General features: G+C 41.0%; 4 protein-coding genes across 9 annotated transcripts; all 4 read right to left on the bottom strand.

The window, feature by feature from the left end:
- Positions 1–792: 792 nt before the first annotated feature.
- LOC115041512 (40S ribosomal protein S17-like) lies at positions 793–5,097 on the bottom strand. The gene is made up of 5 exons (XM_029498999.1): positions 5,008–5,097; positions 4,162–4,313; positions 1,759–1,864; positions 1,480–1,545; positions 793–914 (listed from the first exon to the last, which is right to left on the bottom strand). Exons 1-5 carry the CDS (start codon positions 5,008–5,010, stop codon positions 837–839), a joined length of 405 nt encoding a protein of 134 aa, XP_029354859.1. The 5' UTR covers positions 5,011–5,097; the 3' UTR covers positions 793–836.
- Positions 5,098–9,782: 4,685 nt separating this feature from the next.
- On the bottom strand, positions 9,783–43,231 carry csnk1g1 (casein kinase 1, gamma 1). 3 transcript variants are annotated; one of them, XM_029497553.1, is made up of 14 exons: positions 43,073–43,231; positions 37,113–37,540; positions 36,564–36,604; positions 35,408–35,477; positions 21,786–21,937; positions 19,667–19,901; positions 19,457–19,542; positions 18,929–19,013; positions 18,687–18,835; positions 18,477–18,584; positions 17,280–17,390; positions 13,831–13,937; positions 11,062–11,085; positions 9,783–10,108 (listed from the first exon to the last, which is right to left on the bottom strand). In XM_029497553.1, exons 2-14 carry the CDS (start codon positions 37,297–37,299, stop codon positions 10,054–10,056), a joined length of 1,410 nt encoding a protein of 469 aa, XP_029353413.1. In that variant the 5' UTR covers positions 37,300–37,540; positions 43,073–43,231; the 3' UTR covers positions 9,783–10,053. The 3 variants fall into 3 exon arrangements, with proteins under 3 accessions (XP_029353413.1, XP_029353412.1, XP_029353414.1); XM_029497552.1 differs by lacking the exon at positions 11,062–11,085; XM_029497554.1 differs by lacking the exons at positions 11,062–11,085; positions 17,280–17,390.
- A 687-nt stretch (positions 43,232–43,918) lies between these two features.
- snx1b (sorting nexin 1b) lies at positions 43,919–50,954 on the bottom strand. Its single transcript, XM_029497955.1, has 15 exons — positions 50,822–50,954; positions 49,924–50,071; positions 49,163–49,296; positions 48,933–48,999; positions 48,701–48,744; positions 48,446–48,587; positions 48,280–48,358; positions 48,059–48,134; positions 47,721–47,834; positions 47,449–47,542; positions 47,087–47,292; positions 46,665–46,808; positions 46,103–46,183; positions 45,298–45,369; positions 43,919–45,101 (listed from the first exon to the last, which is right to left on the bottom strand). The coding sequence occupies exons 1-15, from the start codon at positions 50,939–50,941 to the stop codon at positions 45,051–45,053; spliced, it is 1,572 nt and encodes a 523-aa protein (XP_029353815.1). The 5' UTR covers positions 50,942–50,954; the 3' UTR covers positions 43,919–45,050.
- A 1,763-nt stretch (positions 50,955–52,717) lies between these two features.
- Positions 52,718–199,529, bottom strand: neo1a (neogenin 1a). Of its 4 annotated transcripts, none has more exons than XM_029497560.1 (28): positions 198,909–199,529; positions 148,022–148,345; positions 121,257–121,532; positions 120,252–120,402; positions 109,720–109,856; positions 99,647–99,801; positions 99,352–99,472; positions 82,533–82,767; positions 81,222–81,376; positions 79,107–79,255; positions 77,097–77,235; positions 76,871–76,920; positions 74,051–74,195; positions 71,781–71,891; positions 71,493–71,687; positions 70,445–70,540; positions 66,490–66,722; positions 62,431–62,569; positions 61,076–61,183; positions 60,515–60,709; positions 59,346–59,414; positions 58,670–58,808; positions 58,298–58,542; positions 57,622–57,714; positions 57,088–57,258; positions 56,105–56,392; positions 55,276–55,412; positions 52,718–54,559 (listed from the first exon to the last, which is right to left on the bottom strand). In XM_029497560.1, the coding sequence occupies exons 1-28, from the start codon at positions 198,997–198,999 to the stop codon at positions 54,473–54,475; spliced, it is 4,434 nt and encodes a 1,477-aa protein (XP_029353420.1). In that variant the 5' UTR covers positions 199,000–199,529; the 3' UTR covers positions 52,718–54,472. The 4 variants fall into 4 exon arrangements, with proteins under 4 accessions (XP_029353420.1, XP_029353421.1, XP_029353423.1 ...); XM_029497561.1 differs by having other exon boundaries at positions 58,670–58,799; XM_029497563.1 differs by having other exon boundaries at positions 66,490–66,665; positions 82,533–82,701.
- Positions 199,530–211,260: the final 11,731 nt, after the last annotated feature.

The following is a 211,260-nucleotide window of genomic DNA, read 5'->3' as shown; positions in this document are numbered from 1 at the left end:
CTTTTTTATGCCAAATGAAGGCTACATCTTTGTGGCCAAACAATTCATTTTGTGTTTCATCTGACCATTAAACAGAAGACCAGAAGTCGTCTTCTTTGCCCAGATGAGCTTTTGCAAAGGCCAACTGGGCTTTTGTGTGCCTTAACTGGAGAAACGGTGTCCTCCGTGGTCCGCGGAAGCCAGCATTGGACTGTCTTCCTCGTAATGTTGCCACCAGCAGGGCCCACATTCTCCAGGATGGCCTTGGTGGTGATCCTTGGATTCTTTTTCACCTCTCACACTATCTGGCCAGCACAGGTTTCACTTTTGGCTTTTGAGATTTTCCAAAGTGTGGAACATCTTGTATTTTTAATAATGCACTGTAGCCACTGGAACTTGAAAACAATTAGATATGGCCTTGTATTCCTTTCTGCAGGTCTTCACTGAGCTCCTTCGTCTTAGCCATGACTGTCCACAAGCAAACTGCAGAGAGCTGCTGCTTCTTTTCACATTTGCTTAAAACAGCTGTTCCCAATGAATCAGGGTTATTTGGAACAGAACTGAATATTGAATTTTACACAGACTGATGGTTTGCAATGGGTATGAATAATTTTGGACATGCCACTTTTTGTTTAAATATCAGTTTGAACAACAACTATCCACAGCCATCCTGTTTGGGTTAATTGGTGAATCTAAGAAATCTGTATGAGTGGCTTTTGGTCAGGTTATGTTACATTCTATTTTTCATCAAGTATTAATAACTTATCATTGATCACCTTCTGGGTTTAAAAAAAAAAGAAGAAAGGAACCATCTTTGTGAATAACTCTCTTTATTATGAGCGTTTGTACATCTGACCCTACAGTCCTCGTGGTGTTTTGAAGTTCATGCCGAGGGTTGGCTGAGTGACCTGAAGGTTGGACAGGCCTCCGAAATCCTACAAGAAGAAGAGAAAGTCGTCAGGATTTAGATAAACAGAAAATGGATCATCAGCAACTGACATGAATCAAGTAGTTTTCACCATGAAAGACCAAACATTCATTATTGCTGTAACAAAAATGGTCAGAAAATCATGTTTGGTTTTTCCCATTACTGTAAATGCCAGACTGCTGAGTTCAACATTGATTAAAGACTGAACTGATAAAAGTGAAAGCCTTTAAAAAGCTTTAAACAACATTAAAGTTCAACATTAAAGAGATGGTTGTTGAAGGTGCGTTAATGTGAGGTGGCAGCTGAATCACTGAATACAGAGCTATTACTGATGGGCCTGTTGATTTGATCTAAAATCATCTCTCTCTCTCTCGTTCTGTCTTTTGAGTGTTTGCTCTATCAGCAGTGAGACATTTACTCTCAAAAATGCAATAAATGACAAACTATATTTATGAAGACAGTTTCAACCATTTCATGGAAAACATAAAAACACAAAGATGTGTTTCTGTATTACAGTCACTGCAGCTGCTCTTGATCCAGGAAGAAGGAAACAGCGAATGCTTTATACTCACCAGCATCTTGAGCATTTCCTTTGTGTCAGGGTCCACCTCGATGAGCTCCTGGTCCAGAGCAGAAATCTAGAGGATGAGAAGAACTACATTAACTACATTTCTGGAAAAAATGTTTCACAGCAACAACTCACATTAAAATAACTGTATAGTCTTTCTCTACAAGTTAAACTAAAACTGCAGCTGCTGGCTGTTGTCTCATTATCAGACCGAACTACCAAAGCTCTTAAAAAAAAAAAAAAAAAAAAAAGAGACAGGTAAGAAAGAGCAGAGTCTACAGACCTCTGGGACATAGTTGTCCCTCCTCTCTCTCTCCTCTTCCTGCAGCTTGATGGAGATTCCTCTGACTGGACCACGCTGGATACGCTTCATCAGGTGTGTCACATACCTGAGACACAAACGGGAAAGTAATATTATACGATTAGATGTATTATTAACAAGTCATCACAAAATATTAAACATTTAAAATGTCACTGCAACACAAATTAAATAGATTGATTACAGTAAACAAATTCAAGACATTATTTCACTAACCAGTCTAAATATATGGAGTCAGAATGGTCTCATAATGAATGAACTCTCGTGGCGCTTTTTACAAATGCACATGCTTTGTTTCGTAGTTGTATTTTGGACTTCACAAATGTAATTTTAAAGCTCACTTGTAATATAAATTCACGGAGCATATTAATTACTTAATGTGCATTTACCAATGTCACCCGCTCAACTGTCCCGCTTAGCAAAGTTAAATGTTTGAATGAACATAAACTATGTGACTGTATGTTACATGGCGCATTTGCGAAATGTGTTGTTTATTGTTGCCATAACGACGACAGTCACCAACAGTTTAAGTGTGTAGAAATGTAAGGAGCCATATGATTGGCTGATGAATCTTCCAATGAGAGACATACATTTGACTGACAGCTTTATCAGCCAATGGTGGTGTTGACTGACCTGCAATGTCAGGTCAGTCTCAAAATTCAACACACAGATTTCATAAATGCACATTCAGCAATTCGTATGCTCTGTGAATTTATATTACAAGTGTGCCTCAAAATTACATTTGTGAAGCAGAGCGCGTGCTGAATTTAAATTACAAATTTGCATACAAATCATGTTTGTGAAGCAAAGCGTGTGTATTTGCGAAACAGATTGTGTGCGTTAGTCCGAACTACAACTACAAAACAAATACTGTGCATTTGTGAAAAAACCCTGCGAGAGTTCATTCATTATGAGACTGTTCTGACTCCATATAAATATGGCTGTCAAACTATTGGATGTGCCACACACACAAACACAGAAACAACAACCAGTTAAAGAAACGTTACTCTGCTTTTAACATCAGCTGAACATAAACATGACTGGCCTGCAGATGTCTGGAGAAAGTACAAAGCAGTGCTGGAGTCTGCTTCACACCAAGAGCTGGAATAAAACTAAGATGACAACACAAACAGCTGCATCAGAGCAGAGCAAGAGGCGAGCGTGTGTTCCTTCAGGATCAGTGCTCCTTAATCACAGTTTCTCTATAAAAAGCCTCCATTAAATGGACACTGTTAAATGTGGCCAAAGTGTTTAATTCAGATGAAGAGCAAAGGAAAATAGAGCGGTGGACTCTATGGGAAGACGCTTCCTGCTGACTCACTGAGCAGACATTAATGGAGGATTTGGACACTGCAGCGATGACAGCATGAGCTCATGTTGATAACTGACATGTGAGGACGAATGTCAAACATGAGACAGATGCATCTACAGGACTGAACATCCTGGCTAGCTGTCTTTATCCAAAGGTAATAGTCTAACTCCAATGATCACAATTACAAATGAAAAGTCTCGCCAAGAAAACAAAGCATGAAAGACAATGTGAATGAAGGTAAGAGTCACGTTTGTATCAACCATGATCATTATCTTTCCGCCTCCATATCTGATGTAGAGGAAAGCAGGCAGCACCAGAACACACACGAGAGCTCCTATTCTCCTTACAGTGTTAATATTACTTTTTCCCCCCTAGTGTTACTGTAACAAAAAAATACGACAGCAACAGGAAACACACTTTGGCCATAATTTCTACAGTCATTTTTTCTGATATTAATTCTAACTGTTAAAAAAAAAGCCCTTTGAGAATAATAAAACTGATCTACTTCTCTGCACCTTAGACAGATCTGAAGAACTCGTTCGTTAGCTGTTCTACAAACAAAATGCCAGAAAATATACCAAAGGCTGCTTCGGCATCTTTAAATTCTCTGTCATTCCTTTTACTCTTTGTACATTAGCAACAAATCCGTAGTTCTACAGAGCAGCAAGCAGAAATCTTGCAGAAGGCTTTTTACTACAAAAGTGACTGAGACAAATACTGATTGTGAAACAGTCGCAGTTTTCGGTGAAGTACTGAGGCGGCTCTGAACAGCTGCTCTCCCCCCTGACACGCACACACATTTATAGTACAGCAACAACAACAAAAAGCAACTTGATAAACTTGGAGTGGCGCAGTGATGCAGTACGAACCCCCCCAGGACCCTGAAAGACAGGTGGAATAACCTCATCTAAAACTGGCTCCTCTCCATCGAAAAGAAGAAACCCAGACAAGTTGTACACACTCCTGACAAAACTGGTCTGAGGTCTGAGCTAGTGGACATCATGTAGCACCACAGAGAGAGAGTGTGTGTGTGTGTGTGTGTGTGTGTGTCTTACCCTGCAATTTTGTTGCGCAGAGCCTTGCTGGGGATGATGGCGATCTCCTCGCACACCCTCTTGTTGGTGTGGAAGTCGCTGCCCAGGCGTGTGTAGTATTTCTCAATGATGACCCTGGCGGCCTTCTTGACGGTCTTGGTCCTGACTCGACCCTGAAGAGGAACGGAGACAGTTCAGTGTGTGACAAATCACCATCCACCCCCAGGAGGACAGGCCACACTGGAGCTGGATGCTGGTCTGTCAGACAGGAAGTGCTTCCGGGTGATGGAGTGACAACCATCCTGAAAAAATAATCAGTCCATCTACAACCTAAAGCACACTTTCCTGACTCTAGATTTCTATAAAATAAATAAAATAAAACAGCGGAGGGGATCTACATCTGACTCCACGGCATGAACACATCGGTTTGATCTGGATTAGACTAAGAGGGATGGAAATGTTGATATCGGTCAGGTCTTGTCCAGCCCGTTTTGCACTTTAAAACCGGAAATCCACACTCAACCATCCGTTTGTGCGAGCTGTCAGAATTAAATCCAGATTAAAGAGGGTTTAAATGTGTCCTGTTCTCCTTTGACACATCGGCCGGGGATTGACGGTACAAACTACGTGGTTATTTGTCCTCTCGGGCATTAAAGACTAAAGATGGATCACAGCCGGTGACCGGGCTCCGACACTCCGGGAACATTCAGCCTGTTTTTAGGAGTTTAACTCCAACAAACGTCACGGAGCCCCGGCCTCTGCACCGTCTATGCCCCGAGAGAGCGGGCCGATGTGCGGGGCCGCTGGGCGGACTCTCACACAGCCCGGATGGAAGCGGATTGACAGGCGTTTGTCGGAGTTACCCACCATGTTGGCTGGGACCGGTGGAAGAGAACCAGCGGGCCGACATACCGGAAGTTTACGCTGCGGGGAGCGCTCGGTCCGTTACACCGGGGCAACAGCGCCGGCTGGCGGCGGGAGGAGACAACACAGTGGGCAGCAAGTTTATATCAACACTTTTTTTATTTCCTTCTATCTAAAAATAATCCTTAAACACTTGAGCTGCGGTGTTTGTACAAGTAACTCACATTTTGTTCCAAAATTACAATGACAAGAAGCTAATTTTTGGCAACCAAGGTTGTGAAATGGCTTCTCTTCCATTTAAAGTCATAAGCCACTTAAATAACCGTTACACACAATCTTACTAAGCAGTTTACCAACTGTAATTCTTCAAGCTTAAAGGTGCAGTTTGGCATAAATGTAGCTTAACAACAAAAACAAACAAACAAACAAACAAAAAACAAACTCCCTTTGTAATTTTAGACCAAATTGTCCCTGCCTTTTCAAGACGACATCGAACACCAAGTTCTTCAGGGGAAGTTTCCTTTCTGCATATTTATTTGTGACAGTGGAATGGGGTGCGCATGGTTTACGTACAATTAACAAAGTTGTTATTTCTAATATTAATCACATAAAAACACAATTTTGCTATAAATGTCCTAAGCAATGTGTGCAGTTCTGTTTGGACGGAGACCTTTAGCAGTACTGAAATAGACCGTAGAACAATAACAAAAAAAATGGAAATATTAATGAGTACAATGTAGAAAATTTAAGATCAAGAGAAATTTGGCCCAATAACTTCACAAAAGACATTCCCACAAGGTGGAGAGATCTTTTATTTTACATAAAAAAGGGTGCAAACTGTTTCAGTTTCCCTTTAGTTGTGGAGTGAATAAAAAGTGATTTTATAAGGTTCATGTGTGACAAATTCTATTATATGAATTCAGGGAGGAGGAAAAGAAACAAAAACCAAAACATAACCAAACAGGCATGTCAGATAAAAAGGACCTTAACCTTTCTGCAAATTAAAAATATGAAACAATAAAAAGAAGAAACATGGGTCCTTCATTCTTGAAGCCCTTGACTAACTCATTCAAATACATTTTTGAAGTGACATTCATATTTCAACACAATAATATTTATTTACAGATGTAAGATTTCTCTTAATCATAGCTCTGAAAAAAAAAAGACAATGCTGAGGGGAGGATAAACTCTTGAAGCTGTACAATTTGATTTTCCACAGTTTGAGAAGAAGAAAAAAAATATCTAAGAAAATCAAAGAATACATCTTTCATATGGAATCCCAACAAGAAAAAACAAAAAAACAAACAAACAAAAAGAAAAAAAGAATAAAGACTACAATTGTGAACACTGTACAATTTACAATTTTCAAATAATCATCACAAAATTGCAGTAATGTCTCCCTAAACCTCTCCCTCAAAGAAAAATATACAGTAAATCGAAGACAATTCTACAGTACAGCAACAAGGAAAAAGTGCCAGAGAACCCAAAAAGACCTTAGCCATTCATTCACACTTTCATGGTCCTTTGCTTTGATTTACACAGCTTTGACACACAGGGATGAGTTACACACATCCAAAGCCATAAACACAATGAAGTGAACGGTGTGAGAAGTAAAAGGAACGCAAATGAAATGTGCTGAGACGGCAAGAAAAAAAAACAGAGAGACTGCTCACTGTCGTCTCCACATAAGCCATGCACATACAAATCAGAGCTCTCCTATATTGCTCCGCATGAGGCCCAGAGAGTAAAAATGAAATACATCAGTGTAATATGTTTATATCTACCATTCAGCTGTGAGCTAAGGAGTGAGGTGACCCACAGTTTTTGGAAGAAGCAAACGTTGCAAAGATGACAAATCACAAATTTAACTCTGAAATAATTAACTTTGTCCTTATGACGTGAAGGAAAGAAACAACAGAAAAACACTTTGACTGAAACTCCAACACTTCCTTGTACTGAAATGAGCAATGCTGCTCTGCGATTTTTCAGGATGACACATCAAGGACACAAGGTGGGATGAAATGGTCAAAAAACATTCAACTTCATATTTTTCTGGCACAGGTAAAAGGCATGGACTAGTAAGTAGTAGTCTTGGGAATGGCACTCGAGGAATTTGGGTGGGAGGGACTAAAGGCTGTATAGTCTTGACATCCATCTCACTACACAACAATACTTTCAATTTTAGCTGGGACACAAGACTGCAGGTGCTGCTGATGCTTGGTGGGGCGAATCACAGGTAGTTGGGTAAAAAATACAGTTCAGTGAATGCTTCACAGAGACAAAACAGTGATTTGCGCCTCCACACCAGCATCCATCAGCACCTCTCCTGTGTAAAGCTTGAGCCCTAAGCCTCATCCATCATTCACACCAGCTAACACTGGACAAACTTCGCCAGTCCAACACCCTCATGAGGCACTAAGACATCTCAATGAAATGAATACCTGTCATTCAAATAGCCTGTTTTCCCACCATTCCCCTCAAATCCTATTTGTAGAATCAATAAGATAATGATCAAGAAAATAGAAAAAACAAAACAAAACAAAAACAACAAAAAAAAAAAACAAAAACAAAAAGAAAAAACCCCAAACATAAACAAATAAAAAACAGAACAGAAAAGGTCCCATAGATTCTCATATTCAAGTACTTTCAATAACACAATAACTTAGACCCTGGAGTAACTGACATGTCAGGGGTAAGAATAAAACAAAAGCTATACAGTGTAAATACATGCAACAAGCAGGTTACATACTGATTCATTGAGATAGTTTGCAACATCTACAACATCGTATTTCTAAAGATGATGGAGCAGGTCCACAAAACGCCAAATCTAACACCCCAATGAGAGTTGATTCATCTAGGACTCATGTGTATCTGTTTGTCCAGAGAGGAGTGGTGCAGGAGGAGGATGTCATGGCACAAAAAAGGAATATGGGCGGGGTATAAAATCAATTTAAAGTGTATTACCTGCACCATATAGGGAAGGCCTAGCACACGAGGCAGCTACAATTAAAGTAATAATCACATTTAAAGTACAGTATTAAGAACACAGGGTCTTGTCAAGGAAAGCTGGGTCAACAAATGTAGTGCAGTCATGGTTTTTTTTTTTTCTTTTTCTGTTTTTTATTTTTTTTTTCTCCTGTTTTGTTACCCTCTTTCCCAATAAACCATGGCTATTTGGAATGGAAAAACAAACAAACAAAAAAAAAACAACCCAAAAAATTCACATTAGCAAGATATAAAAAAATAAAACACCTATGTATGGTAATTTGAGACTATTAGGAGGATAGGCAAGGTGATGTTTTGAGGATATTGTTTCAAGGCAGTCCTCCATGACACTAAATAAAAACGGTATGGACATAAGCCCTAGTGGCGACATGAGGATTTTTCTCTCTGCATTGAGAAGAAGGACCTAAAGATCAAGCATCGCTTCGCAACACGGGGGTCTTCTGACTGGACACGCAGGGGTAGGAACATCTTAACACCATTACACATTATTACACCAAACCTTACATTTGGCATCGCTCTCATTGGAATACATCTTCAGTGTTACACAGGGAGCCGTTACCTGCTCTGACTCTAGCAGAGAAAAGTCTGAAATGTTGGGCGATTATTATACAGGTGGCCACAGAAACATCACAGCCCCCATGCGGCCAACTTGTTTATCCCACTAGTGGTGTGGCATGGGGTGGTGGTTGACTGGTTGGGGTTAAGGCATTGGACTGTAGTGTTGAGAGGCTGTGATTCAATCTCCAAAGGACATCATGCCAGTTTCTCTTGTTGATCCAAAGCATCATCTCCCCCAACGTCTATTTGTTTAAAGTCCATTATTAAGATCAAGAGCAATTAAGACTCTCCCAACGCACAAATCTTCTTAATTTTGGTCTAACTTTTTTCCTTTTTTAAATATTATTCTTTGCTCCCTAACTCTGATTTCCTTTCCATGCGCATAACAGATTATATGAATGCTCCAAAGTCATTTATTTTACTGTCCATACATTCAATGTGTATGTTTTATAATTAGTAAGAAAACTGTGGCGACCGAGAGATAAATAGCATAAATAGCTTTTTTTTTTTTTCTTTCCCCAGCCACTTCTATGAGTGTCAGGTTGCCACTCATCGTCACAAAGCCGACAGGAGCAGAACTGCATGAGAGTCAAAAGAGACTGTAGTGTGTTTTGACATTGGCGTGGTTAAGGGGAGTGCTTTAACCAAGCAGCATGAGCAGAAATAATCCTCAGAGAATACAGTGCAGGAGACGTCTCTGGTCTTCTGTTCTCTCAGGCCCTGGTCCCAGTGCCAGGGTTGACCTCTTTGGAGGAAAAAAGTGCAAGGGCCAAATGGCTGACTGATGCTCTCCGTTACACTCTTGGCTCCTCTTGTAGGTTTACATTCAACCCCATTATAGGAATGAAGGGGCTTTTTGTCAAAATGAGTTTGACAAACTGACTTTGAACTGGGATGTGACAGAGGAAATGAAAATATGATTTCATGAGTCAAACGAAGAAATTATGGTATGCAATAAGCTGAAGGTGGCAAGGTTCCACGGGAAGATCATCCTCTTCCTTTGCAAAACCACAACAGAGAAACAGTGGGAGGGAGGGTTAAAAAAAAAAAAAAAAAAAAAAACCCAAAGAAAGAAAGAAAACAAACAAACAAAAAACAAAAACTAAACCTTAAACGTGGAGAGAAAAATACAAATGCTGGGCGTCTTGGGGAGGGGGAGAGAAAAAAAAAAAAAATCCTTTGCAAAAATTTCAAGGAATATATTCCCCATTTGGCCGACTGGCTTACAAAACATTCCCACAATTCTTGGACGAGGACAAAAAAGAAGAAAAGAAATTTAACATTTAACATTTAAAAATAGGACTCCCATCAAAAAGCCGCAAGCATCTTGTACATCTCAAACTGTTTTTAACTGGTCTCTCCAGAGGACAATTCAATCACGGATCTTTCAGTTGTCTCCCTCTTTTATTCGAATGGGACCTTACTGATTTCTGAAATCACAATCAACTGAACTGGACATTTGGAACATTGCTGGCCAGTGGACGATCATTTGTGCCTTGGTGTGTTCTTCTTCCGTTTTCGCTTGAAGAAGCAGCAGCACCTGCAGACAAAAGTGGATATGAAATCGATATGTCGATGAGAGAGGTTTAAGATGAGGCAAAAGAAAGAACAAATATGAGCAGATTGCAAAAATTAGTGTGTTAAATATCACAAGAGCTTAATCTTGAGTTTACCAAATCTTGACAGATTGATGGTTTTATGATCATAATGAGAACTATCGCTACCAAAATGTCTGATTAGTAAAACATGTTGATTGAGGACAAGATGGATGCATTTCCATCCACCAAATGTTTGCATGTTTATTCACCGTTCACCATTTCTAAGAACAAAAACAAAATGGTGGAGAGGACTCAAACACAAACGGCTGCAGTGACTCTGGAGGCAATATTTCTCATATGCTATGGAGCAGTGCACACAAAGAGCACAAAACAGGATGAGCCTTAATGGTCAATAAAAACACAAAAAGACAAAAAAAAAATAAAATAAATAAAAGCTGTGGATCAAGACATAGGACAGTGACTGGGTATTCTCAGATTCATTTATTAAAAAATAATGGTGCACCATGCAACAGGACTTTTTTTTTTTTTTTTAAGATTTTCTTAACCTGAAGCCAAATCTGCTGCAAAAAAATAGCTTTTTTATTTTGCGATGAGTAAGTTATACTTTGAGTCATATCAGAAAGCTTCTTGCCCCTATGTGCCACTTGCCCAACCTTTTAGTGAGCAGACCTGCTTATATGGCCGCTTGGTTTAACAGTGCTCTTTACTCATCTATTAATTCACATCAGCTTCTGATGAAACCAAAGGACAGAAAGGGGTCCTTATAATGAGACTAGTGCACGTGGCAGACATTGTTCTCATATCTATGTAGCACTGTTGTGCCAGTGGGAGGTACTAGTTACAAATTTATAAATTACAACTCCACATTGCCCAGCCTAGGCTGGTCCACTCCCTGTCCCATGAGTCTGATGTGGACTTGCAGAGAGGGACTCACCACAGGTTGAGCATTTTCACGCAGCTACAGAAGAGAGAGGAAAGAGTGTAAAGAGAAAAGAAAGATAGATTAATACAGCAAGACCAAGATGATGGGACTGGGCACATGCCACACCAACATGCACACAAACACCAGCAGGACACAGGTGGACACAGGAAAAGTTTGAGAGGGTGGATTGCAGAACATATACTTTACAAGTGATTAAGTTTCCCAGAATTCCTGGGTATGAAGGGATAACATTATAAAAATAGGCTGTGTAATTTAAGTTACATCTACACAAAGAAAGTACATCTAAAATCCTTTTTAAAATTACCCTGTCTGCTTTTGGGAAAATATATTGATTGTTAATATGATTCCAGTTTCTTGTCTTTCTGTCCTATTTTCTTATAATTTCTTAATGCCAGACATTGAAAGCCTGTCTTCACCTTAAAGTTGATTAGATATGAAGAACCTCAAATATAACAGAAATAATCCAAGACTGGAAAGATGAACACACTTTGCAAAAATTTTGTGCAGTGTTAAATAATAATGTTTTTAAAACTAATAACATTTGCAGCACTATTCAATAAAAATATTCATAAAAGTATAAATAAAAAATGTGGGTAATTTCAAAAATATCAACATCAATCCTTGTAAAAGTAGATATAATTTAGCTTCTTTAAAAAGTTAAGAACCATTTATTTTGAATTTTAGTGTTTTCTAGGCAATTACGTTATAAGTAGGCTACTTTTAAACGTAAAGGGTGTGAGAGTTGGATGCATAAACATATATTCTGCTTTTAGAGCCTGTACATTAAAGTAGACTCAAGCCCATAAAAAGATTTAAGGTACAACTTATCACATGATATTTTTAATTCACCATAGGAGCCAGATTTTCTCTCAAAAAAAGGCAAAACATTAATTAAACTGCACCAGTCACATTACTTTATGTTCTTATATCAAGCAGCAACCTGCTTGATGATGTATCAAAGAGATTGGCAGTAAACACACCAATCATTTTCAAACAATTGTGTGAATGGAGAAAACAGGAAGAGGGCCTTTCATCTGGGCAAAAATAGACACAAGCACAGATTAAAGTGATGAACCTCTCTGGGAGATTCATGAAGAAGAAGGGAATATTCTTTCATAGTGCCTTTGATGGTGGGAAAGAAGGTAAATCCATCTTGGAAACTATAAAGAGTAAACTAGACTGAGTAAATAGAACAAAACATAGTTTATGTCAAAATACGCAAGACGTGTTGGGCCATATAGTGCATTTGGAAGCTTAAACATCTATTACAACGCTCCATAATGAAATCTTGCTTCTACTTTCAGACACAGAAAAATTGGTTTTATTTTATTGTACTTGCTTTTTTCGTCTTTGGAATAATTCTGCCTCCTGTTGAACAGTTAGCTGCCCCTGTGATGATTGATCTAACGTTACCTCACCGAATCATACAGCACTTTTCAATTACAACATTTTTCTTTTTTTTTTCCTCGCGACCTTGCACATACAATGGCAAATAAACAGTAATAAAAATGAGTCATTAACTGTGTTTTATGTTTTTCTGAACCTGGTGTATTCTGAGGCGAAAAGCCATCTATCTACTCGGAGTGGAGCACTTTTATCCATTCAGATCTAACACCACCTCTTGTGATGCCTGCCAGCAACACACCCACAAACCTAACAGTGTTAAGAATGTTTCTCAACATAGCAAGTATATTCAGTCTTTGCTGAATGTCTTCTTCGTAGTCTCAACAAGACTCAGGCTGAAATGTGCTGTGGTTAAAGCTTCCAGCAGCCAGATCAGGGCCTACTCATGCACCCTCAATTGCAGCTTATATTTTCTTCAGCCTGAGAATTAATGTGTTAGCCACTGAAGACAAAACTTTACAAAATTTTATCACAATGCGAGGGTTTGATGCCTTTAAGGTTTGTAACTGAATTCTCTCCATTTGTACCTTCCTGAGAAAAAAATGTAGTCTACTGTAGCATCTACTGTGATAACCTGCAAAGAACTGCTTTTCTCCATTGATATATTTTTGTCTTGGAGCTGTGCCTCTCAGAGGAGCTCTGCTAAGCTTTTCTCAGGCACTTGAACCACATGGCACAGAGCCAGCAGCACAGTTTTTGCACAGTGGGAAGCCAGCCATGCAGTTTGGCGTCATTCCAGCTAGTGATGCTGAAGATTAGTGCTGATGGCTCTTTGGCTGGTGCTACCAGCTCTTACATACACTCAACTCAACCAATGCTAACAGTACTTCCCATGTTATTTCTTGTCATGTTTATCTCCCTAAGGGAGGCAACTCTCACATAAGGTGCATCATCTACATACATGTGACTCAGTCAACACCATATGGCGTAGTCTTGAATAGCTGCATAACATTGATCACTGGTACTGCTGAAGACACTGCCGAAGGAGTGTCTGTCCATGCTACCAGAAACTGAAGGGACATCCCAAGTGGCAACCACTTCAAGGCTGACTGTTTCAGATATGAGAAAACTGTATGAGCTCAGACTGAAAGGTTCGGTCTCACGTTTTCTTTCAAAAAAATATTTGAGAGAAAAGCATAGAGACAGTCAGCAGTTAAGGATGAAAATCCACAGACAGAATAGGGGCAGGAGCAGGATGACAGCTGGGGGTGGGGGCTGTCACAATTACACAGCATGGCAAAAAGCGGCGACAGAGAGAGAGAGAGAGAGAGAGAGCGCGCTGGAGAGGAAGAGCAAGAAAGAGAGGAAACGACATATGGACATGGAAGAGAGGTGTGGCAGGTGTGTGACACATACTTGGCCTCGTCGACCACTTCCACCTCTGCCTGAGCTGTTATCGGAGCGTTGGAATGAACCGCCAGCGGATCGTCTGCATTCAGCTCCCCGTTGGTTGAACTGACCACCTGTGGCACAGATGGTCATTAGTTCAGAGCGACACATTGATGGCTGTATCATTCGACACAATAGTCTCACATTGGCCAGAATGTATATATGGGAAAAAGGGCTGCTGCGATAGAAAGAAGAACATGAATGAAGCTTTACTTTCATCGTCTCCACTGGAGAAACATGTCCGACAAGACAACAATAACAAATACAAAAACAAAACTGTCAGTCACCTAAGTCAGAAATGTTCTAATACACCATAATGGGACTTTCCAGTAAATTTTGGAAACATAAATTTACTCTCAAATGGCAAGAGGTGGGTATAGTTTGACGAACCCAGAAGTTAGGAAACCTAGAAATGGAAGTTCCTTGGACTAGTCTACATTTAGTTTTTCTAGTGTGCAGACATCTTCTCTTTCCAGTGACGACACCTGATGTCACAAGAATGGCTTCAGCAAAGGGGGGTTCCCCTGTGTTATTTCAGGTAGATAAAAATTATTTTACAATAAAAGTTTACAATAAAAAAAATTGTCTGTTCCAACAACCCCAGTCAGATTTCTCTGGTGTAGTAAATGGGGTTATTTATTTTATTATATATTTTATTTTTGAGTGACACACACACACACACACACTTACTAGCCACTTTATTATGTATACCCGTTTAATTGCTTGTTAACACAAATAGCTAATCAGCCAATCACATGGCCACTACCTAATGCATTTAGGCATGTAGATGTGGTCAAGACAACTTGCTGAAGTTCAAACTGAGCATCAGAATGGGGAAGAAAGGGGATTTAAGTGACTTTAAACATGACATGGTTGTTGGTGCGACACAGGCTGGTCTGAGTATTTCAGAAACTGCTGAGCTACTGGGATTTTCACACACAATCATCTCTGGGGTTTACAGAGAATGATCCAAAAAAGAGAAAATATCCAGCAAGTGGCAGTTGTGTGGATGAAAATGCTTTGTTGATGTGAGAGGTCAGAGGAAAATGGGCAGACTGGTTCGAGATGATAAAAAGGCAACAGAAACTCAAAAACTACTCCTTACAACTAAGGAATGCAGAATACCATCTCTGAACACACAACACGTCGAAACTTGATGGGCTACAGCAGCATAAGACCACACCAGGTGCCACTCCAGTCAGCTAAGAACAGGAAAATAGGACTATAGAAGATTGGAAAAATGATGCCTGGTCTGATGAGTCTTGATTTCAGCTTGGATGACAGGATCAGAATTTGGCGGAAACAACATGAAAGCATGGATCCATCCTTCTTGACACACTTTGGGCCCCTTAGTACCAAATGAGCATTGTTTAAACACCGCAGACTACCTGAGTATTGTTGCTGACCATGTCTATCCCGTCAAAAAGGTCAAATCATCTCAAACTCGTTTCTGGAACATGACAATGAGCTCTCAGTACTCCAATGACCTCCACTGTCACCAGATCTCAATCCAACGGAGCACCTTTGGGATGCGGCGGAATGAGATTCAAATCATAGATGTGCAGCCAACAAATCTGCCGCAACTGTGTGATGCTAACATGTCAATATGGACCAAAATCTCTGAGGAATGTTTCCAACACCTTGTTGAAAGTATGCCACGAAGAATTAAGGCAGTTCTGAAGGCAAAACGGGGTCCAACTTTTTACTAGCAAGGTGTACCTAATAAAGTGGCCGTTGAGTGTTTATGTCCAAGGACCTGACAGATTTTATTTGATCTCTATATTGATATTTGGTTTTCAAATTCACTTTGCAACTCATAATTCCACTGTACAGAGTAAAATCTTTATCTCAGGTAAAAAAAAAGAAAAGAAAAAAAGTTAAGTGTTAAAAATGACACTGACAGAGATAAACAGTTAAACCACTACTGACAGAATGACAGAGATAAGATAATCACCAACTCTGGAGCATAGAAACATGGTAAACTGATGGACAAGTATAAAGTCATAATATGCAAAGAATAACCATTGATGGATTTACTTTTGATCTGCAGACAAAATGAGAATTATTGAAAAATGTATTTTTGTGTGCACGTGTAAACAGCATAGACCTTTGTAATACTCAGACAAATGAAGCCCATTCAAAGCAATTCATGTTGAAGCATTATAAACAAAACAAACATGAAATATATGCTGTTTGATTGCAGAAACTTTATTGTGGATGTACTTGTTTACATTCTACAGCAACCACATGGAAGTGCGGTGCTAGATAAAGGTCACTCCTGGAGGTCATCAGAGCTTCTACTATTTTACTGCCCGATGACAATGTATGCATAAGCCATTGTTAAAACCAATTTAGTAGGATCAGTAACTTAAGAAACTTTGGTGCTCAACTGCTGTCTTTGGGCTTAATTGATCTGTTCCTTGACATATCAATATTAATATCAGAGACCAAGAGAAAATAACCAGGAAATATTACCCATGTATATGGACTTTTCTCTGGCATCAAACTCACACTGTAAGCCAAGGCAAATTTAGGCGGTGTACTGTTTCAACATGGACTGCACTTAGGAGAATGAATGGTGCTCTACTAAAGCATACACTGTACACACCTGTGCAAACAAAGCTAGAGAGGGACAATCTTTGGTAATGGCAAGGAGCAAAAATTACAGCAGGATGTTCCTTTAAGCACAATGACCTTTTCATTTCTCAAGAGCACGCCCTTCATCATGCAGGAGGCTTCTTGATCTTGCAAGGAATGTTGAAGTGCTATGAAGATTTGTAGGACATGGGATCAAAACTCCACAACCAGTGCTGCTATTAATAAAGATAAATCAAATTTTCACCATCTGGGTAGGATGGCACCCGATGATATGCATATGGTGGTGCAGAAAAATAACATTTCCCAGCCAGGGGCAAAGGGGTGGGGGAGGTATATGGTTGTAGATCTGTCTCACATGCCAGGCAAAAAAAAACAAAAACAAAAAAATCCAAACAAAACAAATAACGCTCTGGTATCTATTAAATGTAATTGTCTACCTGAACTTAGTAAAGTAATTAGAAATGGTAATAACCATTAGGTAATGACTCATAAAAATGTGTATACAGTTAAGTGACTAATATCAACTAAAATTTGCTTCACTGAAATCATCAGTTGAAAATGCCCAATTTTTGAGAATTGAGAACCGTTTCCAAATTTTCAGATGATATCTGGATATTTAGCTGTTTTTTGCTGAGTTTTGTTGTAAGAATTTTCTTTTGAAATAAAATCCATGCCTCACTTCTCACTGCCTCAATGTTAACCATCCCAACATTTAGTTATCTGCAGGTTTATTTGTTTTGGATTAGATCCTATGAGACAGATCTGACTCCATAGAGATTGAATGGAGGCTATTGGTTGATCAGGTGAGGGGTGTATACCTGCACTGAGCCCCCATGCCTATCCGCTGCCAGGTGGGAGGCCAGATATGAGGAATTTGCTTGGCGTGTGGGCTGCACCTCCCATGCTCCTCGTCGATCTGAGACCGCTGTCTGCTCAGGAGTTGGAGGAAGGGGGCGTCGGTGATGGGAGGGGAAGTGGGAATGGGGTTGCCATGGAACAGGGAAGGGAGGGGAGTGATGGAATAATTGTGTTAGGAAAGATGTGTATTGGAGTGTGTGTGGCAAGGTACCATGCAAAGCAGCATGAGAAATGGAGAATTTTTCTTTTAACAAAATAAAAGTGTGAATCAAAAATCAAAGCAAGGCTTCAGCCACAGACCCAAACTAGAATCTAGGAAATCTCTAGGAAACTAGAGGTAACATTAAGCCATATTTAATTATACATTTGGACGCACAAATTAAACCTAAATACTCCACAGGAAGATTTTATACTTTAACACAACCATTTGAAGTTTCAATCAAAGAAATAACTGGGGGAAAAAAAAAAAGCTTTGAACATTCTTTTCACCCAACCTAAAATGAAATAAAAACATGCCAAGAATTTGCACCTCAGGTCTGAAAGTTGCCTTAAAGGCAACAACATTTGAAAAGATGAACTGCGGTCTTTTGGAAATACTGCTCAGAGACACCATTATTGAAATACACCTACATGAAATCAACTGATTCCTCTTTCACCATCTGCCTGCCTGTTTTATTTCATTGTTGTACAGTTTAGTGAATCGTTGCAAAGTATTATGCCAGTCATTATCAATGTTGTGGTCCTAAGTCAATAAGCAAAATTTATTTTAATTTCTGGTATTGCAAACAGCCACCATAAAAGTACACAATACTCCATCACTGGTTTGGAAAATGTGAACCTGTGTTTTGCCTGACAAAAATTCATTACTGAAATAAATAAATAATACAAAAAAAGGGAACACTCATAAAATACACAGCAATAAAGATGGGATACTGATAAATGCTGACTACTGAGTTATTAAGGTTGTTGTGTTACAGCTTAAATGACTGGCAGCTGAGATTCATGGTCAGAGATAACTGTGGAAGTCTTTGAAAGCAGGGCTTGGTGCTTATGGCCATTGATGTTTATTATGATATAATATGTGGTTTTATTTCATTGGAGCATAAGCCTGACAAAAGATACGGAAGCAAACCCCTTCAAAACAAAACTCAGCTTACCTGATTTCTAATTGGTGGATGCTGTGATGGCCGGTCTCTGTGAGCATGGCTCTCCCTTGTGACAGCAGACGCTCCAGAGTCTATATGGACAGACCCCACGGGTGTGGGCTGAAGGGAGTAATAATAGTTAAATGCTGTACAGTCAAGTTACCTGCTGACAATGTGCCAGTCTAGCAGAGACTGACATCTATATGTTTAGAATTAACTTACTATCTGCCTGCCAACCCAGTCGTAAGTGTAGTCAAAGGTGTATCCTTTGCGCTCAAATAGTTCAGTGAACAGGGTCCTCAGATATTCGTAATCAGGCTTTTCAAAGAAGTCCAACCGTCTCACATATCGCAGGTAGGTGGCCATCTCCTCTGAATTAAACAAAGCAAATCATCATTTAGAGTGTAACATTGTTTACATTGTTAGATAGAGCCATTATCAAATTGAAGCTATCATCAGTGTACCTGGGAAATTCTCACAGAGAACCTCAATCGGAGTGTTTCGTTTTGTGTCTCCAATCTTCTGGTATCGTTCTTTCAACGTGTCAGCCTGCAGGAGATCCCAAACATTAAGGCATTACTCAATTGTATGTCTCATGAGCATCAACTCAAATCATCTTACAAAACATTTTTAAGATGTTATTATTCAGTCTTAGAGACAAGTTAAAAGAAAATCTAAAATCCTGACAGCTGTTCGATTTCCACTGTATACTGTCATTTCTCAAATTCCCTCCTGTTGTATCCTGATTTCGTTTCTACTTTGTATTTTTTATGTCTGAGGCATAGTTAACCCAGGAGGAGGAATAAAACTTGATAGTCATTATATTTCCATCTTTTCACTCGTAACAATACAAATTTAAACAGTTGTTTACATAAAACTGAGACTGAAACAATGACATAGATCTTATTATCACATTATGACACAAGACATAAAATCCCCTTTAAAATGTGTTATTCTCTCCCTGACATGTTTTTCTACATGTCTTAGCCTACCTTTAGTCCTTGCCAAGGTAGACTCCCACGAAGGAAATACATGAACATGTGGCCCAAGGCCTCCAGGTCATCTCGCCGGCTTTGCTCTATGATGAGACATTTGACAACATTTTACTGCACAACGTCAAGAATTGAAAGCCAACCCATCTTACATAATAAAGATTTAAGAACATTTAAGCTCAAGCAAAAAGTCTCAAAATTAAACCTTACCTTTGCCTAAATGCGTATTGATGGACATATATCGGGCAGTACCAGTCAAACTCTTGTGTTCTCGGTATGGAATGTGTTTTTTGGTCTCGGGGTCAATGTACTCTTTGGCCAGGCCAAAATCTATTATGTGGATAATGTGCTCCTTCTTATTCCCTTGCTGTCCGATGAGAAAGTTTTCAGGTTTTACATCTCGATAGATGAGGTTTTTTGAGTGCACATACTCCATTCGAGAAATCTGGAAAGGAATAAAACAATATTGTGATCAGAAAATCTCTAGAAAGAAATGTAATGGAATCAGAAACTGGGCCACAAACCCAGCAGGCTGGGAATCACAATGTCAAAAATACATCTACAATCTACATTTCAGCAGCACAAGCCTTTTCAACAACATCATAAATATAGTGGTTCCTGAGTCACTGATTGCAGAATGGTTATACACTGTAGGACCACCAAGTCCTAAATAATAATTTAAACAGCTAGATAATTTCTTGTGTTTTGTCAAGTTTGGTAAAATATATATATACAGTACAGGCCAAAAGTTTGGACACACCTTCTCATTCAAATGAATAGGAAAGTGTGTCCAAACTTTTGGCCTGCACTGTATAACTGAGTAGTACTATCAAACAGTGTTTCACAAACACTTGGGAGTGAAGTCACCCAACTTCATGGAAGTTTTTTTTATGGAATTTTATTTCCATAAAATCCCTGTCACTATTATATACAAAGTCTGCAACTAAAGTTTTTAAGTCTGTAACATGTCTAAAGGATTTAGGGGGAGACTGAAAAGCAACCATGACTTACTTTGTATCTTAACCTTACAAAAGATTAAACATTAAAAAAAATAATAAAATCATGGTGATCGATCATTAATGACTACCACAAAGTCTTTCTGAACCATGCTGCACAGCTACCACAGTGACCCATGAATATCACATGCTAAAAGCATTTTTTGACATTGAGCCAGAGGTTTAAGTCACTGAGCTGAAGAGAGAGCGCGAGCGAGGGGGTGGGGGACTACTGGGACTTTGAACTACGAATGAACCAATAATCAGAACTACAGTGAGTTTTCATATTAGGAATTCTAACCAAGTGGCCCAGTATGAGATTTGAGATTTCATAAGAAACAAAAAATTTATTCCTTTTATTGTGAAATCAATGGTTTGTACAAGAAAAGTCAAGAATCAGGTGAAAAATACAAGACATGACACAAAGTTTCTACAACACCATGCTTACGTTGTGTCATTTGCTTAGTTTCTTTAAATATCTGCAGGTGCCATCTTCATTACAAGAGCACTGCAGATTTTTTGCTGACAGGATGAAACATTAGAAACTTTAAAAGTCTGAAAAGACTGGGCTAAACTGCCCTCTTAGCTGCTTAGACATAATGAGATTCAGTGATGGCCTCGCTGTTTCTGACAGATCCCAGCCGATTGGACTCTGACCAAGACTACACAGATACCGACAGACTGTTAATTTGCAGATGGGGTAACAGAGGAGACTCTGCTCTGGTGCCCTGCCTTTCCACCTGCTCAGCAGACTTAAGGTCTGTAAGAAGGACCTCAGCCCAACAAGTTGGGGTTACAAGCTGTTGGCTGTACAACTTTACAGACAGTTAATTCAGTACAACTAGTTTTGTGTTCCACTTTCTGTGACATACAGGACGAGTCAAACTTTGAAAAGACTTTACCACTTAAATGAATTGAAAAGTCTAAACTTTTTTTAACTTCTGCAATATGTGCAATGGCTAGAAAAATAGTTGGAAGTTTGATTCAGCTCAACAGAATCAGTATTCATCAGTGAAACCAGGCAAGTGATTAAAGTCAAGCTATCAACTGGGCAAACTTTTTTGGAAGTGTTTTGCTAAAAGCACCTTTACAGCATTTTTCAACACAAAGGCTGAATAGTGATGAGTCGAATTTGACTGTCACTGCCTCTGTGTATTCAATTCTGTGGAAAATGAACTATACTGATCTACCATGTGCTTGATTATAGTTACATTTAAATTTGTTTTTTTTTTTTTTTGCTCTAGTTATGTGCTTGGTCATTATATCTCTTGCCTGTTTATTTAAATGTTAACATTTTATCAATCATTAAAAAAAGGCTCAGAAGAAAAACTCACCAGCTGAATGGCTATCATTAAGACAGTCTTCAGTGAAAAGGTCCTGTCACAAAGGTCAAACAGATCCTCTAGACTTGGGCCCAGAAGCTCCAGAACCATGGCATTGTACTTCCCACAGGGCCCAAAGTAAAACACCTGGGGCACGCCCTCAGCTAGAAAACCCAGGAAGAGAGAAATTAGACTTTAAAGATACATTAATCCCATCATCAAACACAGCTGGACTTTTCCCCAAGTCATCCTAAGACTTTTTTTTCCATTAACTATGCCTTTGCAAGTCCATCAAACATTACCATGTTCATGGTTCAAAGCTTAGACAATTCATAGTAAACTGCCAGGACGAAAAAGCAAACACTCACAAACACTCATTATTAGATTATAAATAAAAAAAGACCATGCCTTCAGGGCTTTTCAGTTGTGTATATACCAGTGGGAATTCTGAACGAGGCAGGATGGCTAAAGTGTTTATTATTGCTGTCCCCCTTGACGAATGATATCACTAAGTTGGGTCCAAGGTAACCAACCACACGAGGCAAACTCCAAAAGGACAGGGAGGAGGAAGGGCAACAAAAGGTTACTAAGGACAAAGAGCATAGAAAGTTGCTGGGTAAAACATTAACCATAAAGTAAAACTATTCACTACCTCAAATCACAACCTTCCCACTGAACCATATCCCCTTTGTTCTACTGACACTTATTTCTCCAAAATCCCTTTCATCTGTCACCTTGGCTCTTACTTTACTTCTTGTCATAGGGAGGTTTGCTGTTGTCTGGTCACTAATGTAACAGTAAAAACAGTATGACCTGAATGCTGTAATCTTTGATATGGGTCGTTTGTAATGGTGACCATCTGCGAATTAAAGGTCCTCGTAATGTAAAACATATTAAGGTTCTGAGAGCTTTGTGTCTAAAAATTATAGGATGGTAAGATGTGAACTATAAAAAAAATGCACAAAGAGGATTTCTACATGTATAGCAAAAGTCATCCCATGCTGTTAATATAGAATGATTAGTAATTGTCCGTATTCTCTTCATGACAAAATCCTGAGCTTTGGTTTCAAAGAACGACAAATTGGGTTAAACTTTTAGCTGCATTCAGGAAAGAGAGATTCAAAGTTTGTCCCTGCTTATTACTAGCCAGAGTCCTGTTAAAAAGGTTTTCTCAAGAAACTTCAAACAAATGCCGGCATTTCCATCATAGAGGCCTTGCTTTATCAGACTACTTAAGCTGGGCTCAGTCCTTGCAAATAAATAATTGCCTAGAATTTACTAAATGTAGGGATGTCCTGATTTATTTTCATGTTCTTGATCCTAAAGACAGGGCTTTCATAATGAGTAGGAGCAAGGACTACTTTAGACACTGTAGCTTTGTCGGTTTTGTGTGGCCACGATGTGCCTGTACATATCCATATATAGGAAGTATATGCACGTTGACTTTATTGGTGTGTATTTACATGAAAACGTGTCTAAATTTTTCATCATTTCTAATGGATGATCATCTGTGAACACAACATTACATCTCATTGTCAAGCTGTTGTGGCGAAAATGTGGCGAAAAGTTCACCAGCAATATGCTAAATGTCTTTTCTGTCCATCATTTGATGCTTGCGGAAGTGGTGTACAGTGGATTTATAAAAGGCTTTCATTTAAAACAGTTGTCATCTTTGGTGGAAAATAAGGAAGTGAACGTGGATAAAATTAATCATGACAGTTCAGTTGCCCGCTGCAAAACCGAAAGGAATAGCTGATGTAAAAAATGCTCATAGAGCTGAGGAGTACTGCAGATATATACAAATATTCTGTGGGTTTGTCATCTTTCACATCACATCATTTGATACAGATCTTAGCATACAAATAATCATCAGATCAGACTTTTTCCTGCAGTAGATCTGGTGTATTTTGGATCTGATTGTTTTTTAAATTACACATTTTAAGAATTGTGAACTTTGACTTGGCAATTAAGTGAAACAACCACATTTCAGTCATTAACTTATTATTCTACTCGATGCTGAAAAATGCTTAAATTTAAATCCTGGTGTATTCACATATTTATGCTGAATATGATTACTGAAGATATTGACTTGCCAGATGAGTAATAGGAAATTCACTGCAGCAAGAACCATGGCACAAATGTCAGCTAGCATATGGGCTTGTAGGAGTCATGCTGTGCTCCATCCTGTATTTCTGGACACAATTAACCAGTTCTGTGGGTTGCTAACTGTACCACAGGAATGAGTGCTTTGAAACCCTGGGTGTCTGTGGGAGGCCTAAAAATGTGTCTGATTGGAGATTTGCAGTAAATAATTGGATAAACTGTTGTACAATTGAAAACAAGCTTTTTGCAGGCAAAAAACCATGCGATGGCAGTACCATCGTTATCTATGGCAAAACAATCCTCGTAAAAGATTGAATACATGTGTCCTCTGCTACAAAGTGCCCTCTTGATTATATGAGGGGACTCAAATGTTGATGGAAGCTGACAATGTTGTACCACCTTTTCCTTCTCTCATCCAATTTTCTTAGAAACAATGAGTGCAATTGGTGTACAGTGTTAAAAAACAAGTGATATGTGGAACACTGTTAAATAAGCTTGCAGATTTCCATATTTAGTTAGATCTAGTCAACAGGCCTCTCTAGATAGGCAAGGATATCTGAATGCAGCCTTACCATTTTAAATAGACAAAATATGCTAATAGTAGTAAAATAAGTATTGGACAATTATTTATTATACATGTACTCATCATTTCTTAAAGCAGCAGGTCTGTGACAAGAAAAGAATAAGAATCCTAAAAGAAGCTTTTATTCATAGATGTATGCATTCTGTCGGAATGCAACGGAATAAAACAGCCTATTCTGATTACAACGATGAAAGAGTACATTTTCCTATGCATCACTGTAAACTAATAAACTGCTGGCTGCAGTCGTTTTGCAACAAAATGGGGAACAGGATGAATGTGATAAATTCATATGGCTGTTAGAAGCCCAACTGAAGGCACCCTCCATACTCTCCCTGCATGCTACTTTCTGCGTGTTCAATTTCTCAAACACAGTCAAGGCCCAGATCTTTGTCTGGACTCTGAGAAAGCTTGTGAGGAGACCAGTCCTGAGCGCGGATGTTGTATTTTGGCCATCTGTGGGTAGTTATTCTGTTATCAATCATTTATGCACCACTGCTACAAGGAAGAGCGCTGTAGAAATGCATCCAATCACTAACAAGTCACATTTGATTTATTTTGTGGCAACTATTTTAGGCTGAAAATGTACAGTGCTGTGAAAAAGTATTAGCCCCCTTTCTGATTTCTTACTTTTGCATGTGTGTCACACTCAACTGTTTCAGATCAAACAACTAAATATTAAACAAAGATAACCCAAGTAAACATAAAATGCTACCTACATGATCCTGTGTGAAAAAGTAATTACCCCCCTTGTTGAGGAAACTGATTAATCATATTGTTGTGGAAAGCTGAGTTCAATTTCATAGACCTTTCATATCAAGAGATCACTTAAATAGAACCTGTCTGACAAGGTGAAGTAGGCAATATTGAACCCAAGACATCATGCCACGATTCAAAGAAATTCAGGCACAGATAAGAAGAAAAGTAATTGACATGTTTCAGTCTGGAAAAGGTTACAAACCCATTTCTAAATCTTTGGGACTCCAGTGAACCACAGTGAGAGCCATTATTCACAAATGGATAACGCATGGTACAGTGGTGAACCTTCCCAGGAGTGGCCGGCCTACAAAAATTAGCCCAAGAGCACAGCGACAATTGATCCAAGAGGTCACAAACGAACCCAGAACAACAATCTAAAACAACTGCAGGCCTCACTTGCCTCAGTAAAGGTCAGTGTTCATGACTCAGCCATAAGAAAAAGACTTGGCAAAAATGGCATGCATGGCAGAGTTCCACGGCGAAAGCCACCGCTGACAAAGGGAACATAAAGGCTCGTCTCACTTTTGCCAAAAAACATCTTGATGATCCCCAAAGCTTTTGGGAAAATATTCTGTGGACTGATGAAACAACACTTCTGAATAGCATAAAAAAACAAAATGAGGGTTTTGTAGAGGCCTAGTCAAAGTCCAGACCTGAAACCAATTGAGATGCTGTGGCATAAGAAGACGGTTCATGCTCGGAAACCCTCCAATGTGGCTGCTTTAAAACAATTCTGCAAAGAAGAGTGGGCCAAAATTCCTCCACAGCGACATGAAAGACTCATTGCCAGTTATTGCAAATGCTTGGCTGCAGTTGTAGCTGCTAAGGGTGGTTCAAACTGTTATCAGGTTTAGGGGGCAATTACTTTTTAACATGGGCCACGTAGGTTCAGGTGGCTTCTTTTAACCTTACTAAATAAAATCAGCACTTAAAACTGCATTTTGTGCTTACTTGTGAGTTATCTTATAAACATATATTTAAGTTTGCTTGATCTGAAATGGCTAAGAGTGACAAAGGTGCAAAAAAAGTAAGAAATCTGTAAGGGGGCAAATACTTTTTCACAGCAATGTATACTGTAACATGCTTGATGCAAATTGCCCAAAATACCACAATGCTGATGCTTGACAAAAAATTGACATAAGAGTTAAAAAGGCTGCTTCTGTCTGCATGTCGGCAACATTAAGTTGGTGCATCAATTACTATGGAAAAACTAAAGTTTTCACAGAAATTAAGTTGGGATTAGTGTGTGGTACCTTCTGTGAAATCGCCATGTTCTCCTCGTGCCTGTGTGGGTTTCCTCCCACAACTGCAGGTCATATAAATTCGTGACTCTAAACTGATTGTAGGTGTGAGTCTGAACATATTTTTCTTATTATAGGTGTGTGCATGTGTTCCAGCCTTGTGATAGATATGTCCAGGTTGTACCATTATTCAGTAAACTGCAATAGGTGCCAGTGCCCGGCAACAGGATAAGCAGTTAAGAGGTTGGCGAGGAGATGGATTTTCACAGTGTAAATTTATGGCAGGTATGTTTCGCTGGAACAACAAAATTGTGGACTGCAGGGGGAAATGTAATCTGGTTCTGTATAATATTTTATGCCTTTGTGGAATAAAGCCAGTTCCCCACTGACAGGAAGCTTTGTGCACTGTACTGATTCACTTTTGACTGACTGCACGCACTACTGTTTCCACTTGTGATTGGTTGCCCTGCTCTGAATTCAAATTAACATCAAGACTAAAACTGCATGATGTCGATTGTTTAAGCCGTTAAAAAAAAAACCCGAAGCAACCTAAAACTAGACAATATAAATGTCATTCATTGGCATCATTCTCTGCAAATTCTGTTCTGTCTTTGATTTTATGGAGTATTCAGGCATGTTTAATATCAAACACTTACTGAATGCATTTTTTTCAGTGCAAACACTGAATTATGAAATGGTCAACTGAGGGTGCATGTTTTTGGGTCAATCAATGGCATGACAATGACTTTATATACTGGAGAAATATGATCTTGCTTGGTAAACTCTAATGCTTGATCATGTCAAACAAGCAAAAGCATGACACACAGTTCACTTGTTATTTTGCATCCGACACCGACAGTTGTCTGTGACTAAACCTGTGATCACAGTAGAGATGATTTCATTTGCTCATAAATTTATATAGAGCGGTTTTAACACACAAGCAGTCTTTATTAGAAGTGTGAAAGTATGTGGCCATGATAACATAGACCTTAAACAATGCTTAAAAAAAATAAATAAATAAAAAAGAGTGTCTTTACATTTGAGTCGATGTAGTTATTTTTGAAACTTCCCCCTTAGCATCCAATAAGATACTGTGGGTTGTAAAAATTTCATGAAGTCAATGGAAGTGCCGCTCTCCAGTTCCTCAGTATGACTTAAGTTCAATTCTTAACAATGATTCATATTTTGACCTGAGAACAAGCAGACATCAAGGATACAACCTCTGGCCTTTCTTTCATGAAATTTACAACTGGGAGCCTGCACTGGAAATATTTCCTCCTCGGGATTGAAACGGTTACAGAGCTGGTGTAGTGTTTCATGATGAAGATTGGCAACCTTTGCCTTGAATAGCTCAACAGTATCCACCCTCCTCTGGGGACCCTCTTGATGTAAAAAAACAAATAAATGAAAAATCTTTGTGTTTCTCACAATGCAATCTGTTGTCTTGAGTAACCAAATCAGAGATACAACTCTTACTGTGCTGACAAATATTCTCTCATACTAATCTGAAGGAGATGCTTGATTCCTAATTAAATCATCCTCATTAATATGAAGTGATGGTTAGTTATGCATCAGATAGCAACACCTGATTGAGCATCTGAGTCAAACCACATTAATTCATAAAGACCCTGTTGTCCAGACAGTGTGACAACCACATTGGCTGAGAGGAATGTGGCACAGCACATAGCCAAGAAGAAATGAGGTCACATTATCCCATCTGGAGGAGAGAACAGAGGCAGGTTAGTATTAAGAGAGGCAGAACCACACTCTAAATATTTAATGAGTTTCCATGCAGTTGGCCTTTTCCAGCCCTTGCCTTTGCAAAAACAATAGCCATTATAGCCCCAGTCTGGTTATCTTAGATGCATGTGGTCCTTCAAAAGGTACATCAAGGACCATACATCACAAACACATGCCTTCAGTTTGCTATGCCAACTGACACTGAGACCATCCCTAAACTGTGACATCACTGTAAAAGACACCCCTGGTTGATTAATTCGAAATCATCTTGATCAAAATTTAATCCTATGAACATCTAATGTTTAGATGGATTTGCGTCACGACCAACATGATGTATACGTAATTATTTCTTTTCATTTTGCCAATGAGCAATGTACATAGTGAAGAAGAGGAGGAGGGGGGAATTTTTTTTTTTATTGTTCCATTGTTTTTACAGTTCCCACCCATTTCCTCTAGCCCAAGACTAAAAATGTCTGCCCTTAATTTAATTCTCTGTTTGGGTCATTCAATCCTCACAAGATTCCTGTCAGTGGTTTCTATAACAGGGATGCATCAGCAGACCTTGACTAATCTTTTATGACAAACAAAAAATCTCCAGAGAGCAGAGTTAAAGGAAGAGAAGTTGAGAAGCAACTATTATTGAATTGCCCTTCCATTCTGAGTGCAGGAAAAACTAAGTTTAAAGAGCTCCAAAACCCCCAGACCAAAATAAAACAAAAACAGAAAAAACAAACAAACTGTTCCTAATATTTGCTTTTTGTCAAACAATATGCAGTAAGATTAAAGCTCATATCAGTCTGACCATAAACAATGGTGACTGATAACTTTATATTAAGATGTGTCAAATGCCTCTGTGACACGTGAAAGGGGCTGTGTGCACTTAGAATCCCACACAACAATTTTCAGCTGTATGAAGGTTTACTGCAGTCACCAACTAGCGGACCCCAGTCCAAATCCACACCACAAGAAGTTTCCATTCAGACCGCGAAGGCTTTTGACAAAAAATAAATAAAATAGAAATAAAATATAGGAAGCTGGTAAGATTGGAAAAAAGGGGAGTGGGAACATTATCTTTAAAATGTGTCATTAGTTTTAACTTGTTCCTCTTTATCCTCCTTGATTAAAACAAATCATTCACAATAATCAGCACCAATCATGAAGTCAAAATAGAATAAATTATTGTGCTCATGAAATAGAGCAGAATATCTGTAATTTTTCTGCTTTGCAAGGCGGCAATGTCACATTGTTGTATTAACAAGGAGGGCATTTATGGATTTTAATTACACTGGTATATCACAGCTTTTGTGAGGTCATTGTTCTAGAGGTTATTGTCCATTGCACTCAACCTTACTTAAGTTTACTGTCAGTAATTTTAATCATTAAACTACATTTAACTTCTTTTTGTGATTTGAATTTTGCAATGCAAGAAAGCTGTAATGTGAAACAATTAAGAAACAGCTTTGGGATTACTTGCCACTTTATTATTCAAACTACCATCCTTGTTAATTAAACAATGTCATGCTGTAGCTTTCACAATAGCACACAAATTTCTGACAATCTGGCATTTTGACAAGCATAATCATTTATTCTATTTATGTTGTTGGTATTGATTATTCTGTCATTTGTTTTATTGCAGATCAAGGAAGATGCTATGTTCAGGTAGAGAAGCAGGCAGATTAATGCCCATTGGCATTAGATGTCACTTTTAATGTTTGAAAAAATTTGACATTATTATTTTATGGACTAAAAGGAATGAAGGCACTAAATTTTCACCTGTTTAATGATTTTGTATATTTATCAAAGCAACTTGCAGATCAAAATCAGACACATTTTGTTAAGGATGATTCATTCTGTTATTAATTCATCTTTAACATCTTATCGGTTTCTGGGTCGTGGGGGTGCTGGAGCCAATCCCAGCTCACACTGGGTGAGGGCGTGGTACACCCTGGACGGGTCACCAGTCCATCACAGGGCCAACACACAGAGACAGACAGAGAACAACAACCACTCACACTCAGACCTACAGACAGTTTAGAGGCACCAGTTAACCCAAACATGATGTCTTTGGACAGTGGGAGAAATCCTGCACGGGGAGAACATGAAAACTCCAGTTATTGTGGGGCAACAGCCCTCACCACTAGTGTGCCAAATATCGATTCATCTAAGAATTGCAATTCCCCTTACTACGATTCAGAATCAATTTAAAATGTCCCAAAATCGATTTTAAAAAATAAGCAGGGTGTCTGCCTCCATTTTGTATGCGAGGCGTCCTGACGTCACCACGCAGCCGGTTCTGGAACTTACGCAAGCCCTACATATGCATGCGTAAATCACTATCCAAGTGCCGTCAAGAACAGGAAAAAGACATACTCCGACTGTCTGCCAACTAAGGAAAGCAATTGCTGTCTTTCCCAACGCAAGGACTTAATTTACTTTTATAACAAGCACAGGTCCGCTGCTAGTGGCGGTGATAGGTGTCGCCAAAGCACCCTCCTCTATGCTGTTACTGCTAGCAAGACCCGGCACCAGCTGACTAACTGTAGTAGTCAGTCCACCTGCACTAAAGATACTTTATAGAGAGACACTTTTAGTTTTGTTACTTAAGCAATATGTGATATTGCTTTTATGCCACAGTTGCAACAACTCCATGGCATAAGCGTAAGCATGGATAAATGTTTAAAACTTGTCATTCTGTCCTGTAAAGCAGACTGTACTAGATCATGAGGCTCCTTTGCACACCTATAGAAATCATAAATAATTTCAAATCAAAAGTCTTTCTGAATCAAAAGTCGATTTTGAATCGAATCGCAGGTCCAAAAATCAGAATCGAATCGTGAGCCAGTAAAAGCTTCCCATCCCTACTAAACACTATGCTGTCCTGCTACCCTTGTTAACAATTCATATTTTGTTCAGTCAATAAAAGTGTTTTTGAGGAGAAGGGTTGATTTATTGGACTGCGAGTTAAGTTTAGAGCAACGTTTAAAAATTGTTTTGGATTTCCAGACTAAACACTGCTAAGGAAAATCCCCTTAGATTTATTTATTAGGTCACCAGCCAGCAAGTCACCTTTAACTAATGATGTTATCATCAAGAATAAACTTTATTTTATATTTTTAACTGAAACCTAGCTAACCGAACACAACAACGCAGCAGTTTCCAGTGAAACAGCTGCACCAAACTATAGTTTTATCCATGAAGCTCGAACAGGGAGAAGGGGGGGGGGGGGGGGGGGGGGGGGTGGTAGTTTTCTTATTAATAATGTGTACTCGTGCTAACAGTTGACATATGGGAAATTTGACTCCTTTGAATATGTTGCACTGCAGCTGAGATCCTCCTCTAAAGCAGTAATAATAACCATTTATTAAGTACAATGCACAGTTTTTGATGATATTATCAGTCTTATGTCTACAGTGTGCATTGAGTTTGACTGTCGTTTCATAGTAAGGGACTTTTCATGTTGACAGCTCCAATGATGCAAATGCTTAAGAATTGTTCATTATTAAAAATTTGTTTTGGACAATCCCAGCATGTAACAGAGCCTACCCATAATAAAGGGGACACACTTTAGACTTAATCATTTGAGAATTTTCATATCTCTTAGGAAAGAGTGATTGACCTGACTCTCTCAGATCATTCCAGTGTCTTCTTTAAAACAAGCCTTTCTGTTGACACCTGCAGAACCAAAACAGAGGTAATCAGGAAACAAATGCTCACTGTTCAGCCAGACTTTTACACCCTTGCCAGCTCTGACTTCAACTTCTGTCAATGCCCTTGTCGACTCCTTCAGCTCCAGAGTTATCGATAACATCGCCCCCATGAAATCTAAAGCTGTCTGGTTTAAAAAAAAAAAAAAAGGAAGGCCACACTTGTTAGCTCAGAAGAGTGCGTAGACAAGTGGAGTGCAGGTGGCGTAAAACAAAACTCCAGGTTCACTACAAGGTTTGTGAAAAGAGCATTTACACTTATAACCAAGAATTGAAGTGTGCACAAAAGACCTTTTTTTCCTGACGTTATCAACACAAACAAGAATAATGCACTAACATTGTTGACGGACTGATAGACCCTGCAGCATCAATTCTGCAAGAGCTTTTATTAACTAAGTCATTTAAGGAGCTTGCTTCTTTTTCCAATGTCAAAATCCTTATCTTAAAACAGATGGTCTCTAACTCCCCTCTACGCCTCTAACAGACTGTTCACCACGTTAGGAAAACTAATGTAAGTTACAGATTGTGAACAGATCTCTTCAGTCAGGCGTTTTTTCACCAGCTCTGAAAACTACTTTATGAAACCACTCTTAAAAAAAAAGTCCATTCTGGATGCCTCATTAATAAACAACTATAGACCAATATAAAACTCACCTTTGCTAGGAAAAATCATTGAAAAGGCTGGAAATTTTGTACTATCTCACAATTTGAGTCAGATTTTTGGGGCCACGATTACATTCAAAATCGATTTTTGATTCAAATGATTTGATTTCTGCTTCAATTGAGAGGTGTGGAAAGGATCCTTGTGATCTACTCCAGTCTGCTTCGCACGGCAGAATGACAAATTGAGACATTAAAGTGTCTTTTTCACATTTATTAAGTTTTCATAAAAGCGATATCACATATTGCTTAAGTAACAAAAATAAAAGTGTCTGCTTATAAAAAAAATAAAAAATAAATAAAATAAAATATTGCACTCATGTCAAGCTCAGTCTTCCTGGGCATTTGGGCCCTATAAAATCCATGATTATGGAATCATGGAAAACGGAATTCATTATAAACATGGAATAACACGGAAAGTTTTTTTTTTTTCCTGGAATAAAAAGGAACGCATCTGCTGGAAAAATATTCTAAGGGGATCACTAATAATGTACACCCCCTTATCCATGAATAAATAAATAAATAAATGTGATGACTTGGGCATAAAGGGTGCGGTTCAACTCCTGGTAGGGGTACCTGAGCATGTCTAGGTTAATTGGTAACAGGTGATGGACTGGGCTACAGCAAGGAACGGGAACCAGAGCAGAGACTGGTCTCCTGCAGAAAGTAGAAACTACATCAGACGAGACTAGACAAGACCGCCCCAGAGACTAGACCAGAGACTGGACCCCTGCAGACCAGACTAGAGACTAGACCAGATCAGACCAAACTAGAAATTGGTCAAACAAGACACCGGACCCCCCCCCCCCAGAGACCAGACCAGACTAGACCAGAGATGGGACCTCCCCAGAGACCAACCAGACCAGAGCCTGGACCCCTGCAGGAACACTGCAGGGGTCGTAGGAACGTATCTGTCAGGAAACTTTTCAGTCACCAATAATGCACACCCCCCACCAATGAAGCAGCCGTCTGAGTGCTAAGTCAAACAAGAGTCACTCACTGAGCTCAACAACAAGATGTTGACTATCATGTACTTCAACAGAGATATCAGTAATCGGTGGAAAACTAAAGAGCATGGTGATAGTTTCCTCCTTGTTTTGGTGCATGCGTATGTCCCAGAACCGGCTCTGTGGTGTCAGGATGTCCCACATACAAATTGGAGGCAGTCTGCAGATTTCTTTTATTTATTTATTTATTACATTTTAGGACATTTTAAATCAATTCTGAATTGAAGTATATCTTATATATACATGTATGTTATATACTTTCCTGTGGCAAAACAGTCTTCTTCAACACTTTTCCGTCTGGATTTCAACAACACCACATCACTGAGACTGCACTGCTTAAAGTCCTAAATGACATTGACCTGAGTAGTGATGCATCAAAAGTTACTGTTTAGTTTTTCCTCGATGTTGGTGCTGCTTTTGACACAGTTGACCATACTGCTACATACTGCTGAACAGACTGGAAGAGTGATTGGCGCTCTCTGGTACTATAGAGAACTGGTTCAAAACATACTTACAAGATAGGGAATACTTTTTGTCTATTGGTAATTTTGAATCTGAGAGTAAAAACATAATATGGTGGTACCCATGGATCGATTCTCAGGCCCATTCTTTTTAACATCTATATGCTGCCACTTGCTCAGATTCTGGAACATCACCACATCTCTTACCATGCCTACACAGATGACACACAACTCTCAGTGTCAGGAGATGACTACACTCCCTTATGCTCTCTGGGCAGGTGTGTTGAATAAATCAATAAGTGGATGTGCCAGAACTTCCTACAGCTACATACACACAAGACAGAAATACTAGTATTTAGCCCTAAAAATTAAAGGTCAAAGGTCAGCGCTTGCCTTGACTCCATGAAACTAAAACATACTACAAATGAAGCCAGAAGTCTTGGTGTAATTATAGAGTCAGAACTGAATTGAAAAAGGTCGAACCTTCTTGGTATAGGTTTTCAAATCACTACACTTGCTTCCTGTGAGTCAGAGGATCAATTTTAAAATCCTACTACTGGTCTTTAAAGCACTTCATGGTCTTGGATCTAAATACCTAAGAGACCTCCTAGTCCCCTATGAGGCATCCAGACTCCTCAGGTCCTCTGGGACAGGTTTACTCACTGTTCCTAGAACCAAAACCAAGCAGGGTGAAGTGGCTTTTAGTGTTAATGCCCGTTACCAGTGGAACAAACTGCCAGGAAACATCAGGCTTTCAAAATATAATCTCCTTCAAGACAGGCCTAAAAACATTCCTATTTACTAATGCATTCATAAAGTCCACGGAAACTATTGTTCCTTTTTAATCACTGCTTTGTTGATTTCTATTGTCTCATTTTATTTTTATTACAATCATTATTTTTAATGTCACATTTTTTTATGTATATTTCAGTGTTCTTAATATTATAAGTATTTTGTTTTAACTATGTAAGGGAATCTGACTTGCTGAATGTATGAATGTTGTCATACAAATAAAGGAGCCTTGCCTTAGAAATCCACTCATGTACTCACTGTGTATCCAGCTAAACCCACACAGACCAACACTGTGTGACTGTGATACTCTGAATAACAGAGATTGTGTTTAAGTCATTCCAAGCTCAATCAGAACAGTGAGCTGGATATGTGCATGTTGAATATTGCAGTCAAAGCGTCTCATTTACACAAAGGCCTGGAGATTAAAATAGGTTGCTGAGCCATTTTATAACAATAACCAAAGTGCAGTAATCACTTGTTGTGTAAATGATGCAATCGTCTGTTCTGATCTCCCAAAACAGTCAAATCAAAGTCATACAGTCCCACAAACATCCAAGGAGAAGAGGCAAACAAGTGCATGACCTTACCTGTAGTTCCAAGTGTTTTGTAGAACCGGTACTCTAAATGCAACTGTGGTGCCCTTGACTTCACTGGTTCCTGCACATATCAAAACCAGCATGATGTTAATGAAAGAAGCTCACAAACTGGAAAAGACAACTTAAACTGAATCTGAACAGTAAATAATAACCAGTAATGAGAGGCAGTTAAATACATTTTGTCAAGAAATACTTTCCATGTATAATAACTTTGGGTTTTGTGAATTGTCAGCTAACTTCTCTTACACACATCTACACTTGGGGGCAATCACATCAGTTTTTCCCCAACGTCAACAGCAGTTCTTTCCTCTAGCAAAACATGTCAAAAGGGATTAAAAGCATGTCTTCACCTTTCTTCTTGGGTCTAAAACTTGAAGCACAAGCAGACAGCAGATTATGACATTAATCCCATAAAGATATTTGATAATATTTTTGTTGAAAAATCCAAAAGCTCGTGATTAGTTTTGTTAATGAACTACAGACTTACAAGTTTTGTAAGAGTGCAAAATAGCGTCCTTAAAATTAAAAAATGTCTTCCTAGATCATTGATTTTGCTTTGGTGTCAGCATGCCATACAGTAGTGTAAGCAACTGAAACTAGGTTAGCTTAATACTTTGATGGTGCAATAATGACTCTCTAGAGAACAATGATAAAGGCATGACTCAGGAGTCATGATTTCCAGTCCAGCAGCAGCTGGAAAGACACACCTAACCTCTTCTTTCTCATTTCCCTCCAAGAGCACAACCTAGAGGGGGGATGTCGGGGCACTACTGATTTCAAGTCAACAAAATGACAAGGCTTATGAAAACATTAATGATAGGCTGTCTTAACTTGAATAACTTTGGAAATATCAGCAATGGCATCATATCATGCTTAGCATTTCAGATGCATCTTTAAATACAATAAGAGTGCTCTTTTATCTGCATGTCTTGATACAATAGTGGTGGGGGCAAAAAAAGCCAAAAAACAACAACCAAAAAGTCTGTATTTTTGATCATTTCTTAAATCAAACAATAAATCCTAAAAATCGACTTATTCTTCCTTATTAGTGTTTATTTGTGTTTATTTGTTCCATGTTATACCAATCATTTTTCATGTTATTCATACATGTCAGAGCTGAAGAGTCTAGCAAACAGACATTACTTACCAGTTTAATAGCTACATACTCATTGGTGTACAGATTTTTACCTGGGGCGAAAAAAAGCAAAGCAAAAGCTTACATTAGTTTGCTTTCACAATAAAAGTACATAACTCAAGTCTTCAGAATGCATTTACTTCTATCCACTATCTTGTAATCACTATCTGTGATTTTGAGAAATATTTTTGTGAACTAACTGCCAATGTTGTTAAATCATTATATATAAATGATTTATTATATATAAATAAATTTGAATGTTTTTTACTAGCTCTACTGTGAATATACACTAAGTTGCCATAACCAAACATAGTATGAACTGAGAGACCAACTCCTATTTAGTCTAATACTGAAAGGTGTTTTATGCATTTCATATGTGGATTCATATAATAGGACAGACACTTCCCTAACACTTTTTAGATTCAAATTGAACATTGAAACCTTTTTAAAGTTACAATTTGTTGCTGGGCTGCTCTTTTTTTGGTTGCACAGGGAAGCATGAGGACTTCTAGGATATTGAAAATTCACTTGAACCCACTAACACAAGATTTAGACTCTTACCAAGCTTCAATTCACCAAAGTTTCCACAGCCGATCTTCTTGCCCACACGAAAATTTGGCCCGACCATAAGGACCCCAGAGGAACTTGAAGAGCCAGATGGTCGGGACGAGTGTCCACTGCGGCTGCCCTGGGAAACCTTTGTGCTCCTGGCAGGCCGCTCACCATATTTATCTCTTTGTTGATCCATGGTGTGAGCAGCACAGGTCAGCAGGACCCTGGAGTGGTATACAAAAAGGCTTCCTGGGGTAGGCCCGCCACAGCCACAGCCCCAGTCACTGGCAGTGCCTGGACGGTAGAGTCACTCTCATGAGAATAAAACTTGGTACAGCTAACCAACACTCTTCACGTCTTCACCCTGTCACCTCTAGCAGCTGTCACACAGGCTGATCTCTGGCCTCAACATTTGTCACAGGAAGGAGAAGGAGGACCTGCAGCCGAGAGAACACAAGACACGATAAAGAGATAAGAACTTGTGTCTCAATAGAGCAAACAGAGTTGTTCCCAGATTGCAATGAATAACAGCTTTCCCACAGACAACGGCAAAAGCAGTATAATGTTCATGTTGCACCACACAATGGCAAGTTTAACTCTTTTTGAAGGTTGTAAACCATAAACAAAAACTTTGTACTACCAGACAATAGCAGAGGAGGACAGAAGAGGCTCAGTCTGACAGTGCTACTGGACTACAGAGATAGTGATCAAATCCCAGCGGTCACAGAAAACAGCAACCAGTTTGAGTATCAACATAAACCTTAAGTCATAGTTTTTGATCATAAAGGCATTTAAGACTTTCCACCCCCACAGCTATATCTAGCCATCAGCAGGAAATATTACGTGAACAATTATATACAGCTATGTCTGCTTGCAAGGAAACCAAACGTGAATTTGATGAACACTGATGTAATTTTGTCCAGTGCACAACAAAACATTTTGGTGCAATCTACCACTGTCAACCATGGGCATGAATTGTGTAAATATTAAACTATGTGACTACAGAGCATGCAGACAGCAATGACATAAATGTTTATGATCAGCAACATTCAGGATTTCCTATTGTGCACTGACTGTACTGAAGCAACTGCAGCCAAAAAGGTCAACTGTGCATTAGGCAGATTCCCAGTTCCATTAGATGGTATTATACTCATTATTCACTAAAAAATACATATGAAACACACTTTCCATTAAAACAACTTTTATGCTTTTAATAAATAATAACAGTGACTAATGTTTTCATGACAATGCTGTAATTCCTGAGCACGGCTGCAAAGACTGCTAAGTATTTGTGTGTGGGCTTCCGGATGACTCATGCTCAGTATTGCCTGCACAGATTTCAGTATCAAAGACAGCTAGTTTGCTCTAAAGGGCAACTGCGCACTGTTGGTGTTACATAAAACCAAGAACAGAACAACACAGTTAATAAAACACGTTTGCAGCAAAGACCAAATGCAAGGTGTAACAGTTTCCATTGTGCAAATAATAATTTGTAGGCTACTCTGTTCCCGTGTACAATTTTAAGTTTTCATGTTTCATGTTACCATTTTCACACAAACTCTGTGGTGGACCCAGGATTAAAAACACACACAACCTGTGTTCAGTCTATTCACAACAGACTATGGTCACAGCCTTGAGTGCAACTCTGGATATAGACATCATAATTTTTCTGTACTGAAAATGTACCGAACCATGATTTCAAAACCAAGGTAGATACCGAACCATGACAGCGTGCCGTTACACCCCTACTCCCAACTACAGACCTTGTAATATTCTGAGTAGAGCATTAAACCCTCACTTTGTTTCAAGGAGTAACTACAATATTAAGGTTACAATGAAGACTCATTTAAAATGTAATGCCTGGCTTTACCATGGAGACAGTTCAACAAAGAGAGGCAAGATTAATTCTCAGTCAGTCAGTCAGTTGCCACATTGTTGGCCAATAGTTTCTGTCCGTGCAAACCGCTTAAGTAAATTAAGGCTGATTAAATGTTTCGAAACCATCACCAATTCCACATCAAAGATGCTAAAATCCACTGTTCAATACATGCAACAGACAACACAATGCCAGGTCTAAGTTATTCTGCTTTTGACTCCACTTACGTGGAGACTTCCCTTCCAGAGATATTACTGATGTTGTATTGTACAATAACACTTTTGTCCCAGGTGCCGCCATGTATGACAAAATCCTAAGTAAAGTATAAACTGAATAAGTGCAACACATGTTGCTGTTTTTGAGTATAAAAGTGAATGTTATCTTGCCTGCTTTTCACACTTGTCTTTTTTTGTTTTACCAGAGTGTATTGCCACAGCCACATTGTATTTTGAACATGTTCAGACATGCCCTTCCTGAGGATTAGAATGGAAAAATAAACATTAAAGAGACAAAATCCTTAAAAACATATTTAATGCTATATTAGGTAGCAATTTTACACACCCCCGTGGAGGCAAAACATAGGCAGCCTTTAATTAGAATGGTGTATGAAATCACTGTATGCTGTAATGAGCCTCTAGGTATTAACATACCTGTCTATCATTTCTTCTTGCTGTCGATTCATATTTGTTATCAATGTGTTACATGCTAATGATTTTTTAATTTGATTTGAATTTGATTTGAATTTTTAAAAATCATATATTCATGGCTATACTTCATATATTTTATTTCATCAACATACACTACCAGTCAAAAGTTTGGACTCACTTTCCTATTCATTTGAATGAAAATGTGTGTCCAAACTTGACTGGTGGTGTAACAAAACTACATAAGCAGCAAAGGACTTTCTAGCCTATTTCCTGCTCGTATTTTAGAGCAAAACAACCAAAGCAAAATTTTTCTTTTAGGGTGGGAAAAAAAACACTTCACTCAAATGTAACACAATGCAATTCCAGCACTGCCCTGGTATTCAGTTTTTGCCTAAACATTGTGAGAGGTGTTGACTTCACATTTCTCAGTACATACTAAGTGGTTGTGCAGTGTATTTAATTGTTTTAGGACATCTCTACAGTTTTGCTTAATCTATCTCTGTGTAACCAACTGACAATATAAATACTAAGGACTATCTGCATTAAAATGCTTTTTTGTTTTTTCAAAAGCAACTCAATCTGAGAAAATTTATTTCAGCCCAACACCTTACTAGTAAGATGAAGAAAAGAACAAGTTTAGTGGTTGATACAAATGGCTTATTTGGTTTTGATTAATAGTTTCTTTAGTTTTGATGTGAGGTGGGGAAATCCCCAGCTTTTATCCCTGTGGAGGTGCTTTGTCTCCTGATAAATGAAGATGTGTTTGAGGATACACACCTTTTGGCAGTGCATTAAAGTACTTTAGTTTCTCAGGTGGAGAAGATATGCAAGGATGTTAGACATTCACATCCCATTATAGATTTTGCTTATTGAGCCCCGTCTTTGCTGTTCGGTTCTAAAATCTTTTTAACAGCAATTAAAATTGTCATGACTTGTGGCTAAATATTTAAGTAGATGTTGATTTCACCAGACTTGCTTAAACTGTGCTCTGCAAATACAACATTTTCCCCTGCCTAGTTTGTAGTACACATAAATTGGAGAAGAAACTTCTTTAACTTTATTGTGGTTAAGCTTTCACATTAAAGTTTAGGCATTAATACAGGAAAGCAATACTGTCAGAGTTGCACAACTAACAGGAAGTCAAAAACATCCTTTGGTGACAACCAATGCTTGATTCCCATCTCTATTTCTCCAGATGAGTGAATCTCACATTGCATTTTCAGTAGATAAGTCATTTTGTTTTGTACTGGACTAGAGAACACTATTCAGCATTAGGCAAAAGAAAGGGTTATACAAAGTTTTTGTATAATTAAATTGATGCACTAGCCTCATCCATGCACATACGTAGGGGGGAAAAAAGAAAGAAAAAGAAGAAAAAACAAAACAAAAACAACCATTGCACATTTGTGTGTAAATAATTTTCTTCAAGGGAATTTTCCTTTCCTTAATGGTTGGATCACACTACTTAATACTTTTAAATTATGTTCATTCTGCATAACATATAACACAGAATATTGTCATATTACTGAATATCCCCTCAAAATGACGTTTTTGTGACTAGAGCCAAAGTATTCTGCTGATCTCTTATCTGTGTCACATCACAAGTCATGAAAGCTGAAAATGTGGATCAAAGTACTTAATTATAGAGTTCTAGTCTCACTGAAATGATAGGTCAGATAATTTGCTTGTAAAATGAAAAGAAGATTATGGTATTAATTTTACAATACTATCATGATATGCCAGTAAAACACAGAAAGTATCAAAATACACATATAAAGACAGCTGTTTACTCTCTCGCCACAGGCACAAAACCAGCGAGACTGACATTCAAATACTGATAAAAGATTTGTTTAATGATGCTGACAATCAGAACTACGCATTTTAGGAGTTTAGATGGGTTGGTGAAATTGGTTGATTGCAAGTTTTGAAATTCAACACTATTCACTATTCGCTAATACTATAGCAGCAAAGAACATTTTGAAATTGTCAAAATGTCTTGAGAAACTGAAATGATTTTGGCAGATTAGCCACTGTTTTAACAGAAACATAAAGGCTCTGAGTGGAGTGATTAACCTTCAGTGGAAAGATCAGCCTTAGAGGGGGCCTGCCAACAGTACAGACTCCTACTGTGGCAGTGCCAGCCAACAGCTGCCTCTTTCCTTAAAGCCAGCACGTATCATCTACTACTGCTGGGAATTTCATAAACTCACAGCTTTCTTACTGTCACTTACTACCAAACAACTCATCCACATATAACTTTTGTGTGCATTCACATCCATGAAAATTATCTCATATTCCAAATAAAAGGGTGTGAACAAACAACCTAACAAACGGTATGACCAGCATCTCTCCTCATTTTTGAACTAATTTTGAACTAATATTGACTTGACTGACATTTTTTTTCTCCTGTGACGTGTCTGAATGAAGAACCTTTACACTGACTTTAAAAAAAATGTTTGAAATGCACATATGAAATGTACATTTATCTTTTTGCTTTGAATGTGGATTTTTCAACATGGACGCCTGTGATTTTGTTCAAAATTTTTAGCGAAGTGGGCTATTATTTCTCATAGCCCATCCACTGACCCTAGGCTTCAGAAAATGTCAAAGAACTAACACATAGGTAATTTTGAAATGAACTTCAAAACTAGTTTTCACTGCCTTCCTCTAGCATGGTGTAGTACTACTTAGAATAAAATGGGATGGCCAATTACGTTCCTAGACAGAGGGCGACTTTACAGAGTCCCACACAAACCATGTATGCAGTTGAGAAGGAAAACCCAGCTTCTCCATGTGCATGTGGCCTCCATCAAAATGTACATTATACGAATCATTTTCACTGCATTCACTGTCTCCCCAGCCTTGCTTTGAGAGATGGTGTTGATGGCACATACGTGAGGAAGTTCAGGGCAGAGGCAGCTGGGCTCATATAAAGATGATCGATCCTGTATAAGCAGACCTCCAGTTGAATCAAAACAAGGGAGCCATTGGCAGATGCACGCCAATGTTTAATGGACAAAAGCCAGACTTGACAGTCCGACATTAACGATGGTCACATCGATCAGTAACCCAACTGTCCGTTAGCCACGTTAGCTTCCCAGCTCACCAACAGAAAACCCGAGTAACCAGAAACAAAGCTAAGGTAGCCAAACAGTACTTAGCCACAGTGGCTCCTCTGGCTTAAACATGTCCTGTGGGGAGAAAAGACAGCCATACAGACATTTTCTTCTCAATACACAGCTGAGTGAAATAACGGTTAGCAAATAAAACACCCAGACTGGTTTCCCAGCGTTAACGCCTCGACTAACATCTACCGGTGGGTCGGTGACAGCTGGTCCGAGCGCAACAAGGAAATTAGCTCCGTTAGCAGAGAAAATATTAGCTAATGGCCAGCCGACTACCAGACGCTGCTTTGCTAGCTCATCGCTGGCAAACAGCGGGCTCACCTTCGCCGTGGTGGATGCAGACGACCCGGACACAGCTTGTGTATCGGTCACGCCAAATGTTCACGGGTACCCGGAGTTTAGGGGGCTTTGGGGGGGTCTACCGGAGGGACTTGTTGTTGCTAATGTTTCACGTTAGCGGCGCAGCGTCGGTCGCAGTTCTCTCCATTCTTCGCCGCTCGTCTCCCTTCGCTGCCCGACAGAGGTCCGAGCACCCCGGATGTAGAAAGACGGCACCGCCCGCCTCACCACGCACACTTCCAGGTCAGCCTGATGCCGCCGTATTAACCTTTAAAGACTTTTTGGGTTTATGTTTTGACTATACAAACTATTTAAAACCGCAGCTACAGATAAGTCAAAGCAACTGCTGCAGCCTGATTAAGTACTGTACTCGTGAATTTAAGCAGTCAACTCCTCAACTATTTCAGTGAAATCCTCCTTTGGATTTCTGGAGAGGAAGAATGATGTGTAATAAATACACCGTGGCGTTGGAGAAAAAACATTCATTGTCAGTCCTCTTGCTTTAAGTACTTTTCCAACAAAAAATAAATACAATCACTTGTTGCTTCCAGCTTCTCAGCTGTGATGATTTGTTTCTTTTTTAGGTTTGTTTCATATTGTCGCATATAGCGTCCAAAGGTTTTGTTATAGTGTAATTGTAACCTTCAACAGCATGGCAAACAAGTCATGTTTGGTTTTTGGACAAAATTGTAAAATACACAAATGATTGCAATTGCAAGATGGTCTTCAACATTTTTAAGACTAGAGGGCCATTGTGGCATTCATGCTACTGAACTGAGGATGGAAAACCACGACCAAAATCACAAAAGACAAACAAACAACAACCAGTTTCCAAAGTTTAACCAATCATTTTATTTTGTACATCAACCTGTATAACATTTCCAGGAAAATGCGTGTGCTAATGCAAAGTGGTTACAAAAATAAAGCACATTCTTACGCAAATATGACATGACAGAACAACTACACTTACAAATGCTGAATAAGAAAATAATGGACCATGTCACTCAAATGTCTGTGCCTACTCATTGTTCAACCAATTAAAAAAAAAAAAAAGGATGGTAACAAATAATATCTGACAGCCGTTGTATGATTTAATTCAAATACTGTACATGTGTACATACATGTCACAAGTCATTTACATGAGCAGCAAACAATCTCTGCAGGAGTTCCAAATGAGTTCCTTTGGGCCTCAGTCTCTGACACAACAAATCTAAGTACTTAAAACTGTTGTGGAATTTGATTAATATAATAAACATGATTCTGGCAAATACATCATTGTAGAAAATAAGAAAGCAGCAGTGGTTGCATCTGCTCCACCAGCTCTCACTGCAATATTACATTTCTTTCTCTGACTTCTCACTGTAACCTTATAAAATCTGAGTTTGAATATGATCTAGTATGTACTTTGTGATACACTGTAACAACGTTCTAATACTCATGATAAATGACATTGGTCATCAATAGTGGTATTTTATTAGAAAAACAGCTTCTCTGACTATACATTTTAGTGCATCAAAAACATTATCTGACATGCATCCATCAACATAAACTGTTAGGGACTGGAATGACTTACATACGTCTATCCTCTAGTGTAAACTATTGACAATGTTATTCTAGGGCAGTACCTCAGTGTTAATATAATATACTGGTTTGCGCAAGAAACAAATATATATCCCACTAACAGTGAGTTTGAAAAATTCTACGGCCTTGTTAACCTCTGGTGGATTCCTGCTTTTTACCATCTTTAGGTCAAGAACGTCAACAAGAAAAGAATTATGGGAATGCGGCAGCGTATTATATCAAAGAACTGTACAAGATAAGAGAATACACTATAATTAAAAAGACAAAAGAAATAAAATGGATGGAAGTTTATTGTGTTTCAAAATTGTCCTCTCAGTTGCTGGTCAAGAGGTAAAGTGTTCAAAAAAGGCAGTTGGGGTCTTTGAAAAGTCTCTCTTCATTAAGCTATTGCCTTTGCTTCAGGCAGGAACGCCTCCCAAAACTTTATAAGCTGGAATATAATTAGAACAAGAAGAATAAAATGCCTGTTAATATGCATTGTGATAGTCAGAAAAGCAGTAGTTTTCAAAGTACCAATAGATGCAAATCATAACAAATAAAACTGATGGCCATAATTAAACACTAAGAAAGTGGACACCTTGAGTAAATAAAATTAAATAAAGCTAGCTGAATAAAGTGTAGATTACCCGTTGTTGAGACTGCAGCATTGCCTCCAAATATTTGATTATCTGGCTCTTGAAATCCTTGGCTTTTTCTTTCTGAAAAGACAAAAGATTTCGTCACATCTCCAGCTCTTCACCAATAGCCAGCTGTAGGAATTTCTGGCAGAACTTCACCTACTTCTGAAGTACATGGAGAAGGAAAATAACCCCTCGATCGGGATCATCATAAAATATTATACAAAATATAAAAACATAAAACATAACACAACCATGATCATGAACATCACAGATTCTTTTAAAAGATAAAAAGTTTTTAAATCAAAAAATTAGGCTGTCCATATTGATTTAATCTTGATTATCTCTTGTAGATCCATGAAAGTTAAAGCCTTCTTAGCCTTTTAATGGAATGTAAAACATGTTTCAGTCTTCATATGAACCTGACTTTAAACATTGTGATATTATGCCACAATTTAAAGATGAGAAAATATGGCCATGTGGTTTAGGTTATCACAATATTTAACTAAAAAGGCAAAAATATAATCCTCAGAGGCTAAAAACATGCCCTGCCTTTCTCCATTCAAACCAAACCAACAGGTGGAAGACACATTTTTGTGCTCAGTTTCCACGCCCAAGAGAAGTCAACTTGTAAGGCAAAAATTATGCTGGTGTGCCAATGGTGAAGCCATACAGACTTAATGGACATCGCCTATACAAGGTTTTGACATTGGTCTTTCTATGTAAATCAGCGTCACATCACATTGAATCTACTTTGATCCTGTGATAAATGTTTTCATTACTTTCTCGAGCAATTAGAAATACAGCAACATACCTCAAACCTGAGAACCTCCTTACGTACAGTCATGCCAATCCTGTCAAAGTCTCTCTCGTACTGCGTCACCCTTGCCTCCCACTAATGACACACATGAGGAGGAAAGTAAAAACAATCACTTGAACATGCATTTCTTGATATTTTTCAGAATCAATACAAAAATTTACATGACGCATATATTTTGAAGCATTTTACAAATATACCTCAGTTAATTATTGTCAAGGACTTTCAACAGAACCTTTCGATTATTTAATATATAAAATGTCACAAATTTGAGAAAGTTCAAAGATGAGATCAAATTGTGTATTTATAATTTATAATTTTGTAAAACACAGAAACAGAGAGAATCCTCCCATTTGAGATGCTGGAACATTTTGCTTCTTTGTAATGTGCTGTGTCTGCATTTTTGTACAGATTTACACTCACTTACACATCACTTTTCTGCTATATGTGAAATGTTTAATTATGTGAGAGGATTTGAGCAAAAGTCATGCGACCTATGTTATATAAACACTTATGGCTTGGATCAATGCAGCAGCTGTATCGTCACTGCCTTTGTTACCTCAGTGATCTCTTCTTTTGCCTGCTGTAGTTTTTCCGGTTTGTTGGCCCATAGCAGCTTGGCCTCGGCCTCTCTCTTCTTTTGGAGTGTACTCTGAGCCTCCTGCCATCGTTGCCATGCCCGCATACGCTGGTCAAAACAGCCCTGTGGGGTTTAACTTAATTTTCTTATTTGAATCACAATTTTCATAACCTAACCCTAACCCTAACCCTTTAGCGTTTACATTTTTATGTCCTCCACATGGAAAGCAATGTCATGATTTAGTTTTAGAGGATAAATAAGATGATTTTTTTTTTTTTTGATCCAGGTATTGGGAAGTACTTGAGTCTTTTTAAACAGACCTTACTGCCTTTGAAATATAACCTAATTTTATCTTTACTCTGTCCTACTTTCGATCTGCCACTTGGCAGCTGTCATCTTACCCGCACAGCACCCAGCAGGCGGATGTAGTCAGCCAGCAACTCTGCAAAGATGAAGAAGTCACTGGCTGCCTGCTCCTGGTGCAGCTGCTCCATCTTATCCTCCACCTCTGCCAGCTGGGATAGTGCTCGTGACAGGGCAGTATTGTCCTCAGAGTTTCCCAACATGGCCATACTTTTGGCAAATACTGCCGTATTCCCACACAGCTCTGGCATTGAAGAAAGAATCAGAGAACTTACTCAGTCTACTTGTTTCACACCAACAGACTCTGGCAGCTGCTGTGTACTGTGCTCAGTTGAAACAAGTCAATACAAAAAAAAAAAAAATCAACATAGACAAGCCAAGAAAGTCAGTTGAAGTTTACCCTTCCTGTGATTGACCAGGGAGTCAACCAGAGCATGAAGCTTCCTCAACTGCTGCTCCTCATTCTCCACCTCCTGAAATTTGTCCTCAAACCACTGAAACAAAAGAAAAACCTCATCATGTCTAGATTAGCAGACTGGTTTGTCTTAATTTCAAGTACAGTAGTTAAAATACTGCAATGCATTATGTAATAACCAATACTGAAACCATCAATTAGTAAAACATTAATTGAAACATAAATTTTTTTTTTGACTACATTCTGAGGCCACGTACAGTGTCAGACTCGTTCATCTTGATGGTCATTTTGTTGACAGCATCTGAAGCCTTATTGATCATTTTGAGGAAGCCAGCTCCACTCAGTGCCTGGGTGTTCACTGCCCTGGGAAGCTGAAAACATGAACACAGGCCACAAAATATAGCACCTGTCTAATTTTTTTTTCAATATGCCATTCTCAAAAATCAAAATCAGAGTTTTGATAATTGTAAATAATAATAATAATAATAAAAAATATAAAAGAAACAAGTAAGCATTCTTTATTGGTGCACATAACTAAAATTCCCAATGAAGGGTGTTATGACTAGAAAATCTTTGTATTGCTTAGGACACTCACATCATCTCTCTCCAAAAACTCACGAACATCAGGATCTTGTAGTAATGATGGGTGAGATACTACTCTCTGAATATACCTACAAATGAAAAAACGAACAAAGAACATGAAAAAAACCTTTGTGGCAGCAGAACAAAGTACATGCCAAGTAGTAGTGCACAAAAACTGTCATGCATCTGGTCCAGTATTAATCTAAAATATCACTAATATAAACAGATCCCCACCTCTCCAGAGCTGCTCTTCTTCTCTCCACAAATTCTACTGAAGACGGGTCATCCATTCCCACCTTCACTTTGGTCATTCCTGTTAGCACAAGTTACTCATTAAAAAAAAGATTACAAAATAAAGTGTAAAACACTTAGAATTAAATGAAAAGGCCTCGCCACCAACCTACAACACTTTTCTCAGGTGGTGGTGGAACAATGCAGCCGTGAAGGGACTGCTTGACCGACAGCTTCTCGTAAAGCCCGAGGAAGTCACTAAAGCGCCTCCGCACAGAAAAGGTTTTACTTCTGAACATAGGCAAGGAACTCTGGTGTAAGACAGATAAAGAGTTTAAAAAAAGATTACACACCGAAAACCAACAGTGAAGATCTAAACATATTTAGGAGTTTTGATAAAGAATGCAAAAATATGATTGCACACCCTTGTAGATACTTTGTAGGCCATATATGCATTCATGCCATCCCCTAGGACAGAAAAAGTGGAGAGACATTGCGAATGAGAATAAGAGTTCAGTGATACAGCTGAAGATTTTACTGAATAATTTTCCTATGCAGTATTATAATTATCCGGTTTACTTTCAAAATGTTGCCTGAATAAACTGAAAATAAAAACTATCATAGTTTTGAGTCCCTATGAAAAAGCAAGGACTTACCAACTTTCTCAGGGTTGGTAACAGCAACATCCACATCAAAACTATCCTTGGCTTCTTCTTCCTCCAACTGCAATTTAAGATTAGAAGAATTTTAATCATTCAAATTGTCAAAACAACATAAAAGGTTGAGTATTTGGCTTGTAAGAGAGGTGGAATGACTAAGCATTGCTAAAAAATGTGCCCAATCAATTGTTCCATATTGCCTAGGGAACCTCTGCTTTGGCCTGTACCTGCTCCAAGGAGGTAGGCTGCATGGATGCAGGACTCTGATTGAATGAAGAGGTTGTACGAGGGCCAGAGACAGAAGAGAGATCCTTTCCACTTGAATTTCCAGACTTGTCTGTACTCAGCTCCACGTGTGCCTCTGGGGAATGAACACACTTTCATAAATGCTTTTCATCCAAAAAGAAAAGAAAACCAAATGTCTTCAGCGTTACATCAGACTGGATCAAACAGGCATACAAAAGCACTGTGCATGCTTTATCCAGAACGGTACTCTTGTGTAATGATTCATTGTGGAAAATCTACCAAATACATGTATATAATTTGTGCATTACAAGTATAGGCCCTGGTTTCAATAATAACTTTGGAAATAATTTAGTTTTTGAACAGCTGCTTGTGTTCACCTATCCAGACCTTAGAATTTGTAAATAAGGCAGTGAGGGGTATCCAACAGCTGGTTCAGGTTTTCACTGCAGGTGGGATTTTTTTTAATGCAAGTTTCTGCAACACTCTGCAAGTAAACACTACAGGAATACGAAGGGCTTTTGAACTGAAACATTAGTCAATTAATGTTGATTGACTAATTTGTGAATTACAATAAATGGTAATGTGCAAAAGACTAAGAATAGCACTTTTAAAGCACAATCAGAAGTTGTCTTCACATACCATTGGGTGGGGCTTGGAAACACGACATTGTGTGTTCATGCATTAAAATAGTTAAGCATGGCCTCGGACAAAAAAAAAAAAAGAGAAGTGAATCTCTCCTAACCAGCAAACAAGTCGTTGTCATCATCAGAATGAACGCCATTTGATTTGGTGATTGGGTTGCTGGCTTCCTCTTCACTGAACAAATCTGGTGGCTCCTCATTGACACCGTCGGGCTGAGAAACTCCTCGACTCACAGCCACAGGGTTACTCTGCAGACAGTCAGAACACCAAGTTATGAATGATAGACAGAGCTAGTGGAACAGTGTTACACAAATTTGTGCATGTAGACTTCTCAAAGCCCTTTGATTTTATGTCATGACAGTTCAGGGACCACTGGACTACAGTGGACTACAGTCACATCAAAAGTAGCTGCACCTCCTGCAACCAGAGTAAACTTTTACCTTTGCATTGCACTTATTAATCATCTAACAATAATATAATAATAAATGACTCACAGGGGAAATGTAATTGCTAAACTTAAAGTAGATTTTATTGATGACTCGTGTGTTTTGGGTTCTGAATTTAGGAGTTCAGGGTGTGAATAGTTTCCTGCCAGTGGACACAGATAAGCAGGACTAGGTGGCTGGCTGGGTGGGGTCATGTGAGCTGCAGATTAGTTAAGACGAACCCAACGAATTTCTAACGTGCACACATAAGACCGGGAGCTGGATCAAAATGAGACCGAGGCACCAAAACGGGCCGAAAAAGACAAAAGGAAAGGCCGAAACGCACAAGTTACGACTCGAGGCTATCAGCTTATTGCGCTGCACACTAACTTCAGCTAAGTTTTCGAAGCATTTTGGCCGCTTTTATCCAAAAGCCTCCGACATTTGCGGCCCCTGACACCGCAGGTCGGCGCAGATGAAGAGGCAGCCTGCCCGGCTCTGACCCGCTTCACTTCACCGCTGCTCCCTCCGGCACTAACAGGTTGTTATTAACGCGGCGGCACACGAGCCTACATTATTAACGAAGATGTCCTCTCCCTCGTCACTGTCTCCGTCTGCCATGTCGGACAGTCCTGCCTCTGGCTCCTCGGATGAAGGGAAAGGAGGAGGATTCCGGTCTGAGCTGGCCGCCATAGTCCCTGTTGTGAGCGAGACTTGACGTAGGCGGAAGTGGAGCAGGGGGCGGAAGCTGGAGGCTGGAGGTGGCAGCGACACCTGCTGGCGGCTCTGCGACACTGCAAGGCATCTCAACAGGACTCGTCCGGGTCCAGACCTTCGCCAACAGGCACAGGCTTAGGTGACACTAGTTTAAATCTTATTTATGTATAGACTTTTCTACATATCATTTTCTCAACTTGCCCTTCTTATTTTGAATTGATATTTAATTATTTTCACCTTTTTCTCCATTTGGGTCTATACGTTTCCTTAAAGTTAAAATTCAAAATGTGTGCTTTAAGATTCATATGCCTTTGCTTATTTACTTTATTTTTCTAATAATTGAGGCGCATCACATTTGTAGGTGAGATTATGCTCTTGTTAAAACCTTAACCCAACTTTACATGTCCTATTGGTGGAGGTCAAAACAACAAAAAGGAGCAAAAAGATTAGCTTTTTTTTGTTTGCCTTTTATAGTTTTTTGGCATTACTGTGGAGACTACAAAGATATTTTTAAGAAACCAAATGCCCTTACCTTTGTTTTCCAATAGTCAGTATCTCTGTTCCTCACCTGAAGTGAGTCTTGAATCTGGAGGCCAAAATGCTGATGAGACTGCATGGAGGAGCTTTTACAGTGTAGCAAGGCGAAGCAAGACCGTCATTAAAATTTTCCATTTTCTCCTCCATGGAGTCTGAGGTCATTATACAGGGGAGCACTCAGATTTTTAGTCCCATAAAATCACTTGTCAACAGAAGAGATGTTACCTCGTTCTCAATAGACTTTTCTTTTTGCCTTCAGGCATTCTAGATAAAATAAAAACATGTAGTCGAAATACTAAAGCCCATTTTCTAACTCAAATCATATGACCTGAGCTGCCAAAGACAGTCGGAATAATTTTCATTGTCAGACGATCTTGACAGCCTTTCCGAAAATCCTTGTTAACTTAATCTCTCTCATCCCACTCTGTACCTGCTAATATTTTAGAATAAATACATGGAACTTTAAAATGATACACAATTTTCAGGTACATCAATAGGCTTTAAAATTAAGAGTCACTCTACTATGTAACTTGTTTCCATCAATTTTTTCAAAGATACCAAAGCTAGAAATCTGATCAAAGTGATTATTGGTTAACAAAAAAGACTCCTAAAAAACAAATAAACAAAAAAAGCCATCCACACTGGAGTAAATATAACCCAATGTAGCCTAATGAAACCGTGCAGTTCAAGTGTGCAAGTGTGTCAGTAGCTACAATCTGTCAATGTTCATTGACCATTCTGATCACATTCAATGAAAAGATGACAAGCAGAAACACTTACTTTGTTAGTATTCATAATAGTTTGTATACACAATGTATAGGAGCACCAATAAAAAAACATCTTTTTTTTTTCCAAAGGTTTTTTTCAACATTTTTTAAAAAGCCACAGATTCTTTTTTCTACAGAAAGCAAAGAAAGCTCTGTACATGAACAAGCAACAACAGAATTCCTCATCATGAGCTGCAGCGTGAACAACTCAGCTGCTCAAATTCATTTCATCTCTGAAGCAAAAACAAAAAAAAAATTAGAAAAATAAACATAAAAAAACAATACCAGCTGCCTGCTGCTTACCTAGGACACTACATTACACAAACAGCTTTTGATATTTAAAACACAAGATATGTAAGAAATGTACGTTCCAAAAATTGTGAAAAAGTGCAATACAGGTTCAACTGTTTACAACGCAATAGATTATTCCCCAAATAGAGTCCAGTCATTTTTCTCCCCCCTTTTTGTTTTCAATCTTTTTTTTTTTTTTTTTGCCCCAAAACTTGTTCCTTGTTTGTATCCGTAGTTAAAATCTCTTACAGTTATATTGACATTCATGACGATGTACATTTATGAGAAATGTGATATTCACAAAAGTAGAGCAAATTACTATGATTGCAAATGACAAATTTCTTTGGGTGAGAGGGTAATGAAAAACTAGTTTCTTAGATGAACTTTTTTCCCTTTTTTTAACATCGGATTTGTGTATATAACAAGCTTTTTTTTTTTTTTTCTTCATACAAAACCTACCATGTAAAAAAAAAATCTGGGAGTCCCATTCAAAAGGCCAACATCTTTGCATCGTATAAGATTTGTAAAAGAACCAGGGCGTGGTATTTTATGAAGACCAGCAGCAAGAAACATCAAACACACACCACTGTGGGAAAAATGCACACGTGGTTCAGCATTACAGATATTCTGAAACCAAATATTGGTTTTTGGAAATGACACACATTCAACTGAACTTCTTGTATAAAAGATAACTGGTCTGCCGTAGGTGATTGATTGAGCGCCATGTGAGGTTTTCTTCTTAGTTTTTTTTTTTTTTTTTTTTTTTTTTTTTAAAGAGGGGTGGGGATCAGCGCCCTGAGTCCTAGTTACCCCAGACCTGTGAGGAGATACTGTCAAGTCCCACAGAACGATACAGAAACTGCAATGGCAGCGAGTGACTCCGAAGGTGGAGGGTCGAGTCGTCTCGACCATTCAACATACAAACATGTTGGTAAGGCTTTTAAAACGGAGCTCCCACAACAAACAAAAGACTGTACATTAAAATATATTTTTCTAAGGGGGCAACACAATGCCAGAGAAGAATGTACTGCAGAAACACTTCACGCTTCTCTCTCCTGGCGATATGAAAACTAAGATTCAGGACTCATTTGTAATCCCATTTTCATCCCAAATAATAATAATGAAAAAATGGGAAACATCCAAAATATGAGGCAGTTAAAAAAAAAACAAAGAAACATATGTACATGTTTATAAGGATATGTATGTAAAAAAAATAATACAATAACATAGAAAATAATAAAAAGTCATGGCACAATATATGACACAAGGGGGTAAAAACAAAACCAAATAAAATCACGTTTATGAATAATGTAGGTTTGTAAAGGGAGGCGGATATCCAATGTTCACTGAAACTGCCCAATAGATATACAAAATGCACAAAGAAAACACTAACCAAACAAACACTGTGTGTAGACTGCGTCGCATGAGCACCAACATCAAAACCAGCATTTTTTTTTTGGACTTTCTCCATTTGACTTGACACTGAATCAACCATTGTCTCTTCTTGAGTGAGCATTTGCCTCAAAAACCTACCGTACATATCTTTGCTGAGGAAAAAAATTCACAATCTTCCGGCTGAAAGCGACCAATGTTTTAAAGTTCATTCTCTCTGAGAATGGTTCTTCATAAAAAGATAAAGCGTCTCACTTTTCTTCCCTCTCATGGCAATCTCCTTCCTGAGGCTGAGCAAGGTAAGCCGAAAATAGTTCCTAAGATTCAGTCTGGAGTTTTGTTTTTTTTTCTCTGCAGGGGGTTGTGAGAGTTTTCTTGGGTAGAGAAGAAGCCATCTTGTCTCCACCAGCCTCTGAATCCCGAGGTTTTATGTTTGGGCGCATTTGTTTGACTTAAGCGTGTGTGTAGTTGTTGATAACAGAGATAGTGTGTCTGTGAGTGTGCAGGCGCATATGCATGCTTATGGCGCTGTGGTAATGGCATTCAGGTCCTTCATAAGGCCCTCGAGGTGAGCCATCTCCTCAGTCAGCTCATCAGGCTCGTAGCTCTGAGGGAGAGGAACAGGGTTACTACGCGGGGCGGGGGAGGGACAGGGGGGGAGGGAGGCAAGCACCTGGAGGGAGGGAGGAGAAGAGAGGAAAGGAATAGAGAGGAGGAGAGGGTCAGTCAGGGATATTTCGCAGAGGTACTGGGGAAAGTTGAATGGGTGGGATGAGGCGAGCTGGTGGATGGGTTAAAGGAACTGAAGTGTCGTAACCGACAAGAACAAGAAAATGCAGCAGACAAAAGAAAAACACCCCCACACACACACGCACACAAAAAAACAAAACAAACAAAAAAGAGAAGCCAGTGTCAACAAATTACGCCAGTCAAGGATTAGGACATGGAGTAAAGATTCAATGGTAAAAATAAAATAATTCCAGTATGGGTTTTGTTAAGATCAGTCATTAGAAGTTAAAAGAATTGATCAAATGCAGCCGACAATACCACAAAAATAGGTTGGAATGAGGTTGGAAAGAATAAAAAGAGAGAAAGAACAGACAGAAAATATTGTTAAAACCAATGTGCCCGTATAATCCAGTGTCCAAAAAAATACCGACATGGATTTGGAAGAAATGTGTGAACTGTATCATCTTAAAACACAGGACTGAATAAATAATACATATTATTTTGTTTTTTATCATCACCACCACCGGGCCTACTCGTGGTGGTGATAAACAGACTTCAGTACTACAAGTAGCCAATGTGGGGTGCTATACTCACGCTGTCTACATCTTCCAGCATCCTGCTGGTCTCTGGCACATCAGGGGCGTTGGGCACAGTGACTGCCATTGGTGTTCGTGTCCTTCCTAGTGTTCCAATGGAGGCTGTTTTAACAACATGGGGGTGGGTGGGAGGCCCTAAAACCAATCATGAACAAAACTCTTGATATGGGCTTTTCATACAAACCTCACATTTGTCTCGTGATGAAAAATATATTTCAAAATTATTATTTTATTTTATTTATCATTGATGGGGTGCTTTTATGCCTTTACTTCAACGATGCTAAGTAGCAGAGAGAGGAGAGTGACATACAGCATAGGTCCCAAGTCAGAGACAAACCAAAGAGTAGCCATGCTGCTGAAAAGTACATTTTGATAATAAATAAACAAACAAAAATACATAAATACTTTCAAAACTGACTAAATGCCCTCATCACAAGGCAACCTATGAAGTTTCCCATTCATGCAAGGCCAAATGTGAAATTTAATTTCCAAATGAATCAAATCACAATATTCCACAAAGCCCAGCTCATCCATCCGCTGAGGAAGACAAGAGCTGAAACTTGTTTCAAAGGTCAAGAATATGATTTTATTCTCAATACAATAATATGGACAATAATATGGACTTTCATTCAGGAGTCTGATCTGAATGAATGCTCCTGGAGTTGATGGCTGAAAATGATCACACAGTGCATTATCTGCTGAGTTTAATTGAGATCCTCTCTATTTCCTGGTCATTGAATGAGGAGCCTGGATGATAAGAAGCCGTTTCGTATTGTGATCTGACCAAGATTTAAGTGTGTTTGACGGGTCTGGGTGTGTTTCCTTACCGGTCTGAGCGAGTAGAGGAGTGCTGGGCAGAGCAGGTGACTCATATGATGGATGGCTGGTGGCTGGGATTGCTGGTACAGCAAAGCTCTTGAGCGGGTGGGCATGGGCGTGTGGATGGGCTGAGCGGTGTGGAGGCAGGTTGCTAGAGTAGCTAGATTCCTCCTCTGTTGTGGTGGAGCCATGGTAGCTGCCCTCAGGGTCGGCCATGATCTCCGAGGGGCAAGAGGCCTGGGAAGAGGAAGTGGCTTGGGGCAGAGGTTCTGAATTCGGGGTATTCCTCACCGACTCTGGAGAGGGGGCAGATATGGGGAAGAAACAATGAGCAGAGGGGTGTATAGGCTTTCAGCTACAGCATTTACAGGCCTGGGATCCAATGAGCGTCTCGAAGCTATACAGATCTAATACAAGAACTCCTTGTGTAATGGAACATGATAACAAATGTTCATCCTTCTGATACAAGGAAACTTGCTGTGGTGCCTGGATGATGATTTCATCAATCAACAAAACATTCAACAAATGATTATCAATTACTAACTTATTCATATTTAAACAGAAATAGCAAAAATAAAATGTCCAATCCATGAACATTAGAATAGTTAATTTGAACATTTTCTTCTACTGGACAAAATGAACCATTTTGAGTTTTTAAGCTTCATTATTAAACGATTTAGCATAGATGGAAATAGTAATTTAACTGCGACTCAACACTGGGTGACGAACATTAATGTGTCTTACTGGATCATTTATGATTACTTATTTATTTTTGGTAGAAGTTGAGGTGAGGAGAGCATAAAACATTATTTCAGAAGGCAGAAGATCAGAGAGGGGAAAAGCGGTTAGTGACTGGAAAACTAAAATGTGAATGTGAAAAGATGGCAGTTGAATGTGGATGAATGAGCAAATGACAAATTAGTGAATGGGTCAAAGTCCCTGTGCCGGTCTGTGCGACATCTGTCCAGCAGGGGGCGGTGTCTTGTCTCACCTGTAGAGTCCACCCTGTCTAAATAGGAGATGGGGGTGGCACAGGCTTGTGGGCGTGGGTGCCCACTGCCCTGATGGTAGAGGTAGCTTCGTGTTGGCGACGCCAGGCTGCCCATGTGATAATGGTGGTGATGGTTATCAAGGGAATGGATGGGGTGAGCACTAATCACAGCTGTGGATGAAATGGACATGGAGATGCACAAGCACACACACACAAACAGGATGAGATGCTTAGCCAGCTGTAATCATGAATGTTAACGTGGACATTTTCCTTGTGACTTACACAAACATGCATCTTTCTGGAATAAACAGACTTCAATATTCCTCCCTGTCAGTAACCCAATTCATAACATTGGCATAAAATGGATTTGTTCGCTTGATTATACATAAACATGAGATATATTTGGAAATGGGTTATTTGTATAAATATGAGTTCTAATTCCCAAATTCCATTAATGCACACTCATCAGTACACTCTCACTCACTCACGCACGCACGCACGCACGCACGCACACACACAGACACACACACTTACGCTGAGGTGGCTGTGCGTCAAAAGGCATCATCATTTTTGGCCTCATCCCTCGTCGGCCTGCTAGAGTAGACATGCTGTCCTCTGATTCGTGGCCTAAAGGGTACGATGGAAACCAGCCAATAAGATAGAGCAGCTACTCTACTGTTCCTTTCTCTGAATGATCTGTCTGTGGACTTCAGACTGGATCCTTAATCTATTTGCTACCATTTAGTTTGGATGGCAATAATGCTTAACATTCCTGGTTGTGAGCCGACTATAATGAGGGAGTTTACTCTTCTAACAAAAAGTTGCAATCGTGGCAGAGTGTGCTTGCACCACTGCAGTCATGACGAGTGATGAACATTATGCATGAAAAGCGTGAAATGTTTTGCATGATAATCACATAAAAATAACAACTGGAAAGACAAGTGTTGACTTATGAGACAAAAACATCATCATTAGAGCTCCAAGATTCCTCCAATCATTCTCCTGCAGGCAAACCTGAGGATAGCAGCACATCTACTGCCTGAAAAAAAAAACAACTGCAGCCAAGCAAGTTTCCCATCTGCTAGCAAAAGTTCAGAAGCTTGGTCTGCGTTATCATGTATGCGAGCTCAGGCAGCACAGGTGACATTTTTCCTTTGATCTCTTTTCCATAACATTTAATATTAAGTCTTGCCCGCTGGACAGGACTGACCACGGTAGGAGTTGCGCCTCTGCTGCAAGTGTGGGTTGCTCTCCAGGCCACTGTCAGCCGGGGTGATGTCCTGTGAGGTGCGAGGGATGGGTGTCTCTGTCATGACTGGGTTGGGCTCGGGTGACTTGTCCATGGGTTTGAGTTCCAGCCTCTCATGGTGAATCCAAAGATCGGGTGGCTTCAGGTCCTTGGAGTTTCCCTTGTACTTATGGGAGCCGTTTGAGGACTTTGAGGCTGCCCGCTTCCTGCAGAGGAAATCCCAGGCAGTGGTGAAATTGACAGTGACTATGATGTTGAAAAGTTTGTTTATTTTTCTTTGTAAAATAAAAAGAGTAAAAACAGTAAAGACAAGGGTGTGACCTAGCGTCTTACTTCTTTTGGTGGGATGTTGTGCGCCTGGTGCACAGGAATGCCCCCACAACCACCACGATGATGGTGAAGGCTCCCACTGAGATGATGATGACAATGACCAGGATGTGATTTTCACTGTTGCTTCCCACCCCTGATTTACCTCAAGATGAGAAAGACTGGATTAGACAAGAGATACATTTATAAACATACAGTATATACACAACATTCATTCATCTTCAACCACTTTGTCGGTTTCTGGGTTGCAGGGGCTGCTGGAGCCAATCCCAGCTCACTCTGGGTGAGGGCGGGGTCACCCTGGACAGGTCACCAGTCCATCACAGGGCCAACACACAGAGACAGACAGAGACCAACAACCACTCACACTCAGACCTACAGACAGTTTAGAGTCACCAGTTAACCCAAACATGATGTCTTTGGACAGTGGGAGGAAACCCACGCAGGCACGGGGAGAACATGCAGACTCCACACAGAAAGGCTCCAGGTCTGGAACGGAACCTGCGACCTTCTTGTTGTGGGGGAACAGCGCTAACTACTATGCTGACATGCTGCCCTGTATACGCAACATCCCATATGCGCAAATAGAACAAAAAAGCTCTGCTATCCCAAATGTTTCAGTATCTGATTGTTGGTAGCTGAAGAGCAGAGTTGAAAAAGATGGGTCGGAGGAAAATCTTACCAACTGAAGTTCCAGGATTGTTGTTATGTGGGCCGCCTGCAGGCCCTGGCTTCGGTGGAAGATTTGAGGCTGTTTCAAGACAGAAAAAACATTATTCTCTTAGGTGCATTTATGGCCTCTTCTACCCTTAAGGGATACTTAATAGTTTCACACCTCTGCCAAAAATTCAGGAAATACATAATAATCTGAAGTTCATAAATTCAAACAAACTGCCGGTCATGCAGCCCAAGATTTCATCAACCCAGAAGAGGAAATATCTAGAAGAGAGATACACGAGGTGCAGAGCCAGCTAGTTAAAAATACAGTGTGGAGGGGCAGTTTACCTTGGTCATTAGCCATTTTGTCAGAGAACTCAGCTTAACAGGCCAAAGGAGAGCAGGGAGGGAGACACAATAAAAAGCAAAAAACAGGTTAGCTGACAAGAGCAGCGAGGGAGACAGAAATAAAGCATGAAATGGGAATTTTGAGAAGGACAAGAGGGGCAAAAGCAGAAGACTGAGAAATAGTGAAGAAAACAAATGGCCAGATTGTACCTTGGACAGGATGTTTAGAGCACAGCATCTAAATAAAATTATGATGAATTCTTATAAAATCCAGGACAAATTGGAGGGCCGACCGGGTTCGTAGCTAATTTAGAGGCCAAACTTTGCAGTAATTCAGTCATTCTAAGCAAATCATGAAGGCTTGCCTCAGCTGCCAAGAAACTTTCTCATAACAACTTCATCAGGGGAATTTGCATTAACTGGAACCTTTAAGTCGGGACTGTTGGATCATCTGATATGTTGAGAGTTGAGGGAAATAAACAACCGGGGCTCAGTATCACGCTGTAAGACATCATTAAGCAGCGATTTTGATTTGTGATCTGATGTAATAACAGAAGGTTTTGTATGATGAAATATTTGAACTATGAAAAGCCTTTACCAGATCACGCTTGCAGCAATTTGTTGTGCACCAAACCCAAAGTCCTGATATAATGAAACTGTTGTGGCATGTTCAATGTGTTAGCCAATATTTGTCGATTTGCACATACACCACACATAGACCAAAATTGAGAAATACAACACAAAATAAACCATGAGAGGTTTCACAATAGGTTATTTTAGCATTAACTGGCTGTCGGAGGGGATGTCATTTCCTCTCTTGGTCTGTGGCCCATCATGGAGACTTACTCTTTGGAGTGCGGAAATTTACAGCCTCAGACATTGGGCCCATGCCCTTTGAGTTTCGGGCCTGGATCTTGAAGTAGTACGTAGTATCCAGTGTCAGTTCCTGGATTTGGTGAGTCAGACGGTTGCCCACTACCGGTTCAATGACCCAGTCATGAACCTCTGCATTGACATCTGTACTGTAGTATATAATATAGCCTAGAACAGGAAAGGTGAGAAAGACAAGAGACAAATTCTTTATGTGGGTTTATATTCACTACAATTATGGATGTGAAGGTTCTACTCTGAATGAGTCTGGAAAGTAAAATAAATACATTTCATTTAGGCCTTTTACATAAACAATCTTTTTGTATGGATCAGATCATTGCCTCAAGGTGAATTCTATAATAACAAATAAGCATTAGTTTAAAAAGTGTTTCCAGGACTTTCAACTGGTTTGAAACAGAATTAGAAACCGTTTAATGGGTTTTATGACAATGATGAGGAGCTATAAGAAAGTCAGCAGTCATTTAGTGGAGTGCAAAAAAGCTTAGTTTTTCTCAAAAACAAGATTTTGAGACTCACCAGTGATCTTTCCATTGGCCTCAGACGGAGGCTGCCAGTTGACAATTATGGTACGAGGTTTGTTCTCTTTGCTCACCACAGTCACGTCTTTAGGAGAGGAGCTGGGAACTGAAAAATCAGACGGAGACAGGACATTTGTTGTACAGTCAGGTAAATGGTGATATTTTTCTTTGAAATTCATCAGTGTTGTGGAATAATTACCTTCTTTTACTAGTATATTTGACAACGCTGTCTTTGAACATCCCACATTTTGTATGTGCTAATCTACTCACAAGATTATTAAATACTATCATCTTGAACTGTGAAATAAACCCCTGGCTGGGTTGACATTAAAACTGGTTCTGCTCCTCTTTTTTATAAAATACTCAGGTCGAGCTTATTTCAGTTTAATAATGCAGATGCAGACGAGGCTTCATAGAAAGTGAGTTTTTATTTTAAATGGTTTGTTATGAAGGATCCTTTGACTCTCCCTACAATAAAGTATGGGCACTGATGCTTTCCAGCTTGTAAATTTTAGTATCCATTTGGTAGGCGGTGCTGCAGGAATTGTAAACCAGCACACAGGGTATTGTATATTTGGTTTTTAAAAGGATTTTATATTGCATATATATATGCAGTCAGTATATAATATTTTGATTCAGCTGACTCAGGGATGACAGTAATTATTCACCATCTTCCTTCTGATACTGTGCAAGGCAAAAAAATAATAGAAAATTGTGCCCACGCAAGATGAACAGAAAAGAACAGAGAAGGAAAACCAATATTGTATTGTATTTTTTTCTATGAGCTAAACCCATAAAAGAGGGATGTCTTGGTTTGTGGCTCTATTGCTCCTCAGGTAAAGACAACTGGCTGGTCAGTCTGCAAGTTGAAAGAAAAATGTCAATAATGATTTTTTTTGACACAATGGTGCATCATAATCTAATATTATTGTCGTTTTTATTGTCATTTATGTCACCGTTAGTCCATTGCCCACTTTGATTTTGGATGGAGGCAGCGTTAGTCTTGAGCAGAGCTGGAATTATAGTTGGCTCTCAATCACCAGATTTGCTGATGGTTCCATCAATTTCACTTGAAGTTAATTTGAGATCTATTGATAAATACCTTTGCCTCTGTATTTGGTTTATACTTTGCAGTGAAAGCTTGATTTTTCCTCTGGGGCGTCCTCTCCCTCCAATTGCGCTGCAGAAAACGACATATTATTCCCAACCTGCCAGGGGCTTCATACACTGGTTGTGCTCTTCGTTTATGTCCTTGCGATTATATGCATTCTGTGTGTTTCTGCACGGTTATTTGTGTGTGTTTGTTTCTGCACAGTTATTTGTGTGTGTGCGTGCGGTTGGGAGGGGTCCTACTGGTCTCAAACGTTGTGCCTTGTGCAGTCATGCTCCACGTGCTGGTGCGGCGGCCTTTAGTCACCATGACGGAGAACTCGTACAATGTGTTGGGCTTCAGTCCTGTCACCATGTGGTTCAGGCTGGTTGTGTTGGCCATCTAAATCAGGCAAACACAGAGCAAACAAAAAACACAAATTGAGCTCTGATGGCAGATTACATTTTAAAAAATGTGAAAAATACCCATTTAAATTTCATGGAGCAAGTAGTGATGACTTCAAATGTGTTCTCACCAACTGCCCTTCCAAAAGTTGATATCTTATTTGTAACCTTGAGTCAAGAAATGTTAGAAGTGAATTTGTGACACTTAAAGATCGATTTATTAAGATCAATGCCAATTATCGTTCAGTCAATAGATTAATAGTTTTAGTTGTAAATACAAATACCGGGTGGGACATTTTAGGACTTTGCACACTTTAACCATCAAGTGGAAACAAACAAGCTTACACCCAGAGGTCTTTACTGCTTCAAGGAGTTAGTACACAACAGGAGTGCACTTCATATTTGATTGAAACAGCAAACTCAAAACGAAAGACTACAATTTTTATTGATGTAGCTAACATAAATTCCGCCCTGCACTGACATAAGAAGGAACAGCCCTATTGTTTCCTCTTGAGTGCTACGGCTACAGTGCAGGTCTCCGTTCAGTGCCGTCAAACAGAGGGCAGTGGGATAGGAGGAGAAAACACTCTGTTCTTTAACAACATGTAGTCACTTTTGAAAGCGGTTGTCTCTTCAATAATGTACAAGCTTGTCTGGGTTTGCCTTGAGAGAAGACCGGCCATGATAAAGAACAGCACTAAGGTGAAAGCATCGTTGTTGGTTGGACAGATTAGCCTACATACAGCAGCAGGATGTCCACGCTGCAGTTAAAAAAGTACCGGAAAGGCCCCTGTTAATATATTGGATTTAATGGGATAGAAACATAATGAGCCAGTGGAGTTCTTTAATTACTGCCACTGAGAATCAGCATGCTGAGCTGAACACCACTCACTCACTCATCTTCTACCACTTATCCATTTCCAGTTTGGGAGGTAGAGGTGCTGGAGCCAATCCCAGCTCACACTGGGTGAGGGTGGGGTACACCCTGGACAGGTCACCAGTCCATCACAGGGCCAACGACACTACACTCACACTCAGACCTATAGACCTTTAGAGTCACCAACTGGACGGTGGGAGGAAACCGGAGTACCCGGAGTAACCCACACAGGCGTGGGGAGAACACCAACACTACACAGAAAGGCCCCAGGCCAGGAACCAAACCCACAACCTTCTGTGGGGCAACAGCACTAACCACTACGCCACGGTGCAGCCAGTTGAACACCATGTAGCTGTTACTTTGAAGACTTTCTGTTTGTAAATTGTGCATAACATCGTAATGACAGACCACTGGCCCTGTAATTTTTCTTTTTATTCTACCCTGGGTAACGATTAATAAATCATAGATCTCTTTATTTATTTGGCAGAAAATAGAGGTCTTTGGTGTCAAGGCCAATGGCTCACATAGTGAGCACATAGCTGAGTATGAGCAGCCAGCTGTGTGTGTTTGTGTGTGTGTGTGTGTGTGTCTTCTGAGTTAGCTGTATGAAGAATGCACTGTTAGATCAGCACCCTGTTTTTCTAGTTCTCAGTTTGTCCTTTCCTTGCTGAATGATTTATCAGTGAACGCAGGCCTTTATCTGAGCTCTGCTCTGTCACAGGTTTTCACACACAGGCAACTGTGACTGTGCACTAACAAACGCACACACCCACACACAGTGGTATTTGGAGATAAGCAATCATCATAATTGAGCTGCAGAACTGAGCACGAATTAGAAGCTGAACATCAAACACTGTTTCCGGCTCAGCTGACTTTGACTCGACAAATATTTGTACTCTATTTGACACAATACACTTGAGTGCTTGACTGCACACACACTGACATTAACTTTGCATCTGCGCAAGACAGATCGCACCAAATCAGTGTAATATTCCTGTGTTGTATTTCATAATTTCACCAACAGTAAACCCTGGATAATTAGATTTTTCCAAATGATAGCTGCTCAACAGAAATGAAATGACGACTAATAGGTTTTATTTATATTTCATTATTCAATCAAAAATCAATTTATCATATTTCTCAGATGTGACAATTTTTCTCAATTGCTTTAAATCAGCTGTTGGTCTGATAAAACAAGCATTATGAAGATGATTAACTGTTTAATGGAAAATATAATACTGATGATGAATAATATTTATTTGATAGTAATCACAGTTGACATAATTTCTGTAATAGCGTATTTGCATTCAGTTCCCATGAAACAAAGCGCATTAAGTGCTTTGATGTAACTTTGTTATGATTTGGCGCTATATAAATAAAGCCAATTTGATTTATTCCAGCTGGTTGTTGACGTTTCAAATGTTTTTGAAATGATCCTGACTGTTTGCTGTTAGCAGCATTTCTCCCTGAAGTGAGCGGCAAAACGCAGAGGATTTCACCGTGACACAGCCTCATGTGAAGTGTTTGTCACCATGATTAGCATGGTCCTCATCAAAAATACATCGATAAAACAGACCATTCTTTGTCTCTGCTGCAGCTCAAGCCAAAATGACTTTGTTTGGCTGCACAGTAAACACACACACACCAGCTGGTCTGCTGTTTTATTTTTAGCTGCTCATCAAGTGCCTCTATTACCAGTGTTCACTGAGGGTGACGGCAAATTAACCAGGATGTAAATCTTAAGGATTAGAACTTTAATGGATAATGAAAATGCTACTGTTCTGTCATCAATAGGCTTTAGCATAATTCACTCTGGAGCTGTCTTTACGTTTTAATTAAACCATTAAAACTACAGTTATAGAAAGAGATGAGCTGATTAAGCCAATTGCTGAGTCCTCAGAATACCATTCATACAAAGAAAAGGAAGTAGTAGTAGTGAAGTGTTTATATCCAACTGCATAGCCAGAACTTGTTTGCAAATGAATATAGTTGAATAAATCATCTTGAGATAATGTCACTCGGTTATATGTTGAAAAATAGCGCAAAGTGATTACTGTTCTTCATCATGCTCTCAGAGTTGCACTGAATTATTATTTGAATTATATTATATTCGCTTGGTTGTCAATCCCAGCATTATGTTTCCGCTGTTCTCGGAAACTGTGGGAATACGTCATCATGTCAACTACATGTCAAATATATTTCTAAAGTAGCTTTTTTTTCCGACTGTTAAATTTAAGCAGTTGAATTCCAGTGGATTACCTAAAAAGGCAAAAATGTAAACCTTGCAACCTGACCAATTTAAGAGCAAACATACTAGGTCATGAAAAAACTGAGGCCTTTTTGAAGGATGGTAGGGTAAAGTCAAGCTGCAGCAATGGAATGGTGCATTGTTAAGATAATGTTGTATTGCAGGAAGTAGTGTTGTATATGGGATCATAACAAACATCCAGACAGTTGCTTCAGGGGAACCTGACAGAAGGTGAAAGCATAGCAAACTATTCTCCAACTATAAGGAGATAAACAATTAGATCCTACTGTATGATTCTTTTTTCCCCCCTGTATATTTTTTATGTGCTCTATGCTGTAACTTCAGAAGCACGGAGGAATCACATCATTTAAGTGTTTTGAGGGGTTCTAAAACCTTAAACAAACAGTATTCTGAAATGACATTAGTTTCTATTTTCAGCATCAATACATTTCTCCGCTAAGTGTATACCTGGAGGCTTGCACAAAGCCCCACTACACTGAGCTACAAAAAACATCATACTGTCTTAAATGAATAATGTTTGAGCAGAGTGAAATTATTTCAGACCTAATTCATTGAATTACTCTCGGTTGTAAACATGTTAGTAGAGCTTAAAAGTGCTGAGGTAAACCAAGAAAAAGGAGAGTGAGCTTCAGCAATAAAAGGCATGAACTTGCTGAGTTCAAAAATTAAAGTGGAGCTTTTATTGTGAAAATTATCCTCCAATGATTGGGAATAACATAATGAAATAAGCAGTTTGAATCCTGTACTTCAAAACTTTTAAATCATCGCTTACTTTCAATTTAGTGTTGGCAGGGATGTTGGTCTTCCATCGAACTGTGTAGTAGCGGTTGTCTGTGATCTTCTGGTTCTTGGGCAGCGAGTTGTCCGCCCAAGTCACCTTGATGGTGTCGTGGCTCAGCACGGAGGCTTGAACACCCACGGGTGGCATCATGGGGGAGGGGTCTGGTACTGGGGTGTTTGGAGCATGGAAGAGTTCGTACAGGTCAACATCGGGATCTATGGGATCTGTACGCCAGGCAGGCACCCCATATGCATGCATATAAAATTAAAATGACCAAAATTAAAACATAAAGAGAAGCGTGACATGGTTTGTCGGACAGTGAATGTCAAAACAGGATAAGGGAGGGAAGAACAAGAGAAAAAAAGGTTAATGAGTTATAAAAGAATGACAACGATGAGAGAGGAGGAAATAGGTAACAGGAATGCAACAGGGATGGGATTGGGAGAGGTGAGGAGAAAAAGAGAGAAGATTCTATTAGAAAAACAAACACTGACCTCTACAATAAGACAGATCTACAGACTTGGTTGCTATAGAAGCTACCGCGAAGCATGTGCAGTTCTATCAGTGGCTACTGTAGCACTATGGAGAGAGATGAAGAGGCACTCTATTCTTCAGAAGAAACGACTACAGTCAATGTGAAAAGAAGAGCGAAAGCAGACACCCACAACTTTTCAAAATTGGATATCGGCGTGTTGGCTAAATCTTTTCAGAAAGATTTAGCATTACAATTGCATTACATTGAAACATTGCAACATTGAAACGTAAAGTGGATAAAAAGAAAAGACACTGTATACTGTGGAACAAGGCATCATAATGTTGACAAGATGGCACCCTGTCCTTGAAAACTGGAAAAAAGAGGGCTTTAAGAAAGCCTGGAGGCTGGGAAAAAGAGAAGGAAATGGTCACATGGCACTTGGATGTATACATGCCAGTCTTTTTCTGTTTTGCGGCTTGAAGGCAGTCGGTGAAAAGCTTGTGGTGAAATGTTCTCACGCTCCACAGATTCTCTTTTGTCACTCTTTGAATCAGTAACCAACATTTATCATTCCTGTCGGAAGGAGTGATACAATCTGTCACAATCATCCAAGACGGATGTAAAACTACTCCTGTCCGTTTTGTATTTTGTTCTGCTGAGTTACAAATTTTTTATGACATCCAAGTTCTCCTGTCTTCATTGCAGCCATATAAAATTTGATTTAAACATTCATCTTTCTTGTTGCATAATTTTTGTCATATAGTTCTACGAGGTAGAAAAAACACATTGAAATGTCTGCTTTTACCTAATATAGGAAAGAATTTCCTGAAAAATGAACACAGTTCAAATTGAAGCAAAAACTTTGTAAATTCAATGAAACTATAACTGACTTGTGATATAAACCGTAATGCTAAAAGTAGAAGAAATAGTAAGGAATAATCCCTGATGGGCAACAAAGTTCTATCTGCATCTGTCACACAGTAGTTATATAATACCATATGTTCAGTAATTATGGTTGGAGACCTCTTAGAAAGAACATTCAGCACTTGAATATGAAAAGCAGTATTTGGCATGTTGCGTAGCAACATCACTGTTGCCTAACAGTCTGCTTTTGTAAGAGCGATTGTATGTGCTTGTATGAAGAACACTTGACTGTATTTGTGTGTATGGTGTTTCCTCATTTCACCAAAAAAAAAGCCCATTGTGTGTGTGTGTGTCAGAGAGGGAAACACAGGCTGTGGGCAGCACATTGAAGGACGAACACTTCTGGCTTCCTGGTCACTGCTTTCACTGCTCTTGGTCGTGTCCACAGCTTGCAATCGAAGAAATAGCCCCTGTCACCAAATGACAGCCCTTCTTACTCACTTGTGAGTCTGCTCCTCTCTTCTTCTGTCTATTTGACACCTTTTCGTACAGACCTACCCTCATTATACTGGCAAGATAGAATCATAGTGTCTGTGTACGTGCATTTACGTACATGATGGGAAAACCTAGGTTTCAGGTAGTTGTGGTGGGAGACCAGTGGTTCTGAAGAAGCTTACAAACTGCATTTTTGTGTAGCTTGGGAGCTTACACCCTCCAGTACTAACAAGTAGAAGACACTGCAGAAAAGAGCCCTGACATGCCTTTGTAACATTTTACAGACAAGGATGTAAAATCATCATTTCCTGAATATTAGCCAATCTAAATATTTTAACATATTTAACCTAGAAATCTTTCAACTCTTGTTCACCAAGTTTAGTTTTTTTTTTTTTCACCCAAAAGTAAAAGTACTATGTAGGTCAGCTTGTCTTTTAATCCCAACTTGAGCAAACTGGCAGGAAGGGAATGTGCCCCCGAGGATATTCAGCAGCAGACGATGGTGGTGGGCTTTGGTCCTGCTTTGAGAGGAAACTTTTGGATCTGACGAAGTGTTGCCAAGGCCACCACAGGGGGTCTGCATGTGTGCAGCGAGTATGTGTGTGTGCATGAAGATGTGAGGAAGAGAGAGTTTCACAGAGCGAAGAGTACAGTATGACAGTGTGCGGATATACGTGTGCACTTAGACTGTCACCCCCCCCCCCCTTGAAGCGTGTTGACATGATTTATGTCATCCAGCATCCTACCCCTCTCAAGCTTGGCGGCAGAATAGCGCTGCAGCAGAGACAAACTGGTGTGATCAAGGCTGAGCAGGGAGGTAGGAGGCTGGATGGGGGAAGAGGTGGGTGCAGCCCACATTCTGTGACACCTCGGGAAGCATGGGCTGGTTGTCTCCTGACACTGTCACATAAACTATGTGAACCTGTCTTACTAGCGCTGTTTCACCTAAGTTTTATATCCAATTGTTAAGAGGGCTGCGATCTGAAGCTTTCAGATTTATGGATTGTGTGGGTGAGGGTCAAAATGGGTGTCCACATTATCTTATCAGAGCTGCTTCATTCTATTGCACAGATGTGGCAAAGGCAGCTGTATCACAGAGCCCAACTGACTGAACACTAAGTGTTTTGAAATTAGTTTAATATTGATATTAAACTAATTTAGTACAAATGATATTTGGTGCAAAATGACCAGTGAAGCTCAGGGCAGATGACTAAACTGGGACCACGAGACAGAAATTGAATCCATCTCACCATTTTATTTGTTAGGCAAGGGCTGTACTTCATTTTCAATTTTTAATGAATCCCGTGACCTTTACCTCAAATCGCATCAGCAAAACATTTCCAATCCTAAAATTGGATATTTTGAAAATTAACTCTCATTGCTCTACAGTAGACAAAGAGTTTCTAAATCATTTAAAAAAATCTAGTACCTCTCGCAAATTTCAGGGATTCTGCTGTTATCAGTTGCAAATTTTTTTCCCTATTCAGGTCCCGCTGCTTATTCTGTTTCATCAAGTTCAGCACCTTTTCTTTTCCTTTGCTGAATCTTCTATCCTGCTTCTGGCCTGCATATAGGACTAGATGTGCACAAATCTACCATTTACAGGCCAACATATTCTCCAATAATGTTTCTGGCCACTCTCTGATTAGGATATCGGCTCCATTAATTAGAATAATAAGCCTGTCCTCAGTCATCTAACATCAGGATAGTTGGTAATCCAGGGCAAAACTGGAACATTTAAAAGAGAGACTTGAAGAAGAGAGTTAATTAGAGCAGTGAGGCACCCTGACATGTGAGCTCTTGGGTAATTTGGAGTTCAGGCACAAGCTGTGTGATATTGATCCCAGGCTGGAGAAGAAAATAAAATAGCTGTCACTTGGCCACTTTTATTTTGGTGTGAGCAACTACTAAAGCTATTATGATGTTGGTACTTTATCCAGTGTGTGGCTTCTGTTGCATATGAGCTATAGATTAATATGTTTTTCCATTGGTGGAATATTTCAAAGAAACACCTGCATTCTTGTTTTGCAACGTATCGGGATGGGAGAAAGGCATTACATTTCAAATCAGGTACCGGACTGATGTGTTCATTCAAATGTGTGTACTTCCTACCTGACTGCGGTCTGGTGATGGCGCTCTCATACACAGGAATTCCCTCACCCACATTGTTGAAAGCCTTCAGCGTGATGACATAGTGAGAGCTGGGGTCTGTGAGATAAAGACAGAGCAGTGAGTGATGAGAAGAGCGAGATAAATTGATGTAGCCATCTAATCAAGACAGAACTCTCGAGACTCTCGGTTCATAATTGCAATTAGGAATATTATCCCCTAAATCCCTCCATTTCCAAAGATTATTTATTTAACTTGTAATCCACTTCCAGACATATTTGTGAGCCTTCAATCGCTGGTGCATGGCTGATGGTTATTAATTATGACGCTGATAAAAGCCACTGACAGAATGTAACTGATGTAATGCACACAGTCTAAAGACTGTGACACAGACTAAAAATGGTTTTTGTTGTTTTTTTTACATAGAAATTTGTAAGCGTGTCTTGCTTCTCAGCAGAGCCAGATCACTACTCCTTCCTGAAATAAGCTGCTTCCCTGATTTCTATTGAGAAAGTACTTCATTGAAATATTAACACAAATCATGCCACTTTCTGATGAGTACAAAAAAAATTTGTAGAACTGGGAAGAAAAGTAAAACTTTACGTTTCCTTTTGGTGACAAGTATGAAATTCACCAAAACTAATTATCTTTATTCAAACATTATGGCCTTTAATGACTGTGTTCCATTAGGCCACTATGTGTAATTAATGGCTAAGGGCTGTGATGGAGAATTTCATTCAATCTCTCAATACCCACAGTGACCTATAGATGAATCACTTCATAGCGTTTGAATGTCTGTCTGTGTTTATTCATAGGCAATTAAAATGCTGTTACAAATGCATCGCAATTTTTCATGAGAACAGTATATGAAGTTCCAAGTGAAATCTGATTTCTATTGATTAATTAAAGCTATAATGAGATCCTCAGATTATATCTTTATTTGACTAAATTTGACTGGTATCTTGCAAATCAGCTAAGAGCAAAGTAATTGGGTGGGTCCATCATAAATAAATAATTTAAAGGTGGAGCGTTTTTTTTTTTTTTTTTTTACCAAGGTTCTCAATAGTGTAGTAGCGCTGTTTGTAATCCACTTTGATGGTTTGAGCGTGGGGACTTCCAATGCCATAGCCAATGGTGTAACCACGCACAACAATATCTTGGTTCTCTGGCGGCGTCCAGCTCACTACAATGCTGTTAATCAGAGGCCGGACGTGCAGAGAGCTGGGCTGGTCGGGCACACGAGATTCTGGTGAGGGGAAACCACCATCCGTCAGTTAAATTCTGAAAAAGACACTAGAAACTCCATTCAGCACAAACTGAGTTCAGTAGATGCTTTTACCATCCAGGTCACTCTCAAATGTCTCTGCCGTGGTCCAATCGGTGGCTGGTCCTGTGCCGTTCACTGTCATTGCCGACACCCGGAAAGAGTACTCCGTCCCACGCTCCAGACCTAGAGTCAACACAAGCAAGATTCAAAGGCTGGATATTTAGACTGAGCTGTAAAGTAGCAATGAAAACCACATTCACCTTCCTTCTCAGACCCCATTTTATTCTTGAAACCCCACTTGGCTTGTCAAGTGGGGTTTAAAGTTGCAGACAATAAAAATTTTGAAGGCACAGGTATTCTTAACAGATGCCCAAAACATCTGGTCACAATTTAAGGAGAAAATCTGTACTTCTGCTTTGTGAAGGGTCAAGTGAAGTTTTCTGTGGGGCAATTAACTCTCTTTTCCACTCGATATTGTGGCAGTGACAGATTCATTTTTCACCTCTGGTTAAGAGTGGTTCACTATTAGTTGAGTAACAGCGGCTAGCTCAAAAGTATACCACAACAAAAAGAGAAAAAAGAGTTGAGAGAAAACTTTGGGAGTCCTAGATGTGCTCATATTTTAAAGCTTTGCCTCTTTCAGAAGAGGCGTTTCACTGCCGGGTGCCAGCTTTTCTATTCATAAAAGAGAGGAATGCTTGCTGTATTAATTTGCTGTAAAAATTTTTCATCATCATCATATTGTCTCATAGCAGGCTACATGCTAATCCTGTAGTCTTTTCTCTCTCTACCCACTATTCTGAGACCCCTTGGTGGTAGCTTCTGAAGACTGCCTACCCAGTCAAGCCTCCAAGGCTACAACATCTCCCTCTAAATGCTTTTGAACCAACAAACACTCCTCTGTTTCAACCCCCCAGAATTTCTGGGGGGAAAAAAATAAATCATGTTTAAAGTGTATATTCTCTTTGATGCAGCACACAGCATGAGGTCGGGCCACTTGAAAGCTGCTGAGACAACATCTAATATTAATCACCATTGCTGCGCGTTTGTGTGGTGATATTGTGCATATTTTGGGCGTAGCTGCGGGTAATGTTTGGGTATTGTAAAGCATGTGATTCCACCTCAGTGATGAAATCGAGACTCTGATTAAATAAACAGATGTACAGCCAGACTAGCTCCAAACAGAGACAACAACTCAGACACACCAGCAGGATGGCACGATTAAGATTTAAAATATTGCAACATATCAGAAATATGTGACTGATGAAATAGAGTCTGCCGGCATAAAAGCTTTAGAAAGCCAAGGGATTGCAGGGCAAAACTGGGGGTTTCTTTTAAGCATGTAGTTTAATTCCTAGATCCGTTGTGTTACAGTCATGTTCATCAGTTATATCAAAATGCCTGAAGTTACAGAGGTATTTAAGCCTGTCTATGCTCTTCATTGTACTGCTGCCTTCAAGCTATGTCCTGGGCCAAAGGCAGAAATGTGCATTTATTATCTATTCACTCTCTGCAGCCCTGTTCACCCCAAGTAAACCAAGTGGACAGCTCTAAATCGAAGTGTGAACACACACCAAGACATATTGAGGACACATCGGGATACAGCCACGCAGGCCTCATTTGGAAGAATCCAGGGTAGTGTGAAATGTTAGAACATCCCCAACACCACAAGGAAATCTTCAATGCGTCTTCAATTTATAACGACAATGTCTCCTCTCCATCCATGTATTTGTCCTCTCTCAATGTTCCTTTTCTGCAGCCACAGCTTTCATGCATTATGAATCTTTCCGTTTCTTTTTCACAGCCATCAAGGTTTACTTTCCATAACTCCAAGGCATCAGCTTCACCTACTTATCCCATGCAGGCTGGAGCCTGTCTCAGCTGATTCTGTCCATCTCAGCGAGTCAAACGTTGCCCACAGACAAAACCCAGATAACAGCAGGGTGAAATACAAACAAATGTTCAATCGAGATGCATCTAAAATGCCTTTTGATTTCCAGTGTGACCTGTGATCATCTTCTACTGGGTTTGAAGCAGACACAGCCTGGATGTACATGATTTTCTGTTCATAGGTACACAGGATAGGTTTTAACAACATAGCTCCTGAATGTCTTTCCATACACCATTAAACACACACCCACCAGCTGGAGATCAATGAAAAGTCGTTCTACAGAAGTGCAATGGGAGAAAACGACATTGGTAGATGTGATTTTGATTTGAGTTTTACCAATAAACTAAAGCACCTCTGGGCAGTCCTGGAATATCGCGAACACCTCAGACTGATGATTTATTCTGTCATTGGCTACATCGGATGTGTTAACTGCTTGATCATGGTCCATTACCGTCAATGAGCTTGCTGAGCTGGGTGCCTCCGGTGGTCTCGGCTGCCTCGCTCCTCCGGGATCCTTTCCGGTATCGGATCTTGTAGCCTGTGATCTCCCCATTCTGGGCATTAAGGGGAGGGGGCTGCCAGCGAAGCATGATGCTCTGGGGGGGGCAGCACAATAATCAGATGATACGAACCATCATATTTATCACACGAGGGACCATCTGCTTTTGGGCCTCCAGCTGCAAAAGGTGACCCCGTAGTTTAGCAGGTAGCACCTCACATTTCAACAAACCTTGGCTTTGGCAAGTTGTGTTATGGCAACTTGGCAGGCTTACTGGTTTGTTTGGCAGAAACACCTCATCTTAACTTTCCCTCCCCTCCATCTGACAGCGGTGAAAATGGGAAGAACCCACAAAAACAAACAACCCTCTGGGCATGAGCAATACTTTGCTGGTTGACATATGAGGAAGAAATAAACACATGAATATTAGCGGGAGATAGTGTGTGTGTGTGTGTGTGTGTGTGTGGGGTCGGTTTAACCCTGCAGAGACAGAGACAAAGAAATGAAAACAGGACTTTTGCTTGTGGGCATACACTGCACTGCTGTGGGATTCACGCATCTGAGTTTTTGTGTGTGCGGTTAAAGAGATAGGTTGGGGGTAGCTCAGCGTGGGAGAAGAGTTAATTAACGCTTCCCCACTGTCACACTGAAGCACAAAAGCATGAATCCATGTACAGGGCACACACACACGCACGCGTGCGCACACACACACACGATCCTCCTTAGCTGAGCTGAGGGAATTACACAAATTAAATTTGTGTTAAGTGTGTTCAATTATTTTCCGTTTTCTTATTACACAATCAGCAGCAACTTGTTCTGTGTTGCTTTTTTCCCCCCCTTCCCCCCGAACCATGAAAACATTAAAAACAACACTGACTTTTGGAACATCACGAAAGAAAGTGAGGCGCCAGATGCCAAGAGAAAAAATAAGATCACAAAACCATGACTTTCAAGTTTTCTTGCAGGTAAAATATGCAAGGTTCTGCTTGAAAGGACGAAGAGAAACAAGTAAAATTAAAATGTATATTCATTAGTTTCCTTTCCAGTTCCATTTGGCCGGGTACATCAAAACAGCTAATTGCATAAATGCTTGTATCTATAAATGATAGACTTAATAGCATTCAGAATTACACACAATGAAAACAAAGACAAAAAAATGAGATGACAACTTTTATAATGTTGATAATGAGAATTAAGGATGCCAGATGTTTTACAGTTTCAAATTCCTTTGTCTGGATCTAACTGGGGAGACAGCTGGTTCAGAAAAACAATACTGCCCTTTCTACAGTGTGAGCTATCTTTATTTTAGCTGTAACATTAGAATTAGAGTTATTTTTTTCGCTCTCCACAAATCTCTACTGAGTATCCCTCAGCATAGTTGGCCAGTTCTCATTCAAGATTTTAGTGTTTGATGAGATTTTTCTTTTATCAGTTTCTTTCTAGTTTTTTGGTTTTTTTTTTCCCTGGTCTGCATTGATAGTTAAGTCACACTCTGCAAATCGACCAAAAGCATGCTGCTATTATTACCACAGTGGGTGCCTGCAGATACCCCAAGGTTTTCCTCTGTTTGCACTTCCTGTCTCACGTGTCATAGGTGAGAAATTGTAAAATTTTATCCATCATCTGGCTGGAAGTATACAATAAATACGCATACAGCTGTGTTTGAAGATCAAATGGCTGAAAGGACAGGCATACAAGGCCAACTTCCTGTTTAATCAGAAGCCTTTTGCGTAGCCTGCATCCAACTCAGCAGCCGTATGTTGTCAAAAGCATCATGGAAGAACTGCAGTATGCTAAAGTGCAATAAATCTGATTTAACGATGACACTTGGAAAGAGTGAGACACTATCAGCTGCCATCTGTTATATTTCTCCTGTTACTTAATAAAACATGTGAACCAACATGGTGATCTGACTGACTGGGAACAGTTGGTTTATTCACTGAATTTTTATGTTGATTTTAAAGGAGTTGAACTCCGAAGCTGAGCTTGATTTCATGCTGAAATATCCATCCATTATCCCAACTGCTTATCTCTGCTGACGCTGGCCGAGGGCAGGCTACATCCTACATCCTAGACAGATCACAGGGCCAACACATACAGACAAACAACCATTAAGGCTCACATTCACATCTACAGGGAGGTCTTTGGACTGCTAGAGGAAGCCGGAGTACTCAGAAAACTCAAACAAGCACATGGGAACATGCAAATAGGACTGTGACCCTATCAAAAATCTGTTTCACCAAAAGTTTCACCAGATTTTTCCTTTTGACCTGAAAATGAATTCAACCACAGATACTCTGGTACCTTCCCTCCACTTCCATAACGTTTTTTTTTTTTGGCATCCATTTTTGTTTTGATCTTCAGACTTCTTTGCCAGATCCTTTGGAAATGGAGAGTTATACACAAGCTAAAACCTTCTGACAGGCAAGTCTCCAGGTGATGAGTGGATCGATGAAGGTTCACTCACTCTTTTACCCCGCTCGGGCTTCAGGCCTCTGAGGCAGCTTATCACATAGAGAAACAGCAGTGGCCTGGCTTGAAGGCTTCGGATCTATTCAGCTGTTCGAGCGCGTGAACATTTGATGAAGGAGCTATGAACACTGTGCACTAGTCAGCAAGCTTAGCTTCATTTGTTGCTTTTATTTTTCACCCGAAAAACTGTTTTCAACTAAACTTAAAGCTTTTAAGCTCTCAGAACACAAAAATTGAGACCATGAGTTACAAACTCATTAACCAGTGGCATCTTGTTTAGTTCAAATGATTAAGCCTCACCTTGGAGTTCTGGACCTCCAGAGTGAGGTTTTGAGGAGGGCCACTTGGTACTGTGAAGCAAAAGAAAACAGACAATATATTAAGCACAGAAAAAAAAAAAAAGCATACAGACATGTTGATCTACAGCGATCGGCTATTATTAAATGACACATTACAACTATTTGTGCTGTGCATGCACACCGTTTCTTTAACAGATCTTGGTAGAGCTCTTCATTAATCAACTGACCATCAGACAGGGTGCGGACAACAATGTCATCAGTGGAGACCCCCGGACCATGCTTGTTGTTGGCCACCACTCGGAAACTGTATTCTGTGTTCTTCTTCAGACCAGTCATGGTGTAGGACAGGCCATCTATGTCAACGTCCTGAAACAGAAGAAACAAAACATTCACAAGCCAGTTTCTTTACTCAAAACAACGAATATGACTTGACAAATATTGTACCTATTAGTCTTTGACTCAGTGTTAGATATAGCACACTGTATCTACTAGAATCTTCTTCTCATCAATTGAGGACAATTCAGTATGTAGAGACAAGATGAAAGTGAAATACGTATGTAAAGCACATATGAACATATGAATCTCAAAAACTATTTTCAAATATTTCAATGCTGAATTCAGAAATTATACTCTTTATCCGTAAAATTTTATAATAGCTGTGAAATGTCATATAAAAAAAGACCTTCCTGTTGATTCCTAACCAGTGCAATCTCTCATGTGATGTCTGCTCTCATCATTTCATCGCATTAACATATCCATTTGCAATTTTGTAAAAATGTCATCTTCCACTGAGACACAAAATTATGCCTTCTGTGATTATAACTTTTGGTTTACAAATTGGCCATGCTTGGCTCCTGCCCAATTTGCATTCAGTTCTGTGTTTGTGACATTTGGAGTAAAAAGAAAAAGTAAAAAAGTAAAAAAAAAAAAAAAAAAGAACAATTAATCTTACGTAAATCTAATCATGTTGCTAGAGCTGTCCAATCACAACCCCCGAACTCTGATCAGATGACCACATCACCCTTGAAGCGACATCATATGCTGTCCTTGGCTTTCTCCTATCCTTTAACATTTCATGTCTCTTCTGCACTGTGTCTTTCTAACTTCATCTGTTCTGTCCCTTCCCCTCACCTCTTCTTTCTCTTTGCATCCTCCCTCATCATCTCACTCGTTTTTTTTCCTACCTCATCACTGGCTCTCTTCTCTGGGGGGCTGAGGCATCATTACTCAGTGCGCTGCCTGACGTTTCATCCATTATCATATTAAAGGGTTTTTAATGCCTCACTGGCTTGCATACTGTCTGCTGAAGCTGACTCAATATCTAAGCAGTGAGATTCCCCTCTTGTGACAGAGTTAAACCTCCAGAGAAGAACTGGGTGAATCATATCTGTTTTCTTTTCACACAGTATGTGTCTTCAAGTGAGATGTGTGATGAAGAGTATGACCAAGAAGCAGCATAAAGAGTCTTTTGGCAAATGTCTTGGGATTTCTTAGAGTATCCAATCGAGTTTTCATTCAATCTACAAAACCAAGTGTCAGCCACAGAAAGTATTTCTCCATTAACAATTTTACAATGCGTTTCTGCCCAAATTCTACATTTATTCTAAGGTAATCATCATTATCTGTGTGTGTGTCACGCAGAAGTAAACATTGTAATGGAGGAAATTGGTCTGAAAAGAACATCAGCATTATCTTTTGTAAAAGCATGCGAAAGCATCTTCAGATGCTACTTGATCTGATATCTGTACATTTTACATTTTTTCCGTTTTCATCTGGCTGTTTTTATTCTTATTTATTTTGTCTGGTGTTTGTGTGAAGCTCAGATCTGATTCCACACTATACTACTGCGTTATATTTACATTGTAAGCTTTGACTATCACTTATTTCAGTAGTTGCACATAAATGTTTATGTTTATACATAATGCTTATTTTTATATATTGAGCATATTTCTTATTCTCTACTCTTTGCAGTTACATTTCCATTATTGAGGAACCAACTGCAATGTAACCTCATTGTCTCTTGGGAAAATTGGTGTACAATGAAAGACATATTTTTATAACCATATACGATGATCACATCATAATGGTCAGATTGGTGTCAACTGACACCAACACCTGCTGTTTTCTGAGATACCTGGAAGTGATATGGAGATACATAATCTAATTTGGTGATACTTTAATGATGTGGATTCTTTGATAAATAGATGAATAATTTAGAGTGACTGTAGCCATCCTACCTGTTCATTGTCACCACTTTTGTCCGTATAGTATAACTTGTAGGTGAGGATCTCTCCGTTGCCAGTGAGAGGTTTGTCCCAGCTCAGAGAGACGGAGGTTGGTGTGTTCGATACAGCTTGCAAGTTAGGAGCTGGGCCAGGCACTTGGACTGATGAGAAAAATAAAGCGAGAGAGAAATTAAACTTTTAAATCTGAGCACTTGGTTCATTTTGTTTACACCCTTATGAAAGGAATTCATCGCAGTAGCTTGCAGTTATTGATGCCAAAATCAAATTCTTGGCTACTTCAAGCTGCATTTCCTTATGGTAACGAGAGTTTAGCAGCTCATTGGAGACCAATCTGTCCCTGCTGAACGAGGCTGACAGCCATCTTGACTTTCTTCACACGACACACAAACTGATGGTGTATTTGTCTGCATCTTGCATTTCACCATCATCTGCCTCTAGATCATATCCAGTATAGTTGACAGTTTATTTCATTGTGCCTAGTTAGTCAAGATAGGGGGCAGGATTAGACACAGCATATTAGAGTGTGTCTGTGTATCAGCTTTGTGGTTGCTAGACAGCTTTATTTGTAAGATAAGCAAAAAAGGGCAGATATGTCCATCTGGAATATTTAGCAGAAGGGTCTATCTTAAATCAAATACTTAAATAATTAGTCAATGTGGCATACTTAGAGTGAAGATGATCTAACAACCTCTTATATGTGTGTGTGTATATAAATATATATATTAATGGGAATTTGGTACTCTATATCCCCAGAAAATAGGTGATTATGGATAAATAGGGCTAGAATTCCTACCTCAATATTCATCTGTTGCAAATGTGAATGCAATTTAATATTTAATGTTATGCTGGAGGTCAGATGTAACCAAGGGAAACCACGTATAATGTTTGTAGCTATGCTGTACACTTAACACTCATATATACACATATATAGACACGTGTATATATACAGTGACATCTCCTGTCTCCTTTTGTCTCTTTATTGTGCCATGTTGGATTTACAATGAAATGAAAACTACAAGGTCTGTATTTCTGTGTGATACAAATCCTGTAAGCCTTAGCTGCAGGCATTCATGACAGAACACATTTGTTTTTGCACACAAGTGCGAGAGGTTGCTTGTGTGCGTTGGGACGGTGTGTTAAGGCCGTCTCTGAGGAGAAGTGATACGGGTCAGCCCTCTGTGCACACGTCTGGCACTCAAGATGCAGGTCAACAATTTAAGCTTCAAGTCATTGAAAGTAAACACATGACAGAGATGTAGTGCACAGGTACAGCCCGCCCTCACTGCTATCCCCATGGGTGGCTTGGCTCCTGCTGGTAAGCACTGAGGCGTAGTGTGTGTCGTTCTGTCTGCCCTCCAACCAAGGACACAGGTGGAAAGACAATAGCTGACCTAGAAAACGACAGTAACGGAGCTGGAGCTGAGCCAAGAGGTGAGGGGACATCCACCCTGATGGTGTGATGAGGGAACTCCCCTTCATAGTGTTTTCAAATAGGGGTGAGTCAGAGATTTTGAGGAGCATCAGTGAGGGACTTGCACACCCAAACACAAAGCGAAAAGAGGAAGAAGAGGATGAGAACCACTTTGGCCCCCTCTCCTCTCAATGACTCTTCTGTGTCCTCCAGTCAAATGTTGTAATGAGCTTCAGATTGGATGAGGGATATATTCCAGAAAGCTAATTCCAAACATCCTTCACTTCAGTAGCCAAGCAGCGCACACGCACGCGCGCACACACACACACACACACACACGGCACATGTTGGTGAGTAAACAAGAAGCGGCTTACAAGAAAAGACTGCCTCTCTCTGCTCTGCTGTTGGGTGGTCTGCCTTAACTCACAGCACTACATAGGTACCTCTATGTGTGTTTGGGGAGGGGGAAGGTTGCTGTTTGAAGTGAGCATATGCTGTATGTCAGTGAATATTTGTTTGTGTGAATGTTTATTTGTGCATTTATGCGCTCCTTTTGAGTGCATCCTGTTAGCCTGAGTATGCCAGTGTGAGCACAGTTCCAAAAAACTGGCTAAAGCTTGTTTTGTGTGCCTTGTTTACTGTGTACATATAAATCAATGTCTGTGAATGTTGTTTGTTTACGCATGTGTCTTTACCTTCAGCCTGGGTGGCCACTTTGAGCGCTGTAGAGCTCTCTCCCTGGCCGTTGCTGTTATGGGCCACAACCCTGAAGCGATATTTGGTGTCTGGCATGAGATTCTGGATGGTGACCTGCATCTCCCCTGGATGGCTGGTATTCACTACTCGCTCCCTTATGTGGACAAACACAGATGAGTACCACAACAGTTTATGAGTTCAGCGTGTCCCTTTGTTTAATTTCAGGTTGTAGTAATCAAATATTTAATGAATTGTTGGAGACAAAAGTTATACAACATATGCCTGTATGTTGTAGTTCTCACGGATAGAAATACATAAATTTCTGGTGCATTAAATCACTTTCTATTAGTTGTAGTATTGATCAATATTTTTGTGAATGCTTTCATCCACTGGTAGCTGAGTTAGGGCCAAATACCATGTGTGTACAAAAAGCAGGTCAGCCTCCACTGTAACTTCTTGTTGCAGTGGTTAGGGTTAGAGTCTTTCCTGTTTGCTACTACTCTTCTCTCTTTGCCATTCCCATCAGACAATAAAGGCACAAAATGGCAAAAAGGGATTTTTTTTTTTAACTATACTTTTCTTTATCAGCTAATCGTTTAGTATAAAAGACATAAAGAAAATTTTCAGAACTCAATCTGACATCTGTCACTTGCTCCCCCGCCTTCTCTTTTATTTTGATAAAAAATTTGAGGAGGAGAAAAGACTAAAAGCATTTTCCCTTTTTGTTAAATGAAATTATTTTCAAGTTAATCCAATAAATTAACTAATCTTTCTACAGCTGGTTCCAGACAAAGCAATGAGTGCACAACTGCAGTGATTTGTGTAAACACGCTCATTTATACAAATACAGTAATGCTTGCTTTCACACGTAAAGCTCCAGCACAAGGTAGAACATGTCACTTTCTGAAACTTGCTTAGAGATATTTTAAGATGAATTTCAGTGGAAACATGAAAAGGACAATCGTTGCTTCCTGAATTTCCTTCTCACTCACTGGCAGTAAATATTTCACACAAGAAGCTGCAGAGGATTTATAAAAAGGCTGCTTGAAAAAATGGAATTACAGTGTTTGAACAGATTTTTTTGTTTATACTTCAATATTAAAAATGTAATCTTTTAGGGGAGGATGTTTGTTTTAATTAATGAACACTTACAGTAAAGATAAGAGCTTAACTGTGTTAATTAGATATTCTCAGAGTGGTCTAGGACTCCCGCACGGGGCTGTGTAGGTTTATTAGTACTTTGCTGATGCAAAGAGCAATGTGTGTATTTATTCCCTTAGGGCTGTACTACAGCCTGGTGTGTGTCGTACCTGCTCGTGCCATCTTGGCTGTAGAACACAGAGTAGGTTAACTCGTCTCCGTGAGGTTCGGCCGGTGGGCGCCAGGTGAGCTTGATGAAGCGTGTGGAAACCAGTGAAGCCACAACATCTCTGGGGGCAGAGGGGGTGGGCCCTGACGGACTGGCTACACCTCCGGAGCCTGGCGTTACATGGTCAGTAGTGTTAGGAGTCAGTGAGGGGGGAGGGATAGAGGGCAGGACAACGTCTTTGGGTCGGGAGGAGGCAGGAGAGGTAGGAAGGGAGGGAGGGAGGGAGGGGCAGCAGACAGCGGCAGTGTTGAGGGTGAGGTGGGGTGGGGGGTGGGTGCAGGGTTTGGGTGGGGAGGCAATATCGCACAGGGGTGTTTGACAGGAACAGGTCAAGTAGGAGAGGTCAGGAGTGAAAATGGAAATGACAGTGAAACGAAAGGAAGGAAGGAAACAAAAAAAAGAAGAAAAAACAAAATAACAACAACGTAACAAAAAAAGACTCTTGGCATGACAAGGAACCACAGAAATAAAACATTTCTACTGCACTCACAAAGCTGACAAATAAAAGCACAATACAGGGGGGGACTACACATGCAAGTCTACACAGAGCTCTCTAAAGTAAAGGTAGTGGGAGCAGAACATTACATCATACATGTAACTTTCATGGTCGGCTTTCCTGCCAATCATTTATGATTAAAAATGATTGGTTTGCATTTTTGTGACATTTTTGTTCACTAAAAACTGGCTAGTTATCAATGTAAAACAAAGGAGGGTGTTTTTTCATATACACACAAGAAAACAATCTATGTGTTAAGAAATTTCAATTATTGTTTTCAGACAGTATAACAACTGAAAAAAACAAACAAAACAAACAACACCCAGTCCCCAACAAAAGTTGTGTTGAGATCTTTTCTCCACTAACACACCATATAATATTTTTTAACCACTTTAGCTGTCACGTTCCACTGCCTAGCCACAAAAAATGTTTGTGATTGTGAGTTGTTTTTTTTTTTTTTCCCCCATCTTGGAGGAACAATCTGCGGTCAGACTCTGCAAGCTCTGCTTTCCATTTGCCTGGCAAGTAGGCAAAATAAAACCAAACGGAAAGAATGTCAGCATATATGACATTCCCACTGGTTTGTAGGTCAGGGAAATTGACTGGGAGGCAAAGCAAAAACAGAAAAGGAGCACGGCAAGTGTGAAGTGCAAATAGTCTGTTATTACTAGAGAGATTGCGTTAAAATGCATAACAGCCACTGGCAACTCCATCTATTACGGAATGTAGACTAACCACTAATTTGCTTTCGCTATTTGTTTATATTTCAAATTCCAAGGGTTCACTGGCTTCTGCGGTTGAACTGATATGAAGAATTTGCTGTATTTTCTTCAGAGGAATTGCATGTTACTAACACACCTCTCTGTCTCTCACAATGTGAAAAAATGTTTGTAAAGAACAGATGCTCTGTGTCTACATGAGGATCTGAAAAGGTTTAGCTCCAGCTCCGCTATTGACTGCACAATTTAGACATGATGCTTTCTTGGAGGCTTATTTCAGCAGCTTGCATTTAAATGAAAGAGTTACTATGGAAACATTGTGCTGACTGTGAGCCTTAATTTACAAGGTACATAAGAGTGTACATAACATTCGCTCCAAGCCCCCCATTTTGATAAACTGACACGTTCATTTGGTGAAAAGCACATCAACTCATCACATACATAATATTCAGTTGCCAAAGCAAATTCCCCTTGGTTTCCACATCTATATGTTTTGGACGAATGTTCAAGAATTGAGGATTTAAATTTGAACCTAAAAATCACAGTTACATTTCAACTACAGTTGACTGGAAAAGACGCAGCAAACAATGAAGGACATGTCCTAATTCTTTCTGACTGCAGTGTAAATGACCAAATGCTCAACGATTATCTTCACTTATTGAACTACACACATACATGCGCACACACATGCACGTACAGTACACACACAAAAAAAAAGCACATCATTTTGGTGTCTAGTGATGAGGTTATAACAACCATAAGCAGGCTCCTGGGATAAACAAAAGCTTGAAACCTGTTTGTTGATGAGGGGGCACGCAGTGAGAATACACAGCAATTACTGTTTATCTTAGCATTAATACAGTCATTAAAAAAATACTAATATACTAAAACTGACAGCTCATAAGGGAAAAAAAAAAACACAAACTACACTGTACATCTAAAGATATCTGGCTGGTTGTGGAGGGACTGTATCCTGGGAAGCTGCAGTCAGGTCTTACTGTAAAGAGCCAACCAATATAGAATGGATGAAATGGTGGCTCATAGGAAGAGAGCTGGGATCAATTAACTGTTTCCTAAAATAAAAACAAAGCTCAGCCGTAAATGGAACAAAATCAATAGGAACAATGGTGGCAGGTAAAAGGTGAGTTCTGGCACAGCAGAGATATAAAGCTCTGTATAAGGGATGCTTGTTTGTAGCTGGATCGTTTCTGTAAACTAAATCAATTGGAAAAATTAACAGTTTTGGTATCTGTACAGCACAGACGGAAGTTTAACAGAAAAGACCAAGACAGGATAAAATCCACAGGAAATCAGATATTGTCCCTTAAAGCCTGCATAGAATCAGAAGATTCTGTGGAAGCATTTCTGTAAAAAAAGGTTTCAGTCACTAATATAAATGTAATGAAATTAGCTTTTTATGCTGATACTGCTGCAAGAAGGTTTAAGTGGCCCTCCTCAATAAGCGGGAGCCCACTTGACAACCTTATGTTGTGCTTCAGCTCTCAAATAAGACACCTAATTATCCCCATTTATAGAGCATTTAGAAGGTCTGACAGGAATCAGCAGACAGGTTTCCTAGAAAACCCATTTTCTTTGACCAAAGAGAGCTACATTAAAAAAGCCGGGCAACTACCCAAGTCTCCAAAAGTCTGTTTCACATTAGTCTATTGTGCACAAGTCAAGCAACTACCTGTTGACTGAGACATAACAAGTGAAGTCAAGTTTGTCCACATGCATGTGTGTATTTAGACACAAGGCTGATCCTTTTAAGATCCACAGCACCGGCTCTCCCCAGGGCTGTGTGCTGAGCCCCCTCCTGTACACCCTGCTGACATATGACTGCATGGCAAACAACCCCCGCTGTCGTATTGTTAAATTTGCGGATGACACAGCAGTGGTGGGTTGCATCAACAGTGATGAGTCCGCATACAGACAGGAAGTGCAACACCTACAGACTTGGTGCAGAGAGAACAACCTCTGCATCAATGTGACAAAAACTCTGGAGGAACAGACACGTCCCCTTCTCCCCTGCACATCGGGAAGGCCTCCAGTGTCAGGTACCTGGGCGTACATCTACCCGACGACCTCACCTGGACGCCTCCTGCCTTGTGAAGAAGGCGCCAGCAACTCTACTTTCTGAGGAGGCTGAACTGAACTTGGGAGCTCAGTCCTGACCTCATTCTACAAATGTGCAGTGAAGAGTGTTCTCTGCTCCTGCATCACAGTGTGGCATGTTTCTGCTCTAATGTAGAGAAAAAGACCCTGCACAGGGCAGTGAAAGGACAAAAGGATTGTGGGAGGCAGCCTCCCCACCACCACAGACATCTACACTGCCAGATGCAGGAAAAGGACCTCACCCACCCGGCACACTCACTGTTCACCCCCCTCCCCTCATGCCGGAGGTGGAGGAGCATCAGGAGCTGAACCACCACACTCAACAACAGCTTTTATCCACAAGCTGTTAGCCTGCTGAACTCTGTTGGTCCCCTTTAAACACACACACACACAGACTCACCCCTGCTCCCTCACCACAAACACGGACATGTGCAATATTGGCTAAATTAACTATTACTTTTTTTAAGTACTATAATACATTATTTATGAAAATAAAGTACTTTTTATTACCAAGGCACGCTTGAATATTTTTAGCTTGACCGGGCCTCAGTTCTAAATTTCATCCCCCTCTCATGTGCATGCATTTTGTTGTTTTGACAATAAAGCTTCCTTGAATCCTTCAGTATGTTTGTCTTGGTAGTTTCTATAGAAATGCTGCACAGCGGAAAAGTAATCTTTTAAGTGTGCTGTTCAGGGAGGATAAAGGGAACAGATAAAGCTGGAGTGCTGCTGTTGAGAGAAGGACTTCTCGGAGGTCAGAGGGAATTACTGAAAGTGGCACTGGAGGGAGGGCACATTGTCTCACAGACACTCTGTACCTTTGCCTGGTGTGAATCTGAGAACAAAACAGCTGAGATATATCTCCTTTTTGAAGAAGTAATGGGCACTACACTAAAGTAAAAATAACCCTGAAATCTGAGCCAGGTCTGTCAGAGTAAGGCCAGCTGCATTGTGGGATAGGCAAAGGAAGAGATATTAAAAACCATTACATGTGGTTCCCATCTTTGTACATATAGGTAATTGACATGCTGGGCAGTTTTCTGTGTCCTGACAATCTTTCTTGTCCATGCATGCCTAAGATTGTTACAGTAAGGAGGTGTCAGCTTCCCGCTGCCACTGCCAAGCTCTATTCATAGCTGATTAATAGAGTCATTAGTCTCTATGCCAGAGGTAATGAATTGCTGGCATTAAGGCTTAACGAGGAAGGTTACTCTAGATCTGCATAATGAATCTGGGGAAGCAATACACAAAACAGTTGGGACAAAGACATGCACAGCGTAGCATTCATCTTAATATTTGACTAAAGTACAAGTGATTTCCAAAATTAAAATAATTGTTCTAAAGTTCTGATGTAAGGCTCATAACAGAAACTTGCATCGTGCGTTGGGAGCTCCATAACCTTTCCCTGTCATTCCCTCATAAGCGCAGCTGTAAAGTTGTGCCAAGTGTGTTTGTTTCTTTTCGGGGGGGTCCCCCCCCCCCATGTAGTCTGAGTTCACAGATAAAAGAGCCTATACCTCACTGGCTCAGGCCGTGCAACTTCCACCAAGAGAGCTTAAATCTACTGCATGCACATATCTGCCGGAGGCACCCATAGCTCTGCACCTACAGATAGCCTTTTTCAGAGGAAATTCAGCTGGCCCTGCCAGGCGCTCATAAAATGAATTTTACTCAGGACTAGTTTCCGTGTCTAATGTGTTTCAGTAATGATGACAACATAAGAAGCAGATCCAGCACAGTGCTAATGGTCCATTACTGAGTCAATACTTTTATATGCCATAGAAAGGAAGAATGAAAAGAGCCTTAACAATATCATCCAAAAGCATGAAACAGAGCCTCCAGAAAACAAACACAAAGCAGACTGTCAATCTAAGCACGCAATCTGTCAGGTTCCACACAAACATTCAATTGATGGGGAAGCATAAGCTGTATGGTACATCTCTGGGCTTGAGGTTGAAGTGAAGTGTGATTTGAATGAAATCATACATTCTGTCTGAACAAAGATAACAGTGTGTAGATATTCTTTAACAGTGAAGGTAAAAGAAACAACAGCAGACCACTTCAACTGCTCTTGCACTTTCTGAGGGATCCAGGAGACTGCATTTGGACCTTTGAATAAACAGTTTCTAATACAGAAACCTTTTTGTCGAGGCAAATAAGACCAAAACAAGAAAATATATGTGCAGCAGTGGTAAAGGTGAGCACTGGTACAGCTAAGAGCACTGCCACACCAAAGGAATGAATAATTTTTGACAAATGTCACTAAATGATTTTTCTAGTTCATTAGGCAGATTGGTATCAGTAGATCCATGGTAAAACAGATAAGATAAAGTTCAGATAAATACCACAAGAAATCAGGTGCAATCCTTTTAAAAAATGAAAGTTGCATAACAGCACTGCAGACAAATTCAATAAAAAATAAACAGCATTCTATTAATTCAAGCCAGTAAAACATACATTTCAGTTACTGAGATAAGGATACTGAAATAAACTATTTTAACTTCTCGATTTGGACGTGGAGGCAAATGAAAAATATTTTTTTCCTTAGAGCAACTGGTTACAACTGATTGCCCTCCTCCCCAATAAAATCTTGTTCTCTTGGCTTTCTTTCAAGATAAGACTAGAAAGATGAGCAAGTCTGGCATCTCATGACATTTGAGCCGCTCCTCAATGTGCCTGTAAAGAAAACCGAGTCGAAATGAGAAAACCAATGTTTCGACAAAGTGAGAGGTAAAGAGTGAAATGTGGGAGTGGGAAAAAAAAAAAGGCTGACCGAGCACTGAGTGCTTTTTGGTTTTTGTTCTCTCTGGTTCCTCCTGAGTACCTTGTCAACACCAATAAGAAATTCAATTTTTAACACAATTTTCAACACCTGCAAAGTGCTGCACAAGCAATACAGCAACAAATGAAAAGCAATTATACAAACAATAAAAATCTGAGGCATTCATCAGCAAAGACCAAAAATGGCTTTGTGTGCAAGTAGAAATTATTAAAAGCCCTCCTCATTTCCCCGCAGGGACACTGCTTGTTAGGAATACAAGTTTCATCTTGGGACATTTCTTGCACTCTGTATTGTGTTCAGACACCTTATCACCGGCCGAAGGGAAGCTGACAGAGATACGGTGTCAGATTGCTGAAGGGTGGAGCATATCAGTAACTGCACACATTCCCTCTTGCTGTGATAATCAGAGACATTGGAGATTAAAGTGCAGCTCAAATCTCACAAAGTCTTAAACTGACAAGGTGTTTCAACTCACTGACATAATCCAGGAGGAAAAAAAAAGTCTTTGTGTCTCAAACTGATCTCCCCAAAAATTTTCAAACGGCATCTCTTTAGTATTCCTCCCTACCACTTCCTAGGGCATGTTCACCACTACTGAAAAATGTTTGAAATCTGGCACGTTCCCCGTGAGAGAAATAAGCTATTATTAATTGAAGAAATACATGGAAATCGCAAATATGTTTGAAATTTCTTCTCATTAAGTCTTTAGCAGTTGAAATACTTTCCTGGAACTTTTTTTTTTTTTTTTTTTTGAAACAGTGATGATACTGATGAGGCCAGATGGGACACATCAAAGTCAGGCGAGTCAAGAGAAATAGCTTTGAGTGGTCAGCACTTACACGTTCATGCTCAGAATGCTGAAACATGGGTGTCAAAGCTTTTGATTTTGATTCTGTGTAAGCCAACCTTTGACGAAATGTAAAAAAACAACATAAAACAGCATAACACAGCGTGTAAATGCTGTTCTAAAGGCTTTGGAGTGGCCCACAGATGTATTTATGTCTCTGCACTCCCTCAGTGCTCCTGTCACAGCAGAAAAGAAGGACACATCTGATAGATCCACGGATCTCTGGGATGCCATGTGCTGATACACTAAATACTTCTGCAGCAGGAGGGAGGTATTTGTCACTTTATCAGCCAGCGAAAAAACCTCCAGAGGCCTCTGCAAGTTCTTCTTTATCAAATAGAAACCCCTTTGACAAAAGACATTTCCTCATAAACAGCACCATTTGTTCAGGTTTAAATTTTACCTTGCTTTTCAATTCCCCCCCAAAAAAACCCCAAACAAACAAACAAAAAAACAAAACAAAACACTAATTCCCTGTGGGCCAACACAAACAAGTTGAAGGTATTTGTTTAGGATGTGTTTTGGATTGGGTTGAGGTCTGTGTTTACATCCCCTCTGGGTCCTTCGGCAATTTACTTTCTGGTAATTTGGTTTTCATAAAGTGACAGTCCCGGCTCTGGGTCCTCAAAATAAACAATGAGCAGGGAGTTTAATGCATGTGAATGTAGAAAATGCCATAGAAAGCCCAGAGGATCCCCATAACCCAGCACGTCGGGGAAAACAAACGCCCCTATTAGGAAATGACGACTGTAATTGAATGGGGTTGGGCACATCAATATTTAACTATCTCCATACATGATCCATGAGCCACTGGTGAGTTTGTTTGTGTGTGTGATTTGCTTTGTTCCTCCTAACCCCTTACTCCTAACACACATACTTGCAGTAACATGCGTGATCATGAGGCCAACAGCTGCTTGACCAGACTTGGTTTGTAAATTAAGGTGTGCTACTATTGTATACATCGTAAGCACCCCAACCCCACCACATTCCCTACTCTGACAAATCTGCATCATATGCATCATGTGCTCCACATGCTAGCTGAGGGTGGAAAGCAAGGCCTCATGGGGCTCGCCTCTGAGGCAGATCAAAACAGCCAACAATGCTGAATATCTCCAGAGCTTCTTGCCACCAATGCCCAGAACTGGAAACAAGCTTTTCTTTCTGCAGTGCCTGCCTTTGTATCTTATTACCTTAGAGGTAGACAAACACAATTCAACCTCTCCAGGGGAACAATGCAAGCCTGGGATGAAGTAATTGATTTCAGGGAAGGCTCAGTGTAACAGTGTATACATGCACTCACAATATTTCATGTACAAAGTGAGTGGAGCTGAACAACCCGAAACAGGCTGAAAAGGTCAAATAGGATGTTTGGTGAAGTGGGAGCAGCTGCATCCCCTATTCGTTGATTTACTATCACGCAGTCCAGCTAATCAAACTCCCACTAATAAAAGGGCCCCCTATAGGTTAGACCTACCAAGAGGCGGGGATCACACCACGTTAGCAGGCAGCGGGGTGCACACAACCCACTGTGAGGGTACTCCCTATTCTACTTATAGCTTATGGAAACAGGAGTTCTCAGTGGAGAGAGCAGGGCGGGTGCTAACAGGAAAAATAAAAGCTCCAGCTTTGGCGGTGCTGCTCAAAAGGTCAGCAGCCTGCAGTTAAGGGAAGGGTGTGAAGGGAAAGTGATGTTTGTGATTGGTGTGGTACTTCCAATTACCGTACCCAGAGGACTGTCACCATCCAAAAGCATCTGCTCAGCATCCTGGATTAGTTAGTGTTGGAGGTGGACAGCTTTATGTTGTGAATGTGGGCGCGTGTGAGTGAGCTGTGTGAAAACTAACGTCAGGAGAAAACGCAGTATGCACACACAGGTACAGTACGCAGTCGTGGCTAAAACTGGAGCTGATAACAAGACTGACCTTCAAAAAAAAAAAAAAAAACAAAACAACAACAATCAGTAGTGACGCGGGTACTGAAGGCTATTTATTTGAATCCCTTTTTTTGCCTTTCCTGTGTGGAACAAGAACAAAATAGGCATCCATAACATCTTTCCGTGAGCACTTAGGGGACAGACATATATAAATGAGGCAAAGGCTTTCACCACGGTTGAGTAGATACAGAACATAGAAACGTTCAGCCCATTCTGTGAGAGCCCCAGCTTGTAAACACACACACACACACACACACACACACACACACACACACACACACACACACACACACACACAGCCCTGCATCCCAGAGAGACAGTGCCACAACACAAACACTTACTCTGCCATCAGTGCTGGTTCAAACAGCAATTTGGTAAAGGCTGATTTCAGCTCTTCACTATCAATTTAGGCTGCAATGCCTCTGATCAGCTTCCTACAACCTCCAGTGTAGGAGCACATCAACCAATCACTATCACTGACATGTAGTTGATACAAATGCCAAAGATATTTTGTTTGTACGTAGTTCAGTTAAGACACTCTTTGCTCATTTTCGGGGATTCATCCCCAAATTTGAACTTCACTATATATTGCTATGGGGCAGAATTTAGTGGAATATATTAAAATGTACATATAATGATTTGTTTTCTATTTCTTTTGAATGATCACATGAATTTTGAAAAATAATTACTCCATAACTAAAACAATATTAGCATATTTGCTTTATCAACCATAACACTCAACACTGCAAGTTATGATAAGGTATTTATGATAATAGCAACCACAGCTAAACATAAACTTAACCTGTTGGAAAACAGCTAAGTTGGATTCATATAGATTTCTGTAGCAACTTTATCACAATGTTGAATCATACTGACTTCTAGTTGGTGCAAACAGCAGACTGCTCCCTTTCTCATCTTTTGTTCTGCTGCTTCACTTCAGTGGGAAGTTTATTATGACACAATATTGACTTGAGGAAATTGCAATCTGGAAAACAAACATCACTTCAAACTGCAACCTCAACATTGACCATAGAGTTAAACAAACAGCTCTCTCACAGAGGCTGAGCGTTACAAAAAGTTCATTGTTGCAGTGGATGAATTAAACCATCACACGCGTTTCATCCATCCTCTGATGCATGCAACGTCACCTCTGCAGAGCCAGTACAAAACGTGGAGTCAAGAAGAAGAAGCACAGCACTGACGTGATGAGCGCAGGCTTGAACCGGCAAGAAGGAACAATTTAGTTGGATCAATTGAGAAACGCACATTAGTTTGTGTCCCGGTGACCTCATTAAAATTCCCCACAGCAATCAACACACAATAAACAAACAAACAAACCTGCGGGACCATATGTGGGTGTGTTCCCCAGCAGTATATGACATGTTGTTTAACTATCGCACATTCACACTGGTGGCTGTTGTTGAATGTACACTTAGGATGCAGTCCGTGCCAACAGCATACATGGTGCACTGTTCTGACACATTCACATGCTCACAATGTTACATGCCCGCTCCCCCTGGCCTGGCCGTGACCCTGCTAGCAGATGATGGAGCACACTGTATTCCCTGAGGTGGGTCTGAGCTTTTATTCAGTGCTGGCAGAGTCTGGCTGGAGGGAAGGCTCGTTTAACAGCCTATTCTCACTTCTTGATTTGAACAGAGACTAAGGTTGGTGGTCTGATGTAGTGGAAGGATCCCCTGTCTGTGGTTTGTGTGTTTTTCCAATATATTTTGAGGAATTTTTCCTTCCTTTTTTAAAAAAATAAAAACAAATAAATAATAATAATAATCTATGCTTAATACTACTCTGTTTTAATTCGACTTGGCACTCAGTTCCTTTGCTGTTTAATCGTACGTATGTGAATGTATCTCAGCTGTATTCTCATCTCTCTGCTGTATCAATAGTCTATATGAACATAATTGCCGTCTTGCACAGTTTCAAGATTTAAATGTTTGTTCATGTTACAAATAGGTTACAGCAATCTGCTGTGAAGGCAAAGTATGATATTTTGAACATAAGGCAGAAGAAATTGGATCATTTGTTGCTTTTTGTTGTTCACAGTGTGGGCAGAATTGCTTCTGGCAACCTGGTCTGTCCATATCAGCTTCCATTGGCCAATTTGTATTCAGTGTAGAGTCAGCAGATTCAAATGGCTTTGGTTCCTTGCCAGTAGTTTTCTTGCAGGTTAATATTTCAAGCCACTAAAATGTAACTTCAACAGCAGGAGTTTTTGGCTATGGGTTTTTTTTTTGTTGTTGTTGTTGTTTTTTTTTTTGTTTGTTTTTTTTTGTGCGTGTGTGTGGTTTTTTTGGGGAGGCGGTGGGTTCTTTTTTTTTGTGGATCTTTATTGTTTAGTATTAATGTCAATTGAAGCTGAGCTAGAAATACATCTCGATTCAGTTTCTCTAATTTGTTATAAATCTAGTAAGTACCACAGCACAGAAAGCTCTACCAAAGGATCATGGGGGGCCGGAGCTGATCCCAGCCGACACTGAAAGTGTCTGAGTTCAGCCCTAAACAGGCTGTCAGGTCTCAGACATTCACACCTAAAGGCAATATAGAGTTGCCAAGTAACCTAATGTGCATGTCTTTGTATTGCGGTAGGAAGTAACCGGAGATACCCCATATACCACAACAACCTTCCTTCTCTGTGCAGAAAGGCCTCAGACAGCCAGGAGGACCTTGTTGCTGTGAGCCATCAATGCTAACAACTGCGCTGCCCATTACTCGGTTTCAAGGGTTGTAAATGTCTTAGAAAGGTTACAGAAGTCAAGTAATCCCAGACAAGATTTATCTAAGTGTAGCGAATTTACAACACTCACATGGTTTCAAATGTTGCAAGTTAACTACATATTTAAAAAAGGACATTCCCTCTTCTGAACTTCTGTAACCTTTCTGAGGCACTGTGTCTTCCAGTTTCTATAGCAGCCACCTACAAATGCAGAAGAGATGTTTTGGTGCTCCGGCCCGATTTATTAATGAAGTTACGGTATGCAAGAAACGCTGCATATATTCCGACTCTGCCCCATCACCTTATTCCTACAGCATTGGAGAGAGCACACGTCAGCTCATCACCCCTGCATTCATAAATACACAGAGAGACGAAGGAATTGGCAAATGAGGCATCTCAATCTCACAGTGGGGGTTTGGTGTCTCTGATGGGATGAGAGGACAGCCCTTGTCTGTTAACTGCCACGGGTCTGGGGGGGGGGAAACTAATGGCAGTATGGCTGAAAAAGAGGGGAGATGAAGGGTTAGGCGAATGTGGGAAAGCGGTAAAAAGAAAAGGAGAAAGATGAAAGAGAAGGCGGGATTAAAGACGACTGCTTGTCTGTGTAGGCTTTGAATTTTACTAAAGCTTGAATAAGACCATTTGCATTAGAAACACTGCATCCTACATCTGATGTCATGAAATAACCTGAAAATCAGCTAGGCCATCCCTGCTGGCGGAAGGAGCTAAAATCCCAGCAGCCATGTTTCATCAAGCACCTAATGATTTTTGGCTAATTATTTATTGAAATGTCTCCCTTTCATTCATGACAAGGAAATATACTCAGAACAGCCGAGGCAAAAGCAGTATGAGCGCTCAGAGCTTGTACACTCAAACAAGCCCGAACAAGCTTTGAGGCCTTCTAGTGAAGTACTTGGCTTGGGCACTAGGAGGCAAAATGTTGAAGCATTATTCATACGAGAGGTGGGAGTGGAGAGGAGACGTGGAGGGACTGGAAAATTCAGATGAGTATTTTCATATTGTATTACCATCACAGTATACGGAAGGAATAAAAGCATTCACATGCAAATAGGAGTGCATTTCTCAAAATTTATGCATACACACACAAAAAAAAAAAGACAGCAGAGTGCATTTACTTCTCCTTTACTTCCCTGCGTTTAATGCAGATATGTCTGCATTTTCTGTATCAAACTTTTAGATGCTTGAATCTTAAACTTGCCATTTTTGACAAGTAAGCAACTAGAATAATTCCCAAAGAGAGATTTTTGATTAAATTAATGAAAATATAAAACACTTAAAACACTGGAGTGCCTTTTCTTTCTTCTTGTGAATGAATTTATGTGTCTGAAATGTAAATAATAAATATTTTTAATCTGTCCAATTCTAAAACATGATAAGTGTCCCAAACTTCAAACGCAGCCTCAGTCTTTGTAGAGTATATGGGAAGATGACAGTCATATAAACAAGTGCTTTGTCTAGGCGTGTACAACTTCAAAGTTGGAAAATGTGACCCGTTTCCTCTCTAAGCTGTAATTGCCACCTATCATTTCACGCATAAACAGTTCACATAATCATGTGCCTGGAAATGGTGCAAAACATTTGCTGTGCAATGTTTAAAGGTTGCACGAGACAAAAAAAATGTCCTTATGCAGGACACCATCCCCAGCTGGCCAGCTTCCCTCATCATCAGTCTGACAATGTGGTGCACGTGTGGATGGCACAAATGAAAGGTGCTGGCAGGGACTCACCATGACAGCCGTTATTGATTTTATTTTACTTTAGTGGGGATCGACGGGGTTAGTCTACTGGAAATGTGACAAAACTTCGGCAAATGTTGACCCAAACATGTTAACGATTCCCTGATTAGAGAGGTCGTTTTATTGATTTCCATTGTTCTATCACTGTCACATACACGTAGAGTAGCTCATCACTGGTGAAAATCTGGTTGACTTTCATGTCAGGAGAAGTCAAAGCTAATTTAGTTCTGCTTTCCTTCTCTGACAACACGCAATGACTTACTACAGCAGAAACTATGACTACGCAAACGTCAACAAGTCAGACAACAAGTCTGAGTCTGGTAGCTTTACAAGGAACATTAAGAGGCACTTGCTCAGCCTGCATTGCACTGCATAATTAGATTCCACTAAGGTCCACTTTTGCGCACCCACATCTGTTTGCAACTAGTTGACCCATTTTGCACATGACTGTGGAATGTCCAAGAAAATTGCATGAGATTGCAATTTGAGGTCCTACTTTTGACCTCCACTCCCCCCAAAACTTCTCAACTTCTCAGCTCAATTCTTGAATAAAGATAAATGTTGATGAACCAAAAGGTGAAGCTGTTTGTCTTCTTCACAGTTGTTTACAGGAGGTGCAATGACCTACTGGCAACTACGAGTGTTCAAAGCGAGGCAATATGGATGCACAGAGCCAACCACGGAAAATAAATACTATGCACATGCTAACAGCTGATCCTTCTGTGATCCAAATCTACAAGCGGGAATTGTCAGAGGAGCCTCATTTAACAGCAGCTGGCAGCATCAGGATGCAAAGATTATGACCACTAATGAATATTAGGCACGGGAGCCACTGGGTGTTGTGAAGCAGCTCACCCCCATCGATTTCCCCGTAGGGTGAAGACAACTTCATCCCTGTGGCAAGTCCCTGGCTTATCGTCCCTGACTGAAAGGCAGCCGACAGGCAGGACAATGTGTTTTCCTGGCCCCGTTTCAGGATGATTTGAGTGTGGCAGGTGTATGCTGGACACCTGACTGAGCTGAAATTCATGGGTGGAGCAAGGAGCAGGAGGACTGTTTGTGAACTGGACAAAGATGCCCAGCTGTGGGGGTGGGGGGAGGTGGGCACAGAGGGGGAATATTTAGGTCGGCACAATTAACACAAAGCTCAGTGTGTTTGATTATCACAGAGAGCAGGTGTCTGAAAGAAAGTGTGCGGACGTGGTGAGAACAATGGCAGATGGTGTTAGAGTTGTTATATGTCCATACACAGCACCACAGGAAGAAAGGGAGAAGAACAGAGGCTCTAAGCAGATGGATACAACTCTATTTGACCTCAAAGAGATTCTTTCCAACCTCAAAGAGCCGTAGCCACACAGCCCAAATAGCCATAGCTGATTTCATTGATTCACAATTCCTATTCACAAATTGCACCTTTGAGAAGGGAAATTACTTTGACACAGTGAAGCAAGGATTCGTGGAAAGTGTTGGAGTGGACGTGTCAATATAGCTATAAAACATTAATAATGTAGAGGAGGAATAAACAGGTTTACTGCAACTTTGGGCTGTTTGTTTTGTTTTTGGTTTTTTTTTTTTTTGATCCACCATCTGTTACTCAGATTGGAAACTTTATTTAAAAATAAATAAACAAATAAATAAATAAAGATGAATAAACAGGAAAATGGACAACTTTCTGCTAGTAAGTGCGTTTAGGTCAGTATTACGGGGACCAAGACAGACGTTCACATTCATAAAAGTAAGAAAGAAAAATATACTGTGTGATATTTATGGATTAAAAAGAGATTAATTTCTTCAAAGCCCCGCTTAGGGCAAACTCCATGTGCAAGGGCAGCTGTCTGAGTAATTCATCCCATTTATCTTCAACTCACACACATGAAGAAAAGAAGAAAAAAGACTCGGGGGCCAAGTAACGTGGCGAAACCCTCATCAATGGTGTCAAACACAAATACACAATGAGCTGCAGGTCATCATTATTTCTGACTTAACATCCTCCAGTCAGAGGGGATGACACAGCTGGGGGGCTACCAGTTGGACACTGCGACGTTAATCCATTAGCCACCTGCTTCAAGTGAGGGGAGTTGACGCTTGATTAAATTTCACCATCTTCCTCAGCAAAGGAAGAGCCTGAGTCAACACTGAAGGAGGGATTGTAATTTTAATATAAGACATAAAGAAATCAGATTTAGCCTTCATTTCCCATGCAGTTTTATTATTCCTTCATTTTCCACCTTGCTATTTTACTTATTCTCTCCAGTAAAATTGCAGTTTTTGCTTTTGTTGCTTTCTTGATTTGTGTATTTTGTTTTTTAAACTTATCCATAGTTTAAATTATTATTACTATGACCCTAGAAATGATTTCAAATGTAAAGATATATTACAATTTCTCCAATGGTCAGATGTAGAGGCAATGTAGAGGCAGTGAAGTTAATTTACCTCAAGATTTTCACATTTGCTTCTATTTTAAGGCAGTTAGTTTTGGGTGCCTGTGAAAAAATAGGCTCAGTGTTTGCCTTTGTTGTTTTCACCAATCAGTGCTCCACAATTAACATTCAGACCCCACTTTTGCCTTTAAAAGGAATCGCTTTGCAGGAGAGATGACGCTGCAGCTACCCAGATGTTCTCACATCATCAGCATCTGGACTCTTGTTTAGGTGGGGCTCCCCGCTGAGAGGCGCTGAGACGTTGGCATGACTAAAGAAACTGCATAAAAGTGCTATCACTGTCAGCCAACCTTAAGTCCCTGTAATATTTCCACTCTACATGTGGAATGGAGTGTAAACAAGCATCACTTGGCCCAGATATACTTCTGTTCCCTCTGAGTCATCTCTGGTGTAACACAATCCCAGTGGGGACTGCTCACTACACATTCACACCTCACACCGTCACAGATGTGCACAGCCTCTAATATCCATCTTACTGTTTACAAATAAAACAGAGAGCACAGGAGCCCCTACTTCACACAGCAGTGTCGAGTATTACAGGCCTTTGTTGAGAGTATTTTTGCATGTTATCGTCTTGCCTACATTTTCTGACAAGGCAAAAGCAGATATCAGAGACAGATTGTTGTAACATTTCAGCAATTTGTTTTTAACACAGACAAAACAATCATTATTTTATTACTTTGTTTTTCAGAACTCCCGCTCTTGTGACTGGAATGTGTAAGAGTTGTGGCCGCTGTGTCATGTTTGTGGATGATATTCAAATGTGAACGTGTTTATCTGCCTGAACAAAACTAATTTGATATGGTTCATTTCTGAGTTGACGCTGACATTGATTATCTAATCACTGCAGCATTATCTCACGTGAAAAAAGACGATTTTATCTAGTTAGGTAAGATGTCTGATTCACACACTGTTAGGAGGTTGTGGTGAGTGGCGTACCGTGATCCAAGATGATGAGCTGGGCGCTGGATTGGATGTTGCCAGCATCATTTTCCGCAAGGCACTGGTAAAAGCCCTCATCTGATTTGACTAGACCCAGAACCTGCAGGTTGTGCTCCTTCTACAGAACAGGAATGAGAAAAATAGAATAAGGAAAAGCTGAAGTTAATAATATTACAACCAGCATCATTTACTAATTTTAAAGTCTCCATTATGATAGTGTGATGAAGCAAAATCAGGCAAATATTGCAGCTCGTACAATGTCTTTAACCCTTCAATGCCAAAGAAAACTTACAATTATTTTGAAGTAGTCACTGGGTATGACTGCGTCTCCATTCTTGACCCATTTGACAGTGGGAGCTGGTGTTCCTGAGACCTCACATTCAAAAATGATATCCATGGACTCGTGGGCATAAATGTTGGCTGGGCGCTTGACAAACTGGGGAGGAACTGTGGATGAGAACAGATGACAGCAAGGAGTTAGGGAGTTCAAAGCAAAAAAACTAAACTAAATGACATTTAGTTTAGGTTATTGTCAGAGTTGGGGAAAAGTGATGTTACAGGTAAAGCAAAGGACCAAGGAGGAGGTGAGAGGAAAAAGAAAACAGTGTGGGAGTCATCTATTCCTCAAGACCTTCAGTAAATTGTTTGTCAGAACTAGCCAGGCACATCAAAAACCAGCTTTCTGGTCTCTACCAGGAAATAACCAAGACCAAATGATTAGCCATCTCCTCCTCAACTGCCAAATTACCAGTTAAAAGAGGATGGAAAGAAGAACAACAAACAGTATCGTCCAACAACCACCCTTCTCACAACTCTCACCTATTTGGATGGAAATTGGATTGAATATTTCAGAAGAAAAAAAGTCCGAAAACCTGTGGAAAGGGCGCAAAAGTAACAGCCATTGTATTTTTGTCAGTGCTGTGCAATAGCATGCTACACTAGCAAAGCCAAGTAGTTGCAGATCTCTCCTCATTCTGGTAATGAGGGCCAGAAAGGAGTTATTTGATCTGCTGGGGTGATACAGCACCTCATCAATCTGTCCAGGAACAAGGTCACCGAGAGCACGAGGCCCAGGCCTCATCCTCTCTCTATAATTGGACTGTAAATGTTGTGAGGTGAGGCAGGGACAGTGAGGGAGATTGTGTGTGCGTACAGTGTACAGTGTGTGGGTGTTTCTTTGCTGCCTCTGTGTTTTCTCTGATAAGCAGCGACCTCGCTGACCACAGTTTAAATGACTGTATTGTTAGCGTGTCGCTGGGTGTCAGGCCTCAGCATCACTCTCCTGAGCTCCATGATAGCTGATTATTAGCATCTATTTTGTGCCTATTCAAATGAGCTGATTGGATATTAGTAGCAGCGAGAGGATTCAGCACTAACAAGTCGTGAGGTCAAGTCCTCCTCACGTGTCTGATGTAGCTGTGGCTAATTTATTTTAACATGACATTTCTAGTTCACAGATTAATCTTCCTCCATTTGGGATATGTTGGCGAAATAAGCATGATAATTAACCCAACTACCAATTTCTGGACATTTCTGATTAAATCTTGTTAAAAGAAAAAAGATTTCTCAAACAATAATTACCTAATTAGACCAGGAATCAGTGCAGATACGGGGCACACTGGTCTCAGTATTTTCCTGACCTTGAAATGCACTTTGTCCATCTGTTTGTTCCTTTCATATCCAACACAGAGCATGTTCATTTAACGCAGGGAGACAGAGGGGAAATCAAAAGAAGTCACACACAAATAGATGAGGATACAACAGCAGTGTCACTGTGCTGTCTCTAAGCCACAAACATTTTTTTACTTTAACAGTAACAGTTTGAATTGCAAAATATAAATAGAAATGTAAGCCATGTTTAGTTGGTTTATAAAAGAAAAGAAAAGTTCACTTCTTCTATTTGATAATCATGTAAAGAATATGAAATTATTTTGCTATAATCTGATTTGACAGCATTTGATGAATGCTCCTGATGAATGCTATCATCAAACAAAACCTGAACACACAGCAGCAGCAGTTTTGATTGCCATCTGCTATCAATACTGCTTACTTACTTGAACCAATCCCAGCTGGCACTGGGGATGAACTGGGTACATCACAGAGTTGACATACAGAGACAAACGCATACACACTCACATTTATGCCTAAAAGAAATTTCGACTCACCAATTGATATATATGAGGCCTCAGATGACAAATTCATGTCATGCAGCAAATAAAATTCTCTTGGGTTCACCAATTATCAACAAATACCTGGATAGAGTTTCATGTTAGATTTGATGCAAAAAAAAAAAAAAAAAAAAAAAAAAAAAAAAAATATATATATATATATAGTAATAAAATCTACAGTGCTTGCCGACTGGATCACTGAATTATTGTCAAAAGAGCTCTAATCCCGCTCTGGGTTTTTGTGTGCGTGTGTTTATCCTGATGTTCGTGTCTAAGTGTATCGGTACATGCGTCTCTATGTTTGAGTACTTGTGTTCCCTGCAGTGGGATGTGTGTGCTGTGATTAATGTGGTGTCCCTTGGATATTTTCCTGTGGTAGCTGTGTAGCACAGGCAGGTAGGTTCTTAGGTTTACATTGGTGTGTCAGTGCCATGTGTGCGCATGTGTGCATGACTTGCTAAGCCATGTGTGATTACAAATAATTTTGAAACGTGTTCAGATACTTGTTTCCTTCCATTACTGCTACTGTTATATGCCGTACATGAATATATTAGCTTCCTTCCCTGCTGGCAATATGCGTTTCAGTGGATTTTCTTTGCATCACACATGTTGGTGTGTGTGTGTTTGTGTGTGAATGTGACAGTGCCCGCTTATGTATGCAAACATACGTTTCTATAAGTCCGTGCTATCTCAATCTGGGCACACACAGACTTTGCATTGCATTCTGCATCACATTGTAATATCTTTTGGCTGTTCTGATTTGTATCTTACGGTATCTGTATATTTGCCTGTACATGTTTGTGAGTGTGTGAGTGTGTGTGCGTGTGTGCGTGCGTGTGTGTAGAGCCCCTGAGCGATGTTTGCTTTTGACAGGTTTTGATGGTGACTGGTACCCCTGGGGCTCTCTTTATCTATCTCTCTCTCTCCCTCTCTTTTTCACTCTCTCACTCAGACTCCCATTTTCCTCTGACTTTTAATCTTCCTATAACTACCTGTCTATCTCCCCATCTCCAGCAACCCCCTCCTTTCTCAGGGTTTGGAAAAGGATGCAGAGAAGGTTTTTTTGAAACAGGGGGCTAAAGGTCAAAGTTTGAGTAGTGGAAAATGTTTATCAGAACTAAAGCAACCCTGCTTTGAAAGTGCTACTCGCAAGCATCAACAGTGTCTCGTGTGTGTTATCTATTCCAACATATGAACTTATTGCACACTGGGAGAAAAAGGAGACCGCTGTGGCTGAATTTCGCTGCATGAGAGGAAGAGTCTAGTAAGAACCCAAACTGTCACAATGAAAACATCCTTCTTCATCCTTCCAACTTCCGTTTGAAAAACAAATGCATCATTACCAGGATATCTCAGTTTTAAAGTGTTTTTGGCCTGCAGCAGTGCAAGAAAGCAACATTTTGATCAACAGATATTTACATTTTTGCTGACTTGAAGGGGCGGGGGGGCGATAAAAAAAAGGATTGACAAATAACTGGAAATTCTTTGCTGCAAAACGCTAAATGGAAATTCCACATACTCCCATCAAGAGGGTATGTTTGGGCTGCATTTGTCTGATTGGCAGGTGCCCAAGTCCATCACGCTCTGTAATGCTTTCGCTGCTTTAATACTTGGCTTCAGCTGTCACGCAAATTAGGATTTTCTGGATCCAGTAAGCAAAAAGGACCCAGCATTAAATATGTCCTTTCATAAACATATGGATGATGTCACAAGAAGCCTGGCGCATGTTTTCTTATAGGCTACAGTTCACAGGCACACAGAGGCTCACCTCCACCAGCTGGAGTGCCTCTAAATCGGCTGACTTGTTTTTGAACATGAATCCAGCTCTCTAATGAAATAGCAATCCAGACTAAAAGAAACAGAGGATGTGCAGATATACAGAGGACATAAAGGGAAAGCATCAGGCAAACACAAAGGAGGGAGAACACCTCAAAGAACCCCACTACCAGTTCTGTGGAGCTGGTTTTACTCTTTAGCCTGAGGGTAAGTAAAGGAGCCTTAATGCAGATTTACACTGACTCCAGTGAACTGTTTAAAAGAGGGCCACAAAAAGGTCATGTGTGCATCTCACTGTGGGCTTTTTAAAACAAAACCTCACAGGATTCCTAAAGAGATCTTGGGGAGATTATTTTACTTAGAGCTCCACTGCCAGGAAGGAGTGTACTGAATAGAGACATGGTGAAGGGGGAAAAGGCCATCCTCCATCTACTAGAAATGGAAAGCAGTGGTGAAATCAAAAATCAAAAACCTTCAGAAAGCACTCAGAATATCTTTGATGAAATGCAGTGGGCAAAACAAACAGCCTAGTACAGCAACAGTCAGCTATTCAGGTCTGACATAAGATTGTTGAAGCACAAGGATCAAAATATGAAAGACATGTTAGCATTTTGCAAGCTTGGACAGAGTCCACTAATCTTCACGAAGTTAAACAATAGCTCTTGGGCAGTCAGGGTTTACTCTGAGGGCAAGTGGAGCTCGGACTACACTAATTACCCATCCTGCGTTTGCAAAGATAACAGCTTTACTCTTAATCCTGGCCAAAACAAACAAAGACGCTCTGTGCCTGCTTCACAAGTTATCAAGCAGGGAATAACGTCCTGCTATAGACAGAGTTGCAGGGAGGGAGATCAATCCTTGCATGTTTTTGTGGACTCCCTCTGATGGTTCTAAAATTACTGGAATTAAGTGGAAACAGAAGCCTGAGATTGTCCGTGAAACTCTGAAACAAAGCGGGTTTGATGGTTTGGTTACTGCATTTGGAAGAATTCAAGGAGCTTCTCCTCTGCGGCTCCTTCTTTTAGAACAAGACCAACTCTGTAACATATGTTGCTACTTCTGACTGGAAGAGCTCAACTAAATTTGTCAATCACTTGTGATGTATATTGTATATACCACTTTAAAATGAATTATTGTCACGTTTCCTTTTTATTTTCTTCTCGTGGGTGAGCCCCTGGTTCAATTCCCATCTGAGGTCGATCCCTTTCATTTATGTAACTCCCCTTCTGTACCATTTCCTGTCTCTTTACATTGAACCATTATAAACTACGCAAGATTCCACCCCCCTTCAAAAGAGAACTTTATTACTTTTTTAAGAGTTAAAGATTTGAGCAGATAATATTGGTATTGGTGGGTTAACCTCAGACAGATTGGTTTATTTAGCAAATTCGATACAGTTAAGATTTGTAGACACCAGTTGTTGTAAATAAAAATAAGTGAACCCCTTTCTTGCTTAAAGGCTATGGATATTGATGGATGTATGAATGTGTGTTCCTCAAGATCTAAACCGGAAAGGTGTTAATACCAAATAGGTCAAGTCAAAAACCTGCAGGAATCTAAACTTCCTGTGGCGTAACACAACTACTAATGCAGTACTGGATGGCGCACCGTGTGTTTGCACATATCCTCCCCTCTGAGGATCAGAGAAGTGGGAATCTCAATTTTACAGCTGGATAGGCTGAGTGATGCCTCGGAGAAGCTCTTGCCACCCCCTGTTGAGGTGGGCCAAGCTGAACTGGCTCCCCCACAGCAGAAGAGGCAAGACAGGCCACACTCACAGTGTCTCTGGCTGAACAAAACCCAGACACACACAGCTGTCACATGTCCCTGGTGTCATGCAGACGCAGCTCTATCCGAAATAAATAGCACGCTGTTTATTTCCGACAGATGAATAGGGAAGGCGTAGACAGGAGTCAGACAGAGACAGGTCGGCCCACCACTTTCCCCTGTGGCTTAGATAAACCCCCTCTGGAAAAAAGGAAAAGGTGTGTGTGCCAGTTGGTGTCAAATCCTTATCGGAAAAATGCTGTTTTAAAATCTAAATGGAAAGTTCTTTGTTTTTTCAGCAGACTGTCACACTGGAGGCTGGGCAGGAAGATGGTACGCTGAAGTAAAAACAGACTAAAATATCCAGCAGATCTTTTAAAAAAAAAACAACAATTCTTCCATGTGTCACTTAGGGCAAACTATTCCTGTCGCTAGCTGGAAAAAATACTTTCAGCACAGTTTCGGGAAAGGAAATGAAAGGAAAAGGAGGAAAAAAAAAAAAAAAAAACCTTCAGCATTTTCCACTGATATGTTAATTGATATCGTACATGTTTTGACTTTCATAAGCTACACTTGTGTTTGTTTTGTTTTGTTTAGCCAGATGAATTGTTTGCTTACCAAAGGATGTAGATGTGTGATACAATTTTGTGTAAGTACGAATTTTGTATGTTTCTATTTCTGGCCATTTTTGATAACAAGGTAAAATCCTCCTGCTGTGTGTGATTTTAAATCTGGAGTCTTCCGTCCATAAGAAACAAAACTTGGGGGCCACTAACTTGGAGCCCTGTAAAACTGGTAACATATATGTTTGTGGAGAAACTATTTCTGTCCTGCAAACACACACACACACAAACACACACCCCTCAGGTCTGGGTGGGGCCCCAGGCCCAGCCATGCAAGACCATAATCAAAAGCTGCTGTCTCCTCCGTCTCCATTTTTCCTCTTGCCAGCTCTAATAGTGGGTGAGATGTCACAGCAAAGTCACACTGAGCAAACCACATGCGCGTGCACCCACCCACCCACACACACAAACACACAGATACAGTAATCATACAAAAGTGCATTTGCACACAACAGTGTTTCTGTGTCGGCAGCAGTGCTGGAGATGTGAGTGGCTGTGTGAGCTAAGCAACACTGTTGCAGCAAGCAATGCAAATGTTGAGAGCCTGACATTCCTCAAAAGTACATGGAAAAGGAGAATTTATCCATGATAAGCTCCACCACAACATCAGAGCATGGTTGTGTCTGCAGTAAGAAGGACTCTTAACCTTTTTACGGTACTGGCCTTTTTATTATAGATAAACACAGCACTTTTGGATATTTACTGTTTATTTTTGACAGCCTGGCAGCATCTTCTGAGGTTGTACATTATTAAACACCACAAAGAGATATTACTGTTTGTTCAGTTGCTTTGTCAGCTGATATATGGTTTGCAGACAAACTGAAGGGGAAGGCACTATTTGGAAGTTTAGCCATTGCTGTATAGCCAATATTAACATTAACAACTGTTAGTTATCCATTGCTGCATTTCCAACAAAAAGAAATGTAGTACACTGTCTGAGCGGGGCTGGCACTTCAGACTAAACTGGATGTTTCAGCGACAGTGTCAGAAAGTGGTGAGCCAGCTAACTTCAGAAGTGTCTGAAATAGAAACTAAAGAAGAGACAACTCTTAGCAAGTAAAGGAATGAAATTTATGCTTAAGTTATAACTTTTCTTTTTCTTAATTACTAACATTCACTACATAGCCAAGCAGGAGCAGAAAATAGCTCCTTGGACTGGTCAATGTGAGCTGCCAGAGCTCAGGGCAGTGCACATCTCTCCAATTGTAATTGGTATGAGGTTCTCATTAGTAGAGTTCACTGCGAAGGTACCTTGAGAGAGACTTCCCTGCAAACATTACTCAGACGGGAGTAGATAGTTGGGGGTTAGGATTGGTGCAGCCATGAGTATTCACTACAGCAATAAAGTGTAAATTAGCAAGACTCATGTCCTCCAGTGCAACATTGTGCCTCCTCCATGTATTTCAAACAATAGGTTCCAGTGGCACAGATGAATGATATGCATCAATCAGTATAAGATCGCAGATGAAAAATAAAGGTCCAATTACTAATAATATTTGAATCTGAAATTCATGCGCAAGTGAATACACACATTTGTTGATCGAACACATACAGGTGTATGGAGCGAGTGCATAATTGACCTGGTGTGGCCTCATTTTGGATGCATGACTGTTTGTTTGTGTGTTTATGCCCACACCTGTTGTGGCCCCCATGCATCTCTCCTTCTACAAATAAGCGCCAGCTGCATCACAAACCCTGAAGCTATCTTCAGGCGAAGCCTAAGAGTGTTTTAGCACATCAAATCCCCGGCTGGCTCTCAACCTTTTCCGACACAGAACTCACCCATTGTTTATGAAGAGCTACGGACCACAACCCCAAAATCTTTTGTTACTGTGGCAAAAGGCACCTTAAGGTGTTTTCAAAGGAGTCTGTCATATCCAATGTTTTGTATAGATTCAAAATGCATTGATTTGTATGAGTGTCTTTAACTACCTCTTGCAGGAATCAATTGACCTTTTGAGCGTCATTTCTGTTGTCAAGGGAACAAATCAATGTCACAATCTGATTTCTTCATGAATCCAGTGAATGAAATGCAATTAGGCCTGTGAGGGTACAGCATGGGAGCTCATTAAAACTATTTTGTGTGTTACAATGACTCGTGTGTTTCAACAATAGAAGGGGGAAGGCTGGCAGGGGTCAGTTTGCCAACATTAAGGGTTTCAAAGAGAATTCAGTGAATAGAGTCGAAGACTGAAATCAAGTGAAGTCAGGTGTCCTCCTGTGACCTGATCCGATTTTCCATTACTGTCTCCTTTAATCACAGCGAGTGACAGGGAATGATGAAAGGTCGGTAGAGGGGTGATGAAGACATGAAGGGGTTTGGGAAGAGAAGTGTGGAGTCATAGCACAATGTGGGTGTGTGTGAATGAGCCTCGGGGTGTTTCCCCCATTCTGAAGTTATTTCACACCAAATCCTGTTGACTTGATCCACCTGGGAAAAGCGTACAAATACACAGGGGACATCTGTTCTGCTCTTGTGAACTTCATCTCAACAACCCTGAGTGTTGAAACCATTTACCTCATTTTAAATATATATATAAAATGACTGGAAAATCGCCGGAAACATTTATTTGTTATTGTGAAAGAGAAAGATGCCATTTTTGATACATTGGTTGGGCTAAACATTTCCTATGCCTTTCAACCAGTAGCTGGAAAGTGACTTGACTTGAATTTACAGTTTCACAGTGATAATGAATAATGGGTAATGAAAAATAAACAATATAAAGCATTTAATTACCTTTAAAGTCCTTAATATCATGATCCTTTGAACCTGAAGACTTTTAGTAGTGGTCATGTTGTGCATGCTTGAAATAGTTCTTCTTTCGATTTCACACTGCACCATAAGTACTGAGCTCATTTATGTTTTTATTACAGATCAGTGATTGAAACAAATTATCGTACTGTAAAAGTTGGACTTCACTGAAAGTGAAGTTTAGTCGGCATTCATTAAGGATTTACCAGCTTTTTCATATGAAACTGTAATAATAAATTCTCAACTTCCAAAATGTATAAAATTCAAATCTGCTCATCAACGCTGAATTCTAAAGTGATAAATACCATCAGCAGCCTAGTTTCTACACAGAGATGTCCTACTAATACATGAAAAACAAGTCCATACAACATGCCATCCCTTGTTGTTTTCAATTCTAGCCACTCAAATGACAGAAAATGGGACTATAGACATAGATGGAAGAGCACAGTGATTGAGTCAAAGATTCACTTAATATTTAAAAACAAGTGCGATTATTTTGATTATTATATGAACTTGGACACCTGCGTGCTGTTTCCCTCACATGTACATCTCCTCAGTAAGTTGTCTGGGAACTACTGGCAGCTTCTCTGTCAGCATCCGATTCTAGTTCTTGTCTATCTTTTTTCCTGCCAGCAATATGTAAAGCTCAAATCTTTGTGTTCATCCTGTGCGGGGTTGAGTTACATGGAATAGCAAATATTAACACATGCTGCATGAGCTGCGCACAGAGCTGAGTACACTGCTCACCAAGAACACATCTTTTGATGTTCCTTTCTGGTGGTGTGTGCGGCAAGTCCCAATAAAACTGCATGTTATCACTGCAACAGTGAGTTTCTGTACATACTCAGCATGTACAAAAACACCATGTTCAATTATTTCAACCAAACTCAGCTCCTTTACTTCAGGCGTGGAATATAGCTCCTCAGGGCATCTAAAAAACCTGAATCATAAACATAATCAGGTAAGTTTAGACTGTTATAAGTGAGCGTTCCAACCCAGATTGACTCGGCACTCCTGCACTCTCGGATATTAACAGCTGGTCCTCACTGGTTTCTTACATTTCTGAGTTTTTATTTTTGCCTGCACAGTCACTTGATTTGGAATTTTTTTTGTCCAAAAACATAGAGCCTCTAATGTGTACTGGCTGATGTGTAGCTGTGATAGACACTCATTCACACAGATACAGCCTATAACATACGGCACACATTGCCAAACAAAGCCCAGTTTGTACCTCTGCTCACTGAACAATAAGGCAGAGGATGCGTGTTGATGAGGGTACCTTGTACTGTGAGTTGTGCCTGAGCTTCAATGGTGGTGTTGGAATTGTCTGCCATGCAGGTGTAGATGCCGGCATCTTCCTCTGTGAGATTGGAGATCTGCAGACTTCCTCCTCCCACCACCTCCACACGACCCTCACTGCATTCACAAAGAGACAAAAGTAGAAGGGCAGTTGGTTAGATCTGACTACAACCATGCATTTTCTTCTTGTTGCTTTTATATAAACAATACTAATGACCTTTAATTGCTGCTTTGCTACATGTTAAACTGTCGACATCGCACGTGGTAGCCTCTCAGGCCGTTGCTCCTTTAATAACATCTGGGTGGAGCTGAACTGAACCCTCAATGTCTTTAATACTTAAAGTCATTACATTCCATTTCCATCAAGCATATTCTCATCCCGCTTCTTCAGAATAAAGTTGTAACCTCTGGGTCGCCCTGTTCCCCTACTAACCTGAGGTTGACCCTCCAGCTTCTTTTATTCCATCACCTCTTACCGACTGTCTAAATAAATAAAATATACTAAAAGCCATGTCAGCTGCCTTAAAAGAGCACAATCTGCAGTCATGGCTCAGACATTTGGAGAGCTGTTGATATTACCAATATCGAAGAGGAATTCTTTTTGTAGCGGGGTTTGGTGCTTTTAGAAGAAGAGAAATAATCATAATGTAAATTACATGTATGTATAAGAACAGATGTCACAATGTTTTATTCAGTATGCATCAGCTTTGAGTACACATTAGAGTGCTGGTCTCATTGAAGGAGCAGCTGGGCTGTGTAGCGTGTACCATGTCATTACCACAGTTGTTACGATGACTTAACAAATGCTTTCATTTTCTTTCATCAGCTCTTAATTAACTGCAGTGACATGCATCTAAAGAATAACGACATCAAGGAGAAATGATTATGACGTTGAGGACCTGTGTTTCTCCTCATCTGCTGTTGTCAGGAAGGACGTCCCAAGCTGCATTTCCTTTATCTTCCCAGTATTCACTGTGTTTTCCTTTGCTCATACAAGCTGCAGGTACTATTCACTCAGGTGCTCAAGCATGTGTATTGATACATAGTAATTGACACTCTGCAGCGTAGAGTGGCAGAGGATTGGACTAACTCTCAGAAAAGCATGACCTGGGTGTAACACTTAAAAAACATATACATTTTTCAAACAAGTCTCTGAGACTGAGCAATCATATATATTATTTTACAGCATTCACACCTCATCTCAATCACCAAATAGCTATTTGCATAGCTTCTATCTGAACCAATGACCCTCCACCATTTCAACAGCCCAAAGTTTGATTTACCCCACCAGACCCGGGGAGGAGGGGGTGGCGCAGTCTGTGGCCAAGCTCTGGCTTGATTCAACAACCATTGTCTGACCGGTGAAGCATGGGAGTACGCAGGAGGCGGAAAGGAAAGAGAACAGAAATCAATAGCTTTAAGAGAAAATTCTGCATTCACCAAGAAAAGCAGAGACGCGGGGAGAAAAGTAGAAGCAGCGGGTCGGCAGAACAAGACAAAAATCCAAAGAGCACGCGGCAATGCGAGATGCACCTGAGAAGAGCGAGATCAGTGCATAATGGTTTTTGCACAGAGTGAGGATACATACTGAGGTGTAGAGAGAACTGAGGGAAACATCCCTGTGCTGCAGCCTGATTCAGTTTTAAACAAACTGCTGACTAGCAAGCACTTACACATGAACTACTTTTTCTCTCTCCCTGACTAGCTGCAGATTTTTTTTGGCAGTAGTGGGCCTTTTGAGACCATCTGCTTGTCTGTCTGCTCTGGAGTGGAGCATTCAAGTGGCACTCGACCTGCTGTCATCAAAATGACATCACTGTTTCACTTGTGCTGTAAGGATGAAATAGACTATTAAACTGAGCACTGGCCATAATCGTTTTAACAGTTTCAACAATTTCAGTCTTAGGTCACCTGTGCTACAGCAGATCAATTATTTAGTGCCTGACAAAGGAATATAGGAAAATTGACAACCTCACGATTTCAATGTAGTTACAGTTTACTCTCTGTTACACCGACAAAAATGGCCTGCAGCACTCAGGTTGCAATTGTCTCTATTAAAAATCTCACAAAAGAACCTGAGTTTGAGCGAATGACGTCCACATCCTACTGACGTGGCAGGCTAATGCATAGCTGTCATTGGAAACATGTGATCCTTCTTTCTAACTTCAATTATGAGCTTCTTACATTGTAATGATAATGATTATCTAGATCAAGTGCATTTGTTCGAGATGGCACAAAGTCTCCACCAATTTCCACTGCTCTTGGAACACTATATGCATTCTGCACTACTCACAGCAAACCTGTAATTACAACAAACCAGGGCTCAAACATTTTTCACAAATCCGAACAGCGTGACACTACTCTTTATACAAGTGACCTTGAGGCGGGGCTTTGAAGTCAGGTAAAGAGAGCCATGCTGACCCACTCAGAATGACAGAATACATGATTTGACCCCAAGTCCAAGTCAGACAAAAAGGGATATTAAAGAGCATACACTTTTTCTGATGGCAAGACGTTTATCATGAAAAAAAGGCACCCTGCATAAATTTCACGAGTTTTAAATGTGGAAAAAAAAAAAAAAAAAAAAAAAAATCGAACATGAAGAAGGCTGCTGTCTTGTCTTTGGATTCCAGCAATGCAGATCGCAGCACAGAAAATACCAAATTGTTTTGCTCCACATTGATTGCTTCTTGTGCACATTGGAGTGTTTGGCTGACTCTGCTGTTGAGCTTCTTCCCGCAGTTACTCTTACCGAGACGACTACTCGACTAATGAGCATAAAGCGCTCTGGCAAACAAGGACTGTGTTACTGTTTATAGACCATGAGAGTGGGGAGACAGTAAATTGGTTGGAAGTCAGTTTGTGAGGGAGACTTCTTGAGGTCATTTAAATAAAGAGGGGGGTGCCTGATAGAAGTGCCTGATAGTGCCTGAAGAATATGACTTCCTGTATATTAGCTGCAGACCCTTGGAGGGAGATGTGACTAATTAAAATTGCATTATGTGTATTCACAAACAAGGAGCTGGTAAACTGTTAGCTCCATATTTTATCTTGTAGCAAAACAGCAGCTGCACACATGCATACACACAGAACCCAAGCAATGAGAAGATTACAGGCCACAGGTCAACGTGTCACAGGGACCAAGCGAATGAGCGCTAATAAACCTTTGTGGCTCAGTGTCACAGTGTTTTTACTAATTCTGCTTCAAAAGGCTTTGCATATTGTCTGTTATGGCTAATATGAGATAGAATTTTCTGTTAAACTTTCCAGCCTAAATTTCATTATTATTATTATTATTATTAACACATTAAAATGCCATTTATTAGTTTCAAAATGTTTTGAGATCAACAACTTGCCCCTGCCCATGCTCCTCCCTTGTGCTTAAACCTGTCCAGAAAAGGTGCTGCCTGTCCTGCCAACATGCAGAGGTCTTGAACACAATTTGTACCCTATTCTGACTAAGGCTTGAAAGTAAGGCCAACCACTGGGCAGATAAGGTATTTGGGTGGAGGGGGGAGCACATTTGGGATGTGCAAGCAGTGACTCAGCCTTCCGTAACACATACTGATGGCAGGGTCAGCGACACATATCTGATATCTGCGCAGCTGAGGAACTGTGGGCAGTGTGGTGTGCTGCCACAGGGCACATCAGCAGCGCTGTGACAGTGGATGGGCGTGGGTCAAGCCTGCTGCAGCACAAAGTGGAGACAGGTGGAAACACAACTGTCACAAAAACAAAAAAAGGGGGCATTCATTATTAATGGAGAGAGTGGCAATCTGTAAACTTTTCCTGGCCTCTCTTTCTTCCTATTTTTCTTTGTTCACGGCACATTTGTTTTCTGCCCACCTTTTTTTTTTGCTGTTTTGCAAACCTGTGCAGCATTTTAAGACATCTTTCCTCCACCATCATGCATGAATGCTAACTACTGCGCTGTTCGAGATGTTGTAGTTTTAAGTGTATAGACATTGAAATCTCCATCTTTTTGATCAGAACTTATTCATTACACTTTCATTATTTTGAATCTCGTTCAAGGTGTGCAGAACGGAGTGGGATTTCGTGTTAGAGCCACAGAGGCCAGACAGTGGATTGGAATAATTTGTCCTGTATCCAAACATTTTTTTTTTCTTTACCTGTATCTGTTCAGATATGAGTTGGGTACCCAGGGAAAATGTGAAAAACCATGGAGCAAGTGGAATGAAAAAAATAAGCAAATAACAAAACTTCGAAAACTTTAAAAACTGCCGTTTTCTCTTGGCTCATAACAGAGAGCTGCAATGTCCTGGTACAAAAACAACTCTTGCATACCTCTAATTATCGACCCTCAGAATGGACCAATCATTTGGTTAATACCAGGGCTGTGAACCGGTTCATGGAAGGAAAACGAAAACCAGAAACATTTGGTATTTTGGCAGGAACAGAAACAAAACCAAAAACTTTATATTTTTTAATGTTCTGGAACAGAATCATATCTACATATCTACAGTATGTAGACTAATTGTCAATTTAAAAGTCCTAAAGCTACCTACCTGTTTATATTTACAAGGAACGTTATTAAACGGTTCAGGAACATCAATCCTTGGGTGGAACGCAAAACAGGAAATAATACTGTTTCCGTTTGGAACAAACCAGTTGGCAAATAATTCTGGTTCACAGCCCTGGTTAACGCATATTACAATGAATCCAGCAGCACATAACAGTATGGCCCAAGCTGTGTCTCATTTGCAGAACTACAGGACAGTAATGGTAAAATCTTTAAATAGGAAATAACATATTGTGAAGAGCCATAGTACATTTTCAGGTGAGCTCTTATGAGACAATGTCCAGATCCAGGCTGCCAGCCTTAAATCTAATATGTGCACATGTGGATTTTCATGCTGCTGTGAATAACTGTAGATTAAGCCAATGCCCAGCAGCTAATGTACTCATCTTTTCCTCAATTCCTACCTAAAAATAAAAATAAAGAGCAAAGCACAAATAGAAAGTATGACAAAAAAATATATTTTGAGGAAATGCAAGACTGAGGGATATCCATAAAAGAAGCCTTCTCATGCTCCACTGTCAGAAAACCATGTTGCTTATCTTGTTTTCTCAGAAACATGTGCCAGCAAAACTACCCCATTACCTTTACGCACTGATGCCACCATCTATCTTTTTACCAGTGCTGAAAATTTTGAGTTTCTAAGCAGAACTCTACCATTATGGCTCTCCATCACATCGGAAAGAATTTGATGTGATGTACTGTACGTCCTGTACATGCCAACCTCTCTAATATGGGGGGATAGTTGCAGTTTCCATTCATATTCACATGGATTTTAAATTCGTTGTAGCCACAGTGGTGACAGTGATGTTGTCCTGGACTGTATTATATTTTAAATGATTTTAACCAACAACACCTGGGGGGTAAAATATTATAAATGCACATTAATGTAATGAAGCCCAGTACCACAACAACACACAGTTGAATTAACAACCATCATCATAGCATTACAAGTGCCATGCAGGAAGGCAGAGCTGTAGCACTAGACTCTAGGCATTAGTTTGTACAGGTGCCAGGGAGTTTCCTTTCACACTGTGACATTAAACGACGAGAAGCTGGGATTCTCCATTGTTCCTCCTTAAAGCTAATTTTGACAGAAGCCATTGTGCTCTGTTTTCTGTTGTCTGAGTCAATGCGTTCCAATGACACCTGAAACATCACAGAGAGCTCAGTTCCAGGATGAGTCCAAGTTCAGCACAAGGCAGACCATTTACCACTTACGTCATTAATAGTTACTCATGAGTGAGAGAAAAATCATAGGCCGTTAACACTGTTTGTTTTATCTCTGACTGACTTTTCTGAGAGGTTGAAAGGTTGAGTTGAACCAACTATACTTTTATTGTAACTGTTACTCACGAGGCAGTTGGTGCAAAAAGCAGAGTGATTTACGGTGTGTTGAAATTGGTGTGAAAACTGAAACTGCGAAATTAAAAAGTTCAATGACATCAGTTCATGGATTTTGAGCTGTGGGTGTAAACAATGTAATTGCACTTGAAAGGATGTAGAAATTGCGGTAGGTGAAAGTTCTGTGCTTCAATTTAAAACTTCATTCAGAAAAATTATTGAAGGATTGTTTACCTCAATGAAAAAAATCAAAGGGCAATGGAAATATGCTCAGACGTGCTGTTTTATAGATCAAAGTGCATGCAGCATTGTCAGAGCTACATCGAAACCACCGCACCATTACAAAGGAGCTGGCTTTTTGAGTTCCAACTGCAAAATCCAACCATTAGCAACCAATCGCTGTGATTTATGGCATGAAAGAAACCTTATCATAACATCTAACCCCATTTTTGATTCAATTTATGACTGGCATTGCTTGCTGTCACAAGTTGTTAATAGATGTGTCTGTGGGACCTGTACGACCAATATTAAAACACACTTTATGTTCCCAGCAGGAACCAAAGGTATTGTCACATCAATCACGACTGAAAACAGAAGGATTACAACCACATACAAAAAATAAATCACCATTTTCATACCAGTATGCTCCTTTTATTAATGCATCTATTTAAATCATATCACAAAGACTGATCATTAAAGAGCATTGCTCTAAAGGAAGATCAGCAGGGGAGAAAAGAAAGGAAAGGTTTTTATTCAGAAGGAGGTCTCTTAACAGAAAATTAGCATTTTCATGTTTTGGGGGGATTTCGTCATATAATGTTATGGACAACTGTGTAAAAGCCATTTTTCATTTCTATCATGTTATCTTGGGCTCCCATGGTGGCCCCCTGAGACAAGGAATTTCAATAAAGTCTGCTGCTGCATGTTTGTGCGTGTCAATGTGTGTGTTCATTTTATTCTCTTTTGGGCATAAAGTGAATAAAGTGATCTGTGTGTGCGTGTGTGTGTGTCTGAGAGGCTTACACTGCAGTACAATAATAGTCCAATTCCAAACAAATTTCCCCCACCATGCATCTCACTTCATACAGGAGTAAACGTAATATACACAATCATATTTAAATGAAGGCGAGAAGAGAGGGAGGAGAGGCGACGGATGGCTCGAACGCTTTGGAAGAGAGTCGCTTTACATACTCTGTCAATTCCCTGTTTCTCGCCGACATGCATAATTCATCCATTGTATTGACTACTGGGGAGTTCTATTAGGCGATAGAGAAATACTCCCAGCCAGTACTGCAGCATAGTGGTGTATTGCTCCACAACAAGAAGGTTGCGGGTTTGGTTCCTGGCCTGGGGCCTTTCTGTGCTGTTCTCCCTGTGCGGGTTTCCTCCAAAGACATCATGTTTGGGTTAACTGGTGACTCTAAATTGTCTGTAGGTCTGAGTGTGAGTGGTTGATGGTCTCTGTCTTTCTCTGTGTGTTGGCCCTGTGATGGACTGGTGACCTGTCCAGGGTGTATGTCCAAGAACAGAAGATGACTGTCCTTTCATGAGCGTCATCAGGGCCAGTCTGTGGAGAAACCTAGAGGCCTGCTCCTCTCTGCATACTCACCTGGGAATGCCATCAATGACTCACGGGGCATTAGCTAAGGATGTATTGCCAACTGGTTGACAGCACAGCTTCAAGTGTTAATATTCCTTTATGGTGTTGCTGAGCTTAATCAGAGTAAATTGTGAGCGCAGCGTCCTTGGTAATAGACTTGCTTGGGGCCTAAATGAATTTGAGGCTCGGATCAGGACACTGCTGAATGCATAAACAGCATGTTGGAGAAGAACAAGCCATGATGTTATGGATACAGCAATGTGGTGTTGTTATATTCATGAAACTGTGCAGCGAAACCGACTGTATAATTTCATACATTATACTCAACAGCACAATAACATGCCTGTTTATATGTATTGTTTTATCATTGCAAGTATTCCCCCAAACTGTTGAAATACAATGTAGAAAATATAAAGGAGGTATATGGCTGTAACCCCCTTCCTTTTTTTTAAGTCTGCTAACGTGATGCATGATTCATTTGCATGATTTGTCTATTTTAGTTGCAGTTGGTTGCATTTTGCTGACACTGAATTTTCTACCTCAGCAATGCCTTTGCGCTTTTTTCACAATATTTATTATTTCAACCGTGGCTCTTCCACATGATTTCAACTGGCAATGACACCGACAGAGCAACACTGTTATCGAGGCTCATCAGATCTTTTTATGCTTGTCTTTTACAAGTGTTTATGAACTGTAAAAGCGACTGAGCATAAGGATGTTGTTTTATTTCCTCTCATTGAACCTGCAGCCATTTCAATATCACACTCGAGTTGGAAGTATTGTGCCCAACTAATTACACATGGGGGCAATGTCATCCTCCATACAAGAATGCTGAGCGCCCACAAAAGACAGGGCCTTCATTCCCATCTGACCGTTTCCAGGTTTAGTTTTATTCATAAACTTCTGTTTACAAAATAAAGGTTTATTATGGTGGTGTCCAGTGGCAAAATAAAGTCGTAGCTGCACAGAAACAGAAGCAGATTGATCCTGCCAACTCAGTAGAGAAAAATAAACTCGTCACAAAGAAAGTAAGACAAGCACCTGTTCTAAGTCTCCATTTCAAGTCTTTGCTCTGCTCTCATTTGTCATAACAGACATCAGAGGGACAGAGTGAGAGAGATTGTGTGAGAGAGAGAGAGAGTTTTGCAGGCCTGAAGTCATCCATTGCAATATAAACAGGTATTACAGAAGAAACAGCAATGTCTGTCTTCAGATAGACCAATAATGAGGCTTTTCTGAGGCTTCAGACTTCAGATGTGACAAATTTTCAAAAGACCTTTGAAGGACTCAGTCCTCTAAGGAGTCGTCCTGCTCATGAAAAGACTTACAAAAAATGAAGGCCAATTCATCCAAGTTTTTGCAGGGCAGCAAGGACCGTGTGCACCAGACTGGATGCTTGCTCTGTTAACCTGAACATGTGGACCACATCCACATAGGGATGTCTTTGATTTAAACAGGAAGAGAAGCACACCCATGTCAACGTCTGTGGACCAGACAAAACCACAAACTGGCCTTCACGAGGGGGTCGGGGGTTGGGGCTGGGCATGCAAGAATGTGCACTGTCTGGGCTCACAATACGCTCACTTTGAATTACTTGCATTATCTGTCACTCAGGTTATAAGAGGCTCTCTGTTATTGCGAATACAGATTGACAAAGAAATAGACAGAAAACAAAATGAGGTTGACGCATCAGTAAGCAGAAGCTCAATGTGATTATCCCCACTGTCTACAAGTCACCCTGCCTTCAACTGGTAGCTCTGACACATCTTCATAAACTTTCATCTCATGTCTACAGCGTTGCCATTGCCACACTGAAAGCCCTGTTTGTGCTGTGCATCAAAGACCAATTAGACGCTCTGTGCAGATTCCCTCCTCTCTCTCTCTCCCTTTCACTGCACTCCAGACCAAGTTTTAATTGACAGTAGCTATTCGGTCTCTCGTGTAATGCCTGAGAGGGACAGGAGACTCTCAAGGATAAAAAGGAAAGTTCCACAGCTTTTTTTTTTTTTTTTTTTTTTTGTGTCAATGTCGTATTAACATCAAAGATTGGCTTCAGTAATGTATTCGCCGCACAATCTATCTTTGCTCTGAAGGAAGGAGCTTGGGGGTCCACTTCAATATAGCAAAGACCTCCCTGGTTGTTCAGCATATGCTTGCTAATTACTGAAAGAGACACCCTCCAGGAGCAGGTATGCACGCTGGATGGTGTTTTGTAATTAATAAGAGGTAGATTAATAAGTACTTTTCTGGTCAGTTCCCATTGGAGGTCACAGGTACTCATGGACAGGTCCAGAGATCTTTAAGACATTTAATTTGAAACTTGTGGGGTTGCGAATTAAGGATTGGAAAGTCTAATGATATTCTGGCTCATACCAGCGTGGAGCCTTGCGGTTACCAATGTCATGACCTTACATTTAATTTCACTGAAGGCAGAAATGCCATTCTGGGCTGGATTTAGATGAATGAGCCTGATTTCAGTTGTTTTCTGCTCAACCCACAAGTAACAAAGTTATTATTCCAAAGGACTGGTACACAGGGGTTGGGTAAACAAAGTTCTTTCTTGATTTGTTAAAATTAAACTCCCCTTGTCTGATGCAATTCTCTCCATGGGATTGGAGCTGCTCTGGCTGAGCTAATGAGAGCCAGAGGAGTGAGAGCACAGACGCTATGACACTCTCTCTCAGCTCTTAATTTGTGACTTCCCCTCAGCTGAGGTGACTCCGTTGACACCCTCCCGGGGCTTGCTAGGTAGCAGTGGCCAGACTGCAGTAATATCTTAGGCAGCAGGTGCCAGGACTAAGAGGAAGCCAGAGGCACCAGGTACAAAGGAGCAGTACATTACAGTCTTTGTTGCTTCACAAGTAAGGCTTGGAGAACGCACATATTTCTACAAGAGTAACCTGGGGAATGAGCAGAAAGTGCAAAAGTATATGTGTAGAATTTAAAAGCTTCTGTTATTCCTCAACTCAAAGGAATTTAAAAAAAAAAAAAAAAAAAAAAAAAAAAAAAAAGCATCAGTGCACGTTCATACCTTTCTTGCAGCAGCTTGTCTCCAAACATCCAACGGACATGCAGTATAGGATACCCGATGACCACACAGGGCAGCAGCACACTGGCGCCCACCAGTTTGGCCACAGACACAGGCTGCACCAGGAACTCCAGCTTCCTCTCTGCTCCAGTTTCTTAGACGGGCGAAAAAAATGTCAGTGTTAAGGTTGAGGTTGAGGTCAGGCTAAATAAATGTCATGGAGGTTCATTTCGGAGTCATCTGTCCTGAAAACCTCAAAAGAAGTCAAGTCTGAGGGGCAGTTGCTTCTAGGAACGGTCAGATGAATAATGCCCATGCTGATGTCAGTTGAAGTCTCTGCTCTTTAGGAGTTCAAAGTCACCCCGTACAACTGCAGCTGCAACTACTTGTGTGAGTGGTGTGAACCCAACAAAAACACCTTAACAAAGCAGCTGATAAGAAGCATCTTTATAATCTTAATGTCAATTTCATGAAATATAATTTCATTTTTCAACCCTCTCTCCAAATATGACAAGTTATCTGACTCAAGTTGATTTATGATGACTTAAAAGAAAGAATGAAGTAACTTTAAAACGTATTTCTAACAACATCAAATCTGGTAGCATCCAAAAAAAATCTCTTGGTTTTCTCGCACAGCTTTACGATCTTTGCTTCTGTATCTATACAGCCTTCTGATACCCAAAGAAATCCTCAAAGAATAAATACAGAGATTCTTGCTGAAGTCTCATTCATGCCCTCTTATATTTTCTCTGAACTTAGCTCTAAATGACACATTTATTTGAATGCACTACTCTACAATAACCTAGAAGATATAATTACACTGCAATCAATGAGGTAGAAATTTTTGATAAAAATGAGCAGAATAAATGTCTAAAAGTACTGAGTTCATCAAATATAAAATTATTCACCAACAATCAGCAGTAACTGAAGTAACAGTTCACTCCACTAGAATTCATATTGGACAACGTCTGGCCTGTTTTCAGTCATAACTTTACTCGGTCAAATTACCTGGCAGTATCTGGAGCTGGGCCTCATCACTCGACTTGGACGACCCCACATTTTCCACCAGACAGCGGTAGAAGCCAGCATCGGCCTCCGAGGTGTTGCTGATCACCAGGGCTCCGCTCGGCAGCTGGACCAATCTGTTGCTCAGCTCCAGCGGCTGACGGTCTTTCTCCCACCGAGTGAAGGGCACCAGGTCCGAGTTGACCTCACACGCCATGACCTGACTGTCCCCGAGACGCACAGTGGCTGGTGCTGGCTGGCTGGGGAACCTGGGCATCCCTGAAAGGCAAAGAAAAAGGGAGGGGTGGAAAATCAGCACAGCAACAAAAGAGCTGACCGATAATGAAAGTAAAATCCTAAAATCCTAAAAGCCTTAATCACAGAAGAGCTGTGTCTCATGCTCCAAGATGCTTGGAACAACAAACCCAAAAGTGTTAAAATGCAACAAGAATCTCACATATGCTTAGTCCTTGTTTTATTTTTGTTTATTGCTCTTGGTGTGAGGTTAACTGGTATACCGGGTAGAGCGCTTAAAATGGAGGCAGCGAGGTCTTCATTGGCCAGACTGGTTTGATTCCAGCCATTGTCATTTGCTGCATGTCATGCCTCTCCCTTTTAGCGTCAGTATTCAAGCTATCATATCAAACACTGCAGAAAGACCCCCCCCCCAAAAAAAAAAGCTAAAAAGCCCAACAACAAAAGAACAAAGAAAGAAGACATTGTCATTCTACTATTAGTGCATAAAACTTGTTAAAGATTTTGTCAAGATTAAACATCTAACGCAGAATCTGAAGACAGTTTGTGATGCGTTCACTACCCAACTATTTAAACCAAACCCAGACAATCCTCATAAAGGCAAGGCAAGTTTATTTGAATAGAAAGATTTGACAACAAGGTGACTTAAAGTGCTTTACACAGACATTAAAACATTGAACCAGTAGATTCAGAGCTTTATCCAAATGCAGCTTAAAATAGGTGCATCTTCAACCTGGATTTCAATACACTGAGTGTTTCAGCTGATCTGAGGCTTTCTGGGAGTTTGTTCCAGACATGTGGAGTGTAGAAGCTGAATGCAGCTTCTCCACGTCTGGTTCTGACTCTAGGGACTAATAAAAAACTGGATCCAGATGACCTCAGGGGTCTGGAAGGTTCATACATCATCTTAAGGTGATAGTAGGCTCACTTTGTTATTGCCTTAATGTGTTTTTCCAAATTGAGGTCTGAGTCCATCACTACACCCACATTTCTGGCGTGGTTGGTGGTTTTTAGGTGTATACTTTGATGCTCTGTCGTGACCTGTAACCGTTTGTCTTTGGCTCCAAAGACAATTACCTCAGTTTTGTTTAGCTGGAGAAAGTTGTTGCATACCCAGTCATTAATTTCCTCAATGCATTTACCAAGAGCCTGTACAGGGCCTTGGTCTCCTGGAGACATTGTAATATATATCTGCGTGTCATCTGCATAGCTATGGTAGTTTATTTTGCTGTTCTTTATAATCTGTGCCAGTTGGAGCATGTAAATGTTAAACAGAAGAGGTCCCAGGATGGAACCTTGGGGAACTCCACATGTGATTCTTGTCTGCTCAAGATTCTTGTCTGTAACTAAGTAAAGTTACCTATTAACACAAAGAACTTCTTGTTCTCTAAGTATGTTTTGAACCAGTTTAGTGCAGTTCTGAAAAGACCCGCCCAGTTCTCCAGTCGTTTGAGTAATATATTGCGGTCAACTGTATCAAATGCAGCACTGAGAGCCAGTAAAACTAAGACCCTGATTTTTCCACTGTCTGTGTTCAGACATATGTCATTAAACACTCAGAGAGGTCAGAGCAGTCTCAGTGCTGTGGTGCTTCTACAACATGACTGGAAGGCATCGTAGCAGTTATTTTGTGTTAAAAAGGGACCGAGCTGTCGAAAAACTGCTTTTTCAATTATCTTACTTAAAAATGGGAGATCTGAGATGGGCCTGTAGTTGTTCATTTGTGTCTTGTCAAGATTGTTCTTTTTCAGCAGAGGTTTAATTACAGCTGTTTTTAGTGGCTCTGTAAACACACCTGACTGCAGCAGGTCTGACTCCAAAACCTTTGGGACCTTTTTGAAGGTTTGGTTTAACGCAGGTCAGATGAGTTTTTTGTTTCCAATGATTGAAGAAATCCATGTATTTGCAGTGAAGGCACTGTTAGCTTTCATTCAATGATTTTATTTTTATTCTTATTTTACCTTCAACTATTCTTTTTTAAAATATTTGTGAGTACCACTTGTGCTTTGAATGATTTTTATCTCTCAGTTTTTTTGCCAAGCAAACGATATATACTTTGATTTTTTTTTCCAGATAGAAAGGCCTAAACACTGCCAACCCCACCCACCCCCTGACCTCTGGAAAACACAACCAACCACACAGAACTTGTGTAGCACAATCACTTATCATCTACTGTGGCTGTTAATGTACCACAGACAGCAGGAGAGAGACAGCACTAATTAAAAAGGGGCTGGATCCACAGGCTGTTTGTGCTTCTGCACACTGACTTTCATCTCAATGCAAAATAATTATTTCCTGTGTTTGAAGCCATTGATCTGAAACAAACACTCACGGGTCACGTCGGAAAATATCACACAATGGCTTCAATTAAAAAGAACTTACAATGTGTAAACTGCAAACGGTATTTTTGGGTTTATTAGGGGAAGAAGGAAGAGTTGTTTCTAAAAACCAAGATGGCACCTTCATTTGGAGTAAGAAAAAGGAAGGGGCTCTTTAGTTGCTGGGCTGACTGTGCTCCTCTTCATGAGAGAGAGAAATGAATTGATAAAAACATGTGACCACAGATTGGAAAAAAAAAGAGGCTAGCTCCAGAGTGTGTTTTATCTATTCGAGAATCTAGGTTGTCCACTATAAGTGTGTTCTGACGTAGGAAGTGGGGCTGAAGACATGCAGAGTGATGATTAGGCATCTCTGCCCCCCCCCCCCACTCCCCCCTCCCCGCAGACAACTCTTCCAATCCCCTGCCAAGAGCGGCTTCAGGGTAAATCACACTTTCAGATAAGGCCCAAACAGCTACAGACGCTCCTGTCAACCTGGGCTGATGCACACAGCCCGCAGCACAGTACCTCAGCACAGTTCTTCAGCTAATGTGAGCTTAGCAGATGCCAGTGTTGATATTTTTGTATCAAGCCTGCCAATCACCTTCTGTATAATCATTGCAAGTTAAAAAAAAAAAAAAAAAAAAAAAGAAAAAGAAAAAGAAAGAAAAGCCCTCAACTGAATCATTTGGAGTCACTGAAACGCTGCACCAAATCAAACCTGTTTTTTCAAGCTGATATATATATAGTAATATACTATATAGTAAGATTTAATAACCATATTTGTGGTTGTGTTGTGTTATAAGCTCATATAGATGCCATTCTTAAATTTGCACTGATCACTGATCAACATTTGTGGGGGGGTGGGGGGTTACAGTGAGGGCAATACTTTAATTCTGTGTGTACTTCAGATTCCTCTTAATTTTGTTTGGCACTACGTGCTTTGCTCACTACGGAGCAACACAATGAGGTGGCTGATAGTGAATGAAAAGCGTGGAGACAAGCTGATGTCTGTAATCTTTACTGTGCAGACACAAAATGACATTAGCTTACACTCTAGATACTTAACAATTCAGCACTCATCACGTTTCCATGAGGCACAATAAACACTTGTAGCTACTTCAGAGATCACACAACAGGGCTGTTGCGGTTCACTGCCTAACTCAGGCGGCAGCTGGAGGCATGACTGGCTTCAACTAAAACTTTAGCCAGCGCTCTCTACACCAGGACAGAAATCCTTCGGACCACAAAGCAATGACATTTCAAAGATGAGGTTGAAGACAATGGCTCTGAGTTAAAGCGGCCCAGCTCTAAAAGCCTGAGAAACACCCACAGCCTTGTGTAATGGCTTGAGACTTGACATTTGCACCCCCAGAGGCTAAAGGAGAGAGCCCTGAAATTCATCTATGGACACCACAAGAAATGATGCCACCACAAAGACTGAACCTTTGCAGAGAGAGACGATGTTGCCCCCTCACAAACTGTGCTCAGCTTGGTGCGAGCACTTTCCGCTGCCGTCTGCACTGACTCTGCTCTCCTTCCACCTCTTAATCGACCAATTCTTTGTTCTTCCCACCTCATCACATCGCTCCAGACTTCAGAGTTCATCAGTCTGCTCTTTCTTCGTGTGTGTGTGTGTGTGTGTGTGTGTGCGCGCGCATTAGTGTGTGAATGAGCACTGATGGGGATCGTACATCACAAAGGAGATGGCTTGAGATGTAGCTGTGCCACTTTCTAACAGATAATGAGGAGGGCACATTACGTTATGGTGTTTCTAACATGCATGAACGTTAGGCAGACTAGCTAAGGTACACTGCAATTAGGTGGACGCCGGGCACTAAAGATGGGACGTGGTGAGTCTGTGTGCTAAATGCTAACACTATCCATTGTAATTAATCACAATTCCCCATTTATATTGACTGGGTGGGAGCTTCATTTTCCACACACGTGCTCAGCACCATCTATTGAACAGGAGCACCATATTGCCAATCTCAGATCTTATTACGAGGGTGTGATGGGACTAAATAATGTCGGTAAAGCAATAATGTCTCAATGGTCAAAGTACTGTGTCTGCATTGTCTGCAGAGTGTCTACGATTTCCATAGAAAATATTACATTTAGCCCGGCGGTGGCACCAAATTCCTGCTTTGTGAAGAGCGGTTCGTTAGTCACCAAACCCTGCATCATCTGTTTGGCTTTGCCAGTCGAGCTTATAATCATATGAATGCTAATGAATGAATGTGTCCATCAATGGATGGAGATTAGCAGAGAAGAACTGCACTGCAGAGAGCTACGAGCGGGTGTAACGGACGCTTACCCCGTCTCAGAGCAAAACTGTATGTAACTACACAGACACGTGCACACACACACACTTAAATCACACAGTTGGGTTCCTACTAGTCCTAATTAAAATCAGGTATAGAATAACAATGAGCAGCTTAATGGAATATGCAGAGGGCTTCAAGAATCTCCCTTTAGATTCGTCTGAATTAGCAACTCACTGCCAAATGGCTGCCTTTCACCTTGGATCAAAAATACAACTGGTGCATGTTACATATTTTCAAGCTATGTCAATTTCTGTAATTAAGAAGAAGGAAAAAAAAGAAAAGAAACTGGCTTAGAGCCCACATTATGGCTCTGTAGTCCATACATGTGTTTTAACTGGTAACCCAAATAATTTTACACTGTGAAATGTTCAATTATTTTCTATCATATCTTCTATCATAGAAATTATTATACTATTATTTTATTTGGCTTGTTTGGGAGAATAATACATTTATTTTACACAAATATTTTCAGAATACTTGAAGGGATCAATGCAATTCATATTGGTATTTACTTAAATCTACAAATTCAGTCAAGTAAAATATCCACAATTTCAAACACTAAACAAAATAACTTCAGAACTGTGCTACACAAGAAATGTATTTAACTGTCAACTTTGCAGCAAACATGAACAAAATCATCATGATTTCAGTAAGACAGATGAAAACAAAGCGACACTTGGTCATGTCGTGCCTTCTGGAGGTCGTGGCATTAAGGAAGAGCAGCTAAATCATGTGTATTTATACAAACCAAACTGAGAAACTGTATTTTCCCTCTACTTGCTGGACCTTCCAATCAATCCAATCAAAATATTTGAAATATGGCCGGACATAGGTACTAAAAAGAAACAGATTGGTCCTGCACAGCTGCAGATTTGTTGTTTGGTGGTTTACTTGCCAAACAATTCTGAACTATGTTACGTGTATCATTCTGGGAACTACCAGTGAAGCAAGAAGTTTCTTTCATGTGTATTTCTGACCAGCACCTGTAGAGGCTTTTGTACTCAGTATTTTAGCTTCAGCTCTTCCACATCATAAGGAAGAAATACATCACAAAAGAGACAGCTATCACAATTTCTATCCTGCTGACAGAATCAGTCGACCAGAATGCAACCCGCCACAATTGGGACTCCTGTTCTCATTGGGCCATTATTGCCACACCTTCTCCCTCTAGTTTCAGCCAACTTCTGTCGCTCTTGTGGAATAGTTATAGTCATTCTGGGAAATGTGAGAAATCAATACCTTGAAGAGAAATACACAAGCCAGATTTAAGGAAAAGGCAATTTAAAGTCTTTCATGTCAGTAATTCCCAAATTGAATTGATCATTTCAAATTGATACATACTGTATGACCATTCAAAAAGGAGCAGAGCACTAATGACTATCCCTTGCTAAACCTTCTCATTTAACAACATCCTCCCTTATCAACCAATCTGTTACAGCTTTGCACACCAAAGAAAGGAACAATAACAATCCTGTTGCTGGTGCGTTTATAAATTTTGCAACACCAGACAGAACCAAACCCAGTCTGCTCAACAAAAAAAACCTAAAGGTGAGTCAATAGATCCAACCTTGGCTGAAGAGTAAATTGGACAGCGTGAAGAACTCCAATCAATGCCAATGAACTTCTGAGACGTTGGTGAGAATATAGGAGTGACAGAGTAATCCAGTAGTTCAGAAAAAAAAAAAAAAAAAAAAAAATTAAGTGGAGATAATAATGTCTATTAGATCTATTGGCTTGGAGAAGTGCGTGCTGAGGCAAGGTCGAAAAGTATTTCCCTGCTGTAAAATTCCCCAGTGCAACATGTGCTCTGCTTTATTCAGTTCAATGCCTCTTTCTGTTGGTGCTTCCTTTAAGACCAGCTGTGGAGAAAGTGATAATTAATTCTCTAATTGAAGGTTTCAGAGCTTCAGGGGAGAACACTTCTAAGGACTTCCTCTATTACATCGAATCATGCTAATCAGCCAACATACGCTCCCATTCTTACAGTAAAACATTAAAGTGTTCAAGCCTTATTGATATTCTGTATTTTGAGACAATTTTCAAAATGGACAATTTAAACAGAAATCCTTTTGGTAAAGCATGAAGGGAAAGTGCTCGGCAGACACGCTGTGAGTTACTGGTTTATGAGGCGTGCCTGTACAATCTCATGCAGTTCAAAAGTCACAGGTACAAAACAGCCAACCTTTGTAAAGCTTTTAATTTTTAGTTCACTTCAGTCATGTGTACCGAAATGGACAAAACGCCTGTGTAATATAATGTAATTCAACCTAACACCACAAGGATGACAACAGACTTTCATCAACACTTCTGTGGTCAAAAACCAGACAACATAAACTCTACAGAGAAATGACGACTACCGTGGCTGATGGAATGGATTGCCTCATAAAACAAAAAAAATCTTAAAAGCATCACACACCTTGTTTTGTCAGGATTTAGACTTCCTGTGTGCACTGGAAGTGGCTGGAAGTGTCTTTTTCCTCAGAAGGATTTTTACTGCAAGATTAAAGCTAAGAAACAAACCCACAGGTTTCACTTATATGTGTATTATGCTTCCAATTTCTGGCTTTACATTTAAGAACAGATTAAAATGCTAGTGAGCCAATTCCTTCTGGGTTATTGTATATAAACTGTTGTGCTAAAATGATACAAAGGTTCAGTTAAAAAAAAAACACTTTGTTTGTGTGTAATTATTTTAATATTAATGCACTCTCGTATGTGCATGTAATCCTGTGCGTGAGTGCAGACGGCACCATCGAAAAAGCAATGTCTGGTCTGGGAAGCAAATGTGACTTTCTCTTCTGCTCTAGCCGTTATCACACTTAAATTGAATTGCGTTGAAAACCCACTAAGACACTCAAAGGCATGTCCCCCCCAACAACAGAAAGACAACATTTATTCACCCCCCCCAATTCTCAGTCTTAATAACACCGCTGCAGGCTTTAGGGTACACTGAAAAAGTTCTGTCTCTCCGAAACAGCAAAGATTATTGTGAAACTTTGCTTTGCGGGGTGGTGCTTTGGTGATGCTCTTAAGTGGTTGTGCATGTAACATGAAAACCTCAGCATGAATTCTTCATACAGTATGCCACGCCAAGAGGGAGTTAGCTTGAGTTTCTTTTTTTAGTTTATAACAGAAGTATGGGTTCTCAAGAAGAGAACTTAAGTTTTTAATCAACAAATTTTATGGCATTACAGAGAAAGATATCATAGATCTAATAATCTGTACACTCCACTTACTGCAAAGAAAAAATGTGTAGTAGTTTCAAACTAAACAAAAAGTTTAGTTTGAAAAGAGGGAGAAACTTTTTAGGGTCCTGTCAGATGTTTCTTCACTCACTTTGCAGTAAAAAGTTGACAGCAACCTTCATCCTGTCGGCGGTGACAGGTGGGCGGTTTCTTCAGGATTGACAAGAATGAAAACAGGATTAATTAATGACTGCATGTTGGGATCTAATAAAGAAGTCACCGAGGGACTTCATTGAGTATGAGGCCTGACAAGCCTGACGTACTGAACAAAATGATGAAGCGCACAGTCTGGCTGAATCATCGCCGCATGTTTCTTTATTTATTTATTTATTTTTTACCAACTGGGTGGGGTGACTGGGGGCAATCGCCATAACACAAATGATGGTTGGACCATAAGAACTGTTCCAGCTGCATTCGTCAAACATGTTTTAATCTGGTCCAAACAGCTGTCTGTTGAAATAAAGGGACAACAATGACACCAAATGAGATAAAATTAGCACAGCTTACTCCAATAACCCCGACTGGAAGATGTGAACGCCTATGGCTTGACGAGAAATTGGTGCTTTTTAACCGTATGTTTTAGTGGCTATTATTGTTCTGCACACATATCGTGGCTACTCCCCAACACAGAAATGCCTCTGTTGTGTACACACATCAGAGGGGCAGACAAAAGATGGATGGGTGGTGGTTCCACAGGAGTCGGCCTCAGAGAGGGCTCTTATTTTATCTACTGGGCTGTAAAAACAGCTCTCTGGTGCAAGAGATGACAGAAAGAGCAGAATCTGACCTCGTAGCCAGCTGGTGTCTGAAGAGAGTCCTGTAAAACCCTCAGAGGAGAGCTGGTGACGCAGAATGACAGGCAAGCCCATTGTTAAATCTCCTGCATGACAACCTCAAGACAATGGAGGCAGCAGCACAGTCAGTGAAAGAACACACCAGTTTGCTGTTTAAAACAGAGATGCAAACGGAAGCCTGTTCGAGCATTTGTAATGTTTCCCAGACTCCGATTCTCAGCCAACAGGCACATTCAAGTTAAGTGAGAGAACTGGGCCGGGCTTAATATGGCGAGATATTAAGGGGAGAGAGTTTCAACTGCTAGATCACTGTTAAAATGCTCTCGGGGCAGACCAGATGTTGTGAAAAGAAAGCTTTTCTAAACATTTATGACTATCAGTGGTTGGGCCCCGAGGCACAGCTGCTGTTCGGAGTACAATGGAGATGAGGAAAAGGCAACGCCACCTTATTGCTACCCTTCTAACTCCCTCTAGAAGTGATTGCTTGCAAGACAAGAGGCAATGCAACATTCGCCATAAGAGGTCTATTCTAAATAAGTATTAGTAACCAGTTTCTCTAGTAAACATCTCAGTAGTTCTTTTCTATTTGCATGTGCCAGAGAATGAATAGAAGAAAGAGAATGAAAGGGAAAGAAAATAAACAAAATCAGCCAACAATGAAATCACATACAAACAATTTTGTCTACATGGAAAATGACTTATCAGGATGAGGCTGCTGGCACGACTGGCACTCTGACAGCTCCTCTCTGCCTGTTGTGAGAACAGACGAGAGGCGAGACTTCAAGGAGGCACAGAGATGGTGATGGATGGGGACGGACACATGACGGGGCTTGGCCAGTTGCTATAAGAATGCTAATGAAAAAAAAAAAAAAATGAAGTATTTGTTTCTCTTCCCTAATTGTACATTCATCAGCAAGGTAACGCATTGTTTACTTGTGTCAAATCTAATAGAATGTGTTTTCAGTTGAAACTAATACAGATTGTTATTTTGTAAGTAGAATGATTATTATTATTATTATTATTATGACGATATCAATAAAATCCTCATTACCGTTATGTAATGAATAAAATGTGTTTTTCTTCTTCCACAGCAAAATGTCAGCAAAGTCAATTTAAAATTTTTAAAATGAACCTTAACATCAAAATACACATCTAATTATTATTATTCATAAGATGATCAAGCTTCAATAATGACACACTGCACGTAGTGTGTGCTCCTGGGTGGAGTCGTCTCCTCGCAACACAGACAAAAACTGTCAATAGTCATTTCGGGCATTTCGTCCAGAAACCACACCCACGCAGCAGGGGTCATTTATCAGTGTTCACGGCATCTCTGTCAACCAAAGTCTGACAGAAAACAACATGAGCTTTTTTTCCGAACGAATAAGAAATGGGGGAGGTAATTATTTTCTTTAACAATTCACCTTCAAGATAATACATCAGTTCATTGGAATAAAATTAACCCAGAGGTTGAGGTGCTGTCTTTCTGCTCAGTGAAAACCGCCTTGTGTTTTAGGCCTATCGGACAGTTTGAGCGGTTCGTGCTTCTTTTCATGAGGACGTTGAATGTAAATTGTTCTGCATGACGCTCAGGTTACGAGCCAGCATGTGAGCGTTTAATCTCCTGTTTGCAGGGATTGGATGCCGCCTCTGCATTCCCACCTGTTCACAGTTGGACCTCCAGCTAAGCAAACACCGCCCCAGCATGAAGGGGGGAAGAGCCTCTTTTCATTACAGGTAATCGTCGTAGTTGAAACAATACTGATTGCATTAGGGTGTTTAATCATGTTAAGGTGTCCTGTTTTATCACTGGGAATGGAGCTCATTCCTGGCCCATTTCAAAGCTCACCTTCCACAGAGGTCGTTGCCATGGGAGACTGTAGCAGCGCCTGCTCCCATTATCCACAGCACAGATAAATGTGTTGCCACAAAGACCATATATCCCTTTGCGCTTGCTGCCTCACCTCCCCCCTTTCCCTCTCTTCCTTATATGATGTGGGGAAGGGAGGGGGGGTGAGCTCGGCAGAGCAGCTTCCAGTGACAGCGGAGTCACCTGTGGGATTACAGGAGGAGACGTCAATCAAATCCAATGCAGGTGTTACAAAGAACAGCCATTGCTGGCCCTTCCTCATGTGCCGTCAACTGCTTGTTTCTTTCAGGAGAGGAACAATGCCCCCCCTCCACCACCTCAACAGGCCATCCCGAAAAAGGATCCCAGCACCCCCCTGTCCTGCTGTTGATGGACATACAGATATACGAGCTGAAGTGATAACCGCTCAACATTCACATCCTTCTTCACTCTAACGCCCGACAGCATCCACCTTTCTCTCCCATATTTCAGCCTCTCATCTGCCACCACACCGTCTTTCTCATTCCCTGCATTACTCTCAAGAGTTGCATTCAATCAGCCTCCACACATTCCTATCTCCCCTCGCCTTTCCTCTCCATCTTCCCACCACACATTTCAGTGGGCGCTCTATTGTTTGCTAGAGAGGGACATGCTGCTGCTGGTTCTTATCTGGGTGTGTTGGCGGCACATCTGTAGATGCTATCTGGCGCCCTGCTGCTGTGTTTATGCTCCAACCCAGCAAGTGGTGCAACTAGCAGGGAAATGACTGAGTGAGGAACTGAGAGAAGGAGAGACTCTGGAAGGTGCTGCAGCGACCACAACCTAGTCCTACGGAAACCTAAGACCTCAGCAGCACAGCATTTGCTAGCCAATTTTCCATTTGTCTGTCAGAACTAAATGCAAATGCATCAAACATCCAATACAGTGAGTGGACTTATCCTTCACCTTAGCTTTGTGCTTATCTTTAAACCTGTGTTTGCTTCAAATTGTGAGCTGAGGAGGAACAAAAAAAATGTCTGCATCAATGACTTAATTTTTTAAAAGGATTGCTAAAGTTCACATTTAAACATCTACGGATGCAGTTTGGGAAAAATCAGCTCAGGTTTGTTGGTATTGTTGGCTATGAAACGTGCTGCAGACACACTGATGCAGCTCAGGACAGCCGTGCTACGCAAACAATCAGCATGACTCCTGAACCTGGAGGGACTTGACTTTCAAAGTGTGGGCTGACAACATATCGAGAGGCAGACTACCAGCCACTATTCTCACCACAAACCGTTGCATTGGTGTGAGCATGCACGGACTACATGTTTATGTTTACTGAACTGGCATCTTCGGAGCAGAAGATGTGTCTGGAGACGCAGACGTGGTGGAGAGCGATGAAGTCACTAAATTGAGTGAGGGGCATTTGTTATTGTTCACCTCATCAAGAGGTGTATGGTGTGTTGAATTAATGTCAGCGGGCAGCATGGTAGTTAGCGTTGTTGCCCCATAATAAGAAGGTTGCGGGGTCGATTCTTGACCTGGTGCCTTTCTGTGTGGAGTTTTCATGTTCTCCCCGTGCCTGTGTGGGTTTCCTCCCACCGTCCAAAGACATCCTGTTTGGGTTAACTGGTGACTCTAAATTGTCTGTAGGTCTGAGTGTGAGTGGTTGTTGGTCTCTGTGTGTCTCTGTGTGTTGGCCCTGTGATGGACTGGTGACCTGTCCAGGGTGACCCCGCCCTCACCCAGTGTGAGCTGGGATTGGCCCCAGCACCCCCGCGACTCAGAAACAGATAAGCGGCTGAAGATGAAGATGAATGTCAGCTAGCAGCCCTCTCTTCAAGGCACCCACCATAAAAACAAATAATGGTGACAGGTTCAGATTATTAGTGGGTATTTGTATTGTTGAGAGAGAACGGAGAAGATATCCTGTTGTTTGCCAGGTAAAAGAGAAAATTGATTTAATTTAATGAAGGACGAAGCAGCTGGAGCTGAAGCTTTGTGCATTCAGCTACAGTTTATTAGTTGGGAAACTATCTCAAGAATCAGGAGAATCAGCAAATGCTTATTTCCTCCACATTTATGTAAAGACTCTGACAAACATTTGGTCTGATATGCTTCAATAAGCCTCCAAAATAGTCGAAGAGCAGCCATCCCAGTTAACCATGGGATCTGGTCTGATGAGAATACCAGGATCTCTTTGCACACATGGAACAACTCATTTTTAAAGTTCATTAGCTGTGTCTGTGTAGATGCCGTGCATAACTCAGACTAAACAAACAGACATCAGCAACGGTGAAAGCACATTGCACATGTTGAGTGGGCTTCAGGAGGATGATGCAGTGCGCAGCTTTCATCCCCTTGGTGGCCAATTCTTTAAACACTCTTAATAGCTGTTTATTTATTGTGGTTAATTAAATTTTCAAACATGAAAAGGATAGATTTACCAAGTGGAAACGTGCAGTAGTGGGTTTTCTTCAAATAGCGCGCAGGAGAAAACAAAAGTATTGAAATGATCATATCAGCAATAGCGAGGAAGACAAAGTGGCAATGAAAGCAACCTAATCAATCACTCAACTCTAATAGAAAAGGATTCAACAGATCTCTATGACACCTGGATGGGCTGACAGTGTGGCATTAGCAATTACTCCGGTCCATCTGCAGCATGCTGCCCTCAAAGGGAGCAGATGCTCTGCTGAATGCCTTCAAACATAATCCACCTCTGCTGAGTCTTAATTTTGTAGATGAGCGAATTTGTTCATCTCCACATTGTGTTGTCCAACATGGGGAAAGAAAACATCCGAAGCAAGACAATTCACTTCTGCCTTCGAGGAAGGTATGATTTACAATTTATAATTTTTAAGTATGGTCCCAGCTTTGACGCACAACCCTGCACAGTTCCCTCGCCTCTAAAAAGATTGAATACATATATCCCTATCGTCAAAGACAAATGTATTGATGCACTAGCTACAGCCGTGTTTACTTTATGCTCCGTAGTTGTAAATGTAGCAGGAACTGAAGCCCAAGTGTTAACATGCTGAGCTGAGGTGTAAGGAAGCTGAAAGTTGAGGTAAAGGGAGGGGGGTAAAAGGAAATGTGTTGGCAGTGTGTAGAAGAGAAGACGTGGTGTTGTTTCGGCTGTTTTGATTCTCCTGCCTCCGTCCATGTGTGTATATGTGTGTGTCAGTGCGTGTATTCCACCAAGCTGCAGAATAACTTACACTCCAGGGTCAGTGATGAGTGTCTCCCCTATCGTTTCTGCACACACACACACAGAGCATCCCTTACAGCAGCATGCAGTCAATTGTACAAAAGGCAATTCCATAATACTGCACATCATCAACGCAACCAGCAGGAAGCCTCTACTGAAACACCCAAGACCTTTATTTTTATCCTTTTTTTTTTTTTTTTTTTTGGTAGTCATCAATCAAGCCTAATCAGTCTCAACTCAGTGAATCAAAGGCCTTCACGCTGTCCTGAAATCACACATTCGCACATGCCCACATGCACACAACCCTGAATTTGACACCTCCAAAGCTTGCATCCACCTATCAAAAAGCCTGGAAGGTGTTGCATAGTGTGCAGAGGAGACGAGGTCTGCACACCCTCCCCTGGGCCCTTGCACACAGAGTTCAGGCCAGCTCAGTCAAAGGAGGATTCGCTCATGAACGCTTGCAATTGCTTTCATGGTGTCTTTTACGTTCCCAGCATAGCTGAGCACCTCATTGAAGTGACATATCACTTTCCTGCTTACCACAGTCCTTGTTTATCACTCACACTCCGTTTTCACACTTCGCTCTTGCTCACACAAGTCTCGCCTGCATCACACATGTCATGCCCCTGTGCATAAAGACCGAGTGTGTGTTGGAGCAGGCTTGAACAGGCTCCAACAGCTACACAAACAGTCTTCATTCCAGATGAAGAACACATACGGTGCTCCCTTCTCTCACAGCTCTTTTTTTTTTTTTCATCTCTGTAATGCATTGGAAAACTTGGCAAGCACTGACCATCCATCCTGCACCCTCAAAACCCCATTTTCCCCTCTCACATCTGCTTTGAGTAACGGGAGCTTGAGGAATGCATAGTGTTTGTCTTTGGCTAAAAGCAACAAAATAAATGCAAATGAACTTTCCATTAGTGATTTCAGGGAAAAGGGGGATAAAACTTCTTTGCTTGCCAGTAAAGGAAAAACACAATCTCACATAATTGGGGGAAATGGGGGACTGCAGGGAAAAGAAAATGGTGCTTCTTCTTCCCATTTTTCCAAAAGCGAAAAAGAGTATTTCAGAGAAGTGAAATCCGGTCAGCTGGAAGATGGTGAGGCACGGATGGAAAGTAAAATATGCATTTCAAACATATTTTATTTAGATTTGGTGTACCAAAAATGGAATCCATTCTCTGTCACTCTTCAACTACACATTTCACTCATAAAATAAAATTCACACCATTTCAAAGCATATATTACAAAAATAAGATGCGCTTGTCACCATTTTGTGACAGTGCTACACAATTCAGCCAAGAACAGGAGGAACTATAGGGAAAATAGGCTCATAGGAATTAGGATAGCAGAATGGTCTCTCCTGGAGGTATACTCTGTAAAATCTTTTCATACAACAGATGTCAAGATAAGTGGCCTTGAATATCAAAAAGATCTGGCTGAACTGCATCAGTCTGGAATAAAACTATACCTACTCAGTCTCACTTTGTTCTGCCAACCCCTCAGGTCCAATGAATTACAGGGGTGTGTTTGAAAAGACTTCCCACTGGGCATGAAGAGTCATCAAAAAAAATGAAAAAATAAAATAAAAAATCCTGAGTCAACTCACTTTTAGGGTTCAAAAGCTCTATGAAGCCCAATTCGGCTTTGAAACATGTAGATGGTTTAATGTGAAAACCCAACACTGCCTCATGCATGCTCACTTGGAGGGGTATTGGCAGATGAAAGGGTGATACGAATGAGTACCCTTGTCTGCAACACTGTAGTTATTTCTATTTAAAGAACCAAAAGGAAGGCAACGTGGACAGTGAATGTCAATGAATGGGGGGTGGGGGGTTATAAACAAAGTGCAATCTAGAGGCCTTTTATGGTGCCTGAGAATAAGCTACAAGAGTGATGGATTATCTCCTTCAGAAATTTGTCAGGAAATCTCTGCACAGAGCAGCTATTTTTGAACTTTACAGCACACTTTGACTTATAGGGCCAGAGAGCATGCCCCTCATTTTCTCATTGCAGGATTTGGTAATATACTTTGTAGAACTGAAAAACATAATCAAAATACTTTTTCTGAATGGAATGTGTTAAGATTGAACATCGACATGTGGGAAAGTACCATATATCACAAAACTGAAGTGGATAACTTCGAAAAAGGGGCCTTGATTTCCTTTGTGCAATTATTGGCATTACAAAACAGTGGAATAAAGTTGACTGTCAAAACAGTCAAAACAGCTGCAGTTATTTGTTTGTCGGCATCTGCACACTGCAGTGGAAACCAAGTCTCCTCAAGGGCATCTGAGTTGACTTTTTTAAAGCAGAGCTACTCATTTAGTGAATAGTATATTCCAGTTTCCTGCCAAAACCCAAAAACACAAGCGTCATTAACATGCAATTTCACTAAGGACTGCGAATAACAACAACGAAGCCATGTTGATAGGAAAGTCTGTGGAAGCAGTGAATCACTGACTAATGGTTTGATTTTTAAGGATTTCAAGTTGCAGATGCTGCATGTGTGCATGGTTTCCTTTCATTTATTAGATTGTGTTTTTCTTACAATATCATGATGGCTCACAGTTGAGTCTGGGTTGAGAATTCCTTCTGATTGCTTTAAAGGATATTCTTAGCTCAGATTTTTTTTTCCATGAAGTACAGCGCCATTTGGAAATGTCCTTAATTTACTGCATCACTTCAGTGAAATGTGAGAAATGAGTCAAGTTCAGTCTCCAGAGGCTTTGACATACATTTGAAGTAAATCTCCGATACAGCTGTAGCTGGTGAGGGCTAATTCAAAATGGGATGACACTGAAAAATGATGCTGCTCATGTACAAGTAAATATTTAGAGCAGATGGTGGCATGACATCTATGAAAGACAAAACACTCTCAGCTGATTAAGATGTCACACTAGGAGCCAAACTCTCACTGATGCCATAATTTTCCTCCTTTAGGCCAAAAGTAAAAAACAAGTACACGGAACTGGTGTGTAGATGTTGCACACATACTGTGAGATGCACCATGCACAGCTTTGGGTAGAAGTTGAGGTGGTATGAAGCGGGGAGCAGTGGCTCAGGAGGAGATGAGCAAGTGAGGCCAGTCATTATGCACAGTTTATCTTCATCTGCTGACTGCAGCAGTCAATTATCACTCTCGTTAATTGCAGCAGCCGAAGCATGGTGCAAGGACGCGCTGGAAATGGTCGTAGTAGAGTTGGAAAATGCACTTGAATTTGAAAGTCTAAATACAGTTTCAACGTCTCCTGGTATTTGGATATTTTTTTCGTACACTCTGAGGAGTAGCACACAATCTGGCACAGGCACTGTGACAAACTCCCTCTGAATCTTAAAAAAAAAAAAAACGAACAGGAAATAAGTCTATTTTCTATCTGTATCCACTTAACTCATGCTTTAATGATAAAGATGTTGGTGGAGCCTGTGAAGATGTCTTGGCACACTGCAACTCCCCAGATATCTTAAGCCTGTTTTCATACCAAGACAACGTGGGGTGACATCGATACTGCAAAGGGCTCATTTTAAAATTGTTATATAACAAATCAAAGCCTCTACTGCTTTAAGTTAAAAAAAAAAAAAAAAAAAAAACATAAACAAAACACAACAACACTGGAAGTTGATCAGAGCAGCTCTCCAAAGGTTTCTGTCCGTGCAGCCTACAACATAGCATTTTTTGGGGGGTAGGGAGCTAAAAAACTATTGACATTAAAGTGTGGAAGCAGCCTAAGTGTTTGTGTTTGTGGCTGGTGTGAGTGTGTGATCTGGGATGGATCAGCAACTCTCGAGTCTCACACAGATCTGATGCCGCTGGGTTTCAGCCATGTATCCTACTCTCCATAAAGTCACCAACTAAAATATAACCATAATTACACAAGACTGTAGCTTTCATGTTAACTGGTAAAATAAAAGGAAACCCCACAGCTGGTGACTTGTGCAGAAGCAACCTTGACGCTGTGCTCCGCTTTTGATTTTACCATCAGGCTAAGGTTCCTGTTGAAAGATGACATGTCACACACAGTGGGAGAATTCTCAAAACATACAGAGACAATTAAATGCCTGGGTGTACATTTCCCACGCACACACAGAAACACACACCAGGCACGGAGGTGTCTGGAGAGTAGAGATAGGGCCGTCTCCATCAGCCCCTACGCCTACCCAGAGGACCTAATCAGTCAGTGAATACACGCAAAATGGAGGCTGTCATCTACCTTCAGCCCAGCAGACTCCCTGTCGACAATTTTCTCCTGCCATCCTTCAGAGGGAGAAAAAAAAAATGGATCTTTTCCTGCAGCTTCATCCTCAACCAAAATTTACCACAGCATATTTTGTCAGCTGCTGTTTCTGTCTCCTTCACACCCTCATCCATGCAGCTGGTTCAAACTGTTTTTTTTTTTTTTTTTAAACAACATTTCAGTTCTTTCCATTTTTCACTACGTGTGCTCCAAGGTTAACGGAATGATTCAATTTTTCAGCTCAGCATATGATTTATGCAGCAGCAGCAGAAGTGCAGTGTTTACACCTGTCTGTACTTTAGCTGCAGCCTCTCCTGTCTTGTTGCCGCCATCCCGGCTTACATGTGCCACATACAGATGGAAATCACGGTAATGGAACACAAATGTGACCCTGCCCCGGCTTCCAGGTCGGAGCCATTCGTCATGGTGATGACCCCAGCACTCAGCAGCAAGGAAGCACATAACTGGTCAACCTGGACCTGCATATACTTGCATAGACACTAATAAGATATGTAACATAGATGTTAAAAGCACTGTTTACATTTAGTAAATAACTGAATCTATGCTGGGAGTATACGGACCAAAGTTCTCCATCTCCACTGGAAGACAGCGACAACGGAGCATCCTATTCTACAAACATTAGTCGGTTTTTAATTTTCTGTTTTACCTGGCAAACAACAGGATGTCCTCTCCGTTCTCTCTCAGCAATACAAATACCCACTCAGTCATCTGCTGTTCCCCACAATCACTTCAATTGTGTCGTATTGTCACAACTTATTTGCTCTTGGTAGTTTGTGTTGTCAGACCAGTATAAAGTAGTGATTTGTTCAAAGCTGTTATCCAAGTTGGGCAAGAATGCCTGTGATGCTGCAGTGAGACCCCTTTACATTCATGCCGAGACTCTTGGATTGCATGACAGACTATAGAGGCATTTCAAATACAGCAACAGACAGCAACGGACATGTTGTTAAAATTATTCATGCACAGCACCTAGCTGTGTTGGAGCAGACACGGTGTGTCAACATATTTAGCACATATAAACTACTAATGACTAAAGAAAGAACACTTTCTGTGTGTGAAAAATGCAGACTTGTTGTTGATGAACAGTGAAAACTGAATTTAGCACACTTTGGCAAGGGAAGTGATAAGACTCGGAAAAAAAAGATCACATTTCTTAGGTGAAGACAATGGCATGGTTGAGGCGTTTGTTTCTGTGTGTGTGTGTGTGTGTGTGTGTGTGTGTGTGTGTGTGTGTGTGTGTGTGTGTGGGGGGGGGGGGGGGGGGGGGGGGTCATTGGAGAATGAAGGAGATGGTTTTTCTTTTTTTTTTTCCCCATTATTGTTATTAAGATTTATAACTGTTTGTGTGCCATTTTGGCACTGCATGGCTCTGGTGCTGCCACAGTGGAACTGCAAAATGGGGAAGTATGTGTGCGCCAGTGGTAGTGTTGGAGAAGCAGCAAGGTCTGGAGGGATAATAAAGGGAAAATGGAGGACTGGGAGCGGTAGTAAAGGACAGGAGGTTGAATCAGTGAGAAAAATTTAAATGAAACACAACGGAGAAACTGGGAGAAATAAAAGACAGCGTAAAAAGAGTCACTGATTGACGAAGCTCAGTCGCTTCAAGTTCAAGAGAACAAGTGCTTGTGAATGGGACGACATCATCTGATTGGCCTATCTGTGTGTCGCTGGAACCACATCAGCCTCCCTTTATTATTAAATCAACAAAGAATTCAGGAATTCAGGAACAGTAATTGTCAAACAGTAATTTGGTTGTAGCTTCTCACATGTCGGGGTTTGATGCTTTTCTTTGTTATCTGGACAAAACAAGATGTGTGAAGACGTCACTTCAAAGACTGTGGAAAATGACACATGCCATTTTTTTTCTGCATACTTCAGAAATGCAACAATTAATTGAGACAATAATTGTTGATAGTGAAATTCATTATTTGCTGTTGGTTACCACGGGCGAGAGCTACAGTACGGGCAGGTGTAAGGCAGAGAGTCTGATGCTAGGCTATGTGCATCGGAATAACTGAAGCCGATGAAACGATTTTGGACAACTTACACAAAGAGAATTTTGCATCGCGCCGCTCAGCTTGATTTTACCATCTTACTTTGGTTATTTTCATTTCATATTTTTTCGGCCATGACACATTTATGTGGCTGTCCCTTGACCCCCCCCCTTCCAAGTAGCAAAACCAGAAAAACAAAAATCAGGTTTCCTGTTAACATGATGTAATTACAGTGCTGACAGCGACAAAGATGCTTGTGAATCAGGCTGATTCTGAATGATCTAATTGGCCAATGAAAGAATCTCAAAAGTGATATTTCTGAGGTGTAGGTCACTTGGAAAGCTATATAAAAAGGAGTGTATTACTATTTCTAAGATGAGATTCAGTGACATGAACTACATTGTATATCAAAGAATAGAAAGATTAAAAGGAACGTATATGAGATAAGAGACCGATGGCAGCTGGTAAAAGATTAGAAACCCCTTTAAATGTAGCACAATACAATTTTCAACAACCATTATAACTGAATACGCTTTAAAAGCACAAAAAAATGACTGGACTGAATATTATGAGCTGACTTTAAGGTCCATGACAGAGGAATATATAGCACTGCTTATATTTAGTGAGCAAAACAAATTACACGGGCAACCCACGGCAAATACATGAGGAGCAATGCGCCGTTTGCCTTACAGGACTGCAGTATCACAGCTTGTGCTTCAACAAAATCATTGCTATGTGATCATGTAATCACATGTGAGAAAAGACTTGCACAGTATTGTTTCATGTTTACAGCATTTCCATTGACATCATCTTGGGCAGTAAAAGAAGGATCTGATAAGGGAGGATGAATGTGTAGTTGGCGCCAAACATAGACACATTAACAGAAAATCTCAACCGTGGTACATGTTTTATCCTCACTGAATGTCTTTAGTTTGTTGATGACATCCATTTAACACAAAGTATTTAGTGATACTGTAAAGATGCCAACCTAATAAATCGCCTACAAATCCAAATGTACCATCAAGGACTTCCAGCGCAATAGTGACGAAACCAACCGTTTTTACCCTGTCACAAAAAAAAAAAAGATTAAAATACATCAAAAAAGGGATTAAAGACTCTGCCAACACCCCTAAATCCTTCAAAGGGCGTCTGACTCTGTCAAAGGATGAGCACACTTAAATATGAGGCGACACACATCACACATGAGGAGTGTTGGTGTTCATTTTACAGTGTCTACTACTATTGGGAGGGAGAAATTAGATTTTAGTGAAACATGATATCAAAGCAGAGTGATAAGTGGCTTTGCTTATCTTTTTATAGCACAGTAGCCAATAGGTGAGGGAGGGGAAAAAGAAACTGTAGAAAAACAGAGTGAGGCAGAAAGGGCATAAAGACAAAGCTGATGTATTTTATCCAACTTATTTTTTATCTTAACAGTTGGCAGTATACAGGGTTGGGGGTTGTTATTTTTATTTTATTTTATTTATTTTTTTAATCAGAGCAAATGCATGTCAGAGTGATAGCTACAGGAAGCATAAAAATCCTTTAAACCTGAAATAGAAAGAAATTTGGCCTGTTCCCCAATTTGGCCTTTGATTTCTTATTTCCTCTTCATAACTCGCAAATGTGTGTCATAAGTAACAGTCACAGAGGTTTCAATTTATCAGGATATATAATAAATATTTAATGTGCCGTAATAATGCATTTACAAAAGGAACCTAACACATGAAATGTTACAACTAGTTTGCACTTTCACCTGACTAAATTCTCTGTTGCTCAACTGGCTGACTCAACAACTTAGTTTAGCATTACTACAAAGCGTTAATTTAACACCAGCAATTATTAATCATTAAACAGCTCGCATTACACTTGCTGGGACTGGCAAAGAGTAATCAACCTACTGTCATTCCAACCGATTACAAAAGCCACGAAGGAACAGGTTTAGCAAAGTAGAAAAACATGGGATGTTCGTTTTATTGCTACAATAAATAGGACAAACACAATCTTGGTGAGACAGGAAGGTAAAATTATTATATTTAAATGTTATGAAGTTCCGTTTGCTGGTGTAAATCTTGTGGGATGTATCTGACATGCTTAAACAATTTTGTTTCTTTATTATTTTATTTTATTTATTTATTTATTTATTTATTTTGCTCAAGTCTCCAAGACTGGGAATAATCTGTCATCTGTTACACCTACTAGCAAAAGGAGTATTTGGTATTTACATGGAACCTGTGCAACTCATTAAACTGTGATTGTATTGTGATTACAAACACATTTTATGCACATGTGAATATAGCCACAGGAACTCAAAGAGAGGGGGAGCCTGATGAGTTAAAGAAATGAAGCCCGCGGATGAACCGCCGTGGTTACGACGGTGAGGTGTCTGAGGTGTTTCCTTGAGAGGAATGAGCCCAACGTCTCCTGGCAATCAATCCCAGATATTGCCTTGGCATTTGTCAGATATGCTCCCTGCCACACTAGCCACCCGTGACTCATTCCATCATTACATCTGAGAAGTCATGCCCACTCCACCCCCGCCTGCGCCATCGTTCGTGGGTCTGCTGCCGGCCTAATGGCCTGCTCTCTGTACATCGCAATTAACCTTTTTATTGGCCACCTGCCAGCCAGCTGGAGATACATTGGTAGTTGTGCATGTGTGCATGGGAGTAAGTAAGACCATAAATGCAATGGCTTAATGTGTCCAACAATATGTGTGTGTGTGTGTGTGTGTCTACGGCAGTAAGAGGAGATAGATTTCACGTGCTCTGCTCTTCAAGTAGAAACTGACTGAATCTAACATCCCATCATGGTTGACCCAGGTCGACCCACTGGCTGTGATTCTGGCTGACAGCAGAAGACATCGTGGAGGAGGACCTGAAAGAGTCTCCTCTGTGTAACGCCTTAACGCAGACGTGGTGACAGGTACTGATGGAGCACTGGAGACGGCCTCTGATCAAATTTAGGGCCACCTTTCAGCTCTTGACAAAACCCCATGAAGAGCGCATCTTCACGGGAGCACTATCTTCTGAAATGTTGCACATTTGTTGCTTGTAACTGCAGTTTTGATCATCAGGCAGATGCGTTGTCACTGCGTCGTAACCAACACAGTGCATCAGGAAGGCTGCCAAAACAACCATAGAGAAAGAAAATAGCGGCAACTTTCCTCAAGGAATTTCCTCCAGTGTATCTGTTTTGAGCCTCCAGCAGGAATGTGTCAGGCGACAGCTCCCAGCTATTTTCTGGCTGCTCATAAAGGTGAAAATTGTTTCTTTTAAATTCCTAAGTTGATATTACACCCTGATCAGTGCGATTGGAAGTGTTGGCTTTTGTCTTTCCTCACTTATATTAAAAAAAAATAAATAAAAAAATCTGACTCGGTGTGGAAATAAGACAAAAGCATAAAGAAAGTACATAAAAGAAAATGATTCATTCAGACAAACATGGAAAAACATTCAGCTGGTACAGATTGATCATTTAGAGACATTAACTGTGAATTTGTAGATGTGAAACCAAGGCAAAAAGGTTTTCCTGTAGAGCTAAAAGAAAACATTATTTTCGTTCACGATTAGTGTGTTGGCAGTGTCTTCAGTTAGTCATTTCATTAAGTCTTTAAAACATAATTAAATTGTGAAAAATGCATGAAGGAAACAACTTCTGGAATGCCATTGATTGTCCTTTTCAAATTCATTCTGGATTTTAACTCCGAAAGCATGTTGCTTGTAGAATATTGACTTGAGCCGATTGTGCGTGCCCACATGATCAGAATATCGCCACCTTCACAACACTGAACCAAAAACCAAAATAAGAAGCAAGTATACACACACACACACACACACACACACACACACACACACTAACATGACATGAGAAGCACAGATTGGTGTGCTTTTTGCTTTCTTTACTTCACGCTGATTTGCATCACTAAGATGACTTGATGAAAATGGCTAAAGCCCTTGTTAAGACAGTATTTTTTATTTGTACGTCCAAATGAGCTCATATTTTCTTTTCCATGATGAGTGACAGAGGAAAAATCTCACCAATGGAAACACACTGCCTCATTCATTTGCGATTGAAAGGCCTACGAAAGCCAACACAGCCGAACAGTAACTTCACACAGGCACTCCAAGGTATCTAAGAGGCTTATACTGTACTATCCCATTGTCAACAAGAGGCCTCTCTCGAGCGTCTTAAAATCTGGCAGAGCACTGCTGAGCTGAAAGCTCATAGTAAATGCATTCTGTTGCTCCTCCAGCTGCAAATTGAATTTCGGGGCACGGCTCGACTCAAAACACCTAATAATCCCATGTCACTTACTGTTCCCAAAACGAACAAGGTCACATCGTAGGAGTCATAATGAAAAAAAAAAAAGAGCCTTTTACAAGCATTTATCCAGTAGGGAAACACATTCAGGTTCCAGCAAGGTGAAGAAATCCATCGAAGGGAAAGTATATACAAAACAATAAAAAGAAACTCAAGAACCTACATATGTTATGTGGGTGTGCCTTTTCAGCACAGCTGCTTCTAAGAAACAATTTGATAAACAAATCTTTCTAAACAGATGTTAAAATGACAACAGAAAAATCTGTGGACAAACACTGATCAATTTTGCAATAATGGCACAATGTGCAATAAATAAACAAATACTGCAGTGTGTCTAAACGCTTCCATTGGCTTCCCCCAACATCATGTTTATTCTACGATTGGATCTTATTGGGTGCTTTAAAGAGGAAATTTGGTAATTTCTCAGTCCACCACATACTATGGACAATAGAAGTGGGAATCACGATTCGATTCAAAACGATTTCAGTCATATTGCTCTCTGCTTCAATCTGTAAGCGTGCGAAGGATCCTCATGATCTGCTCCAGTCTGCTTTGCAAGGCAGAATGACAAATAGAGACATTAAAGTGTATTTGTCACATTTATTAAGTTTTAAACATTTATCCATGCTAAGATGGAACTGCTGCATTAAAACAATATCACACATTGCTTAAGTTACAAAAATAAAAGTGTCTCTTTATAGAAAGAAAAAAAAAATAGTGCAGTTAAACATGGGCTCCTCATTTTGCAAAGCTTGCACACGGTGAAGCTCATGTCAAGCTCGGTCTTCCCGGGCATTCGGTTATAGGGCCCTAAAAAATCTGCGATCATTTAATCACGGAATTAGACATTAAAAATGGAATTCATTATAAACATAGAATTACATGGAACTGGTCGACATTTTACATAAAAGTTGGGTTTTTTTTCCCCAGAATAAAGAGGAACATGTCTGCACGCCCCCTACTCATGAATAAATAAAAAAAAAAAAGTATGAAAGTGGTGACTTGAGCGTAATGGGCACGGTGGCGTAGTGGTTAGTGGCGTGCCGTCCCGATGGCGCGGTTCGATTCCCAGTGCGGGCACCTGAGCATGTCTAGGTTAATTGGCGACGAGTAATGGACTGGGCTACAGCAAGGAACGGTGACCCCCCCAGCACCTAGACCGGACCAGACCGGACCAGAGACGGGACCCCACTAGAGACTCGAGACCAGACCAGACCAGAGCCCACCCCCCAAAGACTATAATGGACCCCTCCAGAGACTCGAGACTAGACGAGACAAGGGACTGGACCCCTCCACAGAGACCACACACCGATCTTTTTTTCGGAATAAAAAGGAACGTATCTGTCAGGAAACTTCTCAGGGGGGTCAAAGAGTCAAACAAGAGTCACTCACTGAGCTCAACACAAAGATGCTGACTATCATGTACTTCAATAGAGATGTCAGTAATCGGTGGAAAACTAAAGAGCGTGGGGACAGAAGAAATTCAGAAGTTAACAGCAGATTTGATATTTCCACCAAAGTTTTGGGACGTATGTGTGGTATGGGACGTATGTAAATGTGTGGAAGCATTAAAGTTTTCAGTTATAACTAAAGACACTGTCTATATTTCATTACTTAAAACACTGTCTCTGAGTTAAATTTGTGTAAAATGCTAAAAATGGAATTATCAAAAATTTAAAAACTAAAAAAAAAAAAAAAAAAAAAAACGAATCTGGGAAATATTTAAACAGAATTTGGGAAACAATGAAACAGATTTTATAGGACTCTTCAACGAGGACAGGGCCGGTTGAAGCTCTCTTTCCTCCATTATTGTAGTTTCCTTCTTGTTTTGGTGCTTACCGCGCATGCGTATGTTCAAGAACTGGTTTACATACAAAATGGAGGCAGACAGCCTGTGGATTGTTTTATTTATTTTTAGTGATTTTGGGACATTTAAAAAAATCGATTCTGAATTGGAGTAAATGAGAATTGTGATTCTTTTATGAATTGATTTTTTGGCGCACCCCTAATGGACCACCATTGGTTCTTTAAGAGAGGTCTTATTTGTCAGCTCACTCTTGGCCAACACATGCAGAGGAGGATGATGGGAAATCGTTTATCCCCATTCTTGTCATACTTTTGTGGTAAATATTGAGTTGTCAAAACAATAACCTCGAACCTCAGTTACAAATGTATTTGTTTTTAACAAATTAATCCAGCAGCACTCACCTGCGACAGAGAGGCGTGCAGTCCGGCTAGAAATGGATCCCAGGTTGTCGATGGTGGCAACACACTGATAGGTGCCCTCATCAGGCTTATTGTGCTTGGAGTGGACCACGTGGGTGAACAACAGCGTGCCATCGGGGAGTATGTTTCGTCTCTCGTCTGGTACCAGGCTCATGAAGGTGCCGTCTTTCTTCCATTCTATACGTGCCGGCGTGGCTGCATCGCTGTGGGCTGAGCAGTTGAGCAATGCCGCGCTGCCCCGAATGGCCAGCGTGTCCTGGGGCTCCACTGTGAACCAGAAGGCGATGAAGGGCTGCACTGCTGAGCCTAGAGGGCGAAAAACGGGGCAAACCTTAGCTAAATGTTCGACAGACACTACATAATTTTGCAGAATAGAACAACTCACATCTGAGCAGCTACAAGCAATGTATCAAATAAAAATCATATTAATGTCAAAGAACTGATCCAATACATGTTCACAGCAGCTGATGCTAATGTTGATATTATTCATCTGATTGCAATACCAGCCCGTCTGCTCTGCATCAATGGAATTTAACTGCAAATGTAAATCTAACGCCTGCTGCAGATGCTCCCATCCCAAAAGTGCCATCACAACCTGTTGTGATGTATTACTAAACATAACACTGAGCCAAGCGCAAGCAACTGTTCAGACACAGTGCAAAGGACTGTTAAAAGGACAAATTTTTGCATTTAATTGGGAGAGAAGGAATTTTAAAAAGCCAACTGACACACGGGCTGCTAACAGCTACTTGTGTTCTGCATCAAGAAGAGGGAACTCACTGGACACCATCAACTTCACTGGCACTTTTTAAAAACACGCTCACAAAAGCTCTGCTGGTAGCTGAAATGAAAGTACTCTCCATGACTCCAAATGTTCCAGAAGCAAAACATCTTTTTGTTCATTCTTCCTTTTCAGCCACCGAGCCTCAGTCTGTCCCAGAGACTCCAAGAGGCTTTTCATTATGGAACCACAAGCCCCACTGGAATTGGACAAGAGGAACTGACAAATTTAACCCAGTCTAGCCTCCCTGGCAAGTTAATATCACATCTTGCTGCATTATAAGTAGAGGGAGCAGTGGAGGAGTAAACACTTTGGAACGCGGTTGCCCTGTCCTTTCCCCGAGCATAAATAGTAACATTGCACTGACATGGGTAGTACCAAAGTCAGAGTAAGTGCAATTGCTTTGTATTTGTCCTCGTCCATTATTCAAGCGCTCCCACCCTAACAGTCATGCAGTGGTATTGTTTAAATAAATAACACCAATTATCAGTTCTGCAGGGATGGGGAGAGGTAGAAAAATAATTAAGGAGGTATGACGGTATTTTAATAATGCAGCGGATGGAGTGAAATAAGTGTCTGAATGTTAAATGCAGTTTAAAATATGCCTGCTCTCTTCCAAGGAAATAGCACGTCTCCAGGGGAGAGCGAGAGCCGAAAGAGATGGAAAAAAAGAGAAAGACAGAAAACTAGGGGAGGAGGAAAGATGCTATGTCACTGGCTGAGCTATTTAACTACTAGGAGGCAATTTGTCTACCTTGCAGTGCCAAGTCCCTTGTGTGAGCTCCAAAGAGTGAAGAAATGTAATGCGTGTCCCATTATGACGGCAATATGGCCGCTTGTCCTCACTGCACTTAGTTCTCTTGGAAGCACAAACTATTAAGGCAAAATGCTGTGCAGAAAATGAATGCATTGAATAGATATTTTCCACTTTCACATTAGGGAATAAATGTAAGACAATATAGCATTCCAACTAAGCAGTGCAATCGTCTCGTAGGACAGTGCTGGACCTTTGCCACCTTTCTGGCCACTCAAAGTGAAGCAAAATTTCAGGATACCAAACTTTATTAGTTCTCAAGCATGCAATATCTATTTTTAAAAAACCCCCCAGGCAGAAGAGGATGTGAATTTCAAGAGAATAAACAGCAGCAGGGAATAAAATATAAAGTCCTAAACCGGACCAACCCCCTTCATCTGGACCTCGCAGCAGTAAAGATTGGTTTTAAATTAGACCGAAGCAAGCAGCTGATTTTAGGAAATCAATACATTTAGAGCAGCCCAGCGTACATATTGGGCAGAATGCGACAACCCCAGCAAATATATTTTACCAATGGTGTACATGACAGATGGAGAGAGACCAGAGTGGAGGAGCAGTGGGGGGAATTCATCACTCCTGCAGACCAGAGGCACCAGTGCATGCTTAATCATCTCTGTTTTACGCTACTGGAACTGTGGGTGTGTGTGGGCTGGGCCAATCTTCCACGCCCCAGTCTGGCTTTTTTCCAGCAAAAAGACCATCTTCACCCATTCTCTATCTGAACAGGCTCAAAGGCATCTTATCAGAGCCAAAACATCCACCTTTAGTATCATTTTACCCCACTCATAGGACCTGTAGGGGAAGGCTTAGCTTCAGCTCTACTGTTGGACAAAATGGCAAACCATCTGCTTTCAGTCTCACACACACACACACACACACACACACACACACACACACACACACACACACACACACCCTCTGTCAGCAGAGAAGGGCAGAGGGAGAAGATTGGACAGGAGATTGTTTTTCAACCAAGGGCTATGAGAGGTTGATAACTGGTTAAGGGGCTGCTTCGTTCAGAACTCCAGTTGTTTTTCAAACTATCTGCATTATGTTCCTTTGGCATAGGTTCCCTCAAAATCTCTATTAATACCACAACTATTGGTCAATCAGCAGAGACACACATGCTGAAAGAGAAGCAGAACAAAAAAAACGAATGCAACTGGTAGTGGCCAAAGTCTAAAATCCAGTTAGATAATATGGTGGAGCAGTGTGGTCAACACTGGACCCGCAACGTGCAGACAAACATTGGTGATTCAAACTGTGGACCAATTCTTTGCACAACAGCAGAAATTATAAAAAAGCCTTACAGAATAAATCCAGACATGAGCCCAAACCTAGTTTCAAGGACCTCTTCCTTTACAGGACAACTACAGAGAATTCAGTCAAGAAATAATTTTCTTCAAACTTGCTCAGTAAACAAAAAAAATAGGTGCAATAGCCCAGATTCTTTATCATCTCAACTTCTTCATCTTCAACATCTCTGTAGATTCTAATTTCAAAAGTGTTACATGAAGCTGGAAACCTCCAGTTGAAGTGGTAGCTTATCGACTCTGCCCGTGTTTGATATCAAAAGGTTAATTTGCCCAAATCTTGTCCCGTGAGGAAATAAGGAACATAATAAGGCAAGCTAAATGAGCCAGGAAGCAATGATTTCTACGGCAAAACAAATCCTTATTTACTTACTTTCAGAAGTCAACAAAAGATGAGCTGATGGTAAGCTCACTTTTGACTAACATGTTTTGAGTTCCTGTTTCTATGAAAGTTATGTAATTAACGTCCACGAAAAGATATTTCATCTCAATGTACTCAAACAGAAAACTCAACAGCTCCTTTTACATCAACATCAACAAAAAGAAGAAAGAAGATCTGACTGAACCTTCCTGAAACACAACTTCATTAGGAGAAAACAACAAGAGAGGAAAACCTGACTCTTGAAGGAAAAACTTTTTCGGTTTTGTGATGTGTTCATCAATCATAATATCGATGGGTCCAAATGACTATTATTGTTTTTAACCAATTGCACAAAAATAATATACATTTTCCCTTAAATGTTCCTTACAATGTCAGCGGAGAACACGCACATCCTTGGGCCAGGCTTTACACTTTACACACAGGTTTTACAGCTGCAGACTTAAAGAAGGAAGTGTCAGAAACCACATTACAGTGTGGGAAGCCTAATCCATTCTGGCCCAGCAGTGTGGGAGCTCCCGTTTGTCTTTGAAAAATAGGAACTTCCATGCCAGGCAACCAGTGAGAATGAAGGAGCAGAGAGCAGAGGGCTAGAAAATGAGGTTGTCCATTTGATAAGTATGGGCCGTTACCTCTGTCCCAAATCCACTTTGCTCAGCAGTCATGAAAGGTTCGGGTGCCGTTTCAGGTGGTGCCCTGATGCGCTGCCTCTGCTCTCATGCACCCAGTGCCCACCCCTCCCTCCCCGCTCTCAGATGAAGAAACAGAATGGAGACGTGGGACTAGTGCTGGATATCCCATCTTAAGCCAGTGCCAAGAGCAAGTTTTTATACGTCAGAGAGTGTACTGTCAGGGTGAGATCTGTGCAAGTTCAGGAAATGTGTTCACAGAGAATAAGCCCCTGATGCCAAGATCTCTTCACTTGAGGGCTTGGAAAACTTGTGAAAAGAGGCTGTGTCAATTGCGCCAAGTCTGCAGCTGCCAGGGAACTAATTTCTGCAACAGAAATCAATGACAAGAATTCAGCACCAACATCAATTCAGCACTAGCCCATGCACAGTTTACATTTCATACGGTGCAATGGTCTATTGTCAATTGTCTGTTGACAGAATAGATTACTTGTTAATTTTAACCATAAACGGGCCAGAAAGTGTTCTGAAAAAATGGTCAAAAGCACTTTCTGACAGAATACTGAAAATAGTTCGATATTTGCCAGTTTACCGTACATTGAAAGAACGTATCAAAGGTTAATAACTAAGGAACAGATTCACAGACTTACAGCTACAGGGCAAGTGGAATTAGAGTAATGACAATTTTTTGTTGTGAAACAAAACTTCTCAGCTTGCAGAATTTCTGGAATGATAGAGCAAACATTCATGAACTTATGGTAATTCCTAGTGCTGTGGCCACCGGTGGCAAAGCTCCATTTGGAAAGGTTAAACAGAAATCCTACTGCGTTGCCGTTAAGAAGACCCTCCATTTTGCCAACTTTATTTATTTACACTCAACCAAACAAAAATCTGCCTCATGGTGTCCCAGGGTGTGATTTTAGATAGCATGCTGGTGTTCAACAATCAGAGGCGTGCCATGTAACAGCAGTGCCTGCCTACTGTTATATGTCGGCGATCCCTTTTCAAACCAACACTGATTCAGCTCTGACTTTATCCCCTGCCTACTTAAACCAACCTTCCATCAAGTCTGTAGTAAAGAGAAATGGGCAAGAGTGTGCTCTCCACACAAAGACTTCTTTTTCTCTCTTCTATTCTACCATTGGCCCAGCAGGAAGCCTCCTCCCTCATTGACTCACCATCTGAGTGTGGCCAGATTGACTGCACTCCTTGTTGAGCAGCTCTTGAGACAGCGCAAACCACTTTCAGAACCAGTCATATTTTCAACAACAAAGGCCCTTCTGTGGTTGGGATTTCAGGATAAGGAAATCCTAGACATGGCTAAAAGTAAGCACACTTGATAGGCATTTACAACCACTGTAACATGGTCATTACACTTTCAAAGGCTAAAGACTAATATAGCTATTTGTTGTCAATGTTGTTGGTCTAACTATGCATTGGGAGGAATATCATTTTCTCACACTTTATCCTGTTTCCCTCGTATCACGTCCGTGGATTTCTGATCTTAAAGGCCTTTAGAGGCAAACAAAAACCCAAGAGTAAAAATCATGAACAGCATATCCAGGTGAAATGGAAACCTTTCACGAAAGTAAAGAAAGAGATGGGGGGAAGGCACTTTGTAATGAACCTGAGCACTTCATTCACCAAGCTGCTGTCTCATCGTTATTTCCATTGCTCAACAGTTTGTCCTTCCACCCTCGGCATCAGAGTCGCTTTAATGACACTAATGGAAAAGATTGTGCCTGTTTCCATCCCGAACTTTGCCACTCATCATCCTTCATCCTTATTCTTTCTCTGTAGAATCTCTCATCCACCTCCCTTTGCTCCAAACTCCTATCGAAAGCCCATCTGTCACCACCAAACACCTCAGGGAAATATCTCAAGACCAAACGTAGAGAGACTAGGTATCTGGTGAACTGCAGTTGGCTTTTTTTATTTGAGGGCTTGTATCCATTTAGCAAAAAAAAAAAAAAAAAAAAAAAAAGAAAAGAAAGAAAGAAAAGAAAGACAAGCACAAAGAACCTTTCAGAGAGCCTATTACAGAGCATTCTCCCTTTCATTTTGTTAAAATTGAAATTTGGGCACTTGATATGAAAAGTAGGGAAGATTTGATTTGAGACACCCGTCTTATTACCAGGCAGCAGGTAAAGGAATTACAAAGGGAAGATCAATTAAGGTAGATTAGTATTCTCAATGCCAAGAAAGAAATATGAGGACTGCTGGTGTTCACACCAAAAAAAGGACCTGGCTGAAGGATAAACACTAAGGCAAACTTAAAGCAGAGGCACAAGGACAGAATGAAATACAGGAAAGGCTGGATGGCACAGGACTGTTCTCTTCCCGTCTGTGACAGAATAAATGTGAACCACTCATGACTTCTTTTAAGAGCTGAAGCCAGGAGCAATGCCAGCTGTGCCTGAAGGAGGTGGCAGCAATAAGTGATACCACATCCCACCAAAATCTGGTACTCTCAGTGTTCCCCACAGTGGCGGATGAAAATAAGGTTCGGGGCCAAGCCATAAAGGGATGGACAAAATGATTGGGGCCACCTAGTGCACAGTGGCTGCCCTGCGCTGGCACCCACTCAACAGGCAGGAAAGGATCCAATTTTTTCTCTGTCATCCTTTTTGCTCCCTGCCATTATAAAACACTGGAGGCATGGGCAAAACATGACAGGGTCATAAGCGGAGCTGGGTCACTGCAACAACATCAGCTTTGGGTGTAGTGAATACCAAGAGATAACATCATTCTAATTACAATATCACTGTCCTTTTAATCAGATAAAGAAATAGATCTTAGGAGAACTGCTTGCTGGTAAATAGGATTAGCAAATGCTTTCACAACAACAGTGCAGCAAAATATAAAAAAAATAAATAAATTAAAAAATCCATGTTCAATGCGCCAGGGATTTTAATTCTGTGCCGGTGTTCATTTTTGCACAGTGTATTTAGAACAGTAATCAATAAGCACCTTATAACCACACACCAGCCTCCATTTTCTGGTCTGCAGCGAGAGGCCAAAGACCACCTTGAAGATGGGAGCCCACACAAAACCAGCTTCAAAACTAAAACTGTTCACAAAAAAAACAGCTGCTGGGTGGGATAAAATTGGAAAATCCTCTCAAATTTCTTTTTCTGATCTCTTTCTGATCAGCATGTTTCACGTCACAGAAAAAAAATCATCAATTAAACTGTTTGATGCAGCTGCTGTGAAAAGCAACGTGACATGAAGAACCACACAAAATAAGACCAAGTGCCAAAATCTGGTCAGAACTCATTTCACAGTATTTTAATGAGTCAAATGTCATGACTGAGGATTCCAATTAGAGGGACTGTTTCTTTTCTTTTCTTTTGGAAACTGCCAAACTTTTTAACTTATGCGGAATCAATTACGATTATGGATTCCTTTTTCAGTGTGTCTGCATTCAATTTAAAGTGTATGCCCAACTGCGACCAGAGGGAAATACCCCCACAATGCAGAGCCATTCATGCATTGCACTCATTAGCGTAGTGTAAATCTTTCATCAATGTTTACATAAATTACACTTGGAACTCATGTTTTTAAGATATTCATACTTGTCTTCCTACCCCATGCCACTGAATTTAAAGACAGTGTAATCACACTTGGTCTCGTGAAATTAGTGACTTCACAGGCACAGAACTCCTAATTAAACTAGAGCCCACTGACACTTGGTAATTGGGTGAAGGCTAAACAAGATGTATGTCCCCATTGAACATGCCATTAAACCTGCCGTGACGAAAGAGTAAAAACAAAATGAAAGTGTCGCTAAATGTTTCAAATAATTTGAGTTAGATTGATGGAAAAAGGACAATAGATAGAATATTTAATTTTGAGTAAAACTCACTACAAACACGTGGAAATACCAAAACAGCGCGACCAAACTCTTGATGAATACAAGACAGAGCTTCTAAGAGATGAGCGTTTGAAGGGGAGCGACTGGGCAGATGGGGAAACCTCTCCCACCTCCCCCAGTTGTGACAATTAACCAGTACTGATTGAGGCTCGAATTCCCCTTCTTATCAGCCTCCCCATGGGTCCACAAAGAAGGATTGGCTCGCTGAGATGACAGCTACACAGGCGGCCATGCTGTGAGAGCTGGTTTAGAGATGGTGCGAGGGTTTACTGTGAGAGGACGTCAAAATTGCTGCCATATTATGAATAATTGGAGGGCAAAATAGCAAGAACCCACAGGTTTCTTAGCGTAAAATGAGTACCCAAAGAGCAGCCAGACTAAAGGTTAAAACCATCACTTAATGTCAGGATTTTAGAATTGGTCTAACCTTTTCTTGTAGTAGGAAAAAATACTGTTTAAAAAAAAATAATAATAAAAAAAAAAAAAATCAGTATGATATTGGATGCCAGACGCTGCTGTTTTTGGAAACAAATGTCCTCTCAGGTGTTTAGACAAACTACACCCCTAAAAGACAACCTGGAAACAGAACAGCACTATTTATTTTAACTATAAAGTTCCAGTCCTTTAAGATAAAAAATGGACATGCACATCTCATTTTGACCCCCTAAACACAACAACATTGATCAAACCAGTAAGTGGAGGCAGAGTTATTTCAAAGTCTGGCATGGAGACAGCGGCAAAAGTAATCAACAAAGATTTGGTATGAAACGCATTCAGAAAACTGAAGTGACATCACTAATATGAGGAATAAATGCCTGTGTTTGTTCTAGATCCTGTGAGATCATCATGTGAGGGCCAGTAATCTGACACAACGGAGAAAAAAGAAAAGGAGAATCAGTGAGCAGTGTGTAAACATAGACAGGAAGTAGTTGACATCCTGGACAGATTGAGCTGAGTTCCTACTTTCTCCATGAACAACAAAAGATGAGATAGTCATCTGAGACAGGAAAGCACATTCATCTTGCCACCCACTTGCTCCACCCCATTCCCACAAAGCTGGTGCTAAAGAAACTTATGTGCCGGTAATGAGATATCCTATAGATTTTTTAATGAAACACAATATTGCATTCTCTTGCCGCTGTTTTTCTTCTCTATCACACTCACTCATGCACAACACATACACATACAGAAGAAAGAGAATCAATATAATCCACTATGGCTCACAAAGTCAAACACCCAGCAATTTATCAGTAATGGATTTCAAAGTCGGGGTCTTTGCCTATTTTGCCCTTGACTGCTGCCACTTTGTCATTTTTGTGCCTTCATTTCAATCATAACGGACAAGAATGCAGTGCAAGTTGGCCATGCAGTTGCATCAGAAACCTTTTATATACTGAGATACTGGTACATTGTCACACACACACACCGACCTCAAACCAGCTGTATAAAAAAAAAAGGGAGCTAGACTCCGGCTCAGGCTCCTTTGAGTGGTCAAGAGTGGCCAATCTGCTTGATGCCAATTATCAGCCCCAGACACAAAAACATCTGTGGACTATCTCAATTTCTGCACTTGTTAAGATAACCATCAGCATGTAAATTCTGCTAATTACAACAAGAAAGCTGAGTCACAGCTATCCCTTTTCAAATTCCCAGGAACATTTACAGATAATTACCCTGGACATTTATCATCTTTTGAACATAGAGGACAAAACCGTTTTTGTTTTAAGAAGAAAACAAACAGTAATCCTCAAAGCCTTGACACGGTCTCCAGCTCATGTCCTCTCTGACAAATGTTCGTAAAGCAGACAGCAGACTTTACACACAGACACAGCTAACATTGAGGGGAACAACACTGCATTTCCTTTTCCTTATAGAAACCTAATTATAATTCTAACCTTAACATATACTTGCATATAAATGTGTGTGTCTACATACACACATCCACACAAACCTGCTCGCCTTGTTCTTTACACAGCGAGTATTTGGTGACTTCAAAACACCTGGTGAGGTGCTGCTGCTAGCAGGCTGCTGATAAAAGAACAGCAAGTCACTGTGTGTTCAAAGTGATTTGAAACCATTTAACACTGAAGAAAAGTAGAGATCAAAGCCCCTAAGCCAATGTTGGGTGCGAGGCTCAATTACTATTTTACTTGAAACTGGATGTTCTCTTTAAAAACAAAACAAAACAAAAAAAAGATTAAAGTAGATCTGGACAGACTATTCTTTGCAACTCTTGGAGGAGCAGGAGCCCAGAAGGGAACACTATCTGAAGTCAGTAAAGTAATAGTGGTGGAGTTAGTGTGGTTACAGGGGTTAAGTGTTTGCACCAGGGGCATAGTTGGATTACAAAATGAAGAGGCTGTGTGAGACATAAAGAGAAGTCTGGAGGTCTCTTTAGATATCATAACTGCAGTGTACAAAGCTGTCAAAGCTCCCTTTGAAATAGTGTTTTAATGCACTCATGTCAAAAGTGGGATGAATGCAGACAAGCGCTGCTGTGTATACTCATGTAATCAAAATTTCTAACCATAAGTGGATTTAAAATGGTTACTTACTTTGTCTCCCAATAGGGGTTTTGATCAGCATGATGTTAGTGTACCTTGTATATTTCCAAAGCAGAAGGAAGAATATTGTCCAATCAATTAAGTGCAGAAACAAGCCACCACATTTCTGTCCAAACAGAGAACTGAGCAGATGTACCAATGTTTGAAATGTGTAAGGAAATGGGCTCTTGAAACCAAAGAAGGGCTCTATGCCGCGTCTTTTGGCAGACAGGCAGTGCTAAGGTGAGTGGTGTTGAATGAGTGTGCAAAAGAAAAAACATATCAGAAGAGCAAGGTTAAGCTGCAGCGTGATACGTGCCCTCATGTTATTTAAGAGCAGAATGATTAGCAGGGAGTTGTTTGTGCCGATGCTATCTGTTGATCCCCTCGTACTTTCTTCCTGCTTCACTCCTCTAGGACCGCCTCTTGTCTCATTCAGCAGGTACAGCTTTTCATGCGTTCAATTTCACACAGCTCAAGCAATTCAGTTCAACCATTACACGTCTTTGTTCACACCTTTGTTCCACCGCAACCGGCTTTTCTTTACTCTGCGCTCCACCACCGAGTGTGAGACCTCTGCCAGTCTCTCAGGGTTGTTGTCAACAACAAAGGAGCTTGAAAAAATGTTGTGGCACTGGTGGGGTGAACAAGAGGTGAAGTGAAGCATAAATATCGGTGATTAACAAAACATTGCATCCCAAAACATTAAAAAAAGAAAAAAAGAAGCATCCTTGGTCACAGAGATGTGACCTGTATTGATACCCAATTTGCACTGCTGCACGACAGGGTCTCCCTTTGCTTCCCCCTGTCCAACAGACACTGAGCACTCATAACAGAGAGCTTATTTCTGCTCTCAGACCTGTCGGTCTGGACAGCAGGAGCTGCCCAGGCTTTTGTGGATGCTAATGTGGATCATATTGCAGGTAAGGAAGAGGCACACTGATGTGGCAACAAGGGAGAGTAATGTTTTTTTTCTGTTGTGCAGTTAGGACATCGGCCCTGTGATGGACTGGTGACCTGTCCAGGCCCAATGTGAGCTGGGATTGGCTCCAGCAGCCCCCAACCTGTGGGAGGGCATCCAGCAGGAGACAGCAAGATAAACGCAATTTATAGATAGTTTGTGTGCACTTCTCAAAGACAGAAATATATATATATATATATATATATATATATATATATATATATATATATATATATATATATATTTCTGTATTTCTATATTCTGTATTTATTTTTTAATCAACACGTTTGTGTAAGTGAATTATGACTATGGCCTCAATCAGTCTGGCTTAGATAAGGGATGAATGAAAAAAGAGCCTTCTGTCCCAGCAGCCACAGAAAGATGGCATGACTCAGTCCCAGTGGGTATCATTACTCACCGAACAATTGTTTTTCCAACACTATCACAGCACACAATATATGGCGCATGTGGGGCACTCTTAAGCCTGCACTATCTGCACGTATACACAAAAACATTTTTGATGACATGATATTAAATGGCAAACACGATAATTGAATCCAGCATGAAAAATGTCACCTTGTCATTTGAGCTAACAAACACAGATTGCACATCTCAGTGCAGTTCTTGACGTTGAAATAAAAGATGAGCTTGCAGTTATTTCTGTAAATATTTATGAGTATGGTGCTTCAGGGGCTCAGTCTGCATTTGATGAGAGTGTGTTTAGTTTTGTCCGTTTTGTCTAAAAAACAAACAAACAAACAAAAAAAAAAACAACGAAGTAGCCATAAGAGATCTACTTACAACTTAATGTTACAGCTGGGATCTTAGCACACGTTAGTCAATCTGTATTTCAATAAAAACAATAGAAAGATGTATCTCCTCAGAGGTGGCTCGTTTGTCTGCAGCTAGAGTAAAATATTATCAGAATCAATTTGGTAAAGCTCAGCTGACAAAACAGTGCTATCTGTACAATTGCAATTGCATCTCAGAGTCAGAGTTAGACAGATGAATCCCATTTCCTGTGCACTGCGGGACTGTGTCTTGCCTCCATTCTGTGGTGTGATTACAGATACACACACGTGTGTTGGTGTGTGTGTATACCCAACCACAAAGCAATAGATTTAGTCCCTCAAAAGGAGGGACTAAATCCCCTGCCCCCACCACTCAGCCTCCCACCTCTCCGCCTCCATCAATCTGGCCCTCTTGCAGCAAAAACACAGGAATCAGAGACCTAGAGCACTCGACACAAACTTGTCCCGTGGAAGATTTGATCGGAGCACAGCTGAGACGCCCTCCTATCTGTCAGCCAAGGTGTGTAAACAACCGACCAGCAAGCATGACCGACTTGTGCACAAGTGTTTACAGTATATCACAGACGCATCAGCAGATGTAATCACTTCAACAGCAATCTGGTTCAAGTTACCCCCCACCAGTTCTCACTTCTGAAGAAAGCTGTATGACCATTAAGGCTTGGGAGGGTTTTCATCACTATTTGCTCGAATGTGGCAGTCAAATCTGCTTGCTGGCCTCCGTATCGAGCTCCTTTATCAGTCTTAGAAAAGGATTTATGTACTTAATATGCTACATACAGCTTACATGGTATAGCAGTCCATAAATAATTCACTACAGAGGTATTTAATAGGGACCTGCATATCACTGAAGATACACTTCTCCATCATGTTGATGCTGGTTTGACAGCCTTTTCCCAAACGAAAACCACATCAGGAATAGACTTTGAAGTTGTGATGAACTGTGTACATTCAGCTCGGGGTATTGACCCACAACACGCACAAAACATCCCTCCCTAAACAACAAATGACAGTGTTTCCCACTGACTTCTTACCCACAATCCTGATGTATAATGAGGTATGTTTCTGTGAGTGTGTTCGTGTGTGTGTCTTGGTATCTCAGCCAAGCCAAGCTGCTGAGTAAATAAGCAGCTGAGTGGCAGCAACTGATGAGCAGTAATGATTTGTTTGCAGTGCAGTCTTTCCCCCTGAGGGTTTCATGCACACCCCACCGACCCGCCCCGACACCACACCAAGGCAACCAGAGGGGCACTCCGGCCCTGAACCCATCTAATCCCCAACACAAGAGTAAGGCTCCCAAAAGAGTCTCTTTGAATGTGTGTGTGTGCGCGTGCACCTTTTTCATAGAGCATGCCAGAGCACCCCCATGAATGTATAAATATACAAGTAGTTGCCGTCCCCAGTTGGCTCCATGTGTGTGTGTGTCTGAATATATGCTGGGCTGACAGAGGTTAAATAGAGAACACATCTGCTGGGACATATTTGTTGCAGTGATGCAGATTAGCCATTAGCAACAACAACAAATATAAATAAACTGTAAATTAACTTTAAACATATTAATTGGGACAACAATGATGGTAAATTCGGAGTAAAGTTCATCTGCTGCTGGTGAACCACTACACAGTAATGACAAACAGAGAGAGTCAATTTACATCCAGACTGCAGCCACTTCCTGCTTAATCTGTTCCTGATCAAACTATTTACTGTTTTAGCAGGCTGGGAGAAGAGATGTTGCACTATGTGAGACTTTAAGCTCTATGAAAACAAAAATAGAGCTGGTCACCACAAATAAGTTTTCATATTTAATAGCCTTTCTCGACCGGAGTGCTTCTCGCTGGGTTCCCTTGTCCTCTCCATCAAGTCTGAGTGTTTGTTTAAATTATTAATGTTGTCCTTCCAGGCTGCAGGTTAGCCAAAAGGCAGGCTGGGTAGTATGTAGTGTGAGGAAGCCACTTCAGCCCTTGTTTACATGCTTGTGGGGATTGTGATTGTGTGTTCACCTGTTAGCCACTCACAGTGATGTCAGGGGTGCTGACACGGTTGCCATGGATTTACTTGCATTCCAAGAGTATCTAATATACATACGTGTCCTGTGTATAAACAACAACACAAGCGTAACTCCACATGTGGCGTGCACCCAAGTGGATACGAAAATCATGGCTGGGGCTTGCAAAGGTTCTGTGATTAAACAGACTTCTGCAGGAAAGCTGGAAGTGCACATGCTGAGAGCAGCTGCGGTGCTGCGATACGAGGAGCGGTCTGCCCATTGGAATTAGCTCAGAACATAGAGCATAATTATCTTCACAGGCAGGTAACAGCTCCACTCTGTGCCTCTGGTTTGGGGTGCTCAGCGGAGAGTAAACAAAGAAAAAACACAAAAGGTAGAAGTTTCTTGTCACCGAGGAGGTATAGAGACATCTGGGTTTTGGTGACTACACTGAGCTGAACTTGATTTTAACCTTCATTTTAAAAAAGGAATTGAAATTTTTCAAATGTTGCTCTTCCACTTCAGATCTCCCACTGGCTGAGGAGTCATATCCTCTCAGCTCAGAATAACTATTTCTACAGTATTTTAGAAATGTGGGTTATGTTGAAGCTGTTATACGGGTACAAAAGTATTACAGAGAAAAAAGGGGTATTCGAATGTCTGAAACAGTTCCTTGAGTAAACAACAAGAGTTATGAGCCTTCTCTAATGCACTCCCAGCTCCCTGCTGCAAACAAAGAGTGAAGTGAATGTCAGGGCAGTGGAAAAAGGGATTTTAATGGCTTCATTTGACTCCTGATAGGACTCTGGTTTGACTCCAAGTTTGCCTTTGATGGGTGGTAGGGATCCAGGGGACACCTTTGTTCAAACGCTTAGGCTCTGGCACTTTAGAGAAAAGTGAAACTATGAGAGTAATTTGGCAAAGCTCTGTGTGTGTGGTGTAGGATGGGGAGGGTTGGGGCACGGGGACTACTTTTATCCACGTTCATTTGGTTTCCTGTCATGAGCACAGACAGCACAAAGGGGTAATGGAAGGCCCGTTCTGACTGGGGATTATGGTGATGGGAACCTCAGCAAAACGGTGCAAAGCTAACCTTTGTAGCCAGTAGCTTGCATACAAACTCTTATTATAACATGAAGAAAAATGTTAAAACCTGCAAAAAAATAAAAAGCGATATTTGCAAACATCACCTAGAGGCATGTAGCGCCTCTGTTCAGTTTCCATCGCTTTTCTGCTGCCTTAGAGCACATCATATGAACCTGTTTGTACATGCCTCTGGGACTGGGATAATTAGCTCTGACGCGCAATCTATTTTAGGGACTAACCAAAGCGCCGGCAACTGTGTACTATCACTGCTTAATACTGTATATGAAAGGCCTGAATGAATGATGAAGCCGTCCATTAGTGTGGAGCTTCTGGAGTATTATAAGATGTCTGGGCCCTGTTTTCTCCTTTTTTTTGTGTGTGTTTTTGTGGGGAGGGGGGAATGGGGCAGTGGGGCGAGGGGGTTTTGGGGGAGGGGGGTAAAAGGGAGGGTGGCTGTTGAGTTGAAAGGCACTGGTTATAATTGGTCTTGGTTCTTTTGATGTGCAGACAACGCCATAATCCGCCCTAATCATATTAAAGGAACCCCGCTTGGCCAGGGAGGGCGATCCAGCTATAGCCAAGATATAGGTAAAAGTCACTGGCTTCAATCTGAACATGTAGTAAGAAGCACCAAGCCGCCCCGCCAACCTGCTGCCATTAAGAAATATCTGCATCTCTTCTGGCAGTTGGTCACTTTTTGTGTCTACGTTACTCCCAGGCGCACCAAGCTTGTGAGACGACCACACCTTTCCATTCACTTTCCAGCATTTATCTTTATGTTCAGGCAAGAAAAGCCAAAGGAAGCCAGAGCATCAATCCAAAAGGTGAAAGACCTGATGAAAAGGTCCAAAGGCGTTCTCAGATGTGTACAGCTTGTCATTTCAGCAGGAGGACAAAGGACTGAGGCTGTCTGGGACTGTGTGCCCCACACCCTGGGGTGGCAGCCAATGATCTCACTGTCCTGAGGAGCCAATATGGCATTTCCTGCCCTCAGTCTGGGGTTTGGCTCCGGCACACCATAAGATGTGTTGTGGGCATATGGCAGTACAATTCTCTGTTTAGCATGCCGAGGTTTCTCCTATCGATTTTCACAGCAGCGCATCTTTCAAATTAGTTGTTCTTCCCATTTTCTAAGAGCAAATTACCTTTTGCAATTATGTTTCATCAGCTCACAAGGGAGAGAAACATCACACTGGCTGATACAAGTAGTTAGTAGACATGTCATGTAAATTAATTTGGACACCTGGAAGGGACATCCCAAATCCTGCTTTATCAGCTGTTTAAGAACCGAAACAGTGCTATTTACCACCCATGAAATGCTCTTCTTTCAAAATAACGTTTTAAATTATGTCAAATTTTCAGCATCAACAGCTTCTGTGTGCTGGTCTATGTGAAGTAATGCTCAGGCACAATGTTGTTACATCCTCAGTAGCATCAGGGTGTCCCCTAACAGAGAAGCATGGAAATCCTGGCGAGACAGAGAAAAACATGTGAACTGACGTACTGACACTGACAGATGAAGAATCCTTGTGACAAGGAATGACTGCTCCCAACCACATATAGCAAACATGCTGTCTCACACAATAAAGCAGCCAACAACTACTTTTCCACCATGTTCTCTGTTCTACGATGAGCTGAGGCAGATACAAACACAGCCTCTATAAAATACAGACTTCATGCCTTGACATCTTCTAGCAACAGCACCCAGCAATAAACATTTAGTCTGACAGAGGAATGGCTGTTGGAGTCGGGAGTAACAGGCACAAAGAGACCCCCCCCCATCCCTACTTTCTGTGATCCCATGCAGGCTAACATGTTACCAGTGGCTTATTATTATTGTTGTTCAAGGGCTTGGTGTGCGATTGAGCACCATAATTCATACTCCAATCAGCATCACAACTGAGAAGCTAAAAATACCCATTTGCTTTATCTCCAGGGATAAAAGACATAGAAACCTATTACATGGAGATATTTTTTATGAGTTGGTCTCTACAACAATCATTACTTCTAAAGCACTGGATGGCAATAGGTATGTTGTGCTGTTTATTGGACAGCTATATTACTTATGAAACATCTAGAACTAAATAATAAAATCAAAATCAGCACATCGCCAAGTGTAAAATGCCAATCACAAGTGCTGCAAATTTTTTCTATGAAGGTAAAATGCATCCCAATACACAGTAAGTAAGGTGTTCTGCGACAGATGGAACATGCTTGTTTGGTACATTCAATTACCATTTCCATTACCAATATAATTGTGACTTGCAATCGATACATTTTCAAAAATAATATTTCCCCACAACATTCAGTACTAGTCACGTCACATGATCGCTTTAGTGGTCGGCATGAGACAATGATGTGAAGACGAGTGTCCTGGTTCACTAAGCAGAGAACCTCAAGCATTTTATTCAATGCTGCACCAAAAAAAAAAAAAAAAAAAGAGTTGCAATACGCATACTCTTGGCTGAAGCGAAAGTGAGAACACACTCCACTTTTTGTTGATAGGTTTATTAGATTACGCGCATTGTGATATTCAGGATTCATGATATAATGATGTTAATTATGAGATTTCAATTAATTTGCGGGTGACATTTTAATTATACAAAGAATTAGCTCTTCGCTTGGGCATTGTCATTCTCTTTCAAATCAGCTACAGCAGCCACTTAGTTGTGATCCCTGACGTAATCACGCAGGCCTTGTCCATAAGTGTGAGTAAATGAATGTGTGTGCAGCTCAGAACAGGAGGAGGAGATGGGAGGCGGAGGGTAGTGGCACTCTGGCATTGTTGTAGGAATCAAATATTGTTGCCATGGCGACCCTCTGGCAGCAGCAGCCTCTTTGCAGTAACCAGAGAGAAAGACCCCAAGGGGGACTGCCCCCCCCCCACCCCTTTAGCCTCCAGCACATTTGTGGCGGGGTCGCACTGATCTAACTGGGGGTGTCTGGCACCGGTGAGGGCGGCGTTCTTTCGAAACACACGTACAAGCAACCAAAAGACCCTCTGTCCATTTACCTTGTTAATATTAAAACGAGTTTCAATTTTCATCCCAGAGTTTGCTTTCAAACATCAGCGTCCAACACAATGAGCCAAAACAAGAGCTGGAGCCTGTTGATTGACATTTGGAGAGCTAGGGGACAGAGAGTGGGGGTAGGAGGGAGGAGGAGCTACACTCTGCTTGGTTGAGAGCAAAATAGCTGGCTCTGTGTGCGTGTGTGTGCATTCACCTACACACACACACATACGCACACACTCTCTGCCCCCACACCACCCCCTTCCTCTGTCTAACACAGGTGGGTATTGTCTGCAGCGTGGGGTGCTCCTGGCAGCCAGCCAGCTCGGCTCAGCTCAGTCACTGGGCTAGTCCTGCTTCAGTCGACAGACTGCAGGTCCACTGTGGCAGACCAAGCACTCACTCCATAAGCAGATTTTAACCATTTCCTGTCCGTCCGCGGCTTGAAAATCGGCATCAGCTCAGAATACGAAAGGAGCCCCATGTCGCTGCTGATGCAAAAACACCTTTCAACATGTAAGAAATCTAAACAGCTGAGACGACACGTTTCCTCACAAAATAATTATCTGCATATTCATTTTGACAATGGGCCCCATGGTGGAGTTTCTAGGAGCGCAAATACAGAAAGCACTTCCTTTCAGAATTGTTCTGAAAACGGTTACCTGGGTAGACTTTGATGCTACCTAAGGAGCCTTGCTGGACCTTTTGATTGACCAGATTTCAGAAAGAATGCCACATATCTCTGAAAACCATTTCACTGTCCTTTTGTTTCTTTTTGTCGATGCAAAGGCGAGTTAAAAAAAGGACGCCACCAGGCTGCAAGTTTCAACAGCAAAAGTTGGTGTATAAATATGATTATCAGGATAATGATGTGTGCAGGAAATTGATATTTGAGTCCTTGTAACGTGTTTAAGAGGAGAAAATCCGTTTACATTAGTGCTATGTCAATAATGTTCACAGGGGGTCTCCACTAGTTAAATGAAAATGTCAGTAAATAATCATGCAGACGGGCTCCAGAGTATCAGTAAGGTCTCACAGATGCATGGGTGACTATGCTTTCTGTGGTAACACAAAGAAATAAAACAACTTCTGTCTGCTACAGCATGACGATGCTCATTCATTAACAAAATCACAGATTCGAACGACTGCCCTTTGATAGTGAAACTGCGCTGTTGTTGATGAAGACGGTCCCTCTGCTTCAAAAAAATGTCAGCATAAAAACCACATAAATCTCATATCACATCTCATCAGCTCTTAGAATGGCAGACAACATTAAGTTTTTAGCACCATCTGCTCACTGAATGGTGGCGGAGCAGTGCACACTTTGAGCAGTCTCACAAACATCTCTGAGATCTCAGAAAATAAACAACAAAATGCAAACAATTCAGAGAAAGGTGAATGAAGACCTAAGCATTGATTCAGTACGGAACCCAAAGACTTGCGAGCTGTAGCTCAGGAGCCTCAGGGTTTTGTACAAAGGGGTTATTGATGGAGATATTGATTAGCTGTCAAATTTCAACATAAAACGGCAGTCAGACCATAATTTCAGATCAATCCAGGGCTCAGTGACAGTCTACAATGTGTAGTGGTATGTGTCCAAAAGAATCATGACGCAAATGGCTATGGGCAATGAAAGTGCGACAAACCACTGCTACGCAAAGTAAAACAGCAACAAAAATAAAATAACACACCTCTTGATAGCAGATAAGCAGCAGATAACCAGAGTTACAGTAGTGACTTTCAGTGGGGGTGTAGAAAGGAGATAGAAAAGCCTTTTCTTTCCTCAACTACCCCCCTTAAAAAAAACGAAGGGAAAAAAAAACCCTGGAGAGCATTTGGTGAGGGTTTTTTTTTTTTTTTTTTCTCAACTTTAATTACAGGCCGCTTGTCAGACAGATCCCTCTCCAAGAGCTATAAATTGGAGGGAGGTGGTTGGAACAGAGACTGAGCAACTCTTTCCCAGTCTGCGAGTCTCTTTCACTTTTCACCTCACAAACACGCAACAAGCCAAAGCACGCAGAAACTCATGCACACGCATCACGACTTGAAACATTTCCTACATGTAAAGATCAGAAATATCACTGCAAATGTGACAAAAGACAAACATGGGAGGTGCTTCTACGCACTCAAATGTTTTACACTGCCTCAGTTAATATCTCAGTGGGGAGAAAAAAAAAGAAGAAGAAGAAAAAAAAAAAAGGCGGCGTGGAGCTTCCACTGAGTTCCCAATCTCACACATTCACCCACACAACATACACGTTCCAATTATCAACATTCATTAAAACACTAAATATCTCAAAACACAAAGACAATGTGAGTGGAAGTGGACCCGCAAACATAGCCAACTACAGAAAATAAAAAATGATTTACAGGCACACCAGAGGAGAAAAAAAAAAAAAAAAAAAACAGTAATACAAATCTAATTTAGATTCCATGGACCAGTCCTGACATTCACTATAACATTGTTCAGATCAAGACTAATGTTCAGACTCCTGTGCAACATTTCCCCCCCAGGACCCTGCAAGCTCTTCTCAAATAAAGCTGCAAAATGAATAACAAATAGCTGAATTGAAATTTTATGTTTCCACAATTTATGGCGGCACAATAGAGTGACACTGAAGTGGCTATAAATTTTCAGTAACTTAAGACATCCCCGTGTGGTTTAACAATCTCTTCCATTACGTGCCTAGTGACATCTTTTAAGCATAAATGTGACTGATATTAACATCAACATAGGAAAGCAGCTATAATGGGACAGGAGGGTATAAAATCTCATTCAAGTTATTTTTGAGACAAGCAAGCATAAAAGAGTAGTAGTATTTTTATATATGTGTATTAATATGTGCCAAGCGTCAGTGAAGGCCTGTCCATAAAAATGATGATAGAAATTGCAACATTTATTAAAAAAAACTGGGCCTAAATTAATATTTCTTCCATGCAAACTGATCGAGACAGTTTCTCCTCCAGGCACAACTGCTGTAAAGTGGCCAGATAACACAATCAGCAACACTTTTAAATCAGATCCTCTGATATATTTGATATCAGAAAAAACAGCCTGATGGTTTATGCTAAATTATGGCACATATTTGCTAAACTGGTAGGGGGTATTTTGGAGCCCGTCACAAGATTATGGTAGAAACAGCATGGCACGGTCCATCCCCTTGAATGCACCGTCTATCACTGCAGTAGGTCCCCGAGCAGCAAGCTGCCAGCCTGTTTCCATGCATGCATGATGATGGGTGACACTGAAAGCCAAAGGCTCTGTCAGACCATTACAGCCATTGTCTGAGAGATTAGACAAAGTTAACTCGTGAGCCCACACAACCATCGCTTGAATGTCAATTTGTTTAAACTCGGAACGAAACAAAGATGGCTTTTCAAAATGTAATAGTGTCTGTCATCTTTAGAGTCAAGGCTTTTCTTTTTGTTTTTTTTTTCCCCGCCTGTTACTGTAACTTTTTCTTGAATAATACGCTAAATAAAATGTTCAAAGGAAAGCAGATTAATATCCTTGCCTCAATAAAATGTATAGGCACGGTCCGATTTCACTCATTCAGGCGGCTGAGAAGCAGCCTTAAATTGCACTGTTACCTGGTTTTGTGCATGATGATCTGGTTGCAATTTAACTCCACAACTGAAAATCAGCAGTTTGACATTTTGTGTTCCCATACTGTTTTGCTTTACTCACAGCCCTATCCCTTCTCACTCCAATCAAACACTTCTTTATACGGGGAAACCAACACAGAAACAGACAATATCCCACTCAGAAGAACCTTGTTAGCCTGCAGCTACAGTGTCACAAGTAAAGAAGCTGAAAAGCCTCTTACTTCCCCAGTACAATGACTGCCAAGGTTTTCCTGGCTATTTTGTACCTCGAGCTACATTTTCAATACCACCGGGGAAGTATTCAGCCCAGCTAACCTCGTCTAATGTTGTAAAGTATGGAAAGCATCCAGTGCCACCATGGCTCAATTTTTCCACCAATAGACCGGTGTGATATCCCATTTTGGCATGACACCTTTGACACGCAGCACTGCTCCCTGCTGTGAAATCTGTTTGTCTGCCCAGTTTATGAACTAAAAATGTCCCACTGCGCAAACACATGTGCCACATCCCTTCCCCCTACATTCTCTCCTGTGGCTCGGGGTCCCCAATTCCCCATGCATGATCATTTGCATCTCATTACCCAGTGTAAAACAAACAGTGTGTGCGGTGTACAAGTCTAATTTCTGTGTCCAAAAGCATCATGTTTAAAAACAAATTGCATATACTGGTTGGTGTACAGACGCTCCTACCTGTGTCAATGAGGGTTAAGACACCTGCTGCGGCATTGATTACAGTGTCCACCAGCAGCTCAGCGGGGTGTCATCTGGATGTGGGAGGATGGGTGTGCTGAGGGTCTTTCTTCATTTCAGCTCAGACCCCCATCTCCAATTCAAAAAATCTGCTCTATACCTGGCTAAGTTCTTTGTCTCTCCACAGCTTGAACACTCTTTTGAAAACTGTCTGTCCGGCTGAGAGGCAGCATTTCCGACGTGAAAATGTTGTGTGCTGAACTGAGAAGGCAGGCAGACACAGACGTGCATGGACGCCACATGCAGGGCCTCAGAAACATATGTTGGATGTATTTACATCCTTGACAGTACCAACAAGGTGACCTTACAGGGCATTCACAGGGGACTCCTTTCTGTCATTCTCCCTCTTAGCCCAGTGTTCAAATCAAAACAAATGTTGTTGGACATTGTCCAGTGGCTCAGACAAGGATACTACAGAAGCAGTGTTGAATATTGCTTTGTGCATATGAATGCCATGTGTGCAAGACCCAGCTTTTACCAAAGTGAGTGGGTAAAGCAGGGCAGGCATTATGCCTTGTGGATGCCACAAGGGAACCATCCTGGCATCAGCCTGCTGCATGCTGGTTACACGCCAGACAATGAAGAAAAAAAAGAAAGAAAAAAAAAAAAAAAAAAAAAGAATGGCGCGTGGGGGAGATAATCCGCCCGACGCACAAATAACGCCGCCCCTCTGGCTTCCAGGGCCTTCCTTTTGTTTACAGGGGCCACAATGTCGCTCAATTTTCGACCTGACAAGCACAGCAAATCACCGCAATGGAGCTAAGTGTCAAGAGGAAGTGGGTTTGTTTGCTCACTGAGTGGGAGCAAGAGAGGTGGGAGGAAAAAGTGAAGAAAGGCATCATAGTAAGTGATGGAGAAATGCAGTAGAATGAAATTGATGGTTGATAGAAGGGCGTGACACACAAACAGAATGAATCCGTTAGCAGACAAAGGATTGTGGAAACATGCTGGGAAGGAAAAGTCAGGATAGGTTGAGATCCAGAGAGCCAAGAGTGTAATAAAACCTCCATAGTGAAGTGACGCTGATCTGAGGAGTTGCTGTGAACAGGATGTAGCTCCCAGAGAACCAAGGGAGATGCAGACACTGTTTGTACAAGCTGTGCACAAGTGGGCATGTGTGTGCTCAAGGAGGACCATGGATTCTTTTGTCAGTGTGTAGTCGGGAATTCTGTGTTTCAAACTCTGTCATGTGAAAACCAGAATCTCTTCAAATGCTCTCCCAAGCTCACCTGAAAGGAGGAGAGCGAGGGAAGAAATTGCAGTTTTGAAGAGTCTCCCTTTTGGTGAATTTTCTTTGTCTCGGCCCATCCGTCACAGCTGTCAGCTTATGTCCCCTTTGGGGGAGCGGGGGGTGGTAAAGCCCAACGGGACCCTTCAGCACTCTCAGCAAAGAGGCTAATCACTTTACAAGAGTGTCAAGACATTCAAATGCCCCTGATAGAGCAGTAATAGCCACCGTGATCACCACCCCCGTACCTTTCTCCTTTCAATTACTTTGATGGTGTCATGGCATCAAGTGAAGGCCAGAAATCAATAAGAGCAGAATGACGCAATCACAGATGGGCTGGCCAGATTCTGCAGGCTGCTGCTCTTAACCGTCTGACTGTTATGGCACCCCCTTACACAGTCAATTAACCAGATTCATTAACCAGCCGATATGTCTTGTTCAGAATCAATCTGGCCCTCATCTCCCTGTGCTTGTTTCAAACCAAATAAAACCAGCATGTAAAAAAAAAAGCTGACACTAATTACACATAAATAAATGGCATGCATTAGATGGACATTTCATGGTCTATGTCGAACCATTCATTTTGTAATTTTCCAAGCTGTTATCGGTTGCTTTTATTCTCCGCTCATAGCCAGACTTAGAACTGAAGAAGCGGCCATTGGTGGTGGATGGTAAGAGTACAGATGCATATTTTCAGTTGGAACATGGTGAGGATGATACTAAAACCAGAAACAAATGTTTTACTCACAAGAACGAAACACGCCCACATGAACCCTGAATGGCACAGTGATCCTTTTTCCCCTGATTCTCATTCCAGAAAAGCTCTTCAAAACTGATGGTGGCATTCCTACTTATAAGACCTGTTGTGTATAGCAAAGAAATACTGGGTGTACAGATAGTTTCAGTTTTTACTGCAGCTGTCCTGCTTAACCCTGAGAACGGACGCACATTAATTCACTTTCATTCCACATGATGCAGCACAATTCATTATTTCAAAGTGGAGGACACACCACCTCCTGCCACCACCCTCTAGTCGTCACTCCTTCCCGTGTAAGCATTTTCTACTCTTGGCAGTTATGACTGTGATGATTGAGCCGCTCCTGGCAGTAATGTGATGGTGGGAGACACTTCTAATTTGATAAGCATTCATCACCCTGATATCTTCAGCTGCTTCTCACTGGATTCGCTGAATGGGATAGTAAACATGGCTAAAGGTGGCTTTAATAATATTAAAAGCAAGTTTCGGACTTGAGCACAAAAAAATCTCAGAAACAATAATAAATTACATGAAACCCGCCTAAACACTGGTACAGTTAGTGAAGGTTACAGGACAATGTGCTAATCCAATAACACCCAGATTTGTAGCGTCACATTACAGTAACTCCGACTGTTCAGCAGTGCAATCTGTTTAGGCCATATTACCTTCCGGCTTTAGAACAATCCTTTTTGAGGATTAAGTCAAGGTCTGTGGAATAGCATTAATCTGGCCAACAGGATCTGAGTGTTACATTGTAAAAGGATGGCGCAAGGCGGGGTGTCAGAGAAAAGCAGCAGCTGACGATGATACGGGATGGACAAAAGGCCACGCTACTGCTCTGAACACCATTACACAGTGGTCTGCCGAGCCGCCTGGTTAGCCAGCCCTTATGGTAGCTCTTTGTGCAAAACAGGATACACAACTGGCGTACACGAGAGCCAGTTCTGAGCAAGTCAACTGAGCCAACATGCTCGGGTTCTTGTTTCCCTTCGAATAGTAACAGGGTCACCTCGAGAGCCCCACACCACCAGCCTCCTATATTTAACTTGCTGCTAGCCGGTGGCCAATAACATATTAATATAACTCTGTTGAAAGCCGATTTGCTTAAGTGTTAAACTGATCCTCCGAGGGGCTGCTCGGTTTTCCTGTGACATCAAGGTGACTTACTGGAATGCGGGGCTTATAGGCATAGACTGGGATCTGAAGAAATGGTCCAGATCCAGGCATTGCTCTGAAAAAACTCAAAACTGCCAGCCAAATCTTACATTGTCCACCACCTATAGCCTTTAATCAATGTGATTTCCTCCTCATGCTTAAATACCAGAAATGGATTGAAAGGGTTATTAAAAGGGCATATCTAACAACATAAGAGCCTCTTCTGCTATAGACAGCCATTATGGGCCCAGTGGTTTTAAAATGTGTTAGTGGATATGGAGTAAGAGCAGACTGATGCAGAGATTTGATGAACACATCCATGGACAGTTTTCACTGTCTTTTCCAGACCAAAGCCTTTAACAAACTTTCTTAGCTTGGAAATCAAGAGGGACAGACGCACGCACACACATGCACATACAACAGTTGTTCAGGAAGTGATCGAGTGTGAAACTGTACATCTAATATAGTCTGAGATCTTTCACAGCCACTGCAGACGCTACAAGAACACAGCACAGCAGAAGCATAAGAGGCAATATCCCTCTACTTTGCCTGGTAGCCTTTCATCTTACACACACGCACTGCTCAACAACAATAATGCCCTGAATTATTATAGCTGTAAACATCAACCTACATCCTGTTACCAATGGAAACATCACGCCCATTATCCTCTCCTATGACAGAGACAATAGTGCACAAGAGGGAAGCATGAATTGAGCATCCTGTCTTGTGGCAGCCTATTAAAAAGGGACTGTTTGGAGCATGATGATGAATAAATCATTTCAATATGGGTTTGGTGGAAGGGGCAATTAGACGCTGCAGCTTGGGGCTAATCAAATCCATGACTCTCTCTCTCCTTCCTTGGCATCCATTAGAATGGGTGGAGGGCAGAGGGTGAGGATGAGACACTAAACATTAGCAGCCTCTGCCTTCCTGCCACCACAGTACACCTTGGTTCTTCCCATTGCCACATTTGTTGACAGTAGTTCTGTGATGCGTGTGTTATTAGAGTAACACTTATTCAAACTTTAGACCAACAAGAAAACACTGCTGTTAGCACAATGAGCTGGGATAGATAGCGATGAGGATCTTGAGCAAACAAGGGAGGCTGTAACAGAATCTAAAACTGAGATTGCAGACCTGTGTGCAGAAATCCCAATTCATTGTTGCTTTATATTGGCGCAGTGGCAACCAGGCTTTTCTATGGCTCAGTCAATCAAAAATTATCACTTATTAAATCTTTAATGACTCAAGTTTCAAGCAATAAAGCCTCAGAAAAACTAGAACTGGTTGAACAAAAAAGTAATTACAGTGAGAAAAGGCATTATCTTGATATTTTTATATTAACTGAATTATATGACCTGTTACACAATAGGCTTCATACAAAGTGGCAGAATTTTTTTTGTATTTTACTGCAGACTAATGCCAACTGTTACAGACTGTGTACTAACCAGTCCCAGTGTGGAGCCAGGGGCTTAGTAAGTAAGTGCACACATGGTAAAGACATTTCTTACAAGAGAGTGTAATAGTAATGAGTAAAAGAGCAAAATGCCCCATAGGAAACTTGTAGGCATGAGGAAACACCCACGTAGCATTCAGTCACACAGCCCAGAAGACAACAGTAACTTTAACTACCGACCATGATGAAAAGTTTGTCTGTCAGTGTCGGCTTACACCAGAGATTGTCTGATGCCAACTGGTGTTGTTTTCCCACTCTTCAAAGCTTCCACAAAACCCCCACTTACAGTCTTCCTCCATTGTCTGCCTATTTCCAAACTGCCTGCCTGAAAGATTAGCTTTCATGTCAACTTAGAAGAGGGGAGGCGATTGGCATTAATAATCTTCAGCATCATCAATAAATCAGGAAGTGAGCACTTTGAGGGGGCAGGTGATCATCCGTGCACTAACCCCACAGATCAACCTAATTCAAGTGCAAATGCAAGTCTTTGAGACCGAGGTGGGGGGGGGGGGGAGTAGTATGGACAAGAAGAGAAACAAAAGCAACAGATATGCAAGAAAATACATTTTTTACTTGACCACTAGTGAAATGAGATGAGATGAGTGATAAGAACTGGAGTCTCCCCCTTTGGATAATCCTTTTGAAATATTTATATAAAATCAGCTTTGTGTCCCTATGCAGTGGATTTTGATGCTGTATGTGTATGTATGTGTATATTATCATTATCACACAATCCCCCCCATCCTCACCACAACCTTCTCCACCCTAACATACACACACTCATGCTGAACTCCTAAGCACGGGAGTCTGCTTGCCCTGCAACGAGGGAATGAATTATTTATCGTAGGCCCTTTGCAGCATGTCAGCAGCTCCGCGGGATGAAATGATATTTATGGAGCCCCCTGGGCAAAAGTGGATAGGACAGAGGGAGAGACAGGGGATGGGGATGGGCGAAGGAGGACTGAAATTCCCAAAACATACATACTGTACATACACACATATACACACACACACACCCACCTACACATGTTGTGGACAGAAGGCAAATGGTGGCTGATTATGATGGAAAACAGTCACGGTGCAGGAAAAAAAAAGCAGAGCACAGAGGCAACAGGAAGCATCACAGACCAGAACATCAGGAATGAAATGTACTCAAGGACAGAGGCACACATCTGTCACAAGTAAACTGCAATTTACGTCTATTTAAGTGATGTGATTTATATTCTTTCACTTGAATGGAATTTTGCTTTCATATTAATGCTGAGTATATGAGATGCAGTATATTCACAGACAACTGAGAGACATGTGAACGATGTCCTGGGTGTAATTTAAACATCATGGATCTCAAGGAATATGCTAAAATGCACCAGTAGGATACCCCAGAATGACAGCATTTCCAGTATCATGCAGTGCTTTATGTTGTGAACAAAACTTAAAACAATAAGCCATGTGCGTACAGTACTCAAACCACACAGCTCCTTCAGAACTACAAAATGCACCACAGGCACATTTTCAATAGGACAAACAGCAGAAATGTTATGTTAAATGGGGGAAACCAGCCCACTAAGGCTGGGGGGAGGGGGGCAATGCAGAATGGCAGTGGAACGTCAATTACTCTAAAAGAAAGACAAAATCAGCCCTATTAGTGATATAAACCCTAGAAGTTCGAATTCCCTAAGAAGAGGAGCTTGTCCCCTTCCACCCTCAAGCCAAGATCACTTTCTCCAAGAGTCAGAAAGTCATAACAAGACAACTTGGGTTTCAAAATGGAGTCGGGTTACTCTGCACCACAGCTTGCTCTGGCAGGGATAATTGTGGCGAGAGGGGGAGAGTGGAGCGGAGAGATGTGGGTGGGCAGGAGGAGGGAAATCAGTATCAGGCATGAGAGGAGTTGGACGACAAGCGCTTCTCTCCAAAGGAAATGAGCTGGTGAGTCTATTAAACAGCTTCACCACTGGGTCCCGTGTAGCCCACAGGCTGCAGTGACACATCAAGTGTTCATGCAAAGGTCATTAGGGGAAGGCGGGGGATACAATGACCGTATGAAGACTCCAGCTCCATTCCTCTCACCTCAGCTCCTGGTGGCACGTGCTGTCTTATCACTTAATAACCCTGCTGCTCCTCTTTTTATTCTTCCACACCACGCTTGTCCACATCCCTATCCATCACCCCTCCCCACTCATCATTCCCTATATGGGCCACAAGCCTGAGCATTGCGCAAATAGATTCACCAGGAGGGGTGAGAGGTCACATGATCATACATGGGCTTTACTTCCATCATTTAGGATGTAAATAAATGTTACTGAGTGGGTGCAGAATTAGGAATTGTGTGCCTCTGTGTGTGTGCAAGCACAATACATGGGTGCTGGCAGAATCTCCAATGCATGTGGATGAGACGTCATGGCACAGCAACAGCAGGAGTAAAAGGATTCAGTTAATGGCAGAATTAATTGAGGGTCTGACGCCAGCAGGCGCAGATAAAGCTGCTTTCTCTAAGCGAGTGTATACAGTGTATGTGGCTTTCAGTGTATTTGCCTGTGTGGTGGAGCTGCATTAGCCTAGCCAAGACGAGGATGGTTCATCGGTGATAATGCTCTCCTCAGCAAGCAGAGAAGAGAGGGAGAAAGGGAGTGCAGACAAGGTAAAGCAAAGGGAGCCCAAAAGGGATAAATAAGAGGTGTGGGGGGTGGTGGATTAAGAGAGTGGGACAGTGTGTACATGCATGCCTGTGAGAGGCTGAGCACTGATAGTGCCTGTGGGATGAGTCGGTGGGTGATAGACATGCTAGAATTTGCCGCCATGCCACAGCGGATAATGCATCCCTCAGCAGGAATGTCTAGAATAACAACCACTCCCTGTATCAACTAACTGGACCTACTGTATCCTGGCAATGAAGTGCAAGAGTCAGAGGAGGGAGGCCCAAAATCCCATTTAATTAGGTTAATGTGTTGAGTGAGGTGAATGCATGAATAAGGCTAAATTATTGTAATAAATAAAGCTTGGGTTTAGTTGAGGACAATTTCTTGTCCAATATAATCAGAGTTCTGAAATTTCGCAATGGGGGGGGGGGAAATACTCCTCCACAATATTATCCTCCCAGTTTCCTTTACTCTAGGTCAAAACATCTGGACTATATCGCTGCTTTATTAAAAAAGCCAAATGTTTGTAATCAATACTTGACACAAGCACAGGCTCATTTTGCCATTTCATGATCATTTCTACAAGTACTGTCATAGCAAACAAAATCATTAGATATAAATCCAATTTCTATCTGGAGTCAAGTGTGTAAAGAGGCCAGATTTAAAAGCCTGAGAACAATTCTGGGACAGCCCTATAAACTGTGATGGTTTACCAACCATCTAAAGTGACAGCAAAAAAAAACACAGGCTCTGTCATTAGTAACACAATTCATCAGGTCTCAGGTGTTTTCATATGGCATCACAAAGAAACGGACTTCAAAAACACCAGGCAATTAAACACTTCTGTGATCAAATCCTTACCTTGACCTGTACATCAAACTGGTTAAATTCCTCTTAATCTGCCCACTCGTGTCTGTGTGATAAAGGTGTAGGGCCAGTGTGTGTCTGTGTGTGTGTGTGCGCTGACTAAGGAAACAGTCAGACTGAAAGGGAGCAACAGAGGGAGCTCGCAGCATTGTCGGGAAGAACAGCACCAGTCATCACGGAGTTGGGGGGGCAAAAATCTTTGTCTGTGCCCCACTGATTGTTCGTGTGTGTGTGTGTGCGCGCGCGCCATGTTATTGTCTATGCCCATCATGTGCAAACATGGGCATCTGTGGCGAATTTGTTTGCATTCCTATTTGCCCACTGAACTGCTTTTGTGTCTGCGTGTATGCACATTCATCTTTGCAGCACAGAGGAGCGACCTGCGTGAGAAGAGAGAGAGGGGGAAGATGGGTAGTTTGGTCTGCCGGCACTTCAAAGCCGCTGTGCCTGGCTGATTGGCTGCCTGAAAATCCCATAAGGGCAAGCCGACCCTCTGATTTGATTACAAACCCAATAACGTGAGCTTCAATTTTGCATTGTGAACAGTGTTCATAACTCGATTAGACAAGTGATTATCTTAACGCAGCCCGAAAGACACCAGTCAAAGGTGTTGAGTGAGTCAAAGGGTGAAAGAGGTGGGCTCTTTACTTTTCTTCTTGTCAATCATTCTGTCCCCAAACAACAGGAGACGGAGAAGTGTGCAGACGGATGCTTATGCAAATGAATAACTATTATTTCCTTCCGCACAGTCCCTTCCATCCATCCTGAGCAATAATCACTTTCACATCCATCATGTATCCCCCCCTTGTGTTACATTAGAGTTCTCCAGCTTTCCAACCATGACAAAAACCATCTCCAATCCTCAGATGCATTTCTTGCCACGGTCACATTTGGTCTCAGAGAGTGAGCTCTGTGTCTGTTTTTCTCCAGGTCCTGATTTCAAGCCAGCAGGATGATCATTAATTATCATGAAATGGGCTGCTAATGGTCGTCTGCGCTGCTCTCCAACCCCCAACCCCCACCCTACACTGTCCCAGGTCTCCATGGTGACCTGTAGCTGAGTGGCTAGAGGCCTTTTACTAGGAAGTGGATGAGGTATAATGATTGGAGGGCGGGCCTGACCCCTGTGTTTCCTGCACCACTTGACGAGGCATAGTGCTTATTAGTAGACAATTTCTTTGGCACCTCAAAATGGCTGTGATTTACTAACAAGTTACAGCAGAGGCTGAATGGAGAGATCTTGCAGTGACAAAGTTCAGGAGCGTATGGCATACAATAAATTCAATATGAGTATAAATGAAGCTCAAATTAAAACACAACTGAGGATGGGAAAATTTAAGAGCGGGGGGGAAAAAAAAAAATAAAATAAAATAAAATGTCTCCCCGAGTAGGGAACTGCAGATGTGTTTAATTTCCAGGCACTTTTACATTTTAAATGCATTTGATGTTGCCTCCCACCCTTTTTGTAGGCAAACTGCAGAGGAAGACTGTTGCTAGATCGCAAGATGACATTCACTAAAGTGATTCTAAGCTTCGGCTCAGCAAGGCCACTTGATGCTAGGAGATTAAAATCCCTTGTTTCTATGTACCCCCCCTCTTGAAAGGCTTTTGTCATCTGTGTGCACAAGGTGCACTATGATACTGCAGTTTTATTTACACTCTCATATCGCAAAGCTGGCTGAGAGGAGGGCTTTTGTAAAAGCCTGCTTTTGCCCCTGGGCCAGACATTTCTAAGTGGAGATGGAACAGATCCCAGATCTGAGAATATAATGCTAGACAAGATGAATCATTCCCCTTATTTCATTTACACAACTTCTCAATGTCAAACAGCAGCCACTAGCCGCCCATCTTGGGCTCTCTGGCCTTTTCCCCATATTAATGAGCGTTGGAGGAGATCAATAGGATGACAAGAAGACAGATTGCTTCAGGGGTGGAGGGAAAGATGCTCCCATGAGGACTAGGAAAACAAATTCCAACGGGCAATACTCCCAAATTCTTAGAGTTGAAACCCACAACCGCTTTGTCCCATCTTCCCAGCATTTTACGTGTTGTATTAACTCACTTTAACCATGCTCTCTCACACACACACACACACACACACACACACACACACACACACACACACACACACACACACACACACACACACACACACGTTAATCCTAACAGAGGTTCGGTCTTCACTCTTCACTACTCTCAACCTACATCTCGTGAAAAGATCACCAGCGATTCACTGGCAGCGGAGACACCAAGATAGCTCACAAGCCTAACACTGGTTCATATAAGTACAGTGAAGTTAGAATACATGGTAACAAGAGTGTGAGTGTCATCCTCAGTGTTATACCCAGCAGCATTACGGCACATAGAGCAATCACACAAACACAATACAGTACACAACACAGCAGAATCAGTTGAGAATGATCCTGGAAAAATTGACAGGAAATAAGATGTATCCTCTGTGTTTGTTGCTAAGCCATCCTTAATCTGAAATACAACCATCCACCACACTTTTTCATTGATTTTTTTTTTTTTTTTTTATGAACTTCCGATTTAAGGACAACCCATCAATTCGGGGGTCCAACTAGGCCCAGTGTCAGCCGCAAAGACACTTGAAAACGCAATTTGACTGCATGACGCTATTTTTTGTAGAGAACAACCACCAGCAGTAACCCCAAGCAGCAAAAATGAGGAAGCTGTAGGCAGAGCAATTACACCACAACCTTCAGTAACTCTACTAATTGACACACAATACATCATCACTGAATGAATGGGCTTTACTTGAGCACAGATAAAATAAGGAAACACCCAAGACAGGTCATAAATCTTTCATTTACAAAAGCCCTGACAAAAAAAAAAAAATACATTTCAAAAAGATTTTGACAAAATGTATAATAGACGAGCACATATATTTGACAAGTGCATTCTTAGAAGTCAGTAGTGGCTGCAAAGGGATTAAAGGCGGCAAGATATTTCTGTGCTACACATCTACAGCCCATTTCTTACATATAGCATTAATTCCATTTAGCGGGGGATTTGTGTGGCATTAGTGTCTTTCAAATGCCAAATATACTGGGTTTATGTTGATATTATTCATGATCAACCCATACACGTGATTAACACTCACGTGTAAGTACAGATTTGAGTGAGCTGCACAATATGGCAACTATTGTGCCATTTAATATGTTAGTGTGTTGCTCTGCATCAAATGACAGATGCACCGCTGAAGTGGAAAGCCAACAGGAAACAAAATTGATAAAATAAGCCTTTACCCCTTTGTGCATGTCAAGGAGTCCAAGCAATAACTTGCACAGGCTCATTTTATTCCCAGCATCTCCATGAAATTTTATTTGTCATTCTGTCTGGTGGGGGGGGGCAGGCATTGCCCTCATCTAAACCCAGATAACATCAACCACTATCATCACTAACAGGAAACAACACACATTCAACTATTCAACATTGCGTCTTCTTTTCCCAGGCAGGTGGATTGTCTGTCCTTTTGAGAGCTGCAGGCTGTGTGTGCAGGCCAGCTCCATGATGATGTATGCACACCTGCCATGGCTCCTGGCTAGTAGTCGCACAGCTGAAACAGTGGGGGGCGGGGGGACGGGGGAGCTGGGGGGTTGTCTGCATGCTGGTGGGACAGGAGGGGAGGGGTGGAGGTAGTGAAACAGGGAACAGCCAGAGAGGGGTAGACGCCTTAAGGGATCATGCTGGGGGGAGGAGACGAAGAGAAAGCAAAAGACCTAGAGAGCTGTATCCATTATTAATGGTAGTTTGGTGTACGGAGAAAGAGATCTAATGTGGCCATCAAGGTTGTAGTGCGTATGTAATCGGCAAAGACGGATTCTCTCACTCCGCCTCTTAAGTCTTTCCCATTCCCCCCCCTTTTCTTTTCCAGTACATTATGGCACTGCTTTTCAAAAACACCAAGCGGTTATGCCAGGGATTACCATGAGTGGAACAAGCCGTACGTACCTGGTTCTGACACACACAAGTATAAACAGTGGGCAACGTATACCAGATTTCCTTGTGGGGGCAATAAAAGCTGTTTGCAGCAGATATCCTTCAAGAAGTAAACTGCTAATGAGCACCAATCACAAAACTGTCCTTTTTTAACAGATTTTCTTTTGCAGTGTGGCTATGAAGTAGCTATCTTGACTGTACGGGTGCAGGTTCATGCGCAACATAAATTTTCCAACATTTACACACAAACTTTCCAACCCGCATGCTTTGGGGCTTGATTTTTAATGTAAGATATACACATGTGACTCATAGCCTGGTGAGAAGAGAGGGAAGCTGGGAACAAAAGGAATCGGGTAAAGGAAAATGGTCTTTAATAAAGGACAGTGTACCGCAGGGTATTGGGGAACCCATTGAACCACAGATGTGCAGCACCATATGGAAATACATTAAACACTAAAAAAAAAAAAAATGCAGGTACATGGAGAGAATCTGCTTGGCCGACTACCAGTTGGAGTGGGCCAAACAACCACAACACCATAATGAATCTAATACAATTACACAAATCGAGGTGATGGGGGGTTGACAAAGAATGATGAAGCTAACATCAAATGCAGTGTGGATAAATGGAAAGCAAGGAGCAGCTGACCAGAGGAGGAGTAGGAGTTTAGGGGGAAGGGGGGGGCGCGGTTATTGATTGTACTGCCTATGTTCTCGTCACAAGGAGGATGGCGACAGCAGGGAGGGCGATGTATGAAGAATGAAGGGCAGGGTTCACCCCGCGGGCAGCAGTTAAGGCCTGGTGCCCCCTGAGAACACACCAACTAGTCTCCAATGAGGTACCCATTGGTCACGCTGAATATTTGATTGACACACAGAACCGGTCACTATTACTAACAGCCTCTTCAACCTATCCCCCTCAAATACACACAACAATGCATCCATGGCTGATTGAAATTCAAATGCAGGCCTGGACAGCAATGGGCAGAATGGGGGTGGCAACTGTGACACACGAGGGTCCTATAAAAAACAGATGCTAAATCACTTAACAAGTCCTAAATTAGTTGCTTGTGATTCAGCTGGGACATGGGTTACCTAACAGCGTGTGGACACAATGTGGCTCGGCAGCGTAGTGCAAAGCCTGTTGCTGTGCCAAATGGCTAAATGGACTACAACAAAGGGAACATGGGCTCGGTGGAATAAATCTCTTTGCATGTTACAGTTCAAACAAGACACTGCAAAGTGGCATCAAATATCATTAGACACCAAAAAATATATAAAAATTCAATTCAGAAAACACAAAATGGACTGCAGAGAAAACGCCACCTTGAAGGACTATACCACCACCACAACACCTAAGTGCTCACAATCAATTTATCGAAAACAGGCCACAAGCAGGCGCTGACTGACGATGCCATGTGTGCATCTCATTTTCTCTGGGGGAGGCTTTGCAGCAGGATTTATCACCACCTCTGATCTCATTTCCTTGTCATATGCTAGTAAATCCCAGGTAAGGAGGACATTTGGGATGATGCAGGGAGAGTGGCCAGAACTCAGATTGGACTCCTGAAATTAATCTGGCTAAATCCTCAGTGTTAACCTGCTTAGTTGTCACTTAATCTAGGGGTAAACCAAACATCAATTACACCGAGCACAAAATGTGGGCCACAGAACCACTGATCCCTTACCCAACAATGGAACCAGAATGAAACTAGTCCATTTCATTCTCGATTTATAATTGGCATCCATGACCTTACAGCATAGTAAATAGTACATGCTAAGGGGGAAAAGCAGGGATTACCTCAACACACACACACACACACAAAGTGAATTTTGTCCAGTGGATAGTAAGATTGGTATTAGACATAACCGCAACCCAGCTACATTACCAATCTTTTCTGAATTCAGGTCAACTCAAATAGGCTTACAATTCATACTGAAGGACAAAACAACTTTCCCCTGGAGGGCTTCTCAGGTGAATATTTAAGTAATACTGTCTGGCTGCAGGTCACATCAGCATTCCACAGACTAATAATGAGGATGTTGCAGCCAGGTGAGGTTCACAAATAGAAAACAGGTCGACACCAAAGGCTGCAACTCATGTCACACATCACATCCACAACAGTTCTTTTTGAGCTGTGTGTTGCATGTCAACAACAAAAGATTGCATGAGCTCCAGTTCCGCACATACTGGGTCAGTTTTGACATAACCAAAACAGCTCTTAAAAAAAAAATAATAAATAAATAAATCTCAAAAGGTATCCGGTGAAGTACTGCCTCATTAGCTGCCTTTTTGACCACACCTTTGAGCTATTTTTGACGAACCAAGAAAAACGAAAACTCTGCTTTTATCACCCAACCTAGTTTGGTCAATTAGGAACACAATGAGCATCCTGCACGCTCATGTGTGAGTACAGTTCATTTCCTGCCTTTATTGTTACAAGTGCTGGGCTCATTCAAAAGTGGATGGAATGGGAGGGAGGAGGGGCCCAGACACTATTTACTCAGCAGGAAGAGACACAAGTCCCCAGCTTCCTAATGGCTTCCTGCATTTCACACAATTGTTTCCCCTCAGGAAACCTTATCAATACAGTCTACCACCGCATTAAACAGAAAACCCGCAGCACAATGAACAAGGGCTTTAATTAAGTATCTCTGACTGAGAAGATTCCTTTTTATTTTTTCTTTCAGCAAAAAATATTTCTGAAGACATGCTATCATTTATATCGACTTGCCCTCAAAACAGCAAGCTGTTGTATTTGCAGGTAAATACAACAATATTAACTAAAGATGACAGAGTATCTTGTACTCCACAACAATCACTTTGTTTACATTCGATAAAAACGGTTTTAGCTCTTCATATGTGTCACAATTATAACTGCCCATGAAATGGCAAACACACCTTGAGATTCACCTGGCAAGTAGAGGTGTAAGTATTCTCCAAATTCTTGATTAAATTACATTTTTGCTTTTAAGGTCACGATTTCATTTGATCTTTGATATTCAATCTTCTCTTTTGTCTTTTTAGCACAGGTGGCTATGCCATTTTTTGACTAATCTAATCTCGTACCATTAGTTTTATGCCATGGTAACTCCATTAATGTTTAATCAATTCACAATTTGGATTTAATTTTACATTTTTTATTTTTATTTCATAAGATGTTATGAATGGTGTCATGAGTGATATAATCTCCATCAATTTGGCTCATTGTCAAATTTTAATGGTGTTGTTTTCATGGCTAAGTCTACTTCTCTATGACGTCCGTGGAGATGTCCCGCCATATTTGTCATGCTGCCTGTGGAGTAGGCAACATGCAGGTCACAAGCTTAGTAACTCGTTTCCTTGTCAAATATGCTAAAATTGTGGACAACTCAGGGTGAAAAGAAAATATTTCTACTCCAGAGATTTCAGGATGGGGTTTGAGTTCAGTTATTGTGTGACTGCAGATTCAAGTTAGGAGGTGTTCACTTGCCGCAATTTGACACGCATTTCTTTCCCTTCTTTGCACACCCACAGCACATAAAATTTGGGTGGGGGGCTACACCGTTGATGGACCAAGGACGAAATTGTCATGCAATTTTGATTGTGAGCCAATTTACAATCTGACAGCCCTACTGGTGAGGCAATCAAATAAATGACTAGTTAATCACAGGGAAACAGGAAAACAGCAATCGAACATGTATGCATTTGACATGTATAGAAAAAGAAAACTGCACTGTGCTTAAAAGAGCAGTTACTGTCAACACTGGAGCAACTTTCTGACCACCTCCCACCAGGCTCAGAGGCTGCAAACAGTATCTGAGAGGTCCCCACTGTGATGATGTCTGACTGTGCCCTCTATGGTATAGCTAAAAAAAAAAAATCCAACTGAATTTTTCAATGGTGACAAGCAGTCAAGTTGAAAACATGCAATACACTGGTAAATAAGAATTTTTGTTGCTTTCTACTTTCAAGTGCCCCGTCCCCCTAGCCTCTCTCAAAGAGCTATCTCCAAATCAAACGCATCGAAACTTAACTGTTACTGATCTTTATTCTCAAACTCTTGTGAAGACAACATATAAGTAATTTCTCAAAATCTCAGTATGCTCCTTCAGAGCATTTGAATACCTTGGTAAATTAGACGAAGATTACAACGGAACAAAATGGAACTTTACATTTGTACAATGTTGTAATTGTAATATAACAAGCTGAATAGGCCTTCACGAATTCAAAACCACCGGCTGTATTTCTGATGTTACATAAGAGGGGTTAAACACACTTGAGCTTTTACAACATGCCCATGGACCACAGGTAGTGTGGGACTAGCAGAAAGACACCCTATAAAATCCACACTCAACCTCTACCTTGCACGCAAGGAATGTTATGAGCACCTCGCTATCAGAGTTGAGCCAGAAAGGCCTATCCTTGCCTCTCCTTTGAAGTCTGCGTGGGAGAAAGGCAAAATGGGAGAGGGGCAGTAATAGTGAGCTAGAACCAAGAGGGTAGCTATTGCAAGGTCAGCCAATTTCTTTCTCATTCGAAATTAATTGCCAGCGTAGCCAGTGCGGGGGCCGGACTTCAGAGTCGCTAGGCATGCCATCCAGCGTCCCCACGGGGAGCACTTGAACCCCTGACCCCCTCACCACGGACATTTGGGGCCAGAAGAGGTGCGTGACATGGCCCTGGCCCAGAGACACTGCCCCGCCAGGCTGGGAATGTAGTGGCACTGTGGGGGGAATGGGAGCGGGACAAAGAAAGGGAAGAGGGGCTCCACTGATTCAGGGTTCGCTGGGTTAGAGAGTTTCATTAGTAAGTCCCCTGTTACTCTGTAACAAAAAGTACCCCACAGGCTAGCACCGGCTAATAAAACCACTATCCATTATAATTCAAGACCACTTCTGACATCTTCTTTTGAGGAGAAAAGAAAGTATCCAACTTGGTCCCCAGTTTAATGAAAGTATCCACATATTTTACATGAGTCAACTGTTGTTTTGCTCTGAACATGGACCAGCGACAAGTGCCAAAACCAATTTCACTGAGACCACTTCCACACCTGCTTAAGTCGATAATGTTGGTGAATTTTCATTTAGCCTTGCATCACGTCACTACAATATTATACGGCATATGGCACAAACAGACTGCAGGACGGATTTTAGGATCTTGCTCTGTGTGTGTGTGTGTATGTCTGTTTGCGCTCTGAGTGAATTTGTTCAGCAGGTGTCCTGAAAGCTTGAATGACATGTTTATGCACTCAGTACTAATTTAGACCACTCCAGGTAAATGAAGTATGAAAGCAATGAAAGCACAAAAAGCTTACCTCTCCAACTAATAATTCAAGCACTTTGTCAGTTGCAGAACAGAAGAAAGTATGTTGTCCTTCTCAAGAGAAACATACACATCCACTTTATTGGTTTAACACAGCAACCATGCTCATTTTTGTTGAAAAAGTAATGTTCAAAGTATGTTACATGTTATTTAAGACAGCAATACTGCTGCTGAATCTGGGATCTCATTGGTTGTCTCTTTATGAAGCTAATGTACGCTGATGTCCATAATTCAGAGAAGCCTTTCAATTCCAGCCAAATGTGTCTATTTATTTATAAATGTGCCTTCATACAATTCACATGCATCCACACTGTATCACCTACCAACTCTCTATACACTTTGCATTTGTCTCAAAAGCAAACTGACTGGTAATTATTCAATAAAAAAAAAAAAAAAATTAAAATAAACAACTACTCTGATAATGGATTGATCTTTCAAGTCATTTATCAAAAGCAAAAATAAGCTGAAGCAAAATAACAACAACGCATTAACTAGGCCCATCATCTAAACTTTGAGGTTCTGCATATATTTTTTTTTTTTATTCATAGCAAATAGAATATGATAGAGTTCTGTGAAGTAACGACTCTATGAGATCGACCATTTATCAGATAATCAAAAGACAATAGACAGATTAATCAAGTAAATCATTAAAATTAAATAAATTAAATAAATCAATAAATTAAGAAAATAAATACTCTTCTATTTGCAGTCCTATTACAGAAGGCAAGGTAAATTACATTTAAATGTGGGCCTGGAGGAAAAACTCAATTACCGTGAGCCAAAACATGTAATCCATCTCCTCATCCTAGCATGATTGAAAAGGTGGGCGATAAATGAACGGGCAGGTTTAACTGTATTCATTAATGTTCATCTCCCTGGGTTCTTGATGGGACACCTCATTAAGTATGTGTTGGGAGCAGCTGGCTTGCTATCCCACTCCATTACTGCCACACCATGCCAAAACCTCTGCCATTGGCCCTCCCACCCCATCCCCCACTCCAAACACGTCCCTCGTGTCTCATGTGACATCTGTGTCTCGGGGTCCTGTGATGGAATGCTGCTCGCCTGCTATCCCTCCGCAGGTGTTCCCCGCTGGCCGCCATCCATATTTCGACCCTGCTGGATCCGCGGCTGAGTGACCTGTCGCCGGCTGAGAAGTGGGAAGGAAGGGGGGGGTGGTAAGTGGAGTCAAGGTTCAAGGAACAACAGTTGAGGAATCAGAGGGAGTCGATGCATCTGCTTTCCATCACCACCTGTCTTGCTCCTTTCAAGCAGGATGAAAATCCTCACCTCCAGGCTCCTAGAACTTTGTCTCCACCTACTTATCCTCCTCACCAAGTTCATCCTCCTCCATGCCAGACACAGAGAGAGGAAGGTTATACCTGCATTTAGACACAGCTCCAGAGCCCCAGAGGCTACTCTCAGGTTCTGTACGGCTTCATCAAACAGCAGTTGAACCATATAAAGACTTGAACAAAGTCCAATATTATTTTTGATCTTGGAGTCATCCCAAGAATATCACCGACTGTGCAGATGTGAAATGCTGAGAATGAGTCATAAAGTCACAACGTGAATTTTGTAATCTTCCCAGTATTGGTAGAGCTTGTCAGTTGAGACGCTGCCTTCTCACAATCTTAACTTTCATATCAAAGCCAAACCTGGTCAATTATCAGACTCTGTTAAACAGACACTTGAAAGGATTATCATCAACCAGAAAGGTCAAGGACTAGACCCCCAGTGTGTTCCCTATATACATTTTGCCACTACTACAAAGTTAAACCAGCCACCATAACACACAATGTGACATTCACACTGCAGAGGGCTTTAAAGCTGGAGACTCTGCAACACCCGACCAAGGCAAGAGGGAGCAAGAGAAGAATCTAGCTTAACATGAGCCAATTAAATATACCCTTGCCTCTCGCCCTTCTTGTTCTGACACACACCACTCAAAAATTAAAAAAACCAGGATGAATATCTATGAGAAAAAGAAAAGTCAACTCTTATTAGAACACGGACAAAAGCTCAGGGAAGAGAGGTGAAACTAATTAAATTACTATGATCACAGTTTTCCAGGTGCATGGTTACATGGCATCTATAAATCCTTAAATCTAGAAGTCTTCCAGGGGCATCTGTTTGCTACCAATGAAAAAGTAACGCATCACTTAAGATTTACATTTTCATCAACAGTAAAATTTATTCACCATAGTTGGAGAGTACATCAAATTTCAAGACACAATTAGCATTTTCTGTGGCCCAGCTCAGGAGTGGTTTGCGTTTGAGCTGTGTAACATTAATGTAAAAAGGAAAAATGCCATCATCTCTCAAGTAAGTGCTGCTGAGGGACGCATTTATTCAACTGTGAAGGGCCAAAGAAGCAGAATCAAAAGAGACAGCCAATTCCATTACATCAGTGTATTAAAAAAGCTTAAAGCAGTAATTTCACCATTTCAGTTGCTTCTCTCGACCTCTGTTAGCTTTAGATGAGCTCAGAGTTGAGAGAGAGAACTGGCTCCAATAACATGGTGAGAAGTCAGTGCAGTCAGCGTAGTCCAATGCCAGGGGGGAGCTCCCACCAACACAAAGGAGCCTCTATCAAATGCTGAACTTTTCAAAGAATCGTTTCAGCTTGGATTTAGCAGCAGAAACCTTGGTTAACATTTGTTACCGGCATCATTTTTTCAGGGGTCACCATAGCAGCAGCTGAAAACTTGGGAGGTTGAATGGAAGAGAGGATCCAACGAGAAGTGGGACAAACAATGATATATATATACACAACTAGTGTGCAGCCTCCGCTGGTCTTAACGCTAAACCTTAAACTGTTTAAACTTAATGTCTGAGACTCAACAATCCAGAGGGCTGCTGGGATACTACATGCTGAGACAGCACCATGGAAAAGTACTGTGTGGGACAGGGGAAAAGGAAGAAGAAAAAAAAAAAAGACACCTTCTTCTATTCTTACTGAAGCACAAACACACAACGCCTACTATCCTTTTAAGTCAAGTGGTCTCTATGAGTTTCCACTACAGAGCCAAGGCAAACCAGTTTTTGACTTGTAAAACAAACCCAGAAAATAATGGAGAAAATATTCCCACTTCAAAAAGAATTCTTCTGGCACTATTCACCAAATATGAAGCAGCTTTTTAACTGATTAAATGAGACCATAGTTAAAAATGGTTAGAAATTGAAATGGGTCAATTGGATTATCAAAGAAGGCAAACATCTGACTTGATCACATGGCAATAACAATCTCAGCATGGCTTGCCAGTGCATATGTCAATATTTCCCAGTGGGAAACATCAGCTTTTAAGTTACACAACTCCTATAAAATTCCTTTTCCAAAGCACAATTTTGGAAAAGTTCCAAAAGTTCTTTGATAGATTCAAACCACACAACAACCACATTCTTTACAATTCACAGCTGCGAGTGAATCTGTAATTTTGCTTTAAGATAAATAAAGACTTTAACAGTAAAAGAAAGAATGTCAATAACATAAGTGCGGCAACCTACGCATAGCTTCCCTCCCTTTTAGTCTCTCAAAATAGGCGATCAGCACTGAATTCTGAATCAGTGACATAACGCAGCAAGCAGTCCCACATACAATTTCATTTTTTCTCATCTTCTCAATTAAAGTAATCCAAAAATTTTTCCCCCCACTTCAGGGCAAGTTCAAGACAGGGAAACCTAACCTTGTTGATAAAACAGCTGTTCAGCCACAGATGGGTGGCATACGCCTCTACAAATACCCACTGAAATACACACACACACGCCCACCACCATAACTAAGGCTGCCAAGAGCCACAGGCCGGGCACAAGACGATGGCAGCCAGCGCAGTTCGACTCTGCTCACAATCCTCTCTCTGTGACTGACTGCACCCCCCACACCCTTTCAGCACATGAAAAGTTCCTTTGACTGAATGAATGAAAGCTGAGAGGCTCTATGTCTACATGAAAGATTGATACTTCATCAGTGCGTATGCAAGATTTCCCCCGATGCACACATACCGGAACCAACAATAGTATTATGACAGGCGTGGTAACGATGTGTGAAGTGTTTGGTGTTATAACAGCAATGCAAGATCAATAGATCCAACTGACGTTCTGATGGGCACAAAAGGAACCATGAGCCGTGAAAAGATTAAAGATGCATAAACCATACTGGGCAATTTTGACAAGCAAATATCATTACATTAAAAAAAGCTGCACTGGGTCTAGTATGGCTACATTATCTTTGAAACACAAGCTTTTTAATAGCTGCACTGCGCCATGAACGACACCATTGAGTAGACTTTCAGGTTAATTCATCACACCCTGGACATCCTCCAAAAACACAGGAGAGACTTAATTTTGAGAACTGCAGGATGTTTGAACTCCACCGGGTACACCGCAACCAAATGAAGGACATGAATCAGCCTTTCAAGAAGGATATCACTGTGTCTTAATGTACAACCCGCACCTGCCACCTCACAATTACATTACATATAGAGTACGGTTTTGAAACCACACACAAGCCAAATTGTATTCACGGCTTCTCCACAGTTTATGGGACCTGTAAAACAAAAATCTGCCAACTCTGCAACCGCAAATTTTTCTTCAACAAAAATACAGTATATGCATAAATATATACATAATTTATGCGCAGTCTCCATAACAGCCATCCTAAGGTCCTAATGCTTCCTGCTCAATTATTATGCACCAGCCTTTCCTTTGAAAAGTTAATCTTGGTCTTTTTTTTTTTTTTTTCAAATCTTTGTCAATATTGAAATATCCCACATCCTCTTCCTTGCTATCAATGGAAAATAATGGTTAGAATCCCTCAGTTGTGGTTTCAAACATATCAACTCGGGCCAACAACTCCTTGTTGGTTATGGACTTCTCATCAGAATTGTGAATAGGCCTGAAAAAAATAAAATTAAAATAAAATAAAAAAATAAAATGCTCTGCCGTAATGTCAACCATGCTCTTACGCCAAATAAAGCTACACAAGCATCAAAATAAAGAATTAATCTAAAAATTTTTAAAAAGCTTGTGCATTACACCCCCAGGGCTGTTCCTTGCATAAAACAACCTTGCACTCATTAGTCCAGCCTCGTCAGACAAGTGCAACTTGCATGTGCCATAATCCTACACAGCTGCTACAAGCAACAGGAGACACCATGACAGGAGCTTTGCACAACTTAGCAAAAGTTTGAGGATTTTTTATTTTTTTTTTTTTGGAGAATGAGGAAACATCTTCAGTATCTTCCTGAGGTTTCACTTAAATTCCAGTCGAGGGGAAAGCACTTCTGTGTTTGCAGTACACTCCTTCATTTATCTGACATCAATGCACTCTCTGCTATTTTCCAAAGTCACGCTGCCCTTATACAAGGAGGGCGCACGGAAACATGGAAGCTGGTCTCCTGCAGTTCCTCTGTATGCAGGCAAAGACTGGACAATGCCACGCTGTTCTAAAGAAAATGACTGTGGTGAAGCAGAACATAAATATCATACAACATGTCATGCTGCAAGACTGCCATGTGCTGCTGTTCAAGTATTTCTGGCCAATTTGCTGCTTCTGCCATAATGGTACAAGCGTCGCTATACAACAGACTGGTGTATGTGCAGACTATCATCTGTATATCAAATCAAACTTAATTTGTATAGCACTTTTCATGCAAGTAAGCAACACAAAGTGTATCACAAGCTAAAATAAAAAAAGAGAGAAAAACATAATTACACACCAGTAAGTATGGCACAGCACTGAGGAACCAGGTGAAGAAATGCCATCTTAGATTGACTGATTGGACATCACTGCGGCCAAGTCACTGTTAATTGTAATGAAACATTTTAATAGTGTCCATTCTTTATAGATATTCAGCTAAAAATCAGAAATAAAATGAAAAAAGAAATGTAGAGATCAACACTAGAAGTTAAGTCTGAAACCATAGCCAAACAACACACAAAACTGTATACTAGACGTGAGATGTAACTGCACTAAATGACCTGAGCACAGTTTGAGGAGGAGAGAGTGACCAGATTATTTTTCAAGAGCGTGACAAAGGACACCTCATAGTTGAGGCATACAGCAGGATAATAACAGAGATGACAAACTACATTCTTAATGATATGCATCCATAATTTCAGTCTCCTCTTTGTACTCTTTGCTGCCGTGTAAGCCAGCACCATTGAAAGTGAAAAGACAACGCTTTCCCAGAGGTCGTTAAGCCTGAGCATCATTCAATCACAGCCGAACAGGGAAGCCTGGGAGCACAACAGCACCACAGCAGATTAGAAATGTTGCATTTTGTTCTCATTTTAAAGGACAAACAGTAAAAGGGAGCAAAGAAATCAGGAGACAAACTTATTTCCAGTGACACTTCTTTAAAAAGATTAAAAAAAAAAAAAAAAAAAAAAAAAGCTTTTTTTTTTTTTTTTTTATGTGATGTCCCTGCAGTCACCACAAAGTCTCAAGGGAGTCATTACACAGGGTCCTTTGGACAGATTTATGGCCTGCAGACACTATTCAACCTTCTTTTTTCTTTTTTTGTTCAAACCTCCAAGTTTTGTTTTTGGGCTGTTTTTTTTTTTTCCAGATTGCTTTCTTTTGACATGAAAGGACCAGCAAACACAAAAAGAGACAGCAGCCAGATAGGAAAAAGGTGCTTCATCTGACATCTTCTTCAGCACAGCAGGAACACCTCTAAATCTGAGAGGAGTTCTGCTTTTGAGAGGAGCACACTTGATGTGAGCCGTTGCTTGTGAACCAACTAATCATAATACATGACAGGCCAGCAGTCGAAGCACAGGAGCTGTAGGTACAGGACTACATCTGAATTCCCTCTGGGCAATACTCAATTATTGAATCTCTTTGCCTGTGTCCAGAGACCAGGACTTTCCCCAAGGAACTTGGTTAGAAGAGAAGTGAGTGTTTGAATGGAACACAAGTTTGCACTTGAAGAGGGTGGAGGAAAAAAAAAAAACCATAAAATGTACAATTTTCTTATCTTATTCCAACATTGTCCCATATTACTTGGATTAATTCCAACAAAGTAAATGCTCACTGGGTAAACCTAATTTATCAATCACGGTCATGTCATGCCTGACAGATTCTGATGTCGAAGTCAGAAGTTAATTTCATATTCTGCTTGCTGAATGCTTTGGCCTTTAAAAAAATGTATTAAAAATAAAAGTCAAGTAGTAATGTTGTGGAGAAAAAAAAAAAAAGAAAAAAAAAAACAAGGCCAGTATAGACTGTCACTCACCAATCTCAATGACAAACCCGGAGAGCATAAATTCACATGGGAAGCTTTTGAAAACAGACACTTGCATGGCTGGGCAGTACATATATAGATAGATTTTTTTTCAATGTGTGTGTATACAAGATGCTATAACTGAATATTGTGGGAAGCCCTATGAAAGTCTTTCAAAGCCACCAAATGTGCAGCAGAATCAGAGGAGCAGGAGGGGCTGGTATACAGGCTGGAGTGGAGAGACGGGAAAGGCTGGCTTCTGTCATGTTGCTTTGCACCACAATACTAGAAGCAGCTCTGATGGAGGTAATTTCATCTTAGCAGGGAGGCAGTAGAAGCCATGGACTTCAACCATGATCCGCTCTGGGTGTTAGACCACGATGCAGGCTTTGCTTCCCTCCACTGCAAAAAAAAAAGCCCTCCTTTCACTTCCACAAGCAACCAGCAGAATGACCCAGGCTACACCACAGATACACAGGGATGCATAGTTAGAGCAACCGTTTCAAACAGCACACTGAATAGCTATCAGCAAACATTTGGAAAAACTCTGGAACAATAATGAATAGTTGAGTGGAGGATTAAAAAAAAAACTTCACTCTGGTGTTCAAGCTCTAGGCTTATGTGATGTGTAAAAGTTTTATATGATGATAAATCGCATTATTACTCATGCAAGTTTTCAGATGTGCACCATGTTGACACAAAGCCCTGCAGTTCAGTCTACACTGTGGGGACAGATTTATTCGATAGGTCTATGAGCAAATTGGCACATGGGAGGGCCACGTTGGATTAAATAAATTCTAAATAGTCATCTGAAGGCTTTGGGTGAAAAGAGAGGATTGCAAAGATGCCCCAACCACTAAAGGGGACGCAGCAGCAGATGTCGCTCCTTCTATTCAGAGGTTATTGATCCATCTTTCTGCACGCTCATTACATGTGATAAAGGGCTGTGACAAGTTAGTGTAAATTATTTCAGTAATTACAGTCAGTTTAACCCCACAACAAGACACAAACACCAGCCCAAGCAGATAAAGAGAGCAGAGAGGTACAAAGAACAAGCAAATAGTTAATTTCTCCTGCTAACATCACCAAACCCCCCCCCCCCTGACATGGGAGCAACAAACCAGGCTCCCCGTGTCATGGTGGCCATGGCAGATCAGTAGCATCTCCTAATGGAGGTGGTTTCATTAGCGAAGCACATGAATCAAACACTTGCACAAGTGTGTAATCATCCGTCTCTGGATGGAAAGAGGTCATTAGGACTTTATGAGCGATTGGAGCCGATGAATAAATGATCAGTAAACAGCATACCCTGTACGGCTCTGACAGCAGGTGGCTCTGCACGACGCCCCTTCTCAACTCATTGTGAGTTGATTTGGATTTGTAGGAAAGATACTGCTATTGTGAGCTGAGGTTGATGTAAAATTGGTTGGCGTAAAGGGCCACAACAGAAAGCAGTTACTACACCATGCAGACAGATTAAACTGGGAAAAGAGGGCGGGGGCTGAATTATTCTGGAAACTAAGGATGGGTAAAATCTAGCTTTGAGCCCATTGCTTTTACAACTCAAATTGAGGCTTTAGGACCACCAGGGCTTCCCAAACACAACAACAAAAAGGTGGGAATTTGTGTTCTTAGCAACAAAGTCCACAGAAAATACTTTAAATGTGCCAAAGAAAGCGACAGTTGTTTATAAAGTGCCACAGCAGAGGTGGTCTGTGCGGATGAAACCCTGGAGAGTGGTCTGTAAGAGAAGAGAGGGTTGCTAAATGTTTACACATTTCAGCAAGTTATTTGCATTGTCCTCTGAGAGATAATCAGCACACAATCCCTCCCAGCAGGATTACAAAGATAAGATAGGGCCTAAATGGATTTTACACTCCTCCAACAGGCACTTGGTTGCAAAAGCCAGACTTCTGGGGCATTTTTTAAAGTTCTCACAACCTCTAAGAGCTACAAATGAGGAAGTGGTTTAAAAAAAAAATGGCAGCAATGTGGATGAACTTCTACAGGTTATTCCAAAGACCAAAAAAAAAAAAAACTAGACCATCTGTTTTATCTGCTCCCAAACCAAATGAGACATAAAGTAACTCTTTCAGTTGGGGCTGAAACTGTGCTGGCTTTGATAAAGATAAGTTTAGGCCACAGTCAAGACCTCAGGCAAATGTGTTTTGAATAAACAGATATTTCCAGAGAAGGGGACCCCACAATTAGTAATTTGAGACTCTCTGCATGTGGGTCCCAGTCCAATTCTCTGGAATCAATCAAAGCTCCCAAAGGAACTCTCTGGTCCCCTTAATCTCCTGGTTTTATTACTTTCCAGACAGTCAGCCTGTTTCACCCTACCCCCATCTCTCTCTTTAGTACTGATCTCCAGCAAAGCCAAGGAGGGGCCTTTTTTCTCTCTCACTCTATATCTCCCCTTCCACCACTGCAGAGCGCTTCTCAGGCAGGAGAGGGTCTTTCATCGGGCTCCACACACAAGAGACCCCAACTGTTAGCAGAGGCCCGTCACTCCAGGAACCATCTTCTTTAAACATTTGTACTATTAAATTTGAAAAAAAAAAAATAAAAAAATTCAACAAGCTTTCAAAAGCTGTATGGAACGCTTTTCTATCTTTTTTTAAAAACACACACACACACTAAACTATTTTGCATATGAGAAAACCTGGCCCATATTGCACAGGAGTGAGTGATATTTGCAATTGAAAAAACCACATGCTGGTGGGTTTGACAGCAACCAACAGTTAGAATGATAAAGATAAGGCTATGTCGCGATGGGGTATGTGATGAGGGCAGAGGATGTGCACTTCCAACCACTGTAAGAAAGACATTTTCTCTCATGGCTTTCTAATTAGTCTCAGACATCCATGCCTTGGAGTGCTTTTAACAGACAGTGGCGAGTTACGTTGAAACCTACAGACTCAAATCAATAACTAATATCAAGAATTCACCTCCAATAGTGGAATCTCTCAGCGCTGAGAAGCAGCTGGAATAAGACACATAGTGTGGTGAACACTGCAGTGCGGGGCCCTCACTTCAAAACAATTAACAACAGCAAATGAATTAGGTTCTGTTTATCCATCAGCTAAACATGTATTGACTCTCAGGTAATGAGATGTCTGCTGGACTGATGATGCCAGCTTATTACCTGACTGTCAACACTAATGAGTCTATGCATAGTGGATTTTTTTTTCCCCCTCAGATTCAAGTGACTTCCATCTTTTTGCATTTCCCTGGACCACAGAGCTACAGCCAAAAAAAAAAACAAAACAAGAAACACACATACGGATGGATGAGCTCGATGCAGCAAACAAATGTGTTTGAAACGCAGCTGCAGGTTAGTCAAACAGCTACACCTCATGTCTCTGAATCACCGGGAAGGCAAACGCAGCCTCGGTGCAGACAAAAGGGGGCATAATGCTTTACAGCACGATCCAGGGGCTGCCCTGTCAGTCAATACAATACACGATTCAAAAATAAATAAATACACAAAAGGCTACTTTTAAAGTTATCCAAACGATGGGGCAGTAGCTGACCGACAGCCGGCACATTTGGCTGCCTGGCCCGTATCTGATTTTCGCAGGCAACAGCTTGCATTCCGTCTCGTTTCTCTTAAACTCGTGATCGGGGCAGGCTAAGTTTTTCCGGCCGAGGCGTGAATAAACACACACACACACAGAGAGAGACAAACAGACAGACAGAGAGAGAGAGACAGACACACACTGCACATTTACCTTTGTCGACATGCTTGGCCGCCGCGGTGTCCGCGTACAAAAAGGTGAGACAGAGGAGAGAGAGGAGCAACAGAGCTCCCCGCTCGGCCATCACCACTTTTCAAATATCAATCTGCAGGCTTCAGGAACCCCGGAAGCTTTCACAATTATTAAAAAGAAAGAAAGAAAGAAAGACGGAAAAAAGAAAAAAAAAAAAAAGAATTCCTTAAAATCCTTAAAATCCCCGGCCACCTCCTGCAAAATGCACAAGGGCACAAAAAAAGTTCAAAGTCCTAAAATGTGCAGAACCATCCGGAGCCAGGTAGTTTGGAGAGCGGCCGGATGGAGCATGGAGATGGAGGAGGAAAGCCGCAGGTCACAGACGGACTCTTTTCTCAACTTGGTCGAAGGCAGAAGGTCGGAGGAAAAAAAAAACACTGAAATCAATCCATGGCCGCGGAGGCGCAGCACAGGGACCAAAAAAAAGGTGCGGGAGACTGAGATTAAAAAAAAAAAAAAAAACGTGTGGACTTTGCTACTCCGAAATGCATCAAGTGCGTAAAAGACTAAAAAAAAGAGCTTAGTAAAGGAAGAAAGGGAAAAGAGAGATCCGGACAGAAGGAGAGATCTCCGCCGCGGCCAGCTCACTGCTCACGGACGGGACGTAAGAGAGCAGCGTGTTTAGGGGCTGGATCTCCGCAGGCTCCCCGGAAAACAGGGCGTGGAGTCGGGCGGAGGGTCGGATCCCGGCTGCCCGTGAGCGCAGGCAGGAGCTAAAATACGGTGGAGGATTTCAGTCCAAAGACAAACACACACACCTCACTTCGACACACACTTTATACACTTCAGAACAACCCGATATCCAGATTTAGCCACAAAAGATCTGTGTCTCGTAAATAAAATTCTCAGTTAGGACTGTAACATAACATGAAACTATCAGTTAGTGATCTTATGACACTAAACATGATCGTGTAAAGAAGAACTCACAACACCGGTGACTTCACTTCTTCCTCTTCCCATACATTAAAGTTCCGAAGCCCTATCTGATACATTTCCCTCACTGAAACAGTAGCTTTCCCTGGCTGTTAACTAAACAGTATTCATGATTTAAACAACTCAAATGTGTTCTTTCTATTAAAATATTACTTGTTAGGAAATCAACCACATCAGGGTGATCTAAGGTGTAGTCTGAACTAACAGTTCTTTCAATAACAGTGTGATAATATGAACAATACCGGCAGTCTGAAGTAACATTTCTTTTCAACCCATGCCAGTACTCTCTCTTTCTTTTCTTTTTTTTTATTTATTTATTTTTTTTTTTAACTTGCACACGCAGTCCTTGAGGTACTCCAGAGGTCTCCTCGCTCTAGGTGGGTATCAGTTCTCAGTCACTGAGCTCTGCTGCTGTTGATCTGGGTTGTGTCCTTCCTCTGTGACCTGTGTTCTCACTGCATCTGTTGCGTGGTTGCCCTCTGGCAATGACTCAGGTAAGTTGGTTGCATTATCTGGAGCCACAGGAGTTGGAGAGGGATGAAGCCTGTTTCTCCTCAAACCTCCTGGTGCCTCAACCAGGTAAGACCTTGGTGTGCCTGCCACAGACACCACTGTCCCCCGCTGGTCAGTGTCTCTGAGCCGCACATGTTCACCTGGCTGGATGAGGGGCATGTGATGTGTTCTGTATTGTAGGCATGTTCAGTTTTTCTCAGTTGCCCTGAGTTGGTTTGAGTTGTGACGGGATGACTGGAACAAGAGTTCTGATTCTTTTCTCCATAAGAAGTTCTGTGTGGACGCTCACTCCGCCTCCTTGTTGCGCTGCATGAAGTGGCGGCTGGACGTCACATGATGAAAACACCCGTCCTGTGCGAATTTCTGGAAGCTTTGGCATCCAAATTGGGGTCCGTTGCCTGAACGTACTACCTCTAGGATTCCATGGCAAAAGAAGATGGACTTGAATTGATTGGGAACTCTGCAGATATCATTGACTCTCTAAAGTTTACTCTTTCACAAGTTTACCTCACACTTTTTCACAGCATTTTGCAATTCCCTACCGAGGCCTGGCCACCACACTGATTGTTTAGCCCCTTCCCTGCATTTTGTTGTCTCTTCATGCAGCTTGTTCAGGGTGCCTGCCCAGAGTGATGCTGGGATGACTATCCTCACCCACACCATTCTGCACTGGGAACTCTCCTGAGAATGGCAGGCAGGCCTGAATTTCACGACTGATGGAGAACTTATCTGGCCATCCTTACACACAGTACCTCTTCAGCTGGCAAACTATTTTTGGATCTCTCTGAGATGTTTCTCGGTTGCAAAAAGACCCATGATAGAGTCGACATATAGGTTCATGTCCACCTGCTTTACTCCATCTGCTATGCTAACAGGAACCCTGGAGAACAAATATGCTGTTGTAATGTTCTTGCCTGCTACGTGTGACATTGTGAAGGACAATCTCATCAGTCTCATTCTGAGGAGCTGTATGCGCGGTGGCAGGTCATCAAGGCTCTGGAGAAGGACAGCCCCCCTGCCCATATGATGAGGCATCTGCAGAGACCTTGGGTTCTGCGCTTGGGTCATACAGGGCACAGTCCTGAGGGTGTGGTCAGTTCTTCTTTAACCATGTCAAAGGCCTTTTGCTGAGCAGATACCAGGCTCACAGGCCCACTTTTCCGAGTGGACGGGTCTTCTCAGCGAGAAGAGGTTTGCCTAGATGATTTATCCTCCCCAGCAGCCCCCGTACTTCTCTTGTGTTTCTAGACTCTTTCATGGGTTTGACTGCCTCCACTTTGTCAGGGTCACCACTCATCCCCATTGCCTCAATGACCTGTCCCAGAAACTCGAGTTTGTTCTTGGAAAACTCACATTTGTCATTGAGCGGTACCCCAGCCTCCTGAAGCTGTATCACTGCAGGGCAGAGCCTCCCATCGTGCTGCTATTGTGTTGCTCCCCAGATGAGCCCATTGTCCAGCTGAGCCACAGTGCCTACCAGGCCCTCTGGGATCTGTGTCATGCATTTCTGGAAGTGCTCTGGCACAACTGGTTATAGCAGTACCGCCCCAATGGTGTTATGAAGGTGGTAAGTAGTGTAGACTCTTTGGAAAGTGGGATTTCCAAGAATCCTGAATTTACATCCAGCTTCGAGAACACTTGGGCTCCAGCCCACTGTCTCAGTATGTGTTTCACTGAGGGGAGTGGGTGCCTCTATCTCATAACGGACTTGTTCAGTTCTGTGCAGATTCTCACTCTCCCTGTCTGTTTGGGGACCACCACCATTGGCGCAACCAGTGGAACAACCAACTGAATGCACCATTCAGTTGGTTGTTCCACTTTTGAAATGCCCCCCTGTTGCTCTATGCATCTCAGTCCTTCCTTTATTTTTGGTAAAAAGGGGCAGGGAGACTCGCCTGGGAGTGGACATGGAGGAAGGTTTAGTTCCTGGTTTCAGCACGATGTTGCACTCTTTCTGCATCCTCCCCAGACCACTGAAGAGCATCGGGAATTCTTTTTTTACAGCCTCCTTTGAGTCTAGCGCTTGACAGATGGCGTCCAGCCTGGCCACCAACTGCAGCGCTGTGGCAGCCGACCTGGCCAGCAGTGTCACAGCCAGTCCCTCTACCACATAAGCATCCTGTCTTGTGTGCTTTTCGCCTTTCTTAAGCATGCCTGTGAATTTCCCTTTCACATTAAGCGGTCATCCTCCTGGCCCCTTTAAAGACTTTGTTGATCTTCCTAGACTGCACAGTTGATCCTGACAGCACAAAGTCCCTGGCACTGGCATCACGTCTGCACCTGTGTCTATTTTCCACACAATGTTGCACTGGTCCATTTTTACTTCTGTCATCCATGGGCCCTCATCTGCATCCACAGTCATAGTTCCCAGATATGCATTCTCCTCATCCCCCACATAGTCCTCGTTATAGTCCTCCACATCATTTGTCAGTGTGGCTGCATGTGCACCCTCTGCCATTTTAGCTGTGCACACCCTGGCATGATGTCCCTGTTTCTTACAGCATGCGTTACGCCGTGCTTCCCTGGCTGGATGTAGCTGCATGCTGTGACCTCTCATGTCACCACACCATTTACACTGTGTCTGCCTGGAGGTCACGTTCTGGGCTGTTTTCTTACCCGCCTGAGATGGCTGTGCCTTGTCCTGTCCGTTCCTCCCTCTGCTCCATTGTTGGCCTTGCATGCTGTCTAGCTGTGAAGCTTCTCTTTAGCATGTCATGTCTGTCATACTCTTGTGACAGCTTTTTCCAGGGTTAGATCTGAGTCCATCTGTAGCTGTTCTTGCAGCTTTGAGTCTCTCAGTCCAACCACCAGCCTGTTTCTCACCATTTCATCGTGCAGTGCTCCATATCCACAATGTTCAGCCAAACAGTGCAGTGATAAAACAGTCTGCTGACTCACCCTGCTCCTGCTGGCGCTGGTTAAACTTAGCCCTCTCAAAGATGATATTTCTTCGTACTACGAAGTGAGCATCCAACCTGTGTTTGACTGTGGTGTAGTCGCTCGCTTGTTCTGCCGTCAAATGCAGAGAGCTCAGGATATCCTCTGCTTCTTCTCCCATCGTGTAGATGAATGTATGTACTTGATTTCCATCTGCTTATGTCTCCTGAGGCAATCCCAAATCTTTTGAACCTTTTGACCCATTTTGCCCTGTCTTCAGCTTTGAATGAGAACTTCTCTGGTGGGTGAACTTGAAACTGACTAATTTTTATGCTCCCCGTCAGCTAGGTAGTTCAACAGCCAACTGTAGCATAGCTAGCTTCCAATTAGGCTGTCGGGCTATTTCTTTTCTCTATATGCTGCACTGGTAAATATATTTAAACTAAGTTGGAAATTCATCCCACTTCTGACACCATTTTCAGTTAGTGTGTCTTGTGACACTAAACACGAATTTATAAAGAACAATTCACAACACTGGTGTCTTATCTGGTCGGGTCTGACCTTTACAGAACACCTCTGGGGACCCTTCCCACACATTAAGGTTCATAGCCTTCATCAAAAGTTTGTGTCAAATAGAAACTGGCTATGTTTTTTCAACTCATTTCTTTTCTGACTCATCACTTGGCCCTCACATAAAGAAGAAAATTAAAAGCAAATGTGAGGTACTTTCTCCTCATTACTCTTTATGAAACTCCTACTACATCTCGGAGGGCAAAGCTCACTATCTACTGCCTTAAGTTGCCAGTTATTTTACAAATTATATCAGATTTGTTTTATTATAAATTCAGTAGCAGTATGAACAAATACAGATTAGTCACATTAGATAGTCATATATTAGTCATTTACTTTGTATGTCCATTGTCAGAAGTCAGTCAGGCTCTATTTTATTCATGTAAGAACATTTCACAGCTGAAAGTGTGGTTTCACACTTGTGAAGTGAGGTTTTTATGTTTTTACTTTTCCTTATTTTAATATTTGATCTGATTTTATAATAGCAAGGTCAGGTCTCTGGGTTGGACAGTGTGAAGGTGTCACAAATTTCAGATTTTGAGTTGTAGTCCTGCTGTTAATTAGCTCAAAACCTAAATGGGCTAAATGAAAATAGTAAGATTCCACTTTGGCATCAGTGCGTGCTGACTGATAATAATGTAATGATGTGATATAATGGTTTATGAGAAGGGGGACATCTTTCTGTAACTAACTTTTACTCTTAATACTAAAAGCACGTTGTCATTGATATTCATATAGACGATAATATTTAAGACCTGTGGGATATTATTACTTTTACACACATATAGTAGCTTATGTGAAAGCTTCCTTCACTGATAAATACATTTTATATGCAGTTTATGGCTCTCAAGTCTGCTCACAAAATCCTACTTTTTAAATCTGCTAATCTCAAAAGCCCCTAGTGTAACAAGCATTGCCATATATTCAAAAGCATAAGTGTTACTCGTAACCATAATGTAAAAAAAAAAAGTTAACTTTACCTGTAATTCCTGACGTTGCTTCATGCTGTACGTCTCATGTCATAAATCTTAGTCATAAAAGTTGATGTCAGACTACGTTTAGAAAATAAAAATGCTGATAAAGTAAATTTAGCCGGGTTTACCCTCCATTGCACTCGAGTGGTCATGTTCCTCAAGGGACCATTGACTTGGATTTGGTGGAAAAGCAGTAAAACATGAGTTTAATTCATACCACAAGAGTCCTGTAAATTCACTATTTGGGATTCCTGTAACAGCAAATCTATCTAACCTGAGTTCATTTTTTACATCTTACAGGCTAAAATCCTGTGATTAAACGGCTGGCATGCATTCGAACTAGAGCAAGTTCGGGGACTTTTCCATGCCCCTTGCAGCGATCTGCATAACTAGTTTATGCATAGCCCAGATAACAGGGAAAAATCTTTTCCAGTTTAGAATAATATTCACAGAAATCCAAACAAACACAGAGTCCAACATCTGTAACTTGATTCCAGTGGATGATCTCAGATGGTGGCTGGAAATCAGAAGATAGGATTAAGTTCCTTAAATTTCAGATCAAGTTGCTGAAACTAATCCCCGGCCTGGTGTGTATTGTCAGAGGACAGGGGACAGGGAGATTTGTGTTTAAGACAGGGAATTGGAAGAGCATTTCAAAAGCAGACTGTTGCACCATTTCTCCTCTTTGAGGAAGGCTCTGTATCTGCTGGTGTATTCTTTAGGTTGCATTAGGAATAATTATGAACAAAATGAAGCGGGGGGTGACCTGTTCGGTAACCTCCCACCACTGCTGCACCGCCCAATAGAACAAAGCTTCTCACTCAGACTCACGGAACAGCGCCTCCCACTGGCTTGAGTAATCCATGACATATTAATCATGACCATTTTCCCCTATGGGCATGATGGAGCCTCTTTTTGTTTCATACCTCTGTAGCACCCCAAACCTGCTTCTCATTTTAACTGTCAAACATAACGTTTTCACTTTCGATTAATGGTGCTTTCTTTATGCATCGCTGATTGCATGGTGTGCCTCCAAGGCTCACCTCTTGGGCTGAGAATGTGTTCCTTTACCCTTTGCCATATTTTTTTTCCAGCTCTTGTCATTCAGATACAAACAGAATCAGTAATATTCTTTAAGGAAACAAAATCATCCCACCGAACTGTGAGAATCAGAGCTTTTTAGTTTCTGTCAAGAACCACATGTCTGAAAAATTTCTTCCAATCAGGTCATGCAAACTTGGTGTGCGGTTATTTGCCTTGAACACATGACATTCAGCAAGACCACAGAAGGGAAGGTATGAATGATTCAGTGTGTTGTGAATACGGCAATATTTACAGGTGGGCAACAAATGGCAGACATGCAAAATATGAGTGAATGAATGAATAAATGCACCAATGAATAAAAGAGCAAATGAGAAAGTGAGTCATATTTTGGATTCACATGATGCTTTACTTCTAGTGGCCACCTCGCATTAGTGTTCAGCGTGCAACACGCGTGGGTGAGAAAGGCGTCAATCTTTTCAGAAAGAATACAAACGATTTTGTTATTTAGAAAAATGATGCACACATTTTTCTTTAAATAATAACTTCATGATTTATCAAGTAAATTCTATGGGCCTGGCCCATGATCAAGACCTCTAAAAAACTGTAGGGCATCCAGTAAAGTTATTACCAATTCAGTTCCAGTTTGGGACATCTGCTGCAGACATACACCATTTTTTCCTGTTTGCCTCTCCAATACCACCTCTCTTGATTTATTTTCTTCTTTTTGTGATCTTGTCTTCTCAATTTGACATTTTTAAGATGAGCTAATTCACTTTGATACATATTCCACTCGGGGACCGCAGTCAGTAGGAGTCATGTTGCCAAGATAGTAAGACAAGAGAAGAGACAAGTTGCTCAGACAAGTTGAATGTAAGACTTACAAATGATTTCGTCAGATTCACATATGAAGTGCTCAGTGGAAAGTCCTGTTTTCCAAAATCGATAGTGTAAAAAAAAAAAAAGAGAGAAACCCCACTGACTTTACTTTGAAAATACTGGTGCAGGAATGGTTTCAAGCACGCTCTTATATTATCCATAACCAAAAGTGTGATGTACTTTTGTGTCAGCAAATCAGGCTTTTAAATGAACTTGCACGCACAAAAAAAGGAACGCAAGTGATATCTTATTACTTGACTTCAAATCCCAACAATTTTCTGCTGTAGAAGAAGAGAGGAGGAGGGGTACTTTCAACCCTAACCCTTTACATGTTGAATACACAATAGATTGATAACACATTTAATGACAACATACAGTTCAGTCAGACAAATTACCATGAGTATAGCTCGAAGCTAGGTCTGGTTGATCATTATAATGTAATGGCTGACATTTGTTCCTTTACAAGAAATGTCCCCCACTCTGCTTATATGAAACCAAAACATTTATTCCAACCATATATTCCAACCAGTCTTCATCCTAGGGCAAATTATGTTATACACATGGACACAGCTGGGCTCAAACTCACTTCTAATTCTTTAACAGTGTGTACCCCCCCCCAACTCAATCCCCAACAGCCTGTTGCTTTGCTTTCCGGGAACATATTTCTTACAGATTAAAGAACAAGGTCATACCAAATCTCAAATCTCCGACATTAAAGAGATATTCACATCATGAATCAAGTAATGGCAACCATGCAGTTGAGGAAATGGCCATTAGATTACTGCACTGAAAGGATGGTGGATTAACTTGCACTTGAAGCAGCTGTCAAGCATAATGTTTCAAACATTTCTAAATATTTTGAACTCTGTTAAACGCCATGCCATATGTACGGCATAACATATTCAGGCAACAGTGAATTCCACAGATGTGTGTGTTTTCAGAGTTTGCTGAGAAAAAGCTGAAGTCCATACAGAATAAAGTGAAATCCATGACATATTATTCAACTCTGAAAAGTTCTCCGTCGTTAATCTTATCCTCTTCCAATATTTTCACTAAAATCAGCTATTCAGCTGTAATGATTTGTGTGGATTACCAATACGGGCATCGAGTTGAATGTGATCACATCTTGATCCTGATCTTATTTAGAACAGGATTAAGGGGCACGAGGCTCAGTTCATTGGTGAGCCGGATGAACAGTCTTTAGTGCAGCATTTGGTTCATCCTTCGGATTATTTACACTGTAAAAGAAAAATCACTTCATCCACAAAAGAGCAGCTCCTGTGCCGAATTACAGTGAGAGACCAGTTAACCAGCCATTAACTGGATATATATGGCTGCTATGGTTAACACAGAGAGGTTAGATGTGGTGACTTAATGAGCAACTGTCTGTGTGTGTGGTGCACTGCTGCAAATGTGCAGCTGTGTGTGTAAATGTAAAAGTTACTGGCCGCAATGAAAAGGATGACTTTTCAATCCTGAGGCCACACTGAAATTTCAACCTCTGTAGGTTTTGTGTGTGTGTGTGTATTTTACTTAGCCACTGAGACAAACCGCTGCCGTGTACCTGGCTCAGAGCTAAAGATGGCAGAAGCACATGGCCTCATGGAGCATTGTCACCTGCCACTGCTCGACATGTAACTTCAGCAGGAAGCAGCCAGAGTTGCATTTGGACACCGTCATCATGCATGTGCTTGCCTGGGCACATTTTCAGAGCCTGGCACAGCTCATATCACACATGTCAGCACTTTCCTACCTTGTCTTTGCTCCTCTGTTGGAGGAATCTGGTAGTCATTGTTTTAATTACCTCTCAGTATGCAGTTGAAGTATCGCAGCGCAGGAACTGGGGGCTTGATCGATGTCAGAAATCATAGAGAGGATGCAGAGGGCAGATGAGAAGACCTGGGCTCGTGGCGACCAAAGAAACAGGACCTGTGAAACTCTAGTTAAAGTTACTGTGAGAATTTTGCTGAAGGGTACAGTATAAGTCGAACACGAAAAAATTTGTCACTGCATCTTTTTAAAGTAATTAAAATTGATTTAGATATATGAAGTATCATCGGAGAATAAATCATGTGAACATGGACAGAAAAAGGACTTAAAATCACAAATGGTTAAAGCTGGGGCACTAATTCCAACTGGGAGTGTCTAAGGAAAGCATGAACATCCACAGATATTTCGAAAGATTCCAGCAACAAGTGTTACCCATAGCCATATGTTGTGGGCCTGCAATCCAATGAGTGCTGATATAATGCCGCATGTGTAAGTATAGCACATTTTGAATTAAAAATGCAGACCTTCTTCCGAGATGTTATAGGCAATTCAAAATAATTGCCCATGGAAATGTCTTCACCTCATGGGAAAGAAAAAGCAAAAAGCATATAAGCACTTAAGTACCTTAACTATAAGTAGATGCAGTGCAAAAGTGGTGGGTAGCATGGAGCAACACGCAGCTATAATGGAGTTTTGGCAATCACCACTTTGATATGTGAGGTCTGAAAGCAGCATGAACTCCAAATCCCCCCACCCCCACCTGAAATCTCTGTGGCTAAAATGCAAGTGCAACTGTGAAAAGAAAGAAAAAAACTATTTGACATGTCGAGGGGAACCGCTTTAGCAAAAAATGTGAGTGTAATTTGCACAAACCCAGAGCACAGATTGTAAGTACACTATGGAAATACATTAATGAACACAGGTGCACTTTCAGGGGACCATAATGGAAACTTTTGACAACAAATGGCAAACAGAGAGAAAGTTAATCAACAAAGAACAGAATGCAGAACAGAAATGCAATATGTGTGAATCCATGCTTGTCTGCAGGAATATCAAATGCGTGGATGAACTTTGAATGTCAATTTAAACTGTTGAATTTGAATTTCCACTGAACTTAAAATTGATGTCTTTTAAGACCAGTTTTTTTTCCTGCTTCCTTTGTGATGTGATTTTTTTTTTTTCCCTGCAAGAATTGTAAAAAAGACTTTAGGGAGCGTGTCATTATGAGAGTATTTTTTTGTGGGCTTTTGTCTTTTCAGGAAAAACACATCACTCTTCTTCTTAAAGGTTGTACAGTCACAATAGCAAACAGGTGTGCTGGAAATGTCAATGGTTTTTAATGAAAGGAACAGAAATTCAAATGGTGGCCATTAAGTCCAGCAGCTCTTGGTTGGATGAATCTATTCTCCCTCGCTAAGGTTCACCGATACAGCTCTGCGATTGTGCCTTTTTGGCAGACAGACTCAGGCTATTCTATCTCTGGTTCGTTCCCTGAAAACAGACAGCTCCTGCACTCCAGAGCCACACATGTACATTCAAGCACTACTTGAAAAAGAGGAGGCATTTACGGGAGATACTAGCTTGAAGGAAGGTGTAATTTATCAAAAATGCCATTTCAAATCAATTTGACAATGGAAGATAATGCAGCTCAAGAATGTTCTGATCCATCTTCCCCGCTTATCTGTTAGACTCCATCTTGTGAAGGCAGAGGCTTCCTTAACATCCCAGCAGGAGCCTTCTGCTCAGAGACGCTAGACTAACAAACTGAGCAGCGTAAACATGGGCTTCAAAATGAATACTCAATGCTGTATGGACTTTGCAGTGGCACCCTGCTTTGAGTTATAGCAACTGAAATATGTTGAAAGAAACTGTGGAGGCACTTTAATTTTTATCTTCTGCTTTATGAGTAAATTTGATGTTTTTGTGGAAAACACACTGTTTAACTCAAATTCAAAATATGCTGCAATATTTTTGACAGCAAATAAGGAAGTGCAAGAAAAAAACCCAAAACAACAACAAAAAACAAAGCCCAGTAAAACAAAATGGGATGTACAGCCCTCTATAATTCATAGTACTCTACGGAACCAAATCAATTTTGTGAGGCCATGTTGACACCCTTTTGTCGTCTCTCCAGATGGGCCTGGTTTGTTTTATATTTCTGCCCTGAATGGATGGCTTTCTATTGGGCGTAATGAGCACCATTCAGATGAGGTGAAGTCACTTAAGGGGCTGTCTGGGCAACACATGCAGCCTTCCCAAGATGTACAACCGCAAGCTGCCATCCTCCTGGCTCGGCTCCCCCTGCTTCATGCCCCAGCTCTTGTGGCTAAGGGCCTTCTTCCTGCCAGAGGAGGTCGACTGTTGTTGTTGTTAGAATTGCCATGGCCACTTAAAGGGACTCTCTCAATCAAAAGGGACTGTAGCTCCTTAAATGAGGCTAGGGGATCGCCGCAAAATGAGAAACAAGAAGCAGCACCTAATCGTGCATGCTTCACGCTCACTGGGAACAGAAAAAATGCGTTCAATTTGACCTGACAAACAGGGTAGAGGTTCACATAAGTGTTTCATTTTGATAGTAGGTGGCCAATTTTACTGGCGATTTTTTTTTTTTTTATCTCTGTTTTTTCCATGTGTATTCCCCCCTCATTTTCAGCCTAAAGAGGAACTTGTAGCCGTGGGGGTGTAGCGGAATGTTTTATCCATGATGGATGACCATACACCTTCACCAGGGAAGTGGCCAGGGGGCTATGTGCAAT

Source organism: Echeneis naucrates, chromosome 3 (assembly GCF_900963305.1).
Source record: "Echeneis naucrates chromosome 3, fEcheNa1.1, whole genome shotgun sequence".
NCBI lineage: Eukaryota > Metazoa > Chordata > Actinopteri > Carangiformes > Echeneidae > Echeneis > Echeneis naucrates.
This window is presented reverse-complemented; position numbering and strand designations above follow the sequence as displayed.

Bases quoted from the DNA above. Each gene is read 5' to 3' on its own strand.
- csnk1g1 (XM_029497553.1), bottom strand. From the start codon at position 37,299: ATGGATCAACAAAGAGATAAATATGGTGAGCGGCCTGCCAGGAGCACA. The intron at 18,836-18,928 runs GTACACTGATGA...TGTTTAATTCAG, and splicing joins TCTCTGTGAGAATTTCCCAG to AGGAGATGGCCACCTACCTG. The intron at 17,391-18,476 runs GTAAGCTGAGTT...ACTCCTGAGCAG, and splicing joins ATCCACCAATTAGAAATCAG to ACAGCGGTCTCAGATCGACG.
- snx1b (XM_029497955.1), bottom strand. From the start codon at position 50,941: ATGGCGGCCAGCTCAGACCGGAATCCTCCTCCTTTCCCTTCATCCGAG. The intron at 47,835-48,058 runs GTGAGTGTCCTA...TCATGTTTTCAG, and splicing joins AGTTTTTGGAGAGAGATGAT to CTTCCCAGGGCAGTGAACAC. The intron at 46,809-47,086 runs GTAAGATGACAG...TAAACCCCACAG, and splicing joins GCCTGCTGGGTGCTGTGCGG to GGCTGTTTTGACCAGCGTAT.
- neo1a (XM_029497560.1), bottom strand. From the start codon at position 198,999: ATGGCCGAGCGGGGAGCTCTGTTGCTCCTCTCTCTCCTCTGTCTCACC. The intron at 82,768-99,351 runs GTACGCCACTCA...CCCGACCCAAAG, and splicing joins GCTCATCATCTTGGATCACG to ACGTTGTCCTGCCCTCTATC. The intron at 70,541-71,492 runs GTAAAAAAAAAA...TTTATCTCACAG, and splicing joins CTACACTATTGAGAACCTTG to ACCCCAGCTCTCACTATGTC.
- LOC115041512 (XM_029498999.1), bottom strand. The intron at 1,546-1,758 runs GTCTGTAGACTC...CTCATCCTCTAG, and splicing joins GGGACAACTATGTCCCAGAG to ATTTCTGCTCTGGACCAGGA. The intron at 915-1,479 runs GTGAGTATAAAG...TTCTTCTTGTAG, and splicing joins AGGAAATGCTCAAGATGCTG to GATTTCGGAGGCCTGTCCAA.